Below are 288,358 nucleotides of genomic sequence, written 5' to 3' on the forward strand. Positions count from 1 at the left end.
CACAGGGTCAGTCGTTGTGGCTCACAGGGTTAGTTGTTCCATGGCATGTGGGATATTCCCAGACGAGGGTTTGAACCCATGTCTCCTGCATCAGCAGGCGGATTCTTAACTACTGCGCCACCAGGGAAGCCCCAGGCCCAGGTAATTTTTAATTGGTTTGGAGATACTGTACTTCTTTATTCTTTTATTTGAAGACTATGATCTGAGCACATTACTCCTTCCTTGGGCTCCTGCTTCCCTGAACAACTTTCTTGATAGTCCTCTACTAGGGAGCAGATCGCTTTCCACTGGAGGGGCTAACCCTGAGTGGCATCCATAGTGGTGGGAGTCAGCCAGGGGCATCTAGGCTGGCTTCTTGCACTCTCACAACGACAGAGGTCAGAGGGAGCTGCCAGTGCAATTCCTGGGGCTCCTGTTATGCTGAGGAGGAGGGGGTGGAGAGGGACTCAGGTAACTGGCATCAGAAAATGCAGATACCTGTGGAGGGAAAGCTGGTGAAATCTTCAGGGTGTTTTCGGCAGCCATATTGGCCCATGGTTCCTTCTTCAGTGGTGAAGCTGCTGGGTTCGTCTGGAGAATAAGTCACTGGGAACCACACTTGTTCCCATTGTGTGGCTTGCAAGTGATAGTCCCTGCTTTTCTTCCTTGTTCCTAGCTGTCTTTTTTTTTTTTTAACATCTTTATTGGAGTATAATTGCGTTACAATGGTGTGTTAGTTTCTGCTTTATAACAAAGTGAATCAGTTATGCATATACATATGTTCCCATATCTCTTCCCTCTTGTGTCTCCCTCCCTCCCACCCTCCCTATCCCACCCCTCTAGGTGGTCACAAACTACCTAGCTGATCTCCCTGTGCTATGAGGCTGCTTCCCACTAGCTATCTATTTTATGTTTGTATATACACATAGTGTATATATGTCCATGCCACTCCCACTACTGGGCATATACCCTGAGGAAACCATAATTCAAAAAGAGTCATGTACCAAAATGTTCATTGCAGCTCTATTTACAATAGCCAGGATATGGAAGCAACCTAAGTGTCCATCAACAGATGAATGGATAAAGAAGATGTGGCACATATATACAATGGAATATTACTCTGCCATAAAAAGAAACGAAATTGAGTTATTTGTAGTGAGGTGGATGGACCTACAGTCTGTCATACAGAGTGAAGTAAGTCAGAAAGAGGAAAACAAATCCCGTACGCTAACACATATATATGGAATCTAAGAAAAAAAAAATGTCATGAAGAACCTAGGGGCAAGATGGGAATAAAGACACAGACTTACAAGAGCATGGACTTGAGGATATGGGGAGGGGGAAGGGTAAGCTGTGACAAAGTGATAGAGTGGCCTAGCTGTCTTTATAAGTCTCAGCTTTGCTGGTGTGGGTGCAGTGAAACCAAAGAGGGACCTATTGGTGCCCCAAAAGGTTGGAAAAGTTGGTAGCTCACCTGCTCTTCCTTTCCTGGTGAGGGGAATTCTTTCCATCAGGGAAGTGCCCTCTTGGCCCTAAGCAGTGCCAGTTTGGGGATGGGATGACACAGGCAACGTGAAGCTATGTTCCTCCTCTTCTTATGTGGTTATTCCCAAGTTTTTTTGTTCACTGTGTTGCTCAGATTTCTTAAGTGGACTCCGGAGCTCTCCCAGAGATGTTGTTCTTTGTGGATAGCTGTTTCCCATCTTTGTTGGGAGACTGAGGTTGAGGTCTCCTATGTCTCCATTTTGGTGATATCACTCTCAAAAGAATTTTTACATGAAAGAGTTTCCAGCTCATGTCTAGTTTATGCTTTTCCATTATACCATGTTCTACATGTTTACTACCTTGCCACCAGCCACCACAATTCCTTGAGGAATCTAGAACCTGGATCCCCATCTTCTTTATGGTAGATAACTTCAGTAGCCACATGAAAGATCCAATCAGTATTCTAACTTTACAAACTTTTAACCTCATCCTTAGTTGATATTCATCTCCCTTCCACGAATTTTCTAGGGCCCAAGATTTTATCACCTCAACTCCATCTCTTTCTTACTCAAAGTTCATTCAAACACCCGATCTTTGCTTCCTTCAAGACAGCCAGATCTTTTATCTCTCTACTGTCTGACCAGCCTTTCCTACAGCATAATATCTGGAGCCAGATTATCTGATTTAGAGTCCCAGATCTGATGATCTTCTATTATCATAATTATTACTAGTATGTTTATACAGTTATATTTACTAATATGTCACTCTCTTTTCCCAACATGTCTAATTCTTTTACCCTATTTCCTCTAGTATACCACCTGGGAAACCTTAATCATGGAGCAGTCCCAATTATGCATTCTCTTTCTCTGCAAAGAGACTGTTTAAAGCTGGAGGAAGTATAATATTAAATAAATGAGTGTCAATATAAATGATTATTTCTACATCACCTGGCACCCAGTGATACTGAGAAACTACTCAGCTTTCTCTGACATTGGTTTCAGCAACTGTTTCACTACCGCTCTCCTTTCCATTAACTACAATCTTGCTATATGTGAGCACTATGCTGTCTCCATTTATTTGAATTTGTATATATTTAAGTGCTAGTGTTTGTGAATTAATATCATGTTGTAGATATCTATGCACATGTTTGTGTGAGTTTCCATGTGTTTAGGTCAATTTGTATGTTTGTAAGCTTATTTCTGTCTGTGTTGTTCTGATACTAAACTTTTGAGAGAAATAGAAGCTATCAACTTATTGCCATCAAGCTTATAAACCTGGCATATCCATACTTTTTTCATCTTGTCACACTAGGAGGGTTCCTCCTACTGCTAAGATGAATCCCTCCATCTGAGCACAGAATCTCATTACTTTCTTTCCCCTAGGAACCCTATCTTACCGTAAAGCTCCTAAGGAATTCTGGTTTTTTAATATAATTAACAGGTATTATATAAGAAAAAATGCTCTTTGATCAAATTAGTTTGGGGAAATTCTGGGATACATAAATTCAAATAGCTTTACCACAAAACTCATAAAGGCTTTATTAAAATACCATTATATATAATGAATGTTTCAAAGGGGAACAGATTATGTAGCATTATTCAAACTTAAAATATGAATCCAGGAATATTATCATAAGAATATTACCACCCCAACCCTCCTCTCTAGCTTCTCACTTCTACTGACACAGTGACATGCCCTAGTCTTTTCAATCCAAGGTAACAAGTGATGTGCCAACTTTTCCTTTCTCAGCAATCTTCTCTCTTTCCACATACAGTCAAATTCCACAAAAGAGCTGGGACTCTCACTGTTACATGAACCTTCCTCAGTCTGCCTTTATCTTCACTGCTCAGGTCCCCGTGGACACAGAAATTCCATGGTTACTGTCTTCTTGTTGCCGAATGTAACACGTTTTCAAATCCATATTTATTTGACCTCCCAATAACTTACGATGCTGTTGAATGCTCCCAGTTTTTTTAAAACATAATCCTTTCTCCTGAAATTTTTTTGCCTGCCCTCCACTCCTCAATAACCTTTCGCAAGTTTTCTTTCCATTTTTATACTTGTGTGAGTGTTCTTTAGGGTTATTTTGCAGGTGATCTCTCCTCCAATTGGATGCTTTCTATTCTAGATCACTTATCATTTCCCAAGGTTTCACATAGTATCACACGTATTAATTTCCTAAATTGTATCTTTAACACAGCTGAGCTCTAGAGCCATCTATTAGTTATCTACTAACTACTCCCACTTGAATGACTCTTAGATAGCTAATGTTTAACACCTTCAAAATTTAAATCATTGTTTCTTGCTTCAAACCAGTTTTCCTTCAAGTTTCCCTATGGAAAATGTTTCTAGCCCTCAAGTCAGCCAGTAGAGTATTCTTGATTTCTCCCTCTCCCTTCTCTCTTTACCCTGCTTAATGAACTTCAAATTCCTGTCAAATCTACCTGTAATTTATTTCTCAAATCCATTATGCCTCTTAATTTCTTCTACCAATCCCCTAGTCCAAACCATTGCTGCTATCAGCTGTATTTCTGCACACTCTAAACGTGGCTCATCCTCCCTTAGTTTGGCCCTCTCCAATTTAGTCTTAACTTCATTACCCTGATAAAAACCCTTAAGTGACTTCCCATTGTCAATGCGAAATAGTGGTCACAAGATCCTGGAAATTAATCATCTATCCTCATTATTAAAATATATACTATCTAATAGATACCAAAAATCATCTGAATAGAGAAAATTTCAGAGAGACTAGTTATTTTCATCATAAATAACAAAAATATCCAATATATACTTGCATTATTTTAAATGTTTTAAAATTAAATAGGTGTTGTTTAGCCAAGATGCAGTACTAGGGCAAAGATGGTGTTGTAGTAATATCCTTCTACCATGGGAATGGGAAGAATATGAGTCCTGGTTGTCATGGAGAATCATCTTACAGGGGAGAAGACTGCTCTCCTCCTTCCCCTGCACAGGTGAATAGAATACATAGATATTACTGTTTTTTTCTAAGCATTCATAGTAGATTAATGGAAAAAATAGAGTCCCTGAAGTGCCTGGTTACCCATTTGCCTGCAGTGGCAGCCATGGCCACAGTCTGGACCAAATAAAGGTATATGGACTCTAATTGGCTGAAAACATAGGCAGTTATTTATTGAGCAGATGGCAGCCTGAAACCTTGCTCATTATATTGTAGCAATAACTTTAACATACTCAGTTTCAGCTGATGAAAAATTTTAAAACTGTCCACAGCTAAGTGGTAGTCATATAGAAATCTACTCAATATTATGATATTGATCAGAATTATTGATACAATATTTTTCTATAGGTGGACTCATTAATTTTAAGTGAAGGTTTTAAATCCCTGGATGAAGTCTCAGTCAGCATAGGCAAGATTCACTTTCAGCATCAGTGGTCTCATTCACAGTAAACTGAAAAATTAAAATCCTTTTTTTTTTTTTCATTCTCTCATCAGAAAGAGTTCCAGAAGAAGTAAAAGTGGAAACTATATGCTAAGTTCCAGCTTAGCCTTGCCTACTCTGTTATGTTTCTCTGATAACCTCCCCAGAACAGGCTATCATGCCTCCCACTGTACCACCCACCATAACTTTTGGTTCGTATTTTTGTTTACTTCTTTAATCACAGGACTGAGAATTTTTATTTATCTTACTTCTTCATTAGAATATGATTTTCTTGAGGAGGTATATTCTTCACAAGAAGAAATTAGATACATTTTTACCCTTTATATCTCTAGAATCTAGAATCAAAATATGACAATAGGCACCCATAATGCTTTTGAATTTAATAGACATGCAGAGGTGCTGCATAATCCTTATTATCATCTCTAACATTAATGTTTCTTATTTGTTAACAATGTTTTCTTGGAATATAAGCCATTTTCTTTTTGAAAGTTGAAACTTTTTAGAGTTTACCAAATTAGTTGAACTTGTGACCATTTTTTTTTCCCAGAGTTGAAAGTAATACATAGCATTAATTCATTCAAAAACCCATATATATTTAAATAGCACCTACACTGATCAGGCACTGTTCCAGGTACAGGGGATCCAGTGGTGAATATGACTGAAAAAAGTCTTACTTTTATGTAATTTGGGTGGAGAATAAACAAATAAAGTTTAAAATATATAATATAATGTCAGATAATGATAAGTGGTAGGAAGAAAAATAAAGCAAGGTAGAGAAAGGGCACTGTTTTACATTAGGATGATCATGAAAATGGTTCCTTGATGGGGTAGAGAGGCTATTAATGAAGTTGTTCTGAAATAGGTGAATACATAGGAAAGACAGATGTGTGAGCAGACTTCAAACAGACTAAGAGAAATGTCCTTGATACAACTCTTACTTTTATAGCTACTTAGGGCAGTAATGGACAAGCATACTACAAATAACCCCTCCCCCCCCACAAAAAACAGACAAATATGACCAATGTTACATTATTCTGTTTAATATAAAATTTTAGACTTTTATACGAATAGGTCTATGAATAAGTATGACTGTTCATATAGCCTTTCGTCTCTGGTTTGCAGCTTTTAGCCACAGAAAAATAATGCCTTTTCTGCAGACATTATTATATTTCAAGATCCCTCTCTCCTACCACCATCAAAAACAAAACACTGTATGATTTGCTATGATCAGTTATAATTCATATTAAAAAATACATTTCTATTTTCTAAAATGGCAGCATATGTTTGAATGTTTGATTTACCAAAAGAGGTACATTTTCATTCACAGGCAGTAATGCTAAGTTACTTTTTAGTTATTGTATTCAAACAGCATGGATGTCCTTGGACAAAGTAACAGAGAAACGAGCAAACCAGTAAAGAACTTTAATACAGAAGGAAAAATAAGACATTGCTTGACTTTTTTCTTTAATACAGATTATAATATGGCTTTAGAGAGCCTCAGTAAGTATTTTTGCGGGCAAGTTAGAGAGGTGATTTTCTGTAAATCATTGGAAAAATAAAAAACGAATGCTATAACTATAAGCTTCCATACATGCATTATGTCACCTATATGTCTAGGGAAGGTAGAACTGATTAGGGCTCCTCTAAACGGATCATTAGTTAAGCAGAAGGCATGTGACTAGGAAAGTCATTTACTATTTTTTTCTGGTAGAATGCTACCTTAATGCATGGTACAGCCTAGGCAGCACAATGGGAGCAATTTTGACTTTCATTTTATAAAAATGGGGGAAAAAAGAAAGGCTTTAAGAGCTGTCATTTTTTAAAAAAATATAATCTCATAGTTATTCAGAAATAGCAGAATTACCATAATTATTAAACAGAAAAAGAAATCCATTAGCTAACAAAGAGCTGGGCTAAATCCAAACTGATTACTTCACAAACACAATTTACCTTAAGTCCTGAAAGAACAAAGGCAATTTTGTTAGATGAACTGTACTTTCTCTCAGATCTATTTTGTTAATTGCTTCTCTTTTAACAGAGATAAACAGGGTCAAATTAAAAAAAAAAAACTGATGGATTTGTTTATTAGAACTTCTCATAACTGTAAAACAATAATAAATGTTTAAAACTGAATCACATTAGGTGTATTAAAGTTCAATGCATGCCTCTTATGGAAAACTGTTTACTAGGTTACTAGGGTCTTTTTTAAAACTTTTAGATAAAAATATTATGCTTTTAGCATAGTTCTAGTCGATTCAGTTCAACCCAAAGCAATAAGCCTGTATTAAGAACTCTTTATAACACGCAGTGCTAGATGAAATGTGGGAGATGAAGAGACTAAGGCTTGTCAGCTGGCCTCTGAGGGATCACAATCTAGTGTGGGAGAAAGCAGTTTAAAGCAATTAACCATAAAGTAAGACATCATGTATTAAGTGCTGTAATATAGATACTACGTGACAGGAAAGTAGAGCCAAGAAAGAATTAGTTCTGGCTAGGGAAGGAAAAAGATTACTCAAAGTGCTTTGGGGGTGAATTCTTTTTTAAAAATTCAGAGTTTAATAGGTAAGGGAAAGAAGTAAACTTGAAGACATAAAGGAGTTAATGTGTACAGAGAGACTTGAGCACAGAGTATTCTGGAGGTTCGAACACTGGGAGAGAGTGAGGACGCAGCAGGAGATGAGGCTGGAATGTGAAGCTGATGTTAGTCCATGGAGGACTTTGGATGCAAGCTTAAGGAGTCTGGACTCTATCCTGTAAGTAATAGAAATTCACAAAAGGTTTCTAAGCCAGGTAGTGGCACCACCTGACCTGTGCTTGGGAAGGTGTCTGGTGGCAAAGAAAGTGATAGAATGCAGACTCAAGAAATTCAAGTAAGAGATCATGTCACAAATTGACACTAAGGCAAGAGAAACTGTCGAGGTGAACCACAGCTGTGGCAAAGAAAACGTAATGCAAGGGATAAATTGTGGGAAAGCAACAGTGGGATCTGATCTAGTGGGATGTAGAGGATGAGGGAGAAACAAGGGTCAAAATGACTTTGGAGACTGGAAGGATAATGATACATTTAAACAAGGTGTAGACTGAGAAGGTTTGGGAAAGTCAAGATAAAAAATGTAGTTTTGCTAAAAGTTGGAATGTTCATAATTTAAGAGATCATAAGAATCATCTAATCCAGCAGTTCTTGACTCTGGTTGAATCTTAGAATTAGATGAGAGCAGTAGTTTAAAAATCTTGATATTTGTCATCCCCGGCAAGGGATTTGAATTTAAGTGGTCTGGCCAGGCAATCTTTTATTATTTTTTAAAGTTCCCCAGGTGATATGAATACACAGCCAGGTTTAAAACCTCTAAAATAATCTGGATCCTTTCATTTAAAGATTATCTTGATATTCAATGAGATTTCAACCCTTTTGAAAGGTTTCAATTTCTTGGCAGATGGCACACGTGGTTCTTCTCCCCAGGTATCTGACTACCTTCCCTATCTCTCCATCTACTCTTTTCGTGCCTCAGTCCAATCAGTAATGTGCCAGGTGTTAAGAAATTGGGAATACAAAAATGACTGGAACATGACTGCTGCTTGTATGAAATGCCTGTTCAATGATCGCATTTCATGCCTATAACCACATATCTTTATGCTTAATTCCTGACTTACATCCCTAGACCAGATCTCTCCTAATTCTCAGTACTCCTGTAACAGGGAAGAACAAATCTGACTCCATCTGTTTCTTTGACTTTAACCTTTGTATTCTATTGCTCTGGCTAGAAGTTAATCACTGAAGGAATGTTGCTTACAGCTTAAAGTAAACATAATGGCCCATTTTTGAGGACCCTGTCCCCCTATGCCTGAATGTAAAACTAAAATACCTTTATTCAGCTCACAGGAAACATCCTGACTGGGCCCACCTATGAAGAGCTGCAGGAGAAAAGAAATTCACACATTCCCTCCTGGAGTCAAGTCAAAACCAGGAGATTTTTGCAACAGCTTACGGCCTTTTTACTTTGCCTCCTCACCTCCCCTGCTCTTCGTTCTACAAAAGAAACCAGCATCCAGACCCCAGACCCCGGTAAGCTGGGTTCTCTAGGACATTAGTCTGACTCCTTCTTGGACTCCCAATTTTCCAAATAAAGTCATTATTCCCTGCCCTTACAACTTGTCTCCCGATTTATTGGCTTGTCATGCAGTGAGCAGAACAAGCTTGGACTTGGTTACACTACATTTCCAATTTGTTTTCTTCATGTCTCATCCTGGATGCCCTGCTGCCACCACAAACTCAATATTTCTACATTAAAATTCACTTTCCCGGGCTTCCCTGGTGGCGCAGTGGTTGAGAGTCCGCCTGCTGATGCAGGGGACACGGGTTCGTGCCCCAGCCCGGGAAGATCCCACATGCTGCGGAGCGGCTGGGCCCGTGAGCCATGGCTGCCGAGCCTGCGTGTTCCGCAACGGGAGAGGCCACAACAATGAGAGGCCTGCGTACCACCAAAAAAAAAAAAAAAATCACTTTCCCGCCAACTCTACATCACTAATTTTACAAACAAACATGCAACGAGCATCTAACATACATCTTGTTCATGCAAAATCATCCATCTACTCCTTCAAATATATAACTTCTGGAGGCATTTTTGCCTGTCACCTCTGATGTGGGAACCTCATTGTTAGGCTGTACACAGCAGGCCTGCGAGGCCTGGGCTTGCCCAGCTTCAAGACTGAAGAAAGAGCCTGGAGTCAGCGACAGAACCAGCAATGGTTTAATGAACGGGGATCTTACCTGTCTGAAGCAAGGTCCTGGAGTCACACCCCACTGTGTGCTGCAGACCGATGAACAAGACATGGCGGCAAGCTTTTCTACTGGGAGCAGGGGGAGGTTACCAGTTATAGGGACAATTGACTTCAGGTGGGCTCCCCGGGTTACCAGGGAAACCAGCAGAGGGGCACGCCCCTTATGGCCCCTTTGATAAGAACAATCACTAGCTGGGCCTGGGGCAAGTCTGTAGAAAGGTCAGTCAGGTGAGTAGAGTGTAGATAAAGCAGGCACTGGTCAGGCAGCGGATGCACAGAGAGCAAGAGAACAGCCATCCTGAGTGGCCTGACCATACACTCAGCTGGGCTGTGCATGGTCCATGTGCAGCACAGGAGCGTTACCAATTAAGGTTTCCTTAGGTTTTCTGCAGGAAGCAAGATCTTCAGTTCAGGATCACTTTTATTTTTTCTTCATTTCTCACTCTACCACACAAACACAGCCAAACTGGCAGAATTTTTTTCTCTAATCTGGAGGGTAGGGCATCCTGCTACTCCCTAATTTTGCTGTTTCTCTTCAAAGGTACAATTTCTAATGCGATATTTTCCTCAAACAATACATCACTAAACTTAGGTTTAAGGATATACAAAGGCCAGAGGCTGGCTATTTCTTTCTTTTTCTCAGATCCCATCCTATGATGATGAACACACTGCTTGGTTTGAAAGACTAAGGTGGAAGTAACAGAAAGAAAAAAAATCTAATAATGTTGCACTCTTCTCAGCTGTATTTAGCCTCTTTGTGTTTTTGTTTCTCATTAATAAAATAAGGATAGTTGTACCTATCTGTCATGGTTAGTATAAAGATTAAATAAGAATGAATAAACAGCACTTAACTAGTATCATCATTATACTTTCTGATGGTCAAAGACTTCACCTTTGACATCTAGTTACCTGATGGCTGTTTGTTACAAAAAGAATCAGGCAGAGAATATGATGGTTTAGTGAAAAAAATATGTTACGAGTTGCCATGAGGGTCATCCTCAAAATGCATCTCCTTCAATATTAGTGAATAGTACTCTCTTTGGGACTGGGGACAGGTGATTCTGGGCCATAAGATGTTCTATAGCAATCCTGGAGGACTGGTCAGATGTCTTGATTAATTGCTGTTTCGAAGCAGATGTAAGAGCGTCACAAAACGGTGAACAAACACCAGTTTCAAATAAGCCTGCATCCAGCACAGCTCCATGCCAACCAAGGTACTCAGCTGTAAACTGGAGGTACTTACTTGCCTTTTAAAGTTATCAAAGAGCTTAGCCGACCAGCAAATGATAACAATAAACAGCTAACCATGCATGAAACAAGAAATCAGAATTTTCTACTTGTATGCATGCTTAAGCTAGGAGAGATGCCAGTCAATGAGCTTTTAAAAAAAAAAAGGCTGAGGCAACTGCAAGATGGCATTTAGAATCTTCATCAAGACCTAGGGAAACGTGCCCAGTGCATAATATAATGGAGGGAAGCTATGGCTCTTGGAGGCTCTGGGAAATGAGCTTCCTGCAATAAGCAGGGCAATTAACCTAAAGCAGATTCAGCTGCTAAGTGGGGTAGACGCGCATTTGTTTGGTCAGGCAAAGACTTCCCTCTTGTGCTCCTGTTGGGATTTTTCATGCAAATTTCAGTTGCTTGGCCTCCACTGCTCCCCTTGGCAAAAGGATTCTGAAAGGTCTCACTGATGTTGTTCTGAGTGTCCAACTAGGATGAGAGGACCCCGAGGCTTTATAGGAGTGGCTTTAAATGGGGGGCATCTCGCTCACCTGGGGAGGATGGGGTGTGACTCTTAGCTCCTCCCGATTTTGCAGTTAGCTCACAGTTCAATTATTTACTGAAAGTTAGAAACAAAATTGTGTGTTTTAGCCCTTGATTAGAGAGAGGATGCTGTTTTGTTAGAGAAGTTAGCTGCAGAGATTTAGTGTGAATGTAGCTGCGGCTGAAAGGTTTCGATTTGGCTAACCACAGAGGTCTGCCTCGAATGCTAACTAAGGATTCCAAGCAGAACAAATTCATTCCTGATGAAGTCTTGCAGCTGACAACGTGGAATAACTTGAATCACAGACCTGTAAAATTTGATCAGGATGGAAGTAAACGACTGTCCCGAAGTGATTTGGCAAGTCTATTTTCACCAAGGCAGTGCAGTGAAAGTGGGTATAGCCAGTGAAGCCATTTTCATCTGCCATCTTCTTCCATGTCCTGCTGCCAAGAGCGTCTCTGAGGGTCTTACCATGGAGAATACGCCTGTTCGCGTGGGTCACACTTAAAGATATGGTACAACACTCACACCTTCTCTTCACTACCAGTTATGGTTCCATCATTTACAGAGGCATCGACACCTTTTTAGGATTCATTTACGCTAGGACCACCTTATGGGTGATGATATTTTTACACTTATTTCTATTTGTATGAAGTATAATTTCTTCTTATTTCTCTTATACTTTATATCTCATGCAGTTTAAAGAGTACAAAGTCCATGGAGAGAAAATTGGAAAGCAGCATACAAATATCAACCCCAGAACACTGACACCAAGGTAGAAATTTTTCTTTAAGTGGCCTTGATGAAATATACTGAATAATTCACTTCTGTTCTCATAACAGGTCATGCAGTATCAGCTTAGCCTCCTGAGGTCAGGGTAGGGGTGAGGAGATGGGAGTCAAAGAGGAGACAAAGAGTCCTCTAGTTCCAGTTTATTGCCTGGAAATTGTACTGTAGAAAGGAAGCAGTTTGTACCATGGAGATATGGAGATAAAGAAATTTCTTTTGTGTCTTCAAGAAGATGTTAGAAATCAGTATTAGAACATTTTACTACAAAAAAGTGGAACATCTGAAAAGATTGGTTTTTTAGTGTTTTGGCCTGCTACTTTGTCTCTTAGATGAGGCATGATGAGGGAAGTTTCTGAGAATGATGTGTAGAGCACAGCTAATCGAATTTTAGGGGATGTGTATGATGGTGAGGTGAGAAGTCAGGATGGCACTTATTTGTAAAGGAAGATGGAAAAAAAAGGGTACCCAAGAAGGATAACACAACAAAGAATTGCTGAGTTCAGAGAAATGAACTAAATAGGAGATATAAGATGGCAGTAAGGTGAAGGTGATCCAAGAAAATCCAGTATAAAAATTACTGCATTTTTGCAACAAACATAATATTGTATTTTACTGACTAATCTTAAAATTTGCAAAGTGCTTGGTAACAAAGGAAATATTATTGCTAGAACCAGGAGTCAAACACTTGGCTTGTCATGGTGAACAGGCCCTCACTTGAAGTTACTTCCCCAGTAGGCTCACTTCTGCAAGGTCCCTGAGGCTTGCAGAGTGACATCTTGGGCTCAGGTAGAGGCCGAAGGATGCTGACGCGTGAAAATTTGATATTTACTTACAGATGCATGTAAGAATGGGCGTGCTTACTGTTTAAAACATTCTCTAAATTCAAAGAGAATTCTTTTTAAATTGAGCATTGCTCTTCTTAAATACTGCAAAAATTCCCAAGGTAGAAGTTCACTATTTTTTCATCAGACAACAATCCATTCAGAGATAAGCAGGGGGATGAGGAAATTAGGTCAACTCATGTGACATATTTTCTTTCCACATTCATATTTAGGTTATGTTTTTCTACAGAGGTAATGACCTAGGTAATAAAATACAGGTTTTTCCCTATCATAATTCTACCCTATGGCTTAAATTATAAAAACCTGCTTGTTTATAATTATATTTATATTGTGTATATATATATATATATATATATATATACACACACATATATAAAACCATTTATACATATATTCATAAAGATGTATATATGTTTATATAGGTTTTATATATGTATATATAAACAAACCATGCATATATATACGTGTTTATACATCTATAAACTAAGATTCACACAGGAGATGCTGAATGACAAAGTGTTTATTCTGAGTCACATGGTACCAGAATACAAGAAAGAACTTTGTCTCCTTTACTGAATCATATGTCAGCATTGATTTAAAGAAGAAAAGAGGGGAATTCCCTGGAAGTCCATTGGTTAGGACTCTGCACTTTCACTGCCGAGGGTGCAGGTTCAATCCCTGGTCGGGGAACTAAGATTCTGCAAGCCACGCAGCGTGGCCAAAAATAAAAATAAAGGAGAAAAGAATGCTTTAAATAAGTTTGGAAGCAATTTTTTGCATGTGGTTGTACTTACGCCACAGTTGTTCTTTGCTATAATTTATTTTAAAATAAACCATGAAATAATGCAATAAAAATGAAAATCTTATTTTACGCAAATTGGAAGGCATTCCAAATGTTATTCATATAAAGTGATAGACCCATTTGGTCTCTTATTTACTGGAAGAAATATGGCAAGTCACTTGATATCTCCCTGGTGGTAGAATAGCTGGAAATGGAGATGCTAATTTTGATGTAATTCAGAGAATTGTTAACATATATGACTAATATCATTTATGCTTGTAACATATTTTCATGTGTACATTGTAATGGTGAAATTAAAAAGAAAATATTTTGTTTTTCTAATATTCCCATGTTGAACCCAAAGATAAAGAAATATTATTAGAAAGATTTTGGATCCTTCAGAAAACAGTAAATATTTTGAAAAGCATCTAAAGACTTTAAAAATTCCTGCCAAATTGACTCTAGCCTCCATCACTGCCTTCAATCGTGAAAAAATTGTCAATTTCGTGGGCTATGTCTCTTCTCTTTGGTTTCTCTTGTAACTGCTCACAGGCTTTTCTTAAAACTCTTTTCCTTCAATCCCTGTGAAGTTGTACTTAGTTTTCTCCCACTGACTCATGCCTTCTTCATTTCCTGTTTCAGCTCCTGCTTCCCCTTCTGCTACGTAAATGGGGACTTCTGCCAGGTTTCCATTCTCTTTCTATGCTTTCTACCTCATACTTTTTATACACTCCTATGGCTTCAAATTTTACTAAGTTGAAAAATTTTAATGCGTTTCTTTAGCAGCAGACCTCTCTTATGGTTCTAGTTCTAATTTCAGCTCCCCATCCATAAACTTCCCATATGTATCCTATGTAATATTTCTGGCATCCAGAACTTTCTGATCATGTAGGGCTTGGGGAATATCTCTTCCTCGGTGTATTTGCTTCCATATTTTGCTGCTAAATACCAATCACCTCTCTAACTAAAACCTCTAGGCCCCAGCTCAATACATTTATTGTATTCAACCGATTCCTTAATAGCTCCATGTTAAAGTCAAAAAGCTCTAGCAATTCAACTTATACACAGAGCTCTTCATTTACCACCCTCCAGTCTGATCCTTTTCTGGTGTTCTTTGTCTCAATGAATTGTATCCCTCTCCATCTCATTTCACAGACCATGACTCACCCACATGCAATGTAATCCAATCATCACTGTGATTTATTCAAAGGTACCATTGTGTTTCCCCAAACTACCCCATAGCTTCCTGACTATTTTTACCACATAAGCACTTTTCTTCTCTACTTTCTTTGCAACTGCAACTGGAATCAAACTTCATTTTTTTCCTTCATTTATCTAAAATTTTATCCACTCTTAAAATCTCAGCTTATAGTCCACACCTTCTTCAACTCTTCCCTGATTTCCACTAGCCTTCAAGTTTTATTTTAGTTTTTAAAGTAGCCATGTGATGGCAAGCTATGGGCTTTGATTATACCCACCTCTCAGATGTGAAATCTAAGGCTCAAAAAGAAAAATGACATGCCAAAGTCACCAAACCTGTCAGTAACAGAGGTGGGCTTTCAAATCAGGTGTATGTGACTTAAAACTCATCTTTGTCTGCAATACCACCTCCCTCAAAATTGTCTTTCTCTAACACATTAGTGTTATTAACATGACATCTATCTTGTGCTTCCATTCTTTCATATTCCCACCTGGTATAGAAACTTCTTGAGAGGAACCATTGCTTCATTCATTCACTTAATAAATGCTTTTGCCTATGATATAACTGGTACAACATGAGGATTTAGGAATACAGTGCTGACACGTCAGATTTAAAAGTATCTGTCTCTCACACAATATATACTGTTTCAGAAGATCTTAATAATTATTAACAAACTATGAATATGCTCTAATTTTATTTTAACACTATTAATAATCTTCAGCAGATATAGGACTTCATGAGTCTAGTTATTGGAATCTCATAAAAGTAAATTATAGTTGCCCATGATGTAATTCAGGTTTTGGAAGATAAAAACACTTTCTTTCAAAGAAATCCCCCTATACGATACCCAGAGGGGCAGCCAATTTTTATATACCCTTTAAAATATTATATAAAGTTCAAAGTAGTAATTCACAGGCTGAGTTCAGAAGAGATTATGTAAACAAATATTGATATTTGTGGTATAGTAGACAGAGTTTTCACCTGATTACTAGAAGGTAGGCGTGGGGTTAGTGACGCAGATGTTCAATAAAAACCGCAGCTGTTAAAGTTGGGGGAAATATGAGGGTATGACATGGTCTGCTGGATATTCTGAATGACCTAAGCTCTTCCTCCTTAACCCTTTGCCCCTGGGACAGAACAAATGGGTACTAGGCTCAAGTAGGGGCTATAAATTAGTCCCAAGAAGTTGTTATATCTAGAGCTGTGAATCTGTCAGGGAAGTTCAGCATATCCTCGATGGTCAAACAATCCATGCTTAAAGAGTAGCTATTATGTTAAAAATAAATAACCAGTATGTCCGGAGCAGTTAGTGTGCCTATGCTGTCAGTTTGTCATTAGTGGTTGACCTATCCAGAGGGTCTTTGAGGCTATCCACATTTTAGTGATATTGATATCATTATTCTAACAAATATTTATTTAGTTGGAATCCAATGCTTCATGGCACATTCATTTTAACCATAATTCATATTACCTATATATTAAAGTCTTTTAAAATGTTAGAAACACATTAATATTTAAATGCTGTCAGGTTTTATATGTCAACCCAAGAAATGTGTGGCCTATTATTCCATCAGAATTACGCCTTCCCATGTGATTTTCTTTTTTCTGACCTGACTCTATGCAGCAGAAGACCTCCTTCAAGAAGTCTATCCCTAAAGGATCACTAAGCAGTGTGATCAGAGACACATCACTTATTGAAGGCAGGTTTCCACACTCAATCACCTGTTCTCAGACTCTCGGGTGCCCCGAAGTATAGCTTTGAAATAGTAGGTGACATTCTGCCACTTACTGTGTTTTCACACAAGGCAGCCCTTGATCATGTTGTCACTTCACATGAAGAGACTCAGATGGAGAACAAGTTGACTTCCGCTGTCTTCTCAGAAATGAACAAAGAAGCTCTCTCTGGGAGAGTCAGGTCTCGAATTTTCTAACTTGATTGAGCCATATTTTACCTGGCTGCAAAGCAACCATATGCTACACACTTTCCAATTGCCTTCAGACTTGCCAAATGCATTTATAGACTAAGAAGGAGCCCTAGGAAAAATGTGGTGGATGAAATGAAGTCTTTTTCACACTGCCCCTTTTATTACTGTGTTATAAAAACCCAGGCTCAAAATAGATTCAGGTAGATTTATCTTTTAATGAAAATCGCTGGGAGGTTTGAAGTCACATATTATTATCTCTTTCTCCTGTCTCCACTGCAGGACTCATTTGCGGTGCTGACCTTGCAGTACAGTCCTAGAGGGAGTGATAATGATATTGTGGACTGACTTCCTTCAGAAGGGATTTTTTTAAAGAGACAATGAGGCCAGCATGCCCCCTGTTAGGCTCCATTGTCCAAGGTTGCACAAGTCAGCTTTTCCGGAGAGCAAAGGGCGGCAAAGTTCAGGGACACTGTGTGTAACAGAAAGGAGCGAGTTCTCAGGACATTGTCAGGAAGCTGGCCTCAGCCGCTCAGGAGGTCTTGTGCAGCACTCACAGGCATCAGCGCTCACCTGAACTGCAGGTGGGAGGCTGGACGGTCTATATACTTCTGGGTCCTTTCCTATGTTCCCCCTGCTGGGGCTGCACAGAGCGGCTCTAGAGTAACTAACTGCCCATCAGCAATGCACACGCGTCTTCCACTGTCACTGCGGCCTCCTGACGCTTGAAATGGGCTCTCAGAAAGCTGGTTAGTATGAGAGTGATTTTGCCAGTTTTTTCTCGTCTTGGCTGTGGGCTTCTCTTGTTTTTAGTTCTTTCTTGAATTTCAAACTTCATAACAGAGAAGAGATGCAGTGTTGGTGATGGGACGCATGAAGCAGAGGTAAGAAGAGAAAGTAAACAAGGGAATGGCATTTAAAGAAAGATTGTTAGCAGTCAGCATTTCAACAGATATATGTAAAAAGAGCACACTGGGGAAATAGTAATGAGAATTTAATGTCACAATGATTGTAATTTTATGCCTAAATACACTCAACATGACAAGGAATTCTCTTAATTTTAATTAGGAATAGGTGGGGGCATCTTAATTTTTTCCTACTACCTGCATAGCTCCTGGAACTAATTGCCTTCCAAGAGCAATAGATGATAGAAAAACACGATTGCATCGTATGTTCTGGAGAACATAAAGAGCACGCTGGGCTGCACCCCAGACGCCTCCAAGGCCTGCACTTGCCCAGCTTCAAGACCCAAGAAAGAGCCCCAAGTCAGTGACAGAGACATCAGTGGTTTAATGGATGGGGGAGCTTACACATCTGAAGCAAGGTCCTAGAGCGACACTCCACTGTGTGCAGCAAACGGCGGGCAGGACATGGCTGCAGGCTTCGCTCCTGGGAGAATGGGAGATTACCAGTTATAGGAGAAAGTGATGGCAGGTGGGCTCATTGGTTACCAGGGAAACCAGCAGAGGGGCACAGCCCTCACTGCCCCTTTGATAAGAGCGATCACTAGCTGGGCCTGGGGCAAATATGGAGGATGGTCAGTCAGGTGAGTAGGGTGTAGGCAAAGCAGGCACTGGTCGAGCAGGGGATGCACAGAGAGCAAGGGAACAGCCTCCTTGACTGTCCTGACCATTAATAGCATCACACTGATTTCTTGACTCTGAACTGGAGCAGCATCTCAATCTAACTGGTAGTAATTACAATCCCATATCTATCTATTTGACCGGATGGTTTTATATTTTATGCATTTTACTATACAACTACCTCCTATGAGTGAATTCCATGTGCAAATGGCAAAGCAAGCTTGAAGAACTGAGTCAGGTAAGTTCTTTTGAATCTATTACCCCTGAATAAAAGCCTCAGTGAAATTCTCTGCAGCTTAATATTATAAGGATTTTCGTAAATTGGTGAAACATATATATCTTCCATGTGGATGTGCTTGTCTGGGACTTACCTATTGTAGTAAAATCTACCTCCTACCCTACTCCTGCTCTCTCTTTTTAATGATTCACAGAATCACTTAGCATCTAGCCAGGGATGGCTGAACAAGCTTGATTAAATTTAAACTCTTCTCTACTCACCTGAAACTAGTAAACACCCCTCCCCTAAAACCTACTGGAGCCTCCCTGAAACTAAGCATTGTCTGAAGAAAAGGAGGTTTCTAGAAAAAATAAAAAATAAATTTTCCTTTCCTCTTTGTACTTTATTTTTCCCTATTCTAAGACACACTGTAACTTAAATTCAATTGTACCATGAAAATTATGTCCATAATTGGATCTGGTTAAAATAGTTCACTTTTATCTATATTAGTTGAAAACATATGAAGGTTTTTTCATAGTGAAAAATTAAAATCCAGAATGACAAAATTAAAACTAGAGAAACACAGCCAAAAACATCACTGCGTGCACAGGTGTCTATCCATGTAGAAATGTAGCGCTCTCTCCCCCAACCTGAGAAGCACACTTATGTTCTATCCTTTAGTAGGAGGCCTATTTTCAAAAGTCAGAAGACTCCTTATGTCTTAGACATTCTTACAGGAGCATATCTGACATTATGAATGAAGAGAAAATAGGCACTGCTAAGGTAAACAAATTTTATTTTGTCTTGTTTGCATAGTCAAGTTCTGTAAGATCAGTGAATCTATGTTTATTGTTTGTTGCTGTTTTGTTTTAAAAAGTCACCCATCACAGGCCAAAATGACTTGTAATACTATGAAGTTGTTGAGAATGCTTGCCACAGAGAAGGCATTTTATAACCCTTTATTTAAAAGGTGAACAAGTGAATGAAGGATACCTTGAATTTAATGTATGAGAAATTTATGAAAATGTGAAATGTGAGCTCAACATTGTAAAATCTATAGATTTAGCCACCTGCCAATGCAGGGGACACAGTTTCGAGCCCTGGTCCCGGAAGATCCCACGTGCTGCAGAGCAACTAAGCCCGTGCACCACAACTACTGAGCCCGTGTGACACAACTACTAAACCTGCATGCCTAGAGCCCGTGCTCCACAACAAGAGAAGCCACCACAATGAGAAGCCTGTGCACCACAACGAAGAGTTGCCCCCCCCACCACAACTAGAGAAAGCCTGTGCGCAGCAATGAAGACCAAATGCAGCCAAAAATAAATAAGTAAATACATAAATTTTAAAAAAATCTATAGATTTAGGTACTTTTAAAAATCAATACTCAATGTTACACTGAATTCCAATGGGCAAAATTATTAGTTTTATTCATAAATAATGGGTTTACGGAATTAGACATAGGATGTTTTCCCACTTTAATCTCTTTGCAGCAAGCAAAATTATGGACCTGAATATGGTAACCTTCATGGTAACCCTAAACCTTCAAATATTTTTTAAATGTTTCTTTTTCTCAAAAAAATATTTTTGAACACCTACCACATGCTAGACACTGTCTAATGCTATGAATAGAGAAGTGAATAATAGAAGCAAGATAAGTCTCAAAGCTAACATTATAGTAAAGGGAAGTAGGCGATAAGTAAGAAGTAACATATAGATATCAGATAGTGATGAGTGTTGGGGAAAAACATAAAGCGGGAAAGGGAGATGGGTATAAATTAACATAATGTAAATAGGAAATGTCCACTGAGACTGTGACATTTGGGAAAAGAACAAAAGGTGAAGAGGAAGTGAGCCATGGAGATATCCAGGGGGAGAGGAAACACGAGGGAGAGGGTACAGTAAGTAGTACGAAGGCTCTGAGGCAGAAACATGCATAGGTGTTAGGAGGCCAGTGTGACTGGCGTGAAGTGAGGGAGAGGAATAGTAGTATGTGAGAGGTTCTGTGCTGCAGACTGCGTAGGGCCACTGTTAGGACTGACTGCATCTCAGTGAGATTGGTACTTTCACTCTAAAATTTCCACTACTTGGATATATACATTTTATTTTAGCTTCAAGATTCATTTGAAAGTTACTCTTTTGGAACCTGAGCTCAAAATAAGGCTAATCCCCATGACTTCAGCTTGTCCCCTGATTTAGGAAGGAGGGTCTTACTGTATTTTTTCACATAATTGTCCATATTGTCAAAACCTATAGGAGTATGAACATTTGATGCTGGGCACTGGTATTAATGCAACGTATCTTAGGTCTAAATTGGAACCAGATGACCTAGATGTATTTCTCATACTTCGGATCATCCTGCAAATCCCAAGACAGGCCAGGTTCCTTGGTGCAGGAGGCTCATCACAAGGGTGGGGTAGAGATGAAGGCAGGAGCTAATGTCCATGTGTCCAGGCCTTCTTCCCAGAGCTGGAATCAAGGTTGAACACCTGGTATCTGACTTTTCAGGAAAGTCTGGAGTCCAAGGGTTGGGAGCACTTGCTTAGCTTTGAAGGTGCAGAACAAGGAGACCAGCATCCTCTCCCACAGAGCCCTGGAGGGCCAGACTTTAGAATGAGACACTACCAGGGACCCCTGTGTCCTGGCGCAGCTGCAGAGTCAATATGCACAAGCAGCTTCTGCCTTAAAAGGAGTCCACAACCCCTTCCCTTCAGATGAAATGATATGCCTTCTGGGTCATCTGCAGGTTGTTTCTAGTGTTTTTCTTACTCAAAATTGCAAATAAAAGAATTTAGATTTAAATATATAGTGAAACATTTTTGGTCCAGACAGAAAGGACAGAGTGTTTATGGCCTGAGTGTTGTGGCCAATGCTAGATTACTCAGTATGAAAACAACCATGCGAACACAATTTTGTTAAAAGGATTTGATGATTGATTAAAAAATATTAACTCATCTTGGAGACTTATTTTGCTTTCTTACAACTTTTTACTACATAGTAGTGTTTCTATTTTTTATTCTATATGTCAGGGCGCTATACATTTTTAAGGGTAAGTTCTCTAAAGAATGTACTTCTTGCCTGGCTAGAGCTAACTTATGTTCCTCTCTCAAGCTACAAAGATTTTCTTTGTGGATAACCTGGTGATATTAACATATAACACTTACCAGCAAAAAATTTTGAGATCTTGAGTTGATCAAATTTTGAGTTGCAGCAATTGGTGGTATGATAACAAGCTAATGCTGCATGAAAGAAACAGTTAATCAACTTCTCTTGAGAATACCAAGATAACAGAAAGGATTTGGTCAGTACTAATTGACGGTTAATAATTAACTCATTTTCACATTATTAGTGTACTTACTATTTATTATTCATCAAACACTACAGTGAGAAAATAATTTCAAACTTCAAGAATTTCCATCATTAATTGCCATCTTTTTGTAGAATCAAATACATCCTCAATTGTAAAACTGTAATTTTAGGTGAAAGTAAAACAAAATAAACAAAACAAATCTTACAATTCATCTGTAAACACTACCAATGCTAAAAAAGCACCCTGACTTTAGAGATTTAGAATATTAAAATGTGGGTGCCTTGGAATCAAGGAAATGCAGTAATTAAATAATTCACCCAAGTAAAAGTATCACAGACCTACTATGTGCCAGGTACTGTGAGAGGCACTCTAGTCATAACACACAGAACTGATACAGAGCTGATACAAAACAATCTCTGTCCCCAAGTTGTCAACAGTTTTGACAGCTTTCAATAAGTAATAATAATAAAGTTTGGACAGTGCTTTGGTATGGGAAATATAGTTTGATGTTTGAGCTGAGGCCCAAATGAAAAACAGATGCTAGTCAGAGAATATGTAGTGGGTGCCAGGAAGGGGGTTCTAGATAAAAATAGTAGACGAGTAGAAATAGAAAAAAAGGATGGTGCTGAAAAAATGTAGTATGGCTAGAACATACTGTTTGGCCCATGAAGTTTAAGTGTCAAGAATGCAATTAAAGAGAGAAAAAGATACAAATTCCTGAAGGAAAGAGTGATGGAAAACCACATTTAGATCTATAGTAGCTATCATTTCATGCAGTCAGGCTCCTAGTCACTCTGAGGGCATCTTCTCCTTGAGATACCCCTTCTCCTTGGAGTGAATGGAATTAAATGTTTGTGGTAAGAGGAACGTTTACATGGAGGATCAACCTGCAGTTAAACGAACTTTTGACTTGAGACTTACAGATGGGCATGTGGAGTACATCTTGACACAGGCAGAGAAATTTCAGCTTTGCATCTGGAAGGATGGAGGGAGGATGTCATATGAAAATTATTCTTTCATTGGAGTATTCCAACAGATAGGATTTTTTAAATTTACATTCATACAATAGAACACTAAATAGTAGTGAAAATAACTCATAATAGTGCCTACATGCATCAACATAAATATAGCCCATACCTATCACGCTTAGAGAAAAATCCATTGGTAAATTGATAAAGTATGATTCTACTTTTACTCAGATTAAAACCATGCACAATAAACCATATATGATTTAGTGATATAAACATGCAGTAAAATTATCATGGGAAATCAAGGGTTCTATATTTTATTTTGTTATGAACATACGTTAATATATATGTTAAGGTTTCTATTAACAAATAAGGTTATTTGTTATGAGAAACTAGTTCCTTTGCAACATTTCTAACATCTAGTGCCCTCAGTACACAGTACATCACAAATTCTTCTTGCCAGTAAAATTATTTTCTATTAATTATCACATCTTAGCATATCTAGGTGTCTGACTATACGAGGGTATGATTATTCTCTCTGGTTAACAGATAGTTTGAAAAGCAGAGATTTCACAGCAAGTGCAAGAGCCAGGCCAGGCCACGCCAGGCCTTTTGTCTATAGCCTTGGGATCCTTCCTGAATAGACACAACCCGATTATTGACTGTGAAAGTCCCCCACAATTTATCAAAGAAGGACTGTGGGGGGCTGTGCTCGCCAAGTCAATAGTCATTAGCTCTATGTTGCTATTGAACACTTTAAAAGTGGTTCAGGAAAATCTATGAGTTCAATATTTTGGGAGACATCAACCTATGGGTCCCTGATGTTTTTCCCAACCAGGGCCCTGATTTTGATAAAAACAAGCTTCCTTGGTTGAGAGTTTTACCGTCTTTGCAGCTGGGGTAGTCAGATATTTAAGTTTTGGACCAGGTCCTCAGCTTTCTCTGACTTCAAAAGAAGAAGGCATCTGTGTGATCTCCCAGGGAGTCCCTTTCTTTATCTTTTGTATTACTTTTCAGTTACCTGTCAATTAGTAGTAGCTTTTTATTATGTTTTTCTAGGGCATCAGTTATGGTGCTTAACAATAGCCATTCAATCCCATTGTCCTTAAAATGACCATTTCCCCTTTACCTGTTACTGGGGTTAGTATACCATCTGAATTCACTGGGTGGCCCAGAATTCCATATCAACTACTTTATTTTTATTTATTTATTTTTTGGCCTTGCCACCCGGCATATGGGATCTTAGTTCACCAACCAGTGATGGAACTCGAGCCCCCTAAAGTGGGAGGGCGGAGTCTTAACCACTGGATGGCTAGGGAAGTCCCATATCAACTACTTCTAATGAACTGTTGTTTATCCCTCAACTCACATCTATGGGCTCTTAGGGAGTTCCCTATGACCAAGTGACAGAGAGGGAAAATTCTGGTCTGGTTCTCAGATGGGTCAGCTTAATAGCTTGATGTAAGCTGAAAATGTACACCTGCTGCACTTCAGCCAGTCTAGGTATGGTCCTACAGGACAGTGGTGAGAGAAAATCCTTCCAGTGAGCAGAGTTTGGAGTAGTATCCTTGGGCATTCACTTTGTTGAATTGGGACCTAGACAGACAAAGATTGGAAGACAGAACAAAAGCAAGGCTGGAGTATTATATGCAGATGGATTTGGGGAAGGCACAAAGTTTGTGGATTATTGTGCATCTCATATTAATGTATGATAGAGACATAAAGCCTCTATCACAGAAGAGATGTTCAACTGCTAAGTGAACAAGATGGCCCATCCTGCTGATGTCAGTAAGCTCATTTCTCAGCCAGCACAATGTTTGTGCAATGGGCCGATGAACAGATTGTCCATGGTGGCTGAGATGGAACTGTGCATGGACCCAACAATGTGGGTTCCCTCTCCCTATGGCTGATTAGCTATTGCCACTGCTGGATAGATAAACTGTCAATGGCAGCAACCAGTGCAGGCCCTCAAGTTGAATTTGGAAGCATGTTGAAGCATGTTGGAAGCATGTTGAAATTAGACCCTTTCAACCTTGGAGGAGGCAGTGATTTAATCCCACCAGAACTGACACAATTTTGGATATGAATTTGCTTTCCTACATAGAGTACTTCTGCCAACCCTACCATCCAGGCTCTTACAAAATACCTAATTCATTGGGATGGGATCCTGCAAATTTCCTCAGATGAACAAGACAATTTTATGGCAAAAAAAGGTGAGGCAACGGGTGACTTACCATGGAATCTACTTGTCTCATTACACACCTTATCACCACAAAGTGCCAGACTAATGTGATAATGGAACTATCTGTTCAGTAAAATGTCAGCTCAGAGCCAGAGCAGGTTTGGTATGCTGTTCTTTAAGATGTGCAATATTCATTAAACTAATGTCCAATATTTGGTGCTGTGTCCCTAATATCTAGAACATCAGTTTTGTAACCAACTAATAAAGGTACCATTGGCTCCTCTTCCCATTACCCTTGTCAATCCATTTGAAAATTGTGTTTCATGTACTCACAGTTTAGACTCTTTTAGCTTATAAGCCTTGATTTCTACTGTGGGAATGTTTTTTCCAGGGGACACAGTAAAGACCTCAATGAACTGGAAGCTAGAATTACTGCCTTATCAAATTGGGCTGCTCATGTGCCAATGAACCAATAGGAAGGAAAGAGGTTCTGATGCTGGCAGGGTATTGACACTGATCATGACAAAGAGCTAGAGTGGGTGCTATTTGATGAGGAAGGGGGAGGGTATATCTGGGACCAGGAAGATTCACTGGGTGTGTCTTGGTGCTTCGGGGCCCAGAAATAAATCTGGGTGGATGATTGCAGCAATCAGGGTCTGCCACAGACAAGTCAACTAAGTGCTCAGACTCCTTGAAGATTTGGGTCACACGTTGGGTAAGAAACCCACACTAGCTGTAGTGAGGGAGCTCTGGGAAAGGAGATGATGAATACCAATTATGACGTGGAATGATTTACAGATGATGGAACTATAGCTGCCAAACTAATCCTCACACATAAATTCTTCTGTAAAGTTTACAGCCAACTAACAATTTGGAGAGTTGGTTATGGATTGGAATTAATGGAGGGCCCAAGCCCATGCAAATGGTGCCCTGGAAGGACTATAGCAAACACCTTGGGTAGTATCTCATTTCTTCTCTGCCTCATCTCTCATTTTAATCACTAATTCAGCAAACTGTATTGTGCAGACGTGTCAAGTGTTCATTGTCCTCCTTGCGTGCTCCTTGGGTGCTTTTCTAGCATATGTTTTGGGACACCTGTGGGAGCTAGCTTAGAATTCATATGTGCAACTCAGAAGTTCAGGGAATTTATGACTCATAAAGAAACTCTCAATGGAAGGTAGGATCTGATGGATAATTGCTTCCTTTTTACACCCCTTGAATCCTGAGATCCTTATCGTAAATTTCCTCAGATAGTCCAAGTGGGATTGCACACTCAGTATTCACAGAAGCAGTCAGTTGGAAAACATATCTTTATATAGGCTTTCTCTCCTTTACTGTTACACTTTCCCCATGTCTTAGCCCACTCAATATGCTATAACAAAATATAATAGACTAGGTGGCTTATAAACAACAGACATTTATTTCTCACAGTTCTGGAGACTGGGAAGTCCAAGATTAAACCACCAGCAGATTGGTGTGTGGTTTGAGGGTCTGCTTCCTGGTTCAAAAACAGCCATCTTCTTGCTGTGTCCTCACATGATGTAGGAAGTGAGGGAGCTCTCTTGGGTCTCTTCTATTAGGACACTAATCTCATTCATGAGGATTCCACCCCCATGACCTCATCACCTCCCAGAGGCCCTCCACATACCATGACATTGGGGATTGGGTTTCAACATAGGAATTTTGGAGGGACACATATATTCAGTCTATGGTACCCTGGTTCCACACTTCTGTTTCCTGGAAGCATTTGCCCTATAGAGTATTTACATTAAAACCCCTTTGAGTTGTGTTTTAAAAGGAACCTATACTGTGAATATGACATACATATGCACATTTTTCTATGAATAGATTCCTTAATTTTATTATCTCCACATGGTCATACATCTGCCACTTTACAAAGCATTGGAATTGATAAGATCTCTAGAGGTGTGATGATAAAAGAAGACAAGAAAAATCTTATCGAAACACGTTTTAGGTAAGGACATAAGAAAAGGAGCCCACAGAGAAGAGAGAAGGCATGGTCATTGAATGAGAAGTAGTATTAGAAGGTTCCCATTCCACGTCTTGGAAAGTTTGGGCATATGGATTTTCATATTCTGGAATCATCACAAAATCAAACTTAAAAGTCATGGTAATTTGGAAACATGTATTGAAGTGACAGAAATAAATCACTTTAAAAAGTCATTACTTGGAAGTAAGCACAAGATGCTTTCTTTTATGTGCATTCCTTCAAGTTGGAAATACAAAGTAAATATTAAGACAGAGACATTTGGAAGTGGAGGGTTTTGTATAGTGGATAATTTCAATAGGTCTGCGGTTACTTGGTCTTTGTAGTAAGTGCTTGGTTTAGGGTGAATTTCAGCTTTATTAAAACTTGTAATTCAACAATGATTCTGGGGAAGTATGGTCAGGAGTGGGGTGGAAATTGTGTAAATTCCATAAGCAGGGATTGTTTAATATTTCAGTTTTTTAGGATAATAGTTTCTCAAACCCTACTCATTAGATTATAAAAACAAAAAAGAAAAAACAACAAAAAAAAAACCCCACTGGGTCTTCTGTGTTAATGGAGTATTGTTTGTCTTGATTTTTACCACCTGACTACAAATCACCTTCAAAGTAGCCTGTGTTCTCTGCCTGGCCCCTTCTGTACTGCCCTAACTCTCTGGGCACTCTAGGAATAGAGCACTTGCCACTAAAGGACATGATTATTTATTTTCATGTTTTTCTCTTTCATCTAAAATTTTATAACCATTAGAAAAGGTATTCCTCATGTTTCATAATACTGCCTAATAGGTAGTATTACTTTACAAAAGTTGAATAAATGTAACCATTTTATAAGATAAATTATTTTTAGATTTTACATGCCATCAAGATTTGCACATACATGTTAAAAGAATTGATAAACTCACATAAGAAAACACGCCATCAGTGTCTATAGAATTAAATAAAATTACCCCATAAATGAATGCCCAGTATATTGATAAAGAGTAGGACTGTGAACCATGAATACAGATGATTATTCTAACAGCTCACAAGAACACTAACAATTACAATGTCTGTAGAAAAGCAGAAAGTATTCGTGCTTTTCTTTTACTAAGCCTATGTTTTACCTTTGAGAACTCAGCAAATACAGTCTTAAAATAAAAGCCCATATTTTAAAGAAGAAAATCCTTGACTTATTAGGAGAGCCTTCAGAAACATTTCTTCATATATGTACATGGTAAATATTACACATTGGAGCCTGCATCTACCCTGTTACTGTTTTCTACCTGAGAGACAAACGATCTATTTGAACACAATGACCGTCTGCCCAAATCATGGAGATGGACGAACACAGAATCCAAAGCAGCACAACTCTGGTGGTAGTGATCTTTCCTGGAAAACATCTGCTACCAGCTGAGTGTGTTTACATTTTGGCAGCACTGGCAGATGTGCTTATAGACAGCCCATCTGTGTGGTGATGGAGGCTGGAGTGAAGGAAGCTGGGCTGGACAGACAGCAGAGACACAGCTTACTATAACACACTGAGTTGTTCCGGAAAATGCAAATTATCACCTCATAGCATGTTTTTTCCTTCCTGTGTTATTAATGTTTGAAAGCTAACTAATTTGTGTATTGCCCAGTATAAGCAATAAAGTTTAGGTTTGGGACTGCTCTTAGGAATGTAGTCATGGTATGATTACTATTTTAGAAAAGAGAGTAATTGTTACTGTAAAAATTAATGTAAAAAGTTTAGAGAATAAATATATGTTTAAAATATTTTCCTATTTGAAAATATTATTCAAAAAATATTTTGGCCTGTGGGAAAAGAAAACACTGAATAAAGTAAGCATCGACCTTTCTAACTGAAGCTTCTTATCTGTTCTCTTCTTTTGTGTTGTTTGCTGTATTCAGAAGTGTTATCCAAAATCTGTTCTGAAGAACATAATCTCATACTTAATGGAAGTTATATATAAAATTATCCATGACTTTTTAAACAATAGAAATATCTCTCTTTATCTCAAGATTTCTCTGATCTTTTTCTATGTTAATGTATTTTCTGAATCTCCAAGGAAGAGATATACAGAGTTGTCATCCACTGAGCACATTTTTTGGAGCCTGTCCTGGACCAGTGTTCTCTTGTGTTCACTTGAGAAATTCCACTTTGGGGACTGAGTCAGAAATCAGCAATCTGGAAGCAAAAATATTTTTAAAAGAGATATTTATGTTAGCATTAGATTCTTTCACATAATTTATTGATTGAGATTCCAGAAATTAAGTACCTAAGTGACGGAAGTCTATCTTTTAAGAATGGATTGAATAATACTTATAGTCTTCTGAGAGTATTTATTTATTTGTTTGTTTTGCTTTCATGAACTCATGCATGATGAAGCCAGTATATAGGGGAAATCATTTAAACTGCTCCTTAATTTGGAGATTAGGTTACTTCCATTCTCAGGAAAAGAAGGAAACTAGTAAAAAAAAAAATCAATATAAAATGGATGAACTTAGTCATCTGCAGAATTTCAACCTTAAGATATTTCTGTAAATATCATCTAATGCTAAATTGCTAATGGAGATGAAACACCCAGATTCAATTAAAATGTTTGTATAGAAATCTCATAATTAGACTCTAAAATAACTGCAGTATGATCAATTTTGTGGTACATAAAGTCAGATTCTAACATAACAGTAATCCAGCTTGCATGAAAAAAATACAGGAAGAGTTTGGAGCAAGAATTATCAGTGTTTATGCAGCACCATCCAGGAGACACTGCCCTGGAAGGCATAGTTCTTCTTGTTATTAGAGATAATCATTTGTTTTTCACTTATTAGACTGCCCCAAAGTCTATATGATATACCCTGCCTATAGACTTACCTCAACTTTTAATCTGTGCTTCATAAATAATGACTTATTTGCAAACTAAGTTTCCCAGGAAACTTCTTGCCAGTTAAAAAGTATTGGCATCAAAATCTGATCATTGGGCTTCCCTGGTGGCGCAGTGGTTGAGAGTCCGCCTGCCGATGCAGGGGACACGGCTTCGTGCCCCGGTCCGGGAGGATCCCACATGCCGCGGAGCGGCTGGGCCCGTGAGCCATGGACGCTGAGCCTGCGTGTCCGGAGTCTGTGCTCCGCAACGGGAGAGGCCACAGCAGTGAGAGGCCCGCGTACCGCAAAAAAAAAAAAAAAAAATCTGATCATTAAGGAGGTGGACGCTGAAGTCAGACAGACCACTTGGATTCAAATCCTTGTTTTCTCACTTCTGAGCTTTGTGACCTTCAGCAAATCACATAATCTCACATCTATAAAAATGGGATATTACAGCTCGCATCTCACAGGCTCATGATGAGGTCTGATTATATCCCAAGAATACAAAGGGATTCCCCACTGTATATAGATTTTTGAAAGTAAAAGTTAATTATGCAAATACAAATAAGATTGATATTCATCAACCATTGTTAATGGTTCATTGTTGGTCTCTAGCAAATGTTTCAAAATTACAAAAGGTTAAAAGTGACCTCATGAAAACAAAGTTAATAATTTCTGGAGAAAATAGTGCAGTCTGAAAACATAGACTAGCCAGTTCTAGAAAGCCATGGAAGATTTAAATATGCGGTTTTCAGAATCACCCCCTGGAAGGTGAACTGCAAACAGCACCAAGTGAGTGGAATAGCAGTCAACATCACAAGTCACAGGGAAGCCATATGAATGTGCAATGCGTAAGGAGCCACTGGCTTCTTCAGCCACGAAGCTGGAGTGACCCACTGACAACAGTCAGTGGGAATACAAATTGGATATAAATGACTGTAACTTGTGTAACACTCCATTCCCTCAACCACAAACAGAATGCACTACGCAGAAAACTGTCAAGGATCTCCTGATGTTCATGGGCTTTTGATATTGTTCATATTGCCAGGTATACACTTTAAATAAATGATTTGCCAAATTGCCAATGGGTGGGGCTGAGGGGGAGGGAAAACAGAAGCACTAGCTAAAGCTTGTTAAAGCTTTACACTACCATATGTTGACATGTAAAGTGGAACAGAGGTCTTAGATATAAGAGATAAGAGAAAAATTGAAAAAAAATGGGGGTTTAATTTATTTTACAGTTTTACAAATGATAAAACAGTAACACCCAATTGCTATACATAAACAAAAGGAAAAACAGTGTTGAACAGAATGAACTTGACAGAATAAACCTCATCTTTCAATTCCACAAATGATGTAAGAAATACTCAGTAGCAATTATCCTGTGCAGCAATACTATCTCTGTAAACTCTTTTTTTTCCCCCTGCTATATACATTTGAAACACTTGTGCTTTTGCCTACACAAAGAAACAGTATTTATTAAAAAGTGCTACTTAAATGGGGAGACACAGAGTCTGGAGCCACAATCTGAAAACTGCAATTCAAATACATTGCCAGCTTGAAGACATTTTTTTAATTTTTTTTTTTTAAAGATTTGGATACACTAGACCCTTATTGTAACTCTAGGTATGAACAATGTAGAATTCAGTTATAAATAGATCCCTTTAAAGCAGGTTAGCAACTGAAGTTTCAAAAGAACTTCTTTATTCTAAAGTGGTCTTATCTCCAGAGTGCTTCACAGTGCAGGCCCCGAAGACATTAGCATAACACAAATCTAGTGTGTGTATGTTACAGACTAAGTGTGTATACACACAGACACACATATATAACATTGTATATATGCATCACACATGTCTATTTGTACTATGTAGATATATCTATAACACATATATAATAAAATATCTATTTCTAGGTGGGCTTTATTTGGATTTTCTTCCATCAAATAGGAACAATAACCCTTTCTAGCTCAATCTGTCAAACGTTGGTATATTGATGTCTGATGGGGAAACTCTCAAACTTGTAGAGGTAACAACTAACTATACATAACTCTTCCTACACCCCTTCCACAATTATAGATACTCCAACAATAACCACATGAAAACAATTCTTTTATGAACCAAATACCACACTGTGTGCATTATGACTAACTGGCTCAATTAGAAATAAATTACTTTGTTCACCCTTTTCCTGTGTACTAGCTTAATAACTAGTTGGTATGTACACTACCTATAGCATTATTTAAATAAATTGTTTTTGTAAGCATATATGTAGAAATTCCCATTAGCAACTGATATATATTTCGTATGATATACAATACATAAAGACATTTGAATGCCCAGCACCTTCTTTCAGACAGAAAAACTTCCACAGTCATTTCATCAGTCCTGTGGGCTGAATCATTAGATTTGCCCAGAAAAGTCTGTTACTGATTTATTATTTTTATTCCAGCAACTTAATTTTAAGTATAGAACAGGCTGGGTAATAATGATGAAAATGTTTCCATGGCCTCTTCATGTCAACAGCACAGTAACAACCATGTTCTCTAAAGGACAGGAATATTTCACAATCAGCTGCCTGAGCATTGCCAGGTACAGGTTTAAATCGTGAAAAGGAAATAAAATATTAAAGAAGTGAACGTATGATAGTCTCAAAAGAAAAAAAACCCCAGATATTTCAAGTATGTATTTATAATTTGATTTCATCATTATCCCTTTTGCCCCCTGATCGGTTAAATCTCAATTCTTTTTCTTATTCTTGCTGTTAGCCTTCAGTGATTTCCTTGCCCTATCCCCGTAAGAAGGCCACAGTGGATCGCGAAGGGGAAGGGGAGATGGAAAGGTATACAACAGGGAATGAATTGGTCTTGTACAGTTTGTCTTCTTTGAACACTAAATGCCTTTAATTGAATTCATTCTTGAGTATTGAAAGTTCCCTGAGATGAACAAAAATAGTCTCAGTCGACACTGAAGCCCTTTTTATATGCTGAGCATTTTCAGAACTGGGCACTGTATTTAGAGAACACAAAGCATAGGGTAACAAAGCAATGTGAAGCTAAAAAGGCACTACTCTATGTACATCTATGAGATAAACAATGCACAGAACAGTGAATGTCTGGGATGCTTTTGCTGTGGCCTTAAAATTGTTTAAACACATTTGTTGAAAATGCAGTAAAAATGGCAAGGTACCTTGCTGCTGCTTTTTAAGACATACTTTTAATGAGTTCTGACATGTATTTTATCTACAAGAATTTACTCATGACTTCAAAATTTTTATTGAATTCAAATTAAAGGCTACTCAAACAACTTGTCTGCAAATAGTCCAAATTAAGTAATTACCTACTTTTGATTCATTGGGTAAATCAGACTTTTCAACCTTACATTCAAAATATTTATCTAGTACTTTAAAAACTTCCAAGAGGTAAAAGGTTCAATGATAAAAGTACATCATATTCTATCCATTTTTAGCTATGTGTCTTTATGGATTCTATTTTATGGGTTCTATTCTGTTTTCTTAGAGACACATAAATTCTCAGGAAATATAATCTTCTGTATCTCAAGGTTCTATCATATTTTTAAAAAGAATACCACATATTATTAATATATTGAGAACTGTAGTTACTGTGAATATCCTTTTTCTTGATAACAAATATATATATATATTCTTTATGCTATTCATTCTTTTTCAGACGGTCTTCCCTAAGAAACAAAACATACATACTCCTCATGCTATTTCTTCTTTTCTCAGACTGCCTTCCCTAAGAAACAAGAAGTAATCTATGTTGTTTCAGGTCAAAAGTAGAAATGGGAACGCAGTATTTCTGCTTTCTAAAGAAACAATTTACCATCAGAATTACCTACCAGCATAGTAATTACCAGAAATTGGCCTATTGGTCAATTCTATTACGTGTTAAAATGTTTAAAAATCAATTTATAAAGAATTTCATGTGTTTCTCTGAAAACACATTAATGTGATAATGTGAATAAATTTAACTGTAGAAAAAATATTGGTCAATTTAATTAATCTGAAGTGCAAAATACTGATGTACAGTTTCATTGTTAAACCTCTTAAAATTAATCATCTCCGTGATGAAAACAATACTCTATTAATCATATTATTTCTGCTCTAAGAAAATTTAACAATAATCTAGAGAGCATGCCAATCTTTCCATCTGAATAACAAGGGGGATATCAAAGAAAAGTCACATTTCAGCCCTATCAAACATTTATTCTAATGGGCAAAATGCTTCCACAAAATCATTATGAAATGTAAAAGCTGTGGAACCTTCCTTCAAATAAAAATAAAGTTTGAATTTGGAAAATTTAAAATGCCTAGAGACAACTTTCGCTTTAGTAGCATAAATAATATATTAATATGTTATTTTCATGAAAGGAAAATGGTTTGTTGTGTAGACACATCAGTATAATCTTTGGTACCAAAAGAACATTTTTTTTCCTGCTAATTTTACCATCTCAAATGACAGAGTTTATCTTTCCTTTAGAATGGCTCAAAATTACTGAGTGATACAGTTTATCTGGTACCTTCTACACTGTTGGGAAAAAATCTGGAGGTTTAGAGTTGTGCAAAATAAAACTTTTTTTACAAAGTCATTGTGTGATAACCCTTTAAAAATACAAGAACTTTAAAAATGATCACTTGAAGGTTATTTATCTCATTCATTTTTATCTCAGAAGGATTTTCGAAGCACCCCAATACCCAAACCAAAAGAGATTCCAGAAGGCAAACAGAACAGAACCAAAAACATAAAGTTCATGATCAGACTCAGAATCCTGACTGAAGGCATTTATTTGAGTTATTTAATCTTATGGATTTCGCTGCTCAAACTGTTTCCATCTTGATTTCTGCTGACAGGACGGTTCAGTTTCCCCAAGGGCTGAGTTGTGTTCCTGGGTTCCTCTTCTCATGTGCTTGGCGTTGCAGTGGCAGCCCAACAGTGATGAACATTTTTGCTTCATTAACTAATGACGAGTGCATTGTTGGATCTTGTAAACACTACTGATTATACATTCAAACTGTGTTCTTAGTGGAAGTGGCACTTACTAGGACCCTTGAAGTCAAAATACTTAATTTTCAGAGCACTTTGCAGGTATTTCATCAGTTGGTAGTGCATTTCTCATGAACGTCCTTTATCACCTTTCAGATAAGTGGTGGATGCTGAAACCCAGTCTCGTTTTGGATCCTGTTTTCAAATCTTAGGAAGCATCTTCAAGAAAAGAAGTGCATATTCAGTCTGTCTGTATGTTTCAGATGTGCTTTATTGCTTTATGCACTTTCCTGTTGTCAGTTTCAGAGCTCCTCTATTATGTAGCACATTTAATGTTTTGAATTCTAATGGCATTCTATGAGGGCTTGCATTGGAAAAGTACCTGTATTTTAAGTCATCATAGTAATGATATTTGACAGCTTTTCCATTCAGATCCTTAGGGAATGGCCAGAATCCATAAAGGTGAATTTCATCACAGAATCTTGTGGCTAGGGTATACATGAGCAGACCTGTGCTGGGTCTTTTGATGGGAACTTTGTTTGTCAGCCAGTAACTGGGGAAAAAAACATACACACAAGAGAAGAATTTAGAGAAACGTTCAACATACCCTACAGCAAGTACACTTTGTATAATTAAAGTAAATGAAATTTGAAAAGTAACTGTATGAATGACATTCAAAAGACTGCTGAAGAAATAATATATTTCTTAAGAATTTAGAAAGTTGAATGCATTTATTTTATCTTTCTTATCCTTTATTTTCTTGCTTATTTTGCGGTCATATGAATAGCCAAGGGACCTGGAATGTGAGTAAATATTACTGTGGAATCTTGTATTCAAAAAGAACTAGAACAAAACATTTATATAACCTACAGAGTAGAATCTTCTCAGAAAGGGTTAAATATGACTGCAAAAGGTACAGTAATTGGGCAGTGATTAAGTAATTTTCCTAGATAAAGAGGATTTGAAACTATGCCTATAGGTTTTCAAAATCTTTAATATTTCAATTAAAAATCCAAACAAATAAATGCTTTGCCTGTATTATACTGACTTATTCAACTCCAACTTCTAAGTCACATTTTACTAAAGCTAATTAAGAATATTGCCTCAACCCGCAGAACAACATAACACAAATAACAAATATTTGTAAATAGTTCACCACTTATGCCATTTAAAATTTTGTTAGACAGACAAACATATTTCAATGCTGATAAGTATTTTATACTATTCATTAAAAAAGGCAATAAAATACTCCAAAATGTTTGATCCACCACTGTTGCCAAACTTTCGTCACCTGAAAAACATGCACACTCACAACTTAATCATTACCTCTGGCAGGGAAGGAGGTGGCCAATCCTTATTGGCACATTCATTATCTTATGTGGAATCAGCTACAAGTTAAGGAAGAGCGTGGATTTTCTCTGACATTCAAAGTTGTACAGTTATAAATAAAGTCAATAAATTGGTCTTTTTATTTTTATTATCTCCTATTCAGGGAAATATATACGTGGTGATCCAAATATGAGGGCAAGATTGTTCAATTCTGGTCATTGCTGTGCTTAAATACTTGCCTCAGATTTTACATAATATTATTTCCTTTTTCTTAAAAAAAATAATTTATGAAGCTTTCCAGGCTGGATCAAATACACGTAGACTACTGAATATGAAAAAACCCAAATTTTGTTTTATTTCATTTGGTTAAAGAAGTATTCAAACCTCACTACAAACATCAAAAAAAAAAAAAGGGAAAAATATACTTAACCATTATTATTCCTGTTTATTTTTTCCCTTCTTTTTCACCCTTCCTTTGAACCAGGTTTGACCTTTCACATTTTTAATTTTTCTTGTTGGGTGAAGGCCATGTGCTAAATGTTGTGAGCAATGTGAAATGCATTATGAGCCTTTTGTTATCACAAGTGTTTTGAGAAAGCATATTCTCAGTAAAGAGGATTCATAAGGAATTGTTAGAGAAGAATGTCTAAGAATTTTCTCAGAACCCAAAGGTATGAGCAAAAGCCATAGCACGTATATTGTTAGCATCTTGAAGAAATCACAGACATAGATTTCATGCAAGGAGAATAGTAAAACCACAGTCTGAAGGCTTTGAAGAAACTTTGATACAGCCTGAAGCTCTCTCAGCTCTGAGAAAGCAGGTGTTCTTAACATGAAATGGTTATTATAGGAAAGTTTTGTGAGCATGATTTGTGTGTGGTTACAAATGCCAGCTGAGGCAGTTGGTTAGTTTAAAAAAGTGCATTTATTTATAAATTTTTAAAGTGAGTGAAGCAAATTCATACTCAGTCAAAAAAATGATTATTTCCATCAGGGAATGTCAATTATTGGAAATAGTTTGGCAGTATGAAGGTCATGCTGAATTATCTTATTTCTAAAGTGGGGAAAAAATAGCTAGAAGAATATAACGTAATGCTATATCATTTGTATGGTATTCCAAGGTCACATTATATGTAATTACAAGATCACATTATAAATAAGCTTTGTGATGTTTGGTTTATAACAGTTTGAATAATTTCAAAGAAAAATAAACTACCCATTTGTCAGGACGTTTTTGGAGAAACAATGCAAAATAAATGGCTCTTATTGATTTCTAAAAAGAAATCAGAGGAAAATAGGCCTTAACAAATGGCATGAATATTTAACAGATAAATTGAAATAAAACCTTAAAGCAGGTCAAGAACTACCATCATAAGTAGTAACATTCTGTGAAATTAAAAAAACATAAGGAGAGAGGAGCTTCAAGATGGCGGAAGAGTAAGACATAGAGATCACCTTCCTCCCCACAGATACATCAGAAATACATCTACACGTGGAACAACTCCTACAGAACACCTACTGAATGCTGGCAGAAGACCTCAGACCTCCCAAAAGGCAAGAAACTCTCCACGTACCTGGGTAGGGCAAAAGAAAAAAGAATAAACAGAGACGAAAGGATAGGGATGGAACCTGCACCAGTGGGAGGGAGCCGTGAAGGAGGAAAGGTTTCCACACACTAGGAAGCCCCTTCGCGGGCGGAGACTGCGGGTGGCGGAAGGGGGAAGCTTCGGAGCCGTGGAGGAGAGTACAGCAACAGGGGTGCAAAGGGCAAAGCAGAGAGCTTCCCACACAGAGGATCGGTTCAGACCAGCACTCACCAGCCCGAGAGGCTTGTCTGCTCACCCGACGGGCGGGCGGGGGCTGGGAGCTGAGGCTTAGGTTGCGGTCGGATCCCAGGGAGAGGACTGGGTTTGGCTGCGTGAACACAACCTGTAGGGGGTTAGTGCGCCACAGCTAGCAGGGAGGGAGTCCGGGAAAAAGTCTGGACCTGCCTAAGAGGCAGGAGAATTTTTCTTCCCTCTTTGTTTCCTGGTGCGTGAGGAGAGGGGAATAAGAGTGCCACTTAAAGGAGGTCAAGAGACGGCGTGAGCCGCGGCTATCAGCGCAGACCCCAGAGACGGGCATGAGACGCTAAGGCTGCTGCTGCCACCACCAAGAAGCCTGTGTGTGTGCACAGGTCACTATCCACACCTCCCCTCCTGGGAGCCTGTGCAGCCCGCCACTGCCAGAGTCCCGTGACCCAGGGACAACTTCCCCGGGAAAACGCACAGCGTGCCTCAGGCTGGTGCAACGTCATGCTGGTCTCTGCCGCCGCAGGCTCGCCCCACATCTGTACCCCTCCCTCCCCCCGGCCTGAGTGAGCCAGAGTCCCTGAATCTGCTCCTTTAACCCCATCCTGTCTGAGCAAAGAACTGACGCTCTCAGGTGACCTACATGCAGAGGCAGGGCCAAACCCAAAGCTGAACCCTGGGAGCTGTGTGAACAAAGAAGAGAAACGGAAATTTCTCCCAGCAGCCTCGGGAGCAGAGAATTAAATCTCCACAATCAACTTGATGTACCCTGCATCCGTGTAATACCTGGATAGACAACGAATCATCCCAAACTGAGGAGGTGGACTTTGGGAGCAAAGATATATATACATATTTTCCCCCTTTTTCTCTTTTTGTGAGTGCATATGTGTATGCTACTGTGTGTGATTTTGTCATTATAGCTTTACTTTTACCATTTGTCCTAGGGTTCTGTCTGTCCGTTTTCTTGTTTAACTTAAAAAAATTTTTTCTTAATAATTATTTTTTATTTTAATGACTTTATTTTATTTTACTTTATTTTATTTTATCTTCTTTCTTTCTTTCTTAGTATTTTTCTCCCTTTTAATCTGAGCCGTGTGGATGAAAGGCTCTTGGTGCTCCAGCCAGGCATCAGGGCTGTGCCTCTGAGGTGGGAGAGCCAAGTTCAGTACACTGGTCCACAAGAGAGCTCCCAGCTCCACATAATATCAAATGGTGAAAATCTCCCAGAGATCTCCATCTCAATGCCAAGACCCAGCTTCACTCAACAACCAGCAAGCTACAGTGCTGGACACCCTATGCCAAACAACTAGCAAGACCGGAACACAACCCACCCCTTAGTACAGAGGCTGACTAAAATCATAATAAGGCCACAGACACCCCAAAACACACCACCAGCCGTGGATCGGCCCAACAAAATGAGAAGACAGAAAAACACACAGCAGTTGAAGGAGCAAGGAAAAACCCCACCAGACCAAATAAATGAAGAGGAAATAGGCAGTCTACCTGAAAAAGAATTCAGAATAATGATAGTAAAGATGTAAAGATAGTAAAGATAGTAAAGATCCAAAATCTTGGAAATAGAATAGAGAAAATACAAGAAATGTTTAACAAGGACCTAGAAGAACTAAAGAGCAAACAAACAGTGATGAACAACACAATAAATGAAATTAAAAATTCTCTAGAAGGGATGAACAGCAGAATAACTGAGGCAGAAGAATGGATAAGTGACCTGGAAGATAAAATAGTGGAAATAATTACTGCAGAGCAGAATAAAGAAAAAAGAATGAAAAGAATTGAGGACAGACTCAGAGACCCCTGGGACAACAATAAATGCACCAACATTCAAATTATAGGGGTCCCAGAAGAAGAAGAGAAAAAGAAAGGGACTGAGAAAATATTTAAAGAGATTATAGTCGAAAACTTCCCTAATGTGGAAAAGGAAATAGTTAATCAAGTCCAGGAAGCACAGAGAGTCCCATACAGGATAAATCCAAGGAGAAACACGCCAAGACACATATTAATCAAACTGTCAAAAATTAAATACAAAGAAAACATATTAAAAGCAGCAATGGAAAAACAACAAGTAACACACAAGGGAATCCCCATAAGGTTAACAGCTGATCTTTCAGCAGAAACTCTGCAAGCCAGAAGGGACTGGCAGGACATATTTAAAGTGATGATGGAGAAAAACCTACAATCAAGATTACTCTACCCAGCAAGGATCTCATTCAGATTTGATGGAGAAAATAAAGCCTTTACAGACAAGTAAAAGCTAAGAAAATTCAGAACCAACAAACCAATTTAAAACAAATGCTAAAGGAACTTCTCTAGGCATGAAACACAAGAGAAGGAAAAAACCTACAATAACAAACCAAAAACAATTAAGAAAATGGGAATAGGAACATACATATCGATAATTACCTTAAATGTAAATGGATTAAATGTTCCAACCAAAAGCCATAGACTGTCTGAATGTATACAAAAACGAGACCCATACATATGCTGTCCACAAGAGACCAATTCAGACCTAGGGACACATACAAACAGAAAGTGAGGGGATGGAAAAAGTTATCCCATGCAAATGGAAATCAAAAGAAAGCTGGAGTAGCAATTCTCATATCAGACAAAATAGAACAAATAGACTTTAAAATAAAGACTATTACAAGAGACAAAGTAGGACACTACATAATGATCAAGGGATCAATCCAAGAAGAAGATATAACAACTGTAAATATTTATGCACCCAACATAAGAGCACCTCAATACATAAGGCAAATACTAACAGCTATAAATGGGGAAATCGATAGTAACACAATCATAGTAGGGGACTGTAACACCCCACTTTCATCAATGGACACATCATCCAAAATGAAAATAAATAAGGAAACACAAGCTTCAAATGATACATTAAACAAGATGGACTTAATTGATATTTATAGGACATTCTATCCAAAAACAACAGAATACACATTTTTCTCAAGTGCTCATGGAATATTCTCCAGGATAGATCATATCTTGGGTCACAAATCAAGCCTTGGTAAATTTAAGAAAATTGAAGTCGTATCAAGTATCTTTTCTGAACACAATGCTATGAGACTAGATATCAATTACAGGAAAAAACCAGTAAAAAACCCAACACATGGAGGCTAAACAATACACTACTTAGTAACCAAGAGATCACTAAAGAAATCAAAGAGGAAATCAAAAAATACCTAGAAACAAATGACAATGAAAACATGATAACCCAAATCCTTTGGGATGCAGCAAAAGCAGTTCTAAGAGGGAAGTTTATAGCAATACATTCCTACGTTAAGAAACAAGAACCATCTCAAATAAACAACTTAACCTTACACCTAAAGAAATTAGAGAAAGAAGAACAAAAAACCCCCTAAGTTAGCAGAAGGAAAGAAATCATAAAGATCAGATCACAAATAAATGAAAAAGAAATGAAGGGAATGATAGCAAAGATCAATAAAACTAAAAGCTGGTTCTTTGAGAAGGTAAACAAAATTGATAAACCATTAGACAGACTCATCAAGCAAAAAAGGGAGAAGACTCAAATCAACAGAATTAGAAATGAAAAAGGAGAAGTAACAACTGACACTGCCGAAATACAAAGGATCATGAGATTACTACAGGCAACTCTATGCCAATAAAATGGACAACCTGGAAGAAATGGACAAATAGTTAGAAATGTACAACCTTCCCAGACTAGGAAGAAATAGAAAATATGAGCACTCCAATCACAAGCACTGAAATTGAAACTGTAATTAAAAATCTTCCAACAAACAAAAGCCCAAGACCAGATAGATTCATAGGCGAATTCCATCAAACATTTCGAGCAGAGCTAAAACCTATCCTTCTCAAACTCTTCCAAAATATAGCAGAGGGAGGAACACTGCCAAACTCATTCTATGAGGCCACCATCACCCTGATACCAAAACCAGACAAAGATGTCACAAAGAAAGAAAACTAGAGGCCAATATCACTGATGAATATAGATGCAAAAATCCTCAACAAAATAATAGCAAACAGAATCCAACAGCAGATTAAAAGGATCATACACCATGATCAAGTGGGGTTTATTCCAGGAATTCAAGGATTCTTCAATATATGCAAATCAATCGATGTGATACACCATATTAACAAATTGAAGGAGAAAAACCATATGATCATCTCAATAGATGCAGAAAAAGCTTTTGACAAAATTTAACACCCATTTTTGATAAAAACCCTCCAGAAAGTAGGCATAGAGGGAACTTTCCTCAACATAATAAAGGCCACATATGACAAACTCACAGCCAACATTGTCCTCAATGGTGAAAAACTGAAAGCATTTCCACTAAGATCAGGAACAAGACAAGGTTGCTTACTCTCACCACTATTTTTCAACAAAGTTTTGGAAGTTATAGCCACATTTATCAGAGAAGAAAAAGAAATAAAACGAATCCAAATTGGAAAAGAAGTAAAGCTGTCACTGTTTGCAGATGACATGATACTATACATAGAGAATCCTAAAGATGCTACCAGAAAACTACTAGAGCTAATCAATGAATTTGGTAAAGTAGCAGGATACAAAATTAATGCACAGAAATCCCTAGCATTCCTATAGGCTAATGATGAAAAATCTGAAAGAGAAATTAAGGAAACACTCCCATTTACCACTGCAACAAAAAGAATAAAATATCTAGGAATAAACTTACCTAAGGAGACAAAAGACCTGTATGCAGAAAATTATAAGACACTGATGAAAGAAATTAAAGATGATATAAATAGATGGAGAGATATACCATGTTCTTCGATTGGAAGAATCAACATTGTGAAAATGACTCTACTACCCAAAACAATGTACAGATTCAATGCAATCCCTATCAAACTACCACTGGCATTTTTCACAGAACCAGAACAAAAAATTTCACAATTTGTATGGAAACACAAAAGACCCCGAATAGCCAAAGCAATCTTGAGAATGAAAAACGGAGTTGGAGGAATCAGGCTCCCTGACTTCAGACTGTACTACAAAGCTACAGTAATCAAGACAGTATGGTACTGGCACAAAAACAGAAATATAGATCAATGGAACAGGATAGAAATCCCAGAGATAAACCCACTCACATATGGTCACCTTAAAGGAGGCAAGAATATACAGTAGAGAAAAGACTGCCCCTTCAATAAGTGGTTCTGGGAAAACTGGACAGCTACATGTAAACGAATGAAATTAGAACACTTCCTAACACCATATACCAAAATAAACTCAAAATGGATTAAAGACCTAAATGTAAGGTCAGACACTATCAAACTCTTAGAGGAAATCATAGGCAGAACACTCTATGATATAAATCACAGCAAGATCCTTTTTGACCCACCTCCTAGAGAAATGGAAATAAAAACAAAAATAAACAAATGGGACCTAATGAAACCTAAAAGCTTTTACACAGCCAAGGAAACCATAAACAAGATGAAAAGACAACCCTCAGAATGGGAGAAAATCTTTGCAAATGAAGCAACTGACAAAGGATTAATCTCCAAAATTTACAAGCATCTCATGCAGCTCAAAAACAAAAAAACAAACAACCCAATCCAAAAATGGGCAGAAGACCTAAATAGAAATTCCTCCAAAGAAGATATACAGATTGCCAACAAACACATGAAAGGACGCTCAACATCATTAATCATTAGAGAAATGCAAATCAAAACTACAATGAGATATCATCTCAAACCAGTCAGAATGGCCATCCTCAAAAAAGTCTACAAACAATAAATGCTGGAGAGGGTGTGGAGAATAGGGAACTCTCTTGCACTGTTGGTGGGAATGTAAATTGATACAGCCTCTATGGAGAAAAGTACGAAGGTTCCTTAAAAAACTAAAAGTAGAACTACTATATGACCCAGCAATCCCACTACTGGGCCTATACCCTGAGAAAACCATAATTCAAAAGGAGTCATGCACCAAAATGTTCATTGCAGCTCTATTTACAATAGCCAGGACATGGAAGCAGCCTAAGTGTCCATCGACAGATGAATGGATAAAGAAGTTGTGGCACGTATATACAATGGAATATTACTCAGCCATAAAAGGAAACAAAATTGAGTTATTTGTAGTGAGGTGGAAGGACCTAGATTCTGTCATACAGAGTGAAGTAAGTCAGAAAGAGAAAAACAAATACCATATGCTAACACATATATATGGAATCTAAGAAAAAAAAATGTTCATGAAGAACCTAGGGGCAAGACAGTAATAAAGACACAGACCTACTAGAGAATGGACCTGAGGATATGGGGAGCGGGAAGGGTAAAGTGTGACAAAGTGAGAGAGTGGCATGGACATATATATACTACCAAACGTAAAATAGATAGCTAGTGGGAAGCAGCCGCATAGCACAGGGAGATCAGCTCGGTGCTTTGTGACCACCTAGAGGGGTGGGATAGGGAGGGTGGGAGGGAGGGAGACGCAAGAGGGAGGAGATATGGTAACATATGTATATGTATAACTGATTCACTTTGTTATAAAGGAGAAACTAACACACCATTGTAAAGCAATTATACTCCAATAAAGATGTTAAAAAAAAAACAAAAAAAAAAATACAAAAAACCCCCCATAAAAACCATAAGGAGCTAATCTAAATGCCATCAGTAAGAGTTTACTATGTGCTTATATAACTTTAATGTCATGCTTGAAATTGTTTAGGCTAACCTAACTATCAAGATTCAGTATTTCCCTAGGAATACAGTACAATTTTAAAGTATCTGAGAGTGTCCACTTATATACAAGCTGACATTTAAATACTACACATTTCTTGTGAAGAATTTATCAAAAATAGACTCTTAAACTTTTAACCCTAATTAGGAAAAAAAGATGGAAAACAATGCATTGATAAAATAATGAACTATTCATACTCTAAGTCAGTACAAGCTGTTCTAATTTTTATTTCAAGTTCATATCTGTTACATTTTAAAATTTAGCAATGTTTTCAATTTAGCAAATAATCTAGTTTCCATTGTATGTATTTCTTTTTATAGAAATCGATGTTTTAAAATCATAAAATCCATGCAGTCTCCCTGTAGAAGATTTGAAGCAAAAGGAAATGAATGAGGAAGAAAACTATTACCTAAAATCCAACCACATAGAGATAATTACTGCCACAATGTGCTGCATCCTTTTGTTTTTCTAGCTGTTTTGGATCTTAATATATATTACAATCATTCATAGACATACACAGAATATTTTTCATCAGCTAGGCTCAGTTTTACTTCAGATATTATTAATTCCCTCTCTCCCTCCCTTCCTTTCTGCTTTAATACTCTAATTGTCTTGTTGTATGAAACAAACTCACCCTGGATTTGCTATATAAGCTTTTGAACATTTCTTTTTATAGATGCAATACTCTCCCTAGGTCTCACAGCTTCCCAACAAGGAGTCTTATCTACTCTTCCTCCAGCATATCAGTCCCATTTCTTACTGCAAACAAACTCAACTTGGAATGCCTTTACTCACCAAATCGGTGAGGTATAGAAGGCCATATATATGGTTACAAGATGTGGATGTGAATCTGTAATATAATGCTCATGAGTCATTGGGATAACTACTTCACTTCCTTGGAACTTGGTTAATAATATTTAACATACAAGATTGTTATGATAAAGTAAAAGAGATTGTAAGTATGTAAGAACATATCATAAAGCTTGACACATAGTAACAGTAGTTGAACTTCAACATACCCCACACAACCCATTCTTCAATCCCACTCACACATCCTACTTTTCTCCTGGCACCGTCTATAACTACATATTGGTTGGACAATTGTGGTCATGTCGTTTCACTTCAGTGGTCTGTTTCCTTAGGTGAGAAACAGAACCATCTGACTGTATGGCTTTGGGGCTTCCTCTATCTATAAGATTCTATTGCTGTTTCAAATCTCTCCACGAAACTGCACGCTCCCTGAAGCTGTGTGAAACTCTCTTGCTACTGCTCCGTTTCCTCCTCCCCATTCTGTTCCCTTTACTTTCTTTTAGTTTTTAATATACTGCAAAGCAAAGGTACTTGGTGACAAGTTGATATTATAATGGGTAATCACAGGCAGGCGTACAAAATGGAGCTGGGAGGCTATTGAGGATCTGGTCTCAGACACATCTCTGCACCACTGAAAACCTGAACTGTCTTTGAACTGTACCAGGCCCACGCACACCACCAGCCGTATTCAGAACAACACCTGCCAGCTGCAGCCTTACGGTCTCAAGGTCCCTCCCTGTAACGATGCAACCATTTCGGATTCCAACCAATCTCTTTACTTAACAAACACCCATATTTCTTCCCAGCTCCAATTATAATTACTGATAAACAACTCATGTAACTAACTGCAACCTTGTGTTTTTTGCCTTTATAAGCCTCCCCTATTGTATAGTCCTGTGGAACACAATTCAAGTGCTTCTTGAATATATGTCTCCTGGGCCACAATCCTAACAAACCCCAAATAAACACCTTTTTATTTCCAACAGGTCTCCATTTCTAAAATTTTGCTTAACATACGTAATAGGTGCTTTTTAAAGCCTGCAATATGTTCAATTTTATCTCATAATAAATTAAATAATCACCTTATGAGCCAAAATAAATGATTTCAAGAAACCCATGTTTTAGAAATAAAAGCAAAAAATGTTATATTCAAAAGTAGTGATTAATATACTGATGACAGCTCATACTCAACACATTGGCAAACAAGGAATATTAATTTGTATTTATGTTTAAACAGAGAAGCCAAAACGTTTAGAAGTAATATAATATTTTTTCCTCTTAAAACATTATTATTATTCTTAAAATCAACCATGAAAATGTCTAGAAGAATTTGAATACAGAGTATGAAATCCCTCTGTGCCAAGAGTTTTAATTTAGTATTTATACTATATGCAAAGTTTCCATTCATGAGTCCAGAAATTCTCTTCTCTGGGATGGGAGATGGAGCACACAGCATATTGTGCCTGTGCATTCTTACTTCCGCAGGAGTCTTCTCTATTTCTCCTCCCGTATTTATCTTCCCACAACCGAGCTTTGTGCTTGGCTCCAGAGGAAGAGTCTGTTAAAGGTAAATAACATGGCTTCTGGTTGTAAAATAGCTACAGAAATTTGAGATATTATAAAAGAATTAGCTTTCTATAATACATCTTTGCAGAAGATGTTTGCATCTTCCCAATTCTACACTCCACCCCCCAAAACTAATTCTTTTATAATATCTGAATATTATATATGAGTATTATATTCTGGGATTTTGTCTTCCACATTTGTCAATATGTTGGTTCACTGTTAGGAAGAGAATGTGTGTACAGGTTATAAAGTGTAAAACTTAAAAGCAATCATCCCTGGAATGATGGAATATCTCTGCTGTTTTATTTTCAACTGTTCAAATCGTCCTTTCATTGTATTCCCAGTCTGCGGTATACTACATAACATGACTTCATTTTTAAATTTTAAAATTAAAAAAATTTTTTAAATTGCATAAAACTTACTTTTTTAAAAAAACTGTTGTGGTAACATTCATGACACCTTTTAAGATTATGAGATGGCTTATCTTGTCACAAAACTAGGGTTGGAGATAATTTCTTTAAAAAAAAAAAGAACTTCCAGCACTGTATTCACTGAGAATAATTCAGTCCACCATGAGTTATTCTATTATTCCAGAGAAGCAAAAAGTGATAGATCTTACATCCAATTCTTGTGTGAGGAAACAAAAGGACAGAGTAGCATATTTAATGTGATTTGGCAAGCTAGGAGTAAACCCAGGAGTAAAAACATAAGCAATTTATTAAATGGTAGTGTTAAGAACCCTACGTATGTAGTTTTTTTCATTTAATCCTCACCACAAACCTCTGAATAGATGTTATTTCACAGATGAGGACACCAAGGCCTAGGGAGGTTAAATAAACAGATTAAGGTCATGGAATTTGTAGATGATGGGACCAGTATTTAAGCCCACATCTATCTGGTTATGATGATTTCAGTTTTAACTTAAAAAGAATTGGATTCCTTAGCTTCTACAGAGCATTCAGCTAGGAATAGCAAGTCCTCAGGACTATTTGCAACACAGAGTTCACATGGGGAAAAATAAACATCTGTATGGTGTATGGTGACTAACAGTCTAGTGTCAATAATGATGTGTTTTATGCACAGAGCTTTCTCGGTTTTCTTTGTTTTCTTCAAAGGTAAATAAGAGCTGACCAGTATAAAGGACCCACTTTTCCCATGAACACTCTCAAAAGTGAAGTCAGAAGATGATTTTGTAGTTTCAACATGTAACTTAACCACATTGCAAATGCCAAAGGCAATGATATTGAATCAAAGGGTAGGGATTTCCATGCAGATTTGAATAAGGCTTCTTAAAGTATTTTGAAGTGTCATTAAAATGAAAGCAGGAAATTGTAACCCCAAAAGGTCAAATCTATCAATATTTTTTTCTGTGTGTCCTTTATATGCAGAGCTCTGTATGAAGTAGGTGACAAAAAGAAGACAGAAAATTCTTTCTGCTGAAGCCCTTCGTAGTCTACATACAGAAAATGTTTTATCCACCTTCATAAGCCTAATTTATCAGAGGCATAGAGGACTCACGGCATGGGAAAAGGAACAGAGATACTACTTTAGGCCTAAAATTCTCTACATTCTATTTGGTACCTATTCACGTTACTTGATATCTACTATAGGAATCAGGCTTTGACCTTAACTCTGAATCCAGCCGCGCCGCGGCATGTGGGATCTTCCCAGACCGGGGCACGAAGCCGTGTCCCCTGCATCGGCAGGCGGACTCTCAACCACTGCACCACCAGGGAAGCCCCTTTGGGGCTTCTTGAAGATAATGCTTAAAAACTTGAACTGGCACATGAAGGCTATGGCAAAAAAATAGACATAATGCCACAGGCTTTAATGAGTTTCTCTTTTAACCCAATTGAATTCTGCAAGACAACTGAAATGTATAATCTAAACTGCCAGAATGAGGAAGTAGTGATTTCCAGATATTGGCAACATAGAAGGGGTATGGGTCTTTTGAAGCATGATGAAGGAATTAAATGAGGTTAATGCTAAAGAGCTTTGTGAACGATCCTTTTTATGAGATTGGGTTACTTTTTGAAAATAAAAAAATATGGAAACCTTACATTTTTCCTATTAAAATTAAAAGGAAGCAGTGAAATCATTTATCATAAGACATGGAGTCTCACAAGAAAAGAAAGAGGAATTAAGAGCAAGTAGAGTAGGTAATCCTAAAGCTTATCAAGAATGGCTTAGATATTGGCAGATGAAAATATTAGCAGTATTTTATCTATGTAATTTTTCCCTTTACATAAACATTTATTCTAAGGAGGCACTTAGAGATTATACTTCCACACTCCCCAGCCAACATAAGGGCAGTTTCTCAATAGAAGTCCATTTTACTATAATAACAAAATGTAAATGACCCTTTTAATGGCCTGATGATCTTATTTTAGCTTCACCTGGACTATTTACAAATGGATATGCCCAGTTTACATCAATAAGTCAGGTTACATTAACCTTCCAGACAGGAGTTGTGCTAAAATCTATTTCAAGAGGAGTAAGGACCAGCAAATGTGATCTATAATCCATTCACTAATAATGTGATCTATAACCCACTCAATAATGAAAAATGCTTGCTAGCAAAGTGTACAAACTAAACATCAGCCAAAGATCAGAGTTCTCCTCAAAGCCCAGTGAAGAAACAGAATCAAGACAATCATAAACAAGGTCAAAGTAGTTATTTTAAGCTTTCTCAGCAATTATCAAAACAACATTTGGGGAGGTTAGTCAAATATAGATTATTCTCTATTTTTATTCTTGTCATAAAGTGTGTGATGCTGAAGAGACTGCCCATTTAGAAAACTGTCTTGTCCTTGCCATGAATTTATCACTCAGTAAGGGCTTTCTATGAGCATATAAGTCGAGAAAGGGGCTTCCAGCTGACAGAAAAGCCCCATTAAGGAATATTGCCAAGACAATGCCACGGATGCAGGCATTGGGATCTGTATCATATATTAAAGCTACCTGTCACTAGAAATATTGTTGCTGTAATTCTGTTCCACAAGGTTAATTAGGGGGTAATTTAAAATTTTTATCTTTAAAACCTTGAAGGCCAATGGGTGGTAAATAATATTTTTCATTATGTCAAATATTAATAAATATTTGGGCTTTTTTTTCCCTCCAGTCGTCAATGTGCAGTTGATGAAAATCCAATCTGATGGAATCAATGCGAATTTTCCTCCCTTTTCTTTTTTTCAGTCTCACTTAATGCTGATCCCTTCAACATATTTGAGGCAGAATCAATTTATAAATCACATTTATTAAATAGTTGCTGAACGGAAGACCATTAGTAGATATTTAAAAAAATAATGCTCTTCTGAGGAAATAAAACAATCAGAAACCCAGCTATAAAGGCAATTATATTATGTAAATACTATTCTTTGCAATGGAAAAGTATGGAAGTGAAAATAGTACTACAAAATCAGGCTATTGTGCAACAAAATTGTATTTTGCCTAAGACTTGCCCCATTATGATGTTTGTCATAATATTCAGTGAAAATGCAATGTTGAAAAAGTGAAGTTGGATCCCTCCATCACACCACATACAAAAACAGAAAAAAACAACTCAAAATGGATCATAGACCTAAATCTCTAAAACTCTTAGAAGAGATACAGGAGTAAAATGCCATGACCTTAGGCAAGGCCTTGTTAGGTATGATACAAAAAGCTCAAGCAAAACTCAAGCGACAAAAGAAATAAATTGGACTTCAAAATTTAATTTTTAATTAAAATTAAAAATTTTTGTGCTTCAAATGAAGCCATGAAAGTTAAAAAAAAAACCCACAGAATGGGAGAAATTATTTGCAAGTCATATATCTGATGAGAGACTTGCATCTAAAATATATAAATAACTTCTATGATTCAATCATAAAAAGACAAAAACTCAGTTTAAAAAATGGGCAAAGGGATAGACATTTTTCCAAAGAAGACATACAAATGGCCAATGTGCACCTGAAAAGACAGTAAACATCAAACATCACTATCCATTATGGAAATGTGAGATAATTTTTGCAGCAACTAGAATGGTTATAATAAAAAAGACAAATGATGATAATTGCTGTTGAAGATGTGAACAACTGGAACCCTCATACATTGCTGGTGCCTGTGTCTGAGAGTAAAATGGGGTAGCCCCTTTGGAAAACAGTCTGCAAGTTCCTCAAAAGGTTAAACATAGAGTTATCCTATGACCCAGCAACTGCACTCCTAGGTAAATGATTCTCTCCTCAACCAAAATTTAATTAGATTCCTCAGAGCCCTTCTCTCAACTAGGCCTCTACTTTTTGGCCTTCTGTGTCCATCCTTTCTGAGTCCAGTTTCAGCAAAAATCCTGCCAAGTTAGTTTAATGAGAATCCCTCTACTCTTTATATTTGACCACCATTGATATCTGATCAAATTTCCCATACCCCAACTTTGATGTCCAAGTTCTTGGCCTATCTTTAGCAGAATCTCGTTAAGCCTGTTCAGTTAAGAATCACCTCCCCCACCCCCATGTCTTCTCTTAGAATTTTCCATCCCTTACTCTGCTCGTTGGCTGTAGATCTCTACTTGTTTTTTGCTGTATTCAGAATTGAACTCAGTTCTACACTGAAGTCTCTTTTCCCTTGCCGCAATAGTTTCTGATTAAAATCTGTCATTACCACTTTTGGCCAGTGTCTGGCTCTGTTTCTCCTTCATAATTATCAGGAGAACTGAATGCATACGATCATACAAAAACCTGTACACAGATATTTATAGCAGCATTATTCATTATAGACAAAAAGTGAAAACAACCTACATTTTCATCAACTGATTAATGGATAAGTAAAATGTGGATATATCTATACAATGGAATATTACATGACAATTAAAATGAAATACTAATACATGCTACAAGAATGAACTTGAATACATTATGGTAAGTGAAAGGAGCCAGTTACATAAGAGCAAATATTACATGATTCCATTGATAGGAAATATCTGGAATAGACTAATCCATAGGGACAGGAAGTAGATGAGTGGTTGCCAAGAATTAGAGTTGAGGGTTTCGGGGGGAATAAGGATTGACTGCTAATGCTGGGGTTTCTTTTCGGGTGAAGAAAATGTCCCAATGTTGATTGTGATAATAGTTGCCCAGCTCTGTCAAAATACTGATTTAATTGTATACTTTAGAGAGTGCATTATATGGTATGTGAATTACATAGCAGTAAAGCCGTTATATTAAAGAAAATGTAATACCAAACATTTATACCTCACACTGGTAAGGAAATAAACTCCTAAGTCAAACATGTTATTTTCCTTTAATGTTATAAATTATTCACAACTCTCAAAAATTAAAGGATAGAGAATTATAACCTTACAGGACCTAAACAACAAGTAATTTAAAATTAGGCTATCTATCATCTATTTATCTATCTATCTGTCATCTATTATATACATCAGTTGTATGAACCATTTCTTCAATAGTATAGCATTTATCAAAACAAGAAATGGGAAAAAATGCAGAAGCAAGTATGAAACTGGCCTTATTATGTTGTACAACTGAGCAGCTTTGGTACAATGGAAAATCCTAGGACTCAGAATGGAGTCAGCTATCAGAGTGAGCTCTACTCAAATTAGAATTTCCTTTGTGAGACCTGGTTGCTCCTTGTTATTTCTGTTTCTGTTTCCTATTCTAAATTTGGGCTAAAACATCTTACCTTCTGGGAATACTGGAGGAATTGAATAAGATACAAATAAGAGTTCACTGTGAACTATTAATTTACATATAAATAAATTTTAATATATTATGTTGATGCAATTTCATTAGGTAAGATCAGTCACATTACCTATGCACACACCTATGTCACACTCAACTAGTGAACCTGAGTTCAGTTTAGTTTAGTTCTTTCTTTGTTTAAAGAACTTGTTGAACTATTGCCTGCGTTATGCAACTACGGCTTAAAAATCATCTAGCAAAACAAAATAAAGGAACAAACAAAAAACCCAATAGTTACTTCTTTTAAACCTGATAAATTTTAAGAGGCAAGGAGCAATGAGCATTAAGTTTCCATCTAGAATATGAACTATACAATTCGACTGAATATAGCAATCATAAAATTCACATAAATTTAGAGGCACTGCCTAAGACAAACATTTATTTCATACGATTTGTTTTCTTTTAGCCATACTGATATAATAGAAATTCAGGAATGAGAGTCACAAAACTTTCTTTCCAGGCTCTTTGAAGAAGAATATAAGTTGATGGAGATAATTAGCTCAGACTTCATAACAATAAACTTATCAAGAGGGTGAAACATAACTCTCTTTAAAATGAAAATGTAATTGAAATGGCTTTTTGTTGTTGTTGTTCTTCAAGAGGAATATTTCCATAATAATGCATCTTAAATCACTTGTCTGATGATTGATTCTACTTGGGAAAAAAAATCTGAAGATAAGCAATCTGTGGGAGTTGGCTTACAAAGCATGTGTACAGTATTCTTGACCATCTGCTTTTCTTTGTGTTAGAACATTCACGTAATATTGTTTTGTGTGCTGACTTGAATTTCATTTATAAACTTCCATAATGCATGAAACACACATAGAGTGCAGAAAGCAAGAGATGAATCTGGGGAATATACAGGTTTGGAAAAGGAGTATGCACTACTTGAGAATAAATTACATTTAAATTTTGGAATAAGAGTGATCAGGCTTAAAATATTGAGAAATCTCACACTGAATCTCTAATGGTCTTGCTTAACAAATAAAACATCTCTGAAATATCTCAGTTGCTATCTTACTATTCATCCTTTCAAATACAGAGGATAAATGAAATGAAATACCCAAAAGGCTGCAAATCATTAAAATTCGTGGGCACTCTGTAAGAGCTGTCCAGAGGGTCCCTCATTTTGTACAGGCATAAAAACAAGCCTTTTTATCTTTGGTCTAACAATTGTGTATGAAAGCAAACTCAGGAACTCAGGGACAGAGCGATGTATCTGAGGAACATTAAATTATAGACCCTAAGTGAAAGAAAGGAGCCAATGTAGGCCATTCTGGAGAGTTCCCCAATTAAGTAAGAAAACATACCTAATGAGTTCTTTAAAATGGCTGCCTACATGAGAGACTTGGTAAATAAGATCCTTACCCAGCTTATTAGAACCAGTGATTATTCACTGAAGAAGGGGAAACAGGTAGATTTCTGGAGTGAAGTAGAAATAGAAGAAGATTAATAAATACTATAGTTTTTTTGATTGGGTTTAAGTCATACTATTTAATTTATTTTGAAATTGCAAATATAATTAAAGGGCATGGAAATTTGGGGTTTTCAAAGGTGACAAAGTTTAAAAATGCTTTGAGGATGGTCTCTAAATTCTACCTAAAATATTTTATAATAGTAGCATTAAGCTTTCTAAGTCAGTGATGTTGAAATGTAGTAATAAGCACAGACACAAAAAGTGCATTGATGACTGTCTTTAATAGTTCACATTTTGGTTATTAAATTCTGTCTGTAGCATGTGAAGCTCCCAAATTCTTAAGTGTTTAAATATTTTCAATTCTCTAATCTAGACAAATTTCTAATTAATTTAGTCTCACAGACTTTAAAGAAAGCTAAAAATACTCATTATGATTGTTTTTTTGGAAAGAGCTATCAGGTCAGAGACAGGCTCCGGAAGTACAATCAGTGACTGAATTCTAGACATTGAAAGGGCTTTTTAGGCCTGGCAACTGATTATTATATTGTTTGCAAGTAGATTATCAATGTACGTATAAATGTGCATTTTAGAGCTATCGAATTAAGAGCTATCTGTCTTAGGTAGATTTTTAAAATCATTTTTTAAAACAAAAGTGTATTTAACTAATTTATAGCCTGTAGATAGCTTTCCCTGAAACTGAATTGCCAGTAAGGCTCAATTTAAGTTGACTCTATGAAGGTCAAAAATAGAATTTTAATTTGTATAGTTTACTTAAAATATAATTTGGCAGAATAAACAAATCCTTGCCAGAAGAATAATTCATTTCCTTTTCTATTAACATTTCATCAGCACTTTCTGTATTTCTAGAACTCTAGTTCTTTGAAGAGTATTTTGATGAGAGAGAAAAACAGGCAATTTTTACACTAGTTAAAAACGCTCTTTTCAAAATGCAATGGAAGTTTGGTTGGTTTGGAATGACTTAAACCTATTTTTTTATATGTGGTTCTACAGGTTAAAGAAATTGGAACTCCACTGCAATGCTAAGTGGTGATCTTCCAGTTTTCAGTCACACACTGGCCAGTTTCCCTGTTGACTGTCTCTTGCTCATATTTAAGAGTTGACTACATATTTCAATGTGGGAAAACACTGTTCCTTTTCAAACTAAAGTTCTACATTAAGTTTCAATTTCCAGCTGATTCATCAAAACGAAGCTGGTTCAGAAAGGGGAAAACTTACAAACTGCTTACATCTGTTTAACCTAAAACATTATTCATAATCTGCCAGTGATAACGGCTAAGCCCTCTGGGGAATATGACAGGTATTTGGGGGACAAAAAATCCATCACAGTGCAGTGAAGAAATGACACGTATGAAAGTCTCAAGGTTACCTCATAGTTTAGTGATGGCTTTCAGCCCTGAATTTGTATACACACAAACTACAAACATTTATCTACTAAACAATTTTACATAGTAAGTATGGACATACTTGTTAAATAAAATAACGAGTTATTGGAAGCAAGAGTTTCTGAAATAAACAAGTGAAACAAATTACTATAGGTTATGATTAGGAAATAGGACATTTCATTCTAATTAATAAAGCGAATCTCTCTATAAGTATAATATTAAGTATGGCTATATAATATATATAGTTATATGCTGCACATTATATTTACATATGTAATCATATATAATGCATTAATATGTAGAAATGTACATGTAAATAAACTATATACATATATACATAAATATATGTAATTATCACTAGTTTTGTATGCAAATATGTGTACACACAAATATCTCACAGGTATATTAAATTCAGAATACATAGTTGACAATATTGCCTTAAAATCAAAAATAGTTTGGAATAACCAGTGTTTTGAACTGTAGTGTTAGTTGAATCAAATGTTTCTCTCCTTTCCTTTTTGCTATTAGAATGAAGTTAGTTGGCTGACAATACAGATCTGTATAATTCCGGATAAAACTTTGGCATTTTTGCTATGAGACTTGTTTCAGCCAGTTTTATCAAGATTTCATAGTTGAATTTGGTGCCTGACTTTATTTCCTACTTTTCAGAAGCTTTAAAAATGAAATAAAGAAAAGAAATTTGCTCTACCGTTGATTTACTGCCACCTATTTGGACACACCTGAGGGACCATGTATGTTAATTTCCTATTAAGAAAATGCTTATATAATCACAAATCTTACTCTCTGAACTTCTGTTGACATTAATGGTACAAGTTAGAAGTTTTCAAACCCTATTATACATTTTGGTTTTAGTGTTATAAATAGATAAAAATGTTGACTAGAATAAGTGCAGCATCAAGGAATAAACATGAAATAATTCTTTTAAATCTGGGTTATGGAACCATCTCTCCTTCAAACATTTCTTTAAAACACCTTGGGGGATCCATAGCAATTTTATCTTCATTGAGGAAAGAGAAGGACAACAAGGCATATTTTAAATCTGCCTGGCTTCCCAATACTCCCTACCCCCCTCAAATATAGACCAAGAGAAATACTGAACAAGTTTGCCTCCAGAAAATGCTCAGCAATCAAAGATGAGAAGAGGTACTGGGGTCACTTCCAGTCATCTGAATATTTAGGGTAGACGATCCTGTTGGAAAAAATCACATTCAAATGTGACTGAGCTGTGCATTTGTATTCATTCCACCATGGAAACAGTTTGAATGCTTTTCTCTGGAGACTTATGTATCTCCGTGACAGCTGCATTGCCACAATATGCTGAAGTGGCTCATCTTGACAGGTCATATCCTGGATTTCACATTCTGAATGGCAGCTGGGATACCAGAGAGTTTTCGCACAATGGGTAGGCCCTGTATTTAATCAGACCTCCCTGGCTTCAGCGACAAGCTGCACGTGTGGCTACAGGCCATTCTGATAAGTTCAAGATGTACTTTTGTCACTCCCTAAATAGCAGTGACACTCACGGCAGCAATTTCTGCAGCTCTGTAAGAACCATGCTAAGTGCCTTTTAAGATCACAGATATCCCGCGTCCCCTTGCAGCACTTTTCCCTGATGCCACATGCAGCATCAGCCCCAGGTACACTGTTGGTAAACACTGGTTAAGTGGTTCAAGTTTCAAGCTGAAATCTATATCTACATCCATTTATCTGTGTCTATACAGATGTATAAACTGAAATAAAAAATCTTAATTTAATTCTGGGATACCCTGCCAACCAGAGCAAATCTGTGATCGTAACAACAAAACATGAGTCCACTCCCATTCACTGGAAGGTGAATTACCTGTCCTAGGTGAGTCCTAGCTTCCTTCTGGGGGTGAGTGTTTACTCCTTGAGTTCATTACCAACTGGGGCCTGCATAAACCAACCATGGTGCAAAATCCTAATGAGCTGATACATTTAATATGTGCTGAAGTAAGGAGTATCTCCCTCAGCTTTTCAGTCCCCCCCGTTGTGCCAGACAGGCAGCTTTTCAGGGCATTCGCCCAGAGCACATGAGAGAGCAAATCTCTGCTACTCCTTTTGCATACTTGGAGCTCCACTTTTCACTCCCTGAGACCTCAGAAAGCAGCACCTCTTTGAAAACCTTTCTGAAAGCAGCTTTTAATGGAGTCAAACATTTTTCTGTTAGATGGGAACATAGGTTGAATTTCAGATTTCTAAGCACATCTTTGCAAAAAGACTCCTTTCAGGCCAAAAGCCTAGACTGTGCCCTAGATTTTCTCACTGGCAGGACTCCAGAGACATCTAGGGCCATGTTTCATGATTACACCTGCAGTTCGCCTGTGGAAAATCTAGGTAAAAGTTTCCAGCATTCTAATAGAGGAGGATCAGCAATTTGCATGGGGTGTGGAAGATCCTTAGTCTGCAGGTGTCAATTCAAGTCAACAGAGGTTAAGGCCTTTGGTTAATAGCACTCCCTAACTGAGCAAGGGATGAGAGCTTGTGAACCAAGGGCTCTGGCCCAGCACTGTCTCTCTCTCCCCTTCAAAGCAATCACCTTTAGGCTCGATGCCCTCTCCTGTCTTTTTTCTTCTCCTGGATTAGAAATTAAACCTTAATCTTTTTTCAAACATAGATACGTATGTCCTGTTTGATCCCTTTTCCTTTACTCCTCCCAGCTGCTGCCTAAATGCTTTGATAAATCTTCTCATTTACTTGAAGTTTTTCTTTGCCTTAATTGTACTTTAGAGTAATAAAGAAAAGGTTGAAAAACAAAGGCTACTGACAGTGATAGATCTACAATAGGGAAAGTCATATAAGTTAAACAGAAAATGGACATAATGAATTACCTGTGTTCTTAACCTCTAAAATGCTTGAACATCTTTTAGAATTACCACAACGTTTCCACCTAGCAACAGTCTCTGCTAAGCAAAACTGATTTTTCTAAAGTACAATTAAATAGGATAAAGAGATACAAAATCTTATCTGTTTATTATTTATGCTGTACTATTGAGTACAACAGTGATATTTTTGCAATCTTTGGCCATGAATGTGAAACATTAAAGATAAGGGGCACGTGTAGCTCAGTCTAAGAGTTTAGCTCTTTATAAAAATTTTTACAATGTTGGATAAGACTTGTTCCAAGGGACAAACAAGTGAAAGGCAGCAGAGTTTAGCAAGATGTATCACTGTGCAGTAGTTACAGGCACACTGGAGCCAGACTGATGGGGTTCAATGCCCATTGCTAGAACTTACTGTATGAGCTTGTACAAGATGTTTAACTTTGTTGTGTCTTATGCCATCATCATCACTCCATCATCAGTAATATTTACCTTATAGGTTTGTTATAGAGACTAAATAAGTTAAAGTTTGTAAAGTAGCACAAACAATGCCTGGCACATAGTACTATACTATTTATTGTTGAAAATAATAAAAATAAGAAAGCAACTTTTTAAAGCTCAATCCATTTTTAAGTTAGAAACTGGGAATATGCAGCAGATATCTATACAAAACAAAGACTTTATTCTTCTGAATCCAAGAAACCCCTTCAAAGTCTTAAGAGACCTCGGGGCTTCCCTGGTGGCACAGTGGTTGAGAGTCCGCCTGCCAATGCAGGGGACACAGCTTTGTGCCCCGGTTTGGGAAGATCCCACATGCCACGGAGCGGCTGGGCCTGTGCGGCTGGGCCCGTGAGCCATGGCCACTGAGCCTGCGCGTCTGGAGCCTGTGCTCCGCAGTAGGAGAGGCCACAACAGTGAGAGGCCTGCGTACTGCAAAAAAAAAAAAAAAGTCTTAAGAGACCTATTTTATGTCTTGTAATATCTCTGGGTGGTAATATATTGTAATAATGTTTGTGAGTTTAGGCAAGCAGTCAAGGACACTTCATCAAGAGTGATATGGAGAATTACTGCTTGTGTTATTTAGACAAAGATATCCTTTAGAATGATTGCGTTATATTTGTCTACGTGTGTGTACGTGTGTGCGCATGTGTACAGACATACAAAAAGTATATGTGTGCAAATACAACTAAAATTAATTTTTAAAAGAGATACAGACAAATGATTTCTAGAGGATTAAGTACATAGTCATATGTATTTACATAACCATACTTGCATATGACTTCAAATCTATGTATTATTTTTTATTACATTTGCTTAGGTTGTAACTACAAGTAGTGTTTCAAGAACAAATTGCTGAAAATATAGTATGACCAACACATCAGTTCTTAAAATTTAGACCCATAGTTTCTCAAAATAAATCTTACTGTAAATACATATAGGACTGACTTTGAGTGTCCACTGACAACTCCCTTTAACGATATGAGTTGAAACTGAAGTTCCTGGTTTTACCAGTGGATCATTAGCTACATTATATAAATATATTTATACGTTATAAATTACTTTTAGAAATATTTCTCTTTTTTGCATTTATGCTCCAGTCCTTCAGCAACCATTTAACTTTGAAGGTCTACTATCTGCCAGGTACTCTGCTGGGGAGCAAGTGCAGAGCAGGACGTGCTCTTATCTTAAAAAGAGACTTTAAAAAAAAAAAGAGACATAAAATCCACCTATTAGGAGGATTAAATGAAAGAATAAATGTTCAGTAAATGGAGTTATTCTTATTGCTATTGTCCTTCCTCCTGTGCACAGACACACAACTCTTCTCCAGCGTATTTTCCAATCTGCATCCTGCTTCATCGTATTCTTTTTTCCTTCAGTCTCCACTACTTCTGCTCTACTACTTAACCTTCCACTGGAGTTGGAGTCCAGTTATTAGCTAGAGTGCTCCTAGATGGGTCAGATGTGATTATTTCTGAGGGGACCACCCCAAAAAAATCATTTTAGTTTTAAAATTCTCATCTGACTCGATCTAACTTTTCTACATTTTTTTTTTGCAGGGGGGATAGATGGGTGACATAGGAATTGAGACATAATAGGAATCTGTATATGCAAGTGAAAAATATTGGAGTATACTCTCAGGATCTAGTACCATAATTTGGTCTAAAACACTGATTCTTGAAAACACTTAGCATTTACCTCTGAGTTCTAAACAGAAACTAGTTTTGTTTAAATACAACACTATTCATATTGGTCTAAATAGATACCAATTATCAATAACAGAGACTTCATATCTAGATAAGTTAAATATGCTGTGTTCATTCATTCTTGAAGTAAGATCTCAGATACAAATCAGTCCATGCTTTAGGTTTTATCATTTTTTTTTAACTTAACCCACATGGACTAGTTTTTCCTTTCGAGGCTCTGTAGGCATACCACAGTTTTTGCAATTAGACCTAAAATGTGCTACTGTATATCTGGGACATATGTCTGAGGGAAGCCTTCCCAATTCTTAAAAAATATTGAGGATATTTCTGTATCACAGATGTTTCATTACTAAAGACATTTCAGTAACACAGATGTCTCATTTTCAAATATGCTTTGGACCACAGCAACTATAATAATAAGAAGAAAGATTTGCTATTCCCATCAGTGAAGTGAAGGAAATTGTTCTTATTGTCAGTGTGACTCGCCCTTTTCAGTTAATGTAGGTTAGTGCACTAAAACGTATCACAGCGTTCTAAAATATAATATACCCTTAGCTAACTTCCACATCTTTCTGTTCCCTTCTCTTCTTGTTTTTATTGGCCTGCTTTAGACCATCAGTAATTTGCACACAGTTTAACAAATCAGCCTTTAAAATAATCTTATAGGCCCTTGTTACCCAATACAAGACTAATTTTATGAAAATACAGCTCTGATCTTATCACTTCCTGCTCACAAACCTCTCCTGATTCTCTACTTTCAAAAGAATAAAGTTCCTTGTTACACGTTTCAAAGCTTTCTAGAATCTTACACTAGTCAAACTCTTTAGTAAACTGTCTCACTCTCTTACTCAATTATTCTCTCACTGTTCTTACTCAGTTATTTCTACTCTAATAATTTTGTTCATCTCCTCTCTGTGTCAAGCAATTTTCTTTTACCTTGCTAACCTACCATCTTCAAATAGGGAAATCCAATCCACATTTCAGGGCCCAAAATGCCCCCTTTTAATAAAATAGCTCATGATTTACATTGATGAAAGTAATTCTTCCCTTTACAACACATTGTATATTCATGCATTCATTCTGTATTTAATCAGGTGCTAGACACTGTGTGATAAATTCAAAGGTGAATAAGGCAAATTCTCTGCCCTCATATTACCCAGGCGTCTATTTGGTTGTATTTGTTGTAAGTTTTATATACTGTTTTTGGTTAATATCTCACCTTACCCAGCAAAATTGAGAACCCCCTGGAGGGCAGAGATCAAACGAATTGATCTTTATATCCCTGGGTCCTAACAGGGAACTTGCGTTTGGAGGAAGGCAGTAGATCTTCGTTGAAGTGAAGTGAATTCCTAGTCTATTATGGACTTCTGATTCATGATAAATGACACACGGGCTTCTTGATGATTCATATTACTATAGCCCTGGTGAGTGGTCTCTAAAATAATCTTACTGGTTTTATTAGACTCCAAAGTGAATACCTAGCATACTAAATTAAATTTTTATTTTAATGCATTTCTAGTGTAAAAGGCACTAGAGAGTACAGATTATGAAATCAAGCTGCATGGCTTGGATTCTGGCTCTGCCTTTTACTAGTTGTGTAAACTTGGTCAAGTTACTTACTTCCTCAGTTTCCTTATGTGGAAAATGAAAGAAACCACAGAACTAGCTTAGTGGGTTGTTTACAAAGTGTGAAAATCACTTGTAATAGTGACTGGTACATAGTGTTACATGAGTGTTATAATATCATACAATGAAATGATTGCAAAAAGGCATCTGTCTTTACACATGTCATTTTCTCTGCCTGTACCACTTTCCCCCATTCCTTACATTAACTAAAACACCCATTTCTCCAGCAGGTCTTTTTCTTTTAACCGAGCTCCCATTCTCATTTCTTTTAGAAGAGATCCTCCCACAGCATCTTTGCCTCCCCCTATCATAGCATTTGTTATACTGTCCTGTAATTTCCTGCTACTAATATAATCATCCAAATGAAGGTGAGAAACGTGTCTTTAGTCCAAGTTGGAACCCCAGACCTGCAAAGTACCTGGCACATAGCATATGTTCAATAAAAGTTGAATGAATGGGTGAAATTAGTAAAGAAAATTGAAGTTTAGGAAATCATCTTAGTCAAGTGAGTACTAATATAATAATAAGGGATATTAGTATAAAATGCAATCTAAATATATAAACATATACAAAATGTATATGTGAATATAATATTGAGGTCTATTTTCAATAAAATTAGAGAAGTCGAAAAAGGAAAGAATAATAAGTAGAAATAAAACATGAAATCCTACAGTGACAAAAGGAGCAACTGTTAATTTGTGGGGATTAGAAAGAGTAGAATAGGGCTTCCCTGGTGGCGCAGTGGTTGAGAGTCCGCCTGCCGATGCAGGGGACACGGGTTCGTGACCCGGTCTGGGAAGATCCCACATGCTGTGGAGCGGCAGGGCCCGTGAGCCATGGCCGCTGAGCCTGCGCGTCCGGAGCCTGTGCTCCGCAACGGGAGGGGCCACGACAGTGAGAGGCCCATGTACCGCAAAAAAAAAAAAAAAGAAAAGAAAGAGTAGAATAGCTTAGGATTTAGCATTTCTTAAAACTTCACTTGGATATTAAACACAGTAACCTCATGGTTGTCTATCTCACATAAAAAAGAAACGTCTTTACTTTTGACAACGCCTGTAATTTGGTATCTAATGGGGACATTAAAACATATTTGCTGGAAGGAATTATTGTGACTTACTTTAATTTGATGGTTTTGAATTTCTGAATGCTTAAAAATTTATTTTCTCCTTCTCAAGTTGTCACGCTTAATGAAATTGACCTATCTTTCTTGAATTAATTTTTCAAAGCCATAAAACAAAGAAAAATGGGAAGAAGTCTTTCAATTTATATTCTTACACTTATAGCTATATAGCACTTTTGCATCCCAAAAGGGATACTAAAGATACTAACTTGGTCTTTTCAATTTGTACACAAAGTTCTCATCACAAATTCTAAGAGACCCATAGGTTTAGATCTATTAGCAAGTGGTCATTTCATTAACTATACAAAGTGACATTTCTCTCTTAGATTATGTGTTACAATAAGAACTATATTTGGTCTTTGTCCCCCAGTTCCTGGCACAGAGCTGCTAAACCTTGGAATTTCCTGAGTGATAGGAGTGTCTTTTGTTCTAAATAAAGGTTACTAACATTAGTACTAAGTTTGTACTAATGAGGTGACTTAAGGTGAGGCCCCTAGATACCTCAGGACTAGTGCTGGTGATTAGAAAGGCCAATTCATTAGAGGGTGAAAAATTTCTGCCCACCCCTGACCTCTAGAAAGGGGAGTGGGGCTGCACTGGGGTATAAAAGGTCCTGAACAAGGCTATTCAGAGAGCTCCCTGGCTGGTATACAGTCCAAAGTGCTGAAAGCTCCCAGTCATCCCAGTTTTCCCACTCCCCACTCCATACCTTGCCATATGTATCTCTTCTATTTGGCAGTTCCTGAGTTACATCCCTCATAGTAAATGATTACTAGTAAGTAAAGTGCTTTCCTGAGTTATATATGTGTCCTAGCAAATTATCAAGCCCAAGGAAGGGGTTGTGGGAACCCTTGATTTACTGCCAGTCTGTCAGAAATACACAAGACCAGAGACTTGTAATTGGTGTCTGTAGTGGGGAGGTGTGTGGAACTGGGCCGTTCAACTTGAGGGATCTGATGCTAACTCTGGGTAGATTTTGTCAAAATTGAATTGAATTGTTGGACACACAGTTGGCGTCCAGAGAATTAGAGAATTGGTCCTTGGTATTAGAAAGCGCTCCAGAGATTATTGTGTGGGGAGTTATTCAATTGTTTATGGAAATGTTAGATATTCTGACAGCCAATGTTAGATATTCTATTTATTTTGAAAGATGTTGCCATTTTCCCCAAACATAACCAGATTATGTGGTTGAAGAAATAGGAAAATACATGGGAAAAACATTAATTAAAAGAAAAAGTCGGGCTTCCCTGGTGGCGCAGTGGTTGAGAGTCCGCCTGCCGATGCAGGGGACACGGGTTCGTGCCCCGGTCCGGGAAGATCCCACATGCCGCGGAGCGGCTGGGCCCGTGAGCCATGGCCGCTGAGCCTGCGCGTCTGGAGCCTGTGCTCTGCAATGGGAGAGGCCGCAACAGTGAGAGGCCCGCGTAAAAAATAAATAAATAAATAAATAAATAAATAAATAAATAAATAAATTAAAAAAAATTAAAAAAAAAAGAAAATGTCTTTCAGTCCCAATAAATGTGGCCAGCTGAAATCAGAACATGTATGTTACAGCAGGTAAACACATGACAATTTGCTTCATGCAGTATTGAAATTATTGGTAGTTGAAATATATTTCATATTCAGTCTTACCAAATTTTGCACCAGAAGTTTTACTTGTCACTCATGTGAAACGTTTAAGATAAAGTTTACAATGGAAAAAGACATTATGGATGCTGTGGTTGCCAAATAGTATTTCAGAAATAACATAGTAAAAGACAATAGAGATTTATCAACAACTAATGCAGAGCTGTTTCACCTGCCAGGTTTAGAATAGACGTATTTCCCCTTTTAGTATGCAGTAGACATATTTATCCATTATTAATATTCACCAGAATGGAAAGATAAACATCAGTTAACTTCAAACCAAATTGATGGAGCTATAGAAGTGAAGAGGAAGATAAACTCAGACATCTGGAGTACAGTACATTCTGACAACAGGGTAAGGTGTAAGATGTAATTACTGGTCTCCTATTGGATTTTTTTTAGCCAAAGGTTTTATCTATGTCAATATATTTTATTAGAAGCACGTGCTCTTAATTTAAATAAACCAACAGAAAGAAGGGGAGGTTGCCAGGAGAGAGGGGGAATATCTGAAGAGAGAAATAAGCTTTTCTGTACAGCAAAGGAAAGCATAAACAAAGCAAAAAGACAACCTACAGAATGGGAGAAAACATTTGCGAACGATGCGACCAACAAGGCCTTAATTTCCAAAATACGTATACAAACAGCTCATACAACTCAACCACACACACACACACACACACACACACACACACACACACACACCCCAACCCAATTGAAAACTGGACAGAAGACCTAAATAGACATTTCTCCAAAGAAGAAATACAGATAGCCAATAGGCACATGAAAAGATACTCAACATCGCTAATTATTAGAGAAATGCAAATCAAAAGTACAATGAGGTACCACCTCACACCAGTCAGAATGGCCATCATTAAAAACTCCATAAATAACAAATGTTGGAAAGGATGTGGAGAAAAAGGAACACTCTTATGCTGTTGGTGGTAATGTAAATTGGTACAGCAACTGTGGAAAGCAGTATGGAGGTTCCTCAGAAAATTAAAAATAGAACTACCATATGATCCAGCAATCCCACTCCTGGGTATGTATCCAGACAAAACTCTAATCCGAAAGGGGTACATGCACCCCTGTCTTCACAGTATTACTATCTACAATAGCTAAGACGTGGAAACAACCTAAATGTCCATCAACAGATGAATGGATAAAGAAGATGTGGTACATATATACAATGGAATATTACTCAGCCATAAAAAGGAATGAAATTGGGTCATTTGTTGAGACATGGATGGATCTAGAGACTGTCATACAGAGTGAAGTAAGTCAGAAAGAGAAAAACAAATATCATATGTATCCCTTATATGTGGAGTCTAAAATACGACACAAATGAACCTATCTACAATACAGAAACAGACTCATGGAAATAGAGAGCAGACTTGTGGTTGCCAAGTGGGAGGGGGCTAGGAGAGGGATGGAGGGGGAGGTTGGGGTCAGCAGATGTAAGCTATCATATATAAAATGGATAAACAACAAGGTCCTACTGTATAGTACAGAGAACTATATTCAGTATCCTATGATAAACCATAGGATATTCTTTTCCATGATGGAAAAGAATATAGAAAAAGAATGTATATATATGTATAACTGAATCACTTTGCTGTAAGCAGAAATTAACACAATATTGTAAGTCAACTATAATTCAATAAAAAAAGAAATAAGCTTTTCTTAATTACCCAAAGGGTAATTTATTGAACCTGTTTTTCAGTGATGCATTAATTAGAGCTAAGCCTTGTTGAGCACTTATAATGTGTCAGGCACTAATCTCTATGCTTTACATATAACTCAAATGATCCTCTCAGCAACCCTATGAAGTAGATATTCTTAATAAGCCCATTTTACAGATCAGAAACCTAAAGCATAATGAGCATGAAGAACTGGTCCAAAGTAAGAGTTGGTAAGCTGTGGAACTGGGAAATAATAAATGATCTCCCTCCAGAGTCTGTGCCCTAAAAATTATGTTGAGCTGAATCTTAGTAATGCTATTAATTTGGCCATGCCATTTTTAGTTGGATGTTTTTAGTTACATGAATTCAATTTGAAATTTAAAAAATAAATTACTAAAAAGTAAAATGTGACTGAGGGTCCAATACTCCATGTTTTAATTTTCATGGCCATTATTCTGAGATTAGTTATTGGGCATGTTGATTAACTAATAAATATTGCAGAGAAGTAGAAATACTTCTAAAATCTAAAGTACAAAAAAAGGTTAACACGCTTTTCTCAGTTAAATCGATTGTACTCCTTATTAAGTATAATCTGAAATTAAACAACTTTCACTTTTCTATGGCAAATGTTAAATCCCAAGTTGACTTCTTAACTTGTTAAATCCCAAGTTAACTTAACTTGTCAAAGTTATCATTCTCTATCTCTGAAGGGGACAAATAATTTTAGGAATAAAAAATAATTTAAATAATCAACTTGAATTGTGCATGATTAGAAAAAACATTTCTAGAAAGTATTTTATCATCTCTGGATTCTGTTTCTACTTAGATTTGGCAGAAATAACACTGATACTTGGGAAAGAATAAAATCCATCAGAGAAAATTGCTACTGTTCTGTGCTGACATTAAAGTGGAATACTTTGGAGACCAACTTTCCAATTCCCAGGTCAAAAACACTCCTATGTCAGTTATTATCACTATTGACTTTACTCACAGGAGCTCTAATGGAAGTTTAGGGAATTTTCTCGTTAGTGCTAAAACACACACACACACACACACACACACACACACACACACACACGCATACTCATTATACCTGAGGGAAATAAGAGGCCATTCTGATTATTAGCTCTACTTTCACTTGTAAAATCCGAGTCATCGTAAGTGTCAGAGGTACTTCGGGAGTCAATGCTGAATTGGTTTACAAAGAAAGAAAGAAAAAAGATAGGACAGATATATGATGGATAGGTAGATACATAGCTAGATACATAGATATAAGATAGACAGGTAGGTATGTAGTAGATAGATTCCTGCAGCTTTATTTTCCATATTTTCTTCAAATTTGGGGAGAACACATAAAACAAAATCATAAGCCAATTTATATCTTAGTCTTATGCACCCATTTCTATACCCAAATTCTGTCTCGAGGATAATTCTAAAATATTAAAACATAGCAAATTTTACTTTTATGTTCTTTTTTTTTTTTCACTGCTCACCCCAAACTCAAAGTCCTAACCTTCTCCAAACCACTGGGAAAAAGAGATGATTTCCTTTATGTGATAGGTGAAAAACTATAAATAACAGAAGATAGAGTTCAACAACTGTGCCAAGTGATTCTCCCAGCACAACACACACATATACATACACACATGTGCACGCACACACATGTTCTTCCACTTTGCCAGTGTTCTCACAGACAAAATAAAATAAATGGTGTTCACAGGTCCTGTAAGCAGCAGGAACCTTTCACTAGGATTTAATTGTTCAAATCCAAAACTTATTTTTCTTGTTTTTCCTAAATCAAATACTATATTTGCTGTTTCTTATTGCTTCTCTCAATCAGGTAAGACAATTAATGGAAACGAATGGCACAGATTTGCTGTCTATAACACTTACTGGTTCTGTGGCATTGGACAAGCCATCTCCCAGCACCAGTGGTGAAATATTGTAGATGCAATGGTTACAATGGAACGACATTCAACCATGGAATGAATTTAAGAGGTTTTAGGTGCAATGTCCATGATACTATTTTGTCTGTACAGCTCTATAAAATCAGTTTTCTTGACAAAAGTCATCCTCCTCAATTATAAGGTTAAAACTGCTAAAAAACAGAGTAATGATGAATTCTGTATGATCTCAAGTATTTCTGTAAAAGGTTTGGTTCTAATTCTCTTTGCTGAGATGCTTTCTTATGGAATAAGGAGGAAACAATATTTCAGTTTCTTAACCTAAAACATCTCGGAAATAAATAACTAGGAGTTATAGTAAAACGTACAGTAAATGAAATATTTTTCCTATAAATCTGAACTGCTACTTTGCACACATACTTTCATTCTATTTAGAAATGAATCTTAATCTGTAATAACAATTAATTCAATTAGTTCAATAGAAAACTCCATTAGAGTGCTGGAATATCTAGTACCTAATATAGAATTGGATGCACATTAACACACACATATATACAAATGTGTAAATATATAAATTTGTTATAGTATTTTAATCATGTGTTATCAAGTATTAAAATTTATTTCTGTTTTCTTTATAACATTTTTACCAAAAACTATTTTTTTTCCTATATTTTTAGTTATGACTAAAGGAAATGATAATAAAATTTTACTTTCTCAGATAGGTTATTGTCATTTTTACGTATTATTTTTGTTTTTAGGTTATGTCATTAAGAAATCAAAATTTTCCAATTATGTAAGTAAACATATTTCTTACCTGTGAGAATCAATGTCAAAGCTACCAAGTTTCTAGGATAACATGGAAAATTTTAACTCTTGTCAAAATGCTTTCAAGCTTTTATAATAGAGAAATTAGAACATAAGAATTTTGCCATATCATAACTATCATTAATAAGATTAGGAGTTCCTACATTTTAGAAAAAAGAGCAATATGTAGGTAAATAATAAGTTTAGAGTACATATTCATTTCTGAGAAACATCATAAATTGAATGCCATTCAAAGCATTTAGCCAGGCCAAACTCAATAGCAGGGAAAAGAAGTTGAGTACTTTTTCTTTAGTCAATAACATTCAGAGACTCCACTTTAGAAATTATCATATAAGTGATCCACTATGCATGCTTATATTTGATTAGAATAATAAACTAAAGAGATGAATTATATAAAAGTGATTGATTTTTCTTTGTATATATCAGTGTTGTCAGTGCATTTTCATTAGCTGATCTAAACAATGATGACAGATACAATAAAAAGAAAATATTCTAGTAAGTGAGATAGACATTCCTGATAGAGTTGTCAGTGTGACAGAAAGGAGTTTGTTTAATAAGCATGTATTGCTAGTGGCCTGAATTTCTCTGTAATATACACAAGATTTTCCTTGAATCATACATGTATTCTGGTTTGCTGGAGGTGGCTCTTAATGATTCACAAGAGCCATTGTTAAATTTTCTTGAATTTTATGAGCTGGTTGATGTCTCATAAGTAGGCTGAAATTGGACATGGTGGGAGTGTTTACACTATGGAAATCAGCAAATGCTATAATCCAGGTTTGTCTGTTTTCCTAGAGAGCTGATTATTAAACATTTATTAGCACACACTGCCTGAAAAGAACCTCTACTGGTGAAATGCTGAGTAATTTTCTGCAACTATTCCACAACCAGTTTCTTAAGATAGTGAAAAGAACATGACATTTGGTATCAAAAGATGGATGTTTGAGACTAAGCTACTGTATGTACAGTCTCTGTAAGTCACTTAACCTGCCCAAATATGCATTAATGTCATTATTTTTAGTGAGACCTTTGATTAGATAATATGCAAAGTTTTCTCCAGTTCTAAGACTGTCTGAACCAATTGCCATATATGTTTATACCTCATTCTCCCCCCCATGAGTAGAACAATGAAACTAATGGTTAAGAGCTGGATAAAGCAGAGAACCAAGATAAGTTAATTAGGGTAATTGTCAGGATGGAAGAAACAAAGGGGTGTGTGTCTGGTGAAGACTGGATGTCTTCAACAACGCCTAGACACAGAAGACAGGACAACTCAGCTCTGGCTCACAGTTATCTTGAAGAAATGAAGGTCCAGTATTGCCAGATCTTCTGATATTTAAAGAATCAACAGAAATTGAAATTTTTATTTGAAAGCTCATGGCTCTGAAATATTAGCAAAAAATTTCATTTTTAAATATCTGTGTTGTTAAACAAGTCAGTGGACTGGTCAGTCATCAGTTTGATATCCCTATTCCATAAACAGGAAGAGGAACAGAAACAACAATAGGGTGTTTCTACAAGAGAAATGAAAGAAATCAGGTATTTTAATGAAAACCAACATTATATTACTTGTACCACTAACAAAGAGATGAGTGCCAAATAGACGCCGAAAACAATATATTTAAAAGAATCTGTCTTGACCAGAAATAATATCTAAATTATACTTTTCTCATTCCAGTCCAAACATTAGTACCTGATTATGTTGGGAATACTACAGGGAGCACTAGAGAAAAAAACCTGTTAAATTAAATACTAAAATAAAACAGTATAACAAGTTGTTTGCTTATTTACCTATAAGAATGCAATTAGTTTAATCTGAATTAAAAATAAATACTTAAAATAAAGACTTGAGTCCAGAGATTCAAGTCTAAGTCATCAACATTGTAGCTAGTTAGAATATATTCTCTGGTACTTTTCTCAGGTATATCTTCATGAACATTTGCTTTGTATGGACTAATAAACGTGTACGATAGAAAACATAATTGTCGCTAGGTAATTTCAGCAAATTGTGAAACAATGTCATCCACATTAAGCTTCCCAGCAAAACTGTTTAAACTATGTTGACAAAGCTAGTTCTTAAAACAGATTATTTTTTATTCCTATAGCCTTTCACCAACTTAGAATGTGCAAGAATTGATATTTAGTTATAATACAAATTTCACTGGTTCTCTGGACAAATGATTTTAAAGTTCCTTATGGTATTTCAAATTTCACTTAAAATAAAATATTTCAAATTTAGATGGTTTGAGTTTTACAAATAATATGGCACACCATCAATCAATTTCCTAGAAGAGATCTTGATTTTGCTCTGCAGATGTCAGCTGAAAGCCTGAGCAGATAAATGAACTTAAATTTAATGAAATGCTTCAGAACCCTCCTATAAGATTTGTGTTATCTCTTTTGGAGTTGGAAAAAAAATTGGAATTCTATTTTAGAATTACTTTAAAACTTGTGCCTGAAGTTTGGGGTATAAATCCTTAGCTAGACACAGTTTATTTGCTTGTTTCATCTTCTTGTCTATGAAGAATAATTTTCTTTTATCTCCTGCCAGGAAACACAGGCCAGAAACAGCTCAAGATCTGTGATAACATATAAACAGGAATGAATTCACTTTCTGAATATCATTTTGGTAAAGAGTACAAAGCTACATAAATTAATAGGTTTTATTATATTGAAAAATCATACATCCAAAAGGAATGATAAAATGGCACAAATATTATCATACTAATATAAAGCTACACTTTTCTATAAAGGTATGGGTGGAAAGTGAGCTGCTGGCATCAGCAGTTCTGGCTCTGCTACTATCTGCATGTCTAGCCTTGGATCAGACTGGCTCTCAATAGCCTGCTTTGTAAAATAAGGGGTTTAGCTCGATTATGTCAAGGGATCACTACAGTCTCTTCAAGATATATTAATTAGCTATGCATAACATATTTATATATTTTAAAAATTATATCCTTTAAATATTTTCACTACACCTCAAATCTTTTTTTAACTATTCCTGATCCCGAACTTTATATTATATATGGTTTTATCAGTGAGACACAGCAAAATTTTCTGATTGTGAAATGACAATCTTCAATGCTTTTTAAATGGGTTAAAATTTTCTAAGCAGTTATGAACTTCCTTGCACCTTTATTAACATTTTCAAATATTTTCTACTTATTTTAGGGAGGAATATAGTGCTATTTTTAAAGAAATCCAAAGCAAAGGATATACTTGCTTGATGAACATACATAAATACATGGTGATTTTAGAGGTTCCTTTAGGGTTAAAGATGGGGGATTTTCAAAGAAACTACAAAACTTGTTTTCAATGTATTACTACAATGAAATGAAGAACAAGCTATGAAAATGTTCCCTAATATCATAAACCATCAGCTTGTTTAGAAAGTCCCCAATCAAACCTAAGTGTTAAAAGGTCCAGAACACTGAGTGAGGATGCCAAATTCCCCAAGCAGGTCATTTCATCGTGAGTCACAAGGCTTGAGCAATGCAGTCATTTCCTAGCACACTAACTGCTGGAGAGGAAACTGCATGCCTCCATCATCTCCTGGCCAGTCAGGGCAGCATCACATTTGAATAGTCTGGTCTGCCTTTCAGTCTCCTTCCCAGAAAGCCTATGCTTGCCCTTGTGACTTTCCTGTCCCCAGGTTTCTTAAGGATATAAGAAAGCCAGTCTCCAAAGTTTTCCTATTATATAGATGCAAAAGAATAAAGTGAATGAAAATAGTGGTGTGTCACCTTTTTTTTCTTTTGTAATTGTTTCTTCCTCTTCTATTCTCCAGTACATCCCTGCCATCCACCTAATCTATTTGCAGTCCCAGTATGCCTCCTCTTCATATTCAGTGTCTCACACGCTGTGAAAAATCCAAGGACTTAGTTCCTGTGCACACCAAGTAAAATGAGAAAACCAGAACAAGGGAAATGTCAAACCCACCATATATCATGGTGGACAAAGAAGAGAGATTCATAAATCCATCTGAATAAAATTTTGTTCTGTTACCTTGAATTATTTCTAAACAGGCTACTCATTTTAGTAGTTGTATACCTGTTTCCTTTTATCACCTTCCATCCCTTTCTAGAATAAATTTTAGCATGTGGAATCACTGTTCAGATCTTGAAGCTTTTTGTAAATTGGGATTCTGATGTATAGTCTTTTATTAAAAATCAAGCCATAAGGTATCGAAGTCATTCTGTTTAGTTCTTTCAAAAGAGGACTATTGGGCTTCCCTGGCGGCGCAGTGGTTGAGAGTCCGCCTGCCGATGCAGGGGACACGGGTTTGTGCCCTGGTCTGGGAAGATCCCACATGCCGCGGAGCGGCTGGGCCTGTGAGCCATGGCCACTGAGCCTGCGCGTCCGGAGCCTGTGCTCCGCAACGGGAGAGGCCACAACAGTGAGAGGCCTGCGTACCGCAAAAAAAAAAAAAAAAAAAACCAGGACTATTATGCAGTATTTAGCTATGATACAATTAGAGAACAGGCACTACTGTGAGTTCTTGGTCTATACGCCTAGCTAAGCTTTAATCCAGCTTGGAAACTGTTTTGTGCATCTCTGCTCAGTGATCCCGCTCAGCTCATATATCCCACTGGAGATATTCTAGGCATTTGCCAAATCCCTTGGGCTAGCATTTCCAAATTACCTTGTCTCTTCCTTAAATGAATCTCTGGATTATGAAGGAGGGGATTCCATCACTTGAGGAAGCCCATGCTTTTGTTACTTTCTCTGCAAGCTTCAGACCTAGCCCAGTTCCTGGCACAGGATGCATCTATAAGTGTTGAAGGGGTAAACATGCAGAAACACATCTATTCATATTTTCCAAATGTGGAATTAAGTAATTTAAAGTATTTTTCCACTTCAGTATAAACTTTTTAATGAAAAACTTTGTATTTCATTTTTTTGTGCACTCTGATAGGAATGCCATGCTTTCTGCATTACTAAAATATTTGTATGAAACATATTCTGTGTTAATTATTTCCCATAAAATAATTAGCTTACTAATTTGGAAACTGACAGCAATACTGTTGTAGGCATCTGTTCTAGGGAAAAAAGAAAGACAATATTTGCCAGCTGAATAAACTACAAAATGTGCTCAGCAGCACTGATTCTGCCTAGAAGTGACTTTTATTAACGGAGACCTACTGACGGATTATATGACTACAACACTGTGAATTCACAAAGTATCAATTCCTTTTTCGTTAATGGTGACTACCAAGGAGCAAAAACAAACATGAGAGTTTTGGGAAAGTGCCCATATTCCACCCCAACACTGTTCCTTTAATTTTTATTATTTTAAAATAGATGCTATTTATGACGGTACAATTTTCCCAAGCACTACAGAGAAACAGATATTTTAATGCAAGATCAGGCTGTCATATTGCAAAAATTTTATATATGGCTATAAAATAATATCTGCAGAAAGTTTGCAGAATTCTCTTGAGAAGAGTAAGATGATCAATGGAATAAAATGCAAAATTATAACTTTAGCTGTAAGTAATAATTTTACTTTAAGTAAGATCCATTGGAGCAAAGGGAAAAAAATGAAGTTAAATTCTATTAGACTAAATCATCAAAAAATATTAGTAGTGTAATACAGAATCCCTTGCACTTTAGATCATGTAAGAATATCCAGATGTCACATGATTGTTTTAGCTATTTAATTTCATCCAAGTCTGAGACTGGCACAAATACCATTGGATACCTGAAACAAGGAAGCTCTAAATCTGAACTCAGTTGCTTGGTGCTACAGCTTTATTAATTCTGGCCAATTTCTCTGATTTTATTGCAAAGGCCAAGGAACCCCAGTCCATATAATTCATTCAGTGGAATCTATACAAGCTAAGTATCCAAGAATTCCTAATTACTTTATTGCACTATTACTTTATTACATTTTATTTTTTAAAGAAGAAGAAATGAATTCTCCCACTGATTTTGCTATCTCTAGACTGACATCAAAGGACAATATTTTCTTCAAAAGCATGCTTTCAATGAGTAATTAGAGACTAGGACAAGCAATATGACCCATACTTTCATTATGAAAACAATTTGGTGTTGACAATGAAAATGTATACTGCCTGAAATAAAACCTGTTTCTTTTTAGTAAGGAATTAATGATAAGATAGCAACTGCCAGCCCAATCTCTCTGCAACACATTTCATTTGACTGCCAACATGGCCACTGGATGACGGTTTGGAGGATAAAAGTTAAAGCAGGGTAGGATTGAGTGATTGTAACTGAGTTCTTAATACACTAACATTCGACTGATATTCTCTCCAGGAACATTTAATCAGGGAATATAGCTAAATAATACCACTGCTGTGGCAATGAGATCTTATTCTGAAAACTCATGTAAAAGCAAGAATACAGCAGGCATTTAACCAATACAGAGCAGTGACTTGTCACCTACAGTTTTTTGGTACTGACCTTATCTGAGAGACCTAACTTCATGATCCAGCTGGATAAAGACGCACAGACAGGGTAAGAGCAACGTTAGCACAGAAATCAGCAGTACTGCTGCTCCCAATGTATATTCATTGGGCCTTTACGATTACTTTCTTTTAATCCCAACAACCTATTTGCCATTAAGTAAAAATTACTTATCAGTTATGTGTACCTTACTGCTTATCGAAGCTGCTCTCTCTCCTGAATATGTGAAGTTTAGGTGGCTATTTCTCATTGAGACAAAAATCTGTTCATATTGTACAGAAGTAAAGTCTTTTGAGGAATCAGGAATCTTTCATGGCATATACAAAAATTCTACCATATAGACGGAAACTTAATTTATGGACAAGGCGTAACAATGGTGTATCAGAAGGCTAAAGTTCTTAAGATATGATAAAAACTATCCGTTCTTAAGAACGGAGAAAATACTTTAGGATTTTACCTTCACTTAGGCCCATGAAGTGAGAGTCCCAGTATAATACCATTTGGAGGAAAGGATTGTGACAATGAACACTGATCTGAAAAAATAAGTGTAAGAATTTGCAACCTATATAATGCGATTTGACTGGTTTTCAAAATAAACTACTGAACAATATTTCCCACATCTATCAACAAATATACATTGTGTTTAAATACAGTCTTCAGAAAACCATATTGAACCACGAATGCCCTACCTTCAAGGGAGAGCACACTCACTTATTAATACATAAAAAGGAACACCATTCAGCATATTAGTGGGGAACAAAGAACAGCCCTGGCTTCTTGGGATATGCATTGATGAGGACAAGCTGGCAGAGGTATCAGACTCAGATCACTGCCATGTGGTTTCCCTGCCTACCACTGAATATGGGTTGTTACTAGGGTTCTATGGTTTTGATTTTTCTCTTGTCTCTCTGAGCACTCTTCTTCACTTATTTCATCCATGAGGTGTGAAAATGTAAATGTCATTTTCTGAAAAGTCAATCCCAGGTATCTGGCTGCAACTGGAATCCATAGGAAACAGCTTCCAGTCTGCCCCTGGCCTATGTGCTTTCCAATTCTTTGTTTGTATATAAACACAAAACCAGAAAGAATTGTTCAAGGGACTTTAAAAATATAGTCAAAAGTCCTTATTCTTGTACAACATCCTTACTTATTCACCCAAATTTTTACATGATTTGGGGGTAAGGCTGAGAAGAGAGAAAAAGAAGAGATGGCCTTTTCCTTGATCTCTTGCCAATAGGAATCATGGTGTGCTGGTGCACAGGCCTTTGAAATATGCAAAAGACTCTCTCAATAAGTTGTTTCCCACACGATAATTCTAGTGGTCAAGCCTCAAGTCTTTTGCCTTATTCTCTTTGTATACATTAGTGTTACCTAGTGTCATTTCAAAGACCTATAGCCATAATTTGGAAGTTGTAGCTTGAGGCTGTGATCATGTGATCAATCATATGAGGAGCTAGAGTTAGCTGACTATGATCAAACAAATGCAAACACTTAACCTAAACTATTTCCTTCAAGCTAAACCACATCTAAATTATTCTGAGGAGCTAAGAAACTGTAAATTTTAAAAGATTTTTGGGATACCTGATTCAATAACAATTCCTCAGCCAACTTAGACTGTATCTAGTCATACGCACTGTTTAAAAATTTATTATTATATATTTGCCTTTTATTTTAAATTCACAACTAATTATTTTAATTTATGTAAGAAATCTCTGAATGTGGTCACTTCCAGATCACTTGAATTTAAATTACAATAGCTTTATGCAGATTAATTCAAGATATTCATATTGAATTCAATTCAAGACATTTTGCATACTGATCAGTGTTAGTCTTTTTTCCTTAAAGGTCAGAGAAACAAGGGAATTTCTAAAGTTATTTATGTACTTCCTACCACTCATTACAAGATTGGGTCTTGAGAGTAGAAAGGCAATAAAAGAACAAAAAGCATGTAATGAATACAATCCATGAAGTAAATTCATGAATTTTTCCTGTAGCTCTTAAATATAGCAGTATAAACCTTTGTTCTGAATACTAGATGTCAGTATATGAATTTTAAAAAATGATGAAAATAAATTTCTTTCCTCGGCTAACATGTTTGAAATAACCATTTTCTTCTAGAAAGCATCATAATAAATAAATATATATACAGAGAGAGATTTTGAAAGATAATAATTGAATAACATTAAGTTATTAAATTATGGAACAGGGCTTCCCTGGTGGCGCAGTGGTTGAGAGTCCGCTTGCCGATGCAGGGGACACGGGTTCGTGCCCCGGTCCGGGAAGATCCTACATGCCGCGGAGCGGCTGGGCCCGTGAGCCACGGCCGCTGAGCCTGCGCGTCCAGAGCCTGTGCTCCGCAACGGGAGAGGCCACAACAGTGAGAGGCCTGCGTATCGTATAAAAAAAAATAAAAAAATAAAAAAATTATGGAACAAAGGCAATTTTCTCAGGTGGCCAGGATGAGTTTGTATATGTTCAGTCTGGATGTTCCCAAGTGTCACACTTCATTATTATGATCCATTTACTTTTTAATTAGAACTTATATTTTGATCCTATCAACTTAGGTAGGTAAAATTTAGTAAGCATTGCTTTCACAGTGTTGTGAATACTGGGCACAAGTTGGTTCTTGATATATACCAGTTGATTAATTAGTAAATTGCTGTAAAGACAAGTTATTCACATTCTATCCTCATTATTTGAGATTCAAGCCTTCTTACTGGCATGGTTTCCTTCTGTTTCAGCATAAGCTGAATGGTTAATATGATTTCCAGTGGTACCCAGATTTATATTAAAAAAACCTTTCCTCCCTTCTGCTTGCTGCCTTGCTTCTTTGATTGCTCTCAATAACTAACCCTAAACCAAACTTCAAAGTCTTTTTCCAGCACAATTTTGCCCTTTTTTCATGACTCCATTCTCTACTCCCTTGCACCTGGGCCCCAGGCCCCACCATAGCAAACACAGGGCTTTCATACTTTTTCTTAGGTATATAAAGAGATGAATAAATCAACCTTTTCTCTCAAGAAATATACAATATAAAAAGACAGAGAAAAAATAATCATACATTTTGATGACTGTTCTGTTTGAAACATACATCCCTTGTGAAGAGAATACAGAGAAAGGATACCCAGGTTAATTTCAGAGAAAGGAACGAGAGTGAGGAACTGTGCCCAACTGGAACTAACCTTTAAACTGAAGAAGTAGGAATGATCTAGGTAGAGAAGAGAAAATAAAGCATACCAAAGAAACCCCAGGATATGTCAATATCTCTGAGTGCCATGAAGGCTTCCCCACTCCTCAGAAGACACTCTATATACTTTGCAAAAGCTTTTCATCTCAATGAGAGAGAACCAAGAATTGGGAAACATGTTGGCTAAGGGCAGCCTGGCAGGTCTGTTTCCCACAGGGTCCTGTTTGGGCCATACACCTATGAATGACTTCTCAGATGCAAGCCATTTGTATTTTCATGTTCCACAATGAAATATGAATGATGGGAGCTGCTAGAAAATAATACCATGACTCAAGGGTAACTAGATTAAGATATCAAGAAACACTGCAGTGCAGAAGGGTGGATATCAGAGTCCCCAGTGAGGGAAGAAACATTCCATCATGGAAATATCATGAGGTTTAAAATACCTATTAAGCAGTTTCTAGCTACTCAAAAGCATTAATGAAGGACACACGTTTTATAAAGAAGTATTACAGCTGTGTTGCTCATTAGTCAAAATGGAAACCATATGGAAATGTTTTTGGAATAAGACTAAATTTAAAACAAGTAAGCCATTTTCAGAAAGCATTTGGAGTGAATCTCTCCATTTTCAAAGTTGTTTTTTAAAATTGCTTTTCCTTATGCAACTTTGAATTGATTCAATACTCTAAAATAATCCACTTGAATAACAGAGGTAATTTACTCAAATTTCCTGAAGTCTACTAATGGTCTGTTTCAGCTTATATTTTTACCAGGGATTCTACTGGAAGTCTGGTCTGATTCAACTTCTTCTGCAAGTACATGCCATTCATATGAATTTAGCCTGCAGAGGATCAACCTAATTTTATACAGCCTTTTATCTCTATACTCATTTAAAAGTGGCAAATTTTCACATCTGAAATATAAGTTCAGAAACTAAAGTCTGAGATACAGTATTTTTGTGTTAGTCTTAAAACTGGAATAAAAGTTGATGCTGGAAGATGTATGAAAATACAACCTGTTTATTTGTAAGAACCGTATAGAAAATCATGCGCTGTAACAAAGAAACTAATGTGTGCTTCTTTTCTTTTAATAGAAAAGTATACTTGACCAATAAAATATTTTACAACAGACTGACAGCTACACAGATAGGAGGTGAGCTAGAGATGTCACTTGATATAATTTCTGTAAGACTTGTTATTCCTTCCTACATTGAAATCTACAAGCTAGGAATTATGAACTTGATCATTACATTGAGAATCAAATACTCAGCTAGTTTACAGGCTGAATGATAAAAGAAAACATCAGTGATTCAGTAAAACCCTGGAAAACTTAGGAGGTTACATTAAGGGATATCCCATTGCTCAACATAATTTTATTTAATAACAAAAATGAAGAAATGAGTACATTGGACATGAAATATTCAGATTAATTAGAATATTATATGTTGAATAAGAGGAAAAAATTCAAGTTATTTAGACACAGTAATAGTATAAAAGAATACTCAGTCTCCCAATACAAGGTGAAATTACTAGAAATAATAAATTCAAGATAGCCAAAAACATAAATACAGAGTGGGAGATTTGCTGTATATTAAGCATGGCAAATAAATTTTTGAAAATCCAAGCGAGGACATGTTGAATATAAATCAACAATGTATCATCATTATAAAAAAAAGACAATGTATTATTGAATATTGTTTGATACACTCATGGTCTAGCAGAGCAACTTGCATGGAATAAGTTGTTATATATATATATCACTAGTATACTGTATTATATAACTGTGTATTATACATTATATAGTTCGTAAATATATGCAAGATCCGAATAGTATATTAAATATTGTATTTTGTGAGTAATATATAGTATATGTGTACGCTTTTACTTTTCATATATGCAACAAATAAACACTTCTCCAGAAATAATTTTCCATAATTTGCATTTATAGAAAGATCTATGCTTTTTAAAAACTTAATAATTGTAGAAATCCAAAGAAAGAATAACTTCAATAGAATGAATGGCCCCATAACAAAGATATATACTTATCTCTTCTATACCTACTTATATACATATATATATACACATGCACATATACATATTTGTGTGTGTATATGTGTGTGTGTTTGCCTGTGTGTATTTTTACTGTAAACAGGAAACATTTAGTGAGGGTGCGTTAGCTTAATTATGGTCTTGAAGAACGCGAAGAATATTCAAATTCCTAGACAATATTTAAATTCCAGACTTTAAAGCAGGAATATTTTAGTAAGCTACCTCAGTTAGTGATGATCAAAAGTTAAATGAACCTCCTTTAGGTTATAGAGAAGATATTTCTGAGGACGTTTATGAAAATTAAGTACAAATGTTTGTGGCATTTTGAATATTCATGTGAGTAAGAACAACTAAAGTACAGAACCAGTGAAACTCAAAGCCCAAGGGATCTAAATGATTATTTATGTCAATACCCACAATTCAAAGGCTACAAATCTGAGACTCAAGATTGTAAATAGTCTTGTCTATGGTCAGAATAAGAAGGGTTTGTTCTGACCTTCTTTGATCAAACTTTTAAGTCATTCTTAAAAATTCTGTAAGCCAGTGTTCTCAGCTTAGATCAATGTAAAAACACGTTTTAAAGGGAGTAAGAATATTTTTTCTCAGAACTGGCAAAATACATCTGTGAACTCCAATTTGAGAAACATTGCTGTAAGTCATGAGGGTTATATCAAGCATTTCAAATGAAATTCTTAATTCCAAGGAAATTTAAAGCAGTCATATAGTCAACTTATCTCACACTTGCACATTTCTTTTGTAGTTGTAAAATTATCCCTCTAATAAAAAAAAATTTGGAAGATTTGTCAAATACAAGGGTAGCATATGTATTCTAAACTAAAAGATAAAGAAGAAAGAAGTAGAACTCATATAGAAATTTTAAAAATCTATATGAATTGAATTTATCCTTTCCTTAAAAATCATTTTGGTGAAGATGTTTGTTTACAAAATTGTTGAATAACTCTAGAATTATTAACTATGAAGGAGGTGACATCACTGAACACTATGTGTTTTTATCAATCTCAATGATGACCAGTGAATTCTCAATCCAAGTATTTATCCTGATTAAAACAAAGTATTAGCTTGTCATTTTAATAAGTATAGTTCCTATTATAGGAATATTTATATTAAAACAAATTAATAATTAGAATGTGGTGACAAAATAGGGCAAAGACATCATTTTTGTCACAGTAAAATTAAAATAATAAAACTAATGGATCATAAAAATTTATAAAATAATTAAGGGAGATATTTTATCTTTGGTTTAAATACTTTAATAATAGTTCATAATATTTGCCAAGGGGCAAAGATTTCAAATAGAATTGTTTGAATATTTTTTCCAGAACTAATTATAAAGAAATCTAAAGTTTAAATCAATTAAGCTCTAGTATAGATACCTGAGTAGAGATAAGAGCATTATAATATAAGGGAATAGAGATGAGAACTACAAGAGCAAACTCCCCAAAGTACAAACTTCAAAAAAAATGCAGAAGAGTACACATGATTCTAATCTAGAACAGTTTACATATAATATATTTATGCATATAAAATATAATTTTAAAAATGCTTATTTGTCTATTTCCTGGAAGAATTCTTTTTTTTTTAACATCTTTATTGGAGTATAACTGCTTTACAATGGTGTGTTAGTTTCTGCTTTATAACAAAGGGAATCAGTTATACATATACATATGTTCCCATATCTCTTCCCTCTTGCATCTTCCTCCCTTTCACCCTGCCTATACCACCCCTCTAGGTGGTCACAAACCACATAGCTGATCTCCCTGTGCTATGCGGCTGCTTTCCACTAGCTATCTATTTTACATTTGGTAGTGTATATATGTCCATGCCACTCTCTCACTTTGTCACAGCTTCCCCTTCCCCTTCCCCATATCCTCAAGTCCATGCTCTAGTAGGTCTGTGTCTTTATTCCCGTCTTACCCCTAGGTTCTTCATGACATTTTTTTTTCCTTAGATTCCATATATATGTGTTAGCATACAGTATTTGTTTTTCTCCTTCTGACTTACTTCACTCTGTATGACAGACTCTGGGTCTATCCACCTCACTACAAATAATTCAATTTCGTTTCTTTTTATGGCTGAGTAATATTCCATTGTATATATGTGCCACATCTTCCTTATCCATTCAACTGTTGATGGACACTTAGGTCGCTTCCATGTCCTGGCTATTGTAAATAGATCTGCAATGAACATTTTGGTACATGACTCTTTTGGAATTATGGTTTTCTCAGGGTATATGCCCAGTAGTGGGATTGCTGGGTCGTATGGTAGTTCTATGTGTAGTTTTTTAAGGACCCTCCATACTGTTCTCCATAGTGGCTGTATCAATTTACATTCCCACCAACAGTGCAAGAGTGTTCACTTTTCTCCACACCCTCTCCAGCATTTATTGTTTCTAGATTTTTTGATGATGGCCATTCTGACTGGTGTGAGATGATATCTCATTGTAGTTTTGATTTGCATTTCTCTAATGATCAATGATGTTGATGTTTCATGTGTTTGTTGGCAATTTGTAATATCTTCTTTGGAGAAATGTCTATTTAGGTCTTCTGCACATTTTTGGATTGGGTTGTTTGTTTTTTTGTTATAGAGCTGCATGAGCTGCTTGTAAATTTTTGAGATTAATCCTTTGTCAGTTGCTTCATTTGGAAATATTTTCTCCCATTCTGAGGGCTGTCTTTTGGTATTGTTTATGGTTTCCTTTGCTGTGCAAAAGCTTTTAAGTATAATTAGGTCCCATTTGTTTATTTTTGTTTTTATTTCCATTTCACTAGGAGGTGGGTCAAAAAGGATCTTGCTGTGATTTATGTCATAGAGTGTTCTGTCTATGATTTCCTCTAAGAGTTTGATAGTGTCTGGCCTTATATTTAGGTCTTTAATCCATTTTGAGTTTATTTTTGTGTATGGTGTTAGGGAGTGTTCTAATTTCATTCTTTTACATGTAGCTGTCCAGTTTTCCCAGCACCAGTTATTGAAGAGGCTGTCTTTTCTCCACTGTATATTCTTGCCTCCTGTATCAAAGATAAGGTGACCCCTGGAAGAATTCTTAAGAAATTATCTATGGTAGTTGGTAGTGGAACTGATGATCTACTTTCTGCACTGTTTAATTTTTCTTACACCATGTTAAAAAAATGAGAAAATAAAATATAATCATCCCGTTATAAAAAAACAGCACTTGACTATTATGAATCAAATTATAGTAACTATAATTTTTTTGTCTAACATTATATATTTTGTAAAAATATATTTTAATACATCTTATATAATAATTTAATTGCATATTAAATGACATCATTGGGTTAAATGTTTTTTTCAGATTTTAGGTTATACGTTGATAATTTTGTTATCAATGTATAAAGAAAAAACCTTGATTTTTATATCTTGTAGTCACACATTTTTAAAGTTTCAACAAATCATTTTAATGTTTCAAAATCTCCTCTTCACTCTTAAAGTCTTATGAAAATTGTTCCATTCTTCACAAGAAAATTACAAAATAATAATATTAATATTGGACATTTGGGGCTTCTGAATAAATATGAATGAAAAGCTTGCAATCCTAAACCAGTGTAATACATTGATGTATTCACTTTAATTTGTAACTATAGTTTTTAAAATTTGTCCCCATTAGGCTACTCTTTCATTATTTGGTAAGATTGTTTTAAAATTAGAATCTTGCAATACCTTCCCTTCCTGTTTCACTTAACATGGCTTGGGAAGAATGACCATACATTAAAAAACATCATTGAGTTTTGTGATTGATGGTTATATTTTCAGAGCTTGAAAAACTCTACAATTAAATGGATGCTTAAAGTTGGTAAGCCATCAAAATTTTCGGAGAGGAAAAAGTTTAAATGATGAGGCTTGACGATATGAAAACTAAAGGATTCTCCTAGTGTTCAAGGACTTTTTTGCTTTCCAAATCACTTAAACTTTCTACTTGTAACTGCAGTATTTGGAAGGACCTTTGCATTTTAACATTGTGATTACGTGCACTGTAAAACACATGGACTGCACGAGAGACAACAAACTCTACTAATCAACAGAGGATATGAAACTCTCTAAACTATTTTCCTGAACTGTATTAACCACAGGGTTTCAGAGACGTAAAAAAGATACTCAAAGAATAGATCTTTGGGGATTTTGCTCTTGCTTTCATATCATGTGAATCATCTTTGTTTCATCAGTGTTCCCACTTCCTTATTTTCTTTCTGAGTTTTAGTAGCTTAAACATTATGTTGAAATGCTACATTTGCATGTATTAATGTGTTAATTTCATTAGTTCCATAAATGATATTACCTTTCACATACATCATGAGTACAAATTTCCAATGTATTTGAAAGGTGAAAGGCAAATTTAGAGCTACTTTTTATACCCTGGGCTGCCGTTTAGAACTCAATCACTTGACCTTTAGGGGAAAGATGTAGATGTGTAAGCAGGAAAGTTGCAAGTTAAGTTCTTTCTGGAGAATTCAAAATAAGTCTTCTCAAAAATACCTAAAATATAGTAATCAAAAGAAAGCATACCATTAACTTCACCAGTAGTCAGAAGTTTGGCCCTGTTGTTCTTTGGAATAAACTGTTTAGGAAATAGTGAAACAGTTTATATTTATAATGTTTATGGAAGAAAGTAAATAAGACAAAACATAAGAGAGTATTGATGAACTAATTAGTAAAAGGTTCTGCACTTTCTATATTTAAAATAAATGTAAAAGGGTGATATGAATTCACGGTTGTTAACATATATAATCCTATCTAGATTCTAATTTACTGAAAATGCTCTATTTCAACCATGCTTCTTATTGTTTTGCTGTTGGTAGTAAATGGAGAAATATAAACCAGAATCTAAGGAACAAAAGTACTAATTTCAACATTTATGCAGAGATGCAAAGACCCAGAATACTCAACACAATATTGATGGAGGAACAAAATCAGAGGACTGACACTACCCAACTTCAAGACTTACTATAAAGCTACAGTAATCAGGAAAATATGGTGCTGGCAAAGAATAGACAAATAGATCAAATGACACATGAAGAGCCCAGAAATAGACCCCCATAAATATAGTCAATTGATGTTTCAGAAAGAAGTAAAGGTAATACAGAAAAGGCAGTCTTTTTAACAAATTGTGCTGGAACTATTGTCCATTCCCATTAAAAAAATGAATCTTGACAAAGAACTTTACACCTTTCACAAAAATTAACTCAAAATGGATCACAGATCTAAATGTAGAGTGCAAAACTATAAAACACTTAGAAGATAATATATAAGACAATCTAGATATCTCTGGGTTTGGTGATGACTTTTTAGATACAATACCAAAGGTGCAATCAATGAAAGAAATAATTGATAAGCTGGACTTCATTAAGACAATGTGTACAGAATGAAAAGACAAGCAATGGTATGGGAGAAAATATTTGCAAAAGACATATCTGATAAAGGACAGTTATCTAAAATATACAAGAAACTCTCCAGTAAGAAAACCAACAACTTGACTAAATTAATGGGCCAAAGACTTCAACATATACCTCACTAAAGAAGAGATACAGATGGCAAATAAGCATATTAAAAGATGTTCCACATCATATGTCATAAAAGAAATGCAAATTAAAACAATTAAATATCACTATATACCTATTAGAATGACCAAAATCACCAAAATGACAGTGAAAACACCAAGTGCCAGTGAGGATGCAGAGCAACAGGAACTCTCAATCATTACTAGTGTGAGTATAAAATGGTACAGCCACTTTGAAAGACAGTTTATCAATTTCTTACAACACTAAACATACTCATCATAAGGTCCAGCAATCTAATGAGTTGAAAACTATGTCCACCCAAAAAACCTGCACACAGATGTTTTCAGCAGCTTTATTCATAATTGCCAAAACTTGGAAGAAATAGGTGAACGGATAAACAAACTGGTACATCCAAACAATGGAATATTATTAAACTCTAAAAAGGAATGAGTAATCAAGCCATGAAAAGACATGGAAGAAACTTAAACATATATTACTAAGTGAAAGAAACCAATGTGAAAAGGCTATATACTGTATGATTCCAACAATACGACATTCGGGAAAAGGCAAAACTATGGAGACAGTAAAAGGATCAATGCTTGCTATGGGTTAATGAGGAGAAAGGAATGAAGAGTCTGAACACAGAGGATTTTTAGAGCAGTGAAACTACTTTATAAGATACTATAATGGTGGATACATGTCATTTAACATCTGTCAAAACACATGGAATGTACAACTAAAAGTGAACTGTAGTGTAAATTATGGACTTTGGGTGATAATAATGTTTCAGTGTAGGTTCATTAATTGTAACAAATGTAGGTCTCTGGTGGAAGATGTTGACAATGTGGGAGACTATGCATGTGTGGAGGCAGGGAGTATATGGAAAATCTCTGCACCATCTTCTCAATTTTTTCTGTTAACATAAAACTGTTCTAAAAATAGTCTATTAAAAAAAGTACTAATCCACAGTAATCTTAAATTTTCTTATTAGTTTCCTATAGTCAAGGAGTACTTCAAAATATTTATTTTAACCTTAATAAGATATCACTGGAGTGTGTGTGTATATGTGTATATATATTTGTATGTGTGTGTTAGAGTGAGTGTGTGTGTGTGTAAGATAGGACAGAGTGACTTCTTTATTTTTCTATGAATCAATGATACTCAACGTTTAACATATCAAAAAAGAAGATGTGTGGAAAAATAAACATCTCACTAAAGGTAAATTCATGGGCAATTATAAAAGCTAGTATTACTGCAACAAGGATTCATAACTATTTTTTCATTTGTTTCTACATAATTTAGGAGACTAATACATTAAAAAAATCGTTAGTGTAAAATCTAGTATTACTGTAACTTTGGTTTGTAACTCCAAATCTTGTTTTCTACATAATTTAGGACACTAATGCATTAAAAAAATTATTAGTTTATGTTTTGGGACACACTATATATACAAACATAATTTTGTGATATCAACAATGGAAAGGGGTGGGGAAAGAACATTTTGTATGTCATTAAAGTTAAGCTGGTGTAAATTCAAATAAGAGTGTTATAACTTTAGGATTTTAAATGAAATCCCCATGGTAACCACAAAGAAAACAGCTCTACAATACACACAAAGGAAATGAGAAAGAAATTCAAATGTTTCCAGATTGGTTCAAGATGGCAGAGTAGAAGGACATGCTCTCACTCCCTCTTTCAAGAACACTGGAATCACAACTGGCTGCTGAACAATCATCGACAGGAAGACACTGGAATTCACCAAAAAAGGAAACCCCACATGAAAAGGCAAAGGAGAAGCCACAATGAGACAGTAGGAGGGGCGCTATCACAATAAAATCAAATCCCATAACTGCTGTATGGGTGACTCACAACCTGGAGAACATGGACACCACAGAAGTCCACCCACTGGAGTGAAAGTTCTGAGCCACAAAGTGAAAGTTCTGAGCTTCCCAAACTGGGGGTCTGGCAATGGGAGGAGGAATTCCTAGAGAATCAGACTTTGAAGGCTAGTGGGATCTGACTGCAGGACTTCAGCAGGACTGGGGGAAACAAAAACTCCACTCTTGGAGGGCACACACAAAGTAGTGTGCATGTCAGGACCCAGGGGAAGGAGCAGTGACCCACTAGGAGACTGAGCCAGACCTACCTGCTAGTGTTGGAGGGTCTCCTGCAGAGGCGGGGGGCAGCTGTGGCTCACCAAGGGACAAGGACACTGGCAGGAGTTCTGGGAAGTACTCATTGGCATGAGCCCTCCCAGAGTCTGCCATTAGCCCCAACAAAGAGCCCTGGATAGGCTCAAGTGTTGCATTGCCTCAGGCCAAACAACCAACAGGAAGGGAACCCAGCCCCATCCAGAGCAGACAAGCAGATTAAAGTTTTACTGAGCTCTGCCCACCAGAGCAACAGCCAGCTCTACCCACCACCCATCAGGAAACTTCCACAAGCCTCTTGCATAGCCTCATCCACCAGAGGGCAGACAGCAGAAGCAAGAAGAACTACAATCCTGCAGCCTGTGGAACAAAAACCACATTCACAGGAAGATAGACAAGATGAAAAGGCAGAGAGCTATGTACCAGATGAAGGAACAAGATAAAACCCCAGAAAAACAACTAAATGAAATGGAGACAGGCAATCATCCAGAAAAAAAATTCAGAATAATGATAGTGAAGATGATCCATGACCTTGGAAGAAGAATGGAGGCAAAGATCGAGAAGATGCAAGAAATATTTAACAAAGATGTAAAAGAATTAAAGAACAAACAAACAGAGGTGAACAGTACAATAACAGAAATGGCAACTACACCAGAAGGAATCAATAGCAGAATAACTGAGGCAGAAGAACGGATAAGTGACCTGGAAGACAGAATGGTGGAATTCACTGCTGCGGAACAGAATAAAGAAAAAAGAATGAAAAGAAATGAATACAGCCTAAGAGACCTCTGGGACAACATTAAACGCAACAACATTCGCATTATAGGGGTCCCAGAAGGAGAAGAGAGAGAGAAAGGACCAGACAAAATATTTGAAGACATTATAGTCGAAAACTTCCCTAACATGGGAAAGGAAATAGCCACCCAAGTCCAGGAAGCACAGAGAGTGCCATACAGGATAAATCCAAGGAGAAACATGCCAAGACACAGCATAATCAAACTGGCAAAAATTAAAGACAAAGAAAAATTATTGAAAGAAGCAAGGGAAAAATAACAAATAACATACAAGGGAACACCCATAAGGTTAACAGATGATTTCTCAGCAGAAACTCTAAAAGCCAGAAGGGAGTGGCATGACATATTTAAAGTGATGAAAGGGAAGAACCTACAAACAAGATTACCCTACCCAGCAAGGATCTCACTCAGATTCAATGGAGAAATCAAAAGCTTTACAGACAAGCAAAAGCTAAGAGAATTCAGCACCACCAAACCAGCTCTACAAACAAATGCTAAACAAACTTTTCTAAGTGGGAAACACAAGAGAAGAAAAGGACCTACAAAAACAAACCCAAAAAATTAAGAAAATGGTAATAGGAACATACCTATTGATAATTACCTTAAACATGAATGGATTAAATGCTTGAACCATAAGACACAGGCTTCCTGAATGGATACAAAAACAAGACCCATATATATGCTGTCTACAAGACACCCAATTCAGACCTAGGGACACATACAGACTGAAAGTGAGTGGATGGAAAAAGATATTCCATGCAAATGGAAATCAAAAGAAAGCTGGAGTAGCAGTACTCATATCAGATAAAATAGACTTTAAAATAAAGAATGTTACAGGAGACAAGGAAGGACACTACATAATGATCAAGGGAAAAATCCAAGAAGAAGACATAACAATTATAAATACATATGCATCCAACATAGGAGCACCTCAATACATAAGGCAACTGCTAACAGCTCTAAAAGAGGAAGTCAACAGTAAAAAAATAATAGTGGGGGACTTTAACACCTCACTTACACCAATGGACAGATCATCCAAACAGAAAATTAACAAGGAAACACAAGCTTTAAATGACACAACAGACCAGATAGATTTAACTGATATTTATAGGACGTTCCATCCAGAAACAGCAGATTACACTTTCTTCTCAAATGCGCAAGGAACATTCTCCAGGATAGATCACATCTTGGGTCACAAATCAAGCCTCAGTAAATTTAAGAAAATTGAAATCATATCAAGCACCTTTTCTGACCACAACGCTATGAGATTAGAAATCAAGTACAGGGAAAAAAATGTAAAAAACACAAATATATGGAGGCTAAACAATATGTTTCTAAATAACCAAGAGATCACTGAAGATATCAAAGAGGAAATCAAAAATACCTAGAGACGAATGACAATGAAAACATGATGACTCAAAACCTATGGGATGCAGCAAAAGCAGTTCTAAGAGGGAAGTTTATAGCTATACCAGCCTACCTCAAGAAACAAGAAAAATCTCAAATAAACAATCTAACATTACATCTAAAGGAACTAGAGAAAGAAGAACAAACAAAACCCAAAGTTAGTAGAAGGAAAGAAATCATAAAGTTCAGAGCAGAAATAAATGACATAGAAACAAAGAAAACAATAGCAAAGATCAATAAAACTAAAAGCTGGTTCTTTGAGAAGATAAACAAAATTGATAAACCTTTAGCCAGACTCATCAAGAAAAAGAGGGAGAGGACTCAAATCAACAAAATTAGAAATGAAAAAGGAGAAGTTACAACAGACACCGCAGAAGTAGAAAGCATCCTAAGAGACTACTACAAGCAACTGTATGCCAATAAAATGGAAAACCTGGAAGAAATGGACAAATTCTTAGAAAGGTATAACCTTTCAAGACTGAAGCAGGAAGAAATAGAAAATATGAATAGACCAATCACAAGTAATGAATTGAAACTGTGATTAAAAATCTTCCAACAAACAAAAGTCCAGGACCAGATGGCTTCATAGGTGAATTCTATCAAACATTTAAAGAAGACCCACCCTTCTCAAACTCTTCCAAAAAATTGCAGAGGAAGGAAAATTCCCAAACTCATTCTATGATGCCACCATCACGCTGATACCAAAACCAGACAAGGATACTACAAAAAAAGAAAATTACAGACCAATATCACTGATGAATACAGATGCTAAAATCCTCAACAAAATACTAGCAAACAGAATCCAACAACACATTAAAAGGATCATACACCACAATCAAATGGAATTTATCCCAGGGATGCAAGGATTCTTCAATATATGCAAATCAACCAATGTGATACACCATATTAACAAATTGAAGAAGAAAAACCATATGATCATCTCAATAGATGCAGAAAAAGCTTTTGACAAAATTCAACACCCATTTATGATAAAAAGTCTCCAGAAAGTGGGCATAGAGGGAACCTACTTCAACATGATAAAGGCCATATACAACAAACCCACAGCAAACATCATTCTCAACGGTAAAAAACTGAAAGCATTTCCTCTAAGATCAGGAAAAAGACAAGAATGTCCAGTCTCACCACTATTATTCAACATAGTTTTGGAAGTCCTGGCCACGGCAATGAGAGAAGAAAAAGAAATACAAATTTGGAAAGAAGAAGTAAAACTGTCATTGTTTGAAGATGACATGATACTATACATAGAGAATCCTAAAGATGCCACCAGAAAACTACTAGAGCTAATCAATGAATTTGGTAAAGTTGCAGGATACAAAATTAATACACAGAAATCTCTTGCATTCCTATACACTAATGATGAAAAATCTGAAAGAGAAATTAAGGAAACACTCCCATTTACCACTGCAACAAAAAGAATAAAATACGTAGGAATAAACCTACCTAGGGAGACAAAAGACCTGTATGCAGAAAACTATAAGACACTGATGAAAGAAATTGAAGATGATACCAACAGATGGAGAGATATACCATGTTCTTGGATTGGAAGAATCAATATTGTGGAAATGACTATGCTACCTAAAGCAATCTACAGATTCAATGCAATCCCTATCAACTTACCAAAGTTTTTACAGAACTAGAACAAAAAGTCTTACAATTTGTATGGAGACACAAAAGACCCCAAATAGCCAAAGCAGTCTTGAGGGAAAAAAACGGAGCTGGAGGAATCAGACTCCCTGACTTCAGACTATACTACAAAGCTACAGTGATCAAGACAATACTGTACCGGCACAAAAACAGAAACATAGATCAATGGAACAAGATAGAAAGCCCAGAGAAAAAGCCACGCACCTATGGTCAACTAATCTATGACAAAGGAGGGAAAGATATACAATGGAGAAAAGACAGTCTCTTCAATAAGTGGTGCTGGGAAAACTGGACAGCTACATGTAAAAGAATGAAATTAGAACACTCCCTAACACCATACACAAAAATAAACTCAAAATGGATTAGAGACTTAAATGTAAGACCGGACACTATAAAACTCTTAGAGGAAAACATAGGAAGAACACTCTTTGACATAAATCACAGGAAGATATTTTTTGATCCACCTCTTAGAGTAATGGAAATAAAAATAAACAAATGGGACCTAATGAAACTTAAAAGCTTTTGTACAGCAAAGGAAACCATAAACAAGACAAAAAGACAACCCTCAGAATGGGTGAAAATATTTGCAAATGAATCATCAGATAAAGGATTACTCTCCAAAATATATAAACAGTTCATGCAGCTCAATATTAAAAAAACAAACATCCCAATCCAAAACTGGGCAGAAGACCTAAATAGACTTTTCTCCAAAGAAGACATAAAGATGGCCAAGAAGCACATGAAAAGCTGCTCAACATCACTAACTATTAGAGAAATGCAAATCAAAACTACAGTGAGGTATCACCTCACACCAGTTAGAATGGGCATCATCAGAAAATCTACAAACAACAAATGCTGGAGAGGATGTGGAGAAAAGGGAACTCTTGCACTGTTGGTGGGAATGTAAATTGATACCGCCACTATGGAGAACAGTATGGAGGTTCCTTAAAGAACTAAAAATAGAATTACCATATGACCCAGCAATCCCACTACTGGGCTATACCCAGAGGAAACCATAATTCAAAAAGACACATTCACCCCAATGTTCATTTCAGCACTATTTACAATAGCTAGGACATGGAAGCAACCTAAATGTCCATCGACAGATGAATGGATAAAGAAGATATGGTACATATATACAATGGAATATTACTCAGCCATAAAAAGGAACGAAATTGGGTGATTTGTAGAGACGTGGATGGATCTAGAGAGTGTCATACAAAGTGAAGTAAGTCAGAAAGAGAAAAATAAATATCGTATATTAACACATATATATGGAACCTAGAAAAATGGTATAGATGAACTATTTTGCAGGAGAGAAATTAAGACACAGATGTAGAGAACAAACGTATGGACACCAAGGGGGGAAAGCAGTGGGGGTGGTGGTGGTGGTGGTGTGATTAATTGGGCGATTGGGATTGACATGTATACACTGATGTGTATAAAATGGATCACTGATAAGAAAAAAGAAACATAAAAAAAATACACTTCACTATGTCAGCTATGTTATTTTTTACGTTCACCATAATAATAAACCAATTTGTTAGACAATAACTATCTCAAAAAGTATATAATTTTTTTAAAGAAAGAAAGAAATTCAAATGTTTCACCATACACATACACAAAACCAAAAAAAAAAATGATGGTAATACAAGAACAGGAGTGGCTATACTAATGTCAAACAAAATAAAATTTAAATTAAAAAAAAAACCATAAGAAACAATGTACATTATGCTAAGTGAAATAAGCCAGTCATGAAAAGGCTAATACCGTATGATTCCACTTATATAAGGTACTTAGAGTAGTCAAAATCATAAAGACAGTAGAATCGTGATTTCCAACGACTGGGGGGAGAAGGGAATGGGAAGTAATTGTTTAACAGGTAGTATAGAGTTTCGGTTTTGCAAAAGGAAAAAAGTTCTGGATATCGATGTTAGTGATAGTTGTACAACAATATGAATGTACTTAAAAGCACTAAATTGTACACTTAAAAATGGTTGAGATGGTAAATTATGATATGTGTAAACTTTACCACAGTTTTTAAAAGAAGCAAAACTATAGACAAATTAGATTTTGTTAAAATTAAATTCTTGTTCATCAAAAGACAACATTACGAGAGTGAAAAGGCACACCACAGACTGGGAAAAATATCTGCAGTACATTGTAATCAATAAAAACTTAAAAATTTAAAAAGATGTGTTCTTAGAACAACATGTTATGAACCTGCTCTCTATCAAGAACGCATCTTTTTTTTTTCAGACGCAAATTGTAATTTCAGGACTCTGTTGCTTTAAAAAATTGCTTATCTTCCAAATGCATTATTTTATGTTACTTTGTTGGAAATTCATGCCAAATGTCAAGAGAATGAATGTTGAATAACCAGGATCTAATTATAAGAATGCAATTTAGTTGCGTGCAGAATAACAATTCAAAAAACTGTCTCAAGGTTTAAACAAGGAAATGGTAAACCCTTGAAGGAAAATATCTCAATAACAAAACAAAACAAAATGAAAACACCTTAGTCCAGTCCCAGTGACAGTATATAAAGCAAACTATTTTTAACTCTGGGTTTTGACAGCTTTTTCTTTTAGGAGTTCTAGCCATTGTATTTACTTGGTCCCCTGAACTTGCCCAATCCTTTTTAGGTCCACTGCTTTTGCCCTATGTCTTTATCATCTTATGAGTAAATTAATCAAAAGTCTAAATGGCCTTCATATCTCTAGCATCTCTGCTTGTCAACAGAGTCTGTAGTTACAAGATTTACTCTCCTAAATTCACATATCTAATTGTGCTTCATGATTATCTTCCCAACCAGATCACAAGTTATTTTTCCAACTTTGTATTCCAATGCACCACAATGGACTCCATTATTCCACAAGTCTACAGTGTATTTAATTATTTTCTTGCCTCAGTTTGCGCTAATGATGCAATACATTTCCTTCTGGTTTCTTCTCTCTCTCCCTGTCTTTTTCCCCCTGAGAATCGCTTTAAAGTTCTTTAATATCATTTTCTGCTTTAAAAGTTTAGTTCAAATTTTAGATTTTTAGGACTTCTTTGCTAACCTGAAGAACAAATTCTACACTTCGGACAATATACCCCCTTACCATTTGTTTATACCTTACCTAGCTATACATGCCTCTGTTTCTACCATAAAGCCTATGCATTCCTTTAAAGCAGTGATCAGCTCTTCCATTGTGAATCTACAGCATTTGACATTAAGTAGATATCTAATAAATATACAGTATTGCTTATCTTTGTGTTACATATCTCACACACTTATAAGTATGCATGACTGAATTTAGCCTTTTGGTCATTTACCACTTTTAAACAAGAGTCTGCTTCTTAGGTCTTTCTTTTGAGCTTGTATTAATAAAAGGGAAATGTTGACTTAATTCATAAAAATGTCATCTATGACTTCTGGGGGGAAGCATTAAGGCATATCTCAGCCAGCCTTCTCTACCACTAGTTGGCCTCTTAACTACAGATGGGACTTAATTGCTCCTTAAATACATCTAACGTTTAAGCTTCCACAAGATTGCCCACTAGCCATTTAGCACTTCTGTTGGTAGTTTTTACCCCAAATTCATGAATTATACTATGAATTCTTATTACTCTTTAATGCAGCAAAATATAAAAATCAGTAGTTTCTTCATGAGCAGATATAAATAAGTGCCAAGTTCAAATATTTGCTTTTCAAGAAAGAGAATGAGCTAAAATAATACAGCACATAAACGAAATTCAAGTTGGTAAACAGAGCAGCCATTATAAAACAATGGAAATATATATCCACTGGGAAATTACTGAGGCTCCTTCCTGTCTAGGGAAAATGTGTAGTTATGTGTACCATGTGCCAAGGACAGACTGGTCCTTTCCAGACACTTACCCTCTGACAGCATGAATAAGTCTCAGTGATGGATAGGCAGTTCGCACTTTCAGTTTATTCTTAAGGATTAACGCATTAACCCACTCCACGTGCTTCTCTCCTCCTTTGACCATGAAAGCAGGGATCCAAAGGACACTGTCATTCAGCATGGAAAGTCTATGCACAAATTTTTCTCTGTCACTCTCATTCCGAAAGCCTCCAAATGCTCTTTGTACAACTGATGGATTCATGGTAATAAAATCTGATTTAGTTCCCACATCTGCAGCAAACTCCACCACAGGGGCTAGATTACACCTGAAGAGGAAAAAATTAATGGACAAATGAAAAGTAAATATGAAACAGTCACTCCTGAAATGGTGTGCATGAAGAGAAGAATGGGGAATGAGCATTTTTTTTTCACCAGGTGGAAAAAAAAAAAGATAATCTGCCTGGTAAAATTACATTTTCAGTAAGTCAACACACATTCAGGAATGCTGTCTTCAATAAAGATGTGCACTCCTAGTAATGGGGCTCAAATTGTCATTTATATTAATTCACTCTGCTGTCGAAGAATACTCATTGCTGTTATCTTCATAAAACCACATGATATGAATTCCTAATAGGTGAATTTATGATGGTAAAGTCACAAGAGCTCTGCCGTGTAGTAGGCAGTCTAAACCACATGCTGTTCCATAAGTAAGTAAACCACATTTGACCTGATACTCCAATCTGCACCACTTGTCAAGCTTAAGTCATTTCGACAAGCTTATGAACATAAGTAAGTGGAGATGGCTTTTCTGTACCCTGAGGTTAAGGGGAAAATATAACTCATGACGTTTTCCACAGACATATTTGTAATTGCCTTCTATAGGCCTAAATGTGAAGGAAAAGGAAGAAAAATGGAGTTATCACATTTAATATGCCTTTTGAGATGTTAACTAATGCAGAAAAGCCTCTCCTATAGGATCAAATATCTTTCTGTTCCTCAAAATGCCTGTTTTCCCTACTAAGAGGCCATGTGCGTTTGTGGAGAAGGGACAGAATTTGTTGCCCTGTTCTCACTACCAAAGCTCCAGGGCCTCAGAAAGTACCTGGGTCAGATTTTATTCTCGTAACCTGATTTCATTCCTGTATTACAAGAAAGCTTTGGAAAGCACCTTGAATTTTGCCTTCAACCAATTTGTGATGCTTCTTTGATTCTGTCACATAGACCTTTGGATTTGATGTAACTTAAAAAATAGCTTTTTAATTTTACAATATTTTAACTTGCTAAAAAGGGCACATTTTAATTAGTTGATAAGTGAAAAATTAGATTTTTAACAAACAAGAATTTACTAATTTGGAGAAAAACCAATTGAATCTATACATTCATGAAAACACTCACACACACAGATTTTTTTCTTTTCTTTTTCATTGTTTATATCAGCCTTTCAAGGGAAGGGAAGAGAAACTAATTTCCTCTTTCTGCATTTTTGCAGGTTTGACTGCATTATGAAAGTTTCTCACATTTCTCTTCCTTGTGCATTTTGCCACATTAATTAAATTCTCAAACAAGTTAAATTTAGTTAGAAAGTAAAGTGTGTGCTCTGCTATTAAAATTACTGGTTTATATATCCTTCCTTATCTCTCTTAATTAATATATCTTATTACTTCCTAGATCTTGACAACATTTATCTAACGCAACAAGTATCTTTCATCTCACACAATTAAGCAAAGTCTATGTTATCTAGGATAACCTACTGAGAGAAAACAAATAAAAGTTAACACATATTATTTAGAAACAATCATTTCAAGTCATATAACTTTAATTATACCCACTATATTATATGATAGAGTATTTATTTGTCTCTATCCATGATCCATGCACTACTGGAGATTAGTTATTATTCACTCACCTCACAGTAAGAATATTAGGAATGGGACTGCCCTGGGAAAGAACAGCTACATGTGAACAGAAGCAAACTGAACATCTTATAGTGGAACTCATGGAAGACTGAGGATATGATAATTTTTGAAGTCCTAAAATTTTGAAGTCCTAAAAACTGAACATCTTATAGTGGAACTCATGGAAGACTGAGGATATGATAATTTTTGAAGTCCTAAAATGTGCTCCACACCAGCTTTAAAAATAGTCTAAAATTCTAAGCAAGCTGATTATAAGATGAATTTGGATACTGTGAGGAAATGCTTTCTGAACAACATTGGTACAAACACTTCTCATTCCTCAGGTAAAAAATAAACAACACTTGTTAACATGACAGTTAACATATTCCTGTCAGGGGAGATGGCTTCAGACAGATCTTTTTGCTGTAATAATTCCTCAGTGATTCTTTTCAGAGGATTTCCACCATAGGAAAAAATATCTATACTTCATTTTCTCTATAATTATAAAAATAATCAGAGCCAACCCTGTTAAAGAAAGCCAAAATAACATCCCACTGAATTATCTTTTCAGGAAAAAAAATCACTTAATTACTTCATGCTTTTCATTACTTTTTCTTATGACATATTTAAAAGCCCCTCCACACCCATGTTTGCTAACACCCACTCTTTTAGGACTGATTCAGCATGTTTCTGAAACAGGATTGTCTGGCCATGTGCCATTTAAGAGCTAATAAGATAGTCATCAATAAAATTGGATGCTGAAAGACAGGGACTTTCCACCTTGGAAGCAAAAGGAAACGAACAGAATAACAATATTTCTGGAGAATAGGGTTGGATCTAGGAGAGGAGCCAATATATTTGATGTAGTCAAAGAATACTAAATGGCTGTGATGTAAACTGAAAGAGCACCAGGAGATCAAAGAGTAATCAACCCACCTGAGCTTTACTGTAAAGTTTTTATGACCTAAGCACAGCCCAACCAGAGTTTGTGAGGGATGGAAACAGAGGTAAAGGAAATAGCATGACAGAAGGACACACTGTAAAATATGAACTATGCTGGCTCCACAGCCTGCTTGTTCATTTTCCTTGGAGTGACTATGTCTAATTTTTCACTGGAAGGAAAGATTAACATCATGTCCACATGTGGCCAGCAAATTAATTTCTCTGTAGTTGAGTTAGATATCTAGTCATATAATTAGCTGAATGTCACATAATCAGGGCAAGCATTAAGGAAGCCAAAATAACCAACCAGCTGTGTTACACTCCAGCAATTCAGTAGACTTGTTGTGAACTTCACAGCGTTACTAGTAGCAATACTGCTGATTGAGCAAGATTATAAATAGATTTGCAATCACACATTCTTAACTTTCCTTTTTAAAAAATCTTCTCAGGGATTACAATCATCAAAAGTATCCAGAATGTGTAGCAAGCGTTTATGAAGCATTATTTCACATGTTATTCTTAATCTCATAAAAGTGAAGTGCCCAATTTTTAAATGATGGATATCTGTGAGTCAAAACTACTGAGGGCACGAGAATATTTAATACACTCAAGTTCTGTTTCTTTAGCCAAATTAAATTTTTGTACTGATCAACTATTTTGACATATCAAAAACATGAAAACATATACACAGAATTAGGTCTGATGGCCAAACTCCCTGTTTACTCTAAGCCACCCGATTTTCAATTTGTTTGTTTTTATTTTCCATCACTGATTAAAAATCCTTGGGAAGGCAGCTAGCTCCACTTGTACTCTAGACCAGTGGTCCCCAACCTTTTTGACACCAGGGACTGGTTTCGTAGAAGATAATTTTTTCACAGATGGGGTGGGGAGGGGAGGATGGTTCAGGCGGTAATGAGAGTGATGGGGAGCGATAGGGAGAGGGATAGGGAGCGATAGGGAGCTGCAGATGAAGCTTTGCTTGCTCGACTGCCACTCACCTCCTGCTGTGCGGCCCAGTTCCTAACAGGCCGCGGATCAGTAGCGGTCTATGGCCCATGGGTTGGGGACCCCTGCCCTAGACGTCTGAAATTTCTTCTGTGATCTCAAACTAGATGTGATTGCCTCTCAACATTCCTTTTATGCAGAACTGAAGGCACTTTCATTTATTTCACAGCCATATAAAATGTTTTTAATAAATTTTAATTCACTTAATTATTTAAGGAAAGATGTGTTTATTTCATGTATAATAGCTGAAGACCACTCAGTTCTCTAGCAAGACATATCTCTTAGATTTGTTAGTATTCTCTGCATGTCCCTTAAATCATGGCTCAACAGTCTAAGCAACTAGGAGGCCCCTCTTTCAATAGCTCAACAGATATGCTTTGAGAGTTCATTGTGCAAATACTGCACAGTACTCAGAACTCTTTTTCCAGCTATCTTACTATTTGTGCTAATTTACAATGATATAACCTGGCCAAGACATGATCTTGACAATTATTATTAGTAATAGCAATAAGATAATACTCATTCAATTAGCTACATGTTAATGTATCCCACATTTGTTCTACCTATAGAACTAGTCATCTGAGATACTGAGGTACGACAGCATGTACTGTGATATAGGAGGTGGTTAATTACTTCTTTACACATACAACATAGATTAAATGAGAAGGGAACAATACTGAGTGCACTACAGACTTATCTCTATTCTTTCTCACCATTAGTTAATGTTCAGACAAGTTCCCATCACACAATTTTCCAAACACATCCTTTTTTTGTTGGCCAATCTCATTGTGTATTTATCTGTACTAACACTGAAATCCCTCAGCCCAAACCATCGTTGCCAATGGAACCACATTTGTCAACTGACTATGAAATGAGAGATAACCTCTTCTCCATTCTGCCCTCAGAGGAAGCATATGGTTCCTATCTGCTCCCATCCTGTTTTTGAGCTTGAAGAGCCAAGAAAGAGAACAAAGAATCTCTAATACCTGGTTTTGTTTTAGGCTTTGTGGTTACCCTCTCAAAACTTCTAGGGGAAGCTGAAACATGCAACCTATGAGCCTCTTTGACTTTCTTGAGGTGAGGATAGTAGACCCGAAACCAATAATTTTCAATACTTTGAGGTAAGGAGTAGTATTATCTCCACTTAGAGGTAAGGAACTAGGTCAAGGTGATTAGGAAACATGTCCAAGGACACAGCACATATAAAATAAAAGCATAACTATTTAAAAATGACTCCAGGACAGGAGTTTTAATTGACACTACTTATACATTGATTTCTTTCAGAATCAGCGAAAAACTACTTATACATTGATTTCTTTCAGAAGCAGCGAAAAATGTCTGTATGTTCATGTTTCACCCCAACCTTCTTGTAAGAGAAAGAATGCCTTACCATTTGGTCTTAAGCATATTATACAAGGCCATTCAGCCATGACATTCTCCAAATCCTGAGCAGTTATTAAACAATAGGTATCTAACACATAAAAATAATACTTATATTTCAGATCTCTTGAGGGAAAGGATTTTCAAAAAATGCTGGTAAAAGGACTGAATATCTAATTGATGTGACTTTTTGAAATATGAAGCTTAGGGTTAACAGATGACTTATATGTGGTATATCATTATGTAGTAAACAAAATAAACAAATCCTCAAGTTGATAGAAATAAATACAAAAATGACACATATCATGAAAATAACTAAGTGATTAAACAGAAGAGAGACGTTTTTCACAAACCCAGATTTGTTTACATATTTGGCAAGGGTGAGAAGAACAGTGTCATATTATTTCTACGGAAATCACAGAATGAAAAAAAAATTAAACTCATTCTAGAAAACGAAGATCCAAATACCAGAGAAATATGTTAGACTATGGCATTCCCACACTTCAGTCAAAATCAAAATAGAATCATTGGGCAAATTTGCTACAACTGCACAGATATTATTCAATAACTTAGTTTGTTTGGGGGGAGAGGGAAAGGTATGCCAAGGAATGGATATGTTGTGCTTAAATCAAATAAAGTTGCATGCACGTGATTGTTTTCTTTTTCACAAAAGTGAATATATATATAGTAGCAAGACTAATATTTATTTGAATTATTATAAATGTTAAGTTTCTGGAAAGTTCAAATAAAGGAATATTAAGGATACTCTCTAAATCCTTCCTTTGTAATTAAAAATGAAGGATCATTTTAACTTTTCTGAAGAGGGTATGAAGAGAAAATTCTGGCAGCTGTTGAGAAATTTCCTGTTCATTGTCTTGGGTAAAAATTCATTATTGGGATATTTCAGACATGGGGGTGGGAAACCAAGCAAGATCTTAGAATGTATTTTCAAGTACTCTTGTCCTAGTCAGGGAACTGGACTACTCCATTGATCAGCAGTTGCTGAGCAGTTAGTATTGTTTTACAGAGGGAAGAGAACTGATTTAGCATGGAATTTATGGTCTTAAAAATTATGTTGTACATTAAAAGGAAAGAAACAGCATTCATGAACTATTATGGCTGATACTTTAATTACCCATGCCAGAAAACCAAGGCAGAAGGACTATAACATTTTCTCTTTGCAATTCATGGTGTTAATAAACTAAGTACAATGCGGTCATCACAGTGGCTGTGGTAAATATACTTGAGTTTTCTAACTTTTAGTGATTACACCAGCAAACCTGTCACAGTAACAGTGCGTTGACATTTAACTTCCTTGTTTAAGAAAACAAAAATATGTTTGATTTGTCACTCTAAATTATAAATTTTTTTTCTTTTCATTTTTTGGAAAGTATAATCCAAGATTGAAAAATGATTTCTAATTTAGTATATATAATTTACTTGACACTTGGTCCTGGAAAGACAGTTGGTATAATGTTCAGAAGAGTTAGGTATTCTGATACCATCAAGCATTCAGAAAAGTATCATATCATGAGTGGATAAAAATGAATGTTTCATTTTCTAATATCACAAGGCAGGCCAAGGCAACTTCACATTCATTACATCATATATATTTTAAGTGGATCTTTCTCATACTCTGTTTAGTAGAAAATAACATTTTGACTGGCGGAAAGCCCTTGATCTCCATAATTCTTTCATCTTCCATATCTGATTCATCACAAAGCCCTAAAAATTCATCTCAGAAAATTCCTCCTGAATATACTCTCTCTTCTCTATTTCTATTGATATTTTCTCAGCTTAGGTACCACCATGTTTTTTTGAACTATCATTGGAATAATTTCCTAGTTAACTATTTTTCAAACTGTTAGCTGGAACAATTGGTGGATCATAAATTGATCCGCAACTTTTAAAGAATGAAAAAGAACAAAACTGTCTATAATAGAAAATGACAGTGTTCCATGCACATAATTTTATGGAAATTTATTTCAGATTTACATGTGTGTGTAGTAATTGTAGCTGAGGAAGCAATAGCAGGAGTATATCATGATATAAGTTGTATTTCTTGCTATGCATTTTTTTTAAACAGTACTGAAAAACATTGCTCTAACCAGTTCTGTAACACAAGGACTCCAGCTTGATCATTCTCTGTTTCAAGGATGGTATCATCTTATTAATATGCACATTTGACCACGATACTATCCTAACCAAAAACCTTCAGTGATATCAGTCCAAGGGCTTTCATAATTTGCCCCTACCCTTACTTTCCAGAATTTTCTCTCTATACGTTTGCCTGTCTTAGATCCCAATGGCATCAGACTACTCCATGTACTTTTCTGTCTGTGTCCCTTTATTTATGATGATACCTCTGCCTGAAATGACTACCTAATACACTCTGGCCTCCAATCTCAAAAAATCCTACTTTTTCTTAAAACTCAAAGGTTAATATCCATTGCAATGTTTCACATGATTTCTTTGGCAGAACTAATTGCTTCTGCTGCACTGTTCTAAAATATTTACTTATATCTTTATTCTACAATGTATGGAACTTGATTACATTTAGTTGCTTGTATAGGGTTGATATCTTTAATGCAATTAGTCAATCTAACCATAATAATAATGACGGTTACTCTGTGTAGGTGAATTGAGAATCTGTTTACAATGGTATTTGATCTCTCAGTCTTCTAGGAGCACTGTTGAGCGTTTAAATCAAGTCCTGAAAATTCACAGGCCCCTGGACCACAGGTTAACATAACGCTGAAAAATGGGCAATTTTGCTGGGCTATTTCCCCATTTAAAGGGGACAGGCTTTCATGGGCTTGTGATGAAAAATGCGAAAGAAAACATATCTGCCACCTGGTTTGGGCCCTGAGGCTGCCAGTTTGTGAGCTCTGCACTAAATCTTCTGATTCCCTGAACAAACACTTCAATTTTTATTTTTAACATGTATGTTCTGTTAAACATGTTAAACATGTTTCATTAGAAAGTTGATACAATGTGTGTTTTGGGAGGTGAATTAAGGAACACAAAAGGTACTAATAAATATGTGTTAAGCTGAAAACTGCATTTTAACTGTAGTTGTTAAAATATTTAACTCTCAGAAGGTGTGCTAACTAAAATACACAAAAATTGAAAAGAGTCATCCTTTTAAGTTGGAATTATTTAAATTACAACAAGAAATACAATCTGTTTCACTAATGTGAATGTATGTACATGTTTAAAAGGTAAGTAGGATTATTGTTAATGATCTCAGTCATCGAAGCTTAAAAAGCATGAAAGGCCCATTCACACAATACTTCGGTAAAATGATGTATGCCAAGAATAAGGGCAAGAATATCCATACAAATATAACATTCCTGGAAAGGGAATTATTTTCCTGTCCCAAACTGAACTGCCTTAAAACTTAGCTTCACTCATTTTTATAATTAGTTCCTTCTGTCTCCCTGGCAGCAATGCTTTGTTCTTAGTTCTCTTATTACTGTCACTGTACTATTTTGTTATTCCTCCCTCCATGTCTGTCTCCTCCATCAGACTACAAACTCCAAACAGAACAGACCATGTAATTTATCTTTATATCCTTAGTACCCAATGAAGCCCCTCAGAACTTGCCATCTAGTGGCTGCTTGATAATTGTTTGTTGAATGAAGAAATACTTGTTGAATTAATGGACTACAAATTAATGGAACCACTGTTTCCATTTTTAAACTTCAAATAAATGTTTTTTATTTTTTAAAATCATCATATTTAGGAGCCATACATTTATGCCAAAGGATACCAGTACTTAAGAAATAATTATGGGACCCTAATTTTGAACTGTTTTTCTAAACAATTCTTAATCACAATAGAAAAATCCCTCTCAATTCTTTATAGGATCACATGCTTTTGACTCAAGACCATGTTGTTCAGTCTGATCACTTATATAATTCACTAAACATAATAAGAACTATCAGTTACTACCTTATGCAAGATATTATACATATCTAAGTTATTCAAACTTTAAAGAACATCCATATAATTAAGTATAAGTAATCATATTCTACAAATGAGGGGGGAAAATTCAGTTTACAAATCCTCAGAGCTGGGATTTAAATCCAACTTTGTATCTAAAACACTATGAATCCAAAATTTACTGCACGATACCACAGGTTCAAATGATTTTCATTGTCCAAAATACATACTCATTTTCTCCCTCTCCCCCCGCCCATGCACACATACACTACACTTGACACTAATGATAGAATACTCAGAACTAGACTACAAAACTATAAGTCGCATTTTTATGTGTTTGTTTAAACGAAAAACATATTTCCTGCTTAATATCACTCAGGTAGTGCTAGAGCTGTAACATGACCCCAAATCTCCTAACTCCCATATATATCACTCTTCTCATCGATACTCCAGAATTTTAACATAATTTTCAAAATTAAAATTGTTTTCATTTCCAATTTAAAAACAGTATTTGTGTTCACATACAAACACTAACAAAAAGAGAAGTTAAAATACTTTCAAATATAGAACACTTGTACGTCTCCCTCTAAAATATAATCACTATTAACATTTGGTACCATACTGACTTCTAATATGTTAAATAAAAGTTTCCAGTAATGGCATAAGTCAAGCTGTGGTTCCAAGAATTTTGGTGGATGCCAGTGAAATAGATATGGGAAGTAGGAGATCTTATCTCCCAGAAAAATGTCAAGGTCCTTTCCCCAAAACTATACTAAATGATGTTGCTATAAAACAATTTCTCTCCCTTTTGATAATGCTTGTATTCACTGGTTCTTCTTTATATATTTTGTTCATATGGTGACTTCCCAAGGCCCTGACTTCATCACACTTACAATAATTCATATGAATCATTAAAATGTAGTCTTGTTCCATAGAAAACAAGCTTATGGTTACCAAAGGGGAAAGGTGGGGAGGGATAAATTAGGAGTTTGGGATTAACATATACACACTACTGTATATAAAATAGATAACCAACAAGGACCTACTGTATAGCACAGGGAACTATACTCAATATCTTGTAATAACCTAGAGTGGAAGAGAATGTAAAAAAAAGAATATATATATATCTATATATCTGAATCACTTTGCTGTACACCTGAAACTAACACGACATTGTAAATCAACTATATTTCAACCAAAATTAAAAATAAACAAACAGACAGAAACTTAGTCTTGTTTTTCTTTGGCTAAGAAGTGATACCCTTCCCCTAATTTTAAGTTTTAACATTGGCTTGCATACATCAGGAGGAAAGGCAACACTCCTGGACCAAAGGAAACGAAAAGCCAGATTAGAGGATACAGTATTAAGTAGAGAATGCTATTTCCACAAGTTGACTGATGAAAAGGAAATTTATTCATAGAACATGGCAACCAGAAGGGAAAAAAAAATCACACAACAATGCAAGTTGACAGGCTCTATTCCAAAGTTGTCTACTGAATCATAAGAAAATAGAGTCATAGAGTTTCAGAGCCAGAAAGGTATTTATGAGTCCATCTAGTTCAATGGCTAGATTTGGCATATCAGGAAAACTGAAGCTCAAAATGGTTTATATTACTTGTTCAAAGTCACACAGCTATATTTAGTGGCAATACCAGCAAGAGGATCCAAGTTTCTGAATTCTCTCATGAGTATTATTTCAACTACACTCTTTGGGAGAATATATACTGATTAGCAACAATGACCATTTTAGTGTAAATATTTACATCTTCTGTGTACCTGGGTCACAGATATAATTTTACTACCATGAATATACAATACTACCAATACGTTAATCCTAAACCATCAAAAGGAAGAAAAATTTACATTTATTGAATAACTGATTTGTACTTGGATTTATTCTAGACAGTTTCACACACATTATCTCATTTACTTCTATACTCACAAAAAAGGGAAGATAGAGATTATTTTCCTCATATTATATATAAAGAAACAGGGGCTTAGAGAAGTAAATAAATCATTTAAGACTGAATATAAATTAGATGGAAAAGATGGAACTTGAAACTAGATTTACCTGACTTAAAGGTTTATCACATTTTTTTGGGGGGTGTTGTACACGGGCCTCTCACTGTTGTGGCCTCTTCCGTTGCGGAGCACAGGCTCCGGATGCACAGGCTCAGCGGCCATGGCTCACGGGCCCAGCCGCTCCGCGGCATGTGGGATCTTCCCGGACCGCCCCTGCATCGGCAGGCAGACTCTCAATCACTGCGCCACCAGGGAAGCCCCGTTTATCACATGAGTGATAAATGAGTCTCCTGCTTGATGATCTGTCTCTAGAATATTTTGACATATATTTTTGGCACATAGTAAGTGCTTAATTAAAGAAAGGAATTCTCACAGGATGGTCCACAGACCACAACTGGAGAAAATGCTAAACATTATAAAGTCAGCTTGGTGTTTATTTAATTTTTTACTGTTTTTTCCTAGCTTTATTGAGATATAATTGACATATAACATTATGTATGTTTAAGGTGTACAACATGATTATTTTATATATGTACATATTGTGAAATCATTGCCACACATAGTTACCATTCACACAGTTACCAGTTTTTGTGTGTGTGTGTGATTTTATTTGTTGTTCAATTTTTATTAGCCTAGACTTTGAAGAATGGCTGGTAGTTTGTGGAAATGTCAGACATTAAAATGACCTTCCCTCTTCTATCTTTCATGCTAAGTCACGAAAATTTGAAATGTACACTAATTAAGACCATTTCTCACTGGTCTTCACATTTCAGAATAAACGTACAACTAAAAACTTCACACTCTAGTGCGGCACTGACTGCTATTTCTAATTTAAAAAGATAAGTGTTTTCAATCTTCATTTGAAAATAAAGTATTGGACTTTGAGTATGAGAGAAAAAACTTCTGTTGTTACTTCCTTCTTCAACTTACCGTGTACACTCAGGAAAGTCACTTAGACTCTCTGTTCTATGGAAAAATGTGGTTTGTTAACCTAAGCCTAACTTCTACAGAGGAACCCCTAAGCCTAACTTCTTCAGAGGAAACAATGAAACCAATTTGGATTATTCAAGATTCATTTTCCGTCATCCAAAAAATGTTACACTTTAAAACGTGGCATATTTATATTCACTGTCATTTGCCCTTTCCATGTATTATATAATTCATAGAGTCCTTGATTTTCTTAAATTGCCTTCCACCGTCTATCCCCACTGTCTCTATCCTACTTTGCCCCTCATTATCTCCATCTTTAGACTATTTTCAGTATTCCCATCTTTGTCCCCCTGTAATTGATCACCTAAAAATCTTCCTGAAATTTAAATGTGATCATGACATTCCTCTCCTGAGTGGATCCACAGACTACTTGAAAAATTAAATCCAGTCTCCTTAGCAAGATACAATGGACTCTGCATAACCTGTCAGCTTCCCTCTCCAGCCTTACCTGCTTCTTTTGATCCATACAACCTTCTATTCCATCATACTGAAACTACTCACAGGCCCAGAAAAGCCACTCATTCCTATACCCAGGTTCCTTGGTGCATCATAGACTCAGTTTGGACTAGGTCTCACTCTCTTTTCTCTCCTTTCCTTACTTCTTCAGTTTTCATCATAATTTAACTTGTGTTGCTTCTCTCAGGAAATCATCCTAGACCATCCAGCTTATGTATCCTCTCTGCCTCATTATCAGTGCCTAGTTCTGTGAGTACCTCTAATAAAGCAATTTGTGCGTTATCAGTTCATTACTTTATTTTCTTTACAGGACTACAATCATCTCAGATGTAAAGAATTGATCTTCATTTTTGTATCTTCCTGATAAATAGGTGAATAAAAGAGTGAAGGAATTAATGAAAAAATTATAAGGAAGATCAAAGCTATGCTATGTATCACCTGAAAACAATAGGTCTGAAAAGTTCAATTGTGTTTGGCTTTGGAGTACATATTTTGGGCTGATGTCCACTTACAGATGAGTTTAATAGTAGACAAATAACAAATGCTTTAAACCCAAAACTGAAGGTATATTTTGAAAATCCATGGAATGACCAACTGCCCATTTGCTAATGCTCCTTTGATATCAGGAAAGGATGATTTCTACCATATTTTACATGAGTATGAACCTTACCACTGAAGTTTATCATCTTACTCTGTCCTATGATTTGGACTTCATCACATTTGCCTCCTCTAGTATCTTCCTTATTGAGTGTTCTTTCTCTTTCTTACCTTTGATTTATTTATTACCATGGTCCTTCCATCTGCAAATATGCTCATGCTTCTATACCTTTACATTCCTCTTACGCTTATAATAAGAACAACAACAAAACTCCAACAAGAACAAACAAATAAACCAACAAACTGTAAGGATCTTTCTTGGACTACAGGATACCATGTAAATCCTTAACATGGTGAAACGATCCTTCATTATTTAAGGCCAATATACCCTGCCATTTCCCCTTCCACATTGTCCTTCAATATGAACCTAATAGTAGAGTAGTCCCAAACACTGCGTTACCATAAGACCATTGAAAGCATTTGTCTTTGTGCTTACTGGTCCCTTTGCCTGAGATTCCTCTTTTCCATGTGTTGAATGACTAATCATCCAGATGTACAATGATTTACTCATCCTTTCTTGCTGTGTGTTATAAAATGCATTTATACTTCAACAATTGTTCACATTTGGGTAGATTCCTAGAACTAGAAATAGTAAATAAAGGAATCCACTATTTTTAAGGGTTGGGGGACATTATAAACCTGATTTTTGGAAAAGTTGTATCAATCTATATTTTTAAAAGCATTTCAAAGGAGTGCCAACATCAGTATAACTTTATGCTGAATACTAAGAATGTTAAATATCCTTGTTAGATTGATAGATGAGAAACTGTAGTTGTTTATAATATTGCATTTTTAGAAAACAGTCACCCAAGTCCAGGAAGTGCAGAGAGTCCCAGGCAGGAAGCCCAAGGAGGAACACACCAAGAGACATAGTAATCAAACTGACAAAAATTAAAAACAAAGAAAAAATACTAAAAGCAACAAGGGAAAAATGACAAATAACATACAAGGGAACTCCCATAAGATTATCAGCTGATTTTGCAGCAGAAACTCTGCAAGCCAGAAAGGAGCGGCATGATATATTTAAAGTGATGAAAGGGAAGAACCTACAACCAAGAATACTCTACCCAGCGAGGCTCTCATTCAGATTTGATGGAGAAATCAAAAGCTTTACAGACAAGCAAAAGCTAAGAGAATTCAGCACCACCAGACCAGCTTTGAAACAAATGCTAAAGGAACTCCTCTAGGTGGGAAAGAGACTAGCAACTTAAAACAACCTGGTACATACATAGACTGCTATATCAAAACCTCACAGGAACAGCAAACCCAAAAACTACAATAGATACACACACAAAAAAGAAAAAGTAACCCAAACACAACACTAAAGATGGTCATCAAACCACAAGAGAAGAGAATAAAAGAGGAAGGGAAGAAAAAAGATATACAAAAAGAAACCCAACACAATTAAGAAAATGGCAATTGGAACACATATACTGATAATTACCTTAAATGTAAATGGATTAAACGCTCCAACCAAAAGACATAGACTGGATGAATGAATACAAAAACAAGACCTGTATACATGCTGTCTACAAGAGACCCACCTCAGACCTAGGGACACATACAGACTGAAAGTGAGGGGACAGATGAAGGTATTCCATGCAACTGGAAATCAAAACAAAGCTGGAGTACCAATAGTCATATCAGACAAAATAGATTTTAAAAATAAAGACTGTTATAAGACACAAAGAAGGTCACTACATAATGATCAAGGGATCAGTCAAAGAAGATATAACAATTGTAAATATATATGCACTCAACACAGGAGCATCTCAATATATGAGGCAAATACTAACAGCCATAAAAAGGGAAATTGACAGTAACACAATAATAGTGGGGAAATTTAACACCCCACTTTCATCAATGGACAGACCATCCAGACAGAAAATCAATAAGGAAACATAGGCCTTAAATGACACATTAGATCAGATGGACTTAATTGAGATTTAAAGAGCATTCCATCCAAAAGCAGCAGAATACACATTCTTCTCAAGTGCACATGGAACATTCTCCAGGACTGACCACATGCTGGGCAACAAAGCAAGCCTACGTAAATTTAAGAAAATTGAAATCATATCAAGCATCTTTTCTGACCACAACACTATGAGATTAGAAATAAACTACAAGAAAAAAACTAAAAAAAACCCACAAACATGTGGAGACTAAACAATATGCTACCAAACAACCAATGGATCACCGAAGAAATCAAGGAGGAAATCAAAAAATACCTAGAGACAAATGAAAATGAAACCACAACAATCCAAAACCTATGGGCTGCAGCAACAGCAGTTCTGAGAGGGAAGTTAATAACAATACAATCTTACTGCAGGAAACAAGAAATATCTCAAATAAACAACCTAACCTTACACCTAAAACAACTAGAGAAAGAAGAACAAACAAAACCTAAAGTTAGTAGAAGGAAAGGAATCATAAAAATCAGTGCAGAAATAAACAGAGACAAAGAAAACAATAGCAAAGATCAATGAAACTAAAACCTGGTTCTTCAAAAAGATAAAGTTGATAAACTTTTAGCCAGACTCATCAAGAAAAAAGGGAAGAGTACTCAAATCAATAAAATTAGAAAATGGGATAGTCATTTTAAAACAACGTTTTAAAATTTAAAATGGTTTGTCAAGTCATTGTCATTTCCATTTAAAAAAAAAGTATCTCTTGTAGATAAAATCTTTTTTTCCAAGGAGTGACATGATTGGAAGAAAAAGTTAGAGCCTTACCTCACATCACAATCCATAACAATTCCATATTTAGTTTTCAGTAAAATTTTAAAAACCATAAATAATTAGAATAAAATAGAAATTCTCATTTCTACCCAGAATATGAATTTTATGGTTAAAATCAATAGAAATAACAAAGATAATCCATTTTTTTAAACTATAAAATTTCAGATTAAAAATATGAATAAACCATTAAGTAAAAATAAGGTAGAAAATATATGTAGCAAATATCACATAAGCAATGTTGGTATTTCTAAAATATAAAGCGGTTATTTTAATTAATAAGAATTTTAAAATATCTTTCTAATGCCTGCACCAGTCTCCCTACCAGAAACTTAGTTGTTTGCAGTTAAAACATTTTATTTAAGCACATTCTCAGTGAGAGTGCAAGGGAAAAAAATAAGGCCATTTCTGTGAACACGTAGAAAAGTAGGCATATTTTTTCTCTCCCAGAGAAGAGTCTATTTTTCTATAAAAGAGTTAGCATTCATAGAAGGTCAAAAAAGATGATTTAAAGTTTGCCATAAATTATCCACCAGTGAAGAATCAAACATTGAGTTATAAAAATGTATTGTATCAGTCAAGGTAAGTAAATTCTTCCATCTTTTTCTTTTGTGAAACATCTCATCCCTTCTCTTAGGAAGCTAGATCATCATAAAGTAAAACATTTTTATCTTATTACTTTGGTTTCCTGAAGAAATATATCTCTTCACTACAATTCTTTCTAATTTTATACACTTAGATTTTATAGACACTCCTATCTGAGTAGTGTTCCTGTGTCTTCACATTTCATACTATCTAATATGTTATTCAGTGTCAACTATATACACGTTTGAGATATTTGATAAATTTGAGGAAGGTTTGACTTCTTGTTTATATAAGACAAAGAGAATTTGCATTTCTAGCCAATGGTCATGGCTATTAGAAAAAGTGGTAATAAATTTAACTTTCAACTACAACATTTGACTCAAGCTAGGTGTGCTTTAATATCAGTCGACATTAGCTTAGATTTACAGTTTATGCATTTCTTTACTATTTATATTTCCCAACTGATACTTAGAAAATCACTTTGAAATAATAGGCCTATTATTATTATTATTAATATCATTGGATGTTGGAAATAATCATGTTTAGAACCTAAGGTATTTGTCCAATACTACATTTCCTGGCTTTATTTTTTTTTCATTTTATTTTTTATTGAAGTATAGTTGATTTACAATGTTATATTAGTTTCAGGTGTACAACATAGTGATTCTAGTAATTATCAGGAACCCAGCTTTTCTGATTCCCAATATCTAGGACATTTCACTATACTACTCATCATATTTCTGTATTTTCTTTTTAATTTTAAGGGTTTAAATGACCATAAATGACCTTATATATGACTCCTCTTACATATTAATTTTGGAATCCAGTGTTGTATTCAGTGTCTAAGGCAAGAATACATGAACACAAACCAAAATTTTCTCAATTCCTACATTAATTCTTTCATTCAATAAATAAATAGCACATACTTTAATGTATCAAATTTGGTACTAGGTCCTAAAGATACAGGCTAACTAAATCAGACATGGTGGGGAGTCCCAGCTTCCCTAGACCATACTGTTTAGGCATATTGAGAATTCCAGAACATTGAAAACCTTAATGCACATAAGAATCACCTGGGCACTGTGATCAAATGCACATTCTGACTCAGCAGGTCTGGTGCAAGTTCTGACATTCTGTATTTCTAACAAGCTTCCAAGTGATGTTAATGCTGGTAGTTTAGAACCACAATCTGAATAGCAAGGATTTACTTATATAAATATGTATATATTTAAATGGCTATTTTAAGTGATCTTTCATTGCTGTTCCTATATTTTAAGAAAAAAAATATGAACCAAGAGGAAATTAGAAGGAAATTGGTCAAGCACTGCAGGAACTGAAGATGTTGATTAACAAAGGAAAAACGAGCAAAGTTGTCTAGGCTAGAAGAAGATGGGGAGAAGAAAGAATGCAGAAAAGGAAGGTAGAAAGAGAGAAATAAACAAACAAAATTAAATTTGGAATTCCAACCAGCCAGAACAACAACAACAAAGTGTTTTGCAGCTCTTAGTTAACCATTTCTGAATCATTCAAGTCATACTCATTATTTCTAGTATCTCTGTTTAAGCACAGTGAGGAGTGGCATTTGATGGTCAAAAAATACCAGCTGCCAATTGCAACTGTTAAGTAACCCCTCCCCCAGTGTTCTCTATATAACATCAAAGCTAGTACACTGTGGGACCAGGTTTACTTTAGATGAGGCTGGACAAGATCCCTCTTCTATGGAAAACCAGTACTGACAGGCTGCCTGACATTTCCTACTATCCACAGACAGCCCAGAGAATGGAAAGAATGCCCCATCATTCTTACCTGGGGGGAAGAGAAGAGCAGGGAAGGTGGAATGAGGATTTGTTCTCCACCACCTTTCAGCATTAAAATTAGGAAATATCTGATTTTTTTGGTTCTCATTAGAAAACCACAATTGTTAAGTTTATGAAATTCTTGAGTATAGACAATACAGGTATTAGAATGTACGTTTTTGTAAATATATATGGGACTAAAATATCCAAAAAATGTGAAAAATAAAGGCAGGAAAATTGAAAAGCACTTTATATATCATTTTGCAAAATCCAAAACAATTTTCTCCACTAAATAGTTGTATTCTTTAATGTAAGATATGCACTGTTACAATAATTTTACACCTAACACCAAGTTAAAAAAAAAAAAAAGACCCAAGAAAGGATTCAAAGATACTTTTAAACAGATTGCACAAAGGGAGCTTTTTAACCCTGTTTTCCTTTACCTACAGTGATATATAAAGGACATATTATGTCTTCAAAACTCTAGATTCTTGAAATATTATAGCAAACCTTTAGATAAGTAATTATACATGGGGTAAACTTAGGGCTGAGATTTCGTAGAGACAATTCTGTGGTTTCTGTGAGTAGGTCAGTTGTAACACTCTAAGGAAGAAAGGAATAGTTCATACAATAATCTCAGTTTCTAAATTAGAAAACTAAAGTACAGCAAGGCGTACAACTTCATCCAATATCACCTACAATGAACTCTCCTCGGACCCCTGGAACATATATTGGGTGACGGTTTTCCTCTGCAGCACTGACTCCATCTCTTTCCAATATTTAGCATATGTCAGGCCATCCAAATATAAAATATAGAATTTAATATCAATAGGACAGTGTCTCTAATGCTTACCAGGTGAGAGAAGGTTTATAACTGACACATCAATGCCAGATTAAACTAAATTTTTGCTTATCTGGAGCTGTATGACAAGATCTTTAACATCACAAGAACTTTATTATCCTTTATGAATTTTCCCTATCAGACAGAATTGCAAGTCAAGAAAAGCATGATATTTTCAACCTGAGTGAGTGACTGACCACCCATGTTTCTCCCTGGCCTCTTCCTTACAACATGGCACTCGCTGATTGAGGAACTATAGACTAACTGTCTTGAGGGTTGCACATATAAAAATCACTGATCAAGTGGACATAACACTATTATTTGAATTATGATTTTAGGCATTTTTTATTAAGAAATAAAATTATTTCTCTTATGTCCAGTTTTCTGTTATTTAGGTACATATGAAACCTAGATTTTACAAATCAGTTCAATATTTAATCAGTAATTACAGAATCAAAGTAAGGCTTTAATTGATTTTCTTATCCTCATTTTTTTCCTTTAAGCTCCTATTTTGTATGATATCCCACAAAACCCAGCATTTAATTTAATTGATTAACTTATGATACAAACAGCCACTGAGGGAATATCTCTTCTAGGAGAGGAAATGCATGACATTGTGTGTGTGTCTGCATTTATGTATAGTTACCATTACATGGGCAAAAATACAACGTGAGCACTTTTCACTGGCTTATTTAAAAATATTGTGGGATATTAAAAATGACTTTCTCCAGAACTACACTTCACAGGACAATAATGCCATGTATCTGCACCTTGCCCTCCTCCTCAATAGCACAACTATTTGGAGCAAGAGATTCCTGTGTGCATATGATAATGCATTCTGTACATCATTAAACAAAGAAGATAGCATTTTATTTCTTTAAAGTACTTTCAGAAAAAATAAAGTTTAAAATCTAACTAATGCTGAATGAAGATATTATCTAAAGATAATGCTTTGCTTTATAAAGTTAGAGGTCAACTTGAACATAATACCTGGGTGAATCTGATCCTTGAGGGGGTCACTGAATTAACAGTGCCCTCTGCAAGCAGATCAGGTGTCAGTTATCTCTCTCATAACAAACTTACTATCTAACAAGAAAAATGGGAAACAAACAAACAAACTGGGAACAACAGGTTACACATGCAACCAACCAACCAAAACTATCTATACCTATGCTGATATGCATACACACAATACAGCTCTGGGAAGGTGGGAAATTTGAAAGATTTTTAAAGATTGTTACTAAAATTTGTAACAATATTAACCAGTTTGACATGGATGGCAAACTATTTCAAGGAATAGGGCTTTGATTGAGGTTTAATGCAAAAGTCCTCTTTGATGTTCTAGAGTAGAATAGACACATGTACAGAAACAAAAGGTCATATACTCTTGGGGAAGGAAAAGATATTTGGCACACAGATGATGAGTCAGATGCCATGAGAAAGATTAGAATTTTAGGAAGGATGGAGGTCTGGTAGTGATATGTCATTGAAGTCCCTTGTGTCCATGAGACTCAAAGGGATGAATTTCCAAACTAGGTATTATTACAAAAGAAAAAGGTTTTTCTCCAGGGATTATTTGTTTCTAATGCAAAATGTATTCCTGCCAAAGTTTACCTGGAAAATCAGAATCCCAATCATGGGCTACACTTCCCTAGTATATACTTTAATCTACAACATTCCAACTTCTAATTTTGGAAAGCAGTAAAAATAGGAGGAAAAGAATAAAAAACAATTATGGCAATAATTTTCATGCCTTCATTAAGATGCTTATCCTCATTTTTTTATACTTCTTGGTAAGAGCATAACAATTATAGACTCAGGATTGGTCACTATTGTGCTCTTGTTAAATAAGTTTTTAAAATAATCATAGCTTAGAAAAGTATAAAGAACCTCTTGAAGTTCGATTATGCTCAAACACCAGTGAGTGACTTACAACAAACATAACTTCTGGAGATCTAATGCACTGCCTAATGATTATAGCCAACAATACTGTATTATCAACTTTAAAGTTGCTAGAATACTAGATCTTAACTGTTCTCACCACAAAAAAAGAGAGGAGATAATTATGTGATCTGATTGAGGTGTTAGCTGACACTACAGTCTTAATTTCAGAGTTAAAGGTGAGGCTGAATCTAGTGGGTTATGTAGATCCCAATGCTAAAGCTTAAAGGGGTGTAGGAACAAGGAGTCAGTCACATTCGGATCCTGTAGCCCTCCAGGATTAATCAACCTTACAAATTCTCTTCTTGACCTTGCAACAATTTCTACTGTGCTCTAAAATCTTTTCCTCTTCACTTAATCTGCCCCCTGATTTTAATCTCTTCAGAAATTCTAGAAGCCTTACTCTTCCTTCACAGCCATACTTCACACAGACTTCAAAGTTTGAAGCTCATTACTTCCACTTCCACTGTCATTCCCTCATCAAATATTTTTGTCTCCTCTTTGGACACAATTTTCTTGGTATATCTACATATTGACAAGGTTTTTCTTTCAGTTCAATCAATTTAAAAGTTCAGGTTTTTAAAGGCTCAACTGATGTCAAATCAATCTCTGACCCTGCATCCAACTGAGAAACGATAGTATGGCAAAATGTTTGTAGTTATATTCATTGTTATGAATTGTATTCCCTGAGAGTATTCTCTTATGATTTTTCATGGTTATTATTCTTTTATAAAAAACTGTTGCCTATTTATGATTAATACTTATATAATTGTATTTATTTTTAATACTATAGTTTAAAAAGATTTTTTTCAAGATCTATACTTCAAAGGCTGGATTCCAGCATAGCTTCAAGACTTCAAGTTATTTGTCAACATGGCAAATCAGCATACTTTCCAATCTATCTTTATATTGCAGTATTTCATATTTCAAAATACACACTTCATTTATTCAGCAAATATTTCTGAAGAACTAAAACAAGCCAAAAAACTCTATTTAGATATACTGAAAATTAAAAAGTGCTAATTAATATCTGTTGTCATTACAACCTTAAGTCTACTGTTGTCTTTTTTTCAGTTAATCAAAAGCTAGAACTAAACACATGACTCATCAAATATCTGCTGACCATCAATGAAAAAAAAAATAGCTATGTTTAATCTTGTGAGAAAACTAAAAAACTAAAATATACTACCATACAGAAGTACCATGTATAAAGAGTGATGAAAGCAATTTGGTCCAAGGTATCAAATATAAACTTGTTAAATTATGTTCTTAGACTATGCTAAATAGTTGTCATTAAAAAAGTAAAATTAACTTATATCTGTTACATCATTGTATAGTAATGTTCATAATTTTATGAATAAATAAAATAATACAATTTATTGAATAGAAATAGGATTATGAATGTAATTAATTAAGTGAATTAATTCATTCACTAATAGAAATAAATTATTTCTATTAGTGAATAAAATAGTTTTTCTGTGTATTATATTTAATAAAATTGTCATTTGGCCAAAAAGGAAAGCTGGTGTGAATCTTATTGCTATGAGATCATCTTTTCTTTCAATGATATAATAATTTTAATTTTACATTCCAGGGTAAGTGTAAATTTGGATACTACACAAATAAAGACATAAAAGATAAATATTTGTTTGAGATTTCAATAATTCATAATATTAATATTAGATTTAAACATTTCTGCCAGTGTTCTACTCCTAAATAAAGGGTCTTTGAAGAAATTATAATCTTTAGGAACAAAAGAAAGCTCACCTTATTACAAAATTGTGACTGTCAATCTCTTTTCCACATTCACTATCTAGTAGAATGCCAGAATTTCCAACAACTGCACAGGTCTTAAATCTTCGATTTTTCATTGGTGAAACTTCAGGTAGGAGGCTATGCAGATCCTGAGAAATATTTAGTGTCCGGCGTCTGTCCAGCACATAGTGTATGACATCACCAGGCTTAAAACTGCTCTTGACCACTGAGACATCTCGTTCTGCATCTAGGAAACGAAGAATGTTCTTCCTATATTTGAGATACAAGCAAAGTTTTCCATTAATGACAACATGTCCAAGGACTGGTAATATCATTTACAAAGTAACATATGATAAGATATAAATTGGTAAATCACTAAACTTTAATATTCAGGTGGTAGCTAAACCAACCAATTAAGTAGATTCTAAAGGAAATAAAATATATTTTTAAAACGTCATTTGCACATAGTTTTTCAATGATTTTGTAAATAGATATATAGTATACACACCTATCTGTGGAGTGAAAAAGGCCCCCTATCAAAATTTATAGAAAAGTTTATTAAATGAAATACTATTGCCATGACTTGACTTTCCTTAGCTAGATAGTATTCTGCCAGCCTTAATTATCTATAATCATCTATTTTGTTCAGTGTTGTCTAGTTAAGGTGAATAGAAAAACTTGAAATTGTTTAGAATCATAATTTAGTTAACTCTATTAAAAGGATTGAATTTTCTAATAAAATTATTAACATTTATCAAAATCATGTGTATATTATAATTATTTGAAGTAAAGTTAAACTACAGCACTATATATATATGTGTATATATGTGTATATATATATACACATATATATGTATATATGTATATATGTGTATATATATGTGTGTATATATGTGTATATATATGTGTATATATATGTGTGTGTATATATATATATATATATATATATATACACACACACACATATATATGAAAGTTTTCTTCCAAGCTCAAGAATCCAGGAAATAAGATGGCTATATTAGAGGAAAAGATGGACAGATAGAACATTGGACCTTGCAGGGCGGAGATAGCTAACTGTTCCTCAGTGTTCTTTCTTCCCTTCTTTCTTTTCCTATTTGAATCTTCTAAGTTTTACTTGGCCACACTGATGCTCAGCTAGAACATTTCCAAGTTTCCAAACCCAAGTGAAGCTGGGTGTGGTCACACGAATTAGTTCTCTTAAACAGGATATGAGTGGATCAAGTGCATCACTATAGGAGAAAGAAATAAACTTCTGATTTGTTTGATTCACTGTATTTTAAAGTCTCCTTTTTTATGGAAGCTTAGCCTATCCCATAACTAATAAAGAATCTGATAAAAAATATGAGATACTACATACACATATACGCACATATTAAGTTAGATGATGGAAAATAAGAAAATAGATATGGCTGCCTGGAAAGCTGGTGACTCTTGGCATGATACAGAATAGCACCTTATAAAACTGTGGTCTATAATAACTTAGGAGTCATACCCTATATGTAATAAGCTTGTTGCTCTTGGATAATTGGTTAAAAGGTGCTAGTATGTTGTTTTATGTTGGTTACCCATTTTAGCAAGGAACTAAGAGGCGAAGTCAGACATGAAATACCCAAGTTGCAAGTTGAGTGGAGGAGAATATCTCTGGCAACGGCCTATAATCTAAACTGTGTGAGAGTCCAGTAACTGGGACCTCCTAACTGACTCCAATAATCCAATTAGCAAGAGATACAACTATAAATCAGAGCCACGCCAGCAGCAAGAAGGATATTGTCTTCTCCCCTAATTCTATAGATTCAAACGTTTTAAGAGTAGCTGCCAATAAACTGTAGAAAAGGAGGGTTAGGTCAGAATAATTAGGGGAGAATCCGAAGGCTAAAGAACTGTGTTCAGAAGCAATCTTTAGGTGGGGTTATTCATACCAGGAACAAACTCCAAAGAAATAGCTCAGGAGCCTAGTAAGTTTTTGAGAGAATTATATTGACAAAGAAATCTATGAATCTGGCTTACAAAAGTTTGGGATTGCTTGATCCTCATGCTACCAAACATATACCACCCAGAAGTAATCTGAGAAAGCAGTCTTCTGGGTTGGAAGTTGGATAATACTTACTGAAGTGCTCTTAACGACAAGCTTGAATTTTCAGAATGCTCAAAACAATGTCATTATTATAACATTCATGATAGGATAGACATTTTCCTCTAATGCTATTACTGTTTAAGCTCCATCACTATTTATAAATTTTATTATTAAGCACAGAATATGATCTCTTCCTATCACTCCATCAAAAGGGCAATTCCCCAAATCATACTCATAAAGCAGAAGCATGACTAGCAAGGAGGGATGTAAAATAACTAACTCATCTTTCTTTTTGTTTTCTTTATTTTGGTTTGCTTTAAATAGGTCCCACTTTAACGTGTGATCTAATTAGGAAACCAGATGATTGAATACTTTATTTGGCCAGATTTTATACACAAGGAATACACCCATCAACTCTCTGAAAAAGAGACCATTTAAAAAAATTTTTTCTCGGGCTTCCCTGGTGGTGCAGTGGTTGAGAGTCCGCCTGCCGATGCAGGGGACACGGGTTCGTGCCCCAGTCCGGGAAGATCCCACATGCCATGGAGCAGCTGGGCCCGTGAGCCATGGCCGCTGAGCCTGCATGTCCGGAGCCTGTGCTCCGCAATGAGAGAGGCCACAACAGTGAGAGGCCCACACACCGCAGAAGAAAAAAAAAAAAAATTTTTTTTCTCAAATGTTTGGAATTTCAGGTTTGCAAGGAGTAAAATTTGTACAGCAAAATCTATATAAATGCCCTACAAATGAAATTTTAAAATTAATAGAAATTATCAGGCATTATAATAATCTTAACAAAGTACAGACTACATAAGAAGAGAATTGCTGGTGAAATCAGCAGCCATAGAGCATATGAATTGCAGAAAATTGAGAACTCTTTCATTATGTTAAGCACATGTGATTCTTCACAAAAGTTAACAGCTAGCACCAAGAGCAGCAATCAACTTTTGTACAAATTAACTACCACTTACTCGTTTGGTGAAAAAATTAAATAATGCCTGACACCTGTATTTCAACAAAAAATTTTTTTTCATTTCCTGTGAAAATGACAAGCTTGACTCTAAAATGAAGACTGCACGGATGTGGTCAGATCGCCAAACTAGATGGTGTTATTTTCCTTTGAACATAATTTAAAGGGGTTGCTGTAAGTATTTGAAGATGCCACTCACAAGTAGTGGCATGTTTGCAAGCATGAAGTCAATAGAGGTCCAGATTTCAAAGAAGACTCTTTAGCTTGGAAATCCAAAAAGGAAAATCCCCTTACTCATAAAGTTAACACTTAAACGCTTGTCAACTGATAGCAAGAGGGACTTTGCAATCACAGAACCTTTGCTGTGTTATAGAAAGTTAGCAGCAAAAATATTTTCAAACATATGTCTTCTAAATCTGAGTATAAGAGAACACCTTTAATTCATTCATTCTTACGGAAAATTGATATTTAAAAAGTGGACTGTAAGAGTTTAGGAAGAAAATAATGCTTAATGTGATAAATAATTATTAAGTACAGATGATACTATTGTACGTATTACTCCAATGCTGTCTTACAGGCTCAACAGTAGTTTATTTTTTAAATGGAAGCAGTAAAAAATAGTAAAAGTATTTTCCAAGACAGAATACAAAATACCAATTCACACAGTCTAATCAAAATATAAAAATGTAAGTTTCTTAGAGAAAACTCAGAACAATTGTTAGTGTTGAATTTGCTTTTTTAAACTGAAAAGGGTGGGGGGACCTTGAATGTCTCTAGTTTGTCCTTTATCCTGCATTGAACCAAACTTTCGTTTCTATTTTAGGGCTTAAATCTATACATGGAAAACTATCTGAGCTAAGATTCCTGGTGTAGGATGCAAGAAAGACTGAAAATAATTACTATGAGTGAATATATTGATAAAATGCTTAATATTTTCTGGTAACAGTAAAGTTAGTTTTTTTTTTCTCCCTAGTAGGCTGTAGGTATTTTTAGATTATAGATTTAATGGACTGTAAAAGTTCTATGGATTTGCTAAGTCTAACTGTTGTTCATACTGTAAATCTATTAAAAAAAAAAACAAAGAAGAAAACTAGTGCTTAAATGTAATTAACTAAATATCACTGGAAGCCTGAAAAACTCTTGTACTTATGCTGAACTGAAACAACACGTTAAGTACTACCAAGGAGAATATATACGCTTTGCTCAAAAGGTACTTGATATAAATGAAAACAGCAAGTTAAACAAAATTACTTTAGAATGAGAGAGATAGAAAGAAAACTCTAACTTCTGGGCTCTAAGGAAGCATGAATCAACAAAAGCCGATGTTTAATATGCAGGCTGTACCAGAATAAGTTTTTGTAATATGTGGTTGAGTTACTACCAGATTTTTAAAGCAGAGGATTGTGTTTTTTGTGTGTGACTTAAAAGAACAGTAACAACAAAAGATTCCTTACAGGTCTCTGTCATTCTGTTAAGCATAATGTAACTTTTGAAACCCTATTCGAAAAGCGAACACCTAAGTTCAGCAACTGTTTTAACGATAAAGATAACTGATAGAAATCAGGAAATATGCTTCACTTTTGGTAAGACTAAAAAATTAGTCATAAAGATTATATTTTTTGTTAGGCAATGCTGGCTTAAACTGAAAGACTGGTTTAGACTGTGAAACTGACAGGAATAGATTCTATACAGAAACTTTTCAGCTGAATTTTCAAGTAGAACTTCCCTTTCAACATCACCCACCACTTGAAATAGCAGCTGCAGAGTCCTGGGGAATTAATTTTCTAAACATTGTTTTCACTTGTGAAATGTTACATATAGCTAACCTATCACCAGGTGCCACTCTTTCTTCTCTGTAGGTTTCCTGTCAACAACAAGCACATGTGCTGTGGCAACTAAAATTTAATCTAAATGACATTGTTGACTCCATCAGCAAGTATTGTGAGGCAAATCTTACAGCTGGAATGCATCTCAAGTTGAGAAACAAATTAGGTAGTGATACATATATTAGGAATCAGTTTTTGCAAACTTTTGACTCCAGACAAAAATCAGTGAATCAGTTCAGTTGTTACTGACATAGTTTACTAAAAAGAAAAAAAAAAAAGTTTAAGAAATGCCAAGTGTTTCATTATGCCTACAAAAAGCAGACAGAACACAATTTTTTGTCTCAAGAGATTATTTCTGCAAGGCAATATGCCTCGAAGCTCTGAAAAAAACATAACCTATAGCTTATTAGGGCTTCTGAGCTAAGGGTCTTAGCTGTTATAGGAAAAATATTCTAGTTAGTATTAAAAGAAAAACCCTGAGCACAACCAAATGAAAAGGCAAAATTGTCTCAAAAAAGCTTGAAGAAAGCACTTTTTAGTTTACACCTCAGACAGACATTTGATATTTGGCCCAGCATTTGGTAATATTGGATGAATACTATCTTATATTATTTTAGAGCAAAAAAGTCAACTTCTCTGTACTTCATAAAGATGCATTTTAATAGTATTCATTTTTAGTATTAAACAATAGTCTTCCAGAAGATTTATCTCATAATAAGAGCTCTGGCTCCACAGTCAGGCCTGGCTTTGAAGCTTGACTCTGGGACTAACAAGCTGTGTGACCCACGACGTGTGCTATTGAATTGTATGTGGACCTTTTTCTAAAGTAAATCAATGCATGCAACAGCAAATTCTTTTTGACAGGTGAAGCACATATAAATTTGCAATTATGTTTAGTCAACCTGCAAACCTTATCTGGTTAAGAACTTCAATATATGATGACACTAAGAGTTGAAAATATTTTTGCTGACTAATTATGATGTGCTTATTCTGGTCCTGATGAGTAGCTGAGCTCATACATTTCTATACATCCATATCTGGTACTGTATGTAATTCTTTATGTTTCTATCCAACATATGAAAAATGAGGGGGAAAGAAAGAAACAATCCGAAGATGAAAAAAGTCAAGTCACAAGTGTTGGACATGACTAGATAATTTCTCAGTACAATGTTCACAGATATACTCACAACATCTGATACATCTTAAGTGTATCATTTCTTAGCTTACAATAATAAAGAACTACTACCAATAACATCAAGCCTTTAACCAAGCTAATTAGTTTAATTGTGAAGTTAGCTGTGGAATTCATGAACTTCCCTAAATCTTGATGAATTTTCAAAGTACAGTGAACTAATACATGAAACCGTCTCTCTCAGACAACTCCCCAGAGGTACAGTTGTTTGATGAATATATATGAATCAATTCTTGATGTGCTTATGAAAGCGGCAGAGTGCATATAGGGCTGGAAGAATCAGTAATAAGAAAGAAAATCATGTCTACAAATATAGGGAAAAACAATTTATCTTCAGTGACTGTTTCACATTTTAATGCAAATAGATAAATAATTTATTAGGAATATCACAAGTGCATTATTAAGTTTAATGAGATTTTTTAAATGAGAAAGATTTGTAAGCAGAGTTCAATCATGTAAGATCAAAAATGATTAGTTGTAACATCTTAATCAAAAGCTTCAAAGTAGAATTTTGAAAACACTTGTAAAATATGCCCATACCCACTCATAGACACAAAATAATGTGGTTCTTCATAACTGCTATAGATGTGGGGAAAAAACAAAGGAAAATAACCAAAATACTTTAAGATTAGTTTCAAGTATGACTTAGAAAGAAAGCTAAGCCAATAATCAGGTATTTTTATATTCTAAATTTTTTATTATAGGTGTCAAATTGATTGATACTTACTAGTCACTACAGCTATAGGCAATTATAATTTTTATGAACTGTTTGTACATTGTACAGTAATGGTTTTACAAATTATTATTTCCTTGTAAGGAAGTGACAACTTTGTATGTCTTATTCAATATTTGCTCACTGTTTTATTGTTTACTTATCTGTTAAGGAGAACCATATGAAGAGTACTAACATTTCATTCATATTATTAGCTGTTATAATTGAAAATAAATCACCCTCAAAGATATGAATGCAACCCTCATTAATTTGTAAAGTTGCAATAATAAATTGCTTGGGTCAATTTATGTTAAATACCCTTAGCTTGAATATCTTAAAAATAGCAATAGATATAGCCTCATGCACATCTATAGTATTCATTTTTTCATACATACTAGGAAGGCATGGCCAGATATATTGATTAAACTATTGTTAATTATGTATTTAATTTATTTATTAGACTTTATCTGATATATTATTTAGCATGGCTAGATATATTAAACTGTTACAATTTCTTACTTTACTTTACTTTCTTCCATTACTTTCCTTTACCTGATCTACAGAGCCTTACATAATTGACACCTTTCTTGCCAAATCATTCAAACTTGAAGGTTCTCTTTCTAGGCATCCTCAGAGATCAAATATTTTCTTTTTTAATCACCCATATTTCTCTCTTTCCAATCTACTTCTAAGAAACATAAATCCTTACTCTGTGCTAAACTCAACCACAGTGTATTTATGGCCCCATCTAGTTCCATATCCTGTAGCTTTTTCCTCATAATTATCTCCTCCCTTACAGGGTTTCTAAATTCAAATGTGGGTATAGGAGTATGAGTTAGTGAGGAAGACACTAGGTAGGTATCATGAGAAAAGGGAGCTCCAGGTGTAAAACTGTCAAACTGGAGAGCTCGTGGTTAGTGTTGGCTTCGGCCAAAGAGTTCTCAGGAGGAACACAGGTCCAGAGTTGTCACATTTTAAAATTTCTTAAGAGTATATGAAAATCTGTACTTTTATAAGGAAGCTGATAATTTTTAGTACTGCTTTAAGTTTCTTTTCACCCAGTTGAAATAAATATTGCTTTCTGAACATATTCTACACAGAAGACACCAATTTATAAACTCTGTCAGAGTTGCACTACATCACACGCTACTCATCTCACTGTTCTTGCACTCTGCCTACAAATACACAAAGTTCACCCTAAACTAAAAACAGCCAAACATACACCACTTGACATTGCCATGGTTTGATTCCTGTCTCCATTCCAGTCACTTTGAAAGCTTTAAAACAAAGTAGTCTAACCATTCCTGCATTTCCATGGCACCCATTTCTTTTTAATTTCCAGACATTCTTTCAACTATATTTCAACATGTAGTGAGTGCCTTTGCTGCAATGCATTCTATGAATTGCGATGCATACTCTAAAGATGAAGGTAGTAGACTCTTCCTTAAAGGGGCTTATAATCTACATTATACGTACGTGTGATCCAAGAAGTGAGGAGGTAGAAACCCCAGCAGATCAGCAGCTTACCCTCGTAACCACTAACCTACTCTTACAAAATCTGTGTGTTCGTATCCAATCGTGGAGTAATTAGCATTTTGCCAATACTAGAAAAATGCAATGATTTTATTATGTAGAGGACGGCTGTTCTCTTGAACTTTTTTAAAGAGTTCTGATTTACTGAAATGCTGATTTAAACATACCAACCAATAGAGCAACGTAACTATAGAGAAAATGATCTGCTTGCTTCCTCCATAATTAGGAAGGTCTGCCCCTAACTTTCTTATTAGAGAATTATAATTGAAGAAAACAAGATATAATGGATATATGTAGGCACTGAGTTTGATTTCAAGAGCTTATCTAAGCGAAAATACCAGAATCTTACAGAGAATAAACCTGTACTCTAGAAGCCTTATTTGCTAATTGTTACCTATTTAGGGTATAATTATTGAGACTTTTATTATAGGAGCACACATAGAAATACCCCTTCATAGAATAAGTCAAATTTATTTATAATTGTTGGCTAAATGGCAGTTGAATAGGCTCTACTTATATCCAGTGTGAGGAAACACAAGATCAGTATGAAGACTTTAGAGAAGTTAAAGATAATTCTCAAAATATACGTCCATCCTGAGTAATAAAGAAAAGTGTGTTAAACATTAGGATTCTGTCGAACATTTTATTTCATTAGTATAAAGACAGTATATTAAAAACTCACATATTCATCCTTATATTTCTGGCTATATAATGATTTCAGTTTTATAGTTTCACATCCTTCAGTGAGAAACATTAACAGCCTGTTCATTCTTACTAAAGTATTCATACTTAAACTATAAATCAAGCATTCAATATAAGTTTGCCAAGCCCAATGTATTCTAGAACATGATATGAAATTTATTATGCCTTATTAAAGAAACTCACCTTATCTCTAGGACCAAAGAGGAATTGATTTTCCAACCTTCTAGAGAATGCTGGAAGACTGAAGAGCCAGACTTTCGAATGATTTTATCCGAACTATTGACAAGTGATCGACTCAAACACAGCTCACCATCTCTGAAACAAATCACAATGGCAGCTTTGTGAAAGTAAGAAGCATTTTGTATAAACAGCATAATACATAATTTGATTTAGATTACTGGTGACAACTTGTAGATACAAATTTTTCTACCTGTTAGAAGAAGAGGTGTAAGCATGATGAAAGGTATTATAAAGATTAGGTGAATATGACTTTATCAGGAGAATCATTTACACTTATTATTTTACTTATTATTTTTGAAATAAAACTATTTTTATCCAAAGAAAAGACCTTTGTAGTATTTCAGGAAAAAAATTCTCATCGCAGTTCTGTTCCCCTTGAGCCCCTCCCTCCCCTGCTGTGTTTAACAATAGAGACAGGATGTTTGGCCAATTCTCCTGCATCTGGGTAACTGTGACTCCTAAGATTGTCACAGAAGACATACAGACATAATGGAAAGAGCTTTTGTTTTGGAGTAAGAAGTCTTTGAATGTCAGGTGATCTGGGCATGTTTGTGATTCTATCACTTGCTAGCCCATATGTCCTTTGACAATATTCTCTTTCACGGTGGTAAAGCCACCGTGACTTTACCTTACCTTGAAAATTGCAAAAACATTATCTAATATGCTTTGACTTTGTGAGAAGTGGAGCTCTGCACGTGAAAGTAATTTATAAAACACAATTGAAGTGCTAATTCTAAAATTACATTGGTCTCAAAACATCTCAACAATGAGATGCTTCCCTGATAGTTGGTGGTGGGGAGATAGAGATTGCAATGGGGGGAAAACTCATTCAGTAGCCATTATTACTGGTATTTTCTGTTATATCAAATAATTAACTACGCTATCCCCACCAATTAATAGCAATAGGCAAGTATATCATGCTGCATGCTACTAGCAGGGGTGTTGGTGGTAGGTGACAGACACCTATGATCGCATTTATACCATTAGTACCTTTATAGATGAACCTCTTCATTGTTCAGTAGACTATTCCTTGGTACTTTATACAAGTAAACCCGGATTCAGAGAATAAAAAAGCCACCTCTCTAGGCATAGCCCTTTCAATATCTGTATTTCATTACATGTCACCTCAATTTTTTAGAATCTCAAAAACATAGTTAAAAAGTAACATGACTAGGGCTTCCCTGGTGGCGCAGTGGTTGAGAGTCCGCCTGCCGATGCAGGGGACGTGGGTTCGTGTCCCGGTCCGGGAAGATCCCACATGCCGCGGAGCGGCTGGGCCCGTGAGCCATGGCCGCTGAGCCTGTGAGTCCGGAGCCTGTGCTCAGCAACGGGAGAGGCCACAACAGTGAGAGGCCCGCGTACCGAAAATTAAAAAAAAAAAAAAAAAAAAAAAAGTAACACGACTATTTGCTCAGTCACAAAGTCTAAATCTGTGTTTATTATGTAGGCAATCCTCCCCTACTATCAATGGAAACATTGCCTGTGCAACAGCTGCTAGATGAATTCTGTAATTGGAGGCTGATAGTTTGGTATTTTGGTTTGCATTCTTTTTTAAACATGTAGTTCCAATTTGAAGCAACTCAAAGCATCAAATGCAACTACTCCCTGTGAAATTTAGAACTCTATAAAAATTAATATTTTAAACTGTCCTACTGATGAAAATGATACACTTGCATGCCTATGCATGGCTAATCATAGTCATTTTATAGAGGTCATTTAGGATGCAAGGAAACATAGGGTGCAATTACTACTCAGTAGCCCCGAGTCAATTTTTATATTACACGTCTAATGATAATAACTATTACATATGAATGAAAATGTGGATATACGGAGTTAACCTTCACACTTTTGGAGATACGCCTTCAAGAGTATGGACACAAACTCTCACCATTTCTAGGGGTAGGGACCTTCCCCATCTTCATCTTGTTAATAACTAACTGTCCTGTCAATATCATCTTTTTCTAACCACAGATTGCTACAATTAAAATAATTATTTTCACCACCAATAAACTTTTACAGAAGAAGTAAGCTGGCATTTTAAATATCTGTGGGAGATTGCTTTACTGACAGGTAGATAAAGATACATTTTTATAAGGCAGAATGATTGCTATGATATTGTATGGAGGCTTTTCAGAACCTCTAAGATTTAAAAAAAAGTGCTTTAAAAGTTTAAATCAGTTTTATATTAATGAAATGCTACCACATTACTCTGCTCTTTGAACTGGTGATAAGTCAAATTTCAGACTTTTACCACTGGAAAGAATTTTGAATGAAAATAGCTTACAACTAGTCACACTTCTTGAAGTCAATGGAATTCATGTGTGAGAAGGCCAGGCTGCCAGCAACCTGAGGCTCTGGAGCAAATTTCTTTGTATAAGGTTAAATGAGTCCCAAGGGGTTTTTCTGCTTGTGACCTTGGTAGTACTCCGTCTGGAATAGGCTTTTCCTTCCTGTGAATGCAAGGCATGAAGGATGTTGCCACCCCCTACTAGTTTCTCATCCCAGATCAGAGACGAGTGCTAAACAGCTGCACTGAAAACATTTCTCTGATGGGGCTGTATACAGGAAGATTCAACACGTACTTCTAAAGGGATAATTACACAACATATAAAAGAAATAAAGCAATATATATTATAAAGTATCCCTGCTTATATCGAGCTAAGAAAAACCCAGTTAGATGGTCATCTATGCGATACCAGTGACAGAAGCTAATCAGCAGTTATATTACTAGTCTTTACAAATATTTTTCTTTGAAATATGAGTAGCCAGGCATCACTACAATTTATTCTATTAATTCTGAAGTACATAACGCACAAGATTAATTTTCGTTCATGAAATTAGTTCCCCAAAAGCCCTGCAATGAACCCCACTGTAAGCTCTTCTTGACTTGGCTTTGGAATGAATGTGTTCCCTTAGGTTAAACTTTCTATTTAATATAAAAATTTAAGTCATTTAAATGAAAAGAACTTGCATCAAATTAAGCCTGAACACAAACAGCAGGCAATTCTGTGTTTTCATTCCCTAAGTGCCAAACAACTAAAAATAAAGATGCGATGTACTACCTTAACTTACAGCCTATGGCTTTTAGTAGAATTCCAAATATAACATATGAAGTAACATGCAGATTCTGGTTTCCTGAGTTACAAGAGTGTGTTTCCACCCTAGAACAAACTGGAACTACCATTGCTAACAGTGATAATACTCTAAGTATGAATGCTTATCTCCACTGTCACTTCTATCATAAGTTTCAGAACTAATACTGCTGATCATCTAGTGAGACAACCTAAAGTACACAGTCAAATTAAAAATGAAATCTGTAGATAGTAAGGAAAGTAAGTTAAAGTGTCATTTAAAGTCACCCAGGAAAACAGTATGTAGCAAGTTTTAAGGAATAATAATCAAAGCAAATGTCTATTTGGTATTAAAGTTTGTTACACTTTCAAATACATTATTTCATTAAATGCGTATACCCACATATTTTTACCTGTAGGACCCTTAAGTTAACATATTTCTAATTATACCAAAGAGCACACAGAGCCAGTAAAATTACAGGCCAGTTGTGAGACAAGTGCCATTTTTCCCATTAAGAAAAAAATATCAATTAAGAATAGACCACTTCACACCCCTAATGCCCTTTCAGTTAAACTTCACTAGTCAACAGACCAGGCAATTGATAGGTTAGCTTCGAAGGAAACAGTTTTAAATGTCCAATTATTACTTGACCTATTCTCCAATAATTCCTTATTACAAACATGCTGCTAGTATTCCTCTGGAGAAACGAGAATGTGGATGGTTGGTAGGAAAGCTGGGCTGCTGTTCTTTTTCCTTCTCTGTGGAATGACTGCTCCATACTGCATACAAGAACCTTGTTACACTGACTCTAGATGGGGCCTCCAGTGTTAAAACGGAGGCAGGTCGAATAGATGAAGAAACTGCTGCCTATTGCAAAATGGTAGCAGGGAAGCTAAATATGAATCTAGGAGGATGTTCTAAGAATTGAATCCGCTGCCCACTGGCAAGGCACGCAGTGTCCCCCAAAAGGTCAGGGACTGCCGTTTACCTCACTGCTGATGACTGGCCTGGGTTCTGAGGCCAAACCGCCACTCTAGTTTACTCATCTCAAAACGAGTCCCTCCACGTGGCTTGGGTAGAAAGAGAGTCAAGGAGAAGAAGGCCGTTTGATGAGTCAACTCCTCCACCAGAAGCACTATTCTGGAGTTGAAACGAAATTATAAACTGGTATCACAAGCTTTTCCTCTGAACGTTTCATGTGAGGGAAAAGCGAAACAGCGCTCAGGGGGAACTACCTGTCCTCACGTTGCCCCCGGCAGCGCCAACCCCGAGGGCTCAGGGAAGAGCTGGCGGCGGCCGCCTCGACGCTGCGGGGCACCGGGAGACGCGCGCTGTCTCGCCTGCACGGCCGTAATTGCGGGATTTAATTAGGAAGGAGGAGCCCGGTTGCCGACTGAGCAGCAGTTATTATTATTATTTTTATTTTTAAAGGGGGCCTGATTCCTGCAGTAAAGGCTTCCGCGTCTCCTCACTCATTCTTCCACCCCCGCGGCCAGCTCTCGCAGAGCAGCAGTTGCTCCGCCGCGCACTTCTCCTTCTGTTTGATGAACCCGCGCCCACCCCGCGCAATCTCGAAGGAGCAGGGAAAGCAGGCTCAGCCCGAAAAAGGTGCAAGAGAATCCCCTCACCCCCAGCTGGCCCGACCGCCGCGCCCCTGCCTGCGCCCGCCTCCTACTCCTCCTTGGCGCCCTGGGCAGCGCCCACCGGCCGGCGGCGTCCAGGAAAGGCCACGGGAGGAACGTCGCCCGGGAAATGAGGCGCATCCCAGGTCGGTTATTTGACCCGGAGTACTCGGGATACGCTCCTCCTTCCTGCTGGCGGCTAAGGGAGGCCCGGAGAGGACGCCTGGGTGGCGTGTGGCGCCTCCTCTCGCCTGCCTCGTCCCTCCCACTCTCGCTCTCCAGGGTTGCCAGCCAAGGGCCCGAACCTCAGAGTCCTGGCGAGGCTTGGCCGCTTTGTCTGGGCTCAGGCATATCTTCGGAGCCCACCAGCCGGGAAGGGAACAAAGAGCCTCGACCCCCACGCCCCAGCCTCCGCCTCTCCCCCACGCGCCGGTTCACCACCTTCCTGAAGACCCCTTTGTCTGCCTGGGAAGCACAGGTCTCTACCGGGGGTGCCCACACCCCCGCCCAGAGTCTTTCTTTTCTGACAATCGAGCTAGGCTGAATTTTCAACCCACCCACTCCCTGTGTTAACATCATACAGTTCGGCGTTTTTCCCCCCAACATAGACCATTTAGAGATTTGTTGATGAATAACAATCAGCCAGCCCATCCCTTATTAGCTTTTTCATTCTCTTCCAGTCGCTTTCGACTGTACTTCTATGTTAATTTTCTATAAAATAACAATTTCTTCTGTAAATTTAAGCCGGCGTCTTGCTGACTTAAATTCTCATTACTTAGGGAGGAGCAGGAATATTAAGTAACGGAGTGCATTAAGTTTGTGTGTGTGTGCACGCGCGCACACGTTTTAGCAGTCCTGTCCACTGCCCACCCCCGACCCCACCCGCCCCAACGGCAAGGGTTCTATCTTGGTTTTCATAAATCTTAGGAAAAATAAAAACCAGGCTGGCATCTCTGCCAGTGTGGAGTTTCCGATAGCGATAGCAGACGCCTCCGGATGAGGCAGGATTTCCGAAACAGGACTTTGAACAGAGTTGACAACCAGGTTCACATCCTCAGAAAACGCTTCCAAGCTATGTAAGCAACACAAAGTTGCCACCACCTCCTGGGTAAACTTCAAAGACACAGAGGCCAGGGGGGGAGGGAGGAAGGAAGTGTGATATTTAGAGAACTTACTGGGGTGGAGGAAGATTCTGAACTCATCTAGACAAACTAAAGAGCAGAAATATAGTCTGTGTGAAGCTACAGCACCCAGTTTCCAAAACTGTAACCATGACGCCCATGGGTTTTACCCACGGACAGCAAATAAGGAAGTATAGTTGTTTGACCTGGAGTTTCTAATCAAATTATGATACACAGATCTACCCGACAACAAAGAATTGTAAAGAAACAGAGGAGACACATTTCCTGCTTTCTGAGCTTTAACTTCAGCCTTTCAGGAAGCCAGCTTTCTCTAGTACCTCCCTAGAGTGATAGGGCAGAGAAAGAAGGAAGGGCAACCAGATGGTGAATAAAGACATCTAGATTGAGTTCTGCCCTGGGACTAAAAGGACAAGGGCACCCATTCTTTGTTGACACTTCTGCAGTGACTTCTTTGGCGTGCGAGCCCCAGCACCAACACAACTGTCACTATCACCGCACAGGGCAAGTTGAACTCGTACTGAGAACCCGCTGTAGAGAATCACACACACCTCAACAACAGCCTTTGTTATTTAATTCACGAGACTAAACACTCACAAGCTGACATCAACACAAATACTACCCCAACCCTCACTCTGTCGTCTATATTCACATTTCATTTATGGCTTGACTTTTTATCATATCCTAAAATGAAGCTTTGCATTTACCCGATGAGTTGCGTCTCCTGGTGCTCCTCAGTTCTTGCTATTTCTTTTGTTTTATAAAAGATCAGGAGCAGACTTATCGTGCAGATCGTCCACCTCTTCCTAATGGAGCGCATCTTGGGTGCCCGGGAAAGTCCTGGTTGCCCCAGCTCCCTCACCTTCTTTTCATATAAAGGCTCCGTTTTGGGGAGATGTAGTCGCGGGGAGGGGGGAAGGATCTGTAAAATGGGAGGAGAGCGTGGAGCTGGGATCTCAGAAGCAGGTCTCGAGGGTCCTCTGCGGCCAAGCTCCCGCTGGTCCTCGAGCGCTGCCCAGCGCACTCTCTCGCGGTTCCCGCCAGCCCTAACCCGGTCGCTCCTCGCCGCCTCCCTGGGGCTCAGGTTTTTTTCCGAAGAGACACCTTGTACTTTGGAGGTGGCGGCCGCTTCTGCAGCCGGGTTCGGGGGCGTCACTGGCCCTTCCCTTTTCCTAGCATGGAAATGATGAACAAAACCAGCCAATCACGGGACTCAGGGGCGGAGGCTGCTGTTGCCTTTCGTCGCTGGCGGCTGCTTGGAGAGTAACGTCGCCGGCCTTGCCTGAACTGTGCAGAGAGAGGAAGCTCACAAGCCCACAGTCGTGTACAAACACACGCACACACACACGCACGCACCAGTGCTCGCACACCGTGGGAAGAGAGCAGCGCACTAAGAAGTCAGGTCGCCCTCTCGGGACACCAAAGCGTTAGCTCTGTGGACAAGGAAGCACCGAGATAGTCCGTATCAGCGTGGAGAGGACACCTCAGCTGGGGACAGATCGGAGACGCCTGCTCTATCGGATAGAGCTGGTGGTGGGTAGTAAGAGGGGTACTTTCTTCCAAGCGTCTTTGCTAAATATACACACACGCGCGCGCGCGCGCACGCACACACACACACACGCACGCCCTCTTAAGTGGAGTGAATGCGGGGAGGGATAGGGAAGGAGTTTATATTCCGTGCACCGCTCAATCCGGAAAGTACAAATACACACGCGAGCAGATCAGCCGATCGCCCACTCAGCGTGGGTGGTGGATGACGACCCCGACTCAGGATTCTGCAGGAAACAACTGATGACAGAGGTGTCATTAGGAACTTCATGGATATTTATGTGACTCGTTCATTGCCATTTGGAAACTCCTCACGCAGGAGTCAAGGAACTCCAATCCCACTTGAACCTCCCTGCTGAGAGACAGGATTCTGAGAAAAGTAGGACCTCCTTTTCAAATGCAAGTACACCTATACACACACACAACACACACACACACACACACACACACGAAGGAAGGAAGGAGAAAAGAAATGAAGGAAGAGAGGAAGGAAGAAAAGAAGGAAAAAAATGGAAGAGCCAGCTTTTCTCTGAAAGTCTTAGTAATGTGCATTTAGCCTGATTTTCACCCTCTCCTCCCCTTTACTCTTTGTTTTTACTTCTATTGTATTGTGTGGCAGGGGCACTTTTCCTGTCCTAGGTTCTAGTTTTCAGAGACCTTCTCCAGGTCTTGAATCTCCGCCCTCACCCAGAGAGAAGCTTGCAACTCAGGTTGTACCATGCCTTGGCTTGGCTTTTACTGAGGGGTGGTGGAGGTGGGTCGGGAGCCACTCCTCGGGTGACATAGTGCCTGGAAGCCAGGATTTCCCCCATCTATTTGAGCAGGTCCCAAGCTCTTCACCTCCACCCCTTCCCCCAGAGCCTCTCAATTCATTTTCTTGTTCTTTCAGGTTGAGCGGTGTCTCCAGCTGTCATCCACTCTTGGCCCCTGGGGTTTACACCTTCCTAAACCCAGAAACGGTGAGGTTCACCCCCAGTCCTCTGCTGGAGGGGCGCAAGAGTGGCTGTTCCAATTTCCAGTCCCTTGACAGCTTAAAATAACAAGGATAACAGCCAACACCTTTGCTTGAAAACCCGAGAGCCCTGGCAATGTTTGACATTCTTCCCCTAAGATGTAGAAAGTTAAGAACCTCTCAGGTCTCTGCTCACAGCAGAGCGAAGAGGAGGTTGGGTTTAAAATACTCAAAGGAGCAAGTAATTATGAACATTTATTGACACTACAAGTGGCCTACCGGGAGCGTTTCGAGTTTATTGATGTCTAGGCAAATCCCACTTGCATTAATGCAGCTCAATCACACTGCCTTCTCAATTAGCAGAAACTGCAAGAATAAAACAGCTTCTTATTTAAGTGAAAAGGGTACTGGGGTGCGGAGGGGGTGGGCAATGCATGGTTAGGATGCTAACTTCTCTAGGTTAACTTTTGATTTTTAAGCAGTAAACAAATATATTCTGGATTTCAAATAAAACATTACCTGCTGCTGCTGATGGAGTAATATGTATCACTTAATGAAATTCATCCAACATTTCTTAAGCAATTACTATGGGCCAGAAAATACATGTGGGCATGGGAACATAGAGATGAATAAAATACAGCATCTAACCAGACAGAAAGATCACGCACTCAGAGGGGGACAGATTGTGAAAAATAAATAAATAAAAATAAGTTGCAATATGGCACCATGAACTAACAGCAGCATTTGAAGTACATATCGTGTATCTGGGTAAGCTACTGGATGGAAGCAGATAGAGTGTTTAAGTCTTGGGGAGCAAGGAAGGTGAGTTTCCTAGGAAAGGGCACACATAAACTGGGGTTTGCAAAGCTAAGGGGTAAGCCAGGCAGAGGGAGGGTAGAACACTGCAAGCACAGGAAAGAGTATATATACACAGAGAGGAATAAAATGCAGGAGCTTTGGGGTAGATCAGTACTGTTGGAACAGGGAATGGGAAAGGAAAGTAGTGGACATAAGTCTTCAGTGTGATCATAATAATCTATAGCTACACAATGTCAAATTGTCTTCTCTAATGGGAAAGTTGCAGCATGAAAATCTTCAAGAGCAAAGTGGGTTTAATTCATGTATTAAGCTATAAGTTTGGCGAAACGGTTCACATGGCCCAAATGAAACAAAACAAATCCACCAACAGCAAAACTAAAGCAAACCAAGAACTAGTTATAGGAATACATGGCAGATTTAAATGCCTAGGGAAAAAAAAAAAAAAAGAACTCTCCAGTCGTATAATGCTGCTGCTTCTGAATTTGTTAAGCATAGCACATTTTATTGATACATAGAAGTGAACACTTCTGAATGACTGATAATGGTTCAGTGCAACTCAAGAGATTCCCCTGCCCATATTTGAACAATTAAGTTTTTTTTAACATCTTTATTGGAATATAATTGTTTTACAATGGTGTGTTAGTTTCTGCTGTATAACAAAGCGAATCAGCTATACATATACATTTATCCCCATCTCTCCTCCCTCTTGCGTCGCCCTCCCACCCTCCCTATCCCACCCCTCTAGGTGGACACAAAGCACCAAGCTGATCTCCCTGTGCCATGCGGCTGCTTCCCACTAGCTATCTATTTTACCTTTGGTAGTGTATATATGTCCATGCCACTCTCTCACTTCGTCCCAGCTTACCATTCCCCCTCCCCGTGTCCTCAAGTCCATTCTCTACGTCTGTGTCTTTATTCCTGTCCTGCTCCTAGGTTCTTCAGAACCATTTTTTTTTTTTAGAGTTCATATACATGAGTTAGCATACGGTATTTGTTTTTCTCTTTCTGACTTACTTCACTCTGTATGACAGTCTCGAGGTCCATCCACCTCACTGCAAATGATTCAGTTTCATTTCTTTTTATGGCTGAGTAATATTCCATTGTATATATGTGCCACATCTTCTTTATCCATTCATCTGTTGATGGACACTTATGTTGCTTCCATGTCCTGGCTATTGTAAATAGAGCTGCAGTGAACATTGTGGTACATGACTCTTTTTGAATTATGGTTTTCTCAGGGTATATGCCCAGTAGTGGGATTGCTGGGTCATATGGTAGTTCTGTTTTTTAAGGAACCTCCATACTGTTCTCCATAGTGGCTGTATCAATTTACATCCCCATCAACAATGCAAGAGGGTTCCCTTTTCTCCACACCCTCTCCAGCATTTATTGTTTCTAGATTTTTTGATGATGGCCATTCTGACTGGTGTGAGGTGATATCTCATTGTAGTTTTCATTTGCATTTCTCTGATTAGTGACGTTGAGCATCCTTTCATGTGTTTGTTGGCAATCTGTATATCTTCTATGGAGAAATGTCTATTTAGCTCTTCTGCCCATTTTTGGATTGGGTTGTTTGATTTTTTAATATTGAGCGGCATGAGCTGCTTGTATATTTTGGAGATTAATCCGTTGTCAGTTGCTTCATTTGCAAAGATTTTCTCCCATTCTGAGGGTTGTCTTTTCGTCTTGTTTATAGTTTCCTTTGCTGTGCAAAAGCTTTTAAGTTTCATTAGGTCCCACCCATTTGTTTATTTTTGTTTTAATTTCCATTTCTCTAGAAGGTGGGTCAAAAAGGATCTTGCTGTGATTTATGTCATAGAGTTGAACAATTAAGTTTTGAGAGTGTAATTTAATGTCATTTATTTGATATTATTAGATTCATGAAATATGCATCCACAACAATTTGCCAAGTTTAAAAATACGTATAGACCAACACTATGGCCAAACTGAGGACAGTCTGGTTCAATATGCTATTAGGTACAAGAACTATAAATATATATGTTGGGTAAAAAGTCTTACCCACAGCAGTGTCTTTGGACTTACCTCCCTCCATTAGAATGCCTGTTTTGATGATCCTGAAAAATTAAAGTTGTTCCTAAATTTCCATGCTATCTTTGGACTGTAAGTTCTTCATTTGTCTTTATTCAGCACAAATCTGCAATTACACAGTAGTACCCTTTGAATAAATAATGCAAGTAATGGCAGATGGTTTTAAAATGCTACTTTATCCTTTAACTTAATGTAAATCATGTTTTAATTGCTGGCTGTGCCCTCAACTTCAGCTGGAAAGAAATGAATAGACACTTGCAATCTCATAGTGGGGTTTTTAATAGCCCATGACATTTTTTAATAGGATATTTTTTAGAGCAGTTTTAGGTTTACAGTGATATTGAGAAGCAAGTTACACACTTACCCAGTTGGGAGGTGGAGATATCTAATAATATCCTCGAAACTGAAAAGGAACTTTGAGACCAAAAAACAAAGCAGGCAACTCCATAAAGTGCAACTACAAAGCTTATTGTGGGTAATTTACATACAGGCTGGAAGGATCCCCCACACAGATGATCCAGAGACAATTGTAGCTGCATTCAGCACAACCAGAGGGGTACAGGGGGATTGAAAGGGGCCAAAGCTAAAAACAGAATCTGACTACCAAGTGAGAAGCACATCCACACGAACTGGAACTGGAACCAGGGGTTTTTCCTTCCCCTCAAGGTCTCATGACCATTAACCAACTGCATCAGCAAAAGGCATTCTTTCAGTTTTCATGTCAGGTGAAGGCAAGAGTAAATGTTGACAGGGTACTCATCTGGCTTGGGTGCATTCCCTGTGAGTAGACAAAAGTTGAGCCCTGAGGAAAGGGGGATGGGTAGGACTATGGGCCTAACATGGAGCTGACATTTGTCAAAGTCAGTGAAAGTACAGTGAAAGTGGCATCATTGTCACCCACCGTCCGTAGTTTACAATAGGGTTCACTCTTGGAATTGTATATTCTGTGGGCTTTGACAAATGTACAATGATATCCACCAATATAATGATGGTATAATATCCACCATTATAATATCATACAGAGCAGTTTCACTGCCCTAAAAATCCTCTGTGCTCTGGCTATTCATGCCCCCCTCCCCAGCCAGTTCCAGGCAACCACTGATCTTTTTACTGTACCTATAGGTTTGCCTTTTCTAGAAGACATACAGTTGGAATGATAAAGTATGTAGCCCTATCATATTGGCTTCTTTTACTTAGTAATATGCTTTAAAGATTCCTCCGTATTTTTTCATGGCTTGAAAGCTCATTTCTTTTTAACACTGAATATTCCATTATCTGCATGTACCACAGTTTATTTATCCAAATGCCTACTGAAGGACATCTTGGTTGCTTCCAAGTTTTGGCAATCATAAAGGTGCTATAAACGTGCAGTCTTTTGTGTTTGTGCGTGGGCATGTTTTCAACATTTGGGTAAATACCAAGGAGCGCTGTTGCTGGTAAGATTGATGGTAAGACTATGGTTAGCTTTGTAAGAAACCTGAAGTGATTTCCAGGTGGCTGTATTATTTTCATTTCATCAGCAAAGAATGAGAGTTCGTGTTGCTCCACATCTTTACCAGCATTTAGTGTTTTTGGTGTTTTGAATTTTGTCCATCTAACAAGCATTTAGTGGTATCTCACTGTTGTTTTAATTTGCATTTCTCCGATGACATACAATATGTTTATTTGCCATCTGTATATCGTCTTTGGTGAGATGTCCAGATCGTTTGTTCATTTTTAAATTAGGTTGTTCATTTTTTAATTGCTGGGTTTAAGAGTTCCTTGTATATTTTAGATAACAATCCTTTATCACATATGTCTTTTGCAATATTGTCTTCCAGTTCATTCTCTTGACTTTCACAGAGCAGAAGTTTTAAATTTTGTTTAAGTCCAGCTTATCAACTATTTCTCACACTGATCATGCCTTTGATTTTCTATCTAAAAAATCATCATCAAATCCAAGGTCATCTAGATTTTCTCGTGTGTCATCTTCTAGGAGTTTTGTAGTTTCCCAAATTACATTTAGGTCTATTATCTATTTTGAGTTAAATTTTGTGAGGAACATACCTAAGGTATATTTGCATGTGGATGTCTAGTGTTTCAGCATCATTTGTTGAAATGACTATTTTTTCTTAATTTTTTTGCTTTACTCCTTTATCAAAGGTCAGTTGAATACACTTGTATGGGTCTGTTTCTGGGTACTTTATTTGTTCCATCGATCTATCTGTCTATTCTTTCACCAGTATCACATTGTCTTGAGTATTATAGCTTTATAGTAAGTCTTGAAATCTGGTAGTGTCACTCCTCCAACTTTGTTCTTCTTCAATATTGTGCTGGCTATTTTGGGTTTTTTGTCTTTCCATATAAACTGTAGAATCGGTTTGTCAATATCCTCAAAGTAACTTGCTGTGATTTTGATTGGAATTGTGTTGATCTGTTAAAAGCTGGGAAGAACTGACATCTTGACAATATTGAGTCTTCCTATCCATGAACCTGGATCATTTCTTCATTTATTTAGTTTTTCTGTGATTCCTTTCATCAGAATTTGATAGTTTTCCTCATATACATCTTGTACATGTTTAGTTAGATTTATACCAAAGTATTTCATTTTTTGAATGCTGATATAAATGTTTTTTTTCCATTTCAAATTCCACATCTTCCTTGCTAGTACCCATGACATTTTAATAATGAGAATGTTGGTGTAGTAGTCAGGAATCTCGAGAGAAAAAGAACCAATGGAATGTGTGTATATACAGATATAAAGAGATTTATTTTAAGGAATCAGTCACACGATTGTGGAGGCTGGCAATTTCTAACTCTGCAGGATAAGCCAGCAGGCTGGAGACTTGGGAAGAGGGAAGAGTTGATGTTGCAGCTCACATCCGAGGTCATCTGGGGGTAGATATCCCTCTTTCTTGGGGAACCTTTGTCTGTTTTTCCTTAAGGTCTTAAGCTTACTGGCTAAGGCCCACGTTATGGATGGTAATTTGCTTTACTCATAGTTTATTGATTTAAATGTTACTCTCATCTAAAAAACACCTCACAGCAACATCTGGACTGGTGTTTGATCAAATATCTGGGTGTCTGGCCTAATCAACTTGGCACATAAGATTAACCATCACAGATGAGCTGATTGAAGGTCTTGTTTATGACCTAGCAATATAGTGAGAATTATTCATACAAAGCCTTTTACCTATGAATCAATGATCAAGAAGAACAAGAAGCATATTAATGTGAAAATTCAGCTGTTCACCAACAGGTAACTCAATCTCTTTATTTGTTTCTGGACAAAATATCTAGTTTTTAAAAATTTATTCTAAATTAATTCATTTTGCCCATGTAAATATTCATAAAAGCTTCACATATTTTTCTGTATGTATGTTCATTGTCCTTTTGTTACTCTGTTTTTCATCCATAGTAACCAAATATCGTAGGCTTACAGCAGAAGGGTGATTTTGACTTTAGGTACAAGATATAATCATGAATCTAGTATAATTTCTGGAACAACAGGAAAAATCCCATCATTGCCATTCTCAATTCTTCCCCGTTATTTAACCCACGTCACTTACATCATCCTTTGCATTTAATACTTAATCTCTATTTAAACATGAATGTCCTTAGAAGAGACAATTCTTACATACTGTTAGTCAAATATTAAAAAATTTTTAATATCCATTTGAAATGTCCTCTGACATCTTGTAACCCCTGCCAGTTAAATATGCCTCATTCTGAAATAAGCACTTCAGCTGCTCACAAGTCCACATTTTAATTGTTTATCAACTCTTATCTCTTTCAGTTCTACAGTCCTAGTTCTTGGTGTTTTATTTCCTACTGCACACACCCCTGAAATGTTAAAATAAACAGGCACACTATCCCATACATGTTTTGGGAAGTCCTAGATGCCCTACCTTATTACCTACTGATTTTTTTTGTGTTCTCCTTTTGCTGTTTTTCTGTGCTTAACAGTGATGGGAGAAACTATCTCGTAGGAAGAGAATAACCATCAGGCTAAATATTACTCCAAACTGGTCAGCTATTGAATAGTGGTCACTTCATAGCCAATTGTGTGTGTCACTACCTAGGGAATTTACTGTTTGGGGTTTGTAATTTCTTCAATCTTTGTGTACCTTCTAAAAGTCTCTCTTGGGCTTCCCTGGTGGCACAGTGGTTAAGAATCCGACTGCCGATGCAGGGGACACGGGTTCAAGCCCTGGTCCAGGAAGATCCCACATGCCGTGGAGCAACTAAGCCTGCGCGTCGCAACTACTAAGCCTGCGCTCTAGAGCCCACGAGCCACAACTACTGAAGCCCGCATGCCTAGAGCCCATGCTCCACAACAAGAGAAGCCACTGCAATGAGAAGCCCACGCGCCACAATGAAGAGTCACCCCTGCTCGCCGCAACTAGAGAAAGCCTGTGTACAGCAACGAAGACCCAACACAGCCAAAAATAAAATTTAAAAAACAATAAAAATAACAGTCTCTCTTGTATCTGATTTAAACAATTTCTGTTCTCCTCTCTTTTATTTTCTTAAATTGCCCAATCTAATCACCCACTTAATGTTTTCTTTAATGGAACCCCCATTCCTTTTATATTATTTTCAATGCATCATAATAAAAGCAAAAGAGAAATAGTAGTAAAACTTGTTCATGGCTAAAAAATTATTTCTGTAAATCTATCTCTTTCTAGATATCTATATCTATGTAACTTTTTATAGTTACAATAGTTACAGTATCTCTGGAAAATATTGCTTTGATATACATATACTGTTATAACGTGGAACAGTCCTATGTAAATTGAGTTTTGTGAAGCATTTTAAATGATTTTTAATGTTTGTCATTTGAAGATTTTAAAGAAAAATAATATTGAGGTCATCACTAACTGGTAAACTGGTGATCGACATAGCCTGCAGAAGACATTTTGTTTTCCTGCAAGATGGATTGAAATAAAATACACACACATGCATACACATGCACACACACACATACACACACAATTAGTTGCCAGTACTTCAAATTTATTTTCAAAAATATAAGAAGACTTGTTAATACCAGATTCATCTACTCTGATGGTAACAATTAGGGGGAGTTGAGTAGCAGCTGTTTCATCTCTGTAATTTGTGATTATTCCAGAATTTGAAAATTTATTTATACTTTAGCTTCTTGGCCCCTGCAGGTATTTGAGTTTGCAGCCCTTCAAGTAAGTAATTCTATTAGAAGATATACACTTCGTGATTTACCTGTGTAATGTATTGAAATTTAGATAATTTCAGCTTTTTTTGTAAAGTAACTAAATAAAGCCCCTATTAACTAAAATTTTGAATGCCAAGTCTAGAAGTGCCTAGCCTGTCAGCAGGAGAAAGTTGCTCTGGGAGAATGAATCAAGATACTCACTGGAGGAAACCTGTGGGAATAAAGGAAAAATAATGAGTCTAATTCACGCATGACCTGTGCCTCACAATATAAATAAATGATCTGTCTTCTGCATTAGCACTATAGTATTTCCCTACATTCCACCAGAAAACTTTATGTAAATAGCTATGGATACCGGAGGCATTGTGGCTAACCACATGCTCACAAATAGGCAGCTTATGCAAACTGTGATAGCTTATGTTAGTTACAGTTGTGATCCTATCATTAGAAAAATAAAGAAATGTGTTTTAGAATTCTACTGGGAAGATCAAAAATATCTGGGGATTTTACCCCTCTTGTGTGACCTAAATGTAAAACTATTTACCTTTTGACCACATGTCTTAGATGGAGATAGGAAGAAGGAAGTAGATTGGATTTATCTACTTAGCAACTTTTTGGCAGAGGAGTAGTAAATTTACAGAGAATTCTCAGAAGTGAGTGGATTATGACTATAACATTTATGGTGTATGGAATTCCTGTGGAGACTCACCTAGAACCTATGAAGATTTTGAATGTGTGTCCTTGGTATTAGAGATATCTGTCATAGCTCTGTTGAGGTGAGCAGAGATGTTTGGGCAGTTGATGATTCTTGTCCATGGATGCTGAGATCCCTTTGAAGATGAAGTCATGTATAGAGAGCATTAAAACTAGCCTTATATAGTTCTCTGATGACAACTGGTAGAACAAGCACAAAAAGACATGTCAAACTACCACTCCAACTGGTATTCAACTACCCACCTAATCCCATGATAGTTACTCATAACTTACAGTTAAGGGGTTAAAGAGATGAGTAGAATCTTTGGAAATCTAGTCAAAATATTTATTGAATAATTACATACTGTGATTAGTGTGTGAAGGAGTCAACAGGGCAATGTAACAGAGGGTAATAAAGGAGTTCTTTGAACAAGATGGTCAGGCAAGGGCTCTCTGAGGAGACGACATTTGAAATGAGACTTGCAGAATAAGAGGAATATAGCAATACACAGAACTGGGTTTAAGAGCATTATAGGCTAAGAGAATAGCAAGTCAAAAGGCCAGGAAGTAGAAAACGGCTAGGCAGAAATGTTAGAAAATAAAGAATACAATGGCAGTCATTATATCGTGCATAATAAATTAAGGGAAATAGAAGATACCATATAAGAAGGTATTTGAGGAAAACAAATTTCTGAAATATTTATACCAAAGTCTGTGAAAACAAACTTATTTAGGACATGTAGTATTATTTTTAGGCAATGCTACTTCTCTATTTGAGGCCTGAGCTCATGAATTTAAGCAGAGACCTGTCAGTATGGTTATACGACTATTTCCAGTTGAGTTGAGTTATACAGGTTTCAGACACAGAATGTATATACTTGAGTTCAACCAGGGTTGAGGTTTTGCCAGACAAGATGGCAGAGGGAGAGAGTTGACAGCATTTAACAAGAGTTGAAAGGGCTACCAAATCTAAGATGGGAAAAAGGGTGTCAAAACAGAAGGGCACAGATGCATAAAGTCTACAACCCAATGGGATGAAATTTCAATACAATGAAATAATTTTAAGGGGCTATAGGAGAAAGTTAGCTGAAAAGGTGGGAGGTAGTACTCAAAGAGTGAGATACTTGCAACTTGGATTTCAGGGGAAAATAAGTTAATGGCAGTGCAAGATACAGAATTTCTATGGGAATGGGAGACTAGATTGAAGTAAAACCAAATTTTGCTAGACATGAGAAAAAATGCAGAGAAAGACTAGAGTTTTGGATGGATAATTTACACGATTATTTGAAAATCACCAAGAATGACAACAGGAGTAAGTATAAATTGCATGAGTTGAGCAGGCCTTTAATTACTGGGAGTGAGTAGGTGGTCTGTAGATGACAGCATGAGGGTTGGTAGAAGAGGATACCAATGATGGCATATGTGTCAAAGGAGATGGAGAGATGTTTTGTATATGTAATGGGGAACCAAAAAGGATATCTTTCCTATTACTGGCCATGATTTATATAACATGTCAAAGAAGAACAGCCTTCACTTGTGAGAACTTGTTGGAGAAAGAGAGACCCCCTCTCAAATGCTCTGAAGTAATCATTAAGTGATGAGAGACAAGTTAATTAACCTTAAATTATTATAACCAAAAGACAAAGAAAGCATTTTTTTTAGTAACTCTGGATGGTAGACGCTGTCATACTTAAGATTTTTTCTTATTTGTATTCATTTTAATATTTTTGCTTAAACAGTATATTCTTCATTCTTATGTGATACATCATCTAAAAAGGATTCACATTTGCTGTTACGGTATTTCATTTTGATAATCCTAATCCAGCATATGAATTTTGTTAGTTAGCTTTATTAATAACAAGTGACCCCCCCCAAAATCACAGTGACTTACAACAACACATATTTATTTCTTGCTCATGATAGATGTCAGTGGCCTGGGTCAGGTTCTGTGGTTCTGCTCCACATGTCTTCTCATTCCAGATTCCAGCCTCAGGGAGCTGGCCTTATTTGGGACATTCAGAAAGACAGCTGGCAGGAATTCCTGATGCCTCCTAAAGTTCCTTCTCAGATATTTCTGTATGCTATGTTCTCTCACATTCCTTTAGCTACAGCTTGTACTGTAGCCAAGACCCAAATCAATAAGTCAGTACTGTAGGGCCCTGCATGCCATGTGTCCATAATAAGGCAGGGTAAATCCCTTACTAGGAAGAGAGTGAAAATTCAGCAGAAAAATAAGATCTACCACTGGGAAATCTAATACCTCACACAAGATTAAAAGATATAATAATAAATCATTAAGAGACGAATACTCAGGAGATAAATCCACATTGGGCAGATAGAGTTGTGTCTGTCATGGATAGAAATTCAAGCTGACAAAGTCTGCAGGGTCCAAAGGGATAGGAGATTTAAAGACAGAATAAATGTCAACAATATTTTTTTTCTGCAAAAAATCACAGAAAATAAAAGCAGGTGAAGCAATGGGAATAATACTGTTAGAAAAGAAAGGTTATCTAGTCCATATCCTAAAACCCTCACAAACTGGCAACTCTTTCATGGTAAATTTTTCATGATCCAACACTTAGCCACCAAATTTACTGATCCTGATATATGAATTTTGTCGTCACTACACAAATGCTCTGTGTGTCAAAGAACAGACCCACATTATTAAAGCCTAGAAGCTAACAGCTTGTTTTATTCATCTCAGCATAGGGCTGGTTTTGCCAGTGGGCTAAATGTGTTTGAAGGCTGATGGCCAAAGCCCTCTTTCCATAGGACTATGCTTGGGCTGCCAAAACTTTTATCTTCAATTTTCTTTTCTGTAGTATTTCTGGTTTAACCTTGACCCTTTCTGATTGGCACATTTATTATTTAGCATTCTTATCCCATATAGTCAGGTTACATTTATGTATTCACAGCTATGTAGCTATCCTGTAATTCCAGAGAACCAACATGATATACACATATTCCTGAATTTTAAACCTGGAGAAAATTTTCCCTTGACTATATTGCCTTAGTAAATTAATAATATTTAAAGAGTAATATAAACATATTAACATAAATTAATGTTTATATCTTTTGAAGATAGGCTTCAAAACTCTTGAATATCAAACCAACGAACCTAAATAATTATCTGATCAAGGCAGAAAGACTTAATTAAACAAAGAAGCAATTAGCTATGAGAATTGAGGTGTTCATAGAGGCATAAAAATGAGTTAGCTATTCTCTCTCATGGTCCACTGTGGACTTTAGCAAGCATCATTTTTATTTCATTATCAATATATCATAATAACTGACATTCGGTGAAATGTACTATTATAAAGGGTAAAATTTGATGAGTTTGGTAAAGTCTATAAGGAATAACCAACACTCTGATCAAAGCACAGAACATTTCCATCTTCCTGGAAATGCACTTTGTTCCTCTCTCCAGTCAATCTCCATCTACCAAATGCAATGATTCTTCATTATTTATCTCACCATACATTAGTTACCTTGTTCTTGAGCTCCATAGGGATGGACTTACGCAGTACATACTCTTTCCTGACTTGGTTTTGAGAGTTTTCAGTGTTGTGTTACAGCAAACTGTATTCTGTTTGGCTTCTAATTTCCTGCATTTTAATTCAGAAAGTGGCATGCATTCAGAAAGTAGTGTGAACATGAGGCTCACCTTAAGCATTTCCCTTCTCTTAGGGATCACATATGCGTTAGTTCATTTCCTCTGAGAAGCAGACGCCAAGACAGGATTAGACATTCAAAAGATGTACTGGAGGAAGGGACTGTGAGGAATGCCAGGAGGCAGCCAGAGGAGGCAGGGGGTCCATCAGACTGTTATGCAAGTCTTATCTCTGTGAAGGAAGAGGGAAGGAAGGCGAGCTGTGCAGGAAAATAAATGTCAGGCTTTAGAAAAACTCTATGAGAGTTTCAGTCAAGGATATGAAGAATCCTTAAGACGAAGTTGCCCACTGGAAGACACTAGTATTTCTGCCATAATCACTCATTAGCTGGGAGCAGCCCATAGGAAGTGGGGTCCTGGCAGGAATGCGGCAGTGAATTCAGAGTGTAGCACCTGGGGTCTTCTACCATTTATGCTTTCTGTAGCAGGATATATGAGGAGGACATTTTCTTTTTCTTTTTTTTTTTTGGAGTATAGCTGATTTACAATGTTGTGTTAGTTTCAGGTGTACAGCAAAGTGAATCAGTTATACATATACGTATATCCACTCTTTTTTATTTTTATCTCATTTTATTTTTTTATTGGAGTATAGTTGCTTTACAGTGTTGTATATCCACTCTTTTTTAGCTGTGAGGGGACATTTTCATGACCACTCACCTCTACCCATCCCCACCTAGCCCCCCACCCTGGCCCAAGATTTACTTCTCCACACATGTTCAAGAAGCAGTCCTTCTATGATTACCATGGGCCTCTCTTTCTGAGGGGACCCTTAGAAGACAGTGGTTGGTAGAACAAATATAGTCCGTCACTGCTGTTGGTCACAGGGCCATATCCTGTACTCATGGTCTCCCTCCTCTCACCCTCAGCAGGCACCTTTGACGGTCTTGATGGCTTAACTAGTGGTTTGACTCAAACCTCCATTCATGAGGGCTCCAACCCCTTGGTGATCATGATCTTCCTAGAACAGGGTTGCTGCATGTGTCTCTTCCCAATTACGTTAGAGGAAAGGAGCAACAGAAGTGTCCAAGTGGGTCACATGAATTCCACATTTATTCCTCCCTGCCCCCAACAGGTGTATCATCACACCTGCAAACGTATTCTCTTCTGAAAGGCCATTTTTGCAGATCACCACTGGTGTGATTATTAGGGGTTGGGCCACACCTTGCACCAATGTCCCACCTTGCATTCCGGATTGCATTTTCCCTGCTTGCTGGGTTCCAAACCTTGGTCTTATCACATGTTTTTTGGGGGTTAATACCAGTACTATTTGCATTATTTCACATTGTCTGAAAGGTAACTCTCAGATAGGCAGCGCCTGTGGCAGCCACACCAGTTTTGCTACTCATTATGGCAGCCCGCTTTGCTTCTGATGGTTAGATGCTACCTTTGACCTCTAAGTTTTCAAGATTCCGTCATCATTCTTACCTTCAGCAAACACAGTTCTATAACAGCACTTATTTCCACGAGCCCTACCAACAGACCACAGCTGCCCTTGAGCTTCTCAAGGATGATGGTGTTTCTTTCACCAGTGTATTACTATTGCTTTTGTAATTGAGGTGTATTCCAAGCTCTCCCTCAGAACATGGTTAACTGGTGGGTTTTCTGGCCTTAAATAATATACCCAGTAGCTTGGCAACTTTTGTGAATTTTTAAAATTCCTTTTTTCCATGTCTGCCATGGCAGTTTTGGCTTTTCTACTGTACTTATTATGGGCTATCACTTTCTCCAAGTTTCCAAGAACCATCTTCATAGTGTATCAGCACTATTTTCTGAGGTCTTGTCAAGCTGCCAAACCCTTTATCACAAGATAGTTCTCCCTTATCAATAAACTAAGGAATCCTTATCCCAACTCATGTTCTACTATTCTTGGTACAGGATCATCAGGATGCAATCTCAATAAGATTGTCCCAGCTCCATCCAGTGCATACTGACTAGCTCCTGCAGACCCACTAGAAGCCTACTGGGAGGTGCCCACAGGGATCACAGGTCCTTATCTCCTTTAGCCTGCCCAGCACTTCCCCAGCTTGGAATCTAAACGGGGAGCTACAGCCAGGTGCTGAGGGGTGTTCATGTTGTCTTGTGCAGCAGTGATCACTCAATCATTTTCAAGCAATGGAGGCATGCAGGCCCTTATTAGGAAGGAGAAGGCCTCTTCTTCAAGTCCAAAGGATTCAAGGGATCTGGATCCCTTTGCTGTACAACCCAAATGTCCCCAGCTCAAGCCTCAGTATCTCACTCTTTCCAAACAGGAATCCATCACTGGCACAGTCTTTGCTGGAAAGACTGACAATTCAACCTCCTCTGGAAGGCTCTAGGCTATTATTGTAATTAATTCCCGGGCCGAATACTCAGTTTTTTTCCTGTCTCCAGCTGCAGGAGATAAGAGCCCCTTTGCAAGCTGCAAAGGAGGCCCTCTAAATTTTACACTTCACCGTCAATTGGTGATTAATCACCCACAGCCTTTTATTGGTCTTCTCTGATGCAGCAAAGTCATTCAGTAAGAGACACCTGATGTGATTTCCTTCTAATACTTCCCTCAGCCATGCAAAAGCCTGAGATACTGCACCTGTCAATGCATTCATTTGCACCAGCATACCAAACCAATTCACCACCGGTGAGAGTTTTAACAAATGCACTGCTATAATTGTAGGGCGGGGCCTACTACCAGTGATGGAGTCCTCCTTGCCAGCTTGCTGGCAGGGCATCTGGCTTCAGTATCTCATATAAGAACTATTTACTTAGACCACTGCTGACACTGATTGTCTTAAGTCAGAACTTTGGAAAACAGACTTTGAGATTTGCAAGTCGAAAGTGTTTGGGGCAGCACCCTCAATACCAATATTTAGATATAAAGGCACTAGAACTAGGCAAAGAGGAAAGCTGAACTTCAGTGAGTTACAAAGGATGAACTCATATAGTTTCATGGGAAGCACTGGAGTTGGGTTGGTCCTTTAGAGTGGCCTTGGCTTGACACCACTTTGGGATGGGACCTGACTTGAGCTTAGATGCTCACTTGAGCTAAAGGAAATTTCTGGAGAGGGACACAGCTGTTGGCATTCCCAAAAGGTGGAGGAATGAGTGTCTCAGTCTTGCAGGGGGAGTTTGGGTGGCCTATCGTATTATCTACTATTGAAAGTGATTGAGAATGACATTGTGTTTGTTGGTCACTCCTTCTTGATTTTTCATTCCTAAGAATTTTAGGACCTTTATTCTTTCCTATTTTTACTGTAGTTTCTGGGAGTATTGATTCAGGTTTCATTAGGTTTATTCTGTACTGTCATTAATGTTGATTCACGTGACAGCTATTTTAAGTTACACATGTCGGAGTTTTGTTACTTTATATTTCTCTGAGAATGACAATATATTCCTTTCAAGAAACCCGGGATTTTATAGTAAAAAGGAAGATTATGTCTGACACTTCTTACAAAGGCTAAGTTCAGCAAGCTCAGTATCTCTGTAGGCTTTAGAAAAACTGGCTATTTAATTAATTCTTGGAGGCTTAAAGGAAAATAAAAAGAAGTGAAGAAAAAACAAACACCACCTACAGTTTTAAGTGGATTTTGTTCATCTTGCTGTGGGAAGCAGCCCATTGTTAATTTTAGAAATGATTTACAATATTTAACTTTCAGATCACCCTTAATGACACCGAGATTTACTGTCTAAGTGAAACAATCAAAATAAGAGACAGTCATGTAAGTGACAAACACCTCTGCTCTACTTTCTCTTTGCAGTGGGATAATAAAGCTCAGGTCCGCTGATCCAGGCAGTGGTGTATAGGAGCATCCCATGGCTCATAGCACAAAATCCCAAAGATGATATGTGCAGAATCACACTCTAATATATTAAAAGCCCCATGGTAAAGTAATATGTAACATTATGGTTTGAAGAAAGAGGATTTTTTGTGCGAGATTGCACATTCAAACATAGTGAATGCTCAATGTGGCATTTATTTGGATGAGCAATGAAAGATTCATATAAATGTTCATGAATTATCACATGGTTGCACATAATGTTCAGCTACACTTACCTAAATGTTTTCATATTGTGTGAGATAGATTCATCTATAAAGCCTGAAAGTCACATTTGAATGAATGATTAATGAAAACAGATCTAATTGATATTATGCTAGCATCACCTACTCACTCTAATGTTTCCATATGTCTTTGTATTGTTTCCAAACATCAAAATAAAATGTTGTATAAGAGCTATAAGAATAGTTTACAGGTTATTCTGAAGAATGAAGAAATAAAATGACAAATGAATTAGGAGCCATTTTATGATATCTTCATAGATTAAAGAGAGAGTGTTATTTTGTTTAGAACCTTGTGATAATGGAGGTGGCTCAATTACCTTTGAGTACTTGGGAGAGTGCTGTGTTTGACACGAAAGGCACAAGATTCTGTTCTTTATTCCCCATTTCACCCAGTGTGACTGCAGAGTTGAACTAAAATATTCCTAATCACTGGATAGAACACGTATCTTTGAGGGTGGAGGATAACAATCAAGGGAGCATAGGAATTTTACACATTCTAAGCATCCTGGGAGAAGAAGAAAGAAAGTAAGGTAGCCAGGGAAAATTCCTTACAACTAATTCAGGAACACATTCATTTTTTGGCTCTTGCCTTAGGACTGATAAGAGAGGTTCAAAAAAGCCAAAAAAGAAAAAAACATCAATCCAGTTGCTATGGATTGGGAGGCAGAAAAGGAACTCTTCCAACAAAGTTTAATTATTTAACTATTGCTGTGTATAATATTGCTTTCTGTTTAGGAATGTTTACACCAAAGGCTAAGGTTAAAAAATCTCTTAGCCCTTGTGTGATTAAAACTGCTAATTAATTGTCACATAAATTAATTGTAGGGTTTTCACATATGACTCTTTGAAGTATCTGCTGTCATTAGTTCTCACAAGTCTTCACAGCTCTCCTTCTATGCAACTGGCATGTAAGGCTTTGGGACATTAGGTACTTGATAGACATTCAATAATAGAATACAACAAATATACCACTTTTTCCTTTATCGCAACCTCTTGAGTATTTCCCATTCTAATGCATTTTCTTTAATCCACACCTTTACCTCCTTGCAACACCTCTTCTCCATTTCATCCTATAAAATGAGCATGTCTTTGTTAGCTTATCAAAAATTTTCATTGTAAGTTGTCTATCTTGTTAGTATCTTAATAGGCCTAAGGGATTAATATAAATGTTACTGTGATGGCTACTTTTATATGTCAACTTGGAAGGTGTTGTGGATGAAATTAACATTTAAATTAGTAGACTTTGGGTAAATCAGATGGCCCTCTAACCTGGGTGGACCTCATCAAATTAGTTGAAGACCTGAATAGAGTAAAAAGAAGAGCCTGCCTGAGCAAGGGGGGAATATTTAGCAGACTACCTTTGGACTTCATCTGCACCATTGGCTCACCCATGCCTTGAGCCTGCTGGTCCACACTGCAGATTTTGGACTCACCAGCCTCCATAACTGTGTGAGCCAATTCCTTATAGTGAATCAACCTCTCTCTCTCTCTGAACATATATACCTTATTGGTCTTGTTTTTCTGGAAAACCTTGACTAATAGAGCTATCATATGAAACTTGGATATTCAAATTTAGGTAAAAGTATATTTCAGAAATTTAATTGTGATTACATTGTTAGCTTCTCTCTATGGTTACATCTAGGCCCTTAAATACTGTCTGCTTGGAAAGCAGAGCTTGCTTAATGGAGATATTACATCGCTAATTGCATTGCCAGGGCAGGTTTATGACTGCACAACAGCTATCTCTCTCAAGAAAGTGACAATAAAAGCAGTTTATTGAATATTTGAAATCTCAAAAACAGCAACAGCAAGCGGAAAAGGAAGAAAGAGGGAATTACATAGAGAAAGAGCTCTGGAGATCTACAGAAGGATCTCTTGGAGTCTTAGGCTGAATACCAATCTGCAGGTGTACAGTGAAACTCCATGAGAGCAGACACAGAAAAAATCCAGAGGAAAGAATAATTGCCAGGTACTCATAAGCCAAACAATTGCTATACATTAAAGAGGTCCATGGATCCTTCCAAAACCCAGAAACCAAAGGAAGAAACCTTATTAAATACATGAGCCATTTAGTAGAGATGCAAGAAAGGCCATGCTTTAGTAATTGGGCTGAACTACTCCTACAAAATAGATTATTCTAGACCAAGGTTCAGCAAAAAAAATCTGACCCACTGCCTGGTTTATTAAATAAAGTTTTATTGGAACACAGATATTCTCATTCATTTATATTTTATCTATGGAGGGTTTTGTGTTACAACAACAGATTTGTTTAGCTGAGGTAGAGAACGTAGGCCTTGCAAAGCTTAAAATAGATGCTGTCTCATTCTTTACAGGAAGTTTGCTGATTCCTCCTCTAGAATTACCCTGATCAAAAGAACTTTCATGCAAAAGATGCTCATCTTTGCTAATTACTAGAGAAATGCAAATCAAAACTACCACGAAGTACCACCTCACTCCAGTCAGAATGGCCATCACTAAAAAGTCTACAAATAATAAATGCTAGAGAGGGTGTGGAGAAAAGGGAACCCTTTTACACTGTTAGTGGGAATGTAAATTGGTACAGCCACTATGGAAAACAGTGTGGAGTTTCCTCAAAAAACTAAAAATAGAGTTGCCATATGATCCAGCAATCACACTCCTGGGCATACACCCAGACAAAACTATAATTCAAAAAGATACATGCATCCCTATGTTGACAGCAGCACTATTTACAATAGCAAAGACATGGAAACAACCTAAATGTCTGTCGACAGATGAATGGATAAAGACGTTGTCATACACACACACACACACACACACACACACACACACACACACACTTTGGAATATTACTCAGCCATTAAAAAGAATGAAATAATGCCATTTGCAGCAATATGGATGGACATAGAGATTATCATATTATGCGAAGTAAGTCAGAAAGAGAAACACAAATACCATATGCTATCACTTATATATGGAATCTAAAATATGATACAAATGAACTTATCTATGAAACAGAAACAGACTCACAGACATAGAGAACAGACTTGTGGTTGCCATGGGGGAGGGGGTTGGGGGAAGGATGGATTGGGAGTTTGGGATTAACAGATGCAAACTATTATATATAGAATGGGTAAACAAGTCCTACTATATAGCACAGGGAATTATACTGAATATCCTATGATAAACCATAATGCAAAAAAAAATGGAAAAAGAATATATCTATGTATAACTGAGTCACTTTGCTGTACAGCAGAAATTAAACACAATATTGTAAGTCAACTATACTTTAATAAAATTTAAAAAAAAAGAATTTTCATGATTTCCATGCAACTCAACAGCCTGTCAGAACAAAGTCCAACATTATTAAAAGTCAGACAACAAAATTCAGCAACCAACAATTTAAAATTTACAATGCCTGTCATCCAATCAAAACAATTTTCAGGTTTTGATCAAGATGGCAACGTAGGAAGCTCTCAAACGCCCTCTTCCCATGGATGAATGAAAAAATAACTTCAAAATGGGTAGGAAAGACTGAGGTCTTCCAGCACAGCCCCATACAACTGGGAAGGAACTCCCAACTCCCACCTTCACTGAGCTTTGTGTCCATGAAACCTACAAGGCTATAGCAAACAAGGGAGCAGTTGTTAATGAAGGCAAAGGCACACTCTCATTTCAGTGCTTTCCCGGCTCCACCCAGGGCTCAGTGTAGAGGGAACAGATAAAATCACCCACCTCCCAGTCTTTTCCTGAGAGGGGTCCATCTGCATACTTTGAAGGCACTATATAAGAGTTGTGTTTCTAATTTAGCATACATCTCTATCTCTATCTCTATCTCTCTATCGATCTTTTGTTTCCTATTTCTATCTTTAGATGTCAGGGCTTGTGATTTTTATTCTCATTTATATATATATATATATGTTCCATAGTGATTTTTAAATGGAATTTGGAAGACAGAGAATGAAATACTCTTAGTAACCTACCTCATAATTGAGAGATTTACTATATATATACATATATATATATATATATATATATATATTTTTTTTTTTTTTTTTTTTTGGTGGTACATGGGCCTCTCACTGTTGTGGCCTCTCCCGTTGCAGAGCACAGGCTCCGATGCACAGGCTCAGCGGCCATGGCTCACGGGCCCAGCCGCTCTGCGGCATGTGGGATCTTCCCGGATCGGGGCATGAACCAGTGTTCCCTGCATCGGCAGGCGGACTCTCAACCACTGTGCCACCAGGGAAGACCTACTACATGTAGTTTTGATAGTTGTCTTATTGGCATCATCATTGTCTTAAATTTAATGGTTACACTGCTATATTCATCCTACTAAGAACTGTTCTCAAGTTAATAAGGTCCAGTCTGCTAAATAGACCGTTCCTTTTAGGTTTCTTTCCATTTTCCCACAGCATGTTGGAAAGGTAATCTGTATGCTCTGGCTGCATATTATTATTACAATTTTACTTTTAGATTGTTTAATATACTTACATGATTAGTTGTATTATGTTACATTTTAATATGACATTCTCATTTTCACTAGATTACATGAGTCAGGTACTCTTTCCTAAAAGATTTAGCTACTTATATATAAATTTTTGCCATAATTTTACCAACACTGTGCTGTCTGTAAAAATTTCATGGCACCTAACTGGTAAGTGATATACTAAATGACCTCAGACCCTGGTATGGAAGACATATTTTGAATCAAGTTCTAGCATTTTGTTAGAGCTATAACAATGCAAATTATAACACTGTACTACAGTTCTGAGATGTACTAAAAAAATAAGAGGTATAACACTAATTGTGCCAGGTGGTGCCTTTCATTTGCAGTGACAAAGCTGATTACTCTACAAAATGAGTTTACTGTAAAAGAATGTTAAAAATTTCTATCTAGTGCATCACCAATTTCTTTAATTATCTACTGTTAATGTACCTTCAATAGCAATACATGGTGCAGACAAGCTACCAGAATTAAATATTTAAATGAAATTGTGCATTTTTTATTAAAGGAAGTATTTAAATAAAGCAAAAGTAACTTTATATCTAATAAGCCTCACTTATGTGAATGAAGATTAAAGCAGTTCATATTCTCTCTTAGGGAACTTGATAGCAATTGCTGAATTTCTTTAATAATGAAAAATTGGATTCAACAAAATTTAAACAATACAAATAATCATATATTTTAGTGTTTCAACATTTTAGTGTGTTAATTACCTTCAAAGATACATTCTGCCTCAAAGCCTCCTTACATGCTGAGGAACATATTGAAGAATTATAAAGGTGTCGTGTAATATGTTGTCACATATTCTGCAGTAAGTGGGTTTCAGAAAAACCTGCCCAAGGCTTAAGGAAAAAATAAAAGAGTTTAAAGTGTTATCTGTCTACAACAAAAGCAGTAGCTCATCACTTAAATGAATTATGGTAACTTTGTGAAATATAGAAATTAAGATGCATCTGTGTAAAAGAATAATGTGTAACCAGTAGAACAGTATAAGAATACCTGAAGTTATTAAAATATTCATGATATATTAAATAAAATGCAGTTGGTATAAAACAATATGTACCTTATGGTAAAAAGAGCATGGGTAAATGTAGTATGTGTGTGTACATGTACATGAAGAGTGCATGTAGAAAATGAGAGAAAGACTGCTAGTTAGCATCCTGAAAGAATGATAATTGAATGGTAACAAGCATCATCTGGGTAGTGGGGTTATGCGTTCTTATTTCCCTTCACATGCTTTTAAAATATATTTAAAGTTTTCATTATGAATGTGTATGACCATTATAATAAGACAGTGATAATTGCAAGAGAAGTATTCATTAATGATTGTAAAAAATTGTTATTAACTATTTAATACATACTATACTAATAATTGCTTATTTCAACAGAAAAAATAGACACAAATATTAACCAATTACTAATAAGATATTATTATATCTTAAAATTATTATAACTCCTAGATTTATCTGCTCCATTTTATACTTATTTTTCTATATACCTCCAAGAAAGGAATCCTGTTCTTTCTTTTACCTCTTGTTTCTTCTATCTTGTCTTTTCTTGTTACTCTCATAAATGCATATGAAGTTTGTGGTAGATGTTGGGTGTGCCCCAGGAGGCTCATGCCATTAGAAACAGGGAGTGTTGCATGACGGTTGCTGGCAGCTGAGCACTTCCCTCAGAAATGCCTTTGTTTGAAGAGAGTTGAGCCACCTGAGATTTGACGAGCCCTCCCGTGGAGTGGCCAGAGTCCAATGATGGCTAATGTGGGGCTACAGGTGGCCAGCCCCTGTGCCTTGGTTCAGGACTTCTCTCAAGGGCCTTCCCCATCTCAGGTTCCCTGTTGGGTTGTCTGAAGCTTCTGTTCCTTCTACATCCAGTTGCTCCCTCTTCTCTTCCCAACCTTGCCTCATGTCTTCCCTCACAAATACTGTCCCTCAAAACATGGCCCCACACAGTTACCGCTCACACATCTCTGTTTCTGGGTCTATTTTGCAGAGAACATGTCAAACTGACGATACAGAATTGCTTCCAGGGAATAATTTATTGGGAAATGTAAGGCCCTATGTAAGAAGAGGAGCCCATTTTCAGTTCAAATCCCTCATGAGAGAAGTCTCTTTCTCTTGCCCTCACACTTAACATAGGAAGGGAATTTCAGAATAGACAGAGCTGCAGCCAAAGCTGCCAGACAGACACTATTCCTGTGGAAAACAAGTCAGGCTGTTAGTCGGCATATTGCAGAACATCTCAGGGGGAAGCAAAGTCTCTGTGGAAATCAACTGATGTAAATTCTGCTTAAAGTGAACTGTGGTCTTTTATGATTTCAAAGGCTAATTTTTAGTGGTAATGGCTCATAAAATCATTGTTAGAAGGAAAAGGATCAGCAGAGTTAGGATAATTTAATTGAATTCAATTAAAGCAATACTTATTAAATTCTTACTATATTTTTCTAGCACTGTTCTGATGCTGGGAACAGAGAGGCAATGCACATAGTATAAAATAAAAATCTTCTTCATTACTAATGATAAACGTTAAGGAGAAAAACAAAGCCAGGAAAAGAAATAGGTAATTCTGGGTGGAGTTTGGGATTTCAACAGGATGAAGAAGGAAGAAGTAGGTGATATTTGAGTTAACACCTGAATGAGTTGACAGAGTGAAGCATCTAGTTATCTGGGGAAAGAAAATGAAAAATGAGTTTTAGAAAAGATTATAATAGAGATTTTATGGTGAATAACATGGGTTAACATCTCTTTACTTCCATAGTGAGGTGAAATGCAGAGCTCCTTACCTGTCCATTCCTCACCCACTTCTCATTGTTCAATCCCTTCGCTTGCTTACCTTGCATTCTCTCTAGCACTCAGCCAGTCCTGTCTTACATCCCCACAATTCTTGAAACCTGATAGCTAAATTTAAATATTATCCACCCTTAGAAAAAAGAAGGAAAACCTGCCAGTTCTGACAACGTGGATGAACTTGGAGGACATTATGCTAAGTCCAAATAAACCAAATAAACCAAACACAGACAAATATTACATGATATCACTTATATGTGGAATCTGAGAAAATTGAACTTAGAGAAACACAGAGAAAAATGTTGGTTTCCAGGGGCTGGGGGTTTTGGGGGAGACAGGGAGATGTTTGTCATAAGGTACAAACTTTTAAGAGGAATAAGTTCTAGAGATCTAAGGTACAGTATGGTAATTACAGTTAATAATCTGTTGCATATATGAAATTTGCAGAGAGTAGATCTTAAGTGTTCTCAACACATATGCACTCACAAATGGGAATTCTGAGGGTGCTCTTGTTGCCAGGTCAGAAATCTTCCTTTCCTTTTAACGGCATGATGCCCACTCATCTTCAGGTCCCAGCATTAATGTCAGATGCCTTGAGAGACATTTCCTTGACCTAAGAATAAGGTAGTCCCCATTGAGGAAATGTGTCCTTAGCATCCTGAGTCTTCTATAATCTTATTTAATTATTCTATTAATCAGTGGATCATTTGGGGTTAAGTCAGGAAAAGAATCTACATGACACAATTTATGGAGGTTTAGAAGAGCTGAGAAGACAAAAAGAGGATAATAAAGCTAACAAGATATTAGTAGCAATTGGAATCTTGAGGAACAAAAGGAAAACGTGGTGCTAGGAGAGCTCAAAATCCAGGATGACCAGTTGAGAGCCGAAAACATGCAGAGGAAGCTCTCATGAGTCCATGGTCTCATCTGGGACCATGCTCAGAGTGGCCCTTGGAAGAAGTGGGAACCACTGAAGAGGTAGAATAACAGCAACAGAGGTAGAGTACGAGGGCAAAGAATATCCTATCTTCTCTCTCCCTCCTACTTCCCACCAGTGCTTCTCTGTGGCGGGACCCAGACTGGTGACGTGGGAGCCAGGGAGATGCTGTCTGAGAGCATCAGCCCCACTGTGGTACAGAGAGTGAGGGGAAGAAAGGGGATACAAATGATGAGCACTGACTGTATGTTTTGGGAGCAGAAAGACTGTTTTCCTTGTTTCCTAATTGATTTTCAGAATATGGCCTTGTGCCTAGTTCACAGCAGGTGCTCATAAATATTTATTTGAAAGATTAATGATACCAGTGTCCCCATATATATGTATGTATTTTACCACACACATAATTTATTTCTAGGATTTCAGATATTCTCAATAAACCTTTTTTCTTCACAGCACACTGTTTAAGAAATTCCTCTAGACAGAGTTCGATAGTTTCCTGTTCTATATCTGAAACATACTTGTCTATGAACATTCAAAATTCAGGTATCTGAAATGGATAAAACCAGATTAGCACTACTGCTTTATATATGCCATCTTAATTCAGGTTGTTTCTGCCTGAGCTTCTTATGTCTACACAATTTACTTCGCTTCCTAATGTATCCTTCACTATCTCATTCCCTCTTTCATCTATTTCTTTGGGTGATTTTTGCATCCTTAGTGAATGCCATCCTTGATACTTTCTTTCATAAGACTCGTGTTGGCTTGTGGCCCAGGATACAGCAAGTTATACTGGGTTTTTTAATGTATTTCAAAAGCTCTGAATTGCATCTTGACATCAAAGGGCTATAGAATGATAAAATGACAGCCCTAGATTGTACTTTGAGAAATCATCTAGTTTAATCCCTCTCCTAAAAGGTTAATAACTGCAGTCCAGGTAAGTCTATTGTATACATTTTTATCTTTTCCTTTTACTCAAGCCGAGATGGATGGCATTCCACCATGTCACAAGTTACCCTATTCCAATATTTAAATACTGACAAAGAACTACTTCTTTTTCTTCTCCTCCTTCTTTTAGGCATACTTGCTGAGTATTTTCTCTTGTCCAAACATTCCGAAAACATGAGGAACAACTTGTCAGTACTGCTGTCATATAATGGTACTAACTTTATAAGTTATGTGGTCAATATAAGATGACCATTATTGTATTGAGATGTCTTCACTGGTAGAACTGGTGCAAAGTTCGTAGTCTGCAAAGACAAATTGCCAAAGTAAAACTTTGTTTTTCATAAATGTCCTTAGGTATTGCATCCTAATTTCTGCTTTTATTAAAAAATTAGTGCCCACTTAAGGTAAAAGCAGTTCTCTCTGTCTCTCTCTGTCTAAGTCTTCCCCTCCCTCCCCGTCCCTCTCTTATAGAGATTAGACAATCAGTCAATTCAGTACTTTCCATTCTCCTTCATTGTTTTTTCTCCTCTCTTCCGAGTTTGGAACGTGAGTGAGGTGGGCAGGGACTTACATGCCAGCCATTGAACTGTCCTCACATTTGTTCTCCAGTTACCATGTCAGTGTGGCTACCTTTACCCATAGAGAGGCCTCCTCATGCCTACTTTTCTGCTCTCACCCAGGTCCTGTGGATGCAGAATACTTGGAGATGTTCTCCCACGCTATTTCAGATTCAAAAGGAAATGGTGGTGGTGATAGGGGAGAGTGAATTTTTAAAATGTCTTTGTTTTGCTTTATTTGCTTTTTAGTTTTGTTTCCTCAATTTTCACATGGTATACACCTTTCTTTACCCAGAATCCTTAGAAAATTATATGGATTTATCTCCTGAAACCTACTTCCCTAATAAGCCCAAAGGATAGGGGGAGATGCAAGTTTGCTTTCTGTATGAACAACCACTTTGATCCTCAATCTCTTGCCACATGTCAAGCTATTTTCTCTTTTGGGCTTGGCAAAATGACCATACACATTACCATAAATTCTCACATTACCATAAATTCTCCTTCAGGCTATGGTCTACAGCAAAAACAAATTTTTTTGTGCTGAATCACCCAGATCTGAGAGCGATATGAGTACTGGCTAATGTTCTGCTCCCACGGACTCCACAGGGGTCTGCAGTCTCTGGTCCTGGGAGCTCCAAACCATCATGAATTTTGGCTGTATGGCCATGGGTTCTTCTCCCACGGTCTTGCTGTTTCCTCAAAGTACTGTCTCTTCCAATTTGCCCAAAGTCACCAACTTTACAATCTGAAATCGTTTTTTTAGAATTAGTATTTCTTTTCTATTAAGACATTCTGTTCCGTTAGCTCTTCAGACTTTCAGATAGAGACTATACATCACCAAGACTCAAGATAACTTATCTCTATGTACACGTTTTTTGTTTTGTTTAACTTTGTTGTGTTTTGTGGTGAAGTTATGCTTTGCATAACAATTCTTTTGAAAGCTACTGAGTTCCCTTTAAATGTCACAGTTTATATCTCATAATGAATTACAGTGGCACAAACTCAGGGGTACAAAAATGTTGTAGTCATTTCTGTATAACTGAAATAATGGTTGTATAACTTTTAAGCCTTTATTTTCCCTAGAAAGAAGGAACTTAATCTATTAATTTCCAAACAAACATTGGGCAAATTGAAAGAATTTGAGGAAATAGGAAGACATTTGAAAACTTGTTTCCTTTTTTTTTTAAAGTTTTCTCTTTATTATACAGAAAACTTTTTATTATTTTCTAGCTTTGAATACATTTATTTTAACATGAATGAAATAGACTTAGTATATCCTGTATTACGTATATGCTATATAATGTATACTATATTTCTTTATCTCTGTCTCAGTCTCTCTGCCCTGAGCATGTCTGACTCAGATGGAAAAGCTACAATCACTTTGGTTCAGTCTCCAGTGGTGCTGGTGTCAGTAGAATGCAGTCCTGTAGTCCAGAGTCATTTCAAAAAACTTACATTCTTAATTTTTTTAAACTTCTCAAACATTCTAGAGGAGAAACACTGTTCATTTTATTTATCCTCCTTTGCTCTTACTCCAAAGCTGTTCTCCTTCCTCTTGTTTTACTCTTTCCTCTCTCCCCAAAGAAAGACACGTCAGCACCCACAACCCCAGCCTTCAGGGCTCAACCTGAGGCACTCTGTGCTCTTAGTATAACATTACACTGTTTTTGTACACATTTCAAGCTATATTTATAACATTAGCTTTATGAGGTAAGTACAATCAGTGACATGCATTTTCTCTTCTGACAAAGTGAGAAAAGGACTGCAGGGCTAATTTTCAAAGTAAAACTTTGAATTTGAAACAAAATAGCATATTTTTCGGGCTTCTCTGGTGGTGCAGTGGTTGAGAGTCCGCCTGCCGATGCAGGGGACATGGGTTCGTGCCCCGGTCCGGGAGGATTCCACATGCCGCAGAGCGGCTGGGCCCATGAGCCATGGCCGCTGAGCCTGCGCGTCCGGAGCCTGTGCTCCGCAACGGGAGAGGCCACAGCAGTGAGAGGCCCGTGTACCGCAAGAAAAAAAAAAAAAAAAAAAAAAAAGCATATTTTTTGTAAACGGATTACTGAATAATGACCATGGCTGATCATCTGACCGTGGCTCAGATTTTTTTATTCCAAAGCAATTCTGAATTTTTAAAAATTATTTTCCTATATGTGAGTTGCAGACATGATTTACAGTGACAAACTATTTCACCAACGCCTCTTCAAAAAACTTCAAAAATGTTTTGAATTTTAGTAAGAAAAGCTTGCATACCACTTTTTTTCCCCCTACAGATAAAGAATTGAAAGAGAGGGAAATGTGTTATAAAAATTTTGGCATAGCAAATGAAAGATAATTTATCTTAGCTTATTTTAGTCATTCTCTTCAGTTAGATTGGTGTCAGTAGCTTGCCTGTGATGCAGCAAGACCCTGTAAAGATTTTCTCTGATTTTTACAAATGGATTTTCTTGTGAACATTGCCAAAAAAAGCTGTGTGTGTGTGTGTGTGTGTGTGTGTGTGTGTGTCTCCCCTCCATTGGTACTGACAGCCACTGGCATTTTCCTTATCCACTAGCATATCATTTATAGAACTATTCTTAATCTCTTAATCCTTCAGTATTGCTTCAAAAATATTTGCCAGACTGGGCATTTTGCTAATTTATTTTCATTTTTATTACTTGTACAGCATCCCAGAATGTACTGAAAGAGTATCTGAATATTATTAATTATCCTTATACTTTAGTTTAATATTAATTTTTATTCAAAAATATTGCAGGGAACCTCATGGCGCTCCAGCTCTTCCTTTAAACTAGTTTTAGTTATCTTTTAAGTTCTTACTTCTTTAAGAAAGCATCCCTACCTAAGAACAACTGTTGCTGCATCCTACAGTTTGGCCCCTCTCATTCTTCTCTAGCAACTGCGCTACGTCTGCCTGAAGGTGTGTATGATCAGACCCTCATCCCTCAGGAGTCTGAGACAATGACATTCTCATACTAAACCTGTTGTACTTATCTGTTGACAGTCAAAACTGGGAAAGGAGGTAGAAGAATGTACCCTAAAAGCTCTTTTCCCCTCACTCACTGTGTGACAGCAGCCCAACTTCCTCCCAAGGAGCCGAGATGGTGGTTCCTTGTCCTGCCTGCTGGCTGCACAGGATCCTGAAGCGACCAAGTAGTAACCATGGCTCAAGTCTTTATGGGAATCTTGTGGTAAACTGTTGAAAATATTCTCCCTCTGGAAAATAACATCTCTAAATCCATAAAAGCCAAAGGTTCAGGGACTGGAAGCACAAAACAGTCACTGGGAGTGATGGTAAGCCGAGTGTGGAGGCAGGGATTTGGTCTCCATGATCTTCACCCCCTAGTATTACACCAGTGACAGTTTACAAAGCAAAGCGTAATTAAAGTTGCAGATAGTTCAGAGATTCTAGGCAACTGGCTGAGTAGCAAAACTATCTGTCTTTGGGAAAACGTACACAAATAAATCATAATTAACTGTTCAAGAACAGTTTTTTTCAATTTCTGTTGTTTGGCAATTTGGTATAACTTGTAAAACATCTAAATGTATCAATTTTAGGTAGCACTTTTTTGTTTTTACCTAAAAAATAAACACACAAATATGTGTGTTTTCATTGCAGAGTTATTGACTTATAATTCAGCAGACTCTTTTAAGTCACTGAATTACTTTGAGTAAATAGCACCAATTAAGTGACTAAATGGTCACCACCAGGGGTCTGCAAGACTCAATATAAATTAGCTAAAGAATAGTTCACGTTAATTTCACTGTTAAATCAATCTTTTTTTTTTTTTTTCCTGGCTGAGTAGAGGGACAAATCACACAAAAGCACAACCACCCCAGAAATTCTATGATGCTAGAAGAATCAACATTATTTCAAAATCACTGTTAAAGTTTAAATAAATGTAAACAGAATGCTCCCAATAAAAACATATGGCTTCAGACTCTGTTAATAGTTTAGTACAGCTGAGCCCTGGAGAAGAAGTTATACAATTTAACAGTGAGGTTAGAAGTACTTAAATGATAAAGATAAGATAAAAAGTATTTAAATGTTTTCTGATCAGTTTTTAACTTTTCAGCTTTATATGCAATTAACGTCATTTAAAAACCTTTTTATATAAAGGCAGTATGGATAAGTGCATAAATAGAAAGATACTTAATATTTTAATGAAATTAAAATGAATTTTACCATTCTGTTTATACTTAAAAGATCTTTAATTCTCCAAGTTTCTAACTAAAGTGAGCTAACTTGACGATTAAGTTTTGTTAGTCTAAATCGTCAACTAACTAAAACTTTAGGATGTGTTTGGTGCAAATGCTATTTTAAATCATTAGGATAATTAATCAGGTTAATTCCATAACTTCCTAAATCTGCAATTCATACTATACTATAGAGAAATAACCTTAATGATACATACATGGTGTATACTCGTACAAAATGTCAAATGGAAGGAATATTCAAAGTTCTATTCTTATTGAACTAATATTTAATATAATTTCAAATTTAAACACAATTATTATAAAACAAATTTTAATGATGGTTGGATAATTTTATATAGCGTTTATTGTTATTATGTTAATTCAAAGTTTATTATGGATATTAATGTTTTTCTTTTATTATTCAAATTTATTATTAAATTTCTTGTACAATTTAATTATATTTTTACTCAAAATTTTATTTCATAGGATGAATTCTACTTTAAAGTTTCATCTTATACTTTATTAAGAAAAAAACATTTTGCATTGATTTACTTTTCTCCAATACCCTTTTCAAAGAAAATAGATTAGTATTATATTCCTTAATTTACAAGGTTCCTGCACTTCACTCCCAAATACCACCACCAAGAGCAGTCTGCCAAGAAATCATAGTAAGGTAGAGATTTTAAAGTATTCTCCCGAAATCTGTAGTTGATCTGTCTTAGATACAAAGGTAGAAAATAATTGTACCAATTCCCTGCATGTGGTGTGTATCATTCAGTGTAGTCCTTTAATAGATGAAGGCACAGACATTGAAGAATATAAAGCAGTTGTATAAAGAACCTACAAATAATTAGTATTCAAACTAAGAGTTTTAGTATAATGGTCAATATTTTCCCATGGGTGTGTTTTTGGGAAAAAGGGAGATAATATTTTAAAGAGTACCGTGGGCTTACTAGAATGATTTTTAAATCAAGCAGCACATTCAAATGTGTTATCTTATTCAGTGTGGAATTTGCTCCAGATACTTTTGGGCCTAGGAGTTGGGTGTGTCCTCTCTGCTTCTTTTGTGATAAATATCTATTTTATTGAATTTGTTACTTATCTGTGTACAGTGAAAAAATAAATATTAGGCTGTCGAAAATGAAAATTAAAAAAAAATTCAACTTGCATGTTCTATCATTGGTTGATCTAGAGCTAAAAGTAAATACTAAGTTGTTAAAATACACACACTATAGATAAAAATCTTTGATATGAAAATAATCACTTTCAGATCTTATAGGTTTTAGGCCATTGACATTGCTCACCCTGGCTCACATATAGGACAACTTAGCACATGTTCATTGTTGTTCATTACAAAGTCCTACGGAAGCTTTTTTTATTTAGGTAGGCACTCACTCCATTAAATTTGAAAATAAAATGTTGGTCTTTTGATCATAGGATTTTTTTCCAAAGGATTTTTAAAAAAAATTTTAATGCATACAGAGATCAGTGTAGCTATAGAAAGCAAACACATAAGACCACCTATTCTATGTCTAGAGAGAAAGAATTTTCACTAAATAAAAGGTAAAATTTTAAATTTATAATTAAAATATCAGTCTATTCCATATCTGAACACAGGAGAATTATTTGGGCTTAACAAACTCAAAGAGGCCATTTAATGACTAAGCATAAATATAAATATGATTCACAATAGCTAGGGCTGGCTGACCACTGTAGACACATTAAAAGTCATAAGTTCCAAAGACACAGGCCAGATTCTGGAAGAGTCAAATCATTGTCATTCCCTTCAGCATTCAAAAAGTTCAATGTACAGCAAAAGAACAAAATGAAAAACTATACAATTCCACTTGGGTATTATCTAGGAAATCTTACTTAACATATCTTTTAAATGCTATAAAAATACATTGCTTTTTGGATGTCATTTCTTATTTTGAGAGAAAGAGATAGAGATATTCAATTCCTTTATAATTAAAGGGCATTATTACAACTGTAACCAAGATTTTTTAAAATGGGCTCTGATTTTTTTAAATAAAGAAATTGATATTAAAGTAAACCATTCATATTTTAACAGTTATTCTCTTTTACCCTATACCTAAAATGCACTTCTATAAATAAGTTATAGAGTTAGCTAAAGAAAAAAATGACTGGAAAAAATAGAAAATGGAAAAGGTAGTATTGCTGATATTTCGGTGTTTGATAGTATTTTTACTCTCTATATAGGAGTTCTCTGAATGTATTCTCCTTTTCTCTAGAGGTATTTCACATCATGTTTAAGTATTACAAACTTATGATGGGCAAGACTAACAGGAAATGCAAACCATACTTTCTTTAAAATCAAGTCCAAAATTTGATGTGGACAGTATGACCTACGATCCATGAACATGTTGATGTGGACAGTATGACAGTAACAGAATGCTCTCATTTTAACTTTTTACTTTGAAATAATTACAGACACACAAGAAGTTGCAACCATATCACAGAGAAGTTTCACACACTCTTCACCAGCTTCCCCGAATGTAGCTTCTGTTAAATGATAAAGTACATTAAAATTTTCAAGAGTTTACTTGAGCACACATCTATTTTGAAATTGGGCACTGTCAAACTGAAAGTGGTTAGGAGCTCTCTGTTGGCAGGAGCTAGGGGAAAGTTTTTATATAGCAGACAGGGAAGCAAAGTAAGGAAATAATTTGGCTTTAGCTTTTAAAAAGTTACCTTATTTGGGAAAGGGTATTTGGCTGTTTGTGATTGGTTCTTCTTAAATTTTGTTTTCTTTGGTATGAGTGCACTGACCCTGGCTTAGGTTTTAGTTTTCTTACATAGACTATGAAGGCATCAGAACCACCTCAGTTTCATGGCCTCTTTCTTTAATTACTTTAACACACAGCCTACATAATAATAGAACGTTATCAACAATAGAAAATTAACACTGTTGGACTACTATTAACTAGACTGCAAACCTTACTAAAATTTCACCAGTTTCTACATGCACTGGTTTGTGTGTTTCTACGAAATATCAACATTTTCACATGTTTAGATTTACCACCACAATCAAGATACAGAACTGTTCCACTACCAGATAAGAATTCCAAATTTGCCAATATCCAGGTCCTAAAGATTTTTTCCTGAAGTTTTTTTTCTTAAATCTTTAGATTTATGTACATTATCCATTACAAATTTATTTTTTTAAGAACTGAGGTTTATTTTTTCCATACAGATAGCTGTTTATTCCATCATTCATTTCCCCCATTGCAATACTTAAGAGACACTTGCTGAAAATCAATTTATCTTTAATTTGTGGGGCTATTTTTGGATTCTGTTCCATTCCATTTATCCATATAGCTTCCATGAGGTTAGTATCACACTATCTTGATTATTGAAGCTTTATCCTGATATCTAGTAGTTTGAAATGTACAAATATATTCTACTTTATCAAATTGTTTTAAGTATACTGTATCCTTTGCATTTACATATAAATTTTAGGTTCAGCTTGCCAATTTTTATAGAGTGGTACCTGCTAAGATTTTGACTGGAACTGCATTAGATCTACTGAAAAATTTGGAGAGGATTAACAACTTAACATTAAGCCCTACGATCCATGAACATGTTGCATCTCTCCATTATTTAAAAAATTCTATCAGGCATGTTTTACAGTGGGGTTTCATATATCTTGTGAAGTACAGACTCAAGTACTTCTTAATTCGGACGCTATTGTAAATTGTATTTTATAAATTTCACTTTCCAAATGTTTGCTGCCAGTATATAGAAGTACAGCTAAGTTTTATAAATTGGTCTTCTATCCTGTGACCTTTCTTAACTCATTTATTAGGTCTAGTAACTTTTGAAATAGATGTATCTAGATTTTCAACATACACAATCATATGTCTTATAAACAAAAACCATTACATTTCTTTCTTTCCAAAACGAAAATTTTTTTCTTGCTTATTGCAATTGCCCCCTAATATACTATTGAAAAAGTGGTGAGAATAGATACTGTTGTCTTTTTCCTGACATTAGATGGAAAGTATTTATTGTTTTACCAGTAGGTATGATGCTCCATCTAGATTTTTCTTAGATGTCCTTAAGCAGAATGAAGAAATTCCCCTCCATTTCTAATTTGCTGAGATTTTTGTTTTGTTTTTATAAATTGTTGCTTAATTTTTTCAGATTATTTCTATGCATCTATTAAGATATATAAATCTTTATAGATTATTTCTCTGCATCTGTTAAGTTATAGTTTTGATCAAAATTTGAAATTATTCCTTTATTATTTTATTTTATGCTGTTTATATAGTGAATTGCATTAATTTATTTTCAAATGTTATATCAACGTTGAATTTCTAGGATAAATGTCACTTGGTTCTGATTTGTTATATTGATTATACTTTGTTAGACTCAACTGGGTGAAATTTTATTAATGATTTCTGCTTCTGTGCTCATGAAGCATATTGGCATGTAGTTGCCTTTCCTTGTAATGTATTTGTCTAGTTATGATATCAGCGTAATCATGAATAGACAAATACATGAGTGTTTATCTCATAACATGAGTAAGCAAGTTGTATGCAAACAGAGTTGATTTCAGTTTGCCTGCTGAAACCTTGTTCTTATCTCCTGAGCAACCTGAAGTCATAGTGCTAACCATTGATTAAACTTGAAATAAATGTACTATTAAGTGATTAATATAATCCTGTGTTAGGGTATGAAATAGATCAGGAACAATTTATGTCTTTTTATCAGCATTTAACTGATTGCTATTTTGCACCAAGTTTGTTTTATGTATGCTTCCTGCTATTGAGCCTTATCATGCAGCCTAGTTTTAGTTACGTGACTAAAAGAGTATAAAAAATCTCTCTTTGGATGAGACTGTGCATCCCCTTAAACTAAGGTGTTTCACATACACCTGATGGTTCAAAATATGAAGATGAAGTTGTCTTGTGTAACTGAGAAAGGACCCAGGGAGCTGCGCCCAGAAGAGTTGTTTGCCTGTGATTTATTTCTCCTGTTTACCACATCTATTACCTTTATTAAAACACTACATGAGTGTAGCCTGTGAAGTTTCAGTAGTCTTTTCACTTATCCAATACTGTGTAATTGCTGAAGAATTGTTCCTTCCTGTTCTATTATCTGAAATAATTTGTGTAGGATTGGTATTATTTCCTATAATTTACCAGTGAAGCCATCTGTGCCTGAAGATTTTTTTGTAGGAAGGTGTTTATACTATGAATTTGTCTTTTTAAATAGATACGGCACTATTCTTGTTTTCTATTTCTTCTTGGCTCTGTTTTGGTAATTGTGATTTTCAAGGAATTCTTAAATTTTGTCAGATTTGTTGGAATTAAATTGTTTATAATATTTCCTTAAAATTTTAATGTTTGTGGAATCTATAGTGCTGTCTGCTCATTCATTCATTATATTGTTGATTTGTATTCTTTTTTCCTTGATCAATCTAGCTAGACATTTATCAACTTTATAGATAGTTCAAAAAAGAAATCAACAGTGGTCTCTTTTCCCTTCTTTTTTCCATATACTCTTTCATTTTCTTCTGCTCAGTTCTTTATTATTTCCTCCCTGCTTTTCTTTTCTTCACTTCCTAAGGTGGATGGCTAGATCACTTAATTGTATCCATATGCAGATTCCTGAAGCTTCTTATATGCATAACTACCCCATCTCTTGTTTTCTGCCCTGTAATTTCTGTTTCATGCTCTCAAACCTGATTATCTTTTTCTTCAACTCAGCAATACTCACATGCTTTGTTTGGGATCACTGCCCTAGCACCATGGTCTAGAACTGCCTCTAAGCAGATAGCAGGGTTGATAAAACAGCTTCCTTCTATTATTTCCTCTATCTGAGGTACAACGTCTAAAAACATTGCTTCATTTCTTTTGTCCATTTTGTTGTTGTTTACACTGGCTGGAGAAATTAGCCACAGTGAATCTATCATAGCCAGAGGTCGCTCTAAATAATATTTGAGAAACCATGGAGATTGAGAGTTGCCAAAACGAAAGATAAAGTAAATGTCTACACTTCTATATCTGGGGTGTAGACATGTCCCAGAAACTATACTCCTCTCAGCTTTAATTCACATGCAAACATTTTAGCATAGCATATTAAACTGATAGTTAATACAGGAAAAGAAGATGATCACTATGATTATTTCACTAAGAATAAGCCAGGCAAAGTAACTCATTTAATTTTGCACTAGGGTTACTAGATCTGTTGTATGTATGTTCTGTACTTGTATCAAAGTTTGATAAATAATATGATGCTTTGTTTGAGGGCATGTTGGAACAGTAAAGGAAAAATGGTGGATTTCTACTGGGTTTACATATTAAGAGTTGACAATCACATGAGGGAAAAACTGATGATTATTAAATGTTTGGTTTTAAAACATTAGAACTCTGCTGTGCTGTATAAGCAAGCTAAGTGCTCATGGTGGATCTAGGGTAATTCTGAGAGGTTAGATTTTCTCTTTTGTGTTAGGGACAATTCACTTTCTCATCAAGTTTTCCTTCCATTGAAGTCTTCCTTCTTTGGGGCAGGTTAGAAATGCGACCAGAAAACTTAACTGCATCATTTTGTACATAAAATATCACTCTTTGTATATAAAATATTCATAACTTTAAGTGATTCAATGGTAATAGGATACAAGAAAGAGGGTATTTCAAGTTGAAGAATTATTCATACTGGTCATTTTCCAAACAGGTTATGAGCTATGAGTTAAATAACTCTTAAACACGTTAGAGCTATTCATATTATCAAACTTCTCTGAGTCCTCTGAAAACATGCTGGGGAAAAAAAATGACGCTTAGAAGCATCTATTTTGCCCATGTAGTTCTGGTTGGAAGTATAAATAACAAAAAGGCAGTGAATAAACGGCCAGAAACGAAGAACAGTGAGATATACTTTAGGAATTATTTATGAATGTACTCAATCTTAGGACATCGTGAATGAACATGTTTCCTAGCATAGTTTTATAATATGTGTATATTTTATATTTATGTAATATTTATAATTTATGTCTAGTATATGTATATATGTAGACACACAGCATGTACAACCTTAATAAAAATAGGCAATAAACTCTTATCCACTAAACCATGACTTCAAAAATAATGAGTACTTTGTGGGGCTTAAACAGATGTAATAACAAAAGTTACCAGTTTTTAAACAACTACTGTATTCAAGTACTGTGGTAGGCACTTCATGGACACTAATTGTGTCACAAAACCCTTCAAATGAGATGATAACAACCACTTTTTTCTCAAATGGAGAACAAGCTCACTTAGACATCTTGGCCGTAATAAAGCCAAGATAAAGATACAGTCTTCTGGGGCTCTGGTTTGAACGTTTACAACCATTTCACCTCCAAATACCACAGATGTGACATAGGTTTACTTGATTTTTGATTTTCTTTTTTTTTTTTTTGACTCTCCATACAGTTTCACAGCATGCTTTACAGAGGCCTGGTGGCTGTCACTGAGGTCAGGGGATTTTCAACCCATACTTCACTTGAATAAAGGAAGCTGTAACAAAAATACTGCTTCTCTCAGAAGTTTTGTGCCAATTTTGAACTCTACCATTGTTACTTTCCTTAGATTTTTATCAGAACCCTTGGTCTACTATAAACCCATGCTTTAAAATGTGACCAACTCAGTCATACAACACTCAGTTTATGCTCTGGCTACTCTATTGTATCAATTTCTATTTCCTTTTATTAAAATCATTTTATTTTTCTTTTGTATGCTGAAGAAGACTTATAGCAATATTTTGAAAATTAATGAACTCTGAAGGTTATCATCATGTCCCTAATTTTTTCTCTCCTTTCTCATCTTAAAATCACCATAGTAATACTGAATCTAAAAACTGCAAGTTAGGATCCTGAGCAACATTTTCATTTCAAATTTCAGCACCATTTTCCTGTTTTGAAACCACTGCATTCATTTCAAAAATAAGATTTTTACAAAAATATTGACCATGGGGCTCTGATCTCTAGCCATTGTCTTTGAGTTTTCTAGATTTAGATTAAACATCTTTAGTTATCATTATCAACCAGTTATCCAGTGATTGACATTAATAAAATTTATGGTGAAAAAAACATTGCCCTTACACCATCTGGAAGATGGTATCTGTATTTCACATTTTAATGTAATTCAGTGGATAAGTGACTTTGTGGTTCTGCATAGGAATATTTTTTCTGGAACTATACTTCACTAAATGTTCTTGTGGTTACTAACATGACCATTGTTGGATTTAAAAAGGTAATTTTTCTTTTTCTGCAGTGATGAGCCACAGTTGTAGTTTTATCAGCATTATGCCACATTATTCCAACTGATTGTAACAATTAAAACAGTTCCGGGTTTGGACTGGATATGGTGATATTTATATTCCATTCTGACTTATTTTGATATCATGCCATGATGATAAACAGCTGCTTTTATTAATAATAAGTTACATTCTACACACAAAATGAGGGTGATGTCTTTATAAACCCATCTCTGATCCTTTACAGAAAACAAGTTTGATTTGTTGACACTGTTTCAACCTGATTTACAGGCGTAGAGAGGGTCATTTTTTATATCTTCATATTTATGTTTTACCCTTGCTTAAGATTTCATAAAGAAATTCTTATTTAGATACACGCTGGTAACAAGAACATTTTAAAAATCAATCTGCAAATAAGTTGGGAAATTTAGATTAGAAACTACAGAGTGGCACTACCAAATGTAAAATAGATAGCTAGTGGGAAGCAGCTGCATAGCACAGGGAGACCAGCTTGGTGCTTTGTGACCACTTAGAGAGGTGGGATAGGGAGGGTGGGAGGGAGGAGATATGGGGTTATATGGATATGTAGAGCTGATTCACTTTGTTATAAAGAAGAAACTAACACACCATTGTAAATCAATTATACTCCAATAAAGATGTTTTAAAAAAAATTACAGTTGTGTCATGTCAACAAATTGATATTGACTTTGTAGATTTTTAAATTCTGATACAATCCACAAAGAAAGAACAAATTAGATGCCTGTAATTTCTCCAAACAACAGCAACAACAATAATCCCAATAACAATAACAGTTTGGTTTAAAACTTTTTAAAAAGTTTCTAAGTGCCAGGAACAGTACTAAGCCCTTTATATACATATAACTCACTTAATTCTCACAAGTCTATTCCTATTCCTATTATTATTTTGTATTCAGAGGAGAAAATTGGAGACTATAAAAGTTATGCTATTTGCCAAAGTTCTCAAAGGAGAAAGAGCGAGCTAAGAATCTGTCTTGGATATATTCAGTATTTAACCCCAAAATCTATGGTCTTGACTTCTGGGTTAAAATACATTGACCACAACTAAGTATCAGCAAATGTCTAGTGGCTATTTCATAGTTATTTTAAATGTAGTAATTGAAATAAAATAAATTAAATATTTAAGAGTATTTTCCTACTCACTTTTTTAAAAAAAATTAATTAATTAATTTTTGGCTGTGTTGGGTCTTTGTTTCTGTGCGAGGGCTTTCTCTAGTTGCGGCAAGTGGGGGCCGCTCTTCATCGCAGGGCGTGGGCCTCTCACTATCGTGGCCTCTCTTGTTGCGGAGCACAGGCTCCAGACGCGCAGGCTCAGTAGTTGTGGCTCACGGGCCTAGTTGCTCCGTAGCATGTGGGATCTTCGCGGACCAGGGCTCGAACCCGTGTCCCCCACATTGGCAGGCAGATTCTCAACCACTGCGCCACCAGGGAAGCCCTCCCCTACTCACTTTTTAATATTACATTTATATATTACAATATGATTACCACTGTAGTGTTAACTAACACCTCTATCAAGTTATATGATAATCATAATTTTCCCTACCCATTCTTTTAACTATAAATATTTACTGACATTTTTGCATAGCTTGAGATTGTTCTTCATTGATTGTGTCATTTATGCAATTGATTTGAAAAATAATTAAACTTAACATATTTTTTATACCCAGAGTTTGAAACAAACATTATTTACTTTTAAAAACTTTCAATGATAGAGATTGATAATTTATTTGCTACAATTAAGAATAATCATGAAAATATTCTCTGTCAAACTTGTATATATAACTATCTTTTTGAAACCTTCCAAACATAAATCAAGGTATGGTTAATATTGCCCTTAAAAACGGCTGTGTATTGGGCTTCCCTGGTGGCGCAGTGGTTGAGAGTCCGCCTGCCGATGCAGGGGACACGGGTTCGTGCCCCGGTCTGGGAAGATCCCACATGCCGCGGAGCGGCTGGGCCCATGAGCCATGGCCACTGAGCCTGCCTGTCCGGAGCAATTGCTGTGTATTAATAATATGCATAATTGTTTACTGAGCTCTCTTACTTTTTTCCATGATAAGTTAAGCCGTATATTGTTTCTACTGCAACAACTGCAAGCACCTCTGGCTAATTTAAACAGAAAAATAAATTCAGGGATGAATATAGGATTGTCAAAGGGAGAGGAGAAAAGCTAAATAAGCAGGTATCAGAAACAATGGCTCTGGGAATTTGGAAGCTGACACAGGTGGGTACTATTTTTATGGTAATGTTTGAGGATTTAATTATTGTTGAACATTTTGAAGACCTTCAAATATATATATATATTTTTCAAAATATAATTTTCAGGAAGAGAGTGTCTGACTGATGCATTTGGGGTATGCCCCTATTAGTTGGCCATGAAAATATATGTTGTATTTTGACTGTTAGTTCCAACAAAACTGTATTTGTAGGGTTATAATAGCTCTCCAAAGGGAATCCAAGTTGTTGTTATCATGGATACTGGGTAGAGAAATCAATAGATATCCATTAAACTAGAATCACCCATAATTATTTTCATCACTAACTCTCCAAGTAGATCACATCCAAATTTAAAAGGATATTTTTCATCTAGCTTTAAAAACATCTTTCTTTTCTGTAAGAATGTATTTTTGGTCCTAAAATTTCCAATGGTAATATTATCAGCCATTTAGATTTAACTACATATAACTCAAGGTTCATTACTCACCTTTTTCCTTTTTACTTGCTTCATTTCCTCTGTAATGAGGTCTTCTCTCTGAAAGATTTAAATTTTGATTACAATACTTTTTCAAGTACTTTCCTAAGACTGAGTATGCAGGTAACACAGTCTAAATCTTTTAACTCTGATAGTTGAAAAATAGTTTGGCTGAGTATAGGATAGGATTGTAGTCTTATTTTCCTAGTATGTACCTAGTGTTGCTTTTTCTTATAGTTTCTAATGTTACAGATGAGAAATCTAATTTCAAGGTGTTTCTTCCTCCTTTATAAATTACTTTTTCTTTTTGCTGAATAGCTTGTGAAAATTTCTCCATACAACTTGACTTTTCCTCATGTTTTGTATCAATCATTTAAATGGACTCCAAAATTATATAGATTATACATGATCAAGCAGTCAAAAAATGAAACACCTTCTAGAACAATAAAGACATCATTGCTTCATCCCCATGACAACTCTAGCAGTGCTACACAAGAGTGTGTTAAAACATTTCTGAATCTTAAATAACAGATTTAGATAAATCTTATTACATCTCCATTTCCAATAGATTATTCCGTTTTACAACTCTCTTCAACTAATTGAATCTCAGGATTTCCTCAAAAATAAATAAGTTCTGGTATTTAAATATCTGAGATGTCCTTAAAAATTGGATGTCTTCCTGTTTCTTCGTTGGCATATGGTAAGACTGTTTTCTTAAATGTTTCAGCATGCAATATAAAAAACCTGAACCAAACACACAGTATATATGCCAGTCTCAAATTCTCTCTATGTTGTACAGTCCTAATGTTTATTTTTACACAATTATTTCAACAAAGTAAATCGCACATCTAATCGGGTACCAGAATTCATGCTACACATGTGTTCCCTGTCCTCTAGGACTAGGAATGTCACTTAAGAAGATATGTAACATACTGTGCTCCACAAGGACCATTATAATTCAGCATTTCCATCCACTTCTGTGTTCTCCTAGATACAACTGAGTATATAAAGCTAAAAATTATATTTCCCAGTTCCTTTTTTTTTTTTTTTTTGGTACGCGGGCCTCTCACTGTTGTGGTCTCTCCCGTTGCGGAGCACAGGCTCTGGACGCGCAGGCTCAGCGGCCATGGCTCACGGGCCCAGCCGTTCCGCGGCACGCGGGATCCTCCCAGACCCAGGCACGAACCCGTGTCCCCTGCATCGGCAGGCGGACTCTCAACCACTGCGCCACCAGGGAAGCCCCCCAGTTCCTTTTTGTCTAGGATTCTGGCTGTTTATATAGTTTCTGCAAATGAGATTTATTCTTTTAGAGTTGGAAGTTGGAAGAAGTCTAGACCAAAGCTGTTCCTATGTCAGCTGGCAAGCAAGGTTGGATATGACAGTCGGCAATGGCCAGTTTCCATGTTCCAGGGTCTAGTGATCAGCTCAGTGAGTATGTGGTGGCTGTGGTGGTTATAGTAGTAACAGCAGTAGCAGTTTCCTCTTGCTACTTTACTACAGCATTGACTTTAAAACCAAATGCCACTTACTTCTCAAACAAGTCCAGTGATATTTTGACTTAATTATTGTTACTAAGTTGCTTTTTATTGAAATACCCGGAGTAGTTTGTATTTCTTGAGCTGAATCCTGAAAGACACATAATGTATATATTGTCAAGACTTCCCTGGTGGCTCAGTAGTTAAGAATCTGCCTGTCGATGCAGGGGACACAGGTTGGAGCCCTGGTCTGGGAAATTCCCACATGTCACAGAGCAACTAAGCCCGTGTGCCACAATTACTGAGCCTGTGCTCTAGAGCCCGTGAGCCACAACTACTGAGCCTGCATGCCACAACTACTGAAGCCCGCGTGCCTAGAGCCCATGCTCCACAACAAAGAGAAGCCACCACAATGAGAAGCCTGTGCACCGCAACGAAGAGCAGCCCCCACTCGCCGCAACTAGAGAAAGTCCACGTGCAGCAATGGAGACCCAATGCAGTCTACAAAAATTAAATAAATAAAATAAATAAATAGAGTCAGTCAACCCTGGGATTATATCCACAATTTACTACATACTTCCCACTTGAACTGGCTGAGCCTCAATTTACTCAACCTACAACGTTTATAATATGTTTATTATGCTATATTATTGTATGGATTAAATAGTGAGATATATGTAAAATACCTGCACCAAACAACAGCGGTAAATAAACTGTGACAGGCAGCAGGGGAGTAGTTATTGCCATGATATGAGAGTTGAAATTATGGAACTCTTTGATTAGTTTCTTCTTTTTCCATAAAATTATTTTTTGTTGTTTACATATTTTATTCACTCTACTGGCACTCAGTAAATGGATTCATTGAAAAACAATAAAAAAGGAAAAACAGATGTGTGATTTTCATAAGTACTAGGATATCATTGTGACAGGTAATAAATAAACTAAACACAGTAAACAGGAAAATGTACTTAGGTAACTAAGCAGAATTTTGTTTATGTGTGAACAAATGGCTTGTGTTGCTAAAGAGTAAACCACATTCAACTTAGATGTAATAACTGAAATGAATATGCATTGAATTCATGGAAATCAGCCTACTTTTAGGAAAAATGCTTTCATTTTAGTAAGACAGAAGCTAATCAAGGCATAGGTGCTATTCTGAGTAAATTAAAATAAATTAGTTTAAATATTCATTTTTTGTAAATATGCTGTTATTTTGAAAAGTTTCGAGATTTTGTCTCAGTTTTAACAAATTTATCCATTAGAAAAATATTTCCCTCTATTTGTGTAATTTACATTTTCCTTCACTTTCTCTGAAGAGTTTGAAAGAAAATCTGCCTGAATTAAATTTCTTTGAATTGATTTTACTACAAGTATATTATACTTTACAAAAAGCTTTAACTGTGTCTTTTAAACATTTTTCTTTAGTTGAAAGACCAAATAAATGAAAACAAGATGATTTGATGCCATTTGCTACTTTCCTAGTTACACTAAATGATTATTTTATGATGATTTGAACAATGCAATTTTTTAAAAATTAGGTTCTTTTATGATCCACCACATCTGTAAATATAACCAGAAAATAACAGAATAAAGGAGACTGTACGGTTTCAATCCACAATTAATTTCAAGTGAACTTAATTCTCCCAATAAATATTTTCAAATATTGAGATTTTGACAGTTTACCGAAGTTGTAGACACTTGATCTTTGATTTATAATTTAATTCACAGATTAAGATTTATAAAGTTTAAAAATTATAGTTTTAACATTCTGCTAATTCTATTAAAATGCTCTTTTTTTCATTGCTGTTTCCTCATTGATAATATCATAACTTTTAAAACCTTTGATGTTCATCTCAACTTTCCACATATTTTACACATTTTCAACAGTAATTTAATACTCGGAATTCTAGATTTTATATACTGATGGGTGTTTAAAATATCATTTAACATTATTATACTTTGAAAGAAGAATGAAGAAGCAGAGTAAAAAAAACAAAGCCTAACATTTTAACTAATATTATACTATGGAAATTCAGACAGTAGGGGATGTGGCAGTATCATTACTGAAAAAAAAGATAATGGAACTTGGGACTCAATTTGTGGGTAGGTATAACACAAGCACGTGTGTGTGTCTGTGTGTGTGTCTGTGCGTGTGTCTGTGCGTGTGTGTGTGTGGTATATGAACAAACTGTCCAATTTGACGGATAACTTTAAATGTTGTTACTTGGTCTCTGTTAACTCAGCAAAAGATTGAAGTTTGAATTACTTTGGTAATCTAGTAGAAGCTTTGTATCACAATGGTGACAGTGTAATGTTTACTGGTGAAAGCTTGGCGTATTCACTTTGAGGCATCTACAACAATAGGTACCAAATCACTGTATCTTCTCATCATTTAGTCACTAACAACTATTCACCTTCTATTTTATGCAGATCTTCAGTTCAAATTGGTCAAAGTAGAAAACTTGAAAAAAATCATCAAGAAATTGGTGGAAATTGCCATTGTGAAAAGGGGATTAGGGACAATTTACAACATCCCTTAACATAGCAGAAGTTAGAGAATGTTGGCTCCCAAGTCAGATGGTTTGAGTATGAATATTTGTATTTTCAAATCCTAGTTTCTTAGAGATTTTATCATTCACCTTCTGTGGTTACATTTATACTGCTTTTCTTCATCTTTTTCATCTTATTTGCCTGAGAGAGAGGAGAAGTGACACATTTGTCCAAGATCCTTGTTCAGAGTTAAACAGAAATTGCTTTGGGTAAGAAGAAAGATTTCTCAAAATTCACTTTATGAGGCAGCTAAGGAAGCTTCTCCAAACTACTGGTCCCAGAATTGGAACCCATATACATTTCCAGACTGGTCTGTACCACATGGATTTTGATGACCAGGTTTTTGTCTTGAGGTTTCTGGGAAGATAAGGATTAAGTCAAGAGTAATAAAGAGAAGCAGGTGCTTTATAGAGGCTACTAATTATCAAAAAGTGCAAATTTCTCTGAGTTGATCAAATTTTTATTAACAGATAGGGCTTAATAAAAATCATAATGGCTGAGCACCTCTTTTAACTCACATTTTCCAGAAACTCGTTTCTTTTTCCTGAGCAAAACGAGAGTGAAGGTTTATGTTATCTATTTTATTCCTGTACCTAGTCAAGAAAGAAAGAAAATATCTTACATATTTTATTCCTCTCCTTGGGGAGGGGAAGGGAGGGGGAGGGAGGGTGGTAGGAGGGGAGGAAATAAACAGACGAGTAAATATGCAAATCTCTATATGAATAAATGCATGATGAGAAAAATGTATAGACAACATAAGCTTCTGATATATGAAAAGATTAGTTTCTTTTTTCTAGCACATTCTTCTTAAAGAAGAAACTTGTGTGAAAATAAGGAATATATTTCAAGATATTAACAGCTAGTTTTGTTATACTTTGTAGTATATATAAATTTTCTTTTATGGAAAATTCTTTTCTACAAAATGTTAAAATCAGCAATATGGAACTCAGGAGTTACTGAGTCTTCTCTTAATATTCTTAGTATTATTCTATTCATTGAAACTCTAATTGAACATTTTAAAGTACACGTTGCATTGCATTACTGGACAAAATTCATGTTAATTTGAGCTAATATCTGCTTTCATTCACTTTGTTTTCTTTTTCTGCTGAGAACCATTATTTCAGGATAGCTTAGTTTGAGTTTCTTTCTGGCAGTTTAATATGTGAACTCATATTACATGTGCATAGTCACAACTGGGCATGTAAAGATGGTTTCACATTACTATCAATGACATCGGAGACATCAGCCTATAGGTACAGATAGTTTGGTTCCTATAATTGTAAAGGTGCATGTACTTTTAAGAAATAATTTATCTATTGTTTTATTGAGCTTTTATTTAAATTGTGATTTTTTTTTTACTTAGTGAAACTAATTCAAGCTCATTAAAAAGAACAATGGAGAAAAATACAAGAACAAACAAATAATTCAAAGACCTGAAGGTAAGGATCAACTTTAAGTAAATATTTGCTCATGACAGGAGTGATTGTTATTTGGCTATCATTTTGATGGATTTGCAAAATTCATAAGCTAGCAAGGGGGAAATGCTTTTTCCTTGCTCAAATGTCTCAAATAGGAAAAAGTATATAAAATGTCAGAAGAAAATAGACACAAAAACAAATTCATTGTACTACCTGGCTCAGTATTATTATATTACTTTAGGAAGAAGAAGAACAACAACAAAAGATAGTGAATCAAAGAAGGTGCTTAATAATTATTTGTCCTAAAGAAGTGAGTAATAGGAGTGTGGAAAACTCCTAAAGGAACATACAAGTCAGTTTCCTATTAAGAAAACACAAACCACTCTAAGAATTTTGATCAGAGGATACTTAACACAGAAAATTGATTACATAGGTGATGGAAGAAATAAGTTACACAAAGGATGTTGAAAAAAGACAAAGTTGAGCAATAGCAAGACATCAGTACCACTCTAGGCTGGAGGAACACTGGAAGACTATGTGGTCACAAGTACCCAGTATGTGGACTGTATCAATGTCAACATTCTGATTGTGATATTTTACAATGGTTTTGGAAGCCTTTAGCATTTTGGAGAAACTGGGTCAAGTGTACATAGGATTTGTCAGTATTTCTTACAACTGCATGTGACTCCATGATTATCTCTAAACAACAAATTTAATTTTTAAATATATTAAATAATAAAGGGAAAGAAATGATTATTTCTGAATCATGAGTTATAAAAGGTAATTAAATTAATCATACATATTTTAATAAACTGATTCTGCCATTGAGATCAGGAACTCATTCCAAATTTCATTTTCAGAAAAATAATTGCTATGAGACATGAACATAATTTTCTCTTATATTTCTTTCTATCTGTCCCCACCCCCCAACTCCACCTATGTAAAGAACATAGAAATCAGCGATGAGGGTATTAACAGAATCATAACTAGGCTTGGCTAAACTACATGAAACATGGACTAAACATTAATCAGTAGAAGAGATCACTGTTTAAAAAAATATTACTTTGCAATAGGCTATATAAATTCTTTAGATGTCAAAATCACTGTGATGGCTTTGGAATGGGTCGACTTAGCTAGGCTGAACTCCATTTCCCAGAATCCATTTCTTCTATGTTTCCATATTGGTGGTGGACAAAAGAGACATCCTTGCTAGATTTGGAGGACCGAGGGAGCAGTAACCATTGTATAGTGCGTCCATACGCGTGCACACATGTGTGAATACATGTTGCGTATTTGCCGATTCACTTTGTTGATGTGAAGCAGCAGTGGGCCTGCAATTGCTCTATCTTACCTAGATCCTCTTTCAGTTTCTTTAACTACTGGGCCAGGTGTGGGTTTAGTTTTGCTGTGGGCCAGTGTCCTTAGATAAGGACACTGATTTCTTCCGGATAACCTTGTCACCAAGGTCAAAGGCAGTAACAATGAGCACAGATTTTATTCCATCCTTTTTGAGCTCCAGCTACTGCCTATGGGTTCCAGCCTACTCAGGGATCTTCCTCTCCTCGTGTCTGTCTTGTGTATTTCAAACTTCAGTACCTAAAGCTGCAACACCAGCCTTACAAAAACTGCGTAACTAACACCCACAATTGTGTAAAGCAATTCTCTGTAACAAATCCCGACTGTATCCCCTACTGGTCTCTGACTGATACAATCGTAACTGTACAAAGAAATTTTAAATAATTATTACCTTTTTATAAATTTTTCAGAGAGATGTAAGTATATATTTGACATGTCATCACTGACTGAGACATACAGCACTCCTCTGCTATATAATAATGGTTTATCCTGAGATAACTGAAATATATAGAGGGGTTACAAAATAAGCACTTAAGGAGTTGGAAATATCTGTAGTACCAATTTAAGTTGGCAATCATTCTGTAATTTTATTATTCATATATGCAATGACTTCATTTTAAGATATGAGCTAAATTTAATGAAAAGAATAATTTATTACTTGCAGAGTATAACAAGATGTTAATTGTTTTAAATATACAAGCTGTCACAATATTAAAAAGATGCCAACTCTGTATTTATGAAACTTATTGTCAGTCAGACTCAAAAATATTAATTTTGAAAAGCTTACAGGCAGAACTTCAAAGGGAGACTTATTTGTTTCATAGGAATGCTAAAATTCCAAAATAGATATTGACTATCCTTTGTTTCATTTTACCTTGCTCTGAGCCACCATCTAAAAATGTGAATCATAAATTGAGCATCATAAACAATGCACAGTTTGAACATGGAATAAATTAAACAGGAATTTTGCCACAGTTCTGCATATTTGGTGCATCAGTAATTCTGTCTTCTCTCTAAGACCAAAACTGTAACACTTTCACCTTCAGACAGTGTGGGAGGCCTTGACTTTTTTAGTAATCCTCAGGTGAAGTTTGGACTGAATTTCAAATGACTGGTAACAAACCATACACAGTCAAATACTAACTTTACTGTAGTTTCATACCTGTAAGCAAATGGACTTTTACTATGGGCTCTGCTTCACTGTGTGATCAGAAGAAGGGTTACATTTTGATTATATTTTTCAGTAATATTTGATTGAACAAGGGAACAGCCAATGTTTGTTTCAAGCTTCCTGGAAGGACTGACACATGATTTACCCATACTTAACCAAACTATTCAGAACACAGCCCGCAATATGTGGGAACATCTAAAGTGCTCTTGTATAATGCAATTGTTTCCTTTTCTTTCCCTCTAAAATGTCATAACCATCTGTTTTTCCACTCTCAAAACATCCATTTCTTCATTTTAAAATCACATCTGTCTTAAGAAGCTGTACTGGGGACTTCCCTGGTGGCGCACTGGTTAAGAATCTGCCTGCCAATGCAGAGGACACGGGTTCGAGCCTGGTCCGGGAAGATCCCACATGCCGCAAAGCAACTAAGCCCGTGCGCCACAACTACTGAGCCTGCACTCTAGAGCCCACGAGCCACAACTACTGAAGTCCGTGCGCCTAGAGCCTGTGCTCCGCAACAAGAGAAGCCACCGCAATGAGAAGCCCGCGCAACGCAACGAAGAGTAGTCCCCACTCTCCGCAACTAGAGAAAGCCCGCGCGCAGCAACGGGGACCCAACACAGCCAAAAATAAATAAATAAATTTATATATAAAAAAAAGAATTTGTACTGTCCTGCAAGACAATAACACCTTGAACGGCAAAGCCCCACATTCATCTTTGAATCTTTAGCAAGGTGGTAGATAGTATGGGTTTTAAAGTAGCTGTGCAATGATAGAATAATATGAATGAACAAATAAGATTAGTTGTTTCTCTGATTACCTAGAAATTATCCCCTCCTCCTCTGAAATCTCTGTTAACTCCTCTGTGGTATTTTTGTGTGTGTGAACAAACTCAATTAACTCTTGCAGGAGCTCACATTCACCTACTGTTGAGGGTGTAGGCACATATAAAATGTATGTACATTTACGTTTAGCAGTTTAAGGACTCTCTCCAAGATCAATCTCCTAAGTCTCTTTTTTGTACCCTTTCTTTTTCTGATGGTTTATTTCATTTTTCTCTTCTGTTATCCTTGGATTCTGCTACTCCCCCACCCTAGTTTTTTTTTTGTTTTTCCTGATTACCACACTGGGAATACTCAATAAACAAGTATGACTAAGTTTGTCCTCAGGGAGCTTATATTCCAGTAGAATATATTAGAAAATGTGGTCTAATTACACACAGTTAGTAGTAAATTGGACTGTATTGATATAAAAGGACTAGAATTAATATAAGCAACTTGGTAGCACAAAGAATTTTTAGACAGACAAGTAATTATTACTTTGGACAAAAGTCACAAACACATATAAAAAAAAAACCTGATAGACTAGACTTTGGTAAATTTTGTTGGTAAGTAATACTTCAAAAAAGCTGAGAGGGCTTCCCTGGTGGCGCAGTGGTTGAGAGTCTGCCTGCCGATGCAGGGGACACGGGTTCGTGCCCCGGTCCGGGAAGATCCCACATGCCGTGAAAAGGCTGGGCCCGGGAGCCATAGCCGCGGAGCCTGCGCGTCTGCAGCCTGTGCTCCGCAATGGGAGAGGCCACAACAGTGAGAGGCCCGCGTACCGAAAAAAAAAAAAAAAAAAAGCTGAGAAAATATTTAATTTGCATAGATGACCTGGGGAATTGTTCGGTTGTAGATTCTGCTTCAGAAGGTCTGAGGTGGGCATTCTGAATTCCTAAAAATCTGCCAGGTGATGCCAGTGCTAATCTTATAGTATCAAAATCCTAGGACACCAATTTTGTTTTAATGTAGTCAAATAAAAACATAAAATTAAAAAAATCCTTAGTTTACATTTATATTTTATATAAATATATCTTAAAGTATATCCATATACATCTAATATATCTAATACATCTATCATACATATCTAATAGATGCTACTAACATAATAAATATTTAACTATCTAATATAGTATTACAGATATATTATACATCTATCTCCAATAAAACAATTACAGATGATTTTAATGTTAATAGAAATAACATGCACAACCCAACATTCAATATTAGAATCAAATTTAGATTTACATTTCTTTATTCAGTTTTCACCTATATCATATTTAGTTTTTTAGAATGTTGTTTTTATGTGTTTCAGGTTAGGTTTTTCAGTAGAGTACACTGAAGTAAAAGATTAGAGAAAAGATAGTCTTATATCAGTCCCTCTGTTAAAGGTCTTCTATAAAAACACAGGAGAAATATACTAGAAATGTATTTATAATAATCAGTTGAGCATCACAATGATGTAATATGAAAATGTTAATAGCTTAGAGTTCCTTGGACTACCTTTTCTTCAGTTATTCATTCATTCTAGTGATTTTTCTTTCCTTTGTGGTGTCCCCCACATAATCAAATAGTAATAAGTAGTTCCTGGCTCAGCAAGAAACCAGAGCTCCACCTAGGGGTAGAGTCCCAGGCTGAGATCTAGAAAGTGAGTGTTGTAGCCTACACAACATATTTCATGTAATTTACAGATAGAAATCGTTTGGGGAAAATAAAATTGTATATGAAAAATCACATTTTACCATTTTACTTTCTTTGCCTCTACTTTGAAAACAAAACAATTACTACTGTGATACACTGTTTAAAAAAAAAAACTTATCTGTGTAAACTTTTCAAGCAAAATACTTTTCAAAATAATTAAAACAATACACCAGAAATGATAGGTTGCAATTTCTCGTTACTAACAATGACAAATTTATAAAATTCTAGGGTCATCGAACTTACTAACACCTTACAAATCCTACTGAAAATTATGTATTATCATGAAATTAAGGTTTTGGAACCAGGTGTTAACGTATACTACCTAAAGTGTTATTTACAGCTCATGTCTTTACTGTAGACTGCCTTGAGAAAACAAATGTGTAAGCCCTCTTTGTATTTGTCGAATTGATCTGTAATGCTGCACATTTCTCAGAACAACAAGATTCGATGTTTGTATATACTGCAAAATGATCACCACAGTAAGTCTAGTTACCATCCATTACCACACTTATTTACAGTTTTTTATTGTAATGAGAACTTTTAAGATCTACTCTCTTAGCAACTACATACTTAGAATCTATTTTGTTTTACAAATACATTTTACCTGACCAAAAGATATTCAGAGAGGGAAGTGTCTTAGATTAAGTGTAAACAACAACAAAATAGCTGGCCTGTAAATCCCAGGACGAGGCTTCATTTCCTACTTTTAATTATCAAGAAATTCCAGTGAATGATTCACACACTGGCATGCTGCATCTTTCTCTTGGAGATTATATCACTCATTTGTACATTATAGACTCTGAGCTATCTGGAGTCAGGAAGCCTGTTCAACCTTTTCTAACACATATTGTATAAACTCTTTCACAAAGGAATCCATAATTTGTCACACCTATTAACGTTCTCTAAAAACAGTGTACATTGCATACAATTTTAAAACTGGAGTAGAACAGAAGCACATAATAGCCATTACATTATGAAGTAAGAGATGAATCATTGCAAAGGAGCAGGAAATAAAGTAGGCTTGAGAGTGCTGCTTTAAGCAATGTCAAGTAGCTTTATATCCTCAGGGAATAAGAGCAAAGTACAGAACAGATTAGCAAAAAATTATCAAGAATACAGGGAGGAGGAGTTTATCATCTAATCCTTTATTTTATCGCTAATTCTCATGTTAGAAAGGCAAACATTTCCAGGCTCACCTTTAAGGGCTGAAACCACAAAGCTAATTGAAAGCTATTGTGTTTCTGACACAGAAAAGAAAAACTGAGAAAAAATGCAAAGTCCTTTTAATTTCTTTAGACAGATTCAGAATTGGGTGATTTAGTATTGCTTAATATTATTAACTTTAGGTATGAGGTGTGAATGGTAATGCAGTTCAGATGTGTATTTGTAATGCTCTATTTATATGGTGTGACTGTAATTTGTAGTTTTCAATACTTTTTCAAGCCATAATTCACTATGGATACCTCGTGCTATATTTCCAAGAAAGGTATAAATTTAGAATAGTACAAAGCCACCAAAGTTCTAGATCTTCACAGGTGCAATTTTCAGCACATAACAGCACATTTTCCCCAATGTACAACTGTATATATTTTTGAAATTATAGACTCATATTTGACTTAGCTCAAATAGAATCATTTCTTTTTATAGTTTTTATAAAAAATGTTTATAGCGTGGAATTCAAGTAAATAATATCTATCATCTTATGCTAGTCAAGCATATTCTTCTAGAAGACCATGGAACAGCTGGAAAAATTTGTGAAAAATCAAACCATTTGAAAATATTTTAATGAGAAGGATTATTTGTGTGGTCCTCCAAAGAATGCTAAAAAGAAAATTTCTCCTTTTCTGCCTCCTGATTCTCTGCCAAGTAACTAACCAGACCTCCCCTTGCTCACTCCACCTCCTCTTCTCATGCTTGACCTTGTTTTAAACTTTGACCTGATAAAGGAGTTGCCAAGAGGAAAATCACCTTCAGCAACCACCTTCATACTGTTCAAAAGTATTAGCAGAATTCTCCAAAATGTGTCCAAAAACATATTCAGAAGTCTAGGAGACTAAAGGGCATATGGGTGCAATTTTCTTTGTTGAACTTACTAATTCCATTCAGATTTATGTAGGCTCTGAGGAAAGGATGATATGGGCTAAGGGAGCATGTAAGAATGGTAACCTTAAAATGGCTCAGCTTCAATCCTTGTCTTCTCTCAGTACTTTGTTTATATCCTGAACAGTTTAACTGACTGAATGCCCAAAGTAGCTGTTTTCCTGAGACAAATACCAAGGGAGCTCTGTGAATCACAATAGTTAATGACAAAACAGCATGCAGTTCCACCTGCTAATTTGTCCCTTTTTAGTTCATTTTTCCTTTCAGCTTCAGCTGCCAATTTCATTTTCAGTTATCTTGTCCTTCAGGTCCTTGTTTCTTCCTTCTCCAATATATACTGAATCTGAAGACTTTAATGGTGTTTCTCTTCAGTCATGTTATTTTTCCCAAATATTCCTTTTTAATTTACTTAGGTAAAAGTGGCAAAGTGGTAACATGATTTAAATGTATGAATAAAGTAAATATTTTGAAAAGGCCATAATACCAAAAGCCAATTGCAGGTTCTGTGCTGAGTTGTGCTTTCCATAGCAGTTAAAGATATCGGTGTTGATAGCAACAAATTATATTAAATATATATACTTTCGGTCCCTACATTTGCTAAAAATTGGTGTTAAATCCTAGAAAGTAAAACATTCTCTGATTAATCAAACTATTCTTAGTTTAGAGTCTTGGGAAATATAATTCTTTATATATTGTCAAGTACAAGACAGCCACACTTTTTGCTAGGAAAATTAATAGTACAATGAAAAGAAAATGAGAATTGGACCCAGTTGCCATAGATTTGTGTTGTAGTTCTACCACCTACCATCTATATGATTTCATTGAACATTTCTACGTTCCATGAACATGAATTTTTTTCAGCTATAAAAAGGAACTAATAATAATATTTTCCTTACCCATGTTCACAAAGTCCGATAAGTTAATGGATGTATATACATTAAGTAAACTTTGAAATGGCATACCACTGTTCTTTATCAAAATATGAAAAAATTATGGGAATGTAGTTAGGATCTAGACAGAAGTTAATAGATGGAAGGAGATAATTTTGAAATCACAGAGCAGAAAAAGAATGGGGTAGAGCTGCAACTTATCTCTCATGTAGGAAAGTTTGGTTTGGCAGCTGGTTAAGAGACTTAGCCCTGGGTCTTCAATCATAGCCAAGCTGCTGTCAGACTCAGCACTAGGTCTTCAATCAGGGCCAAGCTGTTAGTCAAGCCTAGATAACAATGTCCTATGTGGCAGAATAATAAGGAATTTATGTATCCATCTTTCTGATGGTCTGAGATTGTACTGGCCATTAATTTTTATTTGACAATGTTTTTCAGCCTTGTAAAACTTGCTTCAAGAAATTTCCAGGTTTGTTTCATAAATTTCTGTGAAGTAATTAACAGTGTTGACCAATTAGTCAAGTATGATAGAGTAAGAACATACCCAATCTGCTCTTAAATTTTTACATTTTTGCTCTGCAAAAGGGCTAGCTAGAGGAATTTTGCTTTGATGCCAGGATTACTGTCTTAGATTTTAGAGAGACAGTAAAACATCATCAGGATCTTTGTTCAGAAAAGGTAAATCATAAATCAATGTCCTGGTGCCTTTTTTTGTTTGCCTCTGATTTTTCAAGGTCTCTTTGACCTAGAAGCAGAATATGTCTGAGGTTTCCATGCCTACTCACCTCTCATGGTCAGTTAGCACACAATACTGATAATCAAGAGCTATAATATTGCTGATCAAATTGGTACATGCAGTCACCTCATTTTTCTAGTTACTGATTGGTTATGACAAACACTGTTAAAATCTTTCTTCTGTATTATGCACTTCTCATACTTTCTTTAAAATATGGCTACTTCATGAGTTCAGGGTGATCTCTTTTGGCCTATATATATTGGATAGGGGAGATTTAAATTTATTATACACTTAGCAGCTTACCCAACAGTCTTCTTGTTAGAGAAATCTACAGAGAAAAATTATAGATATGGTCATAACTATAATCTGACTATGGCCCAATAATAAAAGTCAGATCTATGTAATTTTTCATTAACATAAAAATTCCAAGTTGTTGAAAAAGTGCTTCTTATTCTCAAATTTTAAAAAGTCAATGTAGATATTTCTTAAGCATTGCCAAACAGTAATTGTGGCATTGAAATCTATTTTTCAGTAGAACTGGCACAGTACAAATGGCATTGGAACTTGCTCTGTTGAAAATGATTGAAATTTTGTTGGGAACAAGATACTTCAGTTTAAAAGAGTTTGACCTATGCTATTCAATTTACAGTAGCTCTAAGTTTTGTGTCAATTTTGCCATCTGTGTCTTCTCTTTGTTACCACTCAAAAACTCATTGGCTTATTCATCTATACTTGTTCATGTGAACAAAACAAAAGCAGAGAAAATATATTAAATAAAAAATTACAAAAAGAGAAAGTGTCTATAAATCCATGCACATGAGCAATGATATTATTATCTTACATGGTGATGCATTTGTGGAGGTCATCACAAATGTTTTCCTTATTATTGATATTCTGGGAATAACTGAGTCTAAAAACCGGGTAAGTTGAATTTTATCTATTCCACCTGAATGACTTTATGACCTTTTTCTTATATGTGCAAAAGAGAAGAGCTCTGTGCTGCCACATGTTCTATTATCCCAAACTATTACAAATGAAATAAGTTGCTATATCCTAACAGTTGGAAAACAGTAAGCATAGCCTAAGGTCTAAGATCCAAATATAGTAGAGAAATCAAGCCCTGGATTCCAGTGTAGTGCACCCTATAGATGTTAACAATTACTACAGAAAAGCAGACCCAAATTCCCACAAACTTTCCCATCAATAAACTAAAAACATCATGGCTGTCATTTTAAACTGGGCACCCAGGGATGAAAGAAAGTGTGGAAGTATGGCAGTGTGCAGGATGTGATCATGCAGAGTGTGACTCCCTGACGTTCATCGTTTTCTCCCCTGCTTCTTCAGTGAGAAAGGAGAAAAGGAGATGAATAGAGGAGGAAAACAGGAAAGACAAAGGGAAAAAAAGAAGACAATTTTAATAATAATAATTTCTGGCACATTTTTCTCATTTTCTTTAGACGCAATTGTAAATATGTAATCTTATGGTTGGAAGCAACCTTGACATGCATCTAGTCCAAATACATCAAAGTCTTTGTATATTGTATATGTTTTTAAAAGCTGTCAGAAGGAAAGCACACTGGAGGTAGAGTAATAATATCTCACTTGAACTATACCAGGCCATGGAAATGTCACCTATTCTTTCCGGTCCTTGCTTATGACACTGGTAAAACAATAAGGAAAAGGGTATAAGTTATAGACATATCTATCCAGATTGTTTTGAAGGTGCCGGGAAAAATATTTTGAAATCCCAAAGTGCTATCCAAACGTGAAATGCAATTATTATTATTTTCCTTCACTTGTAGCAGAACTCAGAATTAAAACATCAGTATGTCAACTATAAATTTAGTTAGCTAAAGCAGAAAGCTTTATAGCTGTTTCAGATTCAGAAAAGACCTAGAGAAAGAAAGGATATTATTAAAAGGAAATAATGAAAGCAACAGTGCTTAAGCAGACACTCACAAAGAGGAAATAGGTTAAATAATAAGATATTCTACCCAATTATAGGACCTCTGTGGGGGCTGAAAAATAGATCACTCAAGATGAAATAAAAACAAGAATGCATTTTAAAAAAACAATGAAAATGGATGTTGAAGTTTAAAAAATGTTCTAACTGCTAGAAATAAAGAACCAATACTATGCTCAACACTGAACACTAAAATGAGAACACTTAGAATTTTTTAGAAACATAAATAATGTCCATGGAAAGAATAACATCATGATGTATCAATAAACATTTATATAAGAATGTTTTCTGGCCCTGAACCAAGATGGCGGAGTAGAAGGACGTGCTCTCACTCCCTCTTGTGAGAACACCAGAATCACAACTAGCTGCTGCACAATCATTGACAGGAAGACACTGGAACTCACGAAAAAAGATACCCCACATCCAAAGACAAAGGAGAAGCCACAGTGAGATGGTAGGAGGGGCACAATCACAGTAAAATCAAATCCCATAACTGCGGGGTGGGTGACTCACAGACTGGATAACACTTACACCACAGAAGTCCATCCACCAGAGTGAAGGTTCTGAGCCCCACGTCAGGCTTCCCAACCTGGGGGTCCAGCAAGGGGAGGAGGAATTCCTAGAGAATCAGGCTTTGAAGGCTAGCAGGATTTCATTGCAGGACTTTGACAGGACTGGGAGAAATAGAGACTCCACGCTTGGAGAGCACACACAAAGTAGTGTGTGCATCGGGAACCAGGGGAAGGAGCAGTGACCCCAGGGGAGACTGAAACAGACCTACCTGCTAGTGATGGAGGGTCTCCTGCAGAAGCTGGGGTGTGGGGGCTGTGGCTCACCGTGGGGACAAGGACACTGGCAGCAGAAGTTCTGGGAAGCACTCCTTTGTGTGAGCCCTCCCAGAGTTCACGATTAGCCCCAACAAAGAGCCCAGGTAGTCTCCAGTGTTGGGTTCCCTCAGGCCAATCAATGAACAGGGATGGAACCCAGCCCCACCCATCAGCAGTCAAGCAGATTAAAGTTTTACTGAGCTCTGCCCACCAGACCAACAGGTAGCTCTACCCAGCACCAGTCCCTCCCATCAGGAAACTTGCACAAGCCACTTAGATAGCCTCATCCATCAGAGGACAGACAGCAGAAGCAAGAAGAACTACAATCCTGCAGCCTGTGGAACAAAAACCACATTCACAGAAATATAGACAAGATGAAAAGGCAGATGGCTATGTATCAGATGAAGAAACAAGATAAAATCCCCTTCATTTAGAAAAATAACTAAATGAAGTGGAGACAGGCAACCTTCCAGAAAAGGAATTCAGAATAATGATAGTGAAGATGATCCAGGACCTCAGAGAAAGAATAGAGGCAAAGATTGAGAAGATGCAAGATATGTTTACCAAAGACCTAAAAGAATTAAAGAACAAACAGAGATGAACAACACAATAACTGAAATGAAAACTACACTAGAAGGAATCAATAGCAGAATAACTGAGGCAGCAGAACGGATAAGTGACCTGGAAGACAGAATGGTGGAATTCACTGCTGCAGAACAGAATAAAGAAAAAAGAATGAAAAGAAATGAAGACAGACTAAGAGACCTCTGGGATAACATTAAACGCAACAACATATGCATTATAGGGGTCCCAGAAGGAGAAGAGAGAGAGAAAAGATCAGAGAAAATATTTGAAGAGAATGTAGTCGAAACCTTCCCTAACATGGGAAAGGAAATAGCCACGCAAGTCCAGGAAGTACAGAGAGTCTCATACAGGATAAATCCAAGGAGAAACATGCCAAGACACACAGTAATCAAATGGGCAAAAATTAAGGACAAAGAAAAATTATTGAAATCAGCAAGGCAAAAACGACAAATAGCATACAAGGAAACTCCCATAAGGTTAACAGATGATTTCTCAGCAGAAACTCTACAAGCCAGAAGGGAGTGGCATGATATACTTAAGTGATGAAAGGGAAGAATCTACAACCAAGATTACTCTGCCTGGCAAGGATCTTATTCAGATTAGATGGAGAAATCAAAAGCTTTACAGACAAGCAAATGCTAAGAGAATTCAGCATGACCAAACCAGCTCTACAACAAATGTTAAAGGAACTTCTCTAAGTGGGAAACACAAGAGGAGAAAAGGACCTACAAAAACAAACCCAAAACAATTAAGAAAATGGGAATAGGAACATACATATCGATAATTACCATAAACGTGAATGGATTAAATGCTTGAACCAAAAGACACAGGCTGCTGAATGGATACAAAAACAAGACCCATATATATGCTGTCTACAAGAAACCCACTTCAGAGCTAGGGACACATACAGACTGAAAGTGAGGGGATGGAAAAAGATATTCCATGTAAATGGAAATTAAAAGAAAGCTGGAGTAGCAATACTCATATCAGATAAAATATACTTGAAAATAAAGAATGTTACAAGAGACAAGGAAGGACACTACATAATGATCAAGGGATCAATCCAAGAAGAAGATATAACAATTATAAAAATGTATGTACCCAACACAGGAGCACCTCAAAACATAAGGCAACTGCTAACAGCTATAAAAGAGGAAATAGACAGTAAAACAATAATAGTGGGGGACTTTAAAACCTCACTTACACCAATGGACAGATCATCCAAAATGAAAATAAATAAGGAAACACAGCTTTATTTATTTATTTATTTATTTTTATTTTTTGCGGTATGCAGGCCTCTCACTGTTGTGGCTTCTCCCGTTGTGGAGCACAGGCTCCGGACGCACAGGCTCAGCGGCCATGGCTCACGGGCCTAGCCGCTCCGTGGCATGTGGGATCTTCCCGGACCTGGGCACGAACCCATGTCCCCTGCATCGGCAGGCAGATTCTCAACCACTGCGCCACCAGGGAAGCCCGGAAACACAAGCTTTAAATGACACAATAGACCAGATAGATTTAATTGATATTTATAGGACATTCCTTCGAAAAACTGCAGGTTACACTTTCTTCTCAAGTGCGCACAGAACATTCTCCAGGGTAGATCACATCTTGGGTCACAAATTAAGCCTCAGTAAACTTAAGAAAATTGAAATCATATCAAGCATCTTTTCTGACCACAACGCTATGAGATTAGAAATGTATTACAGGGAAAAAAACGTAAAAAGCACAAACACATGGAGGCGAAACAATATGTCACTAAATAACCAAGAGATCACTGAAGAAATCAAAGAGGAAATCAAAAAATACCTAGAGACAAATGACAATGAAAACACGACCATTCAAAACCTATGGGATGCAGCAAAAGTAGGTCTAAGAGGGAAGTTTATAGTTATAGAAGCCTACATCAAGAAACAAGAAAAATCTCAAATAAACAATCTAACCTTACACCTAAATGAACTACAGAAAGAAGAACAAAAAAATCCCCAAAGTTGGCAGAAGGAAATAAATCATCAATATCAGAGCAGAAATAAATGAAATAGAAACAAAGAAAACAAGAGCAAAGATCAATAAAACTAAAAGCTGGTTCTTTGAGAAGATAAACAAAATTGATAAACCAGTAGCCAGACTCATCAAGAAAAAGAGGTAGAGGACTCAAATCAATAAAATTAGAAATGAAAAAGGAGAAGTTATAACGGACATCGCAGAAATACACAGCATCCTAAGAGACTACTACAAGCAACTCTATGCCAGTAAAATGGACAACTTGTAAGAAATGGACAAATTTTTAGAAAGGTATAACCTTCCAAGACTGAACCAGGAAGAAATAGAAAATATGAACAGACCAATCACAAGTAATGAAATTGAAACTGTGATTAAAATCTTCCAACAAACAGAAGTCCAGGACCAGATGGCTTCACAGGTAAATTCCATCAAACATTTAGGGAAGAGCTAACACCCATCCTTCTCAAACTCTTGCACAAAATTGCGAAGATAGAAAAACTCCCAACTCATTCTATGAGGCCACCATCACCCAGATACCAAAACCAGACAAAGATATTAGAAAAAAAGAAAATTACAGACCAATATCACTGATGAACATAGATGCAAAAATCCTCAACAAAATACTAGCAAACAGAATCCAACAACACATTAAAAGGATCATACACTATGATCAAGTGGGATTTATCCCAGGAATGGAAGGTTTCTTCAATAAATGCAAATCAACCAATGTGATACACCATATTAACAAACTGAAGAATAAAAACCATATGATCATCTCAATAGATGCAGAAAAAGCTTTTGACAAAATTCAACACCCATTTGTGATAAAAACTCTCCAGAAAGTGGGCATAGAGGAAACCTACCTCAACATAATAAACGCCATATATGACAACCCCACAGCAAACATCATTCTCAATGGTGAAAAACTGAAAGCATTTCCTCTAAGATCAGGAAAAAGACAAGGATTTCCACTCTCACCACTATTATTCAGCATAGTTTTGGAAGTCTTAGCCATGGCAATCAGAGAAGAAAAAGAAATAAAAGGAATACAAATTTGAAAAGAAGAAGTAAAACTGTCACTGCTTGCAGATGACATGATACTAACATGGAGAATTCTAAAGATGCCACCAGAAAACTACTAGAGCTAATCAATGAATTTGGTAAAGTTTCAGGATACAAAATTAATGCACAGAAATCTCTTGCATTCCTATACACTAATGATGAAAAATCTGAAAGAGAAATTAAGGAAACACTCCCATTTACCACTGCAACAAAAAGAATAAAATACCTAGGAATAAACTTAGCTAGGGAGACAAAAGACCTGTATGCAGAAAACTATAAGACACCGATGAAAGAAATTAAAGATGATACCAGCAGATGGAGAGATATACCATGTTCTTGGATTGGAAGAATCAGTATTGTGAAAATGACTATACTACCCAAAGCAATCTACAGATTCAATGCAATCCCTATCGATTACCAATGGCATTTTTTATGGAACTAGAAAAAAAATCTTAAAATTTGTATGGAGACACAAAAGACCCCGAGTAGCCAAAGCAACCTTGAGGGAAAAAAACGGAGCTGGAGGAATCAGACTCCCTGACTTCAGACTATAGTACAAAGCTATAGTAATCAAGACAATATAGTACTGGCACAAAAACAGAAACATAGATCAATTCAACAAGATAGAAAGCCCAGAGATAAATCCACACACTTATGGTCAACTAATCTATGACAAAGGAGACAAGGATATACAATGGAGAAAAGACAGTCTCTTCAATAAGTGGTGCTGGGATAACTGGACAGCTACATGTAAAAGAATGAAATTAGAACACCCCCTAATACCATACACAAAAGTAAACTCAAAATGGATTAGAGACCTAAATATAAGACCAGACACTATAAAACTCTTAGAGAAAAACATAGGAAGAACACTCTTTGACATAAATCACAGCAAGATCTTTTTTGATCCACTTCTTAGAGTAATGGAAATCAAAACAAAAATAAACAAATGGGACCTAATGAAACTTAAAAGCTTTTGTACAGCAAAGGAAACCATAAACAAGACGAAAAGACAGCCCTCAGAATGGGAGAAAATTTTTGCAAACGAATCAACGGACAAAGGATTAATCTCCAAAATATATAAACAGCTCACGCAGCTCAATATTAAAAAAACAAACAACCCAATCCAAAAATGGGCAGAAGACCTAAATAGAGATTTCTCCATAGAAGACATAAAGATTGCCAAGAAGCATATGAAAAGCTGCTCAACATCACTAATTATTAGAAAATGCAAATCAAAACTACAATGAGGTATCACCTCACACCAGTTAGAATGGGCATCATCAGAAAATCTACAAACAACAAATGCTGGAGAGGGTGTGGAGAAAAGGGAACTCTCTTGCACTGTTGGTGGGAATGTAAATTGATACCGCCACTATGGAGAACAGTATGGAAGTTCCTTAAAAAACTAAAAATAGAATTACCATATGACCCAGCAATCCCACTACTGGGCATATACCCAGAGAAAACCATAATTGAAAAAGACACATGCACCCCATTGTTCATTGCAGCACTATTTACAATAGCCAGGTCATGGAAGCAACCTAAATGGCCATCAACAGATGAATGAATGAAGAAGATATGGTACATATATACAATGGAATATTACTTAGCCATAAAAAGGAATGAAATTGGGTCATTTGTAGAGATGTGGATGGATCTAGAGACTGTCATACAGAGTGAAGTAAGTCAGAAAGAGAAAAACAAATATCGTATGTTAACACATATATGTGGAACCTAGAAAAATGGTACAGATGAACCGGTTTGCAGGGCATAAGTTGAGACACAGATGTAGAGAACAAACATATGGACACCAAGCAGGGAAAGTGGTGGGGGGGGTGGGGGTGGGGGGGTGATGAATTGGGAGGTTGGGATTGACATGTATACACTGATGTGCATAAAATTGATGACTAATTAAAAAAAAAAGAATATATAGCTATTGGCCATGCCTTCCAAATGTCAATCATTTTCAAAAACAGTATTTCAAACAAACACCACCCATCGTTTTTATCTTAAGGTACAGCCTGGAAATTTAAGACTTTTGCCGTCCAATTCCTTTGTCTCCTTTGATTGTCTTAGGAAGGAACGCTAATCTGTTCTATATTTACCACATTCTTTCTGTATAAAGAGGTTGGTGACAGTCACAATGGTGATGGCCATCATTCTCATAAGAATGATCAAAATCCTGCCTCTCCTACCCCCACCCCCAACAACTAGTCAACTTTTTTATCATCTGGGCAAACCTTGGCTTTTTATCTATGGATTGAATTTAGCAATTTCTGGTTTCCCTAAAATTACAGTTACTCCAAGAAATTGTTGATATTCATTGCCTTTCATTGTCATTTAATACTTTGAGGCAGAAATCTAGCCATTTATATGGAATTTGCCACTGACATACAGTCAATAAAAGGTATCCACAAAGAAAAAAAAAGTTTTCTTTCTTTGTGGAAAATTAACCAAACAATCGTATTTTCTTAGACTAACGAGGGGTTTCACTGCAGACCTGAACAGACATTTTGAGACACAACTGCAGCAAATAGAGGGAACACAGCCTCGTCATAGTTAACCGTGGCTGAGTGAAGGCAGCTGATGAAAAGCATACATATAATTAAGTGTGATATTTATTGGAATCAAACATCTTAATACTACAGTAAAAAACAGTATAAAGATAAGTTGGGATTTTATTGAAAAAAAAACATATTTTTTTGCTGTACATGGGCCTCTCACTGCCGTGGTCTCTACCATTGCGGAGCGCTGGCTCAGTGGCCATGGCACACGGGCCTAGCCACTCCGCATCATGTGGGATCTTCCCGGACCGGGGCATGGACCCCTGTCCCCTGCATTGGCAGGTGGACTCTCAACCACTGCGCCACCAGGGAAGCCCGAAAAATATTTTATACAAAGCAATATTTATAGGGTAACTATGATGGGCAATAAGCTATGCCAAGCACTACGGAATTTATGCTATTGTTTCTTTCTCTTAGTTGAGCTACAAATAATTGACATATAACATGGGGTAAATTTAAGGTGTAAAACATGTTAATTTGATACATTTAGCTATTGCAATATGATTACCACTGCAGCCTTGGTTAACACTTCCATCAAGTCACGTAATTATCATTTCTTTTTTTGTAGTGAAAACAAATTTCTCTGCTGCACCTAAACACTTAAATTTCCTTAAGTATTCCACTGTTTTCCAAGTTTTAATCAGTCTTTCAAGAATTTCCATTTTATTGGTATGTTTTCTGATTATTAAACCTGATTGGCAACTGGGTACCTCGAAAGTTATTTCTGCTGTTGTTGGCTTACTGTGACTCAATCAGGTCCTTGGACTATTCTAAAAGAAAGGACTTTCATTTTGGTTCAAAGCCACCATCAACTTCTTACTAACTCAGTTACCTTGGTTATATAAATTAATCTCTCTTTATGTCAGTTTTCTGCTCTGTATAATAGGGGAAGTCATCATATAAACTATGTAAATTTGTTATAATAATTTTATGTATATATAATAACAACAGTATATGGCACCTACAAATAATTTTATTTATTTATATTTATTTTTTATATATTTTTAATTTTTAAATTTTTTAATATTTTTAATATATTATATATATATTTATATATATTTTTAATATATTTTATATATATATATTTTATATATATATTATATATATTTTATATATATAATATATATATTATATATATATACATTTTATATATTTTATATATATATTTTATATATATAAAAATATATATATATAATATATATAATATATATATTATATATATTATATATATATTTTATATATATATAATATATATTATATATAATATATATTATATATTATATATATATTTTATATATATATTTATATATTTTATATATTTTTTATATATATTTTAATATATTTATATATATATTATATATATTATATATATTATATATATAAAATATATTATATTTTTTATATATTTTTATTATTTATTTATTAGGTTTTTAAAGACTTTTTTCCAAATCATTATATTTTTATTAAAATTAGAGATTAGAAATATCAATAAAATGGAATAAAAAGATATTATATTATTAAAAGTAGGTTTTGCTCTGGTAAGATAGCAATTAATTCTTGTTACTTTTTAATGCTGATATTAATTTTCCACGTTTCCTATGTAGACATTTTACTTTTACAATCACATAAAAAGAAAAAGCAAATAATCGTTACTATATTCAAATTTACAACTGTAATATAAATAGTCTTATGTTGCAAATATTTCAATGCATCAATAGGAGAATCACTTCCTTATAAACATAAATTAATGTTTTTGTATTTTTTTTCCTCAAACTTTCAGACATTTTAGGCATTAATAGTCATCTTATTACTTGTATGTTCTGAACTTGAATATCCTCTTGGGTAAGAGAAATGAACAGTTTCTGGGAGATGGCAGATTCATCAATTTTGTTGCCCTTTTTGATTTCAAAAATTTATGTAATTAATTCAATGTAAATACCAGTTTTAGGTAATGTTTTAAAGTTTTTTTAAACCTTGGTTGTATGGAGAAGAATTATGACTGAATATTTGTAAAATGAGTGAACGAAATTAGAGAATGAAGAAATCGTACACAGAGCCAAATATTAGGCTACATTTTCTCTGAGATTTGTGAAGTGCTCATCACTTCAGATTTTAGAGCTATAGCATGTGAAAAACAGACGTGTTTTGTTTTTTTTTTACCTTGAAACGTAATGCCATTAAAGAAGTAATCAGTAATTTATAGGAAACACGGCCATTTTGAGTAAAGTGGAAATATTTTGGTTTTAAGCAAACATCAAGGGAAAGTGAGGTGCATAGTTTTCAAAGAAGTGGCTAATTATTTGCGTCATGAAAACTGCATTATAGTTTTTGTCATTTTTCCTCCCTTTTTCCTATTTAGAATGAATAGAAAGACTATTCAGATTAACATCCCTGTCTTCACTTTAGCTTTAATAACACATTTAGGGGGCTTATCAGTTCCAAATAGCCTTCACTAAAATCATTGCATATCACCCATTTAGCTATTATAAAACTACAAACCTTTCTTTGATTATACTAAAATATAAGGTAAGTTCCAGTGACACAGGAATATTTTCACAGTAAGCCTGTTTTGTACCTGTTATATTAGAAAGGAATCCATCTTGCTATCCAAAATAAATATAATCATTAATTAAAAGATTGTCATGTTGTCAGAGTTATTAATGAACATTAAAATTTTAAGGGGAGACTCTGCAGATGGCATGCCATTCTAACACCAATATGAAGCCATCCCTGGCAAGTATTTTTAATATTTAAAATAGTAGGATTTTTGTTTGTTTGCTTCTAGCAGTTTAAAATTGGGGAAATATATATCTGAGAATTAGAAAACAAGTCATAGTTACAATGGCATGATTAATCTAGTGTAACTAATGTGTGACTTTAATATTTACAGCACTGAGCATGAAAATCTGAACCTTTTTGTATATATTATGGGGAAATAAATTCTAAGGGCAATGCAAACCTTTATTAGCAGGAACACATTTCAAAGACAGCCCCACCACCTCTGTTCTTAATGTTTCCTATCAGGTTTTAAAGTCAAATCAGTAGAATTAAATCACTAACTTAAACACGTCATAGGATTAATAGCTTAACCAATGGCTTTACTTCTAGAAGAACATTAACCTTAATTTCTCTAAGTTCATTAATTCAGACATGTACAATAATTTATTTCATTAGCCAATTTTAATTTTTTCAAAAAGTTCACTTATGGATTATACAGAATACTTTTTAGAGTTTGCATGTGTTTATTTATTATGTTATTGAGTTATTTAAATATTTGATTTTCTCCTTTCAAGCTTTGCTTTTACAGTATAAGCAAGCTATGACTGGAAATGGAATTCTTATCATATAAAATAAAATGTCAGGAAATTGAATTAGCAGAGGGCACTGTGAGTCTGGATGCAATGGCACAAGGAAATGAAAGATGAAAAGTTTAGACCCCAAATACACCAAAGAAAAATTTGATGAAACACAAAGGGAACACTTTTTTTTTAAGTGCCATGTGGCCTATTTTTAATTTAAGTTAAATGTCTTATGTCTAAAGACAACATTTCAAATCTAGTCTCACAGGCACATTAAGGAAAAATTACTATAACTGAAGAAATTCCAAGTTGTTCCTACAAAGTAAAACAAGATAAAAACCCACTCCTTCAAGAACATTCATCTCTTGTAAATTTTTGATGCTGTGTAAAATATTTGAAAAAAGTCATTAAAATTGATGTAGACACTTGTATTGGAAGCTCTGCTACCATTCTCATGTTATTGCCAATACCATAAAACAGAAATTTAGATTCAGGACAGAAATTTGCTTGAAATTTCGTAACAGTTCATCCTAGGACAAAAGTAGTAGAATCCTTTAACCCTTGGGAAGTAAGCCCTGTCAAATGTAAAATCTACATTTTTCTTATAGGAACTTTTCCATTCTGTATTTTTTTCTTATTTAATGTTGAAATATCATTGAATATCATTTTGTCATAGAGGCCAAATATCACATATCTGACAAACCTCTATCCTGAATATGTAATAAAAATGGGCATATACTGACATTAATTGTGTTTTTCATAATGTCTATATCATAATTGTGACATGTATGCTATAATAGCCTTCATAAATCTGTTTGTTTATATGGTGCTTTCTTGTCTCTACTCATTTAATACATGAGTATTTAAAGGACTCCTGAGAAATCGGCGGTGATAGAGAAAGAAAAAATGTACAAAGTGCCTGTTGTGCAGGCTGAACTTCATCATCATCACCACAGACTCTCAGTATGCATCCATGATGCTCTGTTACAGATACCTTCTTTTCCCAATATCACGGTAATTTCTGAACATGAAAATTATTCTCTTTTCTCTATGTGGGTCTGGATAAGTACCTCTATCAAAATTTAAAAGCTGGAAGAAACTTCAGTTTCATGTATGTAATCAAATACTTTCGTTGTCTAGATGAGGGCCTCAAGGATTATGGACACTTACTAAATGGCCAAGGTTATATACAACCAGTTGGTTACAGAAAAAACACTGTACAAACAAGTGTTCAGACTAGAACTGTGGTGCTCTCTCTACTTTGATCGATGGCTCATCTCCTACAACACTTCCATGTACTCCTTTCCACTCAAGACACATCAGCCTCCTATGTCCTCCTAAATTATTACAGCTAATGCCCACCTTGGGGAATAAAAAAATGTCATGAAGAACCTAGGGGCCAGTCAGGAATAAAGACAGAGACCTACTAGAGAATGGACTAGAGGATATGGGGAGGGGGAAGGGTAAGTTGTGACAAAGTGAGAGAGTGGCATGGACATATATACACTACCAAACGTAAAATAGTTAGCTAGTGGGAAGCAGCCTCATAGCACAGGGAGATCAGCTCGGTGCTTTGTGACCACCTAGAGGGGTGGGATAGGGAGGGTGCGGGGGAAGGAGACGCAAGAGGTAAGAGATATGGGAACATATGTATATGTATAACTGATTCACTCTGCTATAAAGCAGAAACTAGCACACCATTGTAAAGCAATTATACTCCAATAAAGGTGTTAAAAATATAAGATAAAAAGAAAAGTAATTTTACCTCTAAAAAAAAAGTAACCACACCTGATAACTAAAAGTACAGATGAATAAAGATGAATAAACAAAGAAATTAACAAATAAAAGTGAAGCATGAGGATTTGATGACTTATTTGAGGTAAGGTTCAAAAAGAGAAAAAGAGTGAGTCTAAAATTTATCTGGGTTTTGAGCCTATTGTCATCCAGAGAATGGTGGGGCCAAGAGGGGATTGATATCTCAGGTTGGGTATCCTAGAAGCAGAGTCTGAGTTAGAGATTCAGGATCGTGTGATTTACTAAAGCAGTGCTCTTTCAGAAAACGTTGTATTGGAGTAAAGGCAGCAGGAAAGGGAAGGAGAAGGAAATGATGTAGCCTCATAAAATCTGGCCTTGGCCCGATTAGGGGTGGGGTTGGGTGCTCAAGAGCATAACGCTCACTGTAGTTATTCCATAAGAGCAATTCTCTAGAGAAGGAGGGCACATCTGTGAGCCTATCATCATAAAACTCCCATTAACAGGGGGTGGGTCCATGGCAGGGCAAACAGATCTTAGGTAGGGGTATCAAAATCATCTTACTACAGTAGAGGATCAGTTTTACCAGGCATATTCAATTTAATGTTCTAGTTGTTCATCTAAGTAGAAATGTCTAGTGTGTTATTGAAAATTCAGGAAAACACTGGGAAAATGATAAAAGCTACAATTAGAGATTTAGATTCATCCACTTATTTTTTCATTCAAAACAGTATCACAGAAACACTGAGGCAGAAGCTTGAGAGTAGAGAACTTATATTAGCAAAGTCATAAAAATACCGATTGGCTATAGAACCTCTTTTGTAGGCTCCATTAAAATTATATCAAATTTATTTTTTAAAGCATTTTTTGTAAAAAGTTGGCAACTTAACTTTTTTATTTTGCTATGGGAATTTTTGCTGCAGACAGGGGAGACAACAGTCCTGAAAACACAACTGAGGACATTTTGAAGCAATTAAACAAGGAGAAAAAATCAATGTGAACCAAGCTGTGACAATTCTTTGGATATTTTGGCACCATCAATAGAGGTCTCCTCTGGTCCCTTGCTAAGTTACATAAATTTAGAGAGCCCTTAAAAATTATTTTCCAAATGATGAGAATAAAATTGAGAACTGCAAATAATTATGCTGGAGCAAAATGTATAAAATAGAACTGCCCTGGGCAAGCTAAGATTTAGGAACAAATAAATTATCACGTTAGTGTTCATGATATGAATCAGTCTCTCCAGTCCTAAGTGACTTCATAATGACAATTAACATTATTGCGCTTCATTTTATATATTTTCTGTTGTAAACACAGAGGAAATGTTTGAAAGTGAATACCAACCAACAGAAAAGCATTCTTAATTCTTCTCTGAATAAAGACACGGCAGAAAAAGGAAAAGCAGAAGTGATGGAAAAGGGGAAAAAAATCTTAAAGTAAGAATTTTGGTTTAGAAAAAGACAAACTTCCAGACCAGTCAATCTATCTCATGTTAAATATAGCTCTTGGTATCAGTAAGCTCAAGGGCAAAGTTCCACTTGTCTGCTAACATGTCAACTGTGAGTCTGAAATAATTACTTTAGCATAAAGACAATGACCAATGTAGTCAAAATAAAGACAAACATACATATTTTATATTAATGCTCAAATATTTTACCACATAGTTGAATTGTATATTGATAAGAACCATTACCCAAATAACAATAAACAAACTATGATGACTCACAGGGATTCAATTATAAGATAAAGTGCATAAACACACATTCATTCATTTTCCTGGCAAGTAAGCAATTAACAGTTCTCTAGGGTCTTGTCTCCATAGGCAACCAAGCAGGTAATCAGTGAAAGCTATGCTAAAAATCCACTTTACCTGAGTCACTGTTCCTTCCTGATCTTCTGAGTTACAGCTAAGAAATTCCTACAGCTGCTGCTTTTGGATTTACATCAAATCTCCAGAATAATCACTGCCCAGTTTTAAGGTGCAGCAGAGTCCTACACAGCCTGAATCAATTCTACATGTCAAACAGTCCAGATGGAAATTGACCTAGATGGGCGGGATGGGCGGGGAGAGAGGTCCAAGAGGGAGGGGACAGATGTATACATACGGCTGATTCACTTTACTGTACAGCAGAAACTAACACAACATTGTAAAGCAATTATACTCCAATAAAAAAAATAAATTAAAAAAAGAGGCTATCTAAACTTTGAGGCAACTTTACAAGACTGAATACTGTGGATGATCAAACTGCAAAGGCGGCAAAGTACGTGACGAGGAAGGGAAGACCTTAATCCTAGCCTTGAGTCTGTCATTAATTAAAGAAGTCACACCTGTGACCTTGGACAAGGTGTATGTCATATTTGTGCTTTGGTTTCCTTAAATAAGCATAGACGAGATGGACTACCAGATAATTAAGTTCCTTCCAACTTAAAAAAATTCATCCAGTTGCCTTAGATTAGCTGTTTTTTAAAGATATGTTTACACAAGTTGGAAAAATGTGCTCATCTTGCCATAAATAGTGCCCATACTACCTTCTTTCCAATTGGTTACTAGCAAAGAACATAGGCATCTCTTAGCAGTCTAAAGCCCCAAACCTGTAGACAACACCTAAACTTGTGTGTCTGCTTTCTAATACTTTTCTCACAGCTGCTAGCAGCCACATTTGCAGTAGTTTCAAGTTAGTGGTTTTCTAAATCCTGGGGGCAATGAAAGTATCTAAGACCATTGTGAAAAGTCATTAAAGTCATGTGGCCCATCTCCTATATTCATACAACATGTACTAATAATTCTTCCTCCAAGTTTTTTTTTTGTTTTGTTTTGGAGTTTTGTCTTTCCTTTTATCTCCCCAAGGACTAGTTAATTTAAGGTTTCAGTTTTGTCACTGAGGCTGTTGGAATAGCTCTCTACCTCAATTTCTGACTTAATAACTTAAAACCTGTTTGACCATAGGCGTGGTACTGAATCTTTTAAATCTTAGTTTCCTCATCATAGAGCTTTTTGTCAGGAGTAAATGTATAATGCATATGTAAGTGGTTTATTTGATGATCTAATTTGGTAAGGTACAAGAAAGTAACTTCATTTTTTGTCATAACTGCACTCTGAAACCCCTCTATATAATATTCCATTCCTTTATATGGATAAATTCTTGGCTAGAACCCACACTTTTCTTGTAATATTCAGAAATACTGACAAATAATTTCATTTTTGTAGCTATTATTAGTCAAATCCAATCTAATATTTCATTTTATCATGTTTCCCACTAGATTTTAACCTCTTTTTAAACAGCGATCATACATTGTTATTAATGACAATTTCTAACATTTCCACAGATTCTGTTACTTCTAGGTACTAATAGAGAAAATAAAAGTAGTTGACGAGTAGGCACAAGAGTGGAGAGGCATGTGATATAGTGGTTGAAGTATAGAGCCAAAGGTCTATAAACTGGTTAAAATTCTATAGAACTAGTTACAATTCGAGTTCTAATGTGTATTAGATGTGTGGCTTTTAAAAGTGACCTAATGAATCTGTACGTTAGATTTTAATCTGCATTTTGGAGATGATGATAGCACAAGCCTCAAAAAGTCATAGTTAGAATATAACAAATCATTATAAATAAAGCACAAAGAATAACAAATGGCACTCAGTAAACACTATAAGTACTTCTATCAGGATTACTAATATTGATTGGGTTCTGAATATATTATGCAGAACACTTAATTGTTCTTCTAAATTTGAATTTCTTTAAATATATAAGCTAGAATTATGATTATACTCATTTTTATAAGGAAACTGGGGAATCAAGTGTTAAGTACTTTGCAAACAACCCTCAGATTCTAAATAAGAATGTGAACTTGAACATCAATTTGCCTCACACCAAGTCTGTATTTTTAACTTAATGCTATATGTAGGTATTTTACTATACCAGACTTCTATAGCTTTAAAATTATTAGATTAAAGAATGAAAGAATGCTGAATTGAAAATAGCTTATTTTAAAGAATTTACTGGAGGTCAAGACAAAAACTTGTGAGGGCTGAATTCAGTCATTTGCCTACCAGTTTGTGATATTTGATTACTAACTGCTACAGAAAGAGTAAGAAGAAAATTTAAAAAGAAAATAGAACCCAAAGTCTCCAGACACATAGTTTAATTTGTCCCTTTAAACCTTCAAATGGTTAAGGGGGATAATCTGTTGTCAGGGAGGCAACTCCAGGTTGAAATCTCGAGAAAAAGATAGTTGTTCCAGATGCATTCTTGTTTTGGACTACAAGAGCAGTATTACAAGGTTGGCTTCCCCCAAATATTCTCAAAGTGTAAAAATGGAAACTGTGACCAGAGAGGTTGTTGTAATGATGTTGTGATTATGAATCATATACATATATGCTTTAGTATGTGACTACCGCTCCTTTTTCTCTTTCACCAATGAGATTATCTCTCTGTAGCTAAAAAAGAAATAAAAAACAACTCTTCATGTCACTGTTACTATGAAGTCACAGCAGATAAACTTTTTGGGGTTTGCTTAGAAAATTCTATGATTGAATTTTAAGACACTTTGATAGACTGCCTAAGATAAACTTACCAGGACAAACAGAATAATAAGTTCTCACAGAAGCACCCATGCCTGTGTATTGTGGTGATTATCAATGTTTCCTGTACTTGTGCCTAAACATTTGTGCCCTCTGAAGGGACTGATTTCTTTACCAAAGACATATTTAAATCTTATAAAAATTACCAAAGAAGATATCTCATTTTTCAGTGCAATATCTCAGATTGGTTACTGACACTTCATAGTTGATGACAATGTCATAAAAGTTTTGACATCTGAAGTAACATATTCTTTCTTTGATATGCATAAGATTTTTCTCACCCTGGCACTGTCATTTCTCCTGGAATATGTCAGTGGTGCGCTCCCCTGATATATAAATATCAGCGCCATATATCTGGTATTACAATACAGTATTTTAAAATCAGGTTTCTAAAATCTTTATCTGTGTCCTACTCTACATGATGAAATGTTTTTAGTTTTGGTCAATTTATAAATGTCTAAAATCTGGCACTTGAAATATTGAAAGCAAGCACACTAATGGAGATTTTTGTACAAATGCAAACACATTAAGACAGCAGGAAAGCAGAGTTTGAGTCAGTTTGTTGCACGGAAGACATCATTTTCCTAAAAACAAATGGTGTGTTAAGTTCACCTGCCATCACAGTGACTGGACAGACAGCTAAAGACAGAATTATTGCTAAGAGTTTCACTTTACGTGTTAATGATAGAAAGGAAATTTACTGTGTTACCATTGAGAAACGTAGGTTTTTAGAGTTTTTGTTTTCCTAAAAGAAACAGCTACATAAAACAGTAATGTGCATTCATGCTTTCAGTAGTATTTATTTTATTAGGTAGCAAAATAGATCATAAAAACAAAAATAATCTGTATTTCATTTTATTCATGTCTTTCAATTTGGGAAAAAATCTTTTTCTGGAGACACAAAAGTCAAATATTTGAGCTTTTTCTGTCTCAGCCACACAATTTAAGAAAGGCTAAAAAATCATTTTCCTGGTCATATGCTGTTTTGTTCTCTATCCAGCTGGAAGCAAAATATCTTGGGAGGAGATAAGATGTCAAAATATGTGCCATGGTTGAGGAAAATGCATAGAGTAGTCGTGGCTTTCCCTGGCTTTTTTTGAACATGGTGTTCCATGTATACAAGTTAGCAGGTTTATTTATTGTCCTTCTTTATTTTTAGCCCTTAAGGATTGAAATAAGATTTTCAAGTTTATTTCTTGCTATTGCTATTTTAAAATGAAATATTTCTAAATCTCTTCAGGATATTTTGTCTCATTTTTTTTGTTCTATTTAATAAAAATCCTTGAACCTGAGGTATTTAGAAAAGTGTTAGTGTGTACCCGCTCATAATAACACATATGTGTGTACACACACACAGTTAACTGGGAGACGAAAGAGTATTGTTCAACCTATGTCTTGGGCCATAGTTTGGAGGCTATTGTACCAGAGCCTTGCAAAAGTTAAGCTATACTTCAGGTAATACAATTTAACTTTATTTAAAATCCAGGAGATAAAGCTGGAACAGATGAACTTTTGCCTGCCTCCAATATAAAACAACAATAACAACAAAAACACACACACACATATATAGTTACATAGTTATCAGTAACATTTTTTCATGTATCACTCTGTTGAGTATAAATTTGCTTTCTTATATTATTGAGGCCACCAGTCTTTTCAGAGAGGCATTCTAAGGTGTAATATTCATTAATCAGTATCTTTCTAAGGGATTTAAAGATTAATTGGAGCTAGCTCTCTAACTAAAGAAATAAATCTCAAGTTTCAAGGAACGATGACAGATGCTCAGTATAATCTATTTTGACAGAGAGTTCTCCTGAGAATCTTTCAAATTCAAATTCTTTTATGTGGAGAGTTAGTTATCTTTCTTGTGTACAATGCCATCAAAGAAGTCATTATCCAATATATTTCTCTTCCATAGTTTCTGCTTTTTCTCCCCCAGTTTCATTATCTACGCAGAAGATTTTCATTTGTAAGAGCAAAGCAGACATTTAAAATTTAAGCAATAAGATATAGATGCCCTGAGATCAACCCCATAGGAGCCAATCGCTTAGGACAGCTATTCAGGAAACTAGGGGAAAAATGAACCCTGAGATCAAATATGTGTGGGAAAATTGGGGGGTTGAAGAAGCTATTTTTATTTCCTATAGGAATACTCATCACTTCTGTGATAAAGAGTCTTTTGAATTTATAATACGTCTAATACTCTACCTTTTCCTTCTCCCACAGAATGCCTATCAACATACCGAGAACATTTATCAGGGTTCTCATGAGTTCCATGGCTACTGGTAATGCAGAGTCTTCCCTGTTGTTCTCTGTTGAGGAAAAAATTTGCCTAATCTCAGAACCCAATTATTTTCACCAGCCACAAACCTTTAAGTGCTTAGATAAAGTTCCATTATATTCCTCTATTACCTGCCAGGTCATTATGCTCAATGTTCTGAGAGAGATAATAAAATTAGTTTAATTCATCCATGACTCAAGAACATTTCTAGTCTGTGTTTTTTGTTAGCTGTAGTGTTGTTAGTAGGCAAGTACAAGTATTAAGGCAGTTTCAGTAAATATAAATTTTCAACATATATAGCATCTGGTATTTAGGCATGAACAGATGGCTCAAGTACAGATGTTTTTAGATATTGGCTACTATTTCATTGTAGATCATAAATCATGGTTACATCCAAAAGTTCTTAAGCTAAAGAAAATGGATGTAAAGGTCTTTAATAGTAAGTTAAAAAACAAATAAAACAAAGAAACCCAACAACTAAATCTCCATTATTTAACTAGCTAGTTTTCACTAGTTTGATTCACTATAATTCACTATTTGATTATACTCAAAAGGGGAATATGGGACAAATTAGCAAATCAAACATATTCTTAAAAAGATGAATATATTCATGATAAACATAATTAATATTTATTATGTGTGCCAGTCACTTCTCTAAGTTATAGATATAGATTATATATATATATATATATATATATATATATTCTAGAGTTTGCTGTGTTATAAAGATACTGTGTAATGTGACTTCCAAAAAACGGCTTTTAAGTCATAATTTGCATGTTTCATTACATGACTACATGACTGCCATTGTAGATACAAGAACAAAAGATGGATGGATAGCAGAGATGTTCTGAGGGTAGACAGACAGTGACTTAAGAATGTCTTAAAGTTCCATTAAGACCTTCAGTCTTACAAGTGATTCATACATGATTTATATAATGTGACATTATTATTCAATTTTCATAATATCCTGATGATCTCAATGCTGCTCTCATCTCTCATATTTCTAACCATTATAACCTAAAATATCTTAATGACAGTTTAAGGATCTGGGAACATCAAATCTTTGGCATTCATAAGGTAAACTTCCAAAACCTTTTATGAATAAGAAGTGAATGAGAACATTGTAGAAATCATGTTTGCTGGTTAAGTGCTATTACCTCCTTAACCCTTCCTTCGCTTTCATTATGAGCACGGGTATTTATATGAACTTATTATACCTGCCACATGGGAAAAGTTCACGAAGTAAGTCAGAAAGAAAAAGACAAATACCGTATGCTAACACATATATATGGAATTTAAGAAAAAAAAAATGTCATGAAGAACCTAGGGGTAAGACAGGAAAAGACACAGACCTACTGGTGAACGGACTTGAGGATATGGGGAGGGGGAAGGGTGAGCTGTGACAGGGCGAGAGAGAGGCATGGACATATATACACTAGCAAACGTAAGGTAGATAGCTAGTGGGAAGCAGCCGCATGGCACAGGGATATCAGCTAGGTGCTTTGTGACCGCCTGGAGGGGTGGGATACGGAGGGTGGGAGGGAGGGAGATGTAAGAGGGAAGAGATATGGAAACATATGTATATGTATAACAGATTCACTTTGTTATAAAGCAGAAACTAACACACCATTGTAAAGCAATTATACCCCAATAAAGATGTTAAAAAAAAAAAGGTTTCATTGATTTTAGGACCAGCTGACTAAACTCTCAGTAAGTTTATGCATGCATTACTAATTTCACAAACTCTGGAAGTACACAGTGGTGAAATCATGAATTTGGGGGGTGTTGGGAAGAAGGGTCTCAAGCATGGGTTGCATAAGGTGGCAAATTGGAGCCACTAGTCCAAAACAAGGGCACAGGCAAGTTTTCTTTAGATTTCATAGCTTAAAAAAGCATTAATTGGGAGGTTTCAAATAAAAAATCTAGATTTCTGCTTTCTCAGGAAAAACCAAGAGATCTGGACACATGGGTATGCTTGTCTATAGTTGGAAATAAGTAACCTTTGCCCTCTTTAGAATGGTTTCCAGGTTGGAAGATTTTGGAAGAAAATCTTGAAAATTTTGGAAGACTGTCATGCTCAGGAGAGGACACGGAAGCTCCTCAACCTTTCCCCATACCTTGCCCTGTACATATCTTCCATCTGGCTGTTCCTAAGTTATATCCTTTTATAATAAACCTGTGATCTAGTAAATAAAATGTTTCTCTAAGTTCTGTGAGCTGCTCTAGCAAATTAATCAAACTTAAGGAAGGAGGGAATCATAGAAACCTCTGATTTATAGACAGTTGGTCAGAAGTACAGTTAGCGACCTTGACTTGGGCGTAGCACCTGAAGTCTGAGGAGGGGCTTGCGGGAATCCCCATCTATAGCTGGTCAGTCAAGTACAGTGACAAGATGGGCTTGTGACTGGCTTCTGACATAGGGGGAGAGGGGACAGCCTTATAGGAATGAACCCTTAACCTGTGGGATCTGACAGTATCTCCAGTAGATAGTGTCAGAATTGAGTTGAATTGTAGGACACCCTGCTGGTGTCCAAAGAATTGCTTGTAGGTGGAGGGAACCCCACCCCCCCCAGTGTTGAAATTGGGTCCAGGAACCCCAAAGAGGCCCATTCTAATGACCTCTGTTAAGATCTTATCTCCAAATAAGGTCACATTTTGAAGGTACTGAAGGTTAGTACCTCAAAATATGAATTTTGGGGGAAAATACAATTCAACTCATGATACCTACCCACGTGCATTACACTATCAAAGATTTTCCCCCATCCTTTGTTTATTTGTGTGTGTGTGTGTGTGTGTGTGTGTGTGTGTACACTGTTTAGGCTATTTCAGGAGAGGATAAATGAGCACGAAGTCAAACCAGAACAGACAATATGGTCCTAACATAGACAATACGGTCCTTAACAGTTGCTTTTAAGAAACCACCACCCTGAAATTTGGCTAAAAAAAAAAAATCTCTGAAATCTTACAAAACGCATTAGACCAGAAGGCAACAGAAATCTCTATGGGAGCATAATTCTGTTTGATTATATCATTAGATTTTACCAAAGACAGAATTAGAAACAAAAATCTCCCACTTTCTGTTCTGGCAGTGACTAAGCATACTATCATTTATAATAAAGGCAAACTCCCTACTAATTCCATATATTATACATCGTCATACCAAACCAAAAGCGAGGTTTCTCTTCCTATTTCCTTATAATAAAAATTCATTTCCATCTGTGCCCCAGCAAGGCAGAGCTTTCACTGTTTTATGCTAAATTTTGACAGCACTTATACCAGGGATCAATGGATAAAATAACACAGCGCCATATGATTATCATATATTTCACAAATAGAAATAACAATTTCAGTGCATTGGAAAGGAAGAACACTTGAAAACAAATGCAGGAAAGGAAACACGCATATGCAAAAATATTGGATACTACTGTATTTAAAATATTCAGCACATCTGTTATTAATCTTTCTCTGCTATGCAAAAAAATTATATTAGCTACTGAAGAATTAGGAAAAAATAGAATCAGAATCCAGAGGGATACTGTAATACTCCATAAATATTCAGACCAGCTAGGCCAGTTTCACAGGCTTTGGGAAAAGCAAAACTTTATGTCTACTGTGAGTTTGGTGCTATTCTCCTGATAAGTGACCAATTAAAGGGGTGAGTTAAATAAAAGTGCAAACAACAGAACATATAATCCACTTTTAATCCTGAGGCCAGGGCTTCTATGTGCTAAAACTTCCAGGAAACTTGGCAAAGAATCAATAATATAATAGCTCCCTGCTCCCAAAGTGTCTGAGCTATTATAAAAGACAGACCCCAGGATCATGGAAATGTCTTTAGCATAGTTCCTACTAGAGATAAATGTTTTATATTGAGTAAAATAAGCTATATTCTAGTGGTAAATAAAACTCCATGATAAACCTTGATTTATGAATTTTGTTTTCAATTTTGGAAAGTAAGTGTGCTGACAGAACTGATAGAAAGTCTATTAAAAAAAAAAAAAAAAAAAGAAGCAACATGCATATAGTACTTTTCCAGCTACCAGAATTTCAAGTCAGATTTTTTATGCCTTTCAAGACACGTATAATATTAATAATAAATTAATGATAATATCTTTAATCCTTAAAATTACTTAAATGTGTATCCTGGTCTTTTGTGCACACAGAATGGCATGCTGAATGTGTTCTGCAATATGCAATTTTGCAGGTGCAAGTTCATTGGGAATTTTTGCTAGCAAAACAAAAATCGCAACATCATGGTGCTACAAACACCCTCAAATTTAAAACTGCTTAATTTGGGCTTTTTTTTTTTCTTTTCCAGAATCACCTGGGAAGGTTATACAACTCATGGATGCCATTTGTAAAGAAGTTTCATAACTACATTTGTATTCCTTCCTTTTTTCCTGTGACAAAGATTCTCTTGACCCAGATATAATCAGCCTCCTCTGAGCTCTTTGCAATGAGGTCTCAACTTTTAGACTTCTGTGTTCACCTCTCTATTGTCCAGTTTTATTAACAGAAATGCTGCTATGTCAGTTTAGCCAGAATCCCCTACCCTGGATATCTGACCACCCTTGATATCTGACCAGATTCCTCATCCTCTACCACCCCCTAGATGATAGTTGATCACCCTGCCCTGCCTTCAGCAAGAATCCTTTTTTATCTCTTTTGCCAGAATCCTCCACTTGCCCTTGATGTTTCCTCTTAATTAATTTTCTATCCACTGCACACTCCAACCCCACTCCCAGCTCCTTGGCTATAAATTCCCACTTTTCCTTGCTGTATTCAAAGTTGAGCCCAATCTCTCTCCCTCACTGCAAAACCCCATTACAATGGTCCCTACACCTATCCTGATAGTCCCCTGAATAAAGTATGCCTCTAACAAGTGTCAAGAATAAATTTTTTCTTTAACAGCCCTTCTTTCCTTCCTTCCTTCCTCCAATCTAGTCTTCATTCAGTCTTTCCTTTCTTCCCATCTTTTTCTCTTCCTTTCTTTTCATCTTTCTTGTCATTAAAATAAGTGTTTATTAAAGGTTAATTTTCCACATAGTAACTATGGGTTACTACGTGAGAATTTTTTTTCTGTTTTCTTTTTTTTTTGTGTGGGGGGGGCGGGCTAAACATTTAAAACTTGATGTAGTAGATTTAACAGATCATGGAACTACTGATAGAGGAAGTCACATTAGGGAGATTGTTTGTACTAATATTAAGGGGCCAGAATCTGATTAATGTGTTCTAAAATATCTTATTCCAGAGAAGGAGTACCTGTAAATTCATAAGTTGATTCCCATCCAATATGACAAGACAATAAATGTAAAATTTGTCGTTTATTTGTGTACAATTTAATCTAATTTCAAGGTTAAATGCTTTTCTAGAAAATTAAATTAAATAACATTTATCAAAACCTACAAATGCTCTCCTGTGAAATTATATCTTGGAAACTTAAAGAGGAAAAGGATTTCAGGAGTCATCAATCCAGCCAGAACTCCACATGAAACAAGAAGAAAAGCATTTTATGTATTCATAAACCAATTACTATTTGATGTGCAAGATATAAGGTACAAGGTGTGGTATAAATATGAAGCCATGTAATTACACAGAAGTCCTCTATCATATTGTATAAGTGGGGACAGTGAAAGAAAAGCACAATGAAGCTCATTTCCAGCATAAGGCAATTTATGGCAATTACCAAATAATAATAGGGACAGTAAGTACTGCAGAATTCAAAGGAAGAGGACATCTCTGTGGGTCAAGCTGTCAGGCAAATAGAGACAGGGCTCGAGTTAGAATTTTAAGAATTGCTAAGATTTTGTTCATAATTTAAGTCAAAATATATTTTAGGCAAATTAAGAATATTCTTACACTCTACTGTAAGCTATAAAATAGCAAATTACCTGCTGCTTCCATCACCACCTTCAGTATATTTGCATGTGCAAAATGGTATATGTGATATAATAAGAAATATACATATATATTGGCCTCTGCCCCCAGTTTCTGACATAGAGCCCTTGAAGCCTCTGTAAATTACTAAGTGATAGCACTAGGAGCACCTTTTGTTCCAATGAGGTGACTCTGGGTGGGCTCCTGGATGGCGGCTGTTCACCGGAAAGACAAAAGCCACGATTAGAAGCTTGAAATTTTCTCTATATTGAGGAGAGGGTCTAGAAATAGAGTTAATGATCGATCATGTCTGTGTGATAAATCCTCCATAAAAATCCTAATAGTATGGGATTCAGAGAACTTCCAGGTTGCTGAATATAGCCACATACTGGGAGGGTGATACACCCCAACTTCATGGAGACAGAAGCTGCCAGGCTTGGGACCCTGCCAGACTTCACCCTATGTATCTCTTCATCTCACTGGTCCTTTGTATCTTTTATCACATTTCTTAATAAGCTAGTAAACATAAGTCAGTACTTCCCTGAGTTCTGTGAGCTGTTCTAGATAATCAGATCTAAGGGGTAGGAGGTCATGGGAACCTCTGATTCATAGCAAAGTCAGACAGAAGTTGTGGGCAATCTGGGGACCCACAGCTTGCAGTTGACATCTGAAGTGGGGGGCAGTCTCCTGAGACCAAGCCCGTAACCTGTGGGGTCTGATGTTCTCTCTAAGTAGACAGTGTCAGACTTGGTTTAAACTGCAAGACAGCCAGATAATGTCTCAGAATTGCCTGGCGTGAGGAAAAAATCCACACATCTCAAGTCAGAAGTATTGTGAGTGTGGTAGTAGTGAGACAGTAAGAGAAATACACGGAAGGAGAGTGGGGTTGTCCAGCTCAGCATACAAATTAGGGGTATCGTCTCTTATTCAGACCCTCCCCCAAAGCCAAACAAACTAAAACAAAAGTATTTTGCTCTCATATGTCCATAATCTCTATCGTCTTTCTTATCTCAATAAATTGCTCTCTCAAAGCAATCTAGAGTGTCTAGGCTTTGTCACACTTTTTCTGTGACAAATGTGTACTGTATTCATATAGGGTTTATTTATGATTATGCTTTAGGTTGGCTCAAGGTAGATTACATGATAAGAGAATGAAGCTTTGTAGTATTAAAAATATGCTGAATTATTTTTATAGAATACTTATAAATTTTTATCTTATTTATTTCAGAGGATTCCTCTAACCTGTGATACTTTTATTTCTTTAAATACCCTTTTAAGCACTGAGTATGATTTTCTGTAAGATACTCTTTCTTTCATGATGCCTTTATAAGAATAGAATACATCACTAGACAAAAATGTACTTCCATATAATAGACAAGTATTTTATCATATGGACTGACATTTATAGTTTCCTGTCACCAAGAAAAATCTACATTGGACAGGTATTAAATAAATAGCTGATGGAGAAAACTGAATATCCCTCTTTCAAAATAAAAACTCATCAAGGAGGTGAAAAAAGTTGCTCTTTTCCAGTGACTACTTATTTATCTGTTGGATATTCCACATATATCCCCCCAAACCATGCCACCTGGGTGTCAACATAAGTAAAAGAGTTTTCCAAAATATACTAGGGATAAATAGTGGTGGTTACAATTTGAAGCTCATATGTGCTAAGTGGCACTATCATATTGCTTTGGGTCCACATGTTGATTTCTTTCAGTTCTGTAACCAGAGATCCAAACTTTCATCTCCAATCTCTCATATCACTCCCATTTACCTTGCCGCATTTCACCTTGAAGGCAAATTTAATAACTGAGCTTTAAAATTGAAAGCTGGGGCAGGCCTTACCTTTAGCAACATGAATAACGTCATAATTCTCAAAACAAGAAAATGCCTTCAACTCAGACAGCAAGATTAAATTATATATTTACTCTGGGTTCTGGACATAGAAAAAGTCAATGGGCTATTTCAAATCATCTTTATTAGCCATGCTATAAACATGTCATCCAGTACCATGTATTGTTGATGTCTTTCTTTATTGCTTTCTTTTCATACTGTGATCAATAACAGTAATATGAAATTCCCTGCCAGTTACTTGGCCCTATGGGATGACATAGAAAACTCAAGAAGATATGTAATCGAAACATTATATATCAGGATGTATCCTTTAGATGGTGAGCTAATACAGTACTCTTCTCTTGATTTACTAATGACATAAAAGTCATTGAAAGAGGAATAGCAAATATGCACTCAGAGTATATTTCCACAGCTTTTCTTTTCCCCTGGCTCATCATTTTATTACTGAACTGGATGGCAAAGACTAAATAGCCTTTGATTCTGCATCAGCAATTCTATAGCTACTTAAAATACATGTTGCCCTGCTCTTATTTTATTTTTGATCATAACCTTTTTTAGGTTCTGAAATAAATTTGAGGTTTTCTCACTGGTGATCAAAGGAGCTGAATCTTCCTGGAAGAAGAGAGTGCCCTAGAAACATGAGGGTCAAATCACAGAGTCCACAGATAAGCAAGAGTTTCTTGAGTCAGTTATAATTTATTATTTGAAAAGTATAGTATCTTACTAAGACTCTCTTGGTTACATATTAGAGAAACATACTAAAGCTGATTTAAACTAAAACCATGGGAGTTACTAGGTGAACTGAGAAGTATCTTCTGGAATACAAGGAAAGAGATGAATCATTCCTCAGATAGACTGAATCTAGATGGAAAGTAATCAGAAATATTAGATGCACTTTCTCTCTGCTTTTTGGCTTTTTAATTTCTTTTTGCACACTGACTTCTGCTTCTTGGTGATCTTAGCCAAATTTTACCACTACACCACTCCTGAATTTACATACCTCAGTCCCAGACATGCATAGAGACCAACTGGCTTGCTCTGAATCCTGTTCTTAAATGCCATAATGTAAATGCTCTCTATTATCACTATGCTCGCCTTTTCAAATTCATCCGGTTTAACTTATCCGAAGGCATTATTTAACTTCTTTGCTTTTATGATTATTATGAGATTTTATTGATTCATATAATGTTAAATTAGTAAAACAATTGTAAAGAAAATGTGACTGAGATATTTGAACTGGTTTTAGTTTGAACAGTGTGTGTATATAATAGTTACATTTATTTGTATATTCATTTCTATTTTTACATATATATGTAAATATATATTCAGAAAAATATTTTTGAAAAGTATATCATATACATGATATTGGCCATGTAAATGAACTTCAAACTATGAACAAGTGGATTAAAAAAAGATAAAGAATACTGAATTTGTTTTGATGAAAATATGAGATCATTAAGCTCTTCAGAAACGTGGATTTAAACTATACTTTGTCAACATGACATTTATTACACTGACTACTATATAACTAAAATGACATTTATCCTTGAATAAAATTCTATGTATTTGAACAAAGATACAGTCATTTCCCCAAAATCAGCATAATTCATATAATTTAAGTATTATAATTAGTATAATTATAATTAATATATGTATTATAATATAGCATTATAATTAGTATAATTATAATTAATATAATATATGTATTATAATTGATATAGTATTATAATTAATATAATTTAAATATTGATAATTAATATTTTGGGGGCCCCAACTCTTGTACACAAAGAGTGTTAGGAATTCTATTAATCCAGAAATTCTCCTGAATTAATATATTTGTTTAATAATTAATACAAGAGAAGTCATGAATTACAGCTGTAAAATTATAGAAAGGAAGATAAATAATATTTGGTGGTGTTTCAGCATTGATTAATTAAAATAAACATACTTAGGTTGTTCAATATAAATATTAATGTAGAGAAAATCAGAGTTCAAGATCATTCACAATCAAAATGCTAATCATGTTACTACAGGCAATTTAATTATTGTGGAAAAAAACAGAATGCATGTGTAGAAAAGTCCTGAGAATACCCTAAGCATTCACCTCTAGCTGATGCCTAGGGTCAATGCAAGCAGAAAAAGGAAGACTAAGGCAGAGGCAGAATTTTAAAGGGCTTGGCTAAATACTGAAGGAGTGTCCCAACACACAGCCAGTCTACAAAGACAGGGAGAGTATTTTCTTATCTTTCCTTTCCTTCTTTCATTTTTTTGCTACAGATATTTAAGGAAATCTCTATCAAACTTCTTTTTTGCAGTTCTTCTCTCTCTCTTGGTTCTTGGAGTCCAAGAAAATACCTGTAAAAATATCTGAACACAAGGTAAAGGAACAGATAATTCAGAGACCGCACGTGACAAAGAATACAGACTTTTAAAAAATAACTTATGAAAGTTACTTAACAAAGAAACAGCAACAGCCTATAGCAACCAACAAAAACAAGCACTGGAAAGAGGAAATTTCTGAAGTCACTATATTATAATATTCAAACGTCAAGTTTAAAAATATAGCAATTTGCAAAAAATGAAGAATGTATGGCCCATCCACAGAAGAAAGTAATAGAAACTGTACCTGAAGAAGAACAGGTTAAAATTGCTAGTCAGAGACTTAAAATCAACTGTCTTAAATATGTTCAAAGAGCTAAGAAGACCATAAACAAGGACATATAGGCAACCAGCAGAAAAATGTATAAACAAATAGAAAATATCGACAAAGAGAAAGAAATGATAAAAGAGACCCAAACAGAAGTTCTGTGGCTGAAATGTTTGATAACTGAAATGAAAAAGTCACTAGAGGGTTTCAATAGTACATTTGAGCATACAGTGGAAACAATCAGTGACTTGAAGATGGTCATTTGAAATTATCCAGTCTTAGAAATAGAAAGAAAAAAATGAAAATAATAAATAGAGTCTAAGATGTGTGAAATACCATCAGTGAATCAACAGTAACAGAATCAGAATCCTGAAAGAAGAGGAGAGAAATAATGGCCAGAAAGAAGATTTGAAGAATTAAGGACTGAAAATATCCTAAATTTGACCAAAGGTATGTATCTATTCTTTCAGGAAGCCAATGGACTCTAAAAAAGATAAACACAAAAAACCCATACAGCACTGAGGCACATTATAATCAAATTGTTGAATGTCAAGAACAAAAGGAGAATCTTGAAAGCAGGATCAGTTACAAGAATTCTTCAATAAGATAAACAGCAGATTTCTCATCAGAAGCCATGGCGGCTAGATGAAGGTGAGATGGCATTTTTAAAGTGTTGAAAGAAAAGGGGGAAAAGAGCTTGTCAAACAAGAGTTTTGCATGTGGCCAATCCATCTTTCAAAAATGAAGGATAAATTAAGACATCTCAAGATTAAAAAAAAAAAAAAGAAAGCAAACTAAAGGAGTTATTTACAAGTAGGCCTGCTCTACAAGAAATGCTAAATAAGAGTCCTTCAGGCTGAAATGAAAGGATACTAGACAGTAACTTGCAATCAGATGAAGAAATAAAGAACTCTAAAGGTAACTATTTAGTAAATATGAAGTCTGGTATTATTTTACTTTTGGTCTGTAACTTTTTATTTTCCACATGATTTAAAAGATAAATATATAAACCAAGAGTTATACATCTATGATAATGTGACAGTAGTGTATAAAGATGTAATTTGTGACAGTAACAACATGAGTTATGTGTGAAAGGACATGGATGAAACTTAAATGCATATTTCTAAGTGAAAGAAGACAATTTGAAAAGGTTTCTGTGTGATTCCAACATTCTGGAGAAGGCAAAACTATTGAGACAGCAAAAATATAGGTACCTGCCAGGTGTTAGGGAGGATGGGGAGAAAACAGGTGGATCATAGAACATTTTTATGCAGTGGAACTATTCTGTATGATAGTATAATGGTGGATGCATTCCATTATACATTTCTCAAAAGCCATAGAATATACATCACCAAGACAGAACTCTAATGTAAAATATGGATTTGGGATTATAGCATTGTGTCAATAATGTAGGTTGATCAATTGTAAGAAATGTACCACTCTGGTGAGGGATTTTGATAGTGGGAGAGCCTGCGCTTTCGTGAGGGCAGGGAGTATTAAGAGAAATCACTATATCTTCTGCTCACTTTTGCTGTAATCTTAATACTGCTCTAAAATACAAAATATATTTAAAAATATGCCACATAAAGACAAAACAATGTTTTATGAAGCTGAAGTAAAACTACAGAGACAAATAACTGTTACACTTTAGTGTTTTTGTGACCTTCTTTTGGTAGCAAGGAGAGAGGGATTTCATGTAGGCAAAAGGTAGAAGAGGCGGAAAAATGGTGCAGAGCAAATGAATCCCTCTCATGGAAGGAGATGTTGGTTTATACTCAATTCAGGGCAACAAAGGCAATTGCAGATTCCCTAGTTTCAACTCTGAAAGCCAAACATATATAACCTATTGTGAGAGAAATGAAACAATCTTGTCTCTCATTGCTGTCAGCCTTCTTTCATAAAACCAACATCAAGTTGAAATCAAAAGTACACTAGGTTGGAAGATTTTGAGAATAGGACCCTTCTTCCATAGCAAGACAAAAGGCATTGTTTCTACTGAGTTTACCTTGGGAACAGCATATTCTCAATAGGCACCGTAGTGGCATGTACCTTGTCCTTGTACCCCAAAATTCAATCATTTCTGAGAGGCTACCAAGTCAGAGATAAATTCTTCTGTCAAACATCATGTCAGAGTGGTGGGATTTGAAGATATAACCTTTGTTGTTTTCCCAGTGAATTCTTTCCGAGATTCAAATGCCTACTGGGTCATTATAACAGCAGTATGCTTAAGGAAATGTAGAAATACATAATTAAGGAAAAAGCTGACAGTTATCTTTCTCTTAGATTTACACAGCTGTTTTTTGGAGTAGCGGTGGACCTCATGCATCAATTTACAGTTGATTTCAATCAACATTGATTGCCCAGTCTGGACCATTAAGTACATAAGCTGATTTCAGAGAAATGAAATATGATGGATGTAGAAATCAGTGCAGGGAAGCTAAAGAACAACAGGAAGAAATCAAGGGTCCTGAAGTAAATAAACCCATTTACAACTGTCTGCTAATTAGCTTTTTTCTTTCTTTTAAGTTGAGCAGTTTTGTTGAATCTGAAATGCATCTAAGGACTGTGCATCCTAAGGACTATGTAATGGTACATAAATTCATTCTAGTAGCATTCCCCAAGTTAATGACAGATCTACATACACAGGGACATGGGAAAAGTGGGTACTTCTGAAATGCCTCAAATACATAAAGCTGGATTCGAGGGGAGGGAGCACCTAGAGATTTGGGGGCTAATGAAATTTTTTATACTTCAGAATAATCTTTTCATTTTCCTCATAACCTGAAATCTGAATGTCCTTTTTAAAGCCAGTCAAGTTTCCTTCCTACTTATACACTTACTGTTTTCTTCAAAGAACAAGGTGCAACTGAAACCCATCATCCTTCTATTAACAATCAGTAATAGCAAGAATAGAAAATGAAAGGCATTAGGAGTTTGGAACTTAAGTAACTGTCCTCTGAAATTATATGCACACAAATTATTCTGGTTACCTTGTATATTTTGCCCTATTTCCAAACAAGCTTAAAACAGCAATGGCGGGAAAAAATGACAGTCTACAAATTAGGTAAATGGCAGGAAAGAAAGGGAGAAACACTGATATTAAAAAAGGGAGACTGTTTAGATAGCAAGCTTCATATTTCCAACTGAACTAGTATTTTAACATATACAAGAAGTAGAAGATCCATTTCTTTTTCTTTCTTCCATCAAAGAGCTTACAAACTATTTAATGGTTTACAAGAAGCCATTTCAGTACTTTTATTCCTATGTGCTACAGGCTCTATGGCCTTCTGGATATTTCCTTCATTTCATTAGAAAAGATAGTGATTCTTTACTTCCATGCTAATATTGTATTTTTAATACTTTGTTTATATTCCCAGATCAATGAATGTTGTTAGCCTTTGATTCCTTATTTATGTAATACAGAGCATATGTATTTAACTAAAGCCATAATTTTAATATTTATGTTGCATAATTATAACACAATTTTAGCTTAATGAACCATAAAATCTTGAACAGCAAAAGGTATAGGCATATTTTTGCAAAATGTATTTGTGACTCTTCATTGAACATTCAAAATATGGATTCAAAAACTGCAGTGGGATTGCAGCTCTACTGAAATAAACTCAGATATATGCAGAAAAAGAACATTTTCTCTTCTCCAGAACTGAGCTGATCTCTTTTATAAGCCATCACAGTGCTCTGTAGTGGAGAAATATGTCCTTGGTGTTTTAAATAATCTTTTTATTTGAAATATTCTTCTTTCCATGTAAACAATTCTTTTGGATAACTGGTTATGTAGTCAATTTCTCAAGTTCTATCCTTTCCATTTCTCCAAAATGGCAGATAGGTATATGACGTGAATCACGTGACTAGTGATTGGTACTGACCATTGCCTGGGAACTTAAGTGGAGGGGATGCCAGTCAAAGCACCTACACCTGGCCTCTCCACATTGACATGACTTCCTTAAAACTTCATGGCTGAGTACAAAGTTTATTCCAAGAGGGAGACGATAAGGCAGAAGTGGCTTTGTCTTTTTGAAGGCAGCTTTGAAATTCACAAATCATCATTTCCATGACATTGACTAATTAGAAGCAAGTCATTAAGACCAGGCCATATTCAAAAGGAGGGAAATTAGAATCCACCTTTTGATGGGAAGAAATGCCAATGAGTTTGCAGACATGTTTTTTAATTACCATAATCTGCGAACTACTTATATATTCTTCTCACATGTAAAATACAATTCCCTCTCCCATGACCCTAAGAAAGTCTCATATATTATGGAATCATGTTCAGCTTAAAGTTCACCATTTCTTTATCTAAATTAAGTCCAGATGTGGAGGAGTCTTTTTCAGGTACAGTTCCTCCACTATAGCCATTCCCGGACAATTCCCCTGTACCTGAAGACCTGTGAGCTATAAAGACAAACTAATCATCCCCCACTCAACACAAATAACACATCATGGTGATATTGGCCTAGGATGACATCTCACTCAAAAAGGGAAGGAAGTGAGGCACACAAAAATCACATGTATTAGCAAACTGAAATCCAGCGAAGACCATGCTGCCAACTTCTTGATTAGTTAATTAATCTTATGGCCTGGGCATGATTCTGGATGGCTCTGGGATCCACCTTTAAGGTTGTTGATTCTACTATCTGAATTCGCATTTCTTTTCCATTAAATGGTTGGTATTTGCAGCTGGACAGTTTTCTCAGCATATTCCTTTGCCCACACAAGTTCAAAGGTCTAATAGATTCTATTTTCTTCTGCCTCTGTCCCTCTTAGTCCAAGCTGGCAATATTTCTGCAAATATATTCTCTTAAAGTTTTTGCAGGTTTTCCATGAGTATTAATAGTATTTGTTCCACTAGACAAAAGCCACACTCACAAATCTCATCAAGATAAGTCCATCTCTATTGTTAAAATGTAAACTGAGGCACATTAAAATGCTGAAGAGTTTATTTGACCAACAGGAATTTGAATTGGGAAGCACCAAAGGGAAAGTGGTTAGGAGCGCTCCACTGACAGGAGTTAGGGGAAAGATTTTTATACAGAAGATATAGAAGCAAAGCAAGGAAGTTATTTGATTGATTACAGCTTAAGCAGCTGCCTTATTTGAGAAAACCTGTGATTGGTTGTTCTTAATTTTCACTTTCTTGTATTTGAGCAGATCTTCTCAGGCTTAGGTTTTGGTTTGCTTACTGGGGCTACCAAGGCGTTGACTACCACTTCAGTCTAATGGCCTCCACGTTTAATTACTTTAACACTGCTTTCCAGTAAGGTTGTGTGGAGAAAGTCCTCAGGATTTTGAGAGTCTCTATTATTTAATAACGAGGATCAGTGGGGTGTGACATTAAGATGTTTAGAGGAAGCGTTGTCTGTTTGAAATACCAATACATATTTCTGTGGTTGTAACAAAGGGTTTTATAGTCACGGCTTTAGTCTTCAAGACTGTATTTTCCTGGCAGTGCCCTGAATTTGATCTCAGCTCAGAAAATATTTTTAATTTTTCAGAGTCATTTGCTAATAGCAGAGTGTGTGGATAACAAATGGCTTTATTGTCAAACCCTGAAAGTTCTGGTTCATTTATGCTAAAAAAAACTGTTTGTTTTTTTTTAAATCCTATCTCTCTTGTTTCATATTTTAAAATGAGCAACCAGAAGAAGCCAGATGGCAACTTTAACACTCTGTCTGGAATATTCTTAATTAGATCATCAAGTTCATTTTTTCTATTTTTCATGTTAACAAAGGTGACAATACCGTTCAACTTTCCACCTTCCAATAACATTTTTCTCATGTTCCTTTAGTCTCCCACCAACACCCTCCTGAAGTGCCACCAAGCTTCCACTAACAGTCTCTTTAGGCTCTTCAGGCTGTCACCAACGCTCTCCTCAATGTCCTTCCAGTTTCTCCCACCACCTGGGCTTAAGCCACTCTAACCTGTTCTCGGTGTTTTACTGTAGAAGCACCACTCCTGGTACCCAAATCTATCTTAGCTATGCATTGCTTTAAGACAAACCAGTGCAATATTTAGTGTTCAGAACAGAACATTTTTTCTTTTTGCTCACAAATATGTAATTTAGGTAGGGCTTTTTTTTTTTTGCGTTACGCAGGCCTCTCACTGTTGTGGTCTCTCCCGTTGCGGAGCACAGCATCCGGACACGCAGGCTCAGCGGCCATGGCTCATGGGCCCAGCTGCTCCGCGGCATGGGGGATCTTCCCAGACCAGGGCACGAACCCGTGTCTCCTGCATTGGCAGGCGGACTCTTAACCACTGCGCCACCAGGGAAGCCCTTGGGTAGGGCTTTGAGGGTACAACTTATTTTTGTCTCACTTGGCATTAGGTGGAGATTATTGGATGCTAGAAGCTGGATGCTGGAATGATCTGAAGGCTGATTCAATCACATATCTCTTGGCTGACGTTGGCTGTAAGTTGTTAACTAAGATAGTGCTATTGGGTAATCTGACTTGTGCCTCACCATGTGTCTTGGTCACCTCACAATATGATGGTTGGGTTGCCAAGAAGAACATCCCAAGAGAAAGAATCAGATTTTTTCTAACTTAGCATCAAAAGTCAAGCAGTTACTTTAATATTAAGTCTATTTATTTGCAGAGGTTCACAAAAGTTGGCCTATACATAAGTGGAAGAGAATTAGTCTCCACTATTTGATGGACAAGTACCAAGCGGTTTGCAGGCATACTTTAAAATGAAACTCCTAATCTCGACCATAACATACTTCTCTCTTTTATACTTCCAATCCTGGTTCATGGTATCCTAAGCAGCATAAAGCATTTAGAAAATACCTGTCCATTAAACCTCACTTTTGAAACTCTTCAAATTTCTCTCTTTTTTGTAATTAAATTTAAAGCTTGACCCATTCTCTCTTTTTATATTTCTGCTATAAAAAAATAAGCACAGCACATCCCCTCAGGAAGACAAGCAGATGGTGCTGAGAGGCGATCATTTAAAAGAAATGGAAAGGATAAATATACAATAATATATTTTAATATATATTGCTCCTGTCAACAATCCAAGCATAATCCTCAAAAACATGACAGAGAGAAAAAAAGCAGGGATAGATGATTGAATGTCACAATCTGTGGATGGGTGTTTTCCTGCGCTCTGTAGTTTCCAGACAGTTGGGATACTAGTTTGAATCACAGAGACTGATTTTACGATCCTCTTTTAAGATACTGTAGAAATGACAGTGTGAGATAGGTAAATGGATAGATATGTAGATCTGTGAAACCCAAGAGTAAGTTCAAAAATAGGCCAATGCAATATAAGGGTGCCACTACAATTTTATGGAGGAAGGAAAGTCTTTTCAACAAATGTTGCTGGAACAATTGGATTGCCATATTGCATAAATGAACTTTGATCTCCTACCTCAAGTCACACACACACACACACACAGAGACACAAACACACGCACACAATGATGGCAGGTAGAATATAGATCTACACGTAGAAGCTAAAATCATTAGTCCTCTTAAAAATACTATGTCTTACGTGAAATAGTAAAAATATTAACCATAAAAAATTAGATTTTATTAACATTAAAAACTACTTGTCATTAAAAGACAACATTGGTAAAATAAAAAGTTAAACCGTATTTATAGTCCATATGTCAGACAATGAACTTGTACTCAGAATGTATAAAGAAAGCCTACAAATCTGTAATAAAATGAAATACAAACACATTCGTTTAAAACATGAGCAAATAATTTGAACAGAACTTTCATACAAGGAACAAATACACACATGGCCAAAAATCTCACGCTAAAACTCATGATAGCTGCATTAATTGTAATGAAAATGTAAATTAAAACTATGGTTAACTTCCAAGTTATATTAAAAAGAATGATAAGGATGGAGTGCTATCTGAATTCTCATACATCGCTTGTGTGAGTGTAATAAGCACAACCTCTTCATAAATTTTTTGGCAATTTCTAATAAACACTGTGCCTATTGTATAACCCAAATTTCATTCCTAGGTATTTACCTAAAAGAAATGAACAAGTGCACAAGAATTTATGCAAGATTGTTTAGAGCAACTTTAACAACTTCCAAATAATGGAAAAGAATAAATATCCATCAACAAAAGAATGGATAATCAAAATATGATAGATTTCTCTAAAAGAATATTCTTCAGCAATAAAAAAAGAAGAAAATATCTGTGAATGCAACAACCTGGATGAATCTTAAAAGCTTCCTGCTGATTGAAAGATGTCAGATAGAAAAGAGTACATATTGTATAATTTCATTTATATGATATTCCAAAGCAGGCAAAACTAAGTTATAGTCTTAAAGTTCATAAGAGTAGTTGTTTGTGGGGACAGTGACTGGAGAGGTGACCCAAGGCAACTTTCTGAGAGAAAAGAAGCATTTTATTTCTTGATTTGGGTATTGTTTGTATGGTTGAATCTGTTAGTGAAAAACACAGAAATATAAATATTTAATGTATATGTTTTTCTGCATGTAAATTTTATCTTGTTTTTAATTGAGGTGAAATTCATATAACATGAAATTAACCATTTTAAGGTATATAATTCAGTTGCAATATATTCACAGTGTTGCACAACTACTGCTTCTACCTAATTTCAAACTTCTTCATCACCTCAAAAACAAATTACATACTCATTAAGCAGTTAACTCCGAAGTCCCCATTCCACCCAGCCCTGTCAACCACCAATACGCCTTCTGTCCTATGGATTTACCTGTTCTGCATATGTCACATCAATGGAATCACAGAATATATGTGGTTTTGTGTCTGACTTCTTTCACTTAGTAAAACGCTTTCCAGGTTCATCCATGTTGTAGCATTAATCAGTACTTGGTCCTTTTTTACGGCTGAATAATATCCCATTGTATGCATGATGGTTAATTTTATGTGTCCACTTGGCTGGGCCACAGTACCCAGGTATTTGGTCAAACATTATTCTATATGTTTCTGGAGGAATTTTTAAAATGAGATTGACATCTAAATCAGTAGACTTTGAGTAAAGCAGATTATCCTTTATAATGTACGTAGGCCTCATCCAACTAGTTAATGGCCTTAACAGAAAAAGACTCACTTTCCCAAGCAAGAAGAAATTCTGCCAGCAGACTGCTTTTGGACTCAAACTGCAACTCTTCCCTGGGTCTCCAGTCTGCCTGCCTACGCTGCAGATTTTGAATTTGCCAAGCCTTCACAAATTTGTGAGAAAATTCTTTAAAATAAACCTCTCTCTCTCTCTCTCTCTCTCTCTCTCTCTCTATATGTATATACACACACACACACAGACACACACATATATACTATTTGTGTATCCATTAACCTGCTGATGGATTTGTTTTGTTTCTATATTTTGGGATAGTGTTGCTCTGAATACATGTGTGCATGTATCTGTTTGAGTATCTGTTTTCAGTTATTTTGCATATATACCTAGGAGTAGACTTACTGGGCCATATGATAATTCTACATTTAACATTGTGAGAAAACCCCAAAATGTTTTTAATAGTAGATGAAGCAGTCTCACCAGCAATATATTAGGGTTCTGACTTCTCCACATCCTTACCACACTTGTTACTTTTTAAAATTACAGTCATCTTAGTGGGTGTGGAGTGATAATTTTCAACACTCTAATAACTACTTATGCTTATTGGAGTTCACTGCGATTCCATGTCAATTTGAGGACTGGTCTTTCTGCAAAAAAAAGGCCACTGGAATCTTAAGAAATTGCATTGAATCTGTAGATCAATTGGTTAGTATTGCCATTTAACAATATTATGTCTGCCAATCCATGAATATGAAATGTCTTTCCAGGTATTTAGGAATTCTTTCAGTGATGTTTTGTAGATTTCATTTTATAACACTTTCGTTTCCTTGGGTAAATTTACTTTCAGGTATATTATTCTTTTGGATCCTCTTATAAATGAAATTGTGTTCTTAATTTCCTTTTCAGGGTGTTACTTTTTGGTGAATGGAAGCAAAAATAATATTTCTTTATCAAATGCAGGTCAAATGCAGGATAAGAACCAAGGAGTATTTTATGGCCATTTGCACTCTATATGCCAGCCATATTGAACTATCTTTGAACTTGCCTTGCCCTCAAATAGATGGTCCTCAATGGGGTGTTTATTTATCCTTCAATATTTAGCTCAAGTATTACCTGTAAAAGCTTTTCTGAGCCCTCTTCCTTCTGTATGAATTTAAGAGCTCCTTCAACGTCTAGTTTTGATAATATATACTATCTATCTACCTACCTCTATCTGTCTATTATCTACCTATATTTATCTTACACCTATATCAATATTTGACTTTTTACTTTTCTCTTCTCCCTAGCCTAGTTGAATTCTTCAAGAAATGGGACTGTATCCCAGTTATTTTTGCATCCTTGTTGCCTCCTTCAGTGGCTAACTGATAGTGGGTGCTCAATAAATATTTGTTGGAGAAGCAATTGAATAAATACCTTTTAGAACTAGAAATAACATTTAATACACTATAATGTTTGCTCCTTATTATTTCTTTTAAATGACAAAGAAAATTCTTCTATAAATTATTGGACTACATCATTTCCCTCTACCTGTCATATTTTAAATATCATAATAGATACCACAATTTCTCACATTGGGTTCAATAATCTTTCTCTTGACCATCTTTAATTGAATCAATTTTATAGCTACATTTCACAGTGTATTTTTCACAGTTATTGTAGGGCTTCCATTTTATGCCCAGTAAGGTCTCCAAAAGGGGGCATATCTATTTAGAAGGTTGTATTATACTCTTCAGTTGTCATACTCCATTCCTTTATTCCAATAGCCAAATAGCCTCCAACTCTGTATTTTGACAGCTTCAATTACACAGAATATACCTGGCTTCATCCATCGTGTTTTTAGAAGTTTTTGTAAATTCAGAGCACATCAGGAGGATTAGGCCTTTTAGGTTATTTCAGCTATTTTGCATTGAACAAAAACACACATTCATCAAATTAAATGGACACTGTCAGAGGCAACAGGAGGCTATGCCAAAAAAATAAGACTAACTAAAATCTCATATGAAAAGAAACATTTTATAAAAGTTTGTCTTGCTCATTTACCAAGTAGGAAAGAAGATACAGATATTTTATCCCAGTGTATGACAGCTATTATAACTTTCTAATATCTCATCTGCTTTACACAACCAATTTCATTTGACTACTCTACATTTATTTTTGGTATCCGAATAATATTCAACAATTTTTATTGTTGTAACATGCTACAAATCTACTTGAATACTGAGAAAAAATTGTAGTATAGAAATGGCATTCTCCCACTCTCATTATATGTATTCTATCTTATGAGACCATTATCTATTTCAGATTGGATTTATGTTGTTTCATCCATTCAGTCATGATTTTGGTTTCTATCTATCTCTTTATCCATTATTTATTAAGAAAATATGCTCATAAGTGTCTAGAATCGTATACATATATCTGGATTCAATGATATAAAATATACAGTGTACATGAATGTGTTTTTTTTCTTTCACATAAGCATATCTTCCCCTGGGATTAGATGATGTTATGAATACCTCTCTTTATTCCTAATTCAAAGGACAAAGTTGAACTAATTTAAATAAAAATTGCTAAGCATTACTCAGAGTAGACTGAGAATATAGGTATTTCAGGATCAGAATTGCTAGGAATGTGTCTTGAATTGAATTTTAACAGGTGTCACAGGGAAAATTTATGTATACCAATTTGAAATTTTGAGGGTCATTGGTGTAAAGGGTAGGTCAAGTATGCAAGTAGGCAACATGATGACAGCAGAGATCAAAGCAAGTACTAGATGAGGAAAACTCTTGAAGTAAAGAGAAGAGTCAATATGGACATAGAACTAAATCAGAAAAATATAAAAGGAACTTATTATAAATACAAAATTCTGATTCATCCAGTGGCTTTTAAACAGCTTCTTCTATGGTGTAGGCCAACTTGGCAGGAAGGCTGCCTTAGGTAGCAAGTAGCCTTACCCCAGCTCAACATATACTCAGTTTTCTTCACAAGTCTGTTAAAGATCTTGGTCAGAGGACAGAAGAAAGAAGAGACATATGAAGGAAATGTGAAAATAATAAAAAACTAAAGGTAAACTGAGTTGTTTAAGGTAGGTATCTGACAGCAGGGGAGAGGAGAAATCTGAGCATTACAGATGGAAAAAGATAAATCCTTATCTCTATTTCTATTTCTGTCACTGTTTGTATCAGGACTTCCCAGGTGGTGCAGTGGGTAAGACTCTGTGCTCCCAATGCAGGGGTCCCGGGTTCAATCGCTGGTCAGGGAACTAGATCCTGCATGCATGCTGCAACCAAGAGTTCGCATGCTGCAACTAAGAAGTCCGCATGTCACAACTAAGAGTCTGCATGCCACAACTAAGAGTCTGTATGCTGCAACTAAGAAGTCTGCATGCTGCAACTAAGACCCACTGCAGCCAAAATAAACAATAAATAAATAAATATTTGTTTATATCATCTATATGTAGTGGTAGAAAGCAAACAGTTGAGGGAATGAGAGAGGGTGGGTGAGAAGAGTGATTTAAATCCTCTTTATGGAGTTGATAACATGTGTTATTTGATCAGTGAGGCACTACAGTTGGGAATAATAACTAAGTTGTGAAAATTGCTTCTAGTATCATGTCAATTTTAAAAAAGAATTTTTTCTACTATATTGAAGTCTAATGCAAAGTCTGTTCAGCTTCATTCTGTGCTTATTGGACCTTCCTAGGTCTGAATTTCTAATCAATTGGGCAATAGCAAACGTAGGTGTAACAGCAGCGAGACAGTTGCCTAGCAGCTGATGGCTGGCCATAACTCTAGTACATACAGTAAAGGAGCATTAAACATTGCCTATTCTTAATATCCTGTCAAGGTATATTTTGTTCTTTCTTTTCCTTTCTTTTCCACTAGAATGTGTTCCTCTTACATTGTTGAGCTCTTACCTGTGTTTGGTTAAAATAATGTATTAGGGGAACCATGTTAGTATGGCAAGACCACGTCTCTGTAACATGCCCTCCCCCCACAAAAACCCCCAACTCTTTTATAGGTCAGTTAACTTTTCAATGTGGCCAACAATTAATTAAGGGCAGGTGTCTCAAATCAGACATCACTACTGGATATAACACTCTTTACCTTGTCTTGGTGTAATGGATTAATAACATCATTTTGGGAAATGCAGCATTAATAAATTACGTGATGGAAGCTAAAATCATGTAATGTGCTTAAAGATGAACATATTACCATAAGAAGCTACCTGTACACATACAATGTAACATATTCCTGCCTTCTCAAACTTTTATTATAAATGTGCCTTAAGAAACAAAAAACTGAGAGTGTTTAATTTTATTAATTGTGTATTCCTATATTTTTATGCATAACATTACCTATAATTTCTTTTCATCACTGGGTATGCTTAAGGAAGTGAGGAATAATGCAAAGTAACAACATTCATCAGAGCTGCCTGAATTTGTTAGAATTTAAATAGTGAACATGTTGGTTCATTTTAAGTTTGAAAAATTATTCAAAAATAAAATCCGATATCAAATATCATTTATATTTAGGTTATCGTACTTGAAACTACAAAATATTGCATCTGACATTTCCTAAGCTGACTACCTTTTTAAAAATAATAATACCAGATAGCTGACAAATACAAGTTTTAAGATTCAACATTATTCTATATCTAAAATGCAAAAACATACGTAACAACTTTACTTTTAATCTTGGGAAGAAGGGGTATCTAGGTGGTTATAACCTAACATCTCCCATTAAATTAATGGCTTTACCTAATTCTTATGTCTGCTGAATGCAGCTCATTAAGCTTTATGTTCTTTTATATTCATTACAATAGCACTTTGTGAATTTTGTGGGTTTTTTCTTTATGATCCTCCTATAAATCATTTGATAGGTGAGGAGGCTTAACCTACTTTCCCAAAGATAAAAATCTCTTCAAATAACTGGTCCAATATAATCTTGAAAATACTGTCTACTAGCGCCTAGAAGATTTGCATGGACATAAGGTAATATTTTAGTCAGCTTGGGCTGCCATAGCAAAATACTATAGACTGAGTAGCTTAAACAACAGAAATTTATTTTCTCACAGTTCTGAAGACTAGAAATCCGAGATCAGGGCACCAGTATGGTTGGATTCTGATGAGAGCTCTCTTCTTGGCTTGCAAATGGCCACCGTCTAGATGTGCGCTCACATGGCCTTTCTTCTATGTGTGTATGAAGAGGTGGAGAAAACAAACTCTCTGGTGCTTTTTTTTATAGAGACACAAATTGTATCAGACAAGAGCTCCACCCTTATGACCTCATTTAACCAAAATCACCTCTTTAAAGCCCTAGCTCTGATACAGTCACATGGAAGAGGACAGAGCTTCCATGTATGAATTCTGGAGGGACATAATTCAGTCCATCCTAGCATCACAGAATGACTGATACCACTAAGAAATCACCCTGGGTGTCCCTTTATAGTAGTTCAATAATTAGTGACCCCATTCCATTAACTCAACAAGTAGTTACTGTTCCAGGTACTGTTGCAGGGCTAGGTATAAAGTGATAAACAAAGAACTGTTGCTCTTTTATATGTGTATGATACATGCTTATAAAGGAAAAGTTCTTGATATGAAAAGCTTGTGGGATGAGGAAAGGCTTTTCTGAGAACATTGAAGGTGAGACTTAGGATGAATTGAAGGATGTTCACAATGCCCTGCTGGACATTCACTCAAGAGGCTGGACCAGGGAGATTCTGAGCCAGGTTTTGCTGCTGCACAGCCTGCAGGAGCGCCACCAGCAGGTGTCCTACCTGCATATCAACCTGGAGCTGCCAGAGTGCATTTGTTTATCTGGTGTCTGCTTTCGAGATCCCCTACGTGGCTGCCATGGATTTTGGGGAGACACAAACATTCAGTCTACAGCAGCTATCTATTTGAAACTTCACCTAACCTATATAAGAAAGAAATACTGGATTTGATATGGTTTAAATTTCCTTTTGAAGAACAGAACTCATAATCTTTGAGTAAATGATAAACACAAACTTTCAGTTGTTTAAGTTAGATAATTGCATGGGGGGAAATGTAAAAATGCTGGAATCTTACAATGTTTGCCCATGACCCTGAAATAAAGCAATTATTTAAAAAACATACATACAACATATGCATATATTTATATAAAATACTAATGATGTTTGATGTCTTATTTGCTTTTCTTTAACCAGATATCAGAACAAACTGGAACTGCAAAGCAGCTATCATGAAGGGCTTCACTGGTCCCTGCAATCAGTTGCTAGTACAATGAGGGTGCTAACAGGATATATTCATAATCTACCTTTAAATTCTGGGAAGAACTGACAATTGTGAATAGAAGGAATTGAGTCCCATAAAATCTCTATTGTGTTTAACACTATTTATTTGTTAAAATGAATTGATAAAAAATTGGATTGCTATTCACCTTTTAAAGAATAGTGGACAATTAAAAATGGTTGCAGTAAATGGTCAAGACTTCCTTTAATCTCTTTCCTCCACTCATTTGACAGTGAAGTATTGACATCTGCCCATTACTAGCCTGGGTTCTCTTTATTTTATGCACTAAATTTCAAATACCACAAATCTGTCATTTAGAGAATAAGCCTGGGACAGTGACAAAGGTTGACATTTGGAGGTAAATACAATAAAGTAGGTTAGCAAAGGATCCTTTTAGGATCCTATGGTTCTTATTTCCACAGGAGTGAAAGGGCACTAGATCATTAATTCCAACAATAACCTGTTAGTAAATATATCTTCATTTGTTTTGTCCATTTCCAAGTTTGCTCCCTAGAGAAGAAATTAAAATTATATGATCTGAAACAGTCTGAAACAGCACGACAGTTCTCTTTTAGAAACTTTCCATTAATTTGAAGGATTCACATTGGTCTCATAATCTAGAAGTGTGGTTTCTGAAGCTCAACATTGAAAATAATGGGTCAAATATGTTACAAGCATCAAAGAAACAAGAACGGAATTTTTTGTCTAAACTCAGTAAATGAATTAAGAGAATGGGTTTCAAGAGATGAGTAATTTAAAGTACAATTAGTTCCACTATAATGCTTGTTTGGAAAATGGAACTTGTTCCATTGCAATTGATATAATGGGAACAGTTTAAACATAGGATGAATTTTATGTTTGCTTATAATTTTCTTCGTGAGAAACATGAGGTGAACACAGAAAACTGCAAAAAAGCTGAACCCAACAGCATAGTAACACATAAACATACACATCTACCAGCTACTTCAGGGTACCACATGTGTTATGAGCCCCACCCATCCATATTTGGTGTCATAACTTTCATTCTGATTTCAGATTACCCTACTTCCACCACTTCAGTAACTCAGGAGTTTCATCTCTTCTGATGCCCATTTCCACAACTAAATTACAGTTCTTTTTCAAGGCAAAGAGACATATTTATTATAGTATTTATGTACTTCTTAAGAATTTAACATATATGAAACTGTGCTACCATTGTTATTAAGTTTCTATTTTCCTCTCTGTAAACCCAGAGTATTTTATTGCTCAATATTTCACAGCCAGCAATTTTAGGACTACATACGTAGGGTTATAGGAAAACTGACTGTATTATATTTAATTAATTAAAAACATCAATTACACTTGATAGGAAAAGAATAAATGAGGATAGAGTTTATACTTATCTTAGGGTCTCTGAAGAACAAAAGATTAATTAGCATCATTAAAATTAGCTGTAGGAGGACGAGGGAAAGATGGTGGAAGAATAAGACGCGGAGATCACCTTCCACCCCACGGATACACCAGAAATACATCTACACGTGGAACAACTCCTACAGAACACCTACTGAACACTGGCAGAAGACCTCAGACCTCCCAAAAGGCAAGAAACTCCCCACGTACCTGGGTAGGGCAAAAGAAAAAAAAATAAACAGAGACAAAAGGATAGGGACGGGACCCGCACCAGTGGGAGGGAGCTGTTAAGGAGGAAAGGTTTCCACACACTAGGAAGCCCCTTCGCAGGTGGAGACTGTGGGTGGCGGACGGGGAAAGCTTCGGAGCCGCGGGGGAGAGCACAGCAACAGGGGTGCGGAGGGCAAAGCAGACAGATTCCCGCACAGAGGATCAGGGCCGACGAGCACTCACCAGCCTGAGAGGCTTGTCTGCTCACCCGCCGGGGTGGGCGGGGCTGGGAGCTGAGGCTCGGGCTTTGGTAGGAGCACAGGGAGAGGACTGGGGTTGGCGGCGTGAACACAGCCTGAAGGGGTTACTGCACCACGGCTAGCTGGGAAGGAGTCCGGGGAAAAGTCTGGACCTGCTGAAGAGGCAAGAGACTTTTTCTTCCCTCTTTGTTTCCTGGTGTGCGAGGAGAGGGGATTAAGAGCTCTGCTTAAAGGAGCTCCAGAGACGGGCGCGAGCTGCAGCTAAAAGCACGGACTCTAGAGACGGGCATGAGACGCTAAGGCTGCTGCTGCCACCACCAAGAAGCCTGTGTGCAAGCACAGGTCACTATCCACACCCTCCTTCCAGGGAGTCTGTGCAGCCCGCCACTGCCAGGGTCCAGGGATCCAGGGACAACTTACCCGGGAGAACGCACGGCGCACCTCAGGCTGGTACAATGTCACGCCGGCCTCTGCCGCCGCAGGCTCGCTCCACGCTCCGTGCCTCTCCCTCCCCCTGGCCTGAGTGAGCCAGAGTCCCCGAGGCAGCTGCTCCTTTAACCCCATCCTGTCTGAGCAAAGAACAGATGCCCTCCGGCAACCTACACTCAGAGGCGGGGTCAAATCCAAAGCTGAACCCCTGGGAGCTGTGAGAACAAAGAAGAGAAAGGGAAATCTCTCCCAGCAGCCTCAGAAGCAGCGGATTAAGGGACCACAATCAACTTGATGTACCCTGCATCTGTGGAATACATGAATAGACAACTAATCATCCCAAATTGAGGAAGTGGACTTTGAGAGCAAGATTTATGATTTTTTCCACTTTTCCTCTTTTTGTGAGTGTGTATGTGTATGCTTCTGTGTGAGATTTTGTCTGTATAGCTTTGCTTCCACCATTTGTCCTAGGGTTCTATCCATCTGTTTTTTAAAAAAAAATTTTCTTAGTAATTATTTTTTATTTTAATAACTTCATTATATTTTACTTACTTTTTTACTTTATCTTCTTTCTTTCCTTCTTTCTTTCCTTCCTTCCCTCCTTTCTTCCTTCCTTCCTTGCTCCCTCCCTCCCTCCTTTCTTTCTTTCTTTCTACTTCTACTAATTCTTTCTTTCTAATTTTTCTCCCTTTTATTCTGAGCCGTGTGGATGAAAGACTCTTGCTGTGGCAGCCAGGAGTCAGTGCTGTGCCTCTGAAGTGGGAAAGCCAAGTTCAGGACACTGGTCCACAAGAGACCTCGCAGCTCCACATAATATCAAATGGCAAAAATCTCCCAGAGATCTCCATCTCAACACCAGCACCCAGCTTCACTCAACGACCAGCAAGCTACAGTGCTGGACACCTTATGCCAAACAACTAGCAAGACAGGAACACAACCCTACCCAATAGCAGAGAGGCTGCCTAAAATCATAATAAGTCCACAGACACCCCAAAACACACCACCAGATGTGGACCTGCCCACTAGAAAGACAAGATCCGGCCTCATCCACCAGAATACAGGCACTAGTCCCCTCCACCAGGAAGCCTACACAACCCATTGAACCAACCTTAGCCACTGGGGACAGACACCAAAAACAATGGGAACTACGAACTTGCAGCCTGCAAAGAGGAGACCCCAAACACAGTAAGATAAGCAAAATGAGAAGACAGAAAAACACACTGCAGATGAAGGAGCAAGATTAAAACCCACCAGACCTAACAAATGAAGAGGAAATAGGCAGTCTACCTGACAAAGAATTCAGAATAATGATAGTAGAGATGATCCAAAATCTAGGAAACAGAATAGAGAAAATGGAAGAAACACTTAACAATGACCTAGAAGAACTAAACAGCAAACAAACAATGATGAGCAACACAATAAATGAAATTAAAAATACTCTAGATGGGATCGATAGCAGAATAACTGAGGCAAAAGAATGCATATGTGACCTGGAAGATAAAATAGTGGAAATAACTACTGCAGAGTAGAATAAAAAAAAAAGAATGAAAAGAACTGAGGACAGTCTCAGAGACCTCTGGGACAATATTAAACACACCAACATTCGACTTATAGGGGTTCCAGAAGAAGAAGAGAAAAAGAAAGGGACTGAGAAAATATTTGAAGAGATTATAGTTGAAAACTTCCCTAATATGGGAAAGGAAATAGTTAATCAAGTCCAGGAAGCACAGACAGTCCCATACAGGATAAATCCAAGGTGAAACACACCAAGACACATATTAATCAAACTATCAAAAATTAAATACAAAGAAAACATATTAAAAGCAGCAAGGGAAAAACAACAAATAACACACAAGGGAATCCCGATAAGGTTAACAGCTGATCTTTCAGCAGAAACTCTGCAAGCCAGAAGGGACTTGTAGGACATGTTTAAAGTGATGAAGGAGAGAAAACTACAACCAAGATTACTCTACCCAGCAAGGATCTCATTCAGATTTGATGGAGAAATTAAAACCTTACAGACAAGCAAAAGCTGACAGAGTTCAGCACCACCAAACCAGCTTTACAACAAATGCTAAAGGAACTTCGCTAGGCAAGAAACACAAGAGAAGGAAAAGACTTACAGTAAGAAACCCAAAACAATTTAGAAAATGGGAATAGGAACATACATATCGATAATTACCTTAAATGTAAATGGACTAAATGCTCCCAACAAAAGACACAATTTGGCTGAATGGATACAAAAACAAGACCCATATATATGCTGTCTACAAGAGACCCACTTCAGACCTAGAGACACATACAGACTGAAAGTAAGGGGATGGAAAAAGATATTCCATGCAAATGGAAACCAAAAGAAAGCTGGAATAGCAATTCTCCTATCAGGCAAAATAGACTTTAAAATAAAGACTATTAGAAGAGACAAAGAAGGACACTACGTAATTATCAAGGGATCGATCTAAGAAGAAGATATAACAATTGTAAATATTTATGCACCCAACATAGGAGCACCTCAATACATAAGGCAAATACTAACAGCCATAAAAGGGGAAATCGACAGTAACACAATCATAGTAGGGGACTTTAACACGGCACTTTCACCAAGGGACAGATCATCCAAAATGAAAATAATAAGGGAACACAAGCTTTCAATGATACATTAAACAAGATGGACTCAATTGATATTTATAGAACATTCCATCCAAAAACAACAGAATACACATTTTTCTCAAGTGCTCATGGAACATTCTCCAGGATAGATCATATCTTGGGTCATAAAGCAACCCTTGGTAAATTTAAGAAAATTGAAATTGTATCAAGTATCTTTTCTGACCACAACGCTATAAGACTAGATATCAATTACAGGAAAAGATCTGTAAAAAATACAAACACATGGAGGCTAAACAATACACTACTTAATAATGAAGTGATCACTGAAGAAATCAAAGAGGAAATCAAAAAATACCTAGAAACAAATGACAATGGAGACACGATGACCCAAAACCTATGGGATGCAGCAAAAGCAGTTCTAAGAGGGAAGTTTATAGCAATACAATCCTACCTTAAGAAACAGGAAGCATCTCGAATAAAGAACTTAACCTTGCACCTAAAGCAATTAGAGAAAGGAAAACAAAAAACCCCCAAAGTTAGCAGAAGGAAAGAAATCATAAAAATCAGATCAGAAATAAATGAAAAAGAAATGAAGGAAACGATAGCAAGATCAATAAAAGTAAAAGCTGGTTCTTTGAGAAGATAAACAAAATTGATAAACCATTAGCCAGACTCATCACGTTAAAAATTAAGAAGACTAAAATCAATAGAGTTAGAAATGAAAAAGGAGAAGTAACAACTGACACTGCAGAAATACAAAAGATCATGAGAGATTACTACAAGCAACTGTATGCCAATAAAATGGACAACCTGGAAGAAATGGACAAATTCTTAGAAATGCACAACCTGCCAGACTGAATTAGGAAGAAATATAAAATATGAACAGACCGATCACAAGCACTGAAATTGAAACTGTGATTAAAAATCTTCCAGCAAACAAAAGCCCAGGACCAGATGGCTTCACAGGTGAATTCTATCAAACATTTAGAGAAGAGCTAACACTTATCCTTCTCAAACTCTTCCAAAATATAGCAGAAGGACGGTCAGTCCCAAACTCATTCTACAAGGCCACCATCACCTTGATACCAAAACCAGACAAGGATGTCACAAAGAAAGAAAACTACAAGCCAATAGCACTGATGAACATAGATGCAAAAATCCTCAACAAAATACTAGCACACAGAATCCAACAGCACATTAAAAGGATCATACACCATGATCAAGTCGGGTTTATTCCAGGAATGCAAGGATTCTTCCATATACGCAAACCAATAAACGTGATATACCATATTAACAAATTGAAGGAGAAAAATCATATGATCATCTCAATAGATGCAGAGAAAGCTTTTGACAACATTCAACACCAATTTATGATAAAAACCCTGCAGAAAGTAGGCATAGAGGGAAATGTCCTCAACATAATAAAGGCCATATATGACAAACCCACAGCCAACATCATCCTCAATGGTGAAAAACTGAAAACATTTCCACTAAGATCAGGAACAAGACAAGGTTGCTCACTCTCACCCCTGTTATTCAACATAGTTTTGGAAGTTTTCGCCACAGCAATCAAAGAAGAAAAGGAAATAAAAGGAATCCAAATCGGAAAAGAAGAAGTAAAGCTGTCACTGTTTGCAGATGACATGATACTATACATAGAGAATCCTAAAGATGCTACCAGAAAACTACTAGAGCTAATGAATGAATTTGGGAAAGTAGCAGGATACAAAATTAATGCACAGAAATATCTGGCATTCCCATACACTAATGATGAAAAATCTGAAAGTGAAATCAAGAAAACACTCCCATTTACCATTGCAAAAAAAAGAATAACATATCTAAGAATAAACCTACCTAAGGAGACAAAAGACCTGTATGCAGAAAATTATAAGACACTGATTAAAGAAATTAAAGTTGATACAAACAGACAGAGAGATGTACCATGTTCTTGGATTGGAAGAATCAACATTGTGAAAATGACTCTACTACCCAAAGCAATCTACAGATTCAATGCAATCCCTATCAAACAACCACTGGCATTTTTCACAGAACTAGGACAAAAAATTTCACAATTTGTATGGATACACAAAAGACCCTGAATAGCCAAAGCAATCTTGAGAACGAAAAACGGAGCTGGAGGAATCAGGCTCCCTGACTTCAGACTATACTACAAAGCTACAGTAATCAAGACAGTATGGTACTGGCACAAAAACAGAAAGGTTGATCAATGGAACAGGATAGAAAGCCTAGAGATAAACCCACGCACATATGGTCACCTTATCTTTGATAAAGGAGGCAGGAATGTACAGTGGAGAAAGAGCAGCATCTTTAATAAGTGGTGCTGGGAAAACTGGACAGGTACATTTAAAAGTATGAGATTAGAACACTCCCTAACACCATACACAAAAATAAGCTCAAAATGGATTGAAGACCTAAATGTAAGGTCAGAAACTATCAAACTCTTAGAGGAAAACATAGGCAGAACACTCTATGACATAAATCACAGCAAGATCCTTTTTGACCCACCTCCTAGAGAAATGGAAATAAAAACAAACGTAAACAAATGGGACCTAGTGTGACTTCAAAGCTTTTGCACAGCAAAGGAAACCATAAACAAGACCAAAAGACAACCCTCAGAATGGGAGAAAATATTTGCAAATGAAGCAACTGACAAGGGATTAATCTCCAAAATTTACAAGCAGCTCATGCAGCTCAATAACAAAAAGCAAACAACCCAATCCAAAAATGGGCAGAATACCTGAATAGACATTTCTCCAATGAAGACATACAGACTGCCAACAAACACATGAAAGAATGTTCAACATCATTAATCATTAGAGAAATGCAAATGAAAACTACAAATGAGATATCATCTCACACCAGTCAGAATGGCCATCATCAAAAAAATCTACAAACAATAAATGCTGGAGAAGGTGTGGAGAAAAGGGAACACTATTGCACTGCTGGTGGGAATGTGAATTGGTACAGCCACTATGGAGAACAGTATGGAGGTTCCTTAAAAATCTAAAAATAGAACGACCATATGACCCAGCAATCCCACTACTGGGCATATACCCTGAGAAAACCATAATTCAAAAAGAGTCATGTACCAAAATGTTCATTGCAGCTCTACTTACAATAGCCCGGAGATGGAAAAACCTAAGTGTCCATCATCAGATGAATGGATAAAGAAGATGTGGCACATATATACAATGGAAAATTACTCAGCCATAAAAAGAAACAAAATTGAGCTATTTGTAATGAGGTGGATAGACCTAGAGTCTGTTATACAGAGAGAAGTAAGTTAGAAAAAGAAAGACAAATACCGTATGCTAACACATATATATGGAATTTAAGGAAAAAAGTATGTCATGAAGAACCTAGGGGTAAGACAGGAATAAAGACACAGACCTACTAGAGAATGGACTTGAGGATATGGGGAGGGGGAAGGGTAAGCTGTGACAAAGCGCGAGAGAGGCATGGACATATATACACTGCCAAACGCAAAGTAGATAGCTAGTGGGAAGCAGCCGCATAGCACAGGGAGATCAGCTTGGTGCTTTGTGACCGCCTGGAGGGGTGGGATAGGGAGGGTGGGAGGGAGGGAGACGCAAGAGGGAAGAGATATGGGAACATATGTATATGTATAACTGATTCACTTTGTTATAAAGCAGAAACTAACACACCATGGTAAAGCAATTATACTCCAATAAAGATGTAAAAAAAAAATAAAATAAATAAAATGGAATATTCATTACTGACAAAAAAAAATTAGCTGTAATATGTATTAAGTCCTTGTACTGTGCACGTTTGTAAGTAGAGTATGTTTAGTAAAAAAGTTGATTTATATAAGTTTATTTTAAAAAAGTATATAATAGTCCCAGTTATCTGGTATTTATCATTCTTTTTGTTTTTACTTGTTTTTCTGAGTTAAATTTAAAATAATTGTGATATATATTAATAAAATAGTGTTTTAGAATATTTTATTTCCATGAAATTCTTTATGCGTTAACACCTAACTAAATGTTCATATGCAGATGCGTATGTAAGTCCATTAGATTCACAAATGTCATTGCTTCTTTTGAGCTGGTGTGATATTTGTGTTTAATATTTCTTTTTTGGGTATCAGCAGCTGCATCACCAACCATTAAAATTACTGGTTTAAGATAACAATAATTCACTATTTCTCATGATTCTGAGGATTTCCTTGGATGATTCCTCTGCTATTTTTCCTGCATTTATCAAAGGGTCAGCTGGGCTGGACAAGATTTCTGATGTCCTCACTCACTTGTCTGGCAATTGTTGCCGCTTATCAGATAGTGAGCGTTGGTTCTCCTCCATGTGGCCTGTCATGATCCAGTAGTCTAGCCAGTCTCCTTACATAATACTCAGTGCAGCATTCCAAGAGATCGAAAACAGAAGCTACAAGTCATCTTAAGGCCTAGGCCAGAAAGTATGACTTCACTTCTGCCTCTTTGTATTAGAGTAAGTCAGAAGACCATTCCAGATTCAAGGGGAGTTTAGATAGACTCCACTTCTTGACAGGAGTGTGGCAAAGTCATGTTGGAAAGGATCATTAGGGGAATTTTTTCACTCATATTTGAAAACAATCTACCATTACATGTATTTTGAAATATGTTACTGGAGAAAATTGTATGAACCTTTTAAAAACAGAAACAGAAAGAAAGATTGTTATAGTTAAAAGAGTTATGAGTTGAATTGGTTAATGTAAACAAAATAAAACAAAAATATAAGTAGCTGACCCAAACTGGAATTCATACAAACTATAAGTTTGTATGCAAGAAGTTCCCAACGTATTGCTATATTGGAACAAGTACAGAATGGTGTAAAGAAATAGATGACATAATTTTGGTAGAGTGATGGAAGTTTCTCATCTGGGATAGTATAAAATGAATTTTGCAAAATTTCAACTGTCTTAATATGTGAATTTATTGACTTGTGGCAAAAAATCTAACAGCGGTACGAATTGCAGGCAGTTTCAATCAGGACTTCTGTGTCTTTTTTTCCTAATTATTTCAGTTTTCCCTCTTGTATATATTAATTTTAACATGAGATTGGCTTCCCTTATGGTTACAAAAGGATACTCATAACAATCAGAACTGTATGGTTCTTGTATACATTTGGTGAGCATCTTAATCAACTTGGGCTAGTATAATAAAATGCCATAGACTAGGTAGCTTAAACAACAGACATTTATTTATCACAATTCTAGAGTCTGGGAAGCCCGGACCAAGGTGCTGGCAGAATAGGTTCTTGCAAGAGCCCTCTTTCTGGACTGCAGATGGCAGCCACCTCACTGTGTGTTCACATAATTTTCTTTGTGTGCATCTAGGAAAAGAGAGTTCTCCTATCTCTTCCCTTTATAAGAGCACCAGATCTTATCATAATGGCACTATGTGCATGACCTCATCTAAACCTAATTGCCTCCCAAAGGCCCCACCTAGAAATCCCATCATATTGGGGATTAGACTGACAACAAAATTAAACTTTACAAATATCATGAAGCTCAGATGCAGAATTTTAAAATATCCATAATTTTTCTATTCCACAATTATATTTACTATAATACTTACATAAATACACACATTTACTATAAAATTAGTTTTCTTTTCTTGTTTTTCCTTTCTTGAGCCAATCTACTTAAGCATAAAACAAAGGGAAAAAGTTGGTCACAGAGACAATTTTATCTTTAGCGTTAATAAATAAAACATTTAAAAAATTTACAGCAATACTTGGTAACTCATATTGAGCTTAACTTCCTTTAGTTATCTCCTATTATTTATGTTGAATTATAATGCACTTACTGACTTTAGTCTTTACCTACTCATTATTGCAGGTCCAATGTCAGTGTCTCAACTGTGATAGGTTGAGATATATGTTAGACAGTTGATGATTAATCTATTCACAGGTGACCAAATTATTGGGAACAGATTCAGGATGAACCAAACTCAAAAAATAGTAATATAAAAGAAAAAATGAAATGCCTAATTTGGCATTTTAACGAAAGACTTTTAAAAAATATAAGCAATGGACATGTTCTCTTTTCCAATGATCAGTCCATTCTCTCTGCATAGGACAATCTCTATGGGGTTTGCTTCCTTTAGTGGACTTTTGTTACATCATTTCTGTGAAGGCTGAAATCATTTTGCTATTCATGCCAATGATTTGAATCCTTGAAAACACCCTACCATTTCTTAGTCCATTATAAGAGTAACCAATCTCATTTTCCAGATCCATAAGTGAGTCCTTACCTAGGCTTGGACAATAATTTTAACATTTTTCATCCCTTATAATAATATTTATGGAGTACCTATAATGTGACAAGCAGTATCTTATGATGCTGGGAATACAATGATATAATAAGACAGATAAGGCCACTGATGTCATGAAGAATACACTGTAGTAGAATACATGTGCATTTTACTCTTCCCCCTTACCCCCAGCTCTAGCCATGGGGTTCAAGGATGGGCAAGTGATTCAAGCTAGCCAAATGAAATGAAGCCCTGGGATTTCTGATAGAAATATGGGAAAACAAAATGACCTCAGCCACTCCATTCAGTGTTTAAATGACCGAATGTAAGCTAGTGTTCTTGCTGCCAAATAGTATGAGGCTGCCTGAATGGAGCCAATTATAGTCAACTGGATCCAGCTGTTCCTGAAGCCTATCACTCAGATTTTCTGTTATGAGACATTGTTTCTCTCCTTTTTTTTTTTTTAAACGAAGAAATAGTTTGATCTTAATTTCTTTTACCTGCAACTGACAATGTGGTGAACAAAGAAACAGAACAAAGGATTTAGTGAGGTAATCTCAATGTAGAGTGACACCAGGATACAACCACCAAATGCCCTCAGTTAAAGTCTTATTTGCTACAAAGGCCCATACACTTCCTCTCCTCTGCACAGTACTGGAAGCACTGACACAGACTCTTTTATGCTTCTTTCCCTGATCAAACACTTTTAATTTCTCAATAACTTAATTTTCATTCAGATATGTGAATTATATCACATTCAATTTAAAGTTACTTAAAGTCTTGTATTCTAATGTGACCCTGTAATTTATGCTCTAGTCCACACTACTTATTTCTTAGTTTAACTCTCATAAAATCAATCTTGTACATTTATTCCTAGAGTTTTTAGGCCCTTCCAAGGGATAGCATTTCCTATAGCCTTATACAAACTTAGCCCCTTTTTTGACTTGACTTAGAGATTCCTGTATAAAGGAATGTTTAAAAGAAATGAGCAGCAATTCACACGTGGAGATATCAAGAAGCATCAAGAGACTGATCCCTAGTGAAGAGTATCTAGGGGATATGTAAAAAGTTGGAATAAACAGTAAGAAATCTTAAGAGATTTTTTTTTTAAATTGGCTATGGTAGGAGGAAAAAAAACTTTTCCATTTCATATACACATTTCAGAACAGTATTCTACCAAAGGTTATTTTCTTTCTTTTTTGGGTCATGAAAATATATTCCTCCAAGTGGAAATGGTAAGGTAGATATTTTCAAATTCAATTACTAGGTTAGGTGGGTTATGTTTATATATATATGTTTATATATATAAATGTTAGACAGTTGATTAGACAGTCTAACATTAGACAGTAAAATAATTTCTCTTTACTTTTATACAGTGACTATATTCGCTGGTCTGAGGGGGAAAAAGTATTTAACGGCATGAAGAATGAACAGAATTTTATTATACAGAGTGTAGAATTTAATTATATTGGAAATAGGGATAATTTAATTATCAGGCTCTCATTATTGACTTTAATTAAAATGTGAAAATTAAAATACTATATATCATTAGTAGAGAAAAATGAACTAAAATTGTTAAAATTAACTTTCCTGAATTAATATAGCCTTCCAAAGAAAAGTGAACTCTGGTTGTTCTATAGTAATATGGCTAGTAAAGAGTGATATGCAGAGTGATCTTTCTCTTGAATGTACAAAATTGAGTATTGGAAGGTCCATATTTTGCTGATATAGTATTTTATATATATATATATATATATATATATATTAGTATTGAAATATGCATGTGAATAAATTTTTTTAGAAAATCCCAAATTGAACTATGTTAATGGTCTAGTGGTCTTTTTAAAAACAAGTTTGTATGGGCAGATTTTCATTTTGATTTGCTTTACACACACTCAAAAACAAGCATGTTAACACTTTTGCAAATACTTCTAGTATCTAGAGAATATTTCAGCACTTCTTTTTGGTAATCATTTGAGAAATAGATCCACATCAAAAAAATTCTCATGACATTTATAGTGAAAATGATTTTGTCTTTTGTTAGAATTTATCTTATCTTGACTAATTTCCTCTTTATTTTAATAGTCTAACTCAAATCACTGGAACATCATCACTTGATGAGGTGCAGGAATAAGTATCTCTGCTTAGAACTAAGTTAGTTTATAATTTGATTTGAAAAGAAGCTTATTTTTGCTAAACTTTATTTCTATCCTTTTCCATTCCTCTACCTTGTTTGTCACATTTATTTTCTTCTTCTATTTTTATATTTCCTCATAATATTTGGTTTGAAAATTCAAGCCCCTACTTGAAACTGATGGAATGAATTCACATATTTACGCTTATTTCCTCCCAATGTCAACACAAATAAAAATAAAGGGACACTTTAAAGCATAAATCTGAAGGACAGAAAACAGGGGAGTTGATAAAAGTAAATATTGGAAAATAGATAGCAGAAAAGTAAATGCTATTAACTAGGGATGGTAAAACAAAGGGTCAATTTCCTAGGAGACAACATAAAATTTTGAGGGCAGCCTTGTAATTCTAAAAGAATGAAATTAAAGGAAAGTGTGTGTTAAATGCTCAATCCCCCCTTCTACCACAGCTAACAAAATCCTGGCTGTCTGACATATTATCTAGGCAGGAAATGTGTGGATTCTTCCATGTGGGCTCTGACCACTATAAAAAGGACCACTGACATTAAAAGTTCCCCATGAATTGGTCTGTTCAAATAAGCATATGATTCTCTGCACAACTTCTCATGCAGCCCTCCAGTGTGCACAGAGAATTTAAGACTTTTGAGTACCATGATCTTAAATATGAGCACAAATCCAAGATCAACAAACATCTGAGGAAAACCTCTAATACTGACAGAGACCAAAACAAACAGTAAAAAAGTAAAACTTGGAGGGATCATAGACTACACAGGGAGAAACAAAACAAAACAAACAAACAAAACCCCGAAAAACCTATTAGACATTTGCCCAGGAAGATTTAAAAAAGATACTGTGTCCATTAAACACGAACTAGATATTATGGGAAAAAAGGACAATCTGAGAATATGAAATATATTTTGTAAATTAATATGAAAAAAATAACTCAAAAGGAAGGTTGAAGAAGTCCTCAGAAAATAAACAGAATGAGGAAAAGGAAAATAATAGAGAAAACAGTAGTAAAAGAGAATTATTCGACAAGTCAGATATCCTACTTATGTGGATTTGAAAGAACAGACCAAATGGAAAAGAAGAATTATTCACAGAAATATTCAAAAAAGTTTTCCAGATTTGAAGGACATGCATTTCTAGATTGAAAGGATCCATTTAATCCATCACAATGTGTGAAAATACACCCATATCAAGTCATGACACTTACATTCCTGAACACAGAAGAATATCCTAAAAGTTGCAGCAAAAGTGGCGAGGGAAAAATCACATATACAGTAGTCCTCTCTGGTTGCGATTCTTTTCTCTGTGGTTTCAGTTACTCAGGGTCAACGACAGTTTGAAAATATTAAATGGAAAAGTCCAGAAATGATTCCTAGGTTTTAAATTGTGCCGCTGTTCTGAGTACCGTGATGAAATCTCGCGCTGTCTTGCTCCTGCCCGCCTGTTAGTCGCTCAGCTGCCATCTTGCTTACCAGATCTACTGTCGAGGTATCGCGGTGGCAGCGCTGTGTTCAGGTAACTCTTATTTGACTTAAAAATGGCCCCAAAGTGCAAGAGTAGTGATGCTGGAAATTCAGATTTGCCAAAGAGAAGCCGTAAAGTGCTTCCTTTAAGTGAAAAGTGAAAGTTCTCGACTTAATAAAGAGAGAAAAAATCATGTGCTGAGGTTGCTAAGATCTATGGTAAGAATGAATGTTCTGTTCCTGAAATTGTGAAGAAGGAAAAAGAAATTCATGCTAGTTTTACTGTCACACCTCAAGCTGCAAAAGTCATGGCTAGTGTGTTATAAGTGTTTACTTAAGATAGAAAAGGCATTATATTTGTACAATAAGGTATTTTGAGAGAGAGAGACTATTCACATAACTTTTATTGCAGTATGTTACTATAATTGTTCTGTTTTATAATGAGTTATTCCTGTTAATCTCTTCCTGTGCCTAATTTATAAATTAAACTTTATCATAGGTATGTGTGTATAGGAAAAACAGTATGTATTGGGTTCGGTACTATCTGAGGTTTCCGGCAACCACTGGGGGTCTTGGAGCATATCCCCCGTCATGAGTTGGGGAACTAATGCACATTACTTTGAACTTTTCAACCACATATCTGGAACACAGAGGACTTGTGTTCTGTGGTTATCGTGTTTTACTAAGAAATTTTTGCCTTCCCCAAGGTTAGACATATTTTTCCTGTGTTTCCTTCTAGAAGTTTTATTATGTTAGATTGTACATTTAAACTAATCTTTTTCAAGTTGATGTTTGCATATAGTATGAGGTAAATTCTTACAAGGTTTCGTTTTTCATGCTGTGTTTGATCTTCTGTCAGATAATCCATCCATTTTCTTTAAGGAATATATCCATTTTGTTTATGTTTTTTACTTGATTTGCATAAAGTTGTTCATAATATTCCTTTGTTATTCTGACCAGGTTGTTCTATATCCTCACCAGAAATTGGTATTGTCACTTTTTTGTGTGATTTTTTTTTTTTTTAACTTCTAGGCCTTCTATTAGGGTTATAGTGGTATCTCACTGTTGTTTTAATTTGTAATCCCCTAATAATGAATACTTTAGCATCTTTTCATATGATTATTTACTGTCTGTATATCTTGTTTGGTGAGGAGCCTATTATATCTTGTTTGGTGAGAAGCCTATTAAAATCTTTCACCCATTTTTTAAGTGGATTGTTTTCTTATTGTTGAGCTTTCAATATTTTTTCTATGTATGTATTTTGGCCATATGTTCTTTATCATATACATGTTTTCCAAATATTTTCTCTCATTCTGTGGCTTTCATTTTATTAACAGTGTCTACTACTGAGCAGAAGTTTTTAATTTTAATAAATTCCAACTCATTATTTTTTTCCCTCATGGATCATACTTTTGATATTGTATTTATAAATGCATTGCCAAACCTAAGATCACCTAGATTTTCTCCAACACTTCTACTGGCAAAAACAGAACAGGTTAAGAAAGCTATTCACCTGGAAACATGGGTCATTTCTTTCAGAAAATGAAGGATCACTCCGAGGTTAAATCTGGGAACCTTGAAGAACAATTGCCTGGCCACAGAACTGGGTCTGAATTAAAAGAATTGGTGACTGGTTGCTTTTCAGAATCCTTGTGGAGCAGTAACTACTATACTGTATACCTCCTATTATCTACCATTTTGAGTGGAAATAGCTATTTTGTTGTCTTTGTTACTGGCTCAGCACTATGTTTTGGGTTTCTAGAAGGCGTTTATTTGCCTGTTAAGTTTACTGGTCATTAGGGCAAGAGAATCTGTACTTGAGGAGCTTCATTGGTATACCTAGACCTGATTTAAATGATGAAATCACAGGCTTCAAGCCTGAGCTGATGCCATAATGGGTTGCTGCTTTGGGGATATTGGAAAGAAGGTAAATGAAACATTAATCATTAGGGGCTGTATCTCAGCCTACAGCAGACTGTTGGTTTGTTGACCCCTAGGAGACATGCTTCAGGGTCTACACACAATGGTTTAAACTATCCCTTTGATTATGGCCTGGCCCTGTGACTTGTTTAACAAATGGGAAGTAGCAAATACAACACTGTATCAGTTTCTAAATTAAGACTTAAGAAAGAAGGTCTGGGAGCTTCTGCTTTTGCTTGCTGTGGGAAACCAGCCAACATGTAATAAGTATAATCCACTTGGGAACACTATGCTGTGAAAAGCTTATTTACCCAAATTGATAATCCTTACGCAAAAGAACTGAAACCCAGACCAAGTCCCTGGTGAGGTCTCACCCATCAACCAGAACCAATCTGCCAACCATATGAGTAAATTCATTTTGTGGGTGGATCTTTCAGCTCTATCTGAGGCACCCCTGTTACTGCCAAGTGGAGGAGAGACAAGATATCTCCATATAACCCTGAGAAATTTGCATAATCATGAGCAAACAAATAAAATGGTTGTGTTAAGCCACTGAGCATTGGGATAGTTTATAACACAGCCTGAAATAATTAAAACACTATTTTTAATTCTTTTTCTGTTCTATGTCCGTTTATCCATTTGGTGGCTTGTAGAAAAAATTTCAGACTAGGTATTTCTCACTAAAACATCACAAACAATTGAACATCCTATCCCTATCACTATTTATTATTAACATATTATCTTACTCTGACACACACATACACACTAATGTAGATAAAGATATGTATAAATATATTTTTGACAATTAACTATCTAATATTTTAAAAATAAAATTATTTGTTGATTCAGTAGCAAATATGTAGTGATAAAGTTAGGATGCTACAGTGTGATTTTTTAAGAAATAAGAAATGACATTCAGAAGAAGATAGAAGTGACAAACATAATCAGTTTTGCTACTTAACAGTCAACACTTATATTTATGCATGGTGATTTGTTGGGAATAATTTGTCACCAGTATTTTCCAAAACAAAGCATCACATTACAGATTCATAGAGTTGACTCTCTGAGAGTCCTCATACATATCTATGCTTTTTTGAAGAACTGTATATAACATTCTCACCCTCTGCCAACCCAAGCAATTAAAACCCTCAATAATCTCATTATGTAGAAGCTTACTGACTGTTAATTTGAAATGATCTTACAGATTATTAATAGGTATTTTGGTACCTATTTATCATATATAATAGAAATTATTTGTGATTTTGGCTATACTTTTTCATGGCAAGACATTGAAATGAAGAAGTTGATTCTGTTATCTTTTCTATTTGTTCAATTCCTATCTTAAATTATTAATTATTGGATTCTTTAGGTTCATTAGGTTATGAAATGATAGAATCATTTATCTAAATTCAATGCATATGGTAAATATTAGTTGAAAATATCTTTGTAGAATACAATGGGAAAAATATATTCTCCTATGTAAATAATGAATCCATGGGTAATGTCTCATTTAAACTGCAGTTCTAGATATCTCAGAAGCAAATATTTTTGGACCTTTTCTATGGTAATATAGACAATTCTATTAACTTCACTCAACAAATCTCTGCCTAAATCTGTTCCCCAATATGCTATTTTGTAATTTTCTTTACACATCAGAAAGTGCACATCTCATAAATATACAAATTAGCAAACTTTTAAAAAGAGAAAAGAGCTATGTAGCCACCAATGAGATTAAGGACAAGAAGGCAGGCTACTCCATGCATGGCACAGGGAGACCAGCTCAGTGCTCTGTGACCACCTAGAGCGCTGGGGTAGGGAGGGTGGGAGGGAGACGCAAGAGGGAGGGGATATGGGGATATATGTATACGTATAGCTGATTCACTTTGTTATACAGCAGAAACTAACACAACAGTGTAAAGCAATTATACTCCAATAAAGATGATGTTAAAAAAAAGAATACAGGCTACTCCAATCACCTGTTGTGCCCCCTTCTTAACATTACCACCCCCCCCCCCGAAACATCTACAAAAAGAAATCACTGTCTTAATTTCTAACACCCTTATGGGCTGTAAAGTGTACCAAAGTAGAATCATCAATAAAGTATTCTTTTCTCTCATGTTTCTTTAACTTAACATTATATTTGTGAGAGTCATCCGTATTGTTTTATATAGTTATAATGTATTCCTTTTCATTGCTGCATAGCATTCCATTTTGTGAATACACCAAAATGTTTTCCTTTCTATTGTCAAAAGATATGGATATTTTATATTTCAGTGCTTATTAATAGTGCTGCTATTAGTAATCTGATATATGATATTTTGTGATAATAAGCATGCTTTCTTCTTGGCATACACCAGGGTATGAAATAGCTAGTTCTACAATATGTTACCTCTATAGTGTAGTTTTCTTTATGGTAGATTTTGGTATTTGGTAGGGTAAATTCTCCAAATTTGTTGTCCTTCCTCAAGACTGCCTTGACAGTTTTTTGTCTTTAACATTTCCATTTACACTTTAAATCAGCTTGTCAATTTCCATGAAAAAATATGCTGAGATCTAGATTAGAATTGCATTGTATCTAAAGATCAATTTTGAGAGTGTTGATATGATAATATTACTAAATCTTCCAATTTATAAATTGGTATGTTCCTCCATTTATTTAGTTCTTCTCTAATTTTTCTCAATGATATTTTGTAGTTTTTAAGTATAAACATCTTACACCTTTTTGCTATACTTATGCAGAGGAATACAATGTTTTAAATATTATTGCACATGGTATTTTATATCAATTTTATTTTTCTATACATATATGGAAATAAATTAATGAATAATTCACCAACCTTGCTAGATTAATCCTTAATTTTATTATTGTACAGATACTTTTGTATTTACTGTGTTTAAAATCTCAAATAACAAGAGCTTTATCTCTTTTCCAAAATACCTCTTTTTTATTTCCCTTGTCTTTGATTTTTTTATATCCCAAAGAATTATAGTCTCTTTTACTCTAAGCTGTAACACCTTCTTTGATTTAGCTCTCCCATTATTATGTGGTATTTCAATAAATTTGATTTCAGTTTACTCTGTCAAAAACCACATGCACAAGTCTGGTCTCTATGTCTGATGCAGCCCAACTCCGGTAAATTTCAGAACCCAGGCCAGGGGGAAAAAAGTGCTCAAAGTCTGAAAGTTCTTAACACACAAGCCATGGATGGAGGATTGGAGTGAACTTACCCACCTCCTCCAGAGGCGGTGAGAAAGCAGTGACTCAAGGGGCTCTGCAGTAGACCTTCCCCAAAGAGGGAATTTACGGCAGTCTTATTTCCCAGAAGTTACCTGGATCTTCGGATGACCTGTTCCTTCTGTTCAGTAGATAAAATTCTGCACATATGAGGATGGGAGAAAGGGGCACTGTCCATGGAAAAAGAAAGCAAGACCTTCAAAGGAGATGTGCTGCACACATGGTCTGCTGAGCTTCTACAATCCTGCACAGCCCTCTTCTCCTCCATGCACAGTGGTTGACCTTGCCCAACAATGCCCTGCATCCTTGTCAGGCAGGAAGGCTTAACACATTTCAAGCCATGTGGCTGACAGGGTCTTGGTGCTCTGGCCAGGTGTCAGGACTGAGACTCTGAGGTGGGAGAGCCAAGTTCAGGACACTGGACTACCAGAGACCTCCTGGCCCCCGTAATATCAATCAGCAAGAGCTCTCTGAGAGATCACCATCTCAATGCTAAGACACAGCTCCACTCAATGACCAGCAAACTCAAGTGCTGGACACTCCATGCCAAACAACTAGCAACACAAGAACACAACCCAACCTATTAGCAGAGAGGCTGCCTAAAATCATACTAGGTCCACAGACACCCTAAAACACACCATGGGACATGGTCCGGCCCACCAGAAAGACAAAATGCAGCCTCATCCACCAAAACACAGGCACCAGTCCCCTCCATCAGGAAGCCCACACAAGCCACTGAACCAACCTTACCCACTAAGGGGCAGACACCAAAAACAATGGGAACTATGAACCTGCAGCCTGCAAAAAGAAGACCCCAATCACAGTAAGTTAAGCAAAATGAGAAGACAGGGAAATATGCAGCAGACGAAGAAGCAAGGTAAAAACCCACCAGACCTAACAAATGAAGAGGAAACAGGCAGTCTACCTGAAAAGAATTCAGAGTAATGACAATAAAGATGATCCAAAATCGTGGAAAGAGAAAGGAGAAAATACAAGAAATGTTTAACAAGGACCAAGAAGAACTAAACAGCAAACAAACAATGATGAACAACACAAAAATGAAATTTAAAATTCTCTAGAAGGAATCAATAGCAGAATAACTGAGGCAGAAGAATGGATAAGTGACCTGGAAGATATAATAGTGGAAATAACTACTGCAGAGAAGAATAAAGAAAAAAGATTGAAAAGAATTGAGGACAGTCTCAGAGAACTCTGGGACAACATTAAATGCACCAACATTTGAATTACAGTGGTCCCAGAAGGAGAAGAGAAAAAGAAAGGGACTGAGAAAATATTTGAATAGATGATCATTGAAAACTTCCGTAATATGGGAAAGGAAATAGTCAATCGAGTCAGGAAGCGCAGAGAGTCCCACAGAGGATAAATCGAAGGAGAACCACGGCAAGACACATATTAAATAAACTATCAAGAATTAAATAAAAAGAAAAAATATTAAAAGCAGCAAGGGAAAAGCAACAAATAACATACAAGGGAAACCCCATAAGGTGAACAGCTGATCTTTCATCAGAAACTCTGCAAGCCAGAACGGAGTGGCAGGACATATTTAAAGTGATGAAAGGGAAAAACCTACAACCAAGATTACTCTACCCAGCAAGTATCTCATTAAGATTAGACAGAGAAATTAAAACCTTTACAGACAAGCAAAAGCTAAGAGAAAACAGCACCACAAAACCAGCTTTACCATAAATGCTAAAGGAACTTCTCTAGGCAAGAAACACAAGAGAAGGAAAAGACCTACAATAACAAATCCAAAACAATTAAGAAAATGGTAATAGGAACATACATATAGATAATTACCTTAAATGTAAATGGATTAAATGCTCCAACCAAAAGCCACAGACGGGCTGAATGCATACAAAAACAAGACCAGTATATATTCTGTCTACAAGAAACCCACTTCAGACCTAGGGACACATACAGACTGAAGTGAGGGGGTGGAAAAAGATATTCCATGCAAATGGAAATCAAAAGAAAGCTGAAGTAGCAATTCTCATATCAGAGAAAATAGACTTTGAAATAAAGACTATTACAAGAGACAAAGAAGGACACTACATAATGATCAAGGGATCAATCCAAGAAGAAGACACAATTGTAAATATTTATGCACCCAACATAGAGGCACCTCAATACATAAGGCAAATGCTAACAGCCATAAACGGGGAAACTGACAGTAACACAATAATAGTAGTGGACTTTAACACCCCACTTTCACAAACGGACAGATCAACCAAATGAAAATAAATAAGGAAACACAAGCTTTAAATGATACCTTAAACAAGATGGACTTAATTGATATTTATAGGATAGTCCATCCAAAAACAACACAATACATTTTCTTCTCAAGTGCTCATGGAACATTCTCCAGGATAGATCGTATCTTGGGTCACAAAGCAAGCCTTGGTAAATTTAAGAAAATTGAAATCGTATCAAGTATCTTTTCCAAACAGAACGCTATGAGACTAGATATCAATTACAGGAAAAGAACTGTAAAAAATATAAACATAGGGAGGCTAAACAATATGCTACTAAATAACCAAGAGATCATTGAAGAAATCAAAGAGGAAATCAAAAAATACCTAGAAACAAATGACAGTGTAAACATGATGGCCCTAAACCTGTGGGACGCAGCAAAAGCAGTTCTAAGAGGGAACTATATAGCAATACAATCCTACCTCAAGAAACAAGAAAAATCTCAAATAAACAATTTAACGTTATACCTAAAGGAACTAGAGAAAGAAGAAGAAACAAAACCCAAAATGAGTAGAAGGAAAGAAATCATAAAGATCAGAGCAGAAGTAAATGAAATAGAAACAAAGAAAACAATAGCAAAGATCAATAAAACTAAGAGCTGGTTCCTTGAGAAGATAAACAAAATTGATAACCCATTACCCAGACTCATCAAGAAAAAAGGGGGAAGACTGAAATCAACAGAATTAGAAATGAAAAAGAAGTACAAACTGACTCTGCAGAAATACAAATGATCATGAGAAACTACTACAAGCAACTATATGCCAATAACATGGACAACCTGGAAGAAATGGACAAATTTTTAGAAAAGCACAATCTTCCGAGACTGAACCATGAAGAAATAGAAAATAGAACAACACCAATCACAAGCACTGAAATTGAACTGTGATTAAAAATCTTCCAATAGGGGCTTCCCTGGTGGCACAGTGGTTGACAGTCTGCCTGCCTATACAGGGGACACGGGTATGTGCCCCGGTCCTGGAAGATCCCACATGCCGCACAGCGGTTGGGCCCGTGAGCCTGTGCCTGGCCACTGAGCCTGTGCATCCGGAGCCGGTGCTCTGCAATGGGAGAGGCCACAACAGTGAGAGGCCCGCATATTGCAAAAAAAAAAAAAAAAAAAAAATCTTCCAACAAACAAAAGCCCAGGACCAGATGGCTTCACAGGCGAATTCTATCAAATATTTAGAGAAGAGCTAACATCCATCCTTCTCAAACTATTCCAAAATATAGTTGAGGGAGGAACACTTCCAAACTCATTCTATAAGGCCACCATCACCCTGATACCAAAACCAGACAAAGATGTTCCAAAAAAGAAAACTACAGGCCAAATATCACTGATAAACATAGATGCAAATATCCTCAACAAAATACTAGCAAACAGAATCCAGCAGCACATTAAAAGGATCATACAGCACGATCAAGCCAGGTTTATCCCAGGAATGCAAGGAATCCTCAATATATGCAAATCAATCAATGTGATACACCATATTAACAAACTGAAGGATAAAAACCATATGATCCTCTCAAAAGAGGCAGAAAAACCTTTCAAAAAAATTCAACACCCATTTATGAGAAAAACCCTCCAGAAAGTAGGGACAGACGGAACTTACCTCGACATAATAAAGGCCACATATGACAAACCCACAGCCAACATCGTCCTCAATGGTGAAAAACGGAAACCATTTCCACTAAGATCAGGGACAAGAAAAGGTTGCCCACTTTCACCACTATTATTCAACACAGTGTTGGAATTTTTAGCCACAGCAATCAGAGAAGAAGAAGAAATAAAAGGAATCCAAATCAGAAAAGAAGAAGTAAAACTGTCACTGCTTGCAGATTACATGATACTATACATGGAGAATCCTAAACATGCTACCAGAAAACTACTAGAGCTAATCAATGAATCTGGTAAAGTAGCAGGATACAAAATTAATGCACAGAAATCTTTTGCATTCCTATACACTACTGATGAAAAATCTGAAAGAGAAATAAAGGAAACACTCCCATTTACCATTGCAACGAATATAATAAAATGACTAGTAATAAACTTACCTAAGGAGACAAAATGCCTGTATGCAGAAAACTATAAGACACTGATGAAAGAAATTAAAGATGATACACACAGATGGAGAGAGATAACATGTTCTTGGATTGGAAGAGTCAACATTGTGAAAATGACTATACTACCCAAAGCAATCTACAGATTTAATGCAATCCCCATCAAACTACCAATAGCATTTTTCACAGAACTAGAACAAAAAATTTCACAATTTGTATGGAAACACAAAAGACCCCGAATAGCCAAAGTAATCTTGAGAAAGAAAAATGGAGCTGGTGGAATCAGGCTCCGTGACTTCAGACTATACTGCAAAGCTGCAGTAATCAAGATAGTATGGTACTGGTACAAAAACAGAAATATAGATCAATGGAACAGGACAGAAAGCCCAGAGATAAACCCATGCATATATAGTCACCTTATCTTTGATAAAGGAGGCAAGAGTTACAATGGAGAAAATACAGCCTCTTCAATAAGTGTTGCAGAAAACTGGACAGCTACATGTAAAAGAATGAAATTAGAACACTCCCTAACATCATACACAAAAATAAACTCAAAATGGATTAAACTCAAAATGTATGGTCACCTTATCTTTGATAAAGGAGGCAAGAATATACAATGGAGAAAATACAGCCTCTTCAATAAGTGGCACTGGGAAAACTGGACAGCTACATGTAAAAGAATGAACTTAGAACACTCCCTAACACCATACACACAAAAAAAGTCAAAATGGATTAAAGACCTAAATTTAAGACCAGACACTATAAAATTCTTAGAGGAAAACATAGGCAGAACACTCTATGACATAAATCACAGCAAGATCCTTTTTGACCCACCTCCTAGAGAAATGGAAATAAGAACAAAAATAAACAAATGTGACCTAGTGAAACTTAAAAGCTTTTGCACAGCAAAGGAAACCATAAACAAGACAAAAAGACAACCCTCAGAATGGGAGAAAATATTTCCAGATGAAGCAACTGGCAAAGGATTAATCTCCAAAATATACAAGCAGCTCATGTAGCTCAATATCAAGAAAACAAACAACCCAATCCAAAAATGGGCAGAAGACCTACATAGACATTTCTCCAAAGAAGATATACAGATTGCCAACAAACACATGAAAGGATGCTCAAGATCACTAATAATTAGAGAAATGCAAATCAAAACTACAATGAGAGGTATCACCTCACAGCCGTCAGAATCGCCATCATCAAAAAATCTACAAACAATAAATGCTGGAGAGGGTGTGGAGAAAAGTGAACTCTTTTGCACTGTTGGTGGGAATGTAAATTGATACAGCCACTATGGAGATCAATATGGAGGTTCCTAAAAAACTAAAAATAGAACTACCATATGACCCAGCAATCCCACTACTGGGCATATACCCTGAGAAAACTCTAATTCAAAAAGAGTCATGTACCACAATGTTCATTGCAGCACTATTTACAATATCCAGGACATGGAAGCAACCTAAGTGTCCATCGGCAGATGAATGGATAAAGAAGATGTGTCACATATATACAATGGAATATTACTCAGCTATAAAAAGAAACAAAATTAAGTTATTTGTAGTGAGGTGGGTGGACATAGAGTGTGTCATACAGAGTGAAGTAAGTCAGAAAGAGAAAAACAAATACCGTATGTTAATACATATATATGGAATCTTAAAAAAAAAAAAAGGCTCTGAAGAACCAAGGGGCAGGACAGAATAACGACACAGACATAGAGAATGAACTTGAGGTTACAGGGAGGGGGAAGGGTAAGCTGGGATGAAGTGAGAGAGTGGCATTGACATAGATACACTATCAAATGTAAATAGCTAGTGGCATGCAGCTGCATAGCACAGGGAGATCAGCTACGTGCTTTGTGTCCACCTAGAGGGGTGGGATAGGGAGGGAGGGAGGGAGACACAGAGGGAGGGGATATGGGGATATATGTATACATATAGCTGATTCACTTTGTTATACTGCAGAAACTAACACAACATTGTAAAGCAATTTTACTCCAATAAAGATGTTAAGAAAAATCTACAAACATAAATGCTGGAGAGGGTGTGGAGAAAAGTGAACACTTTTGCATTGTGGGTGGGAATGTAAATTGATACAGCCACTATGGAGATCAGTATGGAGGTTCCTAAAAAACTAAAAATAGAACTACCATATGACCCAGAAATCCCACTACTGGGCATATACCCTGAGAAAACCATAATTCAAAAAGAGTCATGTACCACAATGTTAATTGCAGCTCTATTTACAATAGCTAGACATGGAAGCAACCTAAGTGCCCATCGACAGATGAATGGATAAAGAAGATGTGGCACATATATACAATGGAATATTACTCAACCATAAAAAGAAACGAAACTGAGTTATTTGTAGTGAGGTGGACGGACCTAGAGTCTGTCATACAGAGTGAAGTAAGTCAGAAAGAGAAAAAGAAATACTAACATATATATATATATATATATATATAATCTAAAAAAATATATATGGTAACATATATATATGGAATCTAAAAAAAAGAAATGGTTCTGATGAACCTAGGTGCAGGACAGGAATAAAGACACACACATAGAGGATGGACTTGAGGACACAGGGAGGGGGAAGGATAAGCTGGGACGAAGTGAGAAAGTAGCATTGACATATATACAGTACCAAATGTAAAACAGATAGCTAGTGGGAAACAGCTGCATAGCACGGGGAGATCAGCTTGGTGTTTTGTGACCACCTAGAGGGTTGGGTTAGGGAGGGTGGGAGGGAGACGCAAGAGGGAGGAGATATAGGGATATATGTATATGTATAGCTGATTCACTTTGTTATACAGCAGCAACAAACACAACAATGTAAAGCAATTATACTCCAGTAAAGATGTTTAAAAAAAACAAAACACATGCACAATTTTCTTCTATAATCTCTCTCTCTCTCTCTCTCTCTCTCTCTCTCTGCACCCTACTCCAACTTTCCTGTATGTAATTATAGGTACTTTGGGCATATAGACTTCCAGTTCTCTTTCTAGAGTCTCTTTGAAGAGCTTAAAGAATTGACTAGTTAGCAAAATAATACTTTCAGAGGTTTTAACAATAAGGTTAAAGCATTCACTTAACTTTTTTGTTCTGAGGCTTTCTCATAATAGCCGTACAGTGGATTTCATCTTTGTCTCAAAGCTGTCTTTGTGACAAGTTTAATTTGATGAGAAGCATTTTCATGTATTTAATGTTGGAATTTCAGGAACTAATAAACTTTCTATTTTACATTAATTACGTTTGCAGACTGAACTCATTTTTTCTTGTAATACTTTATACATCAGATAATAAAAGTCAACCTCCAACCAATATTTGGCCTCAAAACTTACCTGTCCTACTAAATGCATTTTTATTTTATGCATTTTTATTCCCTCCAATTTGTTACAGGTGGTATTTTTACCAAATGTTTCACCACTAACATATGTATGCACCAGCAAATGTAAGTAACCATTCTGCAGTTTCTCACAACAGTTTCCTTATACTTTCCACCCAGTTGTAAAGCTATTTTTTTTTTTGTTTATTGAAGTACCTCATTTCTAGGTGCCAAATCCTGTTTTAGAAATTTGTTGCTCTAAAAATAGCCTATAAAATAAACAACTTCAAGTATCACAATGATAAAACAAGTATTTATATTTCATTCACAGGTCTGCAGAAGGCTAGGAGGTCAGTCAATCAAGACAGACCAGCTAGGATTCTATGCTTTAGGCTATGTATTGATTGGACTTGGCTTAGTGCTGAAGATTAGGGTTTAGAACTGCTCCATTAGAATTTTTGTAACTCAATAATAAAAAGAAAACTATCTGAATTAAAAATGAGCAAAATTATGAATACACAGTTAACCAAAAATTATATATAAATGGTAAACAGGCATGTGAAAAGATGCTAATCATTGCTGGTCATCAAGAAAAGACAAACTGAAACCACAATGGGATAACCACTACACTCTACAATGGGTAAAATTTTTAAAAAATTATTACTTAGTGTTAGTGGAATTCTCCAATATTTCTGGCAAAAATATAAAAATGGACAAGTACTTTAGGAAACGGTTTGGCAGTTTCTTATAGTTAAATATGCAGTTACTCTTTAAACTAGAAGTTCTGTGATATGTGTTCTAGGGCTTGCTCACACTGGCCTCATGAGTGCTTTCCAGGCATATCTCTTCTTGACTCTGCCTTTAAGGAGTAATGTTTGTTCTCATTCATGGTGAGAATATTTACACTGTGGCAGTCAGCAAAGACTACAATCAAAGTTTTCTCCTTCGACATCCAGAAAGCTGGCTGTTAAACATTTACATCATGCCTCTACAGCAATTCCACTCTTAGGTATTTGCACAAGAAATTAAAACATATATCCACAAAGACTGTACACAAATAATATACAGCATTATTAATAATATGAAACATGTAAAGAATACCCATCAAGGACTTCCCTGGTGGCGCAGTGGCTAAGAATCCTCCTGCCAATGCAGGGGACACGGGTTCGAGCCCTGGTCCGGGAAAATCCCACATGCTGCAGAGCAACTAAGCCTGTACGCCACAACTACTGAGCCTGCACTCTAGAGCCCATGAGCCACAACTACTGAGCCCATGTGTCACAACTACTGAAGCCTGCGCACCTAGAGCCTGTGCTGCACAACAAGAGAAGACATGAGAAGACCATGCACCGCAACAAAGAGTAGCCCCTGCTTGCCACAGCTAGAGAAAGCCTGCATGCAGCAATGAAGACACAGTGCAGCCAAAAATAAGCAAATAAAATAAATAAATTTAAAAAAAGAATGTCGATTAAGACATCTATCAAGAGGTAATGTCCATTAAGAGGTAAATGGATAAACAAAATGTGGCATAATGTTCTGCAATAATAAATGGCAGAGAATAATGATGTAGAATGCAGCAGTAATAAACAATGGTTGCAGGTACATGCAACAACATAGATGAATCTAAAATCATTATCCAAATTAGACAATCCAGACATTTGGACTATATACTATATATGTCCACTTACATGACATTCTAGAAAAGATAAAATTATAAAAATATAAACAAGAGCAGTAGTTGCTAAGGGCCAGGGCTTGGGGGAAAGCATTGACTGAAAAGTGTTCCCCAAACTTTTTGCGGTGAATGAAATGTTCTAGCTTGATTTTAATGAAGTTTATATGCCTATGTACACTTTATTAAAGCTCATAAAACTCTACTCTTCAAATGGTGTATTTTGATACAAGTAGATTATATTTAGACTAAGAAAATATTTTAAAAATTTAGCACAGTCTAATCTTGGGAATCTAAACAATGAATTTATACTGCATACCTGATAGAATTATAATTTATGTACAAGTGGAAAAATGGTAAACAGGGGAAATTATCTAGGCAATTTACAATAAAGAATTACAGAAATAAAATAAATTTTTTAAAAAGTGTAATTAAAATGTTAAATGGTCCCTGAAAATATAATCATTTCTGCCTGTGTTTATTTATATATAGAAAAGATTTTCGTTCTATGAATATATACAAATGGTCTCTAGATTTGATTTACACCAAAGCACGACTCTGTAATTTAGGAAAAAATTTTACTGTTAAAAATTTTTTTTTAAAAAGCCCTGCATGTTAAAAGGGAATTAATTTGAGAAATAACACTTTTTTTCTTTATGTGAAAATAGGTCCAGTGTCACAAAATCATAGAAGGCTCAGTCAGTATTTGTAGAATAAATCATGTACTTAATATGAACTCCTAAAAAGTATTCCTAGATTCACATTCTCCTTATTAAATATGAAAGATCATGTAAAAAATCAATACTGGACCTAAAATGTTTCCATTAATATATTTGTGAAAGCAGTTCTTATGCTTCACAGTTCAAGAGATGCAACAGGCATAAAGAAACTCCCCAAACCATGGTGGAATTTGCTTTCAGTCCATTATCAAATTATCAGCTGTATACAATCATTATTACATAATCAGCATAATGATGTTTACTTACTTTCCCAACATGACTATTAAGAATCTAAGTATTCAGTAAAATGATTTTTTTCCTTTAGAAATACATAAGTATTAGTTATGAAACTGTTGATGTTACAGTCCTTTTAAAAAGTTACATTACTAGAAGTGTTATCAGAATCTCAGGTTAGTGATCCAATTCTTATACAGAGTTTGATATAGTCTAAAATAAAAATGAAATAAAAATATAATAATCATCCCAGAAAAATCTACTCTAACAGTTTCTCTTAGTTCATGGTGCTTCTTGTACTGCAGTAGATACCCAAATTCCCTTGGTTTTAATATAACCATTTAATTTGGCTATTCAAATTTGTATACACTAATCTTTAAATTGATAAGAACTACAAATTTGAAAGAAAATGTGAAAAGCCTCCTTCTTAGAGATGGGAAAGTGGGCAATACACAATGGAATTACCAAACCAAAATCGAATTAGGGTAAAACTTATTAAGTAAGCTAAAACTGATATCATTTTTATCCTGAATAGCATTGCAAAGTCTGGTTACATTTTTTAATGTAAACATTTCTATTAACATATTATATACACAAAACAAGTTAAATATTTTAAATATACAATTTGTTGAATATCCACAAAGTCAACATACCCATGTAACTAAAATCCAGATCAAGAAACAGTACATTACCAAAACATGAGAAGCCCTCTCCTGCCTTCTTAGTCACTACCTGGCTTACCCTTCCAAGGGCAACCATTGTCCTGAATTCTAACACCATATATTAGTTTTGCTTACTGTTAAACTTTATATAAAAGAAATCATTCAGTATGTACTTACTTGTGTCTGACTTATTTTATTAACTGATATATTTGCCATGTGTATTTGTAGTTTGTTCATTCTCATTGCTGAAGAGTATTAAGCTGTATGGCTACACTACCATTCTACTGTAATGACGTTTAGGTTATTTTTAGTTTACACACTCTGAGAATAATGTTGCTATAAGGATTACTGTACAAACCTTTTGGTAAAAATGAATATGTTTATGTGTATATAAGTGGAATAGATGTTCTTAGTATTACACATATTTATTTTTAGTAGTGTCAAGAAATTTTCCAAAATGTTTGCATGATTTTTATTCCCACTAGCAATGTACAAGGGCTTGAGCTGTTCCACACTGGGTATGGCCTGTCTTTTTCAATTTAGCCATGCTGGTAGATGTCTAGTGGCTCTTACTGTGGCTTTATTTTGTATTTTCCTGATGACTAAAGAAATTAAACACTTTTTTCATATGTTTGTTTAATTGCCAATCTGTTATCCTCTTTGGTGAAATTTATTACCTTTTAATACATTTTCTTCTGTCCATTTTTCTATTTATTTCTCTGCTCTTTTCTTACTGATTTGTAAGAATTTTCAAATATTATTTACACCAGTCTATTGTACTGTATATACCAGATATCTGTGTTACAAGTACCTTCTTTCAATCTGTGTGTTGTTTTTTCACTCTATGAATGGAGCCTTTTGATGATCAGATGTTCTAAATTTTAATGTAGACTACTACAGCAGATATTTTTCTCTCATGATGTGTTTTGCTCATTTCAAGGTCATAAAGATATCTTGTAATATTTCTTTTATATTTAGTGTTTTAACTTGCACATTTATATTTGCAATCCATCTGCAATTGACTTAGAAAATAGTTTAACAGGTTCTGTTTCTTTTTCCCCATATGAATATCCAATCAACCCAGAATTATTTGTTGAAAGACTATCCAGACTATCCTTACTCTCAAAAATTTAATGGCATCTTTATCCTAAATCAGGTGACTATAAATATGTGATCTACTTCTGAATTTCCTATTTTGTTCCATTCCTCAGTTTATCTATCTATGTATAATGGATTGTAAGTTCATTTGAATTCTCTGCATTTATGTCATCTCTGAATAACAACTGTTTTATGTATTCCTTATCAATAATTATTTTCTTTTTGATGTACTCCAGTAGTTATGTCCTCTAATAAATTTTTTTTAAATAGAGGTAGCAGGAATATTTGTCACATGCCCAAACTCAGGCAGAAAACTCAGTAATTTGCCATTTTATCTAACACCTAGTAGACAGTAGATGCTCAACAAATATGCAGATATGAGTCTCCTCAAGGGAGCAGTGCTGCATAATAATTTGTAACACATCCTGAATAACAGAGATATGACTATGAATACTATATCACTTTAATTTATGAATTAGAGGAAATTCCTTTGATCTATGCTTTGGTCAAACATTTGTAAGACAGGTATAATAACTAGTAACCTGTTTCTTAGAATTAATGTTATAATTAAAATGTGAAATCCTTAGCTTAGTACCTGTCTAGAGTAAACACTCACTGTATGTTAGTTTAAATACATTTATATTTACATGGTATGTTTATATACATAATGATTCTAAGATGAATATGTGAACATAGTAGTCAAATTTCAAAAATAACTGAATTTTTAAATATGAAACCCCTTTCTCACAAAGAATAGTACCGGGTTTATAACAGAACAACAAAAACACATTTGAGAATTGAGATTCTATTTCCCCTTCAGATTGAAATTCATCTGCCACATTTTGATGTAATCCAAAATTTGGTCTCATTTTGACCAATTTCCAAGTACATTCCTTGCTTTTAGACAGCTGGTTTACTCAGTCTCTTCTTAAAGTAACCTGTACTTCTCTGAAGCAATTCATCCTACCTAGAATACCCTCCTTTCTTTGTTTTACTTCTGCAAACCTCATATACACTTGAATAAGACCAAGATCAACCCTTATATTAAAACCTTCCATAACTCCTAGGCTTTGTAATAAACTTTTCAATTTATGATACCCCATTAGCACAAGCTTTGGTTGAAATATCATCTTCTCAATGAGATTTCTAAAGACAACTCATTACTTTCCATTACTGCCATTATTGGCATATTAATACCCCTTACTCTTTCCTGCTTGTTCCATAGCACTTATTCCTTTTCAACACACTCATAATATTTATGTATGTATATCATTTCATATTGCATAGTTAGGTAAGTACATGTCTATATCTATATAGATAGGTAGGTAGGTATTTATTTGGTTTACTTTTTTATCTGACAATTCCACTAGAATGCAAGCTACTACAGTGCAAGTATTTTGTCTCTTTTCCTCATAATAATTCTCCCCAGTTTATGACATACAGTTGATACACAAGAAATATTAGTAAAATGAATGAATAAAAGAACATATATTAATCTTTCCTCGTATGTATGTTACAAAATGACCTGATAATAACCACTGTGTTTTTTTATTCACCTTCACAACAATAAAATTAAATCCCTCACAAAGTAGAATTCTTTAGGATAGTCACCATTTCAAAAAGAGACACATCAAAATCTTAAAAATACAGTGGGTTCAGGATGTTGGTGTTTAATGGTAATATAGAGAAGATGGGAAATGGGGTAAAGGATGTAGTAACAATAAATGTCAGAAAGGCCTGAGAATGTAGCAAAACCCCTAGCCTTTGCAAGTCTGGTTTCAGGATTGATCTATGACTCAGAATATGCTGGGCTGTGGATACTTGCAAGACTGAGTGAATAAACAGCACTGCAGTTTGGGAAGGGGAGTGGGCCAATATAATGTGATGGTTCAGAGAAGAATTATAATACCAAGTTCAAATCCTGTCTCTGTCACTTATTTGTAGTGTGAGCTTGGCAAAGTCGATATTCCTCCTCTGTTCCACATTTTCCTCAATTGCAATAAGAAGATGAGAACAGCACATGTCAGTTCTTTTGTGTATATATCCAGAAATGCAATTGCTCTATCAAATGATAATTCTATGTGTAAAGTTTTGAGGAACGATCATACTGTTTTCTGCAGCAGCCACACCATTTTCAATTCCCACCAGCAATGCACAAGGGTTCTAATTTCTCCACATTTATGTCGACACTTGTTTTCTGCTTTTTCTTTTAATAATAGTCATCCCAATGGGTGTGAAGTGTTATTGTGGTTCTGATTTCCATTTCCCTAATGATTAGTGATGGTGAGCGTTTTTCATGTGCTTATTGGCCATTTGTATACCTTGTTTGGAGAAGTGTCTATTCGTCTTTGCCCAATTTTGAAATGGGTTGTTTTATTGTTGTTGAATTTTAGGAGTTCTTTATATATTTTACATATGAATTTCTTCCCAGATATGTGCTTTGCAAATATTTTTCCTCATTTTGTGGGTTGCCTTTTTACTCTGTTGATAATGTCTTTTGATTCATAAGTGTTTATACTTTCGATGAAGTCCAGTTTGTCTTTTTTTTTTTTCTGCTTCTGCCTTTGGTGTCATACCCAAAAACACAACATGGCAAAGCTTTTCTCTAATTTGTTGGCATAAATAACACAACAATCCTGGAGCCAGAGTTGCAATTCCCAAGTCTTTCCATATATTATTTCCAACCTATAATTATCACTGACTTATAGGTAAGGCAGACTAGTACTTGGAGTAATATGGGACACATTACACAGTCAAAGTTAGGCCAAGGGAGTGAGTGTCATATGTATGTTATATATTACAGATTTCATGAAGGCATTAGGCATGAAATGTACAGGATTTGAAGCCCAACAGACCAAAAGCTAGTATATCTATTCATGGCACCTTGGGCAAGCTTTGAAATCTCCCAGTCCCAAACCCCAAGTACCCAAACTCTAAAAATGACAATAATACTTACTCAGAGTTATGTAAATAACTTGTGCAGTTCTTGGAATCTACTACTAGGAACTCTACTGATGGTAGCTAAAACAACCATTAAAAAATGATACATACGTCTCAAGTATTCTCCCATTCTGTGTAGCATATTGGTTGACATATAGGAGTTAAATAAAAGCTGTGGTTTAAGTATATGTATATCATGAGCTCACAGTGAAATGACTCTACTGCCTCTATCCAGAGAAAGGAGACTCGATTTCTCAGTTATCACCTATGCTCTGTTTGAGGTCCTTATAGTATGCATGTGAAAAACATATGAACTAAAAATACTTGAATTTGCTAGAACAAAAGATGACAAAGTATAGTTGTAATAATCACAAAGTCATTGTAGTTGTATGCTTTCTTAAATATCAAAACAATTTTGCTGCTTAAACTGGAGGGGGCATTTGGGGACCACACAAATAATACATAGAAACAAAGGAGGAATTTAACTTGATGCAAAATTGCATTGAATTTGGGTACTTTACATTTGCTTTTTAATTGAACAGAAACTGACACTTTTAAAGAAAAACAAATATAAAGCTATTCATTGGGCTTCCCTGGTGGCGCAGTGGTTGAGAGTCTGCCTGCCGATGCAGGGGACACGGGTTCGTGCCCCGGTCCGGGAGGATCCCACGTGCTGCGGAGCGGCTGGGCCTGTGGGCCATGGCCGCTGGGCCTGCGCGTCCAGAGCCTGTGGTCCGCAGCGGGAGAGGCCACGGCAGTGAGAGGCCCACGTACCGCAAAAAAAAAAAAAAAAAGATATTCATTAACATTTTATCTGAAAGCGGTATGGGAATATAATCCAATGTCTTCTTTTGACTGTTATTTTTGCTAAGAACAAGTGAATTGTCTATTTCTTTATAAAGCTTAAACTGCTTTTTAATCAGAGGACTATTTTAAACATGGTGAATTTTTCTTATTGTAAAAGTAATATACGTACATTGTTGAAGAGGGAGGAGTGAAGAATAATAAAAAATAATAAATAATAAATAGAAAATAGTTGGTAGTGACAACTATTAATGTGTTAGTGTGCCCTCTTTCATTTTTCTTCTTTTTATAAGTTTTAACATTTTAGTATCAACTAATAGACTCATATTGTTTGTATCCTCAATTTTCATGTAATATTATAATGTAAACAATTTCCTAGGCCATTATTTTTAAAATCTGAGTTTTCATAGTTGCATAAAATTCCATTATATGAAAGTGCCATAGTTTACTTACTATGCTAAAGCTGGAATTTCACTTTTGTTGCTATTACAAATACAACTGTGAATTAGTCAAAGTCTTATTTTTGAGCAACAGAAATCTAACTCAAATCAACTTAAGCAAGAAGCAGACCAAAATTATTTTATTTGAAAAATACTAGTATATCTCCTGCAGATGAAGGATGACTTCCACCAACAAACCATAACAAATATATGAGTATGGCAGGGTCTCATGAATCACTGGGACTAGGGTTTCAATTCCTCCAAGATCAATCTCTCACTCTGTATGATATTGTGATTTATAATAAGAAATATATATTTGGTCTTTGTCCTTGTTTCTGGTACAGAGCTCCTAAAATCTTTGAAATTTCCTGAGTGATAAAAGGTGTGTTGTTATGTTAATAGGGTTACTTTTGGACCTGTGGGAGCTGGTTGCCAGGAGAACCAACCACATGATTAGAGGGTTGGAAATTTCAGTTCCACCCCAGATCTCTGGGAAGGGGAGAGGGACTGGAGGTTGAATCAGTCAACAATGGCCAATGATTTAATCAATGATGCCTATGTAATGAAGCCTCCATTAAAAACCCAAAGGGAGTGGGTTTGGAGACCTTCCAGGTTGGTGAACATGCGGTGATTTGGGGAAAGTGGCATACTTGGAGAGGGCATGGAAGCTCCAAGCCCTTTCCCCATACCTTGCCATATGCAACTCTTCCACCTGGCTGTTCCTGAGTTATATTCTTTTATAATAGACCAGCAATCTAGTGAATAAATGGGTTTCCTGAGTTCTTTGAGCCACTGTAGCTAAGTAATCAAACAGCAAGGTAGCAGGATACAAGATTAACATACAGAAATCAGTTGCATTTCTTTACACTAACAATGAAATATCAGAAAGGGAATGTAAAAAAAAATCCCTTTAAAAATCACATCAAAAACAAATACTTAGGAATAAACCTGACCAAGGAGGTGAGAACTATCAAACATTAATAAGGGAAACTGAAGATGATTCAAAGAAATGGAAAGATATCTCAAGCTCTTGCATTGGAAGAATTAATACTGTTAAAATGGCCATACTACTCAAAGCAATCTACAGATTTAATGCGATCCCTATCAAATTACCCATGACATTTTTCACAGAACTAGAACAAATAATCCCAAAATTTATCTGATACCATAAAAGACCCAGAATTGCCACAGCAATCCTGAGGAAAAAGAACAAAGCAGGAGGCATAACCCTCCCAGACTTCAGACAATATTACAAAGCTACATTAATTAAAACAACATGGTACCAGCACAGAAACAGACATATGGATCAATGGAACAGAATAGAGAGCTCAGAAATAAACCTATGCACCTATGGTCAATTAATCTTTGACAAAGGAGGCAAGAATTTACAATGCAGAAAAGACAGTCTCTTCACCAAGTGGCATTGGGAAAGCTGGACAGCCACATATGTAAATCAATGAAGTTAGAACACACCCTCACACCATACACAAAAATAAACTCAAAATGGCTTAAAGACTTAAATATAAGATGTGACATCATAAAACTCCTAGAAGAGAACATAGGCAAACATCCTCTGACATAAATCATACAAATGTTTTCTTAGGTCAGTCTCCCAAGGAAATAGAAATAAAAGCAAAAATAAACAAATGGGACCTAATCAAACTTACAAGTTTTGTACAGCAAAGGAAACCATAAAGAAAACAAAAAGACAACCTACAGAATGGGAGAAACATTTGCACATGATGTGGCTGACAAGCACTTGATTTCCAAATATACAAACAGCTCATACAACTCGACAGCAAAAAAACAAGCAACCCAATCAAAAAATGGGTAGAAGTCCTAAATAGATATTTCTCCAAAGAAGAAATACAGATGGCCAACAGTCACATGAAAAGATGCTCAACATCACTACTTTTTAGAGAAATGCAAATCGAAACTACAATGAGGTACCACCTCACATCGGTCAGAGTGGCCATTATTTAAAAATCTGCAAATAACAAATGCTGGAAAGGGTGTGGAGAAATGGGAACCCTCCTACACTGTTGGTGGGAATGGAAATTGGTGCAGCCACTATGGAAAACAGTATGGAGGCTCCTCAGAAAGCTAAAAATAGGATTACTATATGATCCAGCAATCCCACTCCTGGGCATATATCCAGACAAAACTATAATTCAAAAAGATGCATGTACCCCTATGTTAACAGCAGCACTATTCACAATAGCCAAAACATGGAAACAACCTAAATTTCCATCGACGGATGAATGGATAAAGAAGATATGATACATATATACAATAGAATACTACTCAGCCATAAAAATGAATGAAATAATCCCATTTGCAGTAACATGGATGGAACTAGAGATTATCATACTAAGTAAAGTAAGTTAGAAAGAGAAAGACAAATACCATATGGTATCATTTACATGTGGAATCTAAAATATGACACAAATGAACTTATCTACAAAACAGAAACGGACTCACAGACATAGAGAACAGACCTGTGGTTACCAAGGGGAGGTGGTAGGGGAGGGATGGATTCGGAGTTTGAGATTAGCAGATGCAAATTATTGATATTATATATAGAATGGATAGACAACAAGGTCCTTACTATATAGCACAGGGAACTATGTTCAATATCCTATGATAAACCATAATGGAAAAGAATATTAAAAAGAATGTATGTATATATGAATAACTGAATCACTGCTGTACAGAAGAAATTAACACAACATTGTAAATCAACTATACGTCAATAAAATAAATTTTAAAACAAGAGAATGAGAACCAAAAAATAAAAAAATAAAAATAAATATAGCCAGTAAGTCAGAAGTACAATTGATAATTTGGACTTGTGATTGGCATCCTGAGTTGGAGGGGGACATTGGAACCTCCAGTTTGTAGTTGGCTGGTCAGAAACACAGCTAACAGCCCGGGCTGGTGACCTGTGTCTAAAGTGGGTAGCAGTTTGGTAGGACTGAACCCTAAACCTGTGGAACCTGATGCTATCTCCAAGTAGGTAGTGTCAGAATTAAATTGACTTCTCCGGCAACCTGCTGGTGTTTGAGAGTTGTTTGATGATGTAGGGAAACCCCCTCTTCCCAATGGAATTGGTACCAGTACCCTTTTATTCGCTCTCCTGTCATCTTGTTTCCTTCCTTTTTCAGTTTTTTTCTTACCAAATGCAGACTGATTTCCACCACATGGCAAGATGTTCATTGATAGTATCAAGCCTTATTTTCCTAGTTTCTTCCACAAATAAACAACCCAAACTGCTTTACACAGTTTTGGTGAAGGATTTTAATTGGCTTATCTTGGTTCTAGGCAGATGCTACCAAAGCCATGAGGAAGTGAGCTGTGGTGGGGAATGGTGTCTAGGAGAAATGAAGGGTACACTGCTGACCACAGTATAGTGATCCATATATATATGCTGTTTGTGATGCAAACAGCATCTTGTGCACTTATCTTTCCCCATATCCATGATTATTTCTCAGGATAAACTCCTAAATGGGAACTACTCTTTCAAACCGAAAGAGTGCTTTTAAGGCTTTTGATACACATTGCTAGGTTGACTCTTAGTAATGTGTCATCAATTTTATACTCAGTAAAAGTGAGTTTATAATGAAAATTTCACCAATGACATCTTAGCATATTTAAAAATTACGTCAGATTGATAGAAGATATTTGTGTATTAGTTTTTTATTGCTGAGTAACAAATTATAACAAACTTAGTGGCTTAAAACAATTACTTGTTATCTTACAATTCTGTACGTCAAAAGTCCAGATGTGCTTAGGGTCTCTCAAGGCTAATAACAAGATGTGGACCAAGTGGGACTCCTATTTAGAGGCTCTGGGAAGAACTGCTTCTGAGGCCATTCAGGTTGTTGATACAATTCATTTCCTCATGATTGTTGAACTGAAGTACACGTTTTATGGCTTGATGTCATCTGGGAATTGCATTTGGTTCCTAGAAGCTGTTCTTCAGTCTTTACATGTAGCTCCCTCAGTCTTCTAGCCGGCAGTGAAATCCTTCTCATATGTCAAATCTGTCTGACTTCCCCTTCTGCCACCATCAGGAGAAAGTGCTCAAGCTATTAAGGGCTCATCCAGCCCACCTGGGTAATTGATCTATATTAAGGTCAACTGTGACATACAAAATTAACGTAATCATGGGAGTGATAGCTCATTATATTCAAATTCTAGGGACCAGAGCTGGGTATCTTTGGGGAAACATTTTAGAAATTCTGCTTACAGGATACAGAATTTTACAGGTTTAAATACATAGTTTTGTGAAAAGTAATACTATAAGGAAGTGAAGATATTTGATATCTAGATCTGACATATCCACTAGTTATATGTGTCTCCATGAGCAATATATTTACCTGTCTAACCTAAGTTTTCTCCTATGCAAAAAAATTGTATTATATAATTCCTAGCTTTCTTTCTATTCAAAAAGAGCCTAATATTTGAAAGACTAATATGGATCAGTAAACTAAACAATACACTATAGATTCTATAGGCTGTTTCTTTGTCTTCCAGAGATATATCCCTACACTCTAGTTTGACCTATATCACAAAGCTGGACTTATCCTTCCAATCGGCTTTCTCTCCATAGTATTATATCTGCCAGTATATCCATCTCTTCCTTTGATATCCAACTCCTATGCCACTAACTTCACTTCTTATGATGATCTAGTAGTAGGAATCTCAGATTCTTTACAGGTTATAAATGGGCAAAAAAATCTTCATCAAGAGGGGAGTGTTTTGTTCTGGCTAGCTGTGGGAAGAGAGAGAATTAAGAAAACAACAGATCAGGAGATAAATGAAGAAAAAAATGAGGTCTCATTGTTTAGACCCTATTCCATTTGGTGACACATCGAGAACTTGGCAGGAAGGTGACAAATTTCTAAAACCGATTCATCAAAATTTTTATGAGTTGGATACTCTTAATCAATTAAGTGATGCCTCTGAAAACTGTATGCAGTATTGCACTCCATTTCAATATATTCTTTATGCATTAGAATAAATTCCTTATTGTACTCTAGAGGACTTGAATGAAATTTTATAAGACTCTCCTGACATAAGTTGTACACAGGGCTCTTATCTCAAATATTAGTACATCTCGATTAAATGTAAAATGAAATCTTAGAACAAGTGGGATATCTTATATAGAGAATAAGTCCGTATACCTTCTACGAAAAACTAGGGGTGGATTTTTTTGAAGAGAAGCATTCTATAATTAGAACTTTGTAAATGTATCAGTATGTTTCCTTTGAATAGATTAGTTTTGGTAACTTACATAAATGTGCAGAGGATGGTATGTTTGTGCTACTGTTCTGAAAGCAAGGGGATATTCTTATTAGCTTTATCTCCATCTGTGTATAAAATAACCAGACAGCACTTGTTAATAATGTCAAATTATCTTTGTGAAAATTTGACCAAGGAGCTCTCTTTCAAAACCCTTTAGCTAGTATCTTTCAGAAAACTGAATGCCATCTGCTGATGTGAGACTATGTAACATAGCAACTACAGCTCTTTAGCAGGAAGATACTACACTAGCCAGACAGCTGACTTTGGTTGGGTAATAACAATACCATTTATTTTTAAGAGAAACCATGTTCAAATATTTCAGTTATTTTCATGCTTTCCAGAAAATTATCAGACTTATGGTATCTAGCTTGTTTCCCTTTAACTGGGAATGTATTATATTTATAGAACGAAGAAAATCATTTAACACACATAATTTATCTACTTTTATAATTCAGAGTATTTCACTGTACTTGCATTTAGAATTCAATTCCAATACAAATTATGAAACCAAAAATAATTGACTTATCAAGAACTACCTGAATGTGCCAATAGCTATATTTAATGTGCCCTGTGGATCTCTGGACTGCAGGAAACAGATATTCCTCTATACTTCATCATCTGAAAATAACAGATTATATTACGACTCTTTGGTCTGGCTGTGGTTGGTCAGCCTATCTATCTATCTATCTATCTATCTATCTATCTATCTATCTAGAAAGAGAGGGATAGGGTTTTACAGATTTACACAAGATGAACAAAAACATATCATGAAGAAAAAATACATATTCAATAGCATTGATTCATACTGAGCCTGCTTAGCCTACTCCTACCTTAAAATCAACAGCAGAATTTTTTCCCGCTATTCTTGCTTAAATGTCTGTTTTCCATTCTCAACTCATGCTTACTCAACTATTTTATCTCTTCGTGCCATAAATTAACACTTGAAAATACCAGTACATTACATAACTGATAAGTATATCTGGGTAATATTTTCCACCAATGTCTTCTTCTAGCACCTTCACAGACAGCATATTTATTGTGTAAAGAAAAAGAATGAAAAAAAGAAAATAGACAGTTGTAGCCATATTTATTGTGTCTATGTGTACCGATTATCAAGTCATAGAGAGTGAATGTCCTTTTAATGGTGCCTATATTGAATTAGAGAATAGCGACGGGACAAAGCAAATCTGGCAGTATAAAATTTACTCTGATAATAATTTATCCTAATTGCTAGGCTACCACTTAATCCAAGTGGTCTGAAAGACTTACTGCACTTCTTTATTTATATTACTCTCTAGGAATAAGTCATAGCTGTATGAAAGAGTTCTTAAATTTTAAAGAACCACAGAAGAGATCTACCCAACTTATTTTGATCCAGAAAATGATTATTACAACTACAGTTGATATATATCAGCTTTGGTTGTCTTTGATTATGAAATAAGACATGTTCATATATTTGCTAAATTTGCTAAATTAAAACTATTTGAAGCTCTCAACAGGTTTACTCAGAAACTAGCCCAACTTCAAGGGGCCCTTTTATTTTGGGGGGCCCCTAAGACACAGTTCACACTTCTACAGGTCAGTCTACCAGCTGCTCCCACCACATTATGCTACACTTGATAACACATTTTCTTTATTTTTAAAAATAAATTATATAGTTTAAGCTATACAACAAGATGATTTGTTATACACATACATAATGAAATGATTACTGTAGTCAAACTAATTAAGGTGCTATTACAGGAGTGGTTTGTATGGTGCAAGTGTGCCTCAGCTTTTCCTACCATTTTGATGCGGGTATTTTCTTAGTAGCCCAGTGTAGTGTGTAGAAGTCTCTCAACTAGTTCTGGATTTCCCTCAGAGGGAATTGATCTATGCGTAGCTGTGTATTCTGTGGGTCCCTGGGAACAGGGAAAGTCAGGAGCCTACTATTCTGCCATTTTCTTGACCCATTAATGTATTTTGTTTTCTTGCTTCAGCTACTATTTCTTTAGAGCCATAATGCAGATTTGAGGGTTGAAGATTTGAAGAAAATTGTTAAAAATAAAATCTCCTGCCAATCCAGTAAGAGCTCCTCACAAAGAAATAGAAAATGAAACAGTTTTATTATTAAATAAGCATTAAACCAGACCATTATACACATCACAGGCAATCTTCTAAAGAGATTACAAAAAAAAAAAAAAAGGAAATCTTACACTTTCATATGGTCAGGCAGATATAATCTATTACATATGTGTTAACTGTCTTTATCCAAAGGAAAGATAAAACTTCTTCATTTTCGCCACCAGCAGCAGACTACTACTTGGAGCCTGGCATCTACACTAAATTCCCACAATGACAAGGAGACAGGATGCCAGTCTCTTTAATAAACATACTTAAAAAGATGGTTCTATGTCCCCCAAGAATGACATTTCTGGGATGCAGAACTGGCAAGAGTCTTATTTAGCTTTTGAAAAGATTTACATACAACTTAAAGGGACAGACAAAATATTTACAATATCAAGTTCTCTAAAGAAAATACGAAAAGAAAAAGGAAGTGGAATTCCCTTTCTCTTTTGACAACAGAAAAAAGTTCTTTATTTGTTTGTTAGTTTTAGATTTGTATTTTCCCTTACATGATCCTTTCACCAATCTGTGCTACAAATATCACTGGAAATGAAGCAGTTCTGCTTAGGGAGGTTTACTCAAAATTATACACAAAACCGTTTAGTCAGTTTATATGCTTAATTCTCCTAATTTGGGGGGTTGAATTAAGGTCTTGAGGCAGATAGTAAAGAGATGCCCTTCTGTGTCCTCCTTTTTCCTCTTCTCTGCACCAAGTCAACTTATCTCCTCCTGTGGTTACAAGCGCCCCCCGCATGACGCTGGAGTCAGGCTATAGTGGTGGGGGTCATAGGATCACAGACCCAAGAGATTACCAGCCTAAATATGCTATTAGATGTCAAAAAGTGGAATAAGGCATATTGGTATACGGTGGAATTTCAGTCCTTTTATAAAATCAAAAGGTCTGTAAATAATTTATGTTACTGAATGTGTGATTTCCTATTTAATGTCAGTTTGTATGTGTGTGTGAATGTGCAGAAAAAATTACTTTACTTTGAAAATATGTATAACTCTTCGTTTCCTGTAACTGAGTTCCTCATAAGTCAAATATTGGTCTCAAGACTCCTAGTCTACTCTGTTAAGAACTACTGCAGTACTGTCATTTATTTAATCAAAACTACAGTGAGGTACCACTTCACACTGGTCAGAATGGCCATCATTAAAAAGTCTACATATAACAAATGATGGAGAAAGTGTGGAGAAAAGCGAACCCTCCTACACTGTTGGTGGGAATGTAAATTGGTGCAGCCACTATGGAAAACAGTATGGAGGTTCCTCAGAAAGCTAAAAATAGAGTTACCATATGATCCAGCAATCCCACGCCTGGGCATATATCCAGAAAAAACTAATTCAAAAAGATACATGCACCCCCTATGTTCATAGTGACACTATTCACAATAGCCAAGACATGGAAGCAACCTAAATGTCCAGCGACAGATGAATGGATAAAGAAAATGTGGTACATATATACAATGGAATACTACTTAGTCCTAAAAAGGAATGAAATAATACCATTTGCAGCAACATGGATGGAACTAGAGGTTATCATACGAAGTGAAGTCAGAAAGACAAATACCATGTGATATCACTTACATGTGGAACCTAAAATATGACACAAATGAACTTATCTACGAAACAGAGATGGACTCACAGACATACAGAACAGACTTGTGGTTGCCAAGGGTGAGCGAGTGTGAGGGAGGGATGGAGTGGGAGTTTGGGGTTAGCAGACACAAACTCATATATAGAATGGATAGACAACAAGGTCCTACTGTATAGTACAGGGAACTGTATTCAATATCCTGTGATAAACCATAATGGAAAAGAATTTTAAAAAAGAATGTATATATATATAAATATATAATAAATATATATAATATATATAACATATAATATATTATATATTATATATAAATATATATATTATATATATTTATGATATATATTTATATATATATTATATATAAATATATAAAAAATATATATAACTCTTCTATGTGGTAACTACCCTCAAACAAAAATCGGGAGCATTCCAAAATGTAATCTGGAAGTATCTTAAGCAAAACTTAGTAATTTTTAGGCACAGGAACAGTTAGAAACACATTCAGTATATTTAGACATTTTATTTTACTTCTTCTGGAGTTAGTTAGAACAGAAAAACTGAAAGCAGACCCTTTATGTGAAAGGACTTACTCCTGATAATTTTTGTTTTCTTGTACCCTCTTCCCAAAATAGATGGCATTTTTGCAAAAAAGTAAGCTAAGTAAGTCAATAACAAAATGAAGGGAAGGCTGAAGAGAAGCTAAACATATTTACCCCTCACTGGAGATCACACATGCATAAAGACAATGAAAGAAGTTTAGAGCTAGAAAGGAAACCAGTGACCAACAAATTTGATGCTTTCATTCTGAATATGAGGAAAACAAGACCCAGGGTCATTAAATAATAACTAGAAATTTTAGATCTAACTATTGCTGTGTCCAAACCTTATCCCCATTTATCCTTAGCTTGGGAATCAGAATTGATGGTTCAAAGGCCCTCAGAGATACCAAGGGTTCTACAACCTGGCTGCATATTAGAACTACTTGAGGATCTTTTAAAATTAACTATGATTGGCCCTGCTCCTTGAAATTGTTGTTGTAGAGTGAGGCGGATATATCCAAATATTTCAAAAGCTTTCCGTGTTTCTCTAAAGTTCAGCCAGAGTTGAGATCCATTTCCAAGGGACCTGAAGCCTTTTTACACCAAAGTGGTCACCAACTTAGAATTAGTGATCTATTAGCTCAAGTTTGATAGTATTCATAATTTTTGTAATCTTTAATACACAACATATTTTTCTTTGTGGAACCCAGTAATTCATCTAGATATACTGGATTTTACTTTAAAAAAATCTCCATTCAAAATCCATTACCTGTTTGACACATTATTTATAACATCAGACTCTGATATGCTGGGTTGAAGTTCAAAATATTTATCAGCTGATAAACTTCCATGATGAATGAGACAGGAAAGAGAAATCTTGCACAAACAGCTTTCTCCCTCTGTTCATAAGCAACACTGTCTTTTCTTCTAGTAGATTATAAAGATATATCAAAACAATTTGCCAATAAAATATACCTGAATGATATAATGTTGGCATATGGCCAAATTATATTGAAAAACTAAATATGGTTGAGAAAATTATTATTCCCCAACCTTGAAACCTTTACAGACTGTTGAACACTAAAATAGGCCAATATTTCTTTAAAATAGCTAAGAACAGTAAGTAAAGTTAAATAATATATCCTCCATCAGCTCTCAAGGGAAAATAAATCTGCTTTGTCAATTCACCTCAAGGGAATAGTTTAATTATATTTCCATTGTAGCTGTCCTTTCTGAGGTTATCATATCTGAAAGAAACTAGCCATAAAGCCTGAACTAGGCATCTTCTGGGAGCCCTAAAACATACGAACATGTATACAGGAATCAATGAGATTTCTTTCCTGATCCACACTCTTTCCCAGAAAGTACAAAATAGTGCCCTTATATTCCAAACACTGGAAAATGTAGTTTCTTTTTAATCAAGATATGTCTTCAAGCAATAAAATGTACAAGTCTTACATTCAGGTTGATGAAATTGACAATTACATAGCCCCAAATAACTACCATGCAATAAAAAATATAGACATTTGCATCACCCTGGAGTTTTCCTCAATGTCCCTTTATAGTTATTTTGCCCAACCTTGTCCACCCAGTGGCAGCAACTTTCTAATCTCTACCACCAATAGTTAGTTTTACTTGTTTTCTCAAGTTTGCCTTCTTTCATTCAAAACTATGTCTTGAGGTCTTGAAGTTCAGTCATCAGAAGTTCATTCCTTTATACTGTTAAGTAGTATTTCATTGTATGGTTGAGCCATACTTCATTTATCTATTCTCTTGTTAATGAACAACTGTTCTTCTGTTTTGTTTTGCCTTTGTTTCTGCAGTGCTAGCTCTTATGAGTAATGCTGCTATGAATGTACTGTTATGAGCATATATTTTCATGGAAATTAATTGCAAAGTATAGTGTAAACATATGTTTAAAAGAAACTGCCAAAGAATTCTCTAAATTGTATTACCACTTTTACATTCCCAGCTGCAGTACATGAGGATTCCATTTGCTCTCTATCCTCACCAACATTTTGCGTTGTAAATCTTTTTGACTTTAGCCCTTATGTTTTGCAATGACAGGGAAGACTTAAGAGCTGCTATAATGTGCAGTTTTTGTGCAGGTATTTTTGTGCAGATAGTATTTTTTTGCAGCTTTTTCTATAGAAATTGGAACACAGTAGAATGTAATATATTTTTTATATCAATTATTACTTAAATAAAAAGTATTACTCGTGGCAGGAGAGAATTAAATATTTGGAGCATAGCTAACATTTTCAAGATTTCTTAAACTATGGGAGTGGGATATAAATATTTCTGACTTTAATCATGTGGGTGTGTATTTTTCTCCTCTAGTTGTCTACAGCTCTTATTTAGAAATTGCTGCCACAATTACGTGAATCAAAGTGTTAAAATAAGCATATATTTCCAAAGCTAAAATATGTATTCTGAAATACTTCTTTGCTCTTACCACACAGGACACTAACTCACTAATAGCAGTGACTTAAGCAAATTACTGTCAAAGCCTGTTGAGCACCCTTAGCAGATAATTTTGTTCTTAGGAGAAGTCACAAGTGTGCTATAAAAGACTTCTTCCCTTTGTGCACTGATATTTCTTGGCTCCACTTTCTGTCCCAAACTGTGGTACTTTCTTAATGACCTCAATTGGGGAATATTTGCTTTGGAAAGTTGTTTTTCTCTGTTTGTCCAGTGTGTTCTGTATTTAACATTTTGTCCTTTTCCCTTTGGTTCCAGAACCTACTTATAGATTTTCCCTTTTAATGTGTTGTCTAAGGTCATAGGCTAATTCCAGGATACACCCTTGTCTAGTCACTCCTTCTGTGAACAAATGCTGGATCACAGATTTTCCGTTCTTGCTTGCCTGAGAGTGAAGTATAGAGGTTTTTCTCTGAAGCCAGGGTTCTATGTCTGGTTACAGAAGTCACAAATGGCAAGCAAGGTGACCTTAATATTCCTTAATTATAATACTACCCTTCATCTATAGATTTTCCATATGCAGCTGAGGATACTTTTTGCTAAAACTGACTTTGCATATTCTCCCAACCACTGTACCCTCTCTATGGAAGGCGACTGGAGGCATGGAGCAGTTGAACTAATGTTCAACTTAGACTACTCTCATGCACTTGACACAGAAAAAACTTTCAAGTTCATGACGCTGTCAGTTCTTATACAAGTTATCCTTTAGGACT

At 35.9% G+C, this 288,358-nt stretch overlaps 1 protein-coding gene and 1 long non-coding RNA gene across 4 annotated transcripts; one reads left to right on the top strand and one right to left on the bottom strand.

The window, feature by feature from the left end:
- Positions 1–31,278: 31,278 nt before the first annotated feature.
- On the bottom strand, positions 31,279–135,932 carry ST8SIA4 (ST8 alpha-N-acetyl-neuraminide alpha-2,8-sialyltransferase 4). 3 transcript variants are annotated; one of them, XM_073802347.1, is made up of 6 exons: positions 135,478–135,900; positions 128,881–129,012; positions 119,683–119,940; positions 96,757–97,050; positions 37,922–37,976; positions 35,414–35,626 (listed from the first exon to the last, which is right to left on the bottom strand). In XM_073802347.1, exons 1-6 carry the CDS (start codon positions 135,588–135,590, stop codon positions 35,546–35,548), a joined length of 933 nt encoding a protein of 310 aa, XP_073658448.1. In that variant the 5' UTR covers positions 135,591–135,900; the 3' UTR covers positions 35,414–35,545. The 3 variants fall into 3 exon arrangements, with proteins under 3 accessions (XP_019796312.1, XP_073658448.1, XP_073658447.1); XM_019940753.3 differs by lacking the exon at positions 37,922–37,976 and having other exon boundaries at positions 31,279–35,626; positions 135,478–135,932; XM_073802346.1 differs by lacking the exons at positions 35,414–35,626; positions 37,922–37,976 and adding an exon at positions 40,536–40,719 and having other exon boundaries at positions 135,478–135,902.
- Positions 135,933–136,031: 99 nt separating this feature from the next.
- LOC141278303 (uncharacterized) lies at positions 136,032–144,692 on the top strand. Its single transcript, XR_012330792.1, has 3 exons — positions 136,032–136,303; positions 137,208–137,277; positions 144,283–144,692. It is a non-coding gene; the product is annotated as an uncharacterized lncRNA (long non-coding RNA).
- The last annotated feature ends 143,666 nt before the right edge of the window (positions 144,693–288,358 follow it).

The sequence above is a fragment of the Tursiops truncatus genome, chromosome 3, assembly GCF_011762595.2.
Source record: "Tursiops truncatus isolate mTurTru1 chromosome 3, mTurTru1.mat.Y, whole genome shotgun sequence".
In the NCBI taxonomy this organism is placed as follows: Eukaryota; Metazoa; Chordata; class Mammalia; order Artiodactyla; family Delphinidae; genus Tursiops; species Tursiops truncatus.

Bases quoted from the DNA above. Each gene is read 5' to 3' on its own strand.
- ST8SIA4 (XM_019940753.3), bottom strand. From the start codon at position 135,590: ATGCGCTCCATTAGGAAGAGGTGGACGATCTGCACGATAAGTCTGCTC. The intron at 129,013-135,477 runs GTAAATGCAAAG...GATTTGTTTCAG, and splicing joins CAGGAGACGCAACTCATCGG to AGATGGTGAGCTGTGTTTGA. The intron at 97,051-119,682 runs GTGAGCTTTCTT...TTTCCTCTTCAG, and splicing joins AGTCACAATTTTGTAATAAG to GTGTAATCTAGCCCCTGTGG.